Below are 288,358 nucleotides of genomic sequence, written 5' to 3'. Positions count from 1 at the left end.
AACAGAAGACAGAAATAGACACTGAGATCAAGGGGACTGGAACAATGGAGCTGGGATGCAAAAGAACGCTACAAATGATTGGACAAAAATTAAGCAGGAGTTAAAGTGCCTCCCGACCGGTTTGATATTGCTGCAATACACTCACTTCTCTGGAATGACTAGCCCAGGTGTATACTAAAATAAAAGGAAATATTTTTTTTGGGGGGGTATTATGTCATCAAGTCACTTACAGCTTACAGGAATCCTGTGAATTAATGTCCTCCAAATGTCCTATTGTTAAAAGTATTTGGGTCTACCTGAAAAACACCTTATTGTTTTGGGGCTTTCTTCTGCAGTCCCCCAATGGAGCTATGGAGGGGGCTCTCTCCTTACTGGCTCTGCTGGGACTCTTTTTGGCTGTTTGAAGCCTACAGGGAGAATTCCCCCTGTAGAATCGGTTCCTTAGGGGCTCTGCTGGGCAGACCACTTCAAACCAGGTTGCCTAGCATAGCCCCAGCCCAAAGCAGGACTGGCGGCTTGTTGGGCTCTGTTGGGCAATCCAGCAGAGCTCATCCAACCCTGTGAGGAGAGTTCTCCCCCACAGGATCAGCTCCTCTGCAAATTCTTTCAAGCAGTCCAGTTTAAAGGGACCTCCTGAACCCACCCGAAAGATCCCCAGTTGAACAGCCTTTCAAGTGTTTTTGGTGGGTTGGCTGCTGCTTTTTTTTCCTTGGTGTTTTCCAGTTTGGGTCTCCTGGATCCCCCAAAATCTAGGATTTAAAAAACAGACAAAAAAAACAGATCTAAATACTTTACTGTTATAGGGATCCATTTTTGGGGGAATCCCAATTTTCTTTCAAGTCCAATAGACCCGAACACCATTACTCTACTAGATATTAAGCCCACTGTAGCCAAAATATATACATTGAATAAATAAATAAACCAAAATATACCAAGAGAAAAAAATTGCATACCAGCCTTGTTCAGGTACTGCAAACTGAAAGCTACAGCTTCCATGATTAAGTCTATCCATCTCATGATGGGTTGCCTTTTCCTATAGTTATTGTCTTTTCTGGTGACTCTTGTCTTTTCAAAATTTTACCAAAGTACAATAATCCCAGTTTAGCCAGTTTAGCTTCTTGGAAGATTTCAGAGTTGATTTAAGTGAGTTTTAGATCAAATTTTAGAGATAACGTGGATTTTTTGGCAGTCCATGGTATCTTTAAAATTCTCCTCCATCATATTGCAAATTAATCCACTTTCTTCCTACTAGCTTTCTTCATTGACATTTAATAGAGGCAAAATAAACATGAAGAAAAGTGTTTTGGGACAAGTGATATTTGAATAAGCACAAAAGGAACTCTTAATATTGTGGGTGTTTAGGTACAGGAAGAAAACAAAACTCCCGCAAAGAGTTTTGGTACAGAATGGAAAGTTTTATTAAAAAGGGGGAAAGCATGTTGACAGAATAGCTTGTGATCAGAAGGATATCAAGCAGAAAATGGTGTAAGAGATTAATGGGAGAGAAATAGCAAAACTAATAGAAAGAGTATAATTAATATTTGGATTTTCAAAAGGAAAAAAAAAGACCAGGTAGGAGCAAACAGATCATGTATTCCAATAGAGATACAGGTGGCAGAGCCCGAAGGCTAAAATTTTGAATTCAAAGCTTAAGTAACACCTTTAAGTAAGGTGACCAGATTTTAACATTGGTAAAGTGGGACACCGTTGACCGGAGTGGGGGGGGGGGTTCTTGATTAAAAATGTGGTCAATATGGAGTACCAAAAATTTTCATAGAATGCATGGAATGCAAAAATAATATTGTAATTTTTTTTTACTTGCAACATAAGTACAATTTGCCAGGTGCCCCCAGATGTCCCTCCAAAAGTGGGACAATCTGGTCACCTTACCTTTAAGACCAACAGAGTTGAGATCTAGGTATCCCCTTCCTGTGAATGCTACACGGCTACACATCTATCTGTCAAGGCCTCCTCTGGCAGCTCTTCTGAAAGGAAGAAGAGTTGCTGGAAGGAAGAGCTCAGAGCACTCAGGCAGTGTCTAATCAGCAGTCAGCTGAAACACCTGCAAGAGGAGAAACCAGGGATGCTGACAGGTTACAGCTGGAAACAGAGGAGCAGACCAGGAACTCCTCTTTGGAATGCCCACCCTCCGCCATCCAGTGCTGCAGGAAAAGACTTAAAGAGGTCTTGCATGAGAAAAGGAGATCTGCAGGGCTAGCCCAGAGGCAGTTACAGTTACCTGGCACTGAGTAGCCATAGAACTAATGCCCAGGCGGTCTGCAGGCTCTATTTAAGCTGCAGTCTGGGGGCAAGCTGATGTGGAAGTAACTGAGCATTGTGCTAGGAAGTCCCTCCTTGGCTGTTCCTGTTGGAAACCTTGCTTGCTGGATTCTTTGGACTTTAGACCAGGGTTAGTCAACCTGTGGTCCTCCAGATGTTCATGGACTACAATTCCCAGGAGCCCCTGCCAGCAAATGCTGGGAATTGTAGTCCATGAACATCTGGAGGACCACAAGTTGACTACCCCTGCTTTAGACTTTGAATGCCTGCCTTGTACTGTCTGCCAACTCCTGGAATGAATTTACAGGACTGACCTTGGACGCTCCCTCCTGGCTAGTCCTGCTCGGCTCTGATCACCCAGCATGAGTACAGGACTCGGAATCCGTAAAGCCCGGGCTGCAGAAACCCTAGTTCCTGCTCCTCCCTTGTAGTCAACCGTTACTCAGATTTCTTCCCTGAACCAGCACTGCACTGCAGACCCGCCCCACCAGCACACGATCTCAGATTAATTGGTCTATTTGACAAGTGGTTTATCAGGGTGGTGGAGATGCAGGACTGAAATTTAGGAGAAAGACATCCTTGGCCCAGTTCTTTGGATCTTCGGTTTTGAATAAGCATCACCGTGCTTAAATCTGACAATACTATGAAAAACAAACCTTCTTCAAATGAAGGGGACAGGTGAACAGAATCAAACCCAGCTGGGGATGTTTAAGGCCAATTGACAAAAAAAAGCATGGCAACTTCTCCTTGACCTGTACAATGACCTTTTAAACAAAATTTGCTCCTGTAACAAAGTCTGGAGTGATACAAGCCTTGTGAAATTCACGTTATACAAGAATTCACTGTCCATGTCCATACCCAAATATTTGCAAGGAAAAGTTTATGGAAGCTGTTTTTCTCTCCCCTCTTGCTTCTCAGGAGGAAACTTGAGTGTTTAATTGTGTTCTAAGTAGCCTTTGTGGAGGGGGACACCCTAATGTACAGCAGTGGTCCCCACAGTGCCCCACCACGTGTTTTTACAAAGGTTAGGTGGGGCTATTACCCAGCAAGCTTTTCAAATGGACACTGAAGATCTGATTGGTTATGCATATGAATATAATGTTTCAGAGCGAGCTGCCAAAACTGTGTTGACTCAGTTCTTACTTTTTATTTATATCCCTATTTATATATTTATTTCTCCCTAATTGGGGGCCCAAGGCTGCTTTTCACATTGCTCCCTCCTCTTATTTTATTTATTTTATTTATTACATTTATATACTGCCCTAATGAGCTCCCAGAGGAGATCAGGTCCCTAACGAAACTTGAACAATTTTGTAGGGTCTGCAAAAGGGAGCTCCTCCAGCAGGCATCTGGATGAGGTCGGCCAGAACCAACATCTTCCACTGGGCCCCTGAGCCTGCCTCCCATGATAATCATTGCCTGATTCATCTAATCCACGGGACCGTCAGTATGCTGTATTTTGAATTACTGTTCTCACCATTGTTCTACTGTTCTACCATATTGTTCTATTGTTATTTACTTTACCTTTACTTTATTTATTTACGGTCATTTAGACCAAAAATTTAGAAGCACTACTATACAATAGCAGTTTGTAAAGGGAAGGTAATACCTTTACCATTTATAGCTATTAATAATTTATCTGTACTGTTGCCCGTTCTGCTAAGTTTTATCTAAACCACCCTGAGCTGGCTTCTTATCCACTGGCCACCCCCTTTGAGTAGCCATGACGCGTAGGGATCCAAGGGGTTAAGTGGTAGCCCTCACCACCCCTAGCAACTTGTCCACTTTGGGTTAGGACTGCATTATGAATGAGATAAAATCCAAAACCAGGATAGCCCAGGATATTTGAAGTCACAAGAGGACTACAATATTTATTTCAAAAACTGAACCTACCGAATTACTGTAGCAGCCCTGCATTAAACCACTGTTAATGGGCTTAGCTATGTATTGCACTGTGACTTTCAAAGCTCCCTGCTAAGCAGGAAATTTATACAGTAAAAATGTGTTCGGATGGTGTCATAACATTTCAATTGATATATTCGGAGAACTGAAAGTTAGCAATAGCAGAAGGCAAGATTTTTTTTTCCCAGAGAGGCTATTACATCAGTATTCACATTGTGTTTATCTTTCACCTTGCAAATGATCCACATAAGTCTGAAAAGATATTGTTTTTTATGGCCAAAAATACAGAATGAAAGCAATCTGGCCAGCCATGAGCAGATTTCTCAACATCTGTTCTTTGGGTCTGTTGGTGAGATGGAAAATTCAGCAGCTTAAATCTTTCTGACTTTCTTAATTTTGCAGCAAGGGGCTTACTTAAGAGTATATGACATTCGCACTGATGTATAATTAAAGGATTCATTTTTAGTAAAATTATACACTACGGAACTGGTAATAAAGATGCTACATAAGGTACTGAGCCCATGAGCATGTTTTTTTTTTGGCTGAGATGCAGAATGTTGGAAGATGGCCAGTTTATCTTGCTTTCCTTAAATTAGTTCTGGAAAAAGAATGCTCTAGACTTTTATGTTATGAATGTGTGATGTTATCTATTCCCAGAACCAAGGGCATGGGAACAAATATATGCAACCTGATGTCCCTTGGCTAACGTGGGGCGGTATGGGAGGGGGTTTATTGGGGTTAGCTAGTGTTTGCCTGTTGCCTAATGTTGATATTGTGGATTGATTGGTTTTAATGGTTTTAACTATGGGTTTTATTGCAATATTTTTTACCTTGTAAACTGCCCTGAGCCTAAGAGAACAGCGGTATAAAAGTTTAATGAATGAATGAATGAATGTATGAATGAATGAATGAATGAATGTATGAATGAATGAATATGCTCTCCTGTGCTCCAAACCTCCAGGCACTGCCATAGGTTCTTTCGGATGAGTGGTTATGTGTGTGCGTGTGCATGTGAGAGAGAGAAATAGAGACTGAGAGAAAGAGACATACACACACAGACAGAGACGGAAAGACAGAGAGACTGAGAGAGAGACAGAGAGAGAGAGAGAGAGAGAGAGAGAGAGAGAGAGAGAGAGAGAGAGAGAGAGCACAATGGAAAATTAACATATCTCTAATGTTTGTTTCATTCATGTGAGAAAAATATTTGTGTTACTGAAGGAAGCAAACTCTACCTACCCTCCTGGACACCTGGATTCTCCTTTGTCCAGCTTGAAGATAAACATTCTCTCCCCATCACCTCTGCATGAATGTTTCTCCCTATCTTTCATTTAAATTGCAAAACCTGGCCCCAGATATTTTTACCCCCCTCCTATTGCCTTCCCAGACTCAGATAGCTCTTTCATTCCAACTAATAGAGAGTGAATTCCAGCTACCAGGAGAACATCTCCTCCCATTCACTGCCATTGATGAAACAGACTTAATAAGCATCAGACCAACAAAGGACAGTTAAACAACGCTCCATTTCAGATACTACACAGAATATTGCAAAATAACTTCCTATCCTGCACGTAATTTTTGTACTCTGTATAATTTGGACAGTTGGACAGTCAGGTCTTCTCCACAGTATGTAGCACCCTTTGTTAGGTTTTGTTGATAAGCCAGCTATTGCCCCTCCTTGAATAGTGTGATCTGACAGTGATCCATGCTGTCATTACATCCTGGTTAAATTACTGTAACCTGTAGCCCTAAGAATGCCCAATTTGTATGTGGACAATGCATCCAGTAAAACCCGCTACAATTGGCCCTCAGTGGGGGATGGCCATCCAATAGGGAGAGGGTCAATTGTGGGGCTTCCCCGCCCCTTCATTTGTACAGCTTCCTAGCCCTTGGGAGGAAGAAGAGTCAGCAGACAGTAAGCCAGGGAGTGGGGGAGGCAGCTGGCCATGTTCTCCTGCAGGCCCATGGCCAGGCAACTGCACTCCCAAGCCTCCTGGCCGCTGGGGAATGGGGGAGGCAATCGGCCACATTATGACTCATACGCGGTGCCGGCCTTGGCAACCCAGCCCCTGTGGCTTGGCTGCTATGCTCCACGAGAGCATTCCTGTCTGCCACCCATTTAAAAGCCCATTTTTAAATTGATCATTGATCCTAGTGCACTGTATATGGCATGCCTTTCTGGAACATCATGTGTTCAGAATGCAGTACCTACATTATTGTGAAGCGGTAGAAACAGAGCTCGTATCATCCCCATGATGAAAGGTCTGTATTAGCTGCCCATCTGCCTCCATGTACCATTCAAAGTGCTGGTTCTTATCAATAAGGCCCTAAAGAATTTGGGGCTGGGGTAACTGAAGGACCACCTCTTCCCCTTATTGTCCAGCCTGCTAGCCGAGATCCTGATCTCAAACCTGCTCTCTGTGCCCCTGCCAGCAGGGATAAGGTGGGTGACAATCACAGTCTGTGCCTTTTCAAAACACTGTGCCTTTTGAATGTCCTCTCTCTTGAAGCTCATCTGGCACCTTCTTTATTCTCTTTTAGGCACCAGGCCAACAATTTTCTTTACCCAGGCTTTTAACTAAGGGTTCTACGTTTCTAAAGTTTCTGCTCCCAATCTGAAGGGCAAGTTTGTCAGTGGCATCTTAGACTGTTCTGTTTTCTGTTTTTATGTTGTGACTTTAATTGGCTGCTGGAGAGAGACAGATACACATCTTCTAACTAAATCATTATCAATTCAGTCTCAGCAAGCCATGGAGAATATGGCTGATTCTCACAACTGGAAACAAAATAAACTGAACATCAACCCCGCACCTAATATACACATCAAAACCTTGCCCCCGAACAACTGTTTGAAAGCTCCAAAGACAGAAAACTAAAAAGCGTACTATGAATAATATTTGCATAAGGCACTCTCTAAATAGGGATGCAATGATATAATTTATATAAATATGCTGGTTTACAGCAAATGGATCCTTTTTTTTAACCTCCTGTTCTACTAAAAAGTTGTTCATTTTAGAAGAAGTGCAGCAGGCAGCACAAAATCAGGAGACAGGCAAAGCAGCAGAAATCCAACAGAATCAGAGTTTTCACAAGAATAGTGTAAATTCCCCCTTCTCGATACTCCATCCCATTTCCAAGGATGCCTTGGACTTCAGGAATGGCTTTCTAGAGAACGGCTTTCCCTTCTGTAAACTCTCTGCCATCTGCAATCTACTTGGATCTCAGGTTATGGTTAGCTTTTATTTTACTCACATTTCAATTAATCATGGCAGTTTGGAAAATGTACCCCCCAAAAGCCTATACATAGGAAGATGATATATGAAGTTTTGTTATAATAGCATTCAAGCTGGGGGGAGGGGGATCAACACTGCCAAGGATGTACCATTGGAGAAGATTTTTTTTAAATTAAAGAATGGATTCTCTCAACAATTCTGGAATACGACACTGAACGTGTCCATCCCTGGAAAGAGGTAACTAGTCCTGTCCAATAACTAATGGCTCAGTAGGGAAATTTGCATCAAAGGATGCAGCCAGATGGGAGCCAGATTAATACAGATGGGGATGTGCAGCTAGCTAGATGTGCATCTGTATCTGCATCAACAGAGCACTTTGCTGGACTGAAGGGGCAACATTATGCTGACAAATTGCAGTACATGTTAAGAGGTTTCTGCTGATGATACTCACTGACCCTTCCTTTGATACGTTGATGACTAATCTTTAAACAAGTGTTCACTGATAGCTTTTGTTGGGTATCTATAGAAGAGAGAGGGAGACAGACATTCTGTCTACCTGGGGCAATCGAGATGGAAAGCACTTTGATAATATTTCTGTTTTCAGCAAATAAAGTAGAAGAGCAGGACAGGTAAAGAGCCAGCTTTAAAGGTCAGCAGACCATCAGTCCACATTAAATTCCCTGAGAGAGAGAAATCTTGAGCCCAAGGTGTTTCAGTCAACTAACTGCTGTCTCTATAGGGGCAATCAATCAATACATACAGGTGGCCAAACAGCGTCTCACCATGCCACTGGCAGGGGCTCATAGGAATTTTAGTCCATGGACATTTGGAGATTAAGGGTATACACAATGAGTCTGTAGTTCCTTCCCTGTGTAATAGTCAAATATCTGAGCCCCAATAGTCCTCAGTTCCCATACACCTTGTGCCCAGTTCAAGTGAGTGGGCCTACAAAAGGAGCTTCAGCCTTGTTCCAACAAGAAACAGTCCCGTGGGATCCTATTTGGCCTGTTGGGAAAACTCACATTTCAAGGAAAATGTAGATTTTATTAAGGAGTTTTATAGTGTCACTCCAGGTTATTTGAGGTTGGGAAAAAGGTATGGTGGAAGGCTGAAAACCTTCTCCAAGTGCACAATAGTCCCAGTGTGAATCAGGCACCTAACATTTGGAAACATAGGATAATCAATACTCATGTCTGACCATTGCACAGAATAGAGCCCCCAAACCCAACCTGTGCAATCCACAATGTGTGAACTTGTTGGAATTGCAATCAGCAAGTAATATGGTGAAAGTAGCTCTGAAAGGCTGTTGTTAAACTGTTTAAACAGCTGTGCTGTACCTATGTGCTCACTAGTGACACCTAATGATTATGCTGATGTTGCAGTGGAAAAATCCCATGCCCATGTCTAAGGATTCCTTTGTTTAAGATGGGCTCCTGCCCACTTGCTCATTTTTCAGGAAGAGCAGAGCAGTCTGTGTGCTTTTGCTGAAGCAAGGAGCAGACTCTCTCCATGTAGTTTGCCTGAAGCCTAGCCACAAGAGCCTCACAATATGTTTTCTTTGTAACTACTCTTTAAGCTTTTGTAGTGTTTCGGTAAGGAGACTGAGGCAGATGAATATGACATATATTTCTGTAAATAATCTTTCCCAGTAAAGCTTACTCTCTTTCAAACCTACCCTCATACCTATATTGAGTCTGGATCTGTGCCTCATCCACAAAGGTAACTAAGAACTGCATACTTTCAAACACTCTGCAGCTCCATTTTTCTGGTGGGACTCAGAACCCAGCCTAGTCCCAAAGTCCCAACATAACTGAATTAGCCACCTGTCCGTCTGGAAATTCCTGCCCTTCAGAGAAATGAGGAGTGTGCAGCATTCCTACATTTCTTTACATTTGTATGAGTCCGTGTTTCCCACTGTAAATAACAAAAAGGTATACAGAGGAAGCATATTCAAAGGATCCTACAGTTTCCTTGAATGCCAGGTTGATATACAGCAATACTGTATGTGAAAGGGATTTAAATTGTTATTTGTCTGTGATCATCCAAGTTCTGTAATAATATTTGATTTATCGCACAAATGCAAAACTCCTCCACACATGAGTAACCACAGCTCTGTAATTATATTGCACTGCTGCGAAGCAATTATATAACACAGCAAGCTATACCCTGGATGTTGTGAGCCTATATTTCACTAGTCACCTGATACAACAGTATGCGGACCCCCCCCGCCCCCCAGTTGACATTGCCAGGGTAAGGAAACAGAGGTGGGGAAGGAATTCTAACAAATTAGAGAAAAGAGTAGCCTGAGAATGATGGCAAACAGTGAAGCTCTTGAGAGGAGGATGGAAGGTGAGTTTGGATGAGATAAAAGACATAAATCTGTAAAGGCTTTAGAACTGTGAGGGAGGCAGTTTTGTTTAATTCTTTCCTCTTCCTGCAGCCTCTGTGGAATGTACGTTCTTTTCAAAAGAGTATTAGCAGAAGGTTTTGGGGTATGTGGGGAGATTCTGGGGAAGAGGGAAAGCTTCTGTCAAATCCTTCCATTCACAGGACTTGTGTTCCCAAGGAAATCTCTTAAAGATCATGGGAAGGCAGTTTAGTCAACTTGTAAGGGAGGTTTGAAGACAAGCTGTGGCTCAGTTCAGGCACAACATGAAATTATGGTTTACTAAGCTTCAAAGCCCACTTGTAAGACCCCCCCACTCCCCTCCCCACCGAGTCCCTGGCTTCCCTGCGGCCCTGGGAGCAGGCCCGCCATGTCAGGGACACAAAAGGCCTGCTCCAAGGCCCGCAAGGAAGCCTCCCCCGCCTGCCCCCTCGCCACCAAGTGCCCAGCTTCCCTGCAGGCCTCGGAGCAGGCCTTCCACTTCAGGGACACTGTGGGCCTGCTCCCAGGGCCACAGGGAAGCCTTCCCCGCCCCCTCCCCGTGGAGTGCCTGGCTTCCCTGCAAGCTTCGGAGCAGCCCTGCCACGTCCCTGACGGGGCAGGACTGCTCTGAGGCCCGCAGGGAAGCTTCCCCCGGCTGACCCCCTCCCCAGCAAGTCCCTGGTTTCCCTGAGGGCCTTGGAGCAGGCCCGCCGTGTCCCCAATGTGGCGGGCCTGCTTGGAGGCCCACAGGGAAGCCCCCGCCACCCGGGCCGCTCCAGCCATTCAGGTAATGGGCCAATCAGAAGGCGTAAACCGAATGGCTGGAATTCTTGTCAATCCGGGTGAGGGGCCAAATGCAAGGCGCTTTCCACCTTCCAATTGGCCCTTCACCTGGACTGACTCTGCCCCTTTTCCCACCCACTCAGGGCTTAGCAAATTATGAAGACTGCTGCTTCCAGCGGTCACAGACTAGTAGTAAAGCCCGTCACATTCTGTAGTACAGCAAGTGCTAGCTCATGGTTTGGTGTGGGTTTAGTGCCTCACTTGGAATCTGGCAACCCTAAGAGGAGGTCTCTCTGTGCACAGCAGTCTTAACTCTAGTCAGGTTTATGCACACATAGGTAGTGTGGAATTCCAGAATATGCCTATCTGGCAACGTTACCTCTCTCTGCAGTGTTTTCTTGACCTGAAATAAGTCAAGGGGTGCTAGGTTGCTGGTTAGGTAGCTGTGGAGGCATTACAAACTTTTGAGGCCCCACTTTCAAGCCTCAAGGTATATGTTCAGACAAGGGACAGCCAACCTTCAGGTGGGGCCTGGAGATCTCCTGGAATTGGTGCTCATATCCAGACTATAAAGATCAGCTCCTCAGGCAAAAAATGGCTGCTTTGGAGTTGTGACTTTGTAGCATTATATCCCACTGAGGCCAGCCTCCTTGTGGGGTCTGAGAATCCCCTGGAAGCATGGCTCATATCCAGGAAGTTATGCTGAAAGGAAAGCTCTTCTCCCTTGCATGCACCCATTCAAAAGGAATGCACATGGCCATAGACACCCCTTGGCTAGCACAGTCTGTTGCTTGGCTGGTGATGTTTGTCCTTCTGAAGCCTGAGGCTGGCAACTGCAGTCCCTGTTGTTGTCCGCAAGGCCAAGTTGTTGCCTAATAAAAGTGGATCACCTAGTTTCCCACAAAGTCTCACTGTCTACAATCCTGTAAACTAAAGCTAACTCCACTTGAAATTCTGGGCCCCTTATCCCTTTGATTTCATAGGATCTTCCAGGCAAATGCTGATTTTTATTTACCAGGCCAAGGTTGAGAAAAGTCATGTCAGTTCCTATGTCTCTCTCTAGCCATTTACTTGTTCACCATTTACAGTTTCAGGCAGTAAATATTCTTTATTTAGATCTTCCTACACTTTCCAGACTTGCAGGACCCATGCTGGTCTATCTGTCTGCCTGTCTGTCTGCGTTCCAAAATACAAACAATTGCTGGTAAGGGCTGGCCTTCTTTGAATATTGCTCTTTGACTTGAACCATTGTGCAACTGAATAACAAGACTTATATTTTGTTAATTTGCCAATGCGATCACATTAGCATTTAAAGACGTCAGGAGCTCTCACCTTGAATGCTTTTGAATGAAGATGGTTAGTAATGTCATCAAGTTAGCTCTGTCTGGCTTTGGAGTTTCAGAAAGGTATTAATTCATTTTGCAGTGAAGCGGCAGGTGGCAGCAATAAACAAACCTGCACAGTTCCAACCTTCAAGTGACATTTCACGGGTAAAGCAGAGTTCATTACGCTCCAAACTATCTTAAGTACATGATAATTAGGAAGCTTATTTTTCATTTATATTCCAAACAAAGTATTAATGATAAATAACGTAGCAGATGGCGGAGCTGATAAATCTACTTAACCCTTTCAAATTAGTGAAATATTCTGTTCATCCACTTTGCATTGCCAAAATTCTACATCTTGACATGATTATTTATACAAGAAAAAGTGAGAAATTGTGTCCAGTCAAATCAGCTTGAAACTAGGAAATGTTGGTTTCAGTGGGATTTGTATGCAGGTAGAGTGCAATTCAAACGACTTGTTTTGACTTAATAACTCAAATTTTATTTTATTTGTTCCAAAATTACCTATGTCCAGTAATGCAGAAATATACATGGACCAGGTACTCCAAGGTAGGCTATATCCGTGGGACAATATTCAGGTTACACTATATATGGATATCCTCTGTAATAATCAGTATAGTCAATGGCCACCAGAGAACAGCAATTTATTAAACAAGCTTATATTGATTCTTATTGATCACCAGCACTTGCACGTGGATTTGTTTGAAAACTTTCTTTTTTTTTTTGGCGTCAAGTCACAGCTGATTTATGGTGGTTTGCCACTGCCTACCTCCGTGCCATGACCAGTGGTGGGATCACATCTAGGGGTGGGCACAAAACAACTCACAAACTAGAGGTCATTACAAATTTGGGCTGGTTTGTGGTTCAAAAACTGGTTCACGGCAAGTTAACTGGCATGAACTTTCAAGCAGATCTTGTCGATTCATTACTATATGTGAATGCATACATTTCCAGATACACTGTCTCCGCTCAATCAAAATGTTTACCAAACTTCAAAGCAACAAGGGGGTGAAATTCTCCAGCCCTGTAAATATGCGTTTAAATACTAGTCAAGGCTGACCCTGCTTAGTTTCGAAGATCTGATGAGATCAGTCTAGACTAGACAATCTAGGTCATGTTATATAGCCTACTAGTAATCAAGCCCGCTGTACTTACAATACAGCGGGCGCTAGATCAGGAACTCGTGGCTGGTGAGTCGGCAGGCCACCGGCACGCGGGACATGGTGGCCTGACGCGTCGGAGGCTCTTTGCACCTCTTGATGCATCAGGCCGCCGGCCAGGGAGCAACTGCTCCCTTGGCGGCGGGGCAGCAATCGGAGAGGCCAATCCCCGCCGATGGTCTGTCCGGAGGAAGGGGCCAATCGGCACCCTTCCTCATCCCGGACAGAGCCCACCCTAACTCCTCCCCCCAAGCCCTTACGGCTTTATTTAGTCTGCGGCGCCATGGGGTTAAGATATTGGGGGGGGGGAAGCAAATTGTATGGGTAAAATGTGTGAACTGAATTTAGATGTGCTCAGGAATGGAGAGTAAGATCTGGGGGGGGGGACCTCTCAGAATAGCTCCAGATAGGATAGTTCAGCAAAAGTTATTTGCCGACCACAGAGTTGTCTAAGGAAATAGTTCATCTTTTAAAATTTTAAAACATTTAATTCTGGCCCTCTTAAACCCCAGCTCCAATCCACCCTCCTGTCACTGTAGCTCTAGCTGCACTAGGATCAGTACTAACAACTGACTGTCTGTCAACATATTTATGTCTGCAATAACCTGGTAGGCTTTAGCTTACCATTTGGGAATTTTGTATACAGAGAATCTGTATACCACGAATAACTGAGATACTGATTAACTGTACAATGCTGGAGAAATATAGCTGTCATGTGCCACTACCAGTCCATAATAATTTTAAGCTTTCTTTAAGAGTGAATCAAATATTTTTAAAGGATTCATTTTGCCCAAACTTTGATTCACCGGTGGGCAGAGTTGTAGCTCAGCCTACACAGACTTCAAAATAGATCTGGAATTGTTACAAACATGGATTCATTGGGATCCTCCTTTACAGAAGATGGAATTGGGGGCAGTGATGGTAATGATGCTATCATAGCCCATGTCATCTTACAAAGTAAAATAAATGATGTGTGAATGGGTGGGGGGAGATTGTAATTTGACCATCATGTTTAATCACAGACTATGACTTTGTCATTTATAAAAGTGGAGCAATTACCATAATTGCTGACGGAATGGTTCGAGCACAGTCGCCTGAAACTCAACCCCTCCAAGATGGAGGTCCGGTGGCTGGGAGGTAGGGGACAGGATCAGGAAGCGCGCTTACCCACCCTGGAAGGGGCGCAACTTACCATTGCGTCCCAGGCTAGGAATCTGGGTGTGACCACTGATGCCTCCCTGACTACGGAGGCACAGGTTAAGAGAGTAGCAGGCCAGGCATTTTTCCATCTTTGCCAGGCTCGGCTACTAGTGCCCTACTTGTCCCCTGATCACTTAGCCACAGTGATCCATGTGACAGTCACCTCCAGAATAGATTTCTGCAACTCACTCTATGCGGACCTACCCTTGTCTCTGGTCCGGAAACTTCAGTTAGTGCAAAATGCAGCTGCTAGGGTCCTCACTGGCACATCTTAGAGGGCCCATATCCAGCTTGTGCTGAGGCAGCTGCAATGGATGCCAATTGCTGCCCAGATTCGATTCAAGGTTTTGGTTTTAACCTTTAAGGCCTTACGTGGGTTGGGACACACATACCTGAGGGACCATCTATTGCCCTATGCCCCCCACAGGGCCTTACGCACTGCGGGGAAAATCTATGGGTCGTTCCCAGCCCTAGGGAAGCCTGCCTAGCCTCAGCCAGGGCCAGAGCCTTCTCTGTCCTGGCCCCTACCTGGTGGAATGAGCTCCCGGGTGAGCTGCGGGCCCTGCGGCATTTGACATCGTTCCACAAGGCCTGCAAAATGGAGCTCTTCTGCCAGGTCTATGGTTGAGGCTGGGGTCGGCGAAGTAGATCAATCTCCTCCCCCCCGGGAGGTCAAAGTGTACATCGCTCTTTCTCCATTTTTCCGTCGTAGTAGGGATAGGAGTGGGATATTTTCCCGCCATGTTGAGAGTTTTTGTCTTTTAATGGGGATTTTAATGGGGTTTTAAAACTATTGTTACTCACCACGAGCCTGTTAGGGAGTGGCGGGAAATAAATCAAATGATAAATAAATAATAAATGTATATGGTGACAGAGGAATTCAGGTAAGCACAGTATGGAGATGGGTAACAGAATCCTAAATAGATTTGTACCTTTTTTGTTCAACAGATCTAGACAGTCATCAAAGCAGAGTTACACTTCTGTAAGCCCATTGACTTCAACGGACTTAGGAAGGTGTACTTCATTTTAGGGCTGCATTGTCAGTTTCTGATTGCACTGTAAGGTTCTAGTCCTATGCACACTTCCCTGGGAGTAAATCCCATTCAACACAGTGGGACATATGTGAACATACACAGCATTGGGCTGTATGGTATCTACTATAAGCACAATTCAATTAGGGCACTGGAGCAAAATAAGCGTCTGCTGAGAGATCATGACGCACAGCTATGCTGAGTAACTTCAGACTTCTAATCCAACGTCAATTGAAGACTCAAGCAACTGGTGACCTCAGACAAAGAAAGCCTTAACCAAGGCTGAGCCAACTGTCACCATTGATCACCACTATGATAAATTGAGGTTGGATTGGGCTAAATTCATATTCAAAGGCACCTCCCTAGTATTGGAGGAGCATGGGAGTGTCAGACATGGAAGAAAATGTATGTGAGTAAAAATATACACATGCATGGAAAGCAAAGCAGCATGGCATGATTGCCAGCACCCCGGTTCCCAAGCAGTAGTATGAGAATGTGGTTGTGCCATACCCAAGAATGGTTCATCTCAAGAGGGCTAAATACATTTCAAGTGAAAGGGTGTTAAAATAAATCAGTGTTTAGACAAGAAATGACAGAAATGTGGCAAATGTGGTCTATGACAACCCATTTTTAGTTTCATATGCATTGTTTTTTAAACAAAAAATCCTAACGAATCTGTCTTTTAACCTAGCTATTAATAATGTTTCTTTCCAAAATATTTAGGTGTTTGTACCACCCTTGTTTCCTTTTCTGAATCCCACAGGTATGAAATGTCCTGGGAAACCTGTTTGACTCAAGATGGTGGATTTGATGGACCACTGAGCTGATTCAGCAGGGCACTTCTAATGTCCTTACGAAACACCCTAGCCTGATTCCAAGACATTGACATGACAGTGACAGCACTGGTATAGCAAGTGAGTGGCTTGTTCCTGTGCTCTAAGAGTGGCTTTCTGCTATGTTTTTCCAATCCTGTCTCCAATGAAGAAAAGAGATGGAGATCCAGCTTTAGTTGTGTTCAACACATGTGTTTTGACTGTCTATGGAGAAGGAACAATGAAAGAGGACTACCTCCTCCCAAAGACTTTCAACAGCCTGTGAAAACAAATTTATATTTCAGGATAGAAGGACACTTTAAAATTGGCCACACTCCATGCCCGGTTTATGGTCTTAGAAGACTTACAACAGACTGACCTTTGTAGATACCCTTCTGCTTGTAGCTTCAAGACATTGGATGACAACAGCTGCAAAACTACCAAGTCTTGCGAAAGAGCAAATACAGCTTCTGTAACGCCCTTTATGCTAAAACATACTGCTAATCACTATGCCAAAACATACCAGTGTGAGAGCCACATGGTACTTCAATTTGAAAGAGCTGAGATTTGAAGCTGACACATCACACAGAGGAATATCAAACATTACTGTTCTCAGGGGAAACAATGTTCTAAAGAACTTACAACTAGTCAAAAGAATATTTATTTTCAGTTGTCTTACTTCATGCTAATTCCGATCCATATTTAACTGAAATCATTATTTCTTTATGGGAATATTATGAGAATTCAACCACCACTGATGTGGTCTAATGCTGTATATTGGAAAAGGGCAACTCCATTATATAAGAGTCAAGTGAGTAGCTGTATTGGTCTGAAACAATAGAACAACGTTTGAATCCAGTGGCATCTTGGCCACATAGACACCGCCTTATACTGGAAACCTACTGACTGACAAACACTGATGTGACCTAACTCTAATACCACCTTATACCAGAAACCTGCTAGCCAACAAACATGCCTACATTCATCCAGCTACCAATATAAACATACCTAGTGATCAGGGTTCATGCTATGATCACATCTACTCCAATTCTACAGACAGAGATTCTCACCTAAGGGATCTACAACAAACCTTTTTTGGAACCAAAGTATCCACCTGATGAAGTCAAGAAATGGATTAACAAAGCCAGAATGGTACCCAGAGAAAACCTGTTGTAAGACAGGTGCAAAAGAAACCATAACAGAAAACCACTAGTGGTCCCAAAGAGGTCTCAACTAAAAATAAAATTCAACGCATCACCAGCAACTTACAACCCCTACTGCATAATGATAGTTCTCTCGCACTAGTAGTGGGAGACAAACCTTTTATTGTACACAGACAGCTCCCAGACTTAAACAGTTCCTTACCCACATTAATAAAATATCTAATTTGAACATGGACCCTGGTACCAGAACTTGCAACAAACCCAGATGGCAACTTTGCTGCCACATAGAAGAAGAGTTGGTTTTTATACCCTGCTTTTCACTACCTGAAGGAGTCTCAAAAACGGCTTACTATTACCATTACTATTATTATTATTGCTTGGATTTGATGTATACATGTGCTCAAAAGCTTATACCCAGAATTAATCTTTGTTGGCCTTAAATTGGACTCAATTTTGTTCCAGATTCTAAAATCATGGAAACCATATTGTGGACCCTGGACCCAATGCACCGCCAGATGCCTTGCCAGCCCTGCTGGAGGCAGTGGTAGCCTGGATGCTACAGTTCCCCAGACTATTAATCATGGGGGACTTTAATATCCATGCTGAGCTGCCATCCTCTATCAATGGGATGGACCTGGTGTCAACCATAGCAACATTAGGGCTCTTGAAATTTGTTGTTGGCTCCACCCATCAAGCAAGCCACACCCCGGATCTCATTTTCGCTGTGGGTCTGAATGTGGATCTGGTCACGGCATATGCCATGCCATGGTCAGACCACTACACCCTGAAGGCTCAGCTAAGGCTACCACCACCTCTTCAGTTGGGCATCATGCAAATTTCAGCTCGCCCACAGAGATTTATGGATCCAATCTGATATCTGAATGCTCTGAGGGACCCAGTGCCTCCCTGACCTTCTCTAAACGGTCAGGTCACCAACTGGCATGACAGAATGCTGGCTTCCATTGATGAGATAGCTCCCCAAAGTCCTCTCCAGAGCCATCTCAAGCGAGCCTCTTGGTACACCAAGGAGCTTCACGGAAAGAAATGGGAACTAGAACAAGTTTTGAGGAAGACTCACGATGAAGCCTCAAGAACATCTTATAGAATGCAGATGAAGGCCTATGAGAAGTCAGTAAAACAGAATTTTTACCAGACTACCATTGCGTCTGCAAACTCACGCCTGGCACAATTGTTTAGGATAGTTCCATCTCTCATTGCCCTGGCAGAAGGGCACCAAAACAATAGTCAATCGGATACCAGCTGTGAGGCATCTGTGAGTCATTTTGCAGAAAAAAATCTCGACACTCTGCCGTGACCTCCCTCCAACCTTAGACACAGAAAGTGAACTAGAGGCCCCTCGGCCGTCTCTGGAGAGAACACTTAGTAACTTCAAATGACTCACAGTGACTGAAGTGGACAGGATGCTAACAGCAGCAAGGCCAACCTAGATACCCACTAGACCCCTGCTCACTGTGGCTTCCATTGTTTTGAGGGTTATAATAATAACATGCAACTCAGCAATTTCCCTTTCCGGTCTGTTCTTAAAGGTCCTTTGCAATAAAACAACTACGATGAGGTCCCCCTTTGACAGCATTGGAAGGCTGACATGTTCTCCTAAAGGTTCCTAGTCTTGTGACTCCTGATGTCAAACCTGTGTCCAATTACCCTCTGGTGGAAGGATGGACCTGTTTGCCCTATGTAGAGAACAGAAAGGCATTGCTGGTGTTTAATTAACCACTCCCTGCAAGTTGGGGGCCACAAGGAGCACACCAACATTTAATGTTAACCAAACACACAAAAATGCCTGTTGCCTGGCAGTATTTGAAGCAGCCTGAGCAGCAGACAATGCAAACTCTCTTCCACTGCAGCTCCCTATGAAGGAGGGGTAAGTGTTGGCTCAGTGGCTAGATGCTACCCAACAGGTACAGCCTATTGTGCAGAATCCAGAAGGTCCAGAGTGAATGGATCCTGCAGAAGCACTGTATGCAGACCCTTGCAGCTTATCTGCATGCTATTGTCATATATTTCTCCTCTACAGTATAGTATAGTATAGTATAGTATAGTATAGTATAGTATAGTATAGTATAGTATAGTATAGTATAGTATAGTATAGTATAGTATAGTATAGTATAGTATAGTATAGTATAGTATAGTATAGTAACTAGCATTAGTCAGCCAGCACTGGAGTCTTAGCATTGGGCCCCTTGTCAAATACCTAACTTTGCTATCCATCCTATGGATACATTGATTAAACTATGGCATGTAGCTTCAGAGAAGGTATACTAAAGTCTGATGTGCAATTTCGATTTTGGGAGGTATGTACTGCTGGAACCCTCAGGAAGCAGCAACTTCTGCCTTTGTACTTGGAAAAAAAGTCTTCCTGATGAGACAGATGTTGATTATCATGTAACTGTTGTTTGGAGTATTTTTCCCTGGGAAATGAATTAATGCTCACCCTCAGTTGAATTAAACTTTTCCTTTTAAACACTGAGTGATTATTCTGGGAAACAGATTTCCTTTGGCTCTACAAAGATACAACTGAGCAGGGATGGGCACAAACTGCATTTTTGCAGTTTGGTTTGTGGTTCGAACCAACATGAAGCGATATTCTGGTTCATGAACCACAGTGGTTTGTATATGTTCATGAGCCATTTGAAATTTCAGCCCTGCTTTTTGTTCCTGGCAAAAGTTGTAGGGAGAAGAAAGCAGAGTTTTCAATAGCTACAAGCCATTTAAACCCTCCAGTTCTGTTGCTCACTGCTCCAAAGTGATCAGGAGGAGTTAAATGGCTCCTAGGCATTTAAATAGTTTGGCTTTGCTCCACACACTTCAAAGTAAACTACCCTCTGGATTCGCTACTTCCCCCACAAACATACTTTGAAGCAGAATAGAGCAAAGCTAGAGGGTTAACTATGAGAGTAAAGTGCCTCCCAGGGGACATTTCACCCCCTCCTTTCTGCTGGCTGTAACTTTCCCAGGATGACAGAAAGGAAGGGGTGTAGTTTCTCCCAGGGGGCACCAGGCCATTAAAGCTCTCCGGATCTGCTCCCTGCTGCTTCAAGATGAAGCACATTCTGAGACAGTTCCGTGCATTTAAAAAAACTCTCTCTCTCTGTTGCTGGTAACAAAACACTCAAATCCCCAAAATAATTACCATGGCATGCAGCCGTATTCCATACATCTGAGTCCTGCATACTCTGACTTCAAATCTCATTAAGGAAACAGAAGACCTACATTGTGATTCAAAAAGTAATGTGGAAGTTCTCAGCTGTTATTAAAAGGAAAAGACATTAATTAATCTAGATAGTGGCTATTATTAGCAACTTATTATTTATTTATAAACAGCGTAAATTTTAATAAGCAGCTGCCTAAATCCTAAAGCAGCAAGAATCCAATTAGACTAGAGTGAATGAAGTTTCATGCTAGAGTTTTGAGTATTTTTTAATGGCACCTTCTATCCACAAAGGAGCCTTTAAAAACCATTCCAGGGTGAGAAAAGGTGAATGCAATTTGAAGTATATATGCAGAAGGGGGATGTGAACAATAATTATGGATGCCTTAATAAAGTGAGAACCCCTGAGCAAAAATAAGCTGATCTTCTGGGAATCCAGATACTGTACTGTGATCTCTAATGCTGCTAGTTAATGTAACAAGCGGGAACATATTCATGCATGTAACCAGATATATCTGTCCCTAATTTTAGCAACACTAAAAATGTGTTTCTTCAATATCTGCATTTAAAGCTACAGTGGAGGAAGAGATGAATTCAGGATATTATAATACTCGTGAATTCTCATTACACAAAACATATGGCATAGTCCATAAGCTCTGTATTAAAGAATTTGGAATAAATGTCAAAGAAAACCACCAGAGATGACATGTCGTGACCTAGGTCAGGGGTAGTCAACCTGTGGTCCTCCAAATGTTCATGGACTACACTTCCCATGAGCCCCTGCCAGCATTTGCTGGCAGGGGCTCATGGGAATTGTAGTCCATGAACATCTGGAGGACCACAGGTTGACTACCCCTGACCTAGGGGACAAGTTATGCCCTGGTCAGGTGTGGGGGAGGAGCTGGGGACTGCCAGTAGCCAGAGAAAGGGGTGGAAAAGCGTGGTTGCACTGCCTAACTGTATTGACTTTTTTGTTCATTCAGTACCCTGGACAGCAACCTGTCATGGTCTATTGGCGCAAAAAAATCCAAAAGACACATGGAATGGAAAATTTACTTGTCCATCACTTTCCTGAAGTAACAGTGCCTTAGTAGTTCCCAGGACAAATGCTGATAGTTCGGGGGGGGGGGCATAGTAGCAACTTATTCCAAGTAAAAGCAGAGAAGTTTACCTGGATGCAAAAAGTAGACAGGATGGAGCTGAAATAAATGCAGATCTCACTAAGAAATCAAAAAGAACTCAGAAAAATCTAAAGAGAAAAAAGAAAAAAACACAAGGTAGAGGCTATGGTCACCCTTGAATCAAATTTATCTTTGGCTAAAAGTGCATCAGGTTATTGATGGTTTATTGCCCCTAGTCCTCTGTGCTAATTTTAATTCGAAATGGTTACGTGCCACAGAGAAGAAAGAAAATGGCAAGCCTTGGCTTTCCGCCTTCATCCCTCCTTCATTCCAACATTGTCCAAGCAAGATCTGTCAAGCAACGACTAGAGGACAAAGAGCATCAGTTGGACCGCTCAAGATCTCCAAACTTTTTTGCACCTCCTGGTTCTAGATTTATTCAATCCCCTGCAGAATATTTGTTTCATTTGAAAACTAAAAACAAAAGGAGGGCTTTCACATGAGCAAGGGGCAATGTTCTACCATCTGTGAGGGGCGCTTCAGGAAAATTCCAGAAATTGAGAGGCTATACCCGTGTAGGCAGGGGGAGCTAGAGTCACAGCCTCTTCTGATGTCCACTTTACAAATCACCCCATTCTAAAATTATGTCACCTTTGCTCAAGGAGACATCTGGCATTTCTGATCTGGGAGAAATCAAGATCCTTTTATGGGAAGAGTATGGCACTGTAAGTAAGCAGACAGCTAAGTTTTGTTCAACAGCCATTAGGCTACGGAAATGATATATGGAAGCAAATTAACACTACCTTCTGTAGTGATACCTCCCCTCTGGTTCATCTGTCAGAAGATCAGGAATTTTAATATTATTTTTAATGGGTTTATGCTACATAGTTTGTATCTATTTTATCTAAGAATGGCTGGCATTATGCTGTAGGGCTGGCATTATACTGTAGTTAATAATTCAAATCAATTGTTGTATGGATAACAATACACAGTATTGGGAATTTAATCACAATTTGGATTTTGCCTCCTCTTCTGCTCTGTGGTTTATTCCACTGTGAGGCTGTTGGCACCATTAATCAGCTAGTCCATATGATCAGCCGCAGAAGAGTTGTAATAGGAGTCCAGCTTCCAATGGCAGCATTGAAGAATTATTCCTTGCCATGTTGGTTATACTTCTTTAGAATGAAGGAATCACCCACAGCTGCTGGCTCAGCTCCCTGCAATATTGTTGGGTATCACAATGTCTTTATATAATGGGATAGGAGATCATTTACAGGTCGCATTCAGTGAGTCATTTTTTCAGAGTTCCCTGAGTGCGGAATTCCCTCCTGCATTTTTGGATGCATTTTTTTTACCTCTAATTTACCCCGCAGGGCTTCAATTAAATGCTGGGGCTTTGTGCCCAGAGATAATTTTTTAGAGGAACGGCAGCCAAGTCACTTTTTCCAACTATAAGCAGACACCAAACTAGCACAATTTCAAAAATGTCAGTCTAAATTTAATGGGTTTACTTTTTAAAAGGAATTGAATTGGGACTTAATGAATATTTTGTTTGGAAGCCACTTGAACACTGATGGGGAGGGCAAGTAACCGTTCTGAAAATAAAGCATGAGGTCATATCGTTGCTCTAGAAAAGGGAATTGTGGCTTGTCATGCAGGGATGAGAAAAGCCACGCCACTTCTACTCAAGTATCATCAGTACAGGGCCCTCGGGCTCCTTGACAGCTAATCCCTGAAATGCCGCCACAGGCAGGATATTCTGGTGCAGAGAAAAAAAATACCAATTCTGAAAGAACTCCATTATTTTTTAAGAAAGAGGACCAGACAGATGTCTTTAGAAACTGTGGGATGTAATAGAAAAACTGACGCACTTTTGCCCAGTAAAGTTCTAGCCGAATCATCAGGTCTTGCTCTTTCATGCAGTTACCTGCAGTCTACTATTAAACCACTACTGTGAATTGAAGACAGCTGCCACAAATAGGGAAGGGAAAGAAGAAAGAGTATAGTCATTGTTACCGCCATCTTGGGATTGTGCAATATTAAGATGTTTTATTGGGTTGTTGTTTTTATGAATTGTGATTTTATTGTTTTATCGTATATGTTGTAAACCGCCATGAGCCAAAATTTCCGGCAATGGCGGTATATAAATTAAATTATAAATAAATAAATAAATAAATAAATAAATAAATAAATAAGAAGCGCTGGTTTTTATATCCCACTTTTCATTGCCCGAAGGAGTTTCAAAGTGGTTTACAATCACCTTCTCTTCCTCTTCCCACAACAGATACCCTGTGAGGTAGGTGAGGCTGAAAGAGCTCTGACAGGGCTACATGGTCAGAACAGCACTATCAGGGCTGTGATGAGCCCAAGGTCACCCAGCTGGCTGCAGGTGGAGGAGCAGGGAATGAAACCCGACTCACCAGATTAGAAGCTGCCGCTCCTAACCACTACACCAAGCTGGCACGGAACTTGTGTAGTGAAAGAGAAGAGGACGAGCCATGGCTTGGTGATAGAGCTTCTGTTTTGCATGCAGGAGATCCCAAGTTCAATCTCCAACATCTCCAGTTAAAAAGAAAGTAATGAATTTGAGACCCTGGGCCCTGCTGCCAATTAGAGTAGGCTAAACTGACACTGAAAGCCCAGTGGGCTGACTCAGTATAAGAAAACTTCAGAAGTTCTGGAGAAACTGTAGCTTTCTTTTGCAGCACTCAGGAAATACATTTACCATGATCCTCATGCTGATATAACACCTGACTCAAAAGAACCATGAACTTTACTGCTCAAGCAGTTCTTTTGCTTAGCCACAAAGACAACTCTATGGCAATAGGAACCCTCCTATGATACATAAACAGAACCTATGCAATCGTAAATCAGAAGGGGACGTCTGGCTTCATGAACTATTGGTATGCTCCCTAGAGTGGTGATTGCCATCTGAGTGGTGATTGCCATAAACAAATATGAAGCCCAAATGAATTTTTGGCTTGATCCTGTAGGGCTAGCCTCTCCCTTTTTTAAAGGCCCTGCTCTGCAGAAAAACTCTACGAACTATACAACCTTTCACCCCTTCATATTAATGCCATTCAGTCTTGGTGGTGGAATGTGCCTTCAAGTTGCAGCCAATTCATGGGAATCCTTTAGTGTTTTTAGGGACAGAGAAGAAGAGAGGTATCTTGCCGCCACCTGCATCACTGGACTTCCCCAGTGGTCTCCCATCCAAGTGCTAACGTGGACTGGACCTGCTTAGTTTCCGACTAGCTTGAACCATCCAGGTCAGGGCAGCTCAGTCTTAATATCACTGAATTGTGCTAGGTGCTGCATTTAACATTGTTGTTGTTGTTAGTTGCAAAGTTGTGTCCGACCCATTGCAACCCCATGGGCAATGATCCTCCAGGCCTTCCTGTCCTCTACCATTCCCTGGTGTCCATTTAAGCTCGCACCGACTGCTTCAGTGACTCCATCCAGCCACCTCATTCTCTGTCGCATTTAACATAGGTGTTTTCAACCAGGGTTTTGTGAAACCCTGCGGTTTCTTGATGGCCCTCAAAGGTTTTCCTAAATGGATGGGAGTTCATTAATTTTAATATATATATTTAATTTGTTAAACATTTATTGGGTGATATGACCATATAGAGCCTCTTGTTGTGCAAAGTGGTAATGCAGCAGACATGCAGTCTGAAAGCTCTGAATATGAGGCTGGGAGTTCAATTCCAGCAGCCGGCTCAAGGTTGACTTAGCCTTCCATCCTTCCGAGATCATTAAAATAAGTACCCAGCTTGCTGGGGGGTAAAACGGTAATGACTGGGGAAGGCACTGGCAAACCACCCCATATTGAGTCTGCCATGAAAACACTAGAGCGCGTCACCCCAAGGGTCAGACATGACCCAATGCTTGCACTGGGTATACCTTTACCTTATGACCATATAGGGTCATGTCAAACCACCCCTGGCCAACGCTGGGCTTGGAGGGGCCCTGGGTGGGTGTGTATACAGCTATGCTTCCCAACCATATTTTCAAGAAACCACTTCTGGGGTTTCTTGAAACCTGAAGAATGTTTCAGGGGGTTCTAAATGGTAAAAAAGAGAATCAGTTCCCCAGACCAAAATCATGGATTGTGTCCAAACTACTGGGGAAAGAAAGAATACTGTGTCTGTGTATTTTGCTGGTTGTGAACATTTAAAACTGAAGACAACAAGAGCCTTTTGCAGAATGAATATTTCTTAGCATAGTCGTAATGCTTTTCATGACAAGGCTTCCCATTTACAAAAGCCATTTGGAAGTGCAGCTTGCATTGCAAGTGAGGAGCCAGCCACAGAGTTTCAGAGGCCGCCCAGTGAAGCGTCAAGAGTTTCTTCTTACCTCTAACGATGTCACTCCTAAGAGAAAATGGTTTGAGAAAGGAATCAGAGTTCACTCTGATTAAAAATAATGAAAGACAGAGTGTCGATTACTAAAGAGATTGTTAGCAAAATAAGGTATGTGACTAAGGACATCATTGCCTGGGGCTGGCAGCACAGCAGAATAAAAAGTAGTTTCCACCCTGACATATCAGTGGAACTGGATGGAAGTAGGAGGGAAATAGTTCCGTAAAAAATGAGAAGTAGAAACACCGAGCCAGAAAGAAACTGATCGGCCAGATTGGGAATTGGACTGAAAACATGTTTTCTATCCAGGCAGCTTGGAATCCTGCTTAATGACTTGCGAACATCCACACAAAACTTTGGTTCGATCGGAATAACAGGATCATTAACGAAACAGAAACGCAGAAAGATACCGCCATTCAATTTTCTCAACTGTAGTTGTTAACGTATCAGGAAAGAAATGCCATCAATCAGATGGTTGCTGTGACTTCATTCTCTTATTGAGCAGTTGTTTGAAGTCCATTCACGGGAGATCAAACACATGTCCTCCCTGGCAGATTCCTCCTGCCCCCGTGAAATTACTGAGATCCTTTGTAGTCCAGCTGCTACTTCTTCTTTTCGCAGTGGGGTCAGGAGAGTTGCCCTGCCAAGGAAGAACTGGCTGTCAGACATGCAGTTCATGGTTCTCTCACTCACTGTTTTCCTCTTCTAACTCCCCCACCCAGCCCAAGTTCAAGATCCATGTTTGCAATGTATGATGTCTTGAGAACTGGTGTGGTGTAGTACTTAGAGTGCTAGATTAAGATCAGGGCGATCCAAGTTCAAATCCTCACTATGCTGTAGTAATTGGTTTGGTGACCTTGGATCAGCCCCCCTTTCTCAGCCTAACCTATCTCACAGGGTTGATTTGAAGATAAAATGGAGAAGGGGGAACTATTGTAAGCTACTTTGGGTCCCTACTGGGGAAAAAGTTTGGGTATAAATTAATTTATTTAGTGAAATAAACAAAGTGGCTTTATCGACATTTGTAAAGTGCCCTGAACGTTGGAAAGATGAGGTAGAAATTTCTTAATTTCCCTTCTTCATCTTTCCTTTAGTGGTGTTGAAATTTTTGATTTTATGCAACTGCCCATTTAAAAATGTTATATTACCTGCTATTTGAAATATGGTTTCGCTGTTTGGACACTATCCCATTCTTGCTAATTTAATATTTAAATATATTTATAATGGTGGTGGTGGGTTATTCAATTTTTTGCCAGTTTTATTTTTTTTTTGTTTGCTTGTATGTTTTAATTCTGCATTTTATCACTATTTTATTCATTTATGTATTGCATTTTAATTTTTTCTAGGCCTGCCTAGTAACCAGTTAGATTACAGGCCTTTCCAATATCTCTACTGAACAATCCTCTATTGATAATATATAATTCTCTTCCAGTGTTTCTCAGGCTCCTAATTTTACACAAGAAGTAAAATTTCCAACTCTTACTGAAGTACACATTTGATCACAAACTTGGGTCAGGCCATAAAGATTGCAATGAATCTTTTGCCTTTCCTTCTTTCTTTTCTTTTCCTTTCTCTCTTTCTTTCTTTCTTTTCTTTTCTTTTCTTTTCTTTTCTCTTTCCTTTTTTTTTTTTTGAACAGCACCAGTTTTCTTTCTCTTTTTCAGGCAACTTAGGCAACTGTGCCTTTGGGTCACTCTGGTGTAATCATGAAACCAGACAAATCATGGGACCTGAGGACCCTGAGTCCCAGTCACTGGGCTGGTTGGAGGGGGGAAATACAACGATTAACATAGTAATAGGATAGCCCCCAGATATAATATTTGTCTGGGTGACCATGGGTGACCATGGTACCCCTTGACAGCCCTGCTTTTGGTCTTCTCACTCAAGATTCTATACATTTTTCTCTGGGATGCTTCACTAGTTACTTTTATAGGCAGTGTCATGTGCTCTGCAGACAGGCTGGCCAAGTTGGGTCTTTTTTTGAGCAGTGACCTCAGGTCTAGATAACAAGGCTTGGGAGTATTGACCAGAGCTATTGGCCAGGAGCAGGAGCTAGAACTTCAGGCAAAGAGCAGAAACTGGAGGGAGGTTGCTGGCATGCTTAATGGAGCAGCTGATCCAGCAAGGCAACATTTCCAGGACTCAGGCTGGGAGGTCATCAGGTTCAGCTGCATCACAGGTGGGTGCTGAGCCCCTGTGGTTATGCTGTACTTTGGCCAGGAAGACGCAAACAAATATCACACTCACTACATGACTTTGGGATGGGGTTGTGCACAACCAGTCTGGCACTTCACCTCCTTTGACCTCAGCCTTCTGTCACTGCCATTCCTGCAGAGAGGGGACAGGTCCGTGGGGGGACGACGACGACTATGGGCCCAGTTTTGAGATCTGCAGCAGAGGTATTATGGCTATCTGAGGGGCCAGAGGCAAAATCCAACAGGGTGGCCTCTGGCACACTGTCTGCTGATGCCTCTACCATGCCAGGCCCCTCCTGGTTCTACTAATCCTCTGTAGTTTGTGGTGTTGGTTTCTAGGGCCTTTCCGTAGATTACTCTGATGTCGAGTCATTGGAAGAGGGCATGACAGACAGAGTAGAAGACTCTTTCTGTGATTCCTCTGAAGGAAATGTTTGCATATGAATCTGAGGCCACTGATATATCCGTGTTTATAATGTCTACTCTGACTTGCAGAGGTTCTTCATGTCTCCTAAAGGTAAAGGTAAAGGTATCCCCTGTGCAAGCATCGAGTCATGTCTGACCCTTGGGGTGACGCCCTCCAGCGTTTTCATGGCAGACTCAGTATGGCGTGGTTTGCCAGTGCCTTCCCCAGTCATGACCGTTTACCCCCCAGCAAGCTGGGTACTCATTTTACCGACCTCGGAAGGATGGAAGGCTGAGTCAACCTTGAGCCGGCTGCTGGGATTGAACTCCCAGCCTCATGGGCAAAGCTTTCAGTCGGCTGCCTTACCACTCTGCACCACAAGAGGCTCTACTCATGTCTCCTACTAACCAGTTATTTCCCTGAAGAGAACCGACCATTCATATGGGCAACCCTGACGAATAAGTGACAATGTTATTAGTTCATTATTTAATTGTTGTTGAGCACTTTCCAGTGAGCAGGTGATTAAGTAATAGAGCTATGTGTATGCAGTCCCAGCTAGAGGATCAAGTGAAGAAAATACATTTATTAATACACAATTACACATTCATTTATTATACACAATTCCATGTTCAGCTCAAGACAGAACTCAGAAGCCTGCTTCTGCATGCTTATGATGCTATCTAACTGATGAGTTTGCAGCGGGTGGATTGATGAAAATAGGCTTCCTTCAACAATCTTTTGATAAAGCAATATAAAACCCACTAAGTAATTTGTTAAAGAGACACAAACAATTAAACTGAAGATTAAAATTTTCCGCTGAAGTGAGAGGAAATCAACAGAGATTGCAGAGAGAATGTTAGGACTTTTTGAAATAATTCAATCAATAATAGTTTAAAAGCTGCATTTTGATGGTTGGCTTTGCTATGCTGTCAAAGTCTCTAATACACTTAGGAAAAATGGTTGGGTGTGCAGACAACCTTACCAAGTGAATTTCCAGTGTAAAACATACTTTAATTATTAAGCTATCTATGTTTACAAATGAAGGCAATTAAATTATGCATTTCCTGATGTATATTTCATTAAACAGAAAAGCGTTGGACCTACTCCTAGCCATATTCTGCAAGGTTATTTTTAGTATGATAGGGTTTATTTCCTTTTTCTAGCAACAAGCTAGAAACAAAGAGAAGGAAAAAAGAAAAATCTTTCTTGATTTCTCGATCAGTCTTTTTTCCCAAAGACCCCTGATATTAATCCAGAATTAATTCAGTACTCTCAAATCTGCTTTTTAACTTTTACAGCAAAATTATTTCTTTAAGCTAAAAACTACCCAAGTCCTCATAGTATTACTGATATTGTGGATTATGAGTAGACATTTTAAAATATTTGAGAAAATTCTGTTGGCAGCCATCCACCTTAACATAATAGAAAATAAACTCTGGCATCTTAGTTCGTTGTGTACGTATGGTCTTTCAAAGGCTAGAAATTCTATTCAGGCTTCCTTTCTGCATATAATGAATGTGTTACAAAACAACCAGGGGTTGTTTTCACATACAGATCTTACTTATGTACACTCATGGTGAAGTGGTTAAAATGTTGAACTAGGATCTGAGAGGCCAAAGTTCAAATCCCCCACTCCGCCATGGAAGCTTCATGGATAACCTTGGACCAGTCACTCTTCTTCAACCTATAATTCACTCCAAAGGGAAATTGTTAGGAAGAACATTGATGCAAGTTGTTTTGGGTCCTCATTAGAGAGAAAAACAACACAAAAATATTTAAATAAATAAAGTTGCTTATTTTTTTGAGTTGGTGTAGTACCTGAAAGTTGTTATATACATGTCAATTTTGAACTGAAATTAGAAATTGAAATTAGAAATTGAAGACAATGTGAGCCTATCATTAGCTGAGATGTTGATCTTGACTGTTCTATACTCTTCAGCATAAATATATGATTGAATTTCTGCCCACTTCTTCACTTTCATAACTCCAGTATCTGCCTGAGAAAACTTCCTGTTCTCTCAGTGGCAGCCTTCTTGAAGTATATTTTTATTTTTTCTTCTATAGTTTCCTATCACTTTCATTCCTTACATTACAGAAAGCAGATGAATAGGTCTAGTAATACTTCTGAAGTTCTCCCCAGCCAAATCCTATCCCACCCCAACTTTGGAATTCAGAATTTCCTGATTGTGTTTCTAAAGTGGAGCTGATATATTAGGGTTTCTTCAGAATATTGGGTTGGATCCCAGTGAACATTTTCACAGATAGAAAGGGGTGATTTTTGCTAGTTCCCTCCTCCCATGGCAGACTTTTGACTCCCCTTCATGCTGGGGTCTTTCATCTCCAAAGAAAAACATTTAGGGTGATCCCCCAAGGAAAACATTTTGGACTGTGTAGGAGGGAGGTGTCTACAAACTCATGCTCTACAAATTGATATCATTCTATCAGTGGTAATATTCTGTGGAATCCAAGACATTATCCAAAGTCTATTGTTTTACATTTAGTGGCCATTCTCAATTGTTTTGCATCCTTTGTGTCTTTCTCCTCTTCTGTATGATCAATGAGTAGACCAGCACTGACTGAACAAGCACTATAAAAAAATCACAGTGGAGATAACAGAACATTAAAAAAAGCCATGTCAGATCAGGCCAATGGTCCATCCGGTCCAACACTATGTCACACCGTAGGCAAAATCCAGGTGTGATTGTAGGACTGCATCAATATTTTTGTTGTTGTTGTTGCAGTGATTTTCTGATGGACATGTGATTTTTGTTCACTAATGAAATACTCCACACTCCTAATCACAACACCAATCACTACACCTTAGTTAAAAGGAATGTCAAACAAGGATATGAAATTATGTTTGTTTATTAATCACAGTTAATGAACAAATCTGGCTCACCAGATTAGAAATCCGCTCTCCTAACCACTACACCTTTCCCTACTTCCTTTCCCTCTTGCTGGTAGCAGAATACTGGCTACCTATTCTATATAGGCATCTGTTCAGCATAAGAAAATTGCGTTCATACCCCTGTCAGGCATCCAGTTGTCAGGAAGCCGTAGAGAACTGGTAGCACTTCCTCGGGGTCTGGCCTGACTGGGATCCACAGACCACTGCCCATTAAAATGTGCCACATTACACATGTGAGTGAAGCACATCATCAAGCCAAAACCAACTCATGGCGACCCCATTAAGGCCTCATGGGTTTTCCAAGGCAAGACGTGGGCAAAGGTAGCTTGCTGTTGCTGTCCTCTGCACTGGTGGTTAGCCACCCAAGTATCATCTCTGCTTGGCTTCTGAGCTCTGATGAGACTGCTAGTCTAGGTGATTAGAGCTGCTACATTATTTGGTATTTTGGTATTCAACCTAAAAAATGTAAAAGCCTGCAAGTGATAGAATTGTGAGATGACGATCCTGTAAATCCATATGACACATAATTCAGGTGGGTGTACTGAACCCATATCATTTGAGCAATCTAATATAGTAGATCTAGATTTGACTCTAAACTGAAGAAGTAAATAGTACTTTAGGAGCTGTTGTCGGGAACCCGCTTGCTAACTGAAAAAACAGGGTGCCCCTTGAAGAAAACGTCACGCCAGGCCGGGTGGACGATACAACAGGAACAAGCTTTATTTCAGCAACGTGGAGTCCGCTGGTATGGAGTAAGAGCTTCCACCGAACTCCAGGTGGAAGCTCTCTTTTATACAAAACCCACCTCCTTTGGCTGTATTGCCCCACCCAGTACTTCCGGAGGGAACATGCTGATACAATCATGACTCATGCACATATGCGAGGTTTTCCGGGGTTCCCGATGGCCCATTTTCCTGGAACAAAGGGCCATCTCCGGGCCCTTGTCAAAAGGTGGAGGGGGACATTGAGGTTCTTTAGCGGCCATTGCCACCTCAACGATCGGGTGGGGCGCCCAGCTGCCGGCTTGCCTGTGATCACCATGCCCTACCTCCGTGATCGCGGGCGCCTCTGATGGCGGGGTTCGGTCTGGTTCCCAAGCCACCAAGGATCGAACCACGACATTCTGCCCCCCCAAAGGTCCATTCTCCAACCCCCCGGGACGGCCAGGATACCGCTTGTGGAAACGTTCAGTGAGTCGGGGCGCAAGGACGTCCGCTGCCCAGACCCATTCCCGGTCCCCCAAAGCGAAGTCCTTCCATTCCACGAGGTACTGCAACTTCCCCCTGTGGAGTCTAGAGTCCAGGATATCCGCCACCTCGTGGTGCTCCCCCCCCGGCAGGACCTCGGGCGCTGGCGGGGAAAACACGGGGTGCCAAACGTCACCGTCCGGAGTTTTTTTTAGAAGGCTCACGTGAAAAACGGGATGGATGTGCCGGAGGTTCTTGGGGAGCTTGAGCTTGACCGAAACTTCGTTGATCGGGGCCAAGACCTCGAAAGGCCCCAAAAACCGAGGGCCTAGCTTCTTGCTGGGCAAATTCAACCGGAGGTTCCGGGTGGAAAGGTAAACTCGATCCCCCGGTCGGATCTCCTCAGCTGGTCGTCTCTTCCGGTCGGCGTCCTCTTTCTGCGCTGCCTTGACTTTGTGGAGCTGCTCCTGCAGCGACTTCCAGCAGCTCCCGGCACGCTTCCCCCACTCGCGAAGGTCGGCCGATTCCCGGGCGGGGACCTCTCCAAGCTCCGGGAAGTGTCTCAGGTCTGTCCCGTAGACGACGGCAAAAGGCGACATCTCCGTGCTGCTGTGGTCTGCGTTGTTGTACGCGAACTCGGCCAGGGGGAGCAGGGGCACCCAGGTGTCTTGATGATAGGAACCGAAACACCGCAAGTACTGCTCCAGTACTTGATTAACCCGCTCGGTCTGCCCGTCCGTCTGGGGGTGGTAAGCGGAGCTCAGCCCTTGCTCGATGTCTAACAGGCGCAGGAAAGCTTGCCAAAACCGGGACACGAATTGTGAGCCCCGATCGGAAATCACCTTGTCCGGCAGCCCGTGCAGTCGGAACACGTGATCCAGGAACATCCGAGCCAACTGTGAAGCACTGGGGACACTGGCGCAAGGAATGAAGTGGGCCTGTTTGGAAAATAGATCTACCACCACCCAGATCACCGTTTTCCCCTTGCTGGGAGGCAAGTCTGTTATAAAGTCCATGGAGATCACTGACCACGGCCAGGTCGGGACCTCGAGCGGGTGCAGCAGCCCTTTCGGCTTGCCAACCCCCGGCTTGCAGGTCAGGCAGACAGGACAACCACTGACGTAAGCTTTTGTGTCCCGCCGCAGACTGGGCCACCAAAACCGCCGCCGGGCCAACTTCCAGGATTTTACGAAACCGAAGTGCCCGGCGGTCTTAGCATCGTGGCAGAGGCTGAGGGCTTCCCGTCGTAGCCCTTCCGGGACGTAGACAGCCTCCCCCCTCCGCCAGAGACCGGAGTCCAAAATCAAAGAGTCCCGGAGCTCAGCCAGCTCCTCGTCTGTCCCGTAGGCTGCCACTAGGCGGTCTCGGAGCGGGGCGGTCGCCGGGTCGGGCTCCCATTCCCCCAGGGCCCGACGCCTAGTGACGACCCCCCGTCCCAGCTGCTCCTCACCGAACACAGACCTGGTGCAGGGAGCGTACCCCTCCCCATGATGCGGCAGCCGGGAGAGGGCGTCCGCGAGGAAATTCTCTTTGCCGGGGATGTGACCCAGCTTGAAATTGTACCGCGAAAAGAACTCCGCCCACCTCATCTGCTTGGCGTTCAGGGATCGCGGTTGCCGGAGCGCCTCCAGATTCTTGTGATCTGTCCAGACCTCGAACGGCTCCTCTGTTTCCTCCAGCCAATGCCGCCATTCGGTGAGGGCGAACTTAATCGCAAACGCCTCCTTCTCCCAGGTAGACCAGTTCCGCTCCGTTTCGGCGAATTTTCGTGAGAGGTAGGCCGCCGGCCTCAGCTGTCCCGCCTGGTCTCGCTGCAGGAGAACCGCCCCGGCTGCTGCGTCGCTGGCGTCGACTTGTACCACCATCGGCTGGGTTGGGTCGACGTGCAGTAGCGTGGGCTCAGACGCGAAAGCTTGCTTGAGGGCCAGGAACGCTGCCTCCGATTTCTCATTCCAGCCGAGCGCTGCGCTGGGCCGCGTGGCGCGAGGACCTCTCCCCTTGGTACCTAGCAAGTCCGTGAGGGGAGCCACTACGGAGGAGTATCTGGGGATGAAGCCTCTAAAAAAATTAGCAAACCCCAGGAAGCTTTGTAGCTGTTTCCGGGTGCGGGGCCTTTCCCAGTCCAGTACCGCCTGCACCTTCTCGGGGTCCATAGCTATGCCCTGGGCTGAGATGCGGTAGCCCAAATAGTCCAGGGAGGGACGGTGGAATTCGCACTTAGCCAGCTTCACGTATAGGTGGTTTGCCAGCAGGCGCTTTAACACCTCCCTCACCAGGGTCACGTGCTCTTGGGGATCTTGGCTGTAGATCAGGACGTCATCCAAATAAACAACCACCCCCTGAAACAGAAGGTCCTGCAACACCTCATTAATTAGACTCATGAAAACCCCAGGTGCCCCGCTTAAACCGAACGGCATCACTTTAAATTCGAATTGTCCCAATTGACAGTTAAACGCCGTTTTCCACTCATCCCCCTCCCGGATGCGTACCCGGTAGTACGCCTCCCTTAGGTCCAGCTTAGTGAACAGAGTCCCTTTGCCCAGCCGGGCCAGCAAATCCGGGATCAGCGGGAGGGGGTAAGCGTTCCCCGCTGCGATGGCGTTGAGGCCCCGGTAGTCCTGGCACAGCCGTCGGGACCCATCCTTTTTCCGGACGAACAAGACTGGAGCTCCCATGGGACTGGAAGCGGGCCGGATGAAACCTCGGGCCAGATTTTTTTCCAAAAACTCCCGGAGGTCCTTGAGCTCACCCTCACTCATTTTGTAGATGCGCCCTTTGGGCAGTACCGCCCCCTCTGGGATGTTGATAGCGCAGTCCGTGCGGCGGTGTGGGGGTAGCTCGTCCGCTTCCCGCTCGCTGAAAACGGCTGCGAGGTCTCGGTACTCTGGCGGGACCTCGGGCTCTGGTTTCTCCTGCTGCGCCGCCGCCGCTCCCCTGGGACGCGCCGCCGTCCTCTTGTGGCTGGAATTCTCGCGGGGGACCCGATGCCGTGCACCCACCGTCAAGTCGAACTTCAGGGTCCCCGCCCGCCAGTCCACCACGGGGTTGTGTTCCTTCAGCCAATCCAGGCCCAACACCGCCCGATATCCCGCTACGGGGACCTGGATCAGCCACCGCAGCTCTTGGTGGTCCCCTATGTGGATGGCGATAGGACCCACCTCCTCCCCGAAAGGTCCCCCCTGAATCGGGCTGCCGTCCATCTGGACGAAAACCAGGGGAACCTTCCGAATGCGCTTCGGTAGCCCCAAAGCCCGGGCTATCTGGGGGTGGACCATGCTGTGGTCGCATCCAGAGTCCAAAAGAGCCTCCCCCACCCAACTTAGTCCGTTCTCCGGGTTCCGGAGCTCTAAAATTACCACGTTCGGAGGTCGCGCCTCATGCTGTAGGGGTTTTCCCTCGCACCGCGGGACCTGCTGCCCGGCGCCGTCTACAGCAGCGGGTTCCCGACATCGTAAGAGCTTCCACCTGGAGTTCGGTGGAAGCTCTTACGATGTCGGGAACCCGCTTGCTAACTGAAAAAACAGGGTGCCCCTTGAAGAAAACGTCACGCCAGGCCGGGTGGACGATACAACAGGAACAAGCTTTATTTCAGCAACGTGGAGTCCGCTGGTATGGAGTAAGAGCTTCCACCGAACTCCAGGTGGAAGCTCTCTTTTATACAAAACCCACCTCCTTTGGCTGTATTGCCCCACCCAGTACTTCCGGAGGGAACATGCTGATACAATCATGACTCATGCACATATGCGAGGTTTTCCGGGGTTCCCGATGGCCCATTTTCCTGGAACAAAGGGCCATCTCCGGGCCCTTGTCAAAAGGTGGAGGGGGACATTGAGGTTCTTTAGCGGCCATTGCCACCTCAACGATCGGGTGGGGCGCCCAGCTGCCGGCTTGCCTGTGATCACCATGCCCTACCTCCGTGATCGCGGGCGCCTCTGATGGCGGGGTTCGGTCTGGTTCCCAAGCCACCAAGGATCGAACCACGACAGCTGTTGACAGAAGCAGGGAATTTTACCTTCCTGCAGACAGAGTTTTGCAGATTGTCTCAAGGACCCTAGAGAAATAGAGTTTATCCAGAGTGTGTTGCTAGGAAACCTTAGCATTGGGGGCATTAATGAGCTGAGCAGAGCATTACATTACAAATGAAATGAACTTAACAGGCATATCAGGACTACAAGCATACACAAGCAATTAACTAAATGAGCCACCATATTCCATTTTGATTGGCAAATTAAAATTAAATTAAAATAACCAATTGAAATCCATCCTATTATCAGGGTGTCCTAGTGGAGGCGCATTGCACATTCTCTATGAACTCTTTTCGCTTGCAAAGAAAAAGCTGGACAAAAGTTAAACATCTGCTGCATCATTTTAAGAATGCCCAGTGAATGAAATGGGATAGCTCACACCTGTGACCAGGTCCAGTTTGTTAAGTGCACCATCTCTCTTGCTGATCCCCAGAAGAGGAGGAGATGCCTTGTTGAGTAGAGGGAGGTGAGGTAGTGAAGAGCAACATCATGCTGTGAGTTGCAAAGATGAATTATAGTAGTTACCAGGAGAGTAACACATGGTGATAAGACAAGGGTAGTTGTGAGAAGTGTCTTTGCCCCACTTCCTTTCATAGTCCCGCTCTCTGACCTGTCTCGGACATTGCCCTGCCTACCAATAGTGCCAGAATTTTTAAAATCAACATTCTATATTCTATCTTTAATGTATCACGTATATATTTGACACTTGGTCAAATCCAATTTAACAGGCATTTAGTCAATTCCATGAAATCCTGAACATTCCAACAGAGGAATGTATGAGAATAAAAACTAAATATTTCATATCCCCCCAGATATGTGAAGACAGAAGAAAAAAACTGGATAAAAGTAGGACAAATACATATCCTCAGGCCTTTTATTCTAACAGGAAAGAGAACTGGGGGGAAGCAATGAAAACAGCTCCACAAAATATTTTCTGTTTTGAAATGTCTGAAGTGCCTTTTAATGACTCACTCAAAATACGTAGTATGAATACTTTTATAAATACAACCTATAGAATTAGATAATGATAATTCCCATATATATTGCTGTGATGGACTGTACTTTTTAAAGAAACTTGTACAAACAACTGTACAATGCTGTACAAACAACTAAAGAACTATCAAGGGTTAATTCTTCACAGAAGCAAAGACCGTTGAGTGACAGGCTGCTCTAAGCAATTTTATTGGTTATCATCAGTTGAGTAGATAAAGACTGTAGAGCTGAAATGCTGAGGAGAGTTCATTTGGAGTTCAGCCCTGATTGAGAGTAGTTTAACACAGACAGGAGAACTGGGGAAGGTTGGCAAGGAAAAGTGCAAGTCAGATTGCAACTCCCATTCAGGTCAAAGAAAAGGGACAGATCTTCTAGGGACAGAATTAATTTCCCTATCTAGTCTAAGGGTGACAGCTCTGAACATTGCAGAGATCCCTGATTTGGTGTGGTTAGAAACTACTTCTAAAGACCTCAAGAACCAGTTAAAAACTCAAAATGAGTATTGATGTTTTAAGAAAAGGGATTTAGATACTGGGAAGAGTATACCAACCTTCTGGAAACTAAAGAGGGAATACTCAAAGAGAGTGTACTGAAGTATATAGGAGAAACGCTGAACAAAAGCCTCTCAACATAATGATTTAAATCATTGTGAAAAATTTAAGAAACTCTCATTAGCCTGAAACATAAGCTGTCCTGAGGAAGACAAATTTGAAATAGGCTTGCCTACTCTTGAAGTTGCCCTTTCTACTGTGATGTATTGGCACACACTAGAAGATTAAAGAAAGCAATGCAAGAGACTTGTCCTGACTTTTTTGATAAGTTATATAAGTCACAGAGTTCACATTGTATTCTCTACATGGGATTTTTTAAGAACTTGTATAGCAGTAGGCTAGAGTCTAGGAACACCAACAGACCATAAACCTGTCCCTCCAAGGAGAGTGCAACCCCATCCAGAAAAGTTGACACCTTAAATCTCAGGTCAGATCTTCCAGATACCAGTAGCACTTCTATCTTGTTAGGATTAAATTTCAGTTTATTAGCCCACATCCACTACAAAACTGTTTCCAGGCAGTGGTTCAGAGTTTTTGTAACTGGCCTTGAGCTTCAGAGTAAGGTGGGATATAAATTGAATAATAGATTAGTAAATAAATACAGCCTCCTGGGATCAGCTGGAAGTGAAAGATAGAGCTGAGTGTCATCCACATATTGGTAATAACTGAGTGTAAACCTCCAGTTGATCTCAATCAGCAATTTTATGTAGACATTATTATAGAGCATAGGGGACAAGATGGAACTTTGTGGGTCTTCATAGATCAAAGGCCATAGGGCTGAACAGCAGTTTTGAGCTAGGCTATTACGTGCCTTCAGACAATTTCATGGAACTGGACTTGGATTTTTAAATGACAAAAACTGCTGAGACCAAAATATTGCTTAAGTAAACATGCAAGCCTGTGGTTTGGAAATTAATTTTGTTAATACCATTCTTCAAAAACATGAAGCTTTAGGGCTTGTTGATGGCCATCAGCTTACCTTCTGTATACAGACCTGACTGTATTTGAACAGGTCTATGGGCAAAGCATGGTGCTCAGAAATCCTTGGGACTGGAGACCAACAGAGCCAGGACTGTTTGGTTCTATGTGGGGTAAGGGATACAGTATTCTTGCAGGGCATCCAAAGCAGAGCTACACCTTTCTAGGTTCTAGGTTCATTGAAGTCAATGGGCTTAAAGGTGTACCACTTTGCTTAGAATGGCAGTGTTATATAAGCTGAATATCAGGAGAGATAAATTACTGGGAAAGAAAGCCTTGATATGTGAGGGGCTTGGTGCATCCTTTGGTAACGCTGAGTGCCAACAATACTCAGTTTGGGGATAACAGTATTTTTTAAGGTTAGGTTAAACACTGAGCTGCAGCAAAAGGTTTCAGAATTCAAACATATATTGATCAATTTGACAGCTTCAAAATAGGTGTCAGAGATCAAGACTGTTTCCTAGAAACTGACCTTACTGTCTTAGGCTTTTGCTAAAATATTTTCTGCTATAGTTCAGTATGTGATATCAAAGTTACTATGAAGCAAGAAGGCGATGCTAACATTTCAGTTTTGCATACAAAAGCAGATAAAGTATCGGATATTAAATCTGTCTTTAGATAAAATGTAGTCTAGTGTACCTAAAAAGCAATAAACAGATTATCAACATTATCACTAAGTTGTATTTTCTCTGTTTGATATCAAAAATTAAAATCTGGGTGTTGAAGTCAGCCTTAGGGAACAATGCTATGATCACATCTTTTAGTTCAAAATTTATTATTAAAAACATAACATATACCTACTCTGATATTGTCAGCTGGTACAGCAGTTGACAATAACTGAAGCATCATTCACCTATCCTTCAAATAAATTTAGATTCCATTCCATCTTTTTTTAATTACGATTTTTATTGTTTTCACACAAAAACATTAACATAGTAACAGTCCTCTTAGAGCTGTTCTCAGAGAGTAGTTCTGTCAGAGCTCCCTCAGCCCCACCTACTGCACAGGTTGTCTGTTGTGGGGAGAGGAAGGAAAGGTGATTATAAGCTGCTTTGAGACTCCTTCAGGTAGTGAAAAGCAGGATATAACAACCAACTCTTCTATTTCTTTCCTTATGGGTCCTTTTAGAAGAGAAGGACAGAGAGAGAGTGGAGGCAGGAGCAGGGGTGTAAATTATGACAATACAATGTTTTTTCTGTCAGATCCTGAACATTCCTGACAGCATTGGTGGATCTTATCAGTATATTTGTATAAACTGGAATAAATTTCTGAGTGGACAAGTTCTCCCCGAACTTTGATTTTGATGTTGAATTTATTAAAATATTTGGGGATTTCTATACAATGGCATATGGATTTTTAAGATTCTGGAACAGGTTTCCCATCAGCTCAACAGATAGACATCCGTAGCAGTGAGTATTTGGGATAAAATTAACACCCTTAAAATGAATATTATTCTATACATTGTCTATCCTGAGACAACTCCAAATACATATTATCCTAAAGTTTTTTTTTTGGGGGGGGGGGAACTGATTCTCTGTTTTGGAAGTGTATTTGGAGCACCCTCAGGTAGGCCTAGAACTGTACATAAAAAGCTTCTTTCACCTACAGAACAGAGGGGCTTTCATCTTCCTAATCTGTACCAAAGGGATTGAGTATTGGAAAGAGACAAAACAGTTAGAGAATACTTGAAGAAAGTATACTGAAATGCTTGGGGAAAACACTAGAATAAAAACCTCTCTACATAAAGATTTGTCATTGTGAAAAGTTCTCATTAGCATGAAACATAAGAACTAAATTCTGTACATGTACATTTTGCCTCAGACATTTTAACCTTTGATTTCAATCTCTCAATATGTAAAGGGGGCTGCCAAAATTCTTGTTGCTGTTTACTATGTTAAATAAAATATCTTTTTTTTTATTTCAAAAGGCCTCAATTGCCATTTACTTCTGATCCTTCTCTCAGGTCCCTTGGCTGAGCCAATAGCCAAAATATCATATTGCGACAGGGCGGGACAGTCAGAGCTCTTCAGCAAAGAAGAAAACATGTTACTAGGGCAGCTCAGTCAATGAAGGGAATGAAAAATGGAGGGAAAATCTTGCCTCTGAGGGCGGAAAGTAGGAGAAGGGCATCATACTCTGGTTTAAAGGTAAAGGTATACCCTGTGCAAGCACTGAGTAATGTCTGACCTTGGGGTGACGCCCTCCAGCGTTTTCTTGGCAGACTCAATACAGGGTGGTTTGCCAGTGCAGTCCCCAGTCAGCAAGCTGGTCACTCATTTTACCCACCTCGGAAGGATGGAAGGCCGAGTCAACCTTGAGTCGACTGCTGGGATCGAACCCCCAGCCTCATGGTCAGAGCTTCAGACAGCATGTTACTGCCTTACCACCCTGCGCCAGATGTTTCATGCATTGATTTTGGCAATATGCCAGAGTATTTAGCATCTTCTACAATCTGAATCAGAAATGATATCAATTCATTACTGAATGGCTACCATTCCACAGGACACCCATGAGGCCCTGAGGCATTACCGGTTTCCATATTTATTGAGTGCTCCTTTCAATCTATGTAAAGGGGACTGCCAAAACTTCTTGTTGTTGCTTGCTCAAAGCAAAGCTGGTAGTTGTACTTTATCCCAAAACTTTGCAATAACTGTTGTGTGTGTGTGTGTGTGTGGGGGGGTGTCTACAGCATAAAGATCTAAATAAAATTCCTTAAATTACTCATTAATTGCTTTGGGTGGGATATGAATTTGCCTTTATTTATCTTAAATTGCCAGACAATAACTGAGAGAATGAATTTTTTAAAATCTAAATGTCAGCAATTTGCCAACGTTTTCTCTCGAATCCCAGTAATTTTGTCTAATACACAACAGCATAAACTCAGCTGGCAAAGAGAGCAATTTGTTACTTTCACATCTGAATTTCATCACAGTGCTATAATTTTCCAAGGTGGGGTCAGTATTATAAGCAATTGTGTTATTTTTTAATTTGTGTTCTAGTATATTTAGTACTTTGTTATGTTGGCATTTTCTGTAGGATATGTAAGCAACAATAAAACCTCTCAGGTAACCTTTGAAAATCACAGAATATGGACCAGGTAATTTCCTGTGTGATATTAGCAAATAGGAAATGCTGGATATAAATCTCCATTTTCTTTTGAATGGCTTCCTCACAGAGCAGAGATGTATTTAGCCTTCAGAGAGGAGATTTTAGATCACCCAGACCGATTAGCAATGAAACAGGGGAATGATCAGAAATAACACATATCCCAGTAGAACAGTCAACCACTTTAATAATTAGGAAGCCATTCAGAAGATAATAATCCAATTGTGAGTTAATTTTATGAGTGGGAAACAAATGTATAATCTCTATCTAAGGGGTGGAGTAAATGCCATACATTATGTACACTGCTATCGCTCATATAGCCTTGCAGAGCAGATCTGGATCAGCTTATAGCGTGAAAACCCCTGCTACTTTTGCCTAAAAGAGAAACCATTGATATACTGTAGTTCTCCCCCAGGATCACAGGATAATCTCCAAATTCTTGGTTATAGCAGCACAGAGTGAAAAAAATCATCTAAATTTGGCCCATAAATATTGCCTAATATAAATATAGATTTATCACATTTAACCCAAAGAAAGATGTCTCTTCCTTTGGTTCACTGATAACAGGCAGTTTGGTCTCTCCTAGTATTTTTGTACACTACACTGAATTCAGAGGATTGATTGGCTGTTTTGATAAAGGATTATCATTGGCTGTATTTGGTTGTGAAACAGTCCACTGATGTAACAGAATTGATTTTTGCTATATATTCCCTTGTCATGTAAGGAGATCGTAGTCTGAGGAAGAGTGCTTGCACTCGAAAGCTCACGCCCTGAATAAATCTTTGTTGGTCTTAAAGGTGCTACTGGACTCTTTTATTGTCCCCCTTTGGTGTCTGATTTAGAATTAAAGACTTCCATGCAAAGATTTTTATGTAATAAAGATTTTTATGTAATAAAATTGCAATTCCTTGAACGTTCATGGCATTCCCAGAAAAGTAAGCCTCTCCCATCCAAACAAACCTGTTTGAGGCATGTTCTCCTCACACTAACACATTGTTTTTTAAGACTGCGTAATATTTGTTTATGTTTATTGGGGTTCCTAAGACCTTTAACATTCTAGGTTATGGTTATCATCAAACCATGCCTTAATTGACAGTCATAACCTAGAATGTTATGATAACACCATTTATGAGTATCACTAAGTAAACAAACTAACCATTAGCCCCACTTAGAAATAATATGTCATCGCTGAAATTTGGGAAATGAGGGGAAAGAAAACGGAACAAAGTTGCAAGAAAGACACATGTAGGCGAGGCAGAAATAATTGGAGACCTTGTGTGAGTGTAGGTGAGTCTTGCCTGAAGCTGCACTTTCTCCCAGGAGACCCACACAATATTAAATGGCAGTAGAAATTTGAGACATTTGAATCTTTAGTCCAATGTTAATAGAGGATATGCTCAGTATGACCGATTATGCATGGGGTGTGAAGTCCAGGCTGGCGGGGCAAACCCATCAATGATTTCTTTAGGAAAATCATCAAAGAGGGAAATCTTAATTTGATCTGGACCCCATTTCAGTTTACACAGAAGCTGGCTTGTCTTCAAAGGTCTTAGTGGCAAAGTTTAATAGATGAACTTATGGCCCTTGGATGGGTTGCTATATCCCAGATCTGACCAAAGTACCTGCATGCCCACTCCATATCAAGGTCATAATCTTCTGAGAGACCCAGGCTCCCTTAAAATACATTGAACAAAGGCCACCAGGTCTGCCCATTCTAGGAGTTCTCTCACCCTCTACTAGGCAAAGATTGTTACAGCGGTTTCTACTTTCTAGATCTAAGAATGGTTGAATAAAAGCTGATGTAGAAACAGAAGAGTCTACTAGGTCTGAGATCCTGCTCTCTGCATCTGTTAGTAGTTTAGCTGCCTGCTTCTGAAGAGATTTCACTTCCGTGAGCTCAGATCTGACAGAGAGAAGTCCCTCCTGTACTTCTTTAATAACTTTGGTGCCCATGAGGATTTCTCTTAAGGGGCCACACTCAGTGGATCCGCTGTGGCTACAGTAGGGAGAGCAACTTCACTGCTGAGTTCAATTGTAACAACCACCTTGGTTTCGGCCTGTGCAACATTCTTGCTGACTTCTTCCTTCTGAAAACTTGAATCAGTTTCAGTCTCCAAATGTGCCCATGAGCAAAATATACACAGCAGTGCTGTGTTGAACCACATCCAGTAGAGATGATGGCCTGATACCAGTGGGTTGAGCCTGCAGAGATCTGGAGCTCACTCAGACATGCTGTGTACAGCTTGGAGACTCTACTCCATGCTGGTTTCATTTCATCTTGAAAATGCTTTCTATTATAGTACTGGATTCCAGGGCCAAATTTTACTGGAACTAGATAAAAGGTTTAAGGCTTCATGGGTAACTTTTATACCTTCAATATGCACCCCAGAATAAATAGAGGTTGACTGTCCCCTCTACTTGTGGCACCCATGGGCACCACAATGCCCATTGATATGTTTCCTGGCACTCACTTATTTCTTCCCCCAAAAAACTTATTTTCCAAACCACAGTGCCCATCCTGGATTTCTCCCAAATTCATAGCTGCAGTAAGTGCTTCAAAAATGCCATTCAGCAACACCATTGAGTCTAAAGGAAGTAGCCATTCCAAAATGGATGCCCCAATCAGAGGAGGATGCTTGGCTTAACATCTCACAACATTTTGTAATTGGCCCCTCTTGGCAGCCATTTTGTGATTGTTCCCACCTTCTATAGCTGCCATTTTGTGGTACAGTCTCAAGAAAGTTGAAGACCTATCCTTGCCAGTAGCACTCTTTGTCAGAGGTCAGGCACCATGCTGTACCACTTTTCCTTACCATACTTTCCCCAAGGTTATCTACCACTGCTTCCTGTTTTTCCAGAATTTTCCCTTAAAACCAGCACTGCCCCTTACACTACATCTCTATCAACACCTTACTTTATCCATTACTGATCCCAAAGCTAGAGCTTAGGGGAATGACCCAAGTAAGCACCAATGTTGGTTCACCCAAAAACTACCTCTGCACTGGGAACTCCTGGCTGTGAACTCAACAGTAGCCCTGCATTTTCTTAAAGCATTTATGCAAATAAAGGCAGCTGTGGCGATAGCCCTAGTCATAGAAGAGTGTGCCCACAGTGAAAAAGTGGGAACTGACTATCGCAGAGTAAAAAGACTGTGTTATGTAAAGTTTCACTTACCAGCACATTCTTCTGTTGTCAAATACTAGACCCCTAACCACACCCCATCTTCACTTGAACATCCAGAGTAGGAGGGGAAATGTATATGCCTTAATTCACGCCTCCCCTTCAAGCTAAAGTTTTCACTGCCTCTAAAATAGGGATATGCTTTTCGTATGAAATAATGTCCTTTACTTTTTCTTTTTAGAGGGGCAATCCCAGATAATGGGTGGAAAACAAAAGAATTGCCCTTGGAAATATGTTTCTTATTGAGACTAATTGACATACATAATAAGAATAATCCAGATAGGTACATCTACAATAAAAAAATAAACAAAATCTAGAAAGCTACATATCTGAACTGGGAATTGAGCAAGCTCTCTCAAGTCCAACCTCTTGCTGATTCTCTGCATTAGAAACAGCTAATCTCTGGAGAATCTTTCACACATGCAAAGATATACATGTTTGCTGTAGTTATCCTGGGATAAATGTGCACCTGTAATCTGGCCTAAGTAAAAATGCCTATCACAAATCACAAAGAACACCAGTATGAACAATAACAAAGATAAATAAGTATGGGAATAAATGCCAAATGGTAAAGGAAAAGAAATACAATTAAAATAACGTACAATATATTATGGCAGTTGCCCTGCAGAAACTTGGACTTCTATATATATGTTGGGTAGGAGCTCAAACTCTAATTTACTTTTCATGAGATTATTTCTAAGATCAGAAGAGATTTTCATGACTTGATCGCAAAATCAAAGGGGAGGATTTCAACATCTGCCTCAAGAATATCATGTTGCTGTTGGGTGCCAGGAGAAAGAGCAGAGTAGTTTGGTTGCTTAGCAACACCAGTTGCCCAAATTAGCTAAATCCGTCCAAATAAACTAGGAAAGGACAGGATGGTTGAAGAGCAGTGGATGTTTCAGTCCTCATTAGTGAAATATAAAGGACCATTCCCAAGTGTCAGGCCAGTGTGTGATGCTCCCCATATGGTTTAGTGACTTCCTTTTTAAAAAAAACCACTTGAATTGGTATAGGGGAGAAAAAGGCTACGTGAATGGATTATGGTCCTTTATCAGAGGGTATCAAATTTAGGTGTCTGGCTGGTCCCAGATACCAGCAAAAGTTCCAGGACCACAGCCACATAATACACACTTTTAAAATTTTACATTTGAAGTGCTGCTACAGCTTTCTAGCTGTGGCACATAGACGTGGCTTGTATTTGGATGGTAAATCACCAGGGAAGTTCCGGGTTGTTATGCAGAGGCAGAAGAAGAAGGAGAGCTGGTTCTTATATGCCGCTTTTCTCTAACCAAAGGAATCTCAAAGTGGCTTACAAGTGCCTTCCCTTTCCTCGCCCCACAACAGACACACTGTGAGGTAGGTGAGGCTGAAAGAGTCCTAATATTACTGCTCGGTCAGAACAGCTTTATCAGTGCTGTGGCAAGCCCAAGGTCACCCAGCTGGTTGCATGTGGGGGAGAGCAGAATTAAACCCAGCTCGTCAGATTAGAAGTCTGCACTCCTAACCACTACTTCAAGATGGCTCTCAAATGGCAAACCACCTCCATTTATCTCTTCTCTTGAAAACCCTACAAATTTGCCATAAATTGTTTGCAACTTGATGCCACTTTCCACCACTAAAGCTATGTAAGGGATTTGGTGCTGAACCAGCTTTTGTATGCTGGATTGAACCCTTTTCTGGGTGGGCTGGCTGGCAGGTGGTTGGGCTAAAGCGTCCCGTACCCTGTGAGGAGCTGTATCTCTGCCATATGAATATACACAGAAACTTTAGGTTTCTTCTCTCTCTATGTTGGAGAGAGTGGGTTGGAGAGAAGTTCATATGTTGAACCCTGGTGCAGGTTTCTTGTTTGTGCCCATAAAGACAAAGCTTGATTGACGCTCCATAGCATGTAGATCACCATATGTTCTAGTACTTGTTCAGTTGTTTGAGAGTCAGTGTTGTCTAGCCTAATTTATATCACCGGGGGGGGGGGGAGTATGGGAATAAGAATGAAAGGAAGAAAAGGAGTAAATGTCAGATGCCTTGAGCTCCTCGAAAGAAGGGTGTAGTTAAAGAAATAAAACAATGTGTACAGTTAACTCGTAAAAACAAGATACTAATGGGTAATACAAAAATACAAGATTATGGAGGAAACCAGTTACTCGTAGTTTTAATACTGTGCTTTTTATGCCAATAAAGGTTTTCTGATTCTGAATCTAAGACTGGGATGATGAGAGCCACCATGGGCCTTCAGAAAAAGACCCTTCTGAACTCCCTTCATTTGGTTCGTTCCTCACATTCAGAAACACACATATGCTCACAATACTTGATTAGAGCAGATATGCTGCCACTATGCCCTAGCAAGACTTGGCCCGGACAACGAGGGCTACCTCCCCAAACACACCAACAGCTTTCAATCTGATATTTCTCTCAGGAAAGTTTAATATGTGGGCTGCCAAGTTGTGTTTGCTACCAGGAGTGCACATAAGCTGCCATTAGGATCTCTAAGTTGAGGCCCACCAGGTTCCTTACTCCCAGGTAGAGAGAGTTTGAGCCATGCCGAACAGGGGAATGGGCTGGTATTTTATTGTCTGCCATCTTGTTATGTTATTGTTATTATTATGTTATTATATTAACAGGGTATTTTAGGAGATTTTTTTTGTATTTTATTGATCTTGTAAGCCTCCATGAAACATTTGAGAGTGGCGGTATATAAATAAATAAATTAATTTAATTAAGTATGTGGCTAGGTTGCCATCAGTTGCCACATGCGTGAAGCATCCTTTCCACATCAACTACCACAAATTTCAGATTTGAGTCCATTCAAAAGCGCCACAAAATGTCTTAGTTCCCTGGCTTCACATATGAAGTTGAAGGTCTCCTGCAGCGCATGGTACTTAGGAACAAAGTATTCCTCTGCCCTGACCACATTCTCACAGTTGAAAATGTTTATTGGGCTGCAGTGCATGGGGACGGCTCCCCGAAAAGTTGTTAGGTGTCCTAATTGTGTATCTCTGACTTGTAATGGTCTCAGTAACATGCAAATCATGGCAATTATAGTATAAACGTCTATAATTTCTTCATTATCATTTAAAACGTACCTCCTGAAAATGATTTTCTCATTATCCAAATTTGTTGTTTTACTGCACATTCCCATTACAATAACAAGGATTACGGGCAAGAAACAGCAGAAAAATTAATCTTTGCTTGTGGCACTTTTGGAAGGGGGAAAAAACCTTATTCACAAAGAGAAGTAGGACAAGTGATAATGAGGTTGCATAATGAGGTTGGAAAACCACCCCCAATGTGGGCAAGTGCAGACAATCCAGTTTGCCATTAATCAGTATCATGTCTGCTAAGCCTAATGATATCAATTTTGGCCCAGCCCCGGTATTTATTTTTACATTGTATTATTGATTTATTGGATATTTCTGCACTGCCTCTTCAGAGACCTGCTTGAAGTAGCTTACAATTAAAATACCACAACAAAAAAACAAGCCATTGGATGTCTGTGTATAAAATACCATCAGGTTGTGGCTGACTTTTGGAGTCCCAAGTGGCTCTCAAGTCAAATGAGAAGCAGAGGTGGTTTGCCATTTCCTTCTTCTGCTGTCTTCCTCAGAGGTCTCCTATCCAAGTTCTCATCGGAGATGAACCTGCTTAGCTCACAAGATCTGACGAGATTGGGCTGTACCATGCTGCCTTCCCACCCGTTAGACATAGACAGGGTAAAACTCTCCATAAAATAGCAGTACTCCAGTAAAAAACTGGTAAAATAAACCCTCTAATTAAACCCGAGTTTCAAAGATGTGCTTTGGCCTGGCGCCTAAAAGAGTAAAGCAGGGTGAAGGAACAGTCCCCCAGTACCACCTTCTGGAATCAGTCGGTCAAGTAACAACAGAAACACCAAAGCATAATGCCCCATATCCAACCCAGCCAGCTCCTCCAGCCAGCCAATCAGCTAGGTTCAATGGTATAGAAAGTCACAGAGTCCTCCAGGGAGGGGGTCTTCAACCTCCGGGCTGCGGCCCGACATCAGGCCATCAGCGGTCACGCCTCCCTCTCTTTTCTGTCCCCAAGCCAGGCCTAAATCCAAACTGAAATAGATTTAGAAAATCCGTCTCCTCCCAGACGACACGAAACTGTATAGCTGCCACCCACTCAAGCACCTTGATCAAGAATGAAATGTTAGTCACTGGACAATAGTTTTTTAGATCATTTAAGTCCAAGAATGCCTGCTCACAACTCCCTCTTTCAAAGGGGCTAGAACGATACCTTCCTACAGAGTGGCTCTTATCTCCTAAACCTGACCAAGCAGTGCCTGGAGAGCAGGACAGAGGAAAGGACCAACACCTCAGCCATCATAATAGCTTGATTATAGTCTAACTTTCCTGACTTTAGAAATCAGAAAGGCTTTTAAAAAAGTAATAACAGGTAAATGTTTACCAAGTTTCACAACCGCAAAACTTACCTAAGACTATAGAAATTGAGCCAAAGAGAGAAACCTTTGCCAACTGCGATAGATTTCAGACTTTTAAAAGACTTCCATAGGAAAGCCTCTGGTTTTCCAGAATGGAAATAAAATTCTTTTTCATAAGAAAATGGATGAGCTTTCATTTGTTATAAATGAAAGGTAGTTTGAGGAAAACAAATTCCTAAAAAAATAACAGAATAAAATCTTATTTCAATGAATACAGACTACCTGTGTGAAATTTAATCCACCATTCTGTCCAGAAAGCAATTTACCCGTAGCAGCTGACCAAACCGATTGGCAGCCACTATGTGCGCTTCTCCAAGATGCCGCAGAGTGCAAACAACTATTTCTTGCTGCAGGTCTCGTGGCAGGCTGCTGCACATGATTTGGACAGGTATATGCTCTTTTCAAGCATCCGTTCTGCCCCTTCTTGGGAAACAGACCAAGAATGTCTTCCACAGTAGTGAAGCTTAAAACAGCATGCAGATTATTTCCATCGGCTGCATGAAAACAGGAAATGCAAGTCATGTACATTTCCCTCCCTCCTCGCCTCCCCAGTTCCAAACATGGCACAGCTACTTTGGAACAAAATTCTGAGCAGCCATCACAAGGCTGGGGTGTTTTCATTGGGAACTGTATATCTACTGACACTTGTATGGGATGAGGTCAGACCTATTGCTTCATATTAGAATCCCACAGAAGCATTAGGGCACTGCCAGTTGTTAATGAGTGACCAGGACTTACCCCTGGTTGCCGTTGTCGCCGCTGGGGGCTCCTTGCCTGGAGGGACCAGGCACAGAGTGAAGGCTGGGGTAGCATCCCCTGGGGAGGCAGGGAGCATGCTGGCATGATGTGTGGGGTTGCAAGGGAGGAGGGCTGAGACTGGCGCCGTAAAAAGCGGCCCAAGCGTGTTGGCAGCCTCTTTTCCCTCCCTTGCCAGCAATGTTCCTACCCAACCCTCCCCTGTTGAAATTGTTCTATTATTGGCATTCATGGTTTCATAAATAATGGTTTGGGTTCTAAAATATTGTCACAGCTTATGATGGGTTTGGAGCATGGGGTGGATCCATTGGGGGGGGGAGGCTGAGCTTGCACATTGGTCTCCCCATTTGAAGGGGCACTCCATAAGAGGCTGTGCAGATACATGGCCAGGTGACCCCCCCTTTAATGGAGAAGGGATGGAGGCTTGGAACGCTGTCGTGTATTTCTGAGTGGCAGGGCAACTCACCAGAGGCTAATGCCCCATGGGTTCCCAACCATCTGCTGCCTCTTGAGGGCGTGGCAGGCCACATGGGGGCCCGGGGATCCAGGCGGGCTTGCAGGGGTATCCCTGGGGCAATGGCCTGCTGTCGGAATGGGCTGCCTTGTGGTCAGCTGACAGCAAGAGAGCAGGATCTTTCTCCATGCTGTGCCACGCTCAGTATGAAAAAAATAAAGCTGTGGCCAAGTTATGCCAAAATGAAATGTGTCATAGAATCATAGAATCATAGAGTTGGAAGGGGCCATACAGGCCATCTAGTCCAACCCCCTGCTCAACGCAGGATCAGCCCTAAGCATCCTAAAGCATCCAAGAAAAGTGTGTATCCAACCTTTGCTTGAAGACTGCCAGTGTCTGCTTGTGTCCTTCTTGGGTGTGGGAAATGTCCACCCACAGGACAATTACTTTTCTGCTATGGCTAAAAAAGAAAGATATGCTGGCAATGACACAAACAAAGAATTTGGGCAAGAAGGAAGGACTCCCTGGAGAAGAGCCTAATGCTGGGAGTGATTGAGGGCAAAAGAAGAAGGGGACGACAGAGAATGAGGTGGCTGGATGGAGTCACTGAAGCAGTCGGTGCAAACTTAAAAGGACTCCAGGGAATGGTAGAGGACAGGAAGGCCTGGAGGATCATTGTCCATGGGGTCGCGATGGGTCGGACATGACTTCGCACTTAACAACAACAACCTTTTGCATTTGTTTCAAATACATTATTTTACTTCTTCGATTGTAAGCCGTGACTTCCGTATTTTATTTCTTATTGTTACTGAGGAAACTACATTCTAAAACGCAAAATACCAGTGCAGGGGGCTATAGTGTATACACATAAGTGCCATCTAGTTATGACTGATTTAAAAAGTGGGGTAAAACCAACTCTTCTTGTGTTCAATCCTTTTCCAAAGGAGTACTTGATTGTTGTTGTTGTTGTTTGTTTCTGCTTAATTTCTTCTGGTTTCTTTTAGATTTTTCATGTCATTTTGAAGACTTCTGGCAACACAGGATCACTTTTATCAAACAGAATCAGCCTGTTAAAAACAGGTTATGCTACATTTTTATCATAAATCAAACTACCTATTATGATCAATTCATTTTGATTTAAAGTATAGTAATTGTATTGCAAAATCCATAGAAAGAAATGTAGGACTAGGAAGAAATCTATAGCAAAATAAATCACCTGTTTAAATTTTAATTAAAGTGAAATCACACTAAAAACCTAGAACTCTAATTAAAAGTCACTTTTTCCAGTTCTGTATTTCATAACTCACTCTGAGCTATACTTTGCTTCTTGTAAAACAAGAGCTATCAATGGTTTAGTTGGGAAGCAAGGTGTTGACGAATTAAATGATAGCAATATAAATTCTGAGTATTTTTAAAAATAAAATTACTACATCGATCCAATATTCTCATTAAGCTGTGGAGTGCTCAAGTTTCCCATTAAAACCAAGTCAAGATTAGATAACTCCTAAACTCCTACAGGAACGGGGAGGAGAGGGAATTTTTCACTCACTACAGACTTCCCTGGCAATTCTAACTACTCCCAAAATTGCTTCTTATATGGGTTGAGTACTCCCAGGAATAGCTTAGGAGGGAATCAGAAGTTTCCTGTGGGAGTGGGTAGATTAGTGAAAAATTATACTATTATTCCTCCTGTTATCTTGCATTATTTCCAGGTTAAACTCTTTGCAAGAGGGAGCTTTGAATCTTGCTCAGGGAATGATACTTTCAGGAAAGCTTGGTCATCAGGTTCATGAATTTCATGGGATTTTATTAGTATATAAAATATGACAAGGATTTTCTCTTTTAATCACATTAAGAGGTTCCAGAACACGCCCCCCAAAAAGACAATACTGAAAACATGGGAATTTATCTTCATCTAAATTATCCCTTTCAGGCAGAGTCGTCTGAAATTCAACCCCTCCAAGAGGGAGGGTCCTGTGGCTGGGTAGACAGGAGCAGGAGCAGGAAGCGCGCCTTCCCTTCCCTTCCTAGATGGGGTATAGCTTAAGGTTGTACCTACTGCCAGGAATTTGGGGGTGATCTTTGATGCCTCCTTGTCAATGGAGGCTAGATTATGAAGGTAGCCCAAGTGGTGTTTTACCTCCTGTGCTAAGTGAGGCTACTAGCACCCTACCCATCTGCAGAACATGTGGCCACAGTGATCCATGCAACAGTCACTTCCAGATTAGATTTCTGTAAATTGCTCTATGTGGGCCTGCCCTTACCTGACCCAGAAATTGCAATTGGTTCAAAATGCAGCTGCTAGGATCTTTACAAGGTCATCCTAGAGGACCCACATCCACAGCCTGTGCTGAGGCAGCTGTACTGGTTACCAGTTACTCTGGATCAGGTTTAAAATTTTGGTTCTTACCTTTAAGGCCAGCCATGGCCTGGGCCTCACATATCTGAGGAACTGCTAGCCTCCATATGCCCTCTGCAGAGCTCTCCGCTCTGTGGGTTTTAATCTGTTGGTTGTCCCCAGCTCCTAGGGAGGTACGCCTGGTCTTGACCAGGGCCGTTTTGGTCCTGGCCCCAACCTGGTAGAATGAGTTTCCAGAAAAGCTGAGGGCCCTGATGGAGCTAGCGCAGTTATGCAGGGCCTGTAAGAGATTTTCTGCAGGCATTTAGTTGAGGCCAGGGTAGGAAGATCGGGTCCCCCCCTGTATAGGCCCCATAGGCCAAACATCGCCGGGGCAGTGTTATATGGCATGGACAGGTGGGAGAAAGGAAGTCTATAGTTTGGTTTTCACTGCCAGTACTGGATTGTTTCGTTTTATGTAATTTAGGTGTGTTTTTCAGATTTTATTGTAAACCGCCATGAGCCGGCAGGATCTAGGAGTAGCAGTTAATAAATGTGAACATCTTAACACAGCCCGCGGTGCTGCGGGCGCCGCAGACTAAATAAAGCCATAAGGGCTGTCTGGGAGGAGTTAGGGCGGGCTTGGTCCGGGATGAGGAACCTTTGGACAGACCATCGGCTAAGCCAATTGGCATGCGCGAAGCGCTTGCCTATTGGCTCGGCCGATTCCCGCCGTACTCACAAGGAGGCGAAGCGCCTCTGACGTGTCAGGCCGCCGTCCAGGGAGCCCCCGGCAGACGCACGAAGCGCGGCTGCCGGGGGCTCCCTGCCCGGTGGCTTGATGCGGCGAGAGGCGCAAAGCGCCTCTCGCCATGTCAGGCCGCTGCCCAACTCCTCTGACGCGTCAGGCCGCCGCCCAGGGAGCCCCCGGCAGCACAAAATAGTGCCCTTGGAAGCCCCCGCCATCCTGAACGAGGACAACGCCGCAAAAAACATGGCCGCCGACCAGAAGACGTCGCCAAGGAGCCGCCACGACTGCTACATGAAGCACCAGCACAGCCACAGCACAGCGCGCCCGCAGACAGCAACACAGCACCGCCGCCGCCTGCCCTTGCAAAACGCCCCTTACAGGTAAGCCACCTTCCCTCACCCTACCCTCCCCAGTCCCTCGCTCTGCCCCCGCCTGCTAGCACCCATTGTATTTATTATACAATGGGCTTTTTTACTAGTAAATAAATAATGCAGTAACTTTACGTGAAGCAGTATAAAGCATAATAATAATCAGCACAGACCGTAACAAGCAACATAAGGATGCATCAAGCAGTGTAGGAATCTCATCAATCTTACAGTAAAAGAGTAGTGAAGTATATTCAAAGGTGACACAAAAGTGACTTTAGAAATCTGAAAAGCTTTTAAAAAGGTAAGAACAGGTTAATGATTAGCAACATTCACAACTGCAAAACTTACCTAAGATGATAGAAATTGAGCCAAATCTGCTTTTACATAACTAGGGACAATATAGATGAACCCTGTGCACAGTACTTATTTATGACTCATTTATAGAGATTGTGACCAATCTAACCATCTATTAGAGAGCCAGTTTGGTGTAGTGGTTAGGAGTGCGGACTTCTAATCTGGCATGCCGGGTTCGATTCTGCACTCCCCCACATGCAGCCAGCTGGGTGACCTTGGGCTCACCATGGCACTAAAAACTGTTCTGACCGAGCAGTGATATCAGCGCTCTCTCAGCCTCACCCACCCCACAGGGTGTCTGTTGTGGGGAGAGGAAAGGGAAGGCGATTGTAAGCCACTTTGAGACTTCTTCGGGTAGAGAAAAGCGGCATATAAGAACCAACTCTTCTTCTATTTAAACTATGGCCTATTGAGCAAAGCAGCTGTGAGATAAATGTTTTTTTTGTGTGTGTATGGGGGGGGGAGTATAGCTCCACAGAGCTATGCGAGAACATGCACGTGCAAAAAGCAGATCATGCCACACTGCACTGTTAGTGGGGGGGGGGGAAACAATCAAACAAGCTGTTAATGGGTCCTGAACAGGTTAATGAATGTCAGAACATGGCAACCTGACATGAGGCAACCTAGTGGGCATTTGAGCACACCTACACCAGTATGCTTTATGGCAATTTGACTTCACTGCAACTGAGCAATAGATGTCCTGTTTTTAAGTCTGTAGAGAGTTGCTAATTCATCTCAAGGTTAAAACTGGGCTTGAGCAGGACAATCGGGATTTTTTTAAATGCATTTTGTTATTGTTCTTCCTATTTCACATTGTGCTCTGGATCTTTCAGTTACTTTTTAAAATAAACAAATAGTTCCTAGTTAAGCGGAGAGATGTCTGTTTGCTTGTGCTGTTCTCATAGCACAATACAGACCACGTGCTAGCATATCTGCCCACTCTGCAGTTCTGGCAGAGACAGACCATATGCTCTCCCTGCCTTCAGACTCATGGCTGAGTAGACTGGATTGCAAAACAGAGAGCAGGCAGGTGCTGATTGTGCTTTAGCAGGGGAAGATCTCAGATGGCTGACTGATTAATCACTACTGTTTTTCTTTCCAATGAAATCATTTTGTTTATGAACCCTTGAAGGCCTATATTTGGAGGAAAGATGGGGTAGAAAACTTGCGTGCCAACTGAAAAGGTCAAAAAATTGTTTTGCGATGAAGCTTATTTGGATGTCTCATTTTCCTCTGTATATAGGCCGTGTGAGAAGGTCATTGTGTGAAATGAAAGGTTTATATCACTCATAAAATGAGGTCTGTGTTCATTATCTAATATCTACAGGGTTATCCCTTTACAGTAACTGAACTGAAAGGCAGGAATCTGGCCAGGCGTTACTCAGGTCAAAAGATATATAATTAAAATTCTGCTTCTGATCTCTTTGGTAAAGAGAACAGAATAGGATTATGTAGAATAGGATTATAACTCTTAAAAAAGAGTTAATGTATGGAGATGAGGCCAACCACCTCCTGGAGCAATCTAGGAGGAAGAACCAAGGGTAGATGTTGTAGAAGGGCTGCTGAAGTAGTTGCAGTTAGGCCCAAGTTCCATAACATGTAAATGAACATGTTCAATTCCTTCACAGATAGCGGGGCCAGTTCTTTGTGGGCCCTGGAAAAGCCTTTGGATTGTGACAATCTGTAACATTTCTTGCAAGGGTGAGCAAGGGAGGACAAAAATATAGATACACAGAGAGCAGAAAATACCCCCTAAATATTGCCTACAATGGACTGAACAATTTGTTGTGGCGTTGGATTACTGTGGTTCAGTGGAACAGGCTTCCTCGGAAGGTGGTGAGTTCTCCTTCTCTGGAAGTAGATTTTTATGAATTTAGGCAGATTGTGAGTGCATGGGGAGGAAGGCGTGTGCCAGTGTTTTTCTCGTGTGGCCTTTCCTTGCATACCCTGGGAATTGTTGATCACCACGGTGGGATGGTAGGCACATTTCCTACAGGCAAGGGTGGATTCTGAAGATATATATATATGAAGGCCATTGAGAGAGGATGTTATCTGCTTCCTTAAACATGCCACCTTTGAAAAGCTAATTTTGACTTCAGAATGCATGTTTTGTTTTGTTTGTTAGTTCTCTATAGCGGTTAATTGCTGTAGGAACAAAAGTAGCATAAGTTGCAGAAACAGTTGATATTGACCTGCAAGCAACAATTTGCATGCACTGAGAAGTCAATTATTTGCTAATTCTCTTATTGATCAAGAATGCTCTCTATGGAAAACTGTTAATTACTCATATGGCACCCTCACTACTCCCAGTCCACTTGCCTCTGAGGGAGGTAAGATTTCCCCTCCATTTTTCCTTACTGAATGAGCCACACTAGTAATGTGTTTTATTCTTTGCTGAAGAACTCTGGTTGTCCCACCCTGTCACAGTATGATATTTTGGCTGCTGGCTTAACTCAGAAACCTGAGGAAAGGATCAGGAGCTTGCTTTAAATGAACTTAAAAGACACTCAAGGTGTTTTGAAATTCAAAAATAACAGAACATTTTATTTAACAGAGAGGAAAGTTCAGATGAAATGCACAGACTATAATTCTTCTTAAGCTTTTCACATTGACTTAAAATTTTCTTTGAACATTATCTCCTTTGGTTTCCAGAAGGCTGGTATACTCTTTCCAGTACGCAAACCCCCTTATCTTGATACACCAGTATTCATCTTAAGTTTTTAATTCACTATTAAGTTCTTTAAAGGCAGTTTCTAATCACAACAAACCAGGGATCTCTGTGCTCTACAGAGCTAACTTTGACTGGGTAGGGAAATTCTTCTCACTAGAAAATCTATCCCCTTTCTTTGACCTGAATGGGAGAATCCATCTAACTACCCACTTGTCCTTGCCAGCTTTCCCCTGATCTCCTGTCTGTGTACAATCTTGATAAGTACATCATACTGGCAGCATGTGATGTGTCCAAAGTTAGCTTCATGGCATGGTAGGAATCTGAACCTGGGCCTACCAAATCCCTGTGAGATATTTTAACCACAGTTAGCTGTCAGGCATTGAGGACTGAAGCACTCACATAAAAAGTGGAGAGCAGGTTTTTGCCTGACTGCAATGGTGTCTCCAAGTGACACACAGAGAGAGAGATGGTTTTTGATACCTTGCTTTTCACCACCTGAAGGAGTCTCAAAACAATATACAAAACCTTTCCTCTCCTTTTCCCACAACAGACACCCTGTGAGGTAGTTGGGGCTGAGAGAGCTCTGAGAGCACTGTGACTGGCCTAAGGTCACCCAGCTGGCTGCATGTGGAGGAATGGGGAATCAAACCTAGTTCTCCAGATCACAGTCTGCCAAGCTCTCACCACTAAACTGACTCTCAAAGAGCTTTTCCTTTCCCTGAAAAAGCAAATGGCAAGAAGAAAACAAGGGGGTAGCTTGGCATACCATCAGTGGAAGGTGCTAAATGGGTTCCTGCCCCTTTTGTAACCCCTGTCAGAGCATATCCCAATGGAACTTAACTGAAGAGCACTAGGCTGCGTTCTTTTTCTTTGTGATGCTTGATTGTGACATGTTGGTTCTAGCTATCAAACTCAGACAGATAAGAGTATTCTGAACAGTATCTGGCTTTTCATTTCAGGGGAAAATATTATAATGATATTATATTGTTTATTTCTCAGTTAGTTCTGTGGACCAAAGGAAGAATACCATAGATGCTACCAGGGTAAATCCCGCTTTAACTGTGGGATTTAATTGTTGTTGAAAGTAGTTTAAGCATTGTTGGATATGGATCTCACTGCTCATTTTCAATGAACATGGGAACCTTTGATTTTTAAAAGAATATGGTACATTGGCTTCAGTGCTTGCTAAAACCTAACAGGCATGTTTTTAAATGGAAATTCCATCGGCAGGTAGGGAAAAGCTTTGCAAAACATATAATGAATTCTCCTGCGTGTCTTGTACTGTATGTTCTTTCTCTCATAATACAGAATTATTCATGGCTCTAAATATAACTTTTGTTTCATTTGTTATGCTTGAGCTGCCAATTAAAAAGAAAAGCCCATGAAGGTTCAGCTGCTTGCCGAATGTAAACACGGAACATTCAGAAAGACCGGCAGGCTCCTTTTGCCATATTGCCAGCCTTGATTACAATGCCAAAACAGGCTGGAAAATAAGTTTGTTCTGGGATTTCAGAAGATGCTTACAGCCATACGTGTTACGATTCAGTAACTCATATATGGAGATACTAGATAATAAGATTAGGGGGTTCATCATTAATACTGCATTGCAATATGGTATCATGATCGTAATATTTGGTTCGCACCATCAGTGTCATGACAACAGCTCCACTACTGTTGGAGTTGGGTCTAGCCAGCTTTTCTGCTGGTGAAAAAGGAACAAAGAGTCCCCATTTACCACCATCCTCCCCAAAAACTATGCTGGCGACCATGGTGTCTGCATATACAAAAGCCATATGGAAAAATATGGAAAATATGGAAAATATTTGTGTAAGACTGAACAGAAAAGCTAGCCAGATTCAAAAAACAAGAGGCTCCCGCCCAAAGTATCTTATAAATGAAATGTCAACACAGTTGGTAAGAGAAAGGGAAAGGAAAGGGAGGAGCAAGTGATATGCATATATGCAGTTGCGTTTACTTCTGTACAGTGTCCATTTGTGCATGTGGAATACTGTCAGAGATCCCAGAATGGAGGATACTATAAATAAGAGGCACTCAGATTGACTGAATGTCCACTGTGAGAATATACCACTCTTAATTCACAGTGAGCATAAGGTAAAGGTAAAGGTATCCCCTGTGCAAGCACTGGGTCATGTCTGACCCTTGGGGTGACGCTCTCTAGCGTTTTCATGGCAGACTCAATACGGGGTGGTTTGCCAGTGCCTTCCCCAGTCATTACCGTTTACCCCCCAGCAAGCTGGGTACTCATTTTACCGACCTCGGAAGGATGGAAGGCTGAGTCAACCTTGAGCCGGCTGCTGGGATCGAACTCCCAGCCTCATGGGCAGAGCTTTCAGACTGCATGTCTGCTGCCTTACCACTCTGTGCCACAAGAGGCTCTAACGCTACAGGGCGTCACAATGAGCATAGGATCACAATAACCCTATACATGTATCCATGCATATAAGGGGGAGTGGGCACAAATTTGTGGATCTTGGTCCCTGCTTATATACAATAACTGGCTTGCATAGGATTTACTATTTTGAATGTCATCAGTTAAAAGGATGTAGCCTACACATGTTCTGTGCCTATGAGCCGGCAATCGAGCACATATGTGTCCCCATGCCCACTCCCTCTTGATTTCAATTCACAGAATGATTTCAATGCACATAATGCCATCTGTAGAGAGCCAGAGATAAAATGCTTACAACAACACAGACAGTCCAACACACCTCACATTTGTATGCCATATGCTACTGCAGTGTGCCTTCTGCCCAAAGAGTTCCCAGGGAAGACAGAAACAAACATATAATGTGCCTGAAGCTATCTACACTCTAGATGTTAGAACTTTTGCAGCCTGTTCTATTCAGTTTTTCTGAGCACATCAAAGCAGCAAGTCAACATCCTGGCTATCCCTCGTTCCCCAGAAATTTCATATGGAATTGCTGAAATATAACGCCTTGTTGCCTAGTTGTGCTGTAAAGCTCAGTAGAAAGGCTGACCCAGGCTTCAGGTTGTGATCTAAAATGGGCCGCAGGAACTCAATACAGTATCTTGGTGTCCATGGAGAAAGGGGTAGATAAAAAAATTAAAATAATTGAAATATTGATTGATTTACTTCAGTCATGCTTCACTTTTCTTCCCAGGGGTGAGGAGGGGCAAAGTGGCTTACAACATCGTTCCCTTCTCCCTTCTATTTTAGCAACAACTCTCTGAGGTTAGACCAAGGTGTGACTGCCTCAAGGTCACTTAGCCAGTTTCCAGGGCAATGTAGAGATTCAAACCCAGGTCTACCAGATTGTAGTCCAACTCTATTTGCTATTATTCTATAAACAATATGTATTCAATTTTGCCTGTTTTAATTTACAAGATCTGTACCATGCATGTTCTAGTTTATAAGATCTATACTATGCCCTTCTGCCCTCATAAGGGCCACCAAATAAAACAAATAAAGGGCCAGAAATTAAAACTTGCACGTGGCTGTCAAATTGGGCTCTCAAGGCCTCAGTGGCATCAGGAGGCTCTGGACAGCCCAACAGAAAAGAGATATGGCTGGACTGTCAGGGGCAAGGAGATGCCCAGGAGGCTGCACCTGGCTAAAACAGCAGAGAAACAAGCAGGATCACTGAAGGAGTCCTTGGCCAAGGGGAGCATGTCTGGCGTCAGCAACTGCAGAAGTTGTGATGGGAACAGCAAGAGAAAGATGCATGAACCAGGAAGGATGGTGGAGTTCACCAAGAGCAGGCGAGGCAAGCAAATGCAACAGTTCTGGGGACTGAAGTCTGAAAGGAGGCAAAGGTAGAGGAGCACAGCACTGCAAGAAGGCCAAAGAGGACGCTCTGAGAAGTGCAGCTCAGGCTTAAAGGGCTAGCCCCCGGTCTAAAGCCACAGCACACCTCTCACAAGTGGGGGCTCAAATGCGGTCCGGCTTTACTGATGTTAAAATCTGGTCACCTTATTCTTATATGCTGCTTTTCTCTACCTGAAGGAGGCTCAAAGTGGCTTACAGTCGCCTTCCCTTTCCTCTCCCCACAGCAGACACCCTGTGAGGTGGGTGAGGCTGAGAGAGCCCTGATATTACTGCTTGGTCAGAACAGCTTTATCAGTGCTGTGGTGAGCCCAAGGTCACCCAGCTGGTTGCATGTGGGGAGCGCAGAATCGAACCTGGCATGCCAGATTAGAAGTCTGCATTCCTAATCACTACACCAAGCTGGCTGCAATGTTGGAACTCATTACTGTAGGTGCTTATGACACTCCTACTTCTTAATTCTCTTCTCCTAGCTGTCCTCTCTTGCTGTCAGAAAGCAATCACCTTGTGGGTACAGTTGCCATTTGCCTACCTATGTCAGCACTTCCCATCCTATACAGTTTGGGGGAATCCTCCACTTCTACACATTGCATAGCACCAAATGTCCTTAGCTGGCAACTTCCACCCACTGGACTGTCCGGCAAGGACAATAAAGAGGCTGACCAAAGGGGCTGGAGGCAGGCTGAGTTCATGGGGCACTGCCCCATTCATTGCAATGGCTTACACTCTACCTTTGCTTGATTAAAGGTAAAGGTATCCCCTGTGCAAGCACCGAGTCATGTCTGACCCTTGGGGTGACGCCTCCTAGCATTTTCATGGCAGACTCAATACGGGGTGGCCTTGCCAGTGCCTTCCCCAGTCATTTCCATTTTACCCCCCAGCAAGCTTGATTACACCGGCCCAATTACGCAAGCTTTCTCTCACCCTTACCTACCTCAAAGAGTGATTGTGGAAATAAAATGGAGTCACTTGAGCCATTTGAAGTTATTTATTTTGTGGTAATACAAAATATATGCGTGGGAAGAAACAAGATATGTGTCATTCAATACTTTCCACACTTCTCTTACAGCTTCTCTGTTCCCCCTTAGAAGAGATGTTAACATCAAATGCCCTTCCCCCAGGCAACCCCGCGTCCAGAAGAATGTGCTCTAATAGGTTATATTGGGAAAATGCTTGATGGTACTGAGTGGTTGAGATTTTAACACTGTGATTTATTTATTGTTTTAAAGGTTCTTAATATCTATGCTTTATTGATGTGAATGCATGTTGTACACCACCCTGAGCTGCACGGAAGGGTGGTATATAAATTTAACAACAACAACAACAGCAACAATTCTGTTCAGCTGCTTCTAAAACCCTGAGCTAAAACCGGTATATGCTTCCATGTCCTACAACTATTATACCAAGTTCCAAGTAGCTTAAAGCTGCCTTCACAGCATTTCTGTGTTTTTCAAAGCCATTTCTCATCATTTGCTCAGGTTTTTAAAATTCTAGAGGGGGAAGGACATTTTCTAGGGGGTGCAAGATGACAGAAACCTTCTGTGGCGATAAATGGAACTAGGCCACCAGATTTCAAGTGTTTGTGAAACAGAGAGCCATTCCTTCTTCTTATTTCTCTTCACTGTAGGAGGGAGGTACTGCTGCTAGCTTTAAAGATGGAGTGCTGTTCCCTGAGGGAAGATGGAATGAAACAAGGATGCAGGTAGAAACATCATTATAAAAATCTTTCCTTGAAAAGGGATGGAAACTCAAGTTGGACATTGTAAAAGAATCTCTAGCTCTAGCTAGGCATGGGGAAAAAAGACTGGAGGGTAGAACATGGGAGTCAGAAACATCTAAACCAATTTCAGGACTACTTCTGAATGGACACATCACATATTATCAGGCTAGGTGACCTTCCTCCAGATTTGAGGCTCCACTTGGATTTTCCTGGAGGCAGTGTGGCATAGTGGCTAAGAGCAATGGCTTCTAATCAGGTGAGCCAGCTTTGAGTTCCTGCTCCTCCACATGCAGCCAGCTGGGTGACCTTGGGCTCGTCCCAGCCCTGATAGTGCTCTTCTAAGCAGTCTTGTCTCTTGTCTCAGCCTCACCTACCTCACAGGGTGTCTGTTGTGGGAAAGCGTTTGGGGCAGTGAGGAGCAGGGTATATATATAGGGAGTGATGGGAAAGGGAGTGATGGGAAAGCGTTTGGGGCAGTGAGGAGCAGGGTATATATATATATATATATATATATATATATATATATATATATATATATATATATATATATATATATATATATATATATATATATATATAAACTCTTCTTCTTTAGCTCTGGGGTAAAGCGGTTGCATTTAAGAGACACCATCAACAAATTCCTTCCTAGGGCTGCCAGTCTCCAGGTGGACATCTCCCATCAAGATCAGTTCCCCTGGAGAACAGGGCTGCTTTGAAGAGTGGACTCTTGCATTATACCCTGCTGCGGTCCCTCCCGGCTCCAAACTCCACTCTTCCTGGGTTCCAACCCTAACATCTCCAGGCATTTCCCAACCCAGAGGTGGCAATCCTGTTCTTTATTCTTGATGTCATTCAGATTCTTCTTCCTGAAAGATGCGCTGCCATGAATGTAAACGTGTTCCCCCCCCAGCCCAGCCCTGTTAGCTACATAAACACGCTTGATTGTTTACAAATGTCGCAGTTCAATAGGTAAATTTTTAATGTGGTTTCAACATGTTCTCATAAAATGTATATTTAATCAAACCATTCTAAGCAAATGCTTTGCTAAAGCATATTGTTCAAACACACAGGCACAATCCTCCTAATCAGATGACTACAGGTCTCGGGTCTCAACTCGGTTTTAATCAGCTACAGAAAGGAGTGGATGAAAGGCAGGATATTATACAAGAGTGGCAGCATTCTCCGTGTAGCTCCTGGATTGCACTGCCACTGCCAGGTCTAACAGGGTTCCTGGGCTACACAGCCACCTCCGGGCCTAGCATGGCTCCTCAGCTGCACTGTCATTTCCACCAGGCCCATTATAGAGCTCCAAGCTGCATTGCTTCTGGACCCAGCAAGGCTCCAAGCCTCCTTCAACTGCTGAAGGCAAGCGTACTGGCACAGAAAGTACACATATATTGGGGGGGGGATTAAACCCCCACTTTTTAAAACAATGAGATTTTTTGCACGCCTTGGGAGTCCCCCAAGTGTGCAAAAAAACCTGTTTTGACCTTCATGTGGCCCTGAACCACAGATTTAGATACCCACTGACTGTGGCCATGGGTGGCTAATTGTATATACAGACTAGTCATAAAAAAGCAACATTGTTTCTAAAAACTACCTTCTGGTGACAGCAGATTCACTGTGATCTGGCTTAATACTGATTTTTTTTGCTATGTTGGCCCCGGGAGGCAAAGGATTTCAAAAGGTAAGCAGGATGTTGGAAACACAATTTATAAATTCCAATGAGACTCCCTGTCAATAGAAGTTTGAAACAATTGCACCAGCCGCCTCTGCCATGTATTTCCAATTTGAGCAAATAAATGCAATCGAATCACAGGAACAAGACTTTGAACTAAGCATCACCTATCAACATCCCAAAGACGCTTCCCTCTCTTTATCCTAGAAGTGCTTTGTAAGAAGACTGGTGTGATGGATAGTAAATGGTTAATGCTTTAGCCCAGTCGGAGAATCTTGAGTGACAGGGGATTCAAACGGAATTCTAAAGTTGAGAGTAGCAGTGGCAGTTAAGAAATGACAGTTGCCCGGGAAGTAAGGTTGAGTGAGGATCAAGAAAGATCCCTATTCAAGCCTGAGGGAAAAAGCTCCTAGTAAAGGAGCATGATCCCTATGCAGTCTGAGGGAAATAATTCCTTCAAAGGGGATGAACCCTTATTAAGTGCTTAAGACACTGGAACTTGTATGAATGTTCCTGCCTTCACCAACTTAAGTGCCTTGAGAAAAAAATAGCTTATATGCATTTATTTAAGCAGAGACTGCCAAGAAATCTCTCTCCTCAGTATTTAAAGTCCTGTCTGAACAACTAAACAGCTATGTGTTTCTGAAAAATTATCTCTTGTTTCTGTTCATACAAAGTTGCCTCATTCCTGTTGCCTGTTCACCTTCTAAGCCCTCAACCTAAGACCTACCTGATACTTTCCCCTTATAAGTTAAATAGTTTGTTAGTTTTGAATTAACATCAGCCTCTAGTGTACATTTACCATACAAAGATTTTTAAAAAGATTTCAGTCAGTCCCTCAGATCCCTTGACTCGGTTTGCATATATCTCAATATATTTAAATAACTGGTTGGGACAAACAGAAAAAGAAGAAAGAAAATTGACTATACTGTCAAGAAGAAGATAATAGGATCTTAAGGGAATAAATCATAACTGGTCTCTACTCTTTCTTCTTATTTCTATTCTGTTTCATATTAGCTTTACTTGGTGTATGCTCCTGTTACATATCAGTGGGCCAGCATCATGGCACAGGTGCGCGGTGAAGTTTGAAAATTATGAACACAGTTCACATACAAGTCTTCAATCTGTTTTTTGGTGTTAATATAAACCTTATATTGACTGGAATATTAATTTGTGATATAAATGCTTATCGGCTTTCCCTTTCCTGTGGACCATGGTCAGATGTTAATTTAAATCACCTGAAAGCAACTCAGAGGTGATCTAAGTGTGAAAGAAAAAGCAGGTACAATTTCTGAATGCTCACCCGAGTGGAAAGAAATATATAGCAAGGACATACTCAGGGTTAACACTATTGTTTCCTCTTGAAAGGCACTGAACCAGCATTTTATAAGTAAGAAGTAAAAAGAACAGATTTTATGAACGTAAGAATCTTGTATCTACCTTCATATTATACTACTAGTTCTCAGAGAATAACAACAAACCCACCTGGGGAACTGCCACGCACATGCTGAGAGAGGTTTTGTAGGGCAGGTCTGCTATACACATGTTGCAACCCAATAATAGGAAACACCAGATTCAGCAATGGGGAACACAGAGAACCCTTTTAAATCCCCATGCAATAACCTTACCCTGGTAACCACAAGGCTCAAGGTGTTGAGGTTCTAGTTAAGTGATTAGACTCAGGCTGCAGCAGCAGTTTCCTGGGAGCTAGCAATAATGCAGAAGATCCCACAATGATATAATACAGTTATTTGTGCTGAGTTAGTATAATGACAGAAAGCCAAAAGCTTAGAACCAACTCTCTTTAAACGTTATATGAGATCCATTTTCAGAAGTGCTTCATGATCCTCTGAGATTGGTAAATAGCCCCCTAAACACATACTGAATAAAGAACAGTAATTTTCCTAATCAGTTTGACAAATGTTTTGCAATTCAGGTTTCCAGACCTCCTGCTATGTTGGGAAGCCTCCACCTCAAGCTGCACCCTAATCCCAAAAGCCAGCAACAGAAAGGAGATCAAGCAAACAGGAAGCAAAGCAATGAATCAGCTCTGCTAGCTCCAGGCCTCCCTTTTGTTTCACCTGTCCATAAAGAAGGGCAAGTGCTCAGCTCAACTCAACTCAATATATAGGCTTCTGAGCCCATAGACCAGAAAGGGAACTTTCTTATTGGCAGCCAGCAGTGCCTGTTAAGATTGAAAAGGCTCCTATTGGTGTTTCCAAGGCTGGAGAATTCTGCCCCCACTATTTTCTAAAGTTTCATTGATTGGAGCCAGCCTGTCTCTGCTCAGGAACCACCACAGACCATGCTAAAAATTCATGATGGACATGCGAAGGAGATGCAAACATACAAGGCTCTGTCTTCCATCTGGTGTTGCTGAGATGCAGACTTACAACCCCAGTGAGAATTAGGCTCTAGTCAGAAATATATCAAGATAATGTGAGTGCAGGAGGAAACTGTAACAACCACCATGAATTTCTCCTCCATATTCATAAGTGTTTCTCCCCTCACACACCCCTCTTTGAATACTGCAATTTAAGTTCTACCATTTTAGTAGCAGCTCTCACTGATGAGACCAGAGTTAGGTTACCAGCTTTTAAAGGGGACCCTCTAAATCCATGTTCTCCAACCCCCAGGCTGCGGCCTGGTACTGGGCTGTGAAGCCCTCAGTACCGTGCCATGGTGGAGGGGAGGGAGGTGCGGGCACTCCCTCCCCCCGCAGTGCAGTGCTCAAGCCTAGCCGCGCTGCAAGGGGAGGTGTGGGCACAAACACGCAGGCTCGGCAGCTCTGCGCCTGCGCGTTTGCGCCCACTGATGAGTGCGGCGCTGCAGGGGGAGAGGCACGGGTGCAAACTTTACACCTGTGCATTTGCGCCCACACCTCCCCCCCGCAGCACAGTGTTCACCAGTGGTCACAAACGCACAGGCATGGAGCTGCCACGCCTGCACGTTTGCAGGGCGGCTAGGCTCACCAAACCTAGGGAGCTGGTGAGGGGAGGGGAGGCATCATGAACCTCTGGTTCAGGTTGTACAAATGAGTTTTTGTCCGCGTCAGTCTATAGTTGGGTTTGTGAGTATGCCACAAACCATGAACTGAACCACTTTCCCCCAGGTCATGCCTACCCTATATCTGTTGCCATGATGAATGAAACTCTTTGGCTGTTCAATGTTAGGGCCTAGCATCAACCCAGAATTAGAGCAGGTCCTCAGACTATGGAGGAAATTACATCTGCAGAGGGTGGCCTCAATAATCACAACCTTGCTGAGTTCCTTCCTCTTGCCAAAACCTGCTCTTCTAAGGAACTTCACCAATCTCCAGGAATTTCCCAAACCATTTGATTCCAACACTTACTGCTATTCAGATTTATCAGATACAAGCTCATTTTTTTTTCCAACCATGGACTCTCATTTGTCATTTTGCTGGTAAGACTCAGTTTTTAAATAGTTCTTTTAGACAGTACCTTGCTGGCTCAAATATTTAGTAAGAATATTCCGCAGGGCTCAAGCAGCAGGAGAGAAAGGTCTCAGCCACAGGAAATCATTACCATTTCCCTGCATCCAGTTTAAAAAGAAAATAAAAAAAGATTGACCTACACTAAGAATCCGCCAGAGATTTGTGAAACTCTCCTGTACTTTTTGCTGTCTGCTTGTAATAATAGATCTCTCCCCAGGTACTAGCAAAGCATACACTCGTTCGGCATTGAAATTACCCCAATCTGTGGTTCAGTGAGCAGGTTAATTTAGACAAAGATGGCCTGAAATGGATATTTTCATGCTAACTTTGTATGGTTTCCTGTGTACTTAATGTGTACATATTGGGCTGATTCCAGGTCCCTCCCCCCCCCCCGATATTTTAAAGCCAAGCAACAATTCTCCTCTTTATTCAGGAGCTGAATCACTGAACCCAAATTGGTTCAGCATTCAGTTGGGGCTGGTTCGGGCTCCCTGAATGGCTGCTGAAGAGACATTTAAAGACTCCACCAAACAGCTGATCTTAAGGTTGCCAGGCTTGTCCCAAGTAGCACTGGAGACCACATCCGATGCTGTGGCAGACCCAGGAATGGTTAAAGGATTTGCAGGGCCTGTAGCACCAGAGCCAGTTTAAGGATTCGGGGGGCCCTAAGAGTACAACTGCAGTGGGAGCAGCCAGATTGGGGGCCAAGGGGCCTCCCACAGTGGAAAGGGGTGTCACTCTGAGTGTCCTTAAAGAGGGGAAAGGGGGAGGAGAGAGTCTACAGTCCAGATCCATGAGTCACTGCATGGGGCTCATGGAAGTTCAGGGACCATAGGATGTGCTACATGGATAAGCTGGCCCTGGCCAGACCACATCTGATTGCCGAGAAGCTGACTGACTAATATATATCCAATAAAAGTGGAATGACAGATTTATAACTTTGGCCTTCTGATTTTGATTTTGGACTAACTCAAGAAGGGAAACCAGGCAAAGGTAAACCACTTCTGGTGGCAAAGGTACCACCAGGGGGAGGCAAAGGTAAACCACCTCTCCTTCTCACTTCCCTTAAAATACCCTTGCTGCAGTCTCCAAAAGTCAGCTGCAACTTGACGCCACTTTGCATACCCAATTCAATATGTCCCCATGAGTGCCTTTAATATATATTCACTGAGGGAGGGTTGTGTGATCCATCAGATTAAGCCACTGTGAGATTTTTACATTGGTTGTAAAGGCCACAGAAATGTTATTTAATGTTGAGCTTCTGAAGCCACATCCAATGAAACCCATTATTAAACAATACAAAAATTCCTTAAATTCACTACACTCCATTCTTAAGTGATCTTACTCCATTTTTTCTCTCTAAGTAGTTTTAAGGACATCCATTCTCTTCCAGTGATGTAGACATATTGGCATCAGCTAGAGTGCCTCAGTGCAGTACTTTAACATTGTACTTTTTGTTCTGTCTGTCTGGCTAAACTCTAGTCTGCTGCATAGAATAGAATTCTGGATAATTCCATTGACTATGTGAAATTTACAGTTCTACAAAAAGGCATTTGAGGTTTTTAAATTCTGGAAAAGAATCACAACCGTAATTTCCAGTCTAATCAAAACAGGGTTGTTCATGGCAAATTTCATCCCACCATAATTTGAACTCACTAACAGTACATTCACTCTTTTTCTAGGTAAAAGTCATTCATCAGTCACTGGTACTTATTATTGTGGTGCCCAAGGAGCCACAGAAGGGCAAGGCATCTTTAAAGGCTGCACGTGAGAGCTCAGGGGTATAACTGGGGAGAAACCATTTGGGAAGACTCTGGTCATTAGTGGCTAGAGCCGCTAGTAGGGATAGGCACAAATCAAACCACAAAAAATCATCATCACAGATTTTTCCCTGTTCATAGTTTAAAGACTAAAGTTCATGAGGGGTCTGCCGTCACAAACTTTCATAAAATTTTGAAACATTTCATAGCAGTTTGTGGCAGTTCACTGATAAAGCAGGAAGGAGGGGTTTAAAGAGACTTAGGGTCTCTTTAACCCTCTGCTTTCGGTTCCCTGCAAAAACAGCTGAGTGGAAGGGAGCGCCTCCCCGCTGCTCAGCTGTTTTTCAGGGTTTCTTAAAGGGACTGCATAAGAAAGGAAACAGCTAAGGCAGGGAGGTGCTCCCTGCCACTCAGCTGTTTTCTGGGCTTGCAGTCCTTTTCAACAGGGCTCATGAATCACAAACCAGTTCGGTTAGTGAATAAACCTCCCAGTTTGATTCATGGTTCAGCCATAAGCCACAAACCAATAAAAACTGCATTTTTCCAGTTCATGCCCATCCGTAGCTGCTAGGTTGGGAGAGGGAGTACCTTTCAGTTTGGAGAAGCTGAAGATTATGGCCTGGTCTTAGAACACCAGATGTTGTGTTGAGGCTGGGGTCAGAGAGCAGTTGGTCACTGGTTCATCATGTGTGCCTCAGAAGAAGAGAGGCAGCTGTGATAGGGCAGGATTGGTAAGACACCGAAGGCAGCAGGATCAAGGGAATGCTGAAATTGCCCTGAGGGAACCCTGCCTGCTGTAAAATTGCTGAATAGAAGGTTTTGCTGCAACCTGCTCTTCATCCAGGGTGCCTGTCTGTTGGAAAGGAAGAGTTGTCGTCCCCCAAATCACTTGCCTTAGCCTTGCAAGGGAGTGATGGGAATGTGGAGCAAGACGGGTGACGACACTGATACAGGTGACTGATTGTCTAGAACAGGGGTAGTCAACCTGTGGTCCTCCAGATGTCCATGGACTACAATTCTCATGAGCCCCTGCCAGCATTTTCTGGCAGGGGCTCATGGGAATTGTAGTCCATGAACATCTGGAGGGCCACAGGTTGACTACCCCTGGTCTAGAATGTAAAGGACACCTTAGAAAAGAAAAGCAGTAAAGAAGATGAGGAGTTGGAGGGATCAGTTTTTATCCTGCTTTTCACTACTAAAAGGAGTCTCAGAGTCACTTACAATTGCCTTCCCTTCCTCTTCCCACAGAATACACCCTGTGAGGTAGGTGGGGCTGAGAGTGCTCTGAGTACTGTGATTACTCCAAGGTCTCCCTGATGGCTGCATGTGGTGGAGTGGAGAATCAAAGCCAACTCTCTAGATTACAGACTGCCACTCTTAACCACTACACCACGCTGGCCTAAGTACACTTCAGAGGAGGCCACAATGCTGATAGATTCTCGCCATTTTGTATATTAGACAACATAGAATCCAGAGGCACCAACACACTAGGGATTCCTTTGTTCATCAGCTACATTCCTGGCCTGTCCAACAATCCGTCATCCTGTTTCTCAAAGCTCTCATCCCAATACATATATACTGTGGAAAAGCTGCTTGGTTGTTTTTTTCAAGAGCCTTGGAAACAGCAGCGCCAAGGGTAGAGCCAATCCCATAGAGGTGGCTTGCATGAAAAATTACAGCTCCACAAAGCAGGTCTGCAGTGATTCAGTGGAAATCTTCTTCCATTTTCTTAAAGTAAAGCCCCACCCCTAATTTGCCCTTTGAGAGAAAATACAAAGCTTTACCTCTATGTTTTCCATGGAGGAGGCAAACATCAGCTTTGATGTAAGGATAAAAGTCAAATCATCAAGAGCAAGGATATGTAGGTATGTGTGCAGGTGTGAATAAAGGAGTAGTGCTGTCCTTTCCCTGTCTTTTCCAAACAGAAGAAGAGAGACAAGAGAGCTGCTGTGGTAACTTTAAAGGGAAGGCTAAGAGACAGAAGCATAGGAAGGGAATGGAAAGTTATTTTTCACTTGGAGAGTGATGGGTCATTCCAGAGTGAGGTTCTGTCCACCCCTGACAGACACACTCACTCTTACTAGCATTGTTGAGTGGGTTCTATGGCCAAGTATAAATAACAGACATTTACATACATCGGATGTGCAACCATTTGCAACTGGGGCTCGCTGAAGAAGTTCATTTGGAGTTTGCGTTTAAACTGCATGCATTTTTTTGTGTCTGCAGAAAATTAATCTCTTCCCCACATACAGTGAAATTGCAACACATAGGCTCCACAGAGCTTACCGTAAAGCAATCTGAGCTATGGTTATAAGCATGCAAGCATGGGTTAAGTTTTATTGAATGCAATGTCACGACTATGCACAGCACTATGGCCAAGATGTCAAATCCAATACCTACTCAACGGTATTTCAGTGCCGCTTCAGCCAGTGGGGTTTAAGTGTATTAACTTGATGATACATCAAATGTTTAGTGTGGAAGCAGCACATCTGTTCCCATTACACTTGCTCATCAAATACAATAAAAACCTAACCGTTACTGGAGCAGTTCAATGGCATTAGTATACGAGAAGTAATGGTGGAAATAACCAGTAGAGCAACAGCATCAAAATACAACTATGTCATCAGTTTTAGAGCCAATTTTTGGCTAAGGCCACAAATCTCTTACGTATTAGGCGAATCAGCCCTAAATAACAAACCCTCCTAGACTTAACGCTAAAATTCCATATACAGAAGGTATAAATGAACAGTAATTCCGTCAAAATGCAGGAGCAACATAGCATCTGGATCTATTTGTTGCAAGCATTTATCTTCAGGGCATTCATGCTCTGCTTGAGGCAGAGAAATTGGAACATAAGATGTGAACCTTCTGGGGATTTAAGAGAGGCTGCCTTTGTAAAGGACTCAGCAGGTGAGCAAGCAGCAATGCATCTCAAATGGGTTTAGTCCTAAAATCTGCAAGGGGCGGGGGAGAGGAGGTGATTAACATACCAGACAGTGGCTTGCCATAGTCACAGTGGGATGTTTTAAAATAGCAATGACATAGAAAGTGGTCTGCTTTTTCCCTGCATGTGCTTGTCTAGTGCCTGCTTTCTGTCCTGGGTCTCTGTGATACTCAGAGACATGGGATAACTTCAAATCCATCTCCTGCCCAGTGCACAAAACCAGAGCTTTGATGGTAGAGGAAAGATAAAGAAAGGAAACATTGTTAGTGTATAAGTTATATAAAGCTGGAAACACCTGCAATTTTTATTCTTCGGTTCCCACTACACAGGTTTTGAACAGAGATCTTCTTTGTTTAGTTCGATCAACAGCTAATATATTATGCTGGTGTAGGCTCTTACCTGGATAGCTCAGGATAGCCTGATCTAAACAGGGTGACAAAATGGGTGGGTTAAGTTTTTTACTCACTAATAAGATCTGTATGTTCCTTCCCATACTGTCAAAGTGTCTTCATTGATTAGAGCAACCTTCTTTACCATTGAGAAACCCCGGAAATGTTCTTCAAGTTTCAAGAAACCCCAGAAGTGGCGTAATGGTGCATAATATGGTTGGGAAGCATAGTTGTGTAGTAGAAAAAGAAGAAGAAGAGTTGGTTCTTATATGCCGCTTCTCGCTACCCGAAGGAGGCTCAAAGCGGCTAACAGTCGCCTTCCCATTCCTCTCCTCACAACAGACACCCTGTGGGGTGGGTGAGGCTGAGAGAACGCTGATATCACTGCCCGATCAGAACAGTTTTATTGGTGCCGTGGCGAGCGCAAGGTCACCCAGCTGGTTGCATGTGGGGGAGCGCAGAATTGAACCTGGCATGCCAGATTAGAAGCCCGCACTCCTAACCACTACACCAAATTGGCTCTCACCAAACTAGGTGTACACACCCACCTGGGGACCCTCCCCTTCCCACACCTCCAGGCCCATCATTGGCCATCTGGGGAGGGTTGACATGACCATACATGATCACCCAATAAATATTAAACACATTTTTAACAATATTATTATCTACTGCTATCACCAAGGCAATCTCATGGTGGGTTACATAATAAAATCCCTGCATAAAATATGTACTATTATGACATTATGTATTATAATATGGAGTTTTGATCTTGGGATTCCGCTCTATTTGAATGCCCCAGAGTTACAATTAAGATCAGGATATTGTTCCTTGGTTGGGATCAGCGGAGCTGGGTTGGGGGATTATTGTTCTTACTGTGGGATATTGTGAAGATTGTTATTCATTCATTCATTCATTCATTCAATTTATATACCTATCTTATATATCTAAGATATTAGATGAATCCAGTGCTATATATAACACGCAATCCTGATACAGATGTACTCTAACTGCATATTTTGATAACACTCATTTATGACCACTGACTCTAGTAAGTAAAAGTTAACATGTCTAGGCAACTGTTAATGTTTCTAGAGCACTAAAATAATAATAATTACACACACCAGGTTATCAAAGCAAAATTCAGTTGTTCCTCTCATCAAAGTGAACAAAATTGGCACCTTAAAGTAATGTCTGGCAAAAATTTCTGTGATATGCTATGGCAAACCTCATGATGGATTCATATAAACAAGGAATTTGTGCATAGTTTTTTTTTTCATTTACAAAGTTTCAAACAACAGCTTGTCTCCAGGCAACTGCTTATACGCTTCTAATAAATGAGAGGTGAAACGCTTCCAAGAGCTCCAGCGTGACGATAAAACTATTCAAATCTTCTGATGACTGCTTTGTTTATTTGGAATAGTTGGTAGGCGAAAATGCATTCTTTTATTTTTAGCATAAACATTGCTTTAGAGATACAAGTAACAAAAAAGCTACTTTTTCCAACTCCGGAGATTTTTTAGAAGGCTGTTTATATTTGTTTGTACCATTACATCTGACTACAGCACTGTCACCATGCCCAAACAGGACCCTCAACACTTAAAAAGGTGTTTTGTTTTTTTATAGGTCTCTGCGGTGCTTATGTTACATCCCTTTGTCGAGTTCAGTCTGCTTCATCCAGCTATCGTGGTCTTCAATTAAGATTTCTCAGCTTTTCTTTTTGAACACATGGGATGGGACACGGATCTTATGTCTGTAAAGCATGTACTTTTCTTTCCACTGAAGCCCCTTGCTGGAGTCCTGGGAGATTTTGTAACCCACATGAAATTCTACACCTTCTCTCGCGCATTTAGGTCTGTTTATTTTATTGGGGACATGCATTAGTGAATATAGCAGAGCTACAAAGTCAAAGTATTCCTTGCAGTACATAAACTCCAAGGAGTTACATTGCAAAAAGGTAAAACATACAGTTATTGAGGTAGATTCAATTTGAATCCACATTGCAGTATAAAGGAGAGAGAGAGAAGCCTAATCTAGAGAAGACAATTGTCTATTGGAAGTGACAGCTAATCTGCTAATGGGTGTGTGGAAGTAAGATGGCACAGCTTCTGCGAGGGAGATCTGCAGATGTGCCTTGCTCCTTGAAGAGCCACGGGGAGCAAGGCACAAAGGGCGCAGGCAGAGACAAGGAGGTTAGAGAGAAGTTCCCAGGTTAAGACAAGGGAGGTAACATCTACGCACATCTAGATCAATGTAGCACCCCACCCCCTTTATGCCCAGGCATGCTGAATCATCTTACTTCAGCACATTAGATTAGTATTTATTGCCCTGCACAGGGAAGCCAATAGAAAAAGCCCAATGTACAAAAAGGCCAACCAAAAATATATAATGTGTAATGTATAAACATCATAAATCATTATTTAACACGGTATCACTTTATTAAATAATTATTCACTTATTAAAAAAATCTCACTAAATGAGCTTTTTTCTTGCCTATTCTTGGTTGTCCTTCGTCTCCTTTGTTTTCGTTTCTGCACAGGGAAGAGGCTGGTGTGTCTGCCTTCTCTGTCCAGTGCTGTTGGCCCACAAAGTGCCCAGATACCTGCATATAAAGAGGACACCACTTTTCACTGCCAGAAGGAGTCTCAAAGTGGCTTACAAACACCTTTCCCTTCCTCTCTCCACAACAGACACCCTGTTAGGTCAGTGGGGCTGAGAGAACTCTTAACAGAAGTGCTCTGTGAGAACAGCTCTAAGAAAACTGTGACTAGCCCAAGGTCACCTGGCTGGCTGCATTTGGAGGAGTGGGGAGTCAAAGCTGGCTCACCAAATTCGAGCGCTCCACTATTAATGGCTATACCATGCTAGCACTCAAAGGAGCTGTTTACAGTAAAGGTGGAGACATAATTCAGGAAGAGTTGCCAAGGCCCCCTGGCTGTTGTTGGGGGAGGATGATGGGGGTACAGTTGCCATATTCAGGTTGGGACATTCCTGGCATTTGGGGGATGGTGCCTGGGGAGGACACACATTGTACCTCAGTAGGGTACAATGCCATAGAAGGCCGCCCTTTCCTCTATCCTCCCCAAAGGACATTAAGATCATCTGACCAAAATCTGCACAGGATCCCCAGCCCAAAGGAGGTGAAACTAGCCTCAGCCAGGAGCTTTTTGGCCTTGGCTCTGGCCTGGTGAAATGCTCTGGCAAGAGAGGTCAGGACTCTGAGGGACCTTAACCAATTCTGCAGGGCCTGCAAGACCGAGCAGTTCCACCAGGCCTATGGTCAGGGCCCTGATGGACCTTCAGGTCCCACCTGGAGGCTAGCATCCCTAAGCTTAGGGTGAATGGGAAAACTGGATAAAGGGAGTTGCAGTTGGTACAGGAAGTTAGATATGTGTGGGACCACAAGGAACTGCTATACATTTTAGTTCCTTTAGCTAATTGGGGATTTCTCTTGAGGAGAAATGCCAGAAAAAATGTATTTTACATATACATTAACAAGTGATTACAAGTCGAATATACCATCAGGGAAATGCCAAGGCAATCATATCCATTTTGCTTGCTTCTTAGCTTGAAAAAGTGTGTTTTTTCCGCAGTTACAACTGTCTTGGTAAACTGAAAGCACCCATATTACTAGGTCTCAACACCTATATGCCCACTGGATATTTCTAAACAAAGCTGAACTTTAAAGCAAAGCTAAAGGCAAAAGGGCAAACTTTATGCACAACTTGTTCATCCTGTGCCTTTGCAACCACTCAGAGGAGGAAAAAATCATTTCAGTGCTGGATTCCACAGACTTTAAAACACAATATTCCACAGGAAATAATGCTTGTTAAATGAGACATTAAATCTCTAATTAGATTTTTCTTCTTATAACTTTTTCACTTCATCTTTCCTATTGCATAATCCTGCTAGAGCACTAACTCTTGCATGATGGAAATAGTGAATGAAGGGTTCTCATTTGGGTGTTTACTTCCTTCACACTGTATCCCTCCTTCATGTCCCATTGTCTGCACAGCCATTTGGGATAAAGGTGACACACCACTGGCCCTGCCATCTTTCTTCTTTTGTCCAGATGTTCCAGAAAGGCAGTCGGAGGACCAGAGATGCCCTATATACCACATTTCATTTTAGATTAGAAGAAGAGTTGGTTCTTATATGCCACTTTTCTCTACCCAAAGGAGTCTCAAAGCAGCTTACATTTGCCTTCCCTTTCCTCTCCCCACAACAGGGGAGGTGACGCTGAGAGAGCGCTGATATCACTGCTCAGTCAGAACAGCTTTATCAGTGCTGTGGCAAGCCCAAGGTCACCCAGCTGGCTGCATGTGGGGGAGGAGTGGGGGATCAAACCCAACACACCAGATTAGAAGTCAGTATTCCTAACCACTACACCAAGCTGGCTGCAATGTTGGAACCAGCATTTCAAAAGGCCCTGCAAAACTGGCATTCATATTTTATTTATTTATTTATTTATTTATTTATTTATTTATTTATTGACTTGTATATCACCGCTCTCAAAGAGATTCACGGTGGTTCACAGTAAAACAGTAAAAACAATACAACCCCTAAAAATCCCCATATTGCATTAAAAGATGGCAATACCATGGAGTTCTAATTCATAACTAATATGAATTCATACTCTGTTCTAACACAAGATGATAGAGGAAAGGAAATGGCAAAAATTAAGGAACACTGTTAAGAAACATGACAGGATAGCCCATAAAATCAGGAACAAGCTAGACATAACCTTAGAAACTCTGAGAGTGGACCTCCATTGAGGTTTATTTATTTTGACGGAGCCAGTTTAATATAGTGGTTAAGAGTGGCGACTTCTAATCTAGCGAGCCAGGTTTGATTCCTCGTGCCTCCACATCCAGCCAGCTGGGCGACCTTGGGCTTGCCACAGCCCTGATACTGCTGTTCTCACAGAGCAGTTTCTCTCGGAGCTCTCTCAGGCTCACCTGCCTTACAGGATGCTTGTTGTGCAGAGAAGAAGCGAGGGCAATTGTAAGCCACTTTGAGACGCTTATGGGTAGTGAAAACTGGGATATAAAAACCAACCCTTCTGCTTTAATCAACAGAGACATGCAGGTCCAGGTCAGGTCAGAAGCATGACTTGAGTGGGTGAGGCAACTGCCTCAACAATTTCTGAAACATCCTTATTCACTTACTTAACCCGTGTCAAAGAGCAGTTCTTCCATATTTTTATTGACCTCATTGTAAAAACAAAACAACAGAAGCACTTAGCTAATAAGACAGTTATCACAGCCTACAGTGCTTAGCTAAAAAGACGAGCTGTCTAATGAAATTATTTGTTAAATGCTTGCTTAACAGCGCCAGTCAGTTCTTTTTTACCTGTTAAGTATTTATTAGCTTTGTGCACCTTCATTTATACAGGTACATCAGGAAAAACCGCTCTGCCTTTTCTTGCCCTGCAACACTGGTTCCTGTAATTATATTAAAGCGTTAATGAAAGCAAAGCAGAAATGCCTCACATGTTCTAGATCAGCTTCTATCTCTGCATGACAGAAAGCCCAGCTGCACTTTGACTGTGCCTCTTCACAAAAATCACCTTCCTTTCAAAACACAATCTGATATTTCTAACATCGATTTGGGCAGTAAAGAACATTAACGTTGGCCTTAACCACTTTCTCAAAGGTAAGTGCACCTGCGTCTGGCCAGTAAATTGGCAATTCAGACGCAATTAACTGAAGTTCAGTTGACAGCCGTGGAATGAGACACTTGTCATGATAAACATAAGTTCTCAATGATTTCAAAATGACTTCGTTATGAGTTAACCGAACTGCGTGCATCGCTGTTAGCCTCCTGCTTTGTGACTGGCAGACAGAGTTGCTTGGATGATGCTGTCTTGATTTTTGCAGAAAATCATGTGAAAGTTGTATCGTTTCTATTTCGCAAGCTGCCCTCAGAAGGTCCCTGGAGAAGGCATAGGCGTTTTCTAAAGATAGAAACATTAAACCTTTCATGATACTTGTGTTCTCACATATATGCTTGTTATGTCATGCACATGAGCACACACTTTACCTCAGAGTTTTCAAATTGCCACCTCGATCCCTACTGTCTAAGGAACTTCTGTGCAGGTTCACACACACACACACACACACACACACACACACTGAACACACATGTCCACCTTCCATATCATCCATCTTCCCAATATACAAACCTTATCTTTCTAAAAAAAGTGAGTAAACTATTCTGGGAAATGAAAAGCTGGGTTTTGGTTTTATTTTGTTTTTTGTACCCTGCTTTTTTACAACCGGAGGAGTCTCAACGCAGCTTACAATTCCCATCCCTGTGAGGTAGGTGGGGCTGAGAGAGCCCTGGCAGATCTGAAATTGGTCCAAGGTCACCCAGCAAACTTCATGTACCTCAAAGGGGCCTTCTCTTCCTCTCCCCACAACAGACACCCTGTGAGATAGGTGAGGCTGAATGTGCACTTGGAGAACTGTGACTGGCCCAAGGTCACCCAGCTGACTGCATGTGGAGGAGTAGGGAATCATACTCGATTCTCCAGATTGGAGTCTGCTGCTCTTATCCACTACAGCAAACTGGCTCTTGTAGTTCTTTATATTGATTGGGGCTTGTCTCCTTATACACTATTCTTCCCAGCCTTTACCAGCATGAATTTATGCTGGGATTGACTGGGAGCTGTAGTATTTGCAAGCTCCCAAATTGAATCAGAAGGCTAAAAAACTACAACACCCATCAACCCCAACAAAAGCAGCTGCAGCCTGGCTGGCGATGTGATCATGAATGCCACCAGACCATAATACATTCAAAATATTACTTGTTGTAAACTGCAGACAAGTCAGCAATTCAAGGGAGTGAAAAGAGCAGGCACCACAAAGAAAGTGTAATTTTTGAACATCTTCTTTGGAATGAGTACAGCATCGCTGCATCCTGTGCCAGTTCACAGATTCTCTGTAGCTATCTTTGAATAAGGACAAGATGGACAGATATTTATCAAGGATTAGACTGATCCTGCCCAGAGCAGGGGGTGGGACTAAATGGTCTATATGGCCCCTTCCAACTCTATGATTTCATGATTCTTCCTCAGCTCTGGAAACACATTGGAAAACACTGACTTTGTTCACACAGGATGTTATCCAGAAAAAGAAGAAGAAGAAGAGTTGGTTCTTATATGCCGCTTTTCCCTACCCGAAGGAGTCTCAAAGTGGCTTACAGTCGCCTTCCCATTCCTCTCCCCACAACAGACATCCTGTGGGGTGGGTGAGGCTGAGAGAGCCCTGATATCACTGCTCGGTCAGAACAGTTTTATCAGTGCCGTGGCGAGCCCAAGGTCATCCAGCTGGTTGCATGTGGGGGAGCGCAGAACCGAACCTGGCATGCCAGATTAGAAGTCCGCACTCCTAACCACTACACCACTAACCACTATACCAAACTGGTTATCCAGACCAATTGTAATTTTTGAACACTGTGGGAATATCGCATGTGCCCCTACACTATGTTTGAACTCCTCTGTGGATGCTCACTGGTAGTGATCTGAATGGGGCACTCACATATCCGGGAACTGAGTTCTCAGTGAAGAACTCAAAGTGTATGTGCAACAGAAAGTCCTCGTTGCTGCCATGAAGACTTCATAATGTGTAAATTGTCCCTAAGAAGCAACCTTTGAGCAGCAGGAACCTTGGCTCTGAAAATCTGAGCTGGTGGTCAAGTATCGTTGTTGACTGTTAAGCATCATTAGGGTACAAAAGTACACTAGGACACTTCACCTAACCAGGAACCTGATTTATTCAAGATAACCGGGGGAAATGCAACTCAGTAGCATGAATGCATAAACTAACACTTTGGTGAAGTGTCAAAATATAATACGAAACAGAAGTGCCTCTTACGTAAATAAAATAGAGACACACATGGGCAATGAGAAACTCGGGACGACTGGGTTGTGAGAACTGCAGGGTGGATAATGCAAATTCCTGATATGAGATTCAGCATTGACTCATTCATTAAATTAATAGTGTTGGATCGTACCAAGCTTCCTTTCCAGTCTCACGAGATGGTCCTTCTCACTACAGCCCCATCTCATGTGATATTTATCCACTTAATGTGGGTTTCATGGTCCCTGGCATAGCCTACCGGGGAATAGCCTTCTTTCCTGTTTGCAGAACAAAAGTTTGTAGTATCCAACCAGAGTAAACTCATTTCACTCTGAGGTATTATGCTTCATATCTTAAGCGAGTTATTCTCCATCAGACACCATCTGTGAGGCACACACCACCAGTTATCCTGAAATCAGCAAATGGGTTGTACTGTGTTTTTAACATAACTTTCTTCCATTGAAGATTTCTTGGCGTGGCAGCTTCTAATCTGGCGAGCCGGGTTTGATTCCTCATTCCTCCACATACAGCCAGTTGGGTGACCTCGGGCTAGTCAGAGTCCCGATAGTGCTGTTCTGTCAGAGCTTTCTCAGCCCCACCTACCTCACAGGGTATCTATTGTGGGGAGAGGAAGGGAGAGCAATTGTAAGCCATTTTGAGACGCCTTCTGGTAGTGAAAAGTGGGGTATAAAAGCCAACTCATCTTAGTCTTCTTCAAAAAGGGTCACTGCAGTGTCGCAAACAGAAGTTCTTTACTAGTCTGTTGACTTCAAAGTTTTTGCCATCTGCTGAGTTCTCTAATGTCCAATCTGTGGCTTGTACAGAGCAGATGTGATAGAAAGGATTTCTGATTGACACCACAGCTAATCTTAAACCAAGTTCCTCACATTTAATTTATAGCAGAGCAAGGCAAACCCCCAGAAAGGTCATGTTTGATGAAGATCAGCTTCACAGGAAACCACAGCTCATGAATAATACTCTATAAAAAGAAATGGAAATCACTGACAGTGCCAGCAGAAAGGAAAGAGTAAGGCTCAAGGCTTGATATAAGGAAATATCAGTATTTGATATGGTAACTAATAAAAGAAAAACGAGTACCTTCTTTCTGCAAAAGCTAACCCGATGGTTTTGCAGCATAATCTATTTTTGTAATAGAAGACCATATATAAGTCAAAACTACCTCAGTGTAGATAGAGAGACAGACAGACATATGTGTTGCATTTGGAGGACTGTTCATGTATGATTCCATGCTATTTCCAAATTAACTACCCTTCTTGGGGTGCTGTTAATCTCAGGAAGGAAGAAGACAGGCAAAGAAGAAGAGTTGGTTCTTATATGCCGCTTTTCCCTACCCGAAGGAGGCTCAAAGCGGCTTACAGTCGTCTTCCCATTCCTCTCCCCACAACAGACACCCTGTGAGTTGGGTGAGGCTGAGAGAGCCCTGATATCACTGCCCGGTCAGAACAGCTTACTCAGTGCCGTGGGGAGCCCACGGTCACCCAGCTGGTTGCATGTGGAGGAGTGCAGAATCGAACCCGGCATGCCAGATTAGAAGTCCGCACTCCTAACCACTACACAAAACTGGCTCTCCATACTCCAAAGAGTGTATGTTTGTCCTTCATCTTTACCAGCCAGATCTGTCATCTAAGGAGAAGTACCATTTTACCAACAAAAGGCTGTGTGATTCACTTTCTGGGATTGTGGCCATAGTAATTTCTAGTCCAGCATTTTGGCTTGGTTCCAAAGTCACGTGTTTGACTAAAAGGGACTCGGTTCGGCTATGCCTAAATGAACCCAAATCAATGCTGATTCGGGTACTTTTCAGACATATCCAAACCAAATCACCCTTCCTTTCACTAAGCGGTCTGTCTAAGCCTTATCCAAATCGTGATTTGGCAATCCAAATAATGGTGATTTGGTGCCATAATAATCTATGGTGCCATTAAAGTCAAATGGAAAATTTTGCCTTTTTGTCAATTCTGTGGTCTCGGAGGGAGGAGTTTGAGGCAGAGGCATCAAATTTGCAGTAGCTGCAGGCGTATCTCCTCAAAAGAACTCCCAAGGTTTCTAAATCATTGCGCCCGGGGGTCCAGTTCTATGGGCATGCAAATAGGGTGCCCCATGTTTTCAAAGGGGAAGGGGGAAAACCAAGAATCCCCACTGTAAGAAACATTGGAGGCTGGATGGATATCCGTATTCCTGAAAGTTCATGTAAACAGTAATCATGCCCTTTCTGAAATTTAAATAAAATTAAAGTAGAAGGGGGAGAGAAGATTGAAATGCACACCACTAGCTGAAATAAGCCTTTAAAATACTTTCTAGAATTTCAGTTCTCTAAGATGAAGTTAATTCTTATTGACATTTTCCCACTGTGTCTCAAATTAAGGAACTGACTTTTTCTAAACCACTGATTATTTTTTGAGACCACTAAGAAAACTTTGAGATAATAGCTTACATCCAACCACGCAATTAAGAAAATTTACATGCCCTTATGTTTTCTTAAGGAAAGGTGACAATTTCTGTTGATTTACCCTCCTGCTGATCATCTACTTGTGGGACTTTGTTTCTGGGTGTCAGGAGATCCTCACAAACAGTATAGTGGAGAGCTGGTAATGGGAGGGGAGAACCAGAGGAAATTGTCACCACTTCTTTAAAAAAAAATTAAGCACTAAGTTTTCTTAATTTGGTTGGATATAGGCCACTGCTTTGGCAGTTGTCTCTCATAATTACATCTATATGCCTGCAGGTGCTTTTCTAGAAATTAACCCATTGAACAACATATGACTTACTTCAGATTGATTTATCTATCATATGGCATCTGTAGTGTAACCAGGAGATTAGCCATTTCCTGCCTCCATGTCATGACCCCTAGTGTTCTTTGGAGGAACTACCACTCAAATCATTGAAGGTCTTCCACTGACATACTATCCAGGACCAGCTCTGCTTAGCTTCCAAGATCTGATGGCATTGGGCTTGCCTGGGCAGATTCAGCCTTCCTAGGCTTGTTCACTTTTTTTCTTTCCAATAAGACTAGTTTTAACAAAGACAGAAGAGCAAAGCAAATATACTGGAAATAGTTGGGCAATGATCTCTCCAGTTTAGGTGGGTAGCCATGTCGGTATGCAGTAGAAGAGCAAGATTCAAGTCCAGTAGACTCTGGATGTTCAGGGTATAAGTTTCAAGAGTCAAAGCTTATGTCGTGGAAAACTTGTTGGTCTCTCATGTGCTACTGGAGTTGAATCTATTACCTGAAATAGACCTGTCTCTTGAATTTATGATGAGGGTATTAGAAATTCTAGGAGACAAAGCCTTATGAGAGGGGCAATGAGCAGGATTCTCCACCAATGCATATGGAGGTAGTACATGGCCAAAAAGGCAGAGGCAGTTCTTAGAAATTAATAAAAGGTATTTTTATTCAAAAACAAAATAAAAAGGTTCCTAACAACAGACATAAAATTTAAGCTAACACATACACACAGAGGAAACAAGAGAGGTGATCAGGTGCAATACGGGGTTAAGATGTTGGGTCAAAGAAAGCTATAGTTACCATCAGACGCAAAGGAGGTCCAGAAGAAAGGCAGTCCACTGCAAGTTGGGTTATGTGTGTGGAAAGCCAAAAATGAGAACAGAGACAGCTACTCTCTGTTCCTTTTTTATAGCCAGATTTGTACCTTGGGGACTAGGGTAGGGCATGGCAGCCGTTTAACAATGCCCTGATGGGATTAATTGGGCAATACTGAAGAAGCGGAGACTTAGCTAATGGGTGAGCTGGGCTTTGATAAAGAAACCTTAATGCATTTACTGGGGGACTTCTAAAGTTGATGTAATGCTCTGGTTGGGTCAGAGGCATCGGCCATATTTGCATTTTGAACCAGGAGGTATGCCTAGGCATGGTGGATCCATCAGGATGGGAATTTGATGTACCAGCAATTAAGGACAGGAAGAAGCTACCAGAGGGATGACTTCTTTGGGAAGAGACATTAAGGGGAAACAATACTTTCAGATGCGGAAGGTTGTTGACAAGATTAGCCACTAGCCAGGTGCTGTCTAGTCCTCTCTTTTTGTTGTGCCAGGGTGGGGAAAAGAACAGAAAGCCCAAACCTTTCTTTGTGCAGATTAATTTCATCACTCTTGTGACAGTCAGAAAGTCTCTTGGGTGAGACTGACCACACGAGGAGCCAAGGTTTGGCCTATTTCGGATATGCCAAGTTTTTAGGGTAGGCTCCCTGGCCTAACCATTCTTGCTTAAAGTGAACCAGAAATAAAGATGGAGGTTGGCAGCTGTATTCCTTCTTGCCTAGTGAAGGGTGCTGTGGGGCCTATCAAGTCTTCCCTATACAGAGTTCTTATGACTGACTATTTTCTTATTGATTTATTTAGTGCATGTGTATCCTGCCCTTTCTCCAACAAGCTTAGGGTAGTGTCCACTTCTCTATTTTACCCTCACAACAACCCTCTGAGGTATGTCCGGTTGAAAGAGAGTGATTGGCTCAAGGTCCCTCACCCAGTTCTCTTGCACCCAGTTCTCCCAGCTCCCAGTGAGACATTCTAACAACTAGATTTTATCTTCCAGTGTCCAAGTTTTAATTTAACTGGACATAATATTACCTTCATCAGATCCAGAAAGCTAATGGGAAATTTATACATACTAATTTCACTTCTATAATGCACGTTAAACCTAGGGGAAGACATGAAGGGTGAGGCAATGGTGATTCGTCTAGAAAGTATGAAATTCTGATTCTGGCTGCAACTCGAAGCATGTTTATTGTTGGAATATGGGTGAACTGTAGAGCAGTGGTTCCCAACCCGCGGGCCGCGGCCCGGTGGTGGGCCGCGAAGGCCTTGGCACTGGCCGTAGCTCCCTCTTCCCGCCCCCCCCGAAGTGAGAAGCTCACCAGGCAGTGAGCAAATCGGCTGCCAAAGTGGCCGATTAGCTTGCAGCCCGGCAAGCTTCTTGTTTCGGGGGGGGGGGGGAAGAGAAGCTTGCCGAGCCGCAAGCTAATCGGCCGCTTTGGCGGCCGATTTGCTGGTGGCCCGGAGGGGCTGGGAGAGGGAGCCGTGGCTGCCGGCATGGCGGCAGCGCAAACGCGCATGCGCGGACTGCCGCGCATGCACCCCTGCCGGGCACAAATGCACGTGTGCGGCAGTCTGAGCATGCTCGTTTGCGCAGGGGCTGCCACGCGTGCGCAGGGCCCCGGGCCGCTGTCTCCCGCCACTCCGGAGCAGCAGTCCGCAGCAACCGGAAGGTTGCGGACCACTGCTGTAGAGTGCATGATTTAAAAACATATGAAGAATATCCAGCAGGGGGCACCAGATGCGAGATATATTTAGCATTGATTGGGAAGTTCCCGATATTTTTCAAATATTCTCCTCCAGCATCCTGATCAGCTCGGAGACTTCCCAGCTTGCCTCCAGAATGAATTGAATGAATGCCTAACAACAGTTAGACAGTTAGTTAGGACTATCATCTTTCTATATGAAGTTTGTTTCTCATCTTAGTGGAACTATTTTATTCTTTAAGGAGTTTGGTGCTTAGATCCTCTTTGCATATTTAAATTCTGCCAACATTTATGAGAAAGAATTACTTTAAACTAAGTGATTTTCTAAGGAAACATAGTTAAGCGCACTTTTTTTTTTTTTTGCACAGAAGAATAAAAATAAAAAGATATTAATGTTTTGGAAGACGTTCACCGAAGGGATCGTTTTAACACTCTCAAAGTATTATTTCAAATATACGTATGGGCGAGTTAAACATTTATTTTCGAACTGGGCTAATTCTGCCAAATGGGCAATGATGAATTTATTTTCAAACACAGCAATGTGAAAACTATGTTTCATGAGCATTATCTAATCAAGTCTGTATAGACGGCTGCATGTGGCACACCCTCTGCCCTATACCAAAAGCTCAATCTGTAATTAAATCCTTAGAGAATGAATAGCACTTCTATCCGATAAATTAAATCTTACATCTTTTTTTTAAAATCACAGTGAGATTTAAATATTTAAGATAATTGGTCTCAGTGGGAAATTGAACGGTATATTTGGAAACGTTTCCTTTTACACTGGAGTAGATTCCCCATAGCCAATATATAACACATCTGGGGTGTCTACAGCAGATACAGCCCATTGTTTTGGATCCAATGTGAAGAACCAGCTAATTTATCAAAATCTTGCCCAACCCGTTCCCTTGCTACTTGGCCCCCATGTTGCATTCTGGGTAGGACTGAGAGCAGGCCTCTGCTTGCTCACCATAAGGGGAGGGGGGAATTAAAGCCTGAAATGAGAGACTGAGATAGCTGAGTATGTACCCTGGCAAAGTATGGGGAAAGCATTTAAACTTGTTCTGTTGCTTCAGGCTAACACAGCTACCCACCTGAATCAATCTTACTCAGGGGTGGGGGATAGAACAAGCAGTTCTACCATTTTCACCATGGCCAATCTGAATTATGTTTGTCAGGAGAAGTTTCGATTAAGGTCTGCTTAGCCAAAGGATACGGAGGAGGCTGGCTCTTCACCTCTCCGGCGTCACCATTTTGAAGCTCTGAAAAGGGAAGGGAAGCACTGCCATATATCAAATCAAATCTAAATCAATGACCCATCAGCCACTCCGCATGAGAGCAAAGGGGGAAGCAGCAAGGCTTCCTTGTTGGCCTGCATGCACCCACCTCTCTTTCCCATTTCTTTTGTTAAATGCCTTGCAGGGCTCTTCTGAAAAAAGAAAGGTTGAATGGGAACAAACCCACCACGACTTAACTTTTAGTGTTTTTCTTGTGCTAAGGACCTATCACTTTGAACACTCTAAAGCACTACACAGATCTTAAAGGTATATATTATTGACTTAGCTGATAGCTGAAATGCTGTGACAAATCCATTTCGATGCCAGCACTTAATAGCACAGAAGTCAGTCGTGTACAAAAGCCCTCATAAAACCAGAGTCCCTTGATTGTAAATATCAAAACCTCCGATTCAGAAAACATGGAGCGGCCTGCAAGAGTTTCAGCCGTGATACCATCGACCCATCTTGATAGGCAAGGAAGATAGTATTGTTAGTGACTGTTGATGGAAACAGTTTTCTATACTTTTATCTTTTATTTTTACCTTATCTTGGGCTCCATATGACAAACTTGCATCTCAAGGCCAAATGGGTCACATTTCTTTTCCTGCCTTATACTCCTATGTGTGCGTGTCTCCGTGGATGTCTCAGAAACCCATTCCCCAAACCCTTCCAGAAATAGTGGGTTATCCTCAATCTAAAAGAGATCACATCGGAGTTCTGCTTGAGGTACTGCAAGCATTCAATGCACTGTTTCTCCAAAAAGAAAAATAAAAGGGCACAATGGGTGTGGGCAAGGAGAGGAGGACAATTAACTCGGCCTTCGTTGGGTTTTAAAGCCTCACAGGAGGTTCCTAGCAGAAAGATTCTTAAGAATCATAGCTTGTCGGCCTCCCAAGTTTTGCTGAGGAAATGAGACCCTCCCACCCCCCCAAAAATTGTGGATTGTTCCATCAGTTCTTGTTAGAGACAAGAGCTCTGTTGTTAAAGGTTCAGGGTTACTTAATATGTTGTTCTCACGTATAAACAAATAGACCTGAGTGGTTCCCATATAAAGGTCTTGTAGTACAATGCCATGGTTATGACTCATTCAAAGGTACGTCGTTCTATCACATTCTCTCTTGGTTAACATCAGTTTTTTTCAAGCACTTTTGCTAGTCTGAAGTACTTGCTCCTATGCGCATCTTGACTTATACAAAAGACTCCCAGCCATATGGTTTAGCTTCTCAGTATATTTACCCATGGGATGCAACCCCTCCTTAAATGTGCACAGCACAAGAGAAAAAGCGCAGAGGAAGTAACAACTGGAAAGGGAAAGGTCCATGTAATAGGGGGAAAGACCTATTGAATAAATATATGTAACAGTGTCTGAGATGTAAATTTCAGCAGTTTCTGATACTTCCTACTCTATGTTTCCGGGAAATGTTAAATATTTACCAAGCTTCTGACATACGGTAGTGGTAAGTGCTATCAAGCTGTGGCTAACTTACTGCTACCCTGTAGGGCAGGGGTGGCCCAACTGTGGCTCTCCAGATGTTAATGGACTACAATTCCCATGAGCCCAGTTTGACCACCCCTGCTGTAGGGTTTTCAAGGCAAGTGCTGAACAGAGGTGGTTTGCCTCTGCATAGCAACTCTGGACTTCCTTGGAGGTCTCTCATCTAAGTACTAACCAGGGATAGTTAAGGATAAGCTGGGTAAACAGCAGCATTTGTGGTCATAAAAGTAAAAAGGCCACTTGGCCACTTGATACTTCATGAAGGCAAATAAGTGTGCCATTATTAGCAGATGAAAAAGAACATCTGGCCACGCTGCTGGGTTGAGAGTTACTACAGGACTTAAAGACAAGCAGCACTGTTTTTCCTTTATATTCAGGATTCATACTGAGTTATTCAAACTCCTCTTCTTGCAAAATATCATGTACAAACTTAATTAGTTTTTCATGGGAGCCCCCTGGGCATTCTAAACAATATGAAAGGAAATGTTTTAAACAAATGGAACTTGGGTAGTAGTTGTTGAATGGAAAACTGTTCTAATAAGGCAGTTGTTTTTGCTAAATTACAGGTTTTGTAAAAAGCAATTAAGGAGCATATTAGAGCACGTACAGTCAGTAATGGTAAATAAGATTCAAAACTACACGATTAATTAATATGTTAGCGCCATTCAACCAGCAGAAGGTACCTTTTGTGTAAGATTATGTTCAAGCCCTATGAAGATAGGTTGAGGGACTTGGGAATGTTCAGCCTGGAGAAAAGGAGGTTGAGAGGGGACATGATAGCCCTCTTTAAGTATTTGAAAGGTTGCCAGTTGGAGGACGGCAGGATGCTGTTTCTGTTGGCTGCAGAGGAGAGGACACGCAGTAATGGGTTTAAACTTCAAGTACAATGATATAGGCTAGATATCAGGAAAAAGTTTTTCACAGTCAGAGTAGTTCAGCAGTGGAATAGGCTGCCTAAGGAGGTGGTGAGCTCCCCCTCACTGGCACTCTTCAAGCAAAGGTTGGACACACACTTCTCTTGGATACTTTAGGATGCTTTGGGCTGATCCTGTGTTGAGCAGGGTGTTGGGCTAGATGGCCTGCATGGCCCCTTCCAATTCTATGATTCTATGTTTGAGAGCCAGCGTGGTATAGTGGTTAAGAGTGGTGGGCGCTAATCTGGAGAACTGGGTTTGAATCGCCACTCCTCCACATGCAGCCAACTGGGTGACCTTTGGCAAGTTACAGCTCTCTTAGAGCTGTTATCATAGACCAGTTCTGTTAGAGTTCTCTCAGCCCCACCTACCTCACAGGGTCTGTTTGGGGGGAGAGGAAGGGAAAGGTGTTTATAGGTCACTTTGGGACTCCCTCAGGAATGAAAAGCAGGGTATAAAAAACCAGCTATTCTCTCCTTCTCTCTCAGTAATGAGTGGGTTTATACAGCCTAACCCTAGGTATAGTTGGCCAAAAGTAAATACTGGTTCCTTTTGGAGAGGACAATATTTTAAAAGAAATTGTGCAAAGGATTATAGTGTTAGATGTCTGTCAAATTATAGATGTCAGGCCATGATGTAGCCAATGTGAAGTCCTATTTCTGCCTGCTTTGGTGTAGGGGTGTTGAACTCAACTAACTCGGTGGAAGAGTTTTACTAGATCCTATTTCGTTAATTGAAGGATCTAGTAAATGGAATTATGAGAAGGACTTCTTTTCAGATGTAGCTTGTGAATAGATTCTCTCCTCTTGGACTCTGCTACTTGGCCGTGATGATTTTCAGTTCTGAAACCTCCAGACTAGGCTGTTATAATGTATGGGGTTGTTCTTTCATATTATTATGAAGTTATAATATCTACAGGATACTGACTAAGGCTCAGGGGACCATCCCTTTTACAACCTCAGGTGTCCTGGGATCCACAGACCTGAAGGACCATCTCTCCCAACTTCATTGCCGAGGTGTAGCAGTAGCCATTTAATCTGCTACAGCAGTGGTTCTCAAGGTGGGGGCTGCGACCCCTCGAGGGGTCATTCAGCCTATTCCTGGTGGTCATGGTGGCAGCATGGCACTGACCACCTCTGCGCCACCTCGGAGCTCATCAAGGCTGCATGGAGGAGGTCAGCGCCACGGCGAGCAGGAGCAGCTGTGGCCGCAGCCGTGGCACGGTGCTGGCCTCCTCTGTGCCGCCTCAGAGCTCACCAAGGCTGCATGAAGGAGGTCAGCACCACGGCAGGTGCTGCATTGAGCAGGAGTGGCGGCAGCATGTGCACATGTGTGTGCCACGCCGCTGCCACCCCTGCTGTAAGGGTCACAGCATTAGGGCGGTTGAGAACTACTGCGCTAGAGCAAAATAAAATAGAAGGCTTTAAGGCTGACAACATTTATTTCAATATGAGCTTTTGCGAGTCACAACTCACTGTCTCAGATATGTGGAAGAAGTGACCCAAGTGGTGAACATTCTCATCTTAAATGATATTTCTTGTTGGAGTAGCAGCATATAAACACTGTCATCAGATTGTGTCCTGAACATATCATTCACATTTCTCAAGGTGAACATCATAAGCACGAAAGATCAATGCACATATTGGCCTGATACAGCTACAACTATCATATGTGAATCCAAGGTAATAAAAGGGTGGGAAACTACCAAGATAATAGAAGAGGCCTCATTTTTGCACCTCTCCGCCACATTTAGTAAATTAGAATCTCATAAATGCTTTGCATATCTCCCTTGGTGGATCAAAGCACAAATAAAGAAGACCTCTCTACAAAATATGAGAAGCCCTTTCTCTCGGTTGGGGGTCAAGGCTTTCCCCTACAGCCCTCAACCGAGGACGAGTTAATGTGAAGTAGTTTCAGGACTGAGGTCTGCAATGATCTCATTGAGCATGCACACAACAGCAATTATAACATGATATAAATGCAGTTAAATATCTGCACATACAAGATACAGTTACCAAACGGAGAACATTTGTTCCTTTCTGATTCCTGAATGCTCTATTTTCGCCACAACATTGGTCCTGACATTGCTTGATGAAAAAACTCTTCCATTCAGACCTTTCATCAAATTAGTGGTGACTGCTATTAAACGATCATCTTCCCATTTCAGCAGCTGCAGATTCCTCTCAAACTCCTTGGAATCATCATAGGAACGCCATTTCCCCCCATCTGTTTAATTCTTCAATAATAGGTTTAGCTCTAGAGTACGTAGAAAACCAGTTGTTCACAGAAGATAACAGTAAATAATGAACTGGGGCTTATGTAGCATATGTAGAAGCATTTGTCACAGTTCCCCATAAAGTACCACATAAATATTGATTAAAATGTATCCATTAAAATCCACCAGTGTTTACATATGCTGTTGAACAAGGTAGGGCAAGAGATAAATTCTGGTCCATCAATAGTCCATTGGACAATTTTCGTTGAGCTACTTAGCACCTGCTGGAGATGGGAATTTTTATGCTGAATGTTGAACCAGGTTGGCCTTGGTTTCATTCCTCAAGGCACACAGGATTTCAAGCAAGTTAGTGAGGATAGGCCCCTACAGAGCTTGATTTAAAACAGGGTTCAGTACCCTCTTCCGTGGAAAAGTCAGCCCCTAATTTTATTTCAATGCCAGTTCTGAGCTTCAAAACACAGCTCTTATGGACACTTCCATGAGGTCTGTGAATACTCTAATCCTCCTTCTGTGAAGCCCCATGCACTTTGTCTCTCTGCTGCAGTGAGGAATACAGGAAAAAATATTTCCCTCTCTTTGTCCCATGCAAATTTAATCACAATAGCCTAATCGGGGTATTTTGCCCACTTTTCCCTACCAAAGCTTGACAGCAGTTAACAGCTGATATAATTCAAATTTTTTCCCATGTCCCAATCTGAAACTTTGATGTCCCAAATCCCATCTCTCCTAGGGATATTTTTTCCATAAATGATTAACTCCATGGCATACCCAATTGTTAATGTTGATCCTACATTTTCCAGCATGTTCAGATTTCATTGGACTCTCTCTGTCTTCTGGGGTATTTGCTACAATCCTTCCTCTCCCACAGCAATCTCCTAGGGGTCGCTTATCCCCTAGATCAGCGGTTCTCAACCTGGGGGTCGCGACCTTCTCACGGGGGTCGCCACAGACCCCAGAGAACACTGGGAAAGGGGAGAAGGGCGAAGGTGGTGCCATGGTGCTGGCCTCCTCCGCGCTGCTGTCCAGGGGAGCCCAGAAAGCAACACCCCCCCCCCCAGCGCCCGTGGCACCAGCCTCATTTGCGCAGTCTCGGTGAGCTCCATGACGGCGGAGCCAAGCCAAGGTGTCTTCTGGGAAATGCTGGGCGGGGCATTGCTTCCTGGGCTCCCCTGGATGGAGGTGGCAGAGGCACCATGGCATTGCGAGCAGGAGTAGCAGTGGTGCATGCACATGCGTACACACCCCTGCTGTAGAGGTCACGCTGTAGAACGGTTGAGAACTGCTGCCCTAGATGGACCACTGGGGGCATCTGAGAGTGCAGCAGGGGCGAGAGGCAGAGAATCCATTCTGTCTACTGTAACCTTTCAGCATATCAACGCCTATATTGCATCCTTAGATTATTCCGAGATATTCAAATGGTGACGCTCCTTCACACTCTGCTGATGCCATAGTGAGGTGGGAGGAGTTCACTCAGAGGGTCCCTAATTCTTGTGACTTTTAGTTCATATGTGACCAACATATTTGTTTTGAAGTCTCAAAGCTGCTGCTAGAAGGTAGAAAAGAGGAAGGGAGGACAGCCAAAAGTAAATACTTTGACAACTGCTTCCCATTAACCAATATTAGCTGAGACCTATTGTGCTGTTTTCAGCACAAGTCTGGAATCTGCTGCTGCTTCAAAATGTGGCGTGAAATTTCATTGTAGCAGTTTCTAGAACTTTACAACCCTCAGTGCAGTCCTACTAACACTTCCCTGGAAGGAAGCCCCACTAAGGAGACTTCAGTTGGATTCTGATTAGACCAGGTTAGGATTGCTCTGCATACTAGGGTTGCTGGCTCTGGACTGAGAAATACCTGGAGGGGAGTCAGGAGTGAGTGGGATTTTGGGAGGAGAGGGACATCAATGGAATATAGAGGGTGAAGTCCACCCTCCAAAGCAGGCATTTTCTCCAGGAGAACAGATCTCAGTTGCCTGCATATGACCATTTACGCACTGGAGGTTTCATGCCGGGCTGCAGGCTGGAGTTTTAGTCATGGCAGGTTGTCCCATCTCTTCCTGCACCCATATGGGGGGGGGGCATTTGGCCTGGTACACCTCATCCAACCCAAATTTGTGCTCCTGCACGGGAGGTGGGGCAGTGAAGCTCCCAGTGCATAAATGGTCTATGAGCTTTAAAACTGGGGAATCCCCTAATCCCACCTGGGGTCTGGCATCTCTACTGCAAACGTTGTGAGCAGTTTACGATGGCAATCATTGATTTTGAATAATCTATTATTAAAAATCAATGATTGCCATCATAAACTGCTCACAAATGAAAAGGAAAAGAAAGTGAGTTATTTTTAAATTAATAGGATTTTGTTCTTTATGTTCTGCCACCTTAGCACAGTACAATACTTCTGCCAACCCAAACAATATGCTGAAAAAGACATTCTTGCAAAATGTTAGATGATGCCCCTGTGAGACTTGGGGGGGGGGGGGGGATCCATCCATGTGCATTTGTTTTTAAATGTAAACAGGAATACAGTGTCTGTGGTTACAGTGCCACCCTGTGGTCAAACCATACAAATGCACAAAAAGCCTGCATCAATGATTTTATCCCAGAGCCACTAATAAGCAATATTCTGTAGCCAAAATAACCTGTACAGATCAGAATTTCAGATCTCAGACTGAAAGTTAAGTCTGATTCAATGGTCTTCAGTTAAACATTTACAGAGGCTGGTGCACTGGGAGTTGGTAGTCCTAAAAAGCCATAGGAATCCAGCTGCTTCTGCCTTAACACAACAAGAAAAATGGTGGGTAAAGATGAGCACAATCTAATCCATGCGCAGCTTTGAAACATGGGGAATCATGACCACATATGGACATTATCTATCAGCATGTCCCTCACATACTCAGCCATTATTTTATTAATAGTCTCACCTAACTTACATCAACATAGGAAGCTGCCTGTCCTGTCATTCTCTTTAACTGGCAGGGGTTCCTCAGGGTATCAGGTAATAAGGAGAGGTCTTTCATTAAACCTAAAGTTACAAACCTTCTGCATACTGAGTAGATGCTCTTCCAAATGAGCCACATGGTCCTTACACAGCAGAGCCTATTTTCCCTGAAGCTTTATAACAGACAATATATCTGGCCTGGTGTAGTGGTAAGAATGGTGGATCTGGTCAACTGAGTTCAAACCTCTGACCTTGGTCTCCTCACTATCTCTAACCCTGATCTCTCTTGCAAGATTGTTGTGGGAGGGATAAGGCGGAAGGGGTAGAAACAGCGTGACAGACTGGGCCCCAATTAAGAAATAGGAGATTATAAATACAGACAGACAGACCTTCTGCAATAATAACCAACCCTTTCAAAAATTCCTAATTAATTGCGAATATGTTAATGTTCACACACCTCTGAATGTACAGATTTGAGTTTTGTTTTTAAAATGATTTTGACACGAGCTCCCCTCAGTGGACGTGATGTGATTCCATTTCTCTGGATGGATTTTTGACCATCACGTCTAATAATAAATCTAAGAGGGTATAAAAGAAAGGGCTATAATATGCATGTTGTGCTGGTGGTGATGTTTTAGTGGAATTCAGTTAGCTAACTAAATCTATTTAAAATTTAAAGAAGAAGTGTTTTTTTTTCAAATATACCCTGCTTTCCTCTCCCCACAACAGATACCCTGTGAGGTAGGTAAGACTGAGAAAGCTCTGAGAAAACTGCTATGTGAGAACAGCTCTAAGAGAACTGTGACAAGTCCAAGGTCACCCAGCATGTGGAGGAGGGGAGAATCAAACCCAGTTCTCCAGATCAGAGGTCACCCCTCCTAATCACTTCATCATGCTTGTAAGCCTGAAATATATCAAACATCAATATATATGTACATCCCAACCGACATGAGAATGAGAGCATTTCTCAAAGACTATGTATAGCACAGCACCCAGGAATGAGAACTAGGGAGTGATCCCTGAACAAGTGAACTGCATCTCAACAACTAGTGAAATGCATCTATTTACTACAAGTCGTCAAATCAATTTAACATTTAAGCTTTGCCCTGAAAACACCCCTAGAGGAATATTGATCAAGCATTCTTCTAGCTAGATCTTTCAGCAAATACTTGAGGGTTCTGAATGTATGCAATTCTGTTCCCAATTCTAGACTATTGTTGGGGGATTGATACTGTTGAGTATCTAGGGCCCCATGCATGTCCTTTGGGAGAGCCAACCATGAATGCCACAGAGCCCTTCCTTGGCCATTCTTTCCTCAATATGGTCTTCATCATGGCTCCTTCTTCTTTGCCTACCTCCACCTCTGGCAAGCCTATCATTTTACTGTCCAGACTGAGCAACTAAGGAGGCTAGGAGTAACCACAAATGCCAGGTGAGCTGGAAGGCACTGGGCAGAAATTCCTAGGCACTGTTACAACTCCAGTAAGCTAAGTTTGAAAGTACTGGCTCAGAAAACTCTTTTAAGACACTGAGATGGTACAGAAATTGGCAGGAAGTGAAAATACTGTGCTTATAAATAACTCCCGGGGTTGTCCTGTTTGGCAAGAATATTGGCCAACTCTCTTGGTTAGGGTTGCCAGTTCTGGGTTGGGGTAAAATGCCATAGAATCCACCTTCCAAAGCACCTTCAGGTGAACTGATCTCTGTCAAATAGCAGGAAGCACCACCAATCAGCAATAAGCAAGAAAACAAAAAATGCCTGTGCGAGGAGGCTACCAAATAAACAAAAAAACTCTCAAAACTTCTTTCTCTTCTTTGGAGTCCACCCAGAACAACATCCAGACTTATTTTGTTTTCAAGGATCTTTCCTTAATGGCTAGGACTGCATTTGCAATTTATATAAGACAAGCTAAAGCCTCAATTTCAGTTAACTTCTTGAGCTCTTCAAAGTGCTGTTATGGTCTCTAGACACAATAAAATTGTATTTCTAAATTTAATTAAGTAAAGGAAAACCTTCTCCCTCTCCCTCTCCCTCTCTCTGGGGATGCAGCCTTCAAGTGAAGTCTACAAAGATCCTTCTGGTCTTCTGTCACTTGGATATTTGTTGCAATCCCACCAGATCTCTGTGGGTTGGTGACTCGACTCTTGGTTGGGACAACAACCCTTTCTTCAGAGTCTCTCTCACCCTTCCTCTTTCCCTCTGCCACTGCTTTACGGAATGGAAGCAGAAATACTGTCAGAAATTAACAACTAGTGGTGTGCAAAAAGAAGAAGAAGCTGGAGTTGGATTAGGTGTTTTGCAAGTTTAAAAACCTTGACTCCAAGTCTTTAATATTCAATTAAAACTAGCCTCTTGTGGCGCAGAGTGGTAAGGCAGCGATATGCTGTCTGGAGCTGTCTGCCCATGAGGTTGGGAGTTCAATCCCAGCAGCCGGCTCAAGGTTGACTCAGCCTTCCATCCTTCCGAGGTCGGTGAAATGAGGACCCAGCTTGCTGGGGGGGTAAACGGTAATGACTGGGGAAGGCACTGGCAAACCACCCCGTATTGAGTCTGCCATGAAAACGCTAGAGGGCGTCACCCCAAGGGTCAGACATGACTCGGTGCTTGCACAGGGGATACCTTTACCTTTACCTTAAAACTAGCCATGTTAGGAAATCAACCCAGTAATAACATCCATCCATTTCCATAACTTTTCTCCTTGCAGGCAAGTAGAGCAAAGCTCTGTCCCATCCTTTGCCTTACCTCACTGTACTCCCCAACCCCTTTCTTCTACTTCAGATGATGTCTCCTATCAAGCACTGGCTAGGGGAAAACAGACTTCTAAAAACAGAATTTACATCTTTTTCTAGAATGTAGGGCAGAATTTCTCCCCAGGTTTTGCCTAATATAGTACCACCCTCAATTTGAGGGCTGCGGTTTACCCAGGTGGCAAATGGTAAGTGACTGTGTCCTTTCATTCTTCAGTGACTTGCTGTCCAGATGTCTGGAGCCACACTGGTGGTAGAGTCCCCACTGGATTCCCAGCACTGTAAACCATTCCCTCCTCTCTTCCTTCTCCTGCTCAGTTTTCTCCCCTATGCCTTGAGGGTGGAAATTAGCTCTGTCGTCATTACTCATAACTGTGCATAGAGAATTACTGCTCTTGCTTAGATTTGCTAATTCCCCTCTCCTGAATTTATATTATTCCCCTGAATGAAACTGATTTCTGATTTCATTCGGTCTGGTTCTTCATATCCCTTCCACATTTGTTGGGTCATCCCCCCCCCCTTTAGTCGTAGACTTTAGAAATGCTGTGGGGAGGGGAATTCACTGTCTAGAACTGAGGGCTTTGTAAACATTAAATCCACATGCATGGCTTTCTAGCTAAGGCCTGAGGGAAGATGCAATGCGGGTCATTTTCTCCCACAGGCCTATTTAGATCAGGTGCAAGCTATTTCAAAATAATCTAAATTACTTATTGGACTTTGGCAGAAATCTGAAATACACCAGATGGAGCACCCAGAAATATTATTTATTTGAATAATTTTAGCGATCTGCTAAACAAGGCACTTGATCTCATCCATAGCTGCTCAGCGCTAACAATGCTGCAGTTGCAGATTGTCCCCGTCTCCAGGCCACATACCGTAAAAATTATGTTTTGCTCCCCATAACCTCCAATATGTGGAGCTAAGAGGGTTGCCAGCTCCAGGTTGTAAAATACCTGGAGATTTGGGAGGTGGAGCCTGAGGAGGGCAGGGTTTGGGGAGGGGAGAGACTTCAATGGGTAGGATGCCAAAGAGTTCACCTTCCAAAGTGGCCATTTTCCCCAGGTGAACTGACCTCTGTCGCCTGGAGATCACTTGTAATAGCGGGAAATCCCCGGCCACTACCACTCTTTTACAAAATGAAATAATATGGTACAGTTGTGCACGATGCAATGGAGCTTTTTAAAAGAACTGTAATGAGCTAGCAAACAGTCCCCCCTAGCTGGCTTTAGCTCTGAAATATTTCAGTTATATTGCCTTTTCTAGCTACAAGGAAAAGTACTACAGTCCCTCAAGCTACTCAAGATCCATGATATCTCCTGGTAAACGCTGAATGCAGTATGAATTGTTGATGTAATTGAACTTAGCATTCATTACTTGTACAACTATTTCACACTGCACGTGAATCCTAATCGGTTTATTTTAGCAAGATCAAAATACGTTATTGTTTCTATAATTTAATATTTTTCTGCATTCCAAACAGCGTTTGCTGTTTGGTTTTTAAAAGACTGAATTCCCTTGGTAATATGAATTAATCACTTTGTAACATGGCGCTGAAATTTTAATAGACAGTATTAGTAAATTAGTAGTATAAAATATTTCCTTTCTTATTCACAAATATTTAAAGTTGTTTTACACATGCTTCTTCTGGGAATGTGCTATTTGAGCTAATTACATTACTGTAAATGTACCTCTTAAATAATTGCTAAAACTCAAGAAATGCTTTCAATTATTGACTGAGTTTTCATACGACAAAATTGTGTTATTAAATCTAAATTAAATGCATATTGAGACACTTAAAGTGTTGAAATGCCAAACATTTTTTTCCCTGTTAAGAGAAGTCATTGGGATTAATGGAAGCCAGAAGCCCTTAAGCCATTTACAGTTTTTCTTTGTCACTTTCATACATCTGCCAGAATTCTAATTTACAGATGACTAGCAAGGGACAGTGAAATCCTATGCAGAGTTATTCCTCCCTTAGTCTGGTAAAATCAGTGGAATCAGACCACAGAAACACTGGATAGGATTACACTGTCACTTTTTATTTTTTATTATTATTTATTTAGATTTTGATACCGCCCTTCCCTACAGCTCTGGGCAGTTTACAGAAAACATTTCAGAACATTTACATGGAACAGTATCAATATCAATATAACATACCAACTAGAACTAGAACAGTATTTCAACAACAATAACTTTGACACTCCCTTGGTAGGTTCGACCTCTCTGTCTGGGGTGGGGTGGGGGACCTGTAGGTGTTATGGGTCAGTCAGCCTCAAGCAAATGCCTGGTGGAAGAGCTCCTTTTTGCAGGCCCTGCAGAATTGTGGAAGTTCCAGCAGGGCCCTGATCTCTTCGGGGAGCTCATTCCACCAGGTGGGGGCCAGGACTGAAAAGGCCCTGGCCCTTGTTGAGGTCTGACGTGCCTCTTTAGGGCCAGGGATCCACAGCAAGTTGGAAGTGGTGGAGCGTAGAGCTCTTCTGGGGGTATAAGCAGGGAGGCGGTCTCTCAGATACACTTTCCCCCACTCATTTCTTTCAATGTGGACAGCAACTCTGCATCCCCCTCTTTCCGCGCATGGCTTTTCTACATGCACAGAAGCTACTGACATGCACCAGAACTTTTTAGCAGCTGTGGAGAAGGAGACTTACATTTGATAAATGGACACGTTGTCAGTTCCATTTTCTCGATCTTATCATTATGAAGAACAAATTTAAATGTTTTAGTCTCACGGGCTATCTTCTCTACTGCATCACATGTGGGTTCAGGATTCGACCCCTGAGGAAGACCCATTTTGGGGTCGAAGCACGTAGGGGCTATCACTGTAGGTCTAGCATTGTATGGGGTATACTTTGTAAATTCAATGATTAGCCTATGGGCTTTGTCTGTGTTTTAACTTTTTAACTTTATAAGCTGTGCACAATAAATGTTAATATAATTTGAATATTTATATTTTGTTTATCTAAGTAGCCCTAATTACGTTAATGGCTGCTAGCAGTTTTGAGCTGGCGGTGCCTTTGGGCATGCACACTTTTGCAAAAATCTGATGGGAACTGATTGGCCTTTACAGATGTCTGTCTCACATTTAACCAACACCTTCTAACACTTCAACTGCCCAACATGTTCAAAAGAAAAGCTACAGCACCCTTATCTTAAAGAGGGCTTCCTTCATTTTTTTGTCAGATTATGACAGCATTCTCTCTATGGCAGGGTTTCCCAACCACTCTACCAAGGTGCCGTACGGTACCACAAAGGCCCCTCAAAGGTATTGCAGCATGGGGGGGGGGGAAGCTGGGGGAGGGCCCTCCCACCCTGTGAAAGAAAAAGTTTTAAAATCCTACCATAAATCTTCCAAATGTGAATTCTCTATGAAATTGACTAGACAGAATTAGCAGTTAGCAAGGCTGAAGAGTCCCTGCTTAAAAAAAAGACTGCAAAGGGGAGTGTGTGTGAAATGATGTTAAAGTAAAGCAGAGAAAATAAGTAATTATAAAATGAACCCATGTACTCATTTGTTCCTCCCAATAAAGAAGAACAGTTGGTTGTTATACCCCACTTCTCACTGCCCCAAAGAGTCTTAAAGCGGCTTACAATCACCTTCCCTTCCTTTCCACATAACAGATACCCTGTGAGGTAGGCGAGGCTGAGAGAGCCCTGACAGGAATGCTTTGTGAGAACAGCACTATCAGGACTGCGATGACCACAAGGCCATCCAGCTGGCTGCATGTGGAGGAGCAGGGAATCAAACCTGGATCGCCAGATCAGAAGCCCCCACTCGTAACCACTACACCACACTGGCTGTTGGCCTGGCGAAGCCTTCAAATATGGTAATGCAGTTGAGGTCCCATCTCAAAATTCTTTGCCAAGAAAGTGCCTAGGAAGGAGACAAAGCCTGCAAGCAAGGAGATTTCCGGGCCAGACACACAAATAATATTTGTAATGATAAAAATGTATTGAAATATAATTATTAAATGTTATACATTTAATTTCTGGGGCCCTTAAAAATCAACATTATGGACATTAGAGAGAGAGGTTCTTTGTGTATTACTATAAGGAAAGTAGCTCAGCTCCGAAAGAGAAATCTGCATTAAAAGATTTGTGTTAAAAAAAAAAATCTGTGTGAAAAGAAACCTCCTCCCAAGCTTTATTAAGAAAAGTGATTCTGTGTACTGCTCTGCTGCATACAGCTCTGCTGGGGTTCTTAGAAATTTCTACTCTGACCCCTTGCCTTAGCCCAAGGTTCAAATAGATACACCACTGCATTTCATTACAAGTTGAACTGAGGCATGTGGGACGTGCGTGTGACTAACCTAAGCAGCTAAGAGAGTAGGCCGGGGACATCCCCGGAAGGGTGAATTTGACAGGCCTCTCCAAGTACGTTACTTTGTGGGTGTTGTTCTGCTGATTGTTTTTTTAACAACTTCACGAACTGCTGCCCTGCAGAGTATCCATGTGCTGGCTCTTCTCCCCTCTCCTAAAAATTATCCTTGGTTGTGTGTCAACCCTTCTGTGCTATCTGACAAGTGCTGGGTTCTACTGAGATGGAAGGCACAGAGAGATCAATCTGATTTCCTGTTTTCATCAGACACTAAGAACTGGAAGGCTACAGTAATCCTTGGGGAGGGGAGGGATAGTCTAAACATCCACATGGCTAAGTAATATGAGACATGGACTTCTACCACCACTCAGCACATTCATTCATTCATTCATTCATTCATTCATTCATTCATTCATTCATTCATTCATTCATTCAAACACTCGGGGCTGTTCACATCATCATCTGCACCCTATTAATTAATTGATTAATTAATTAGGCTCAGGGCAGTTTACATGAAACAAGAAAATGATCCAGGTAACATCATTTATAGTAACAACAATAAACCAGTGAGGGGGTAGTGGGAGGAGTTTCGCCTTACTGTTTACTGGCCAATCAGGTCACTTGTATGGCTCCTGGCTGTGCCCTCCTCCAGCCTGATTGGTTATCTGCCCAGCGGCCACCGAATCAATGTGCATGTCCCGCCCCTGACCATCTCCTCACAGTCCCTCACAGTTCTTTCAATTCATCAGAGTGCTTTGCCCAGTGAGTTAGCCTCCCCTGAAAGATAACTCTCTCCTCCCTTCAGGCCTGCTGTGAAGGAAGCCTCTAAGAGCCCCTGACCAAGGTGAGCGAGGTGTTTCCGAGAGCAACACAGAGGAGTCCGTGGGCGTACTTGTGCTTTTGAGGGGGGAAAACTTTCCCCTTCTGCCTATTAAGGTTGATAGGGAGGTCAAAGAAAAGCCCCTTCTCACTTAAAATACCACTGTGGCTGGCCTCGCTGCTGGAGGGAAGACACAGCCAAGCCATGAGTATTTCTTCTCCGCGACTATCTGTAGATTTGAGGCCTACCACACAGGGTTGTAGTGCAGATGAAACTGGATGCTGTTGCGGAGGTCTGCAACAGCATCCATGGATACTTTGTAGGGCAGCAGTTTGTGGAGTTGTTAAAAAAAACAATCAGCAGAACAACACCCACAAAGTAACGTACTTGGGAAGGCCTGCCAAATTCACCCTTCCAGGGATGTCCCCGGCCCACTTTCTTAGCTGCTTAGGTTAGTCACAGGTCCTTACATTTCCCACCCTTACATCTTTCTTTCTTTCTTTCTTTCTTTCTTTCTTTCTTTCTTTCTTTCTTTCTTTCTTTCTTTCTTTCTTTCTTTCTTTCTTTCTTTCTTTCTTTCTTTCTTTCTTTCTTTCTTTCTTCTTTCTTTCTTTCTTTCTTTCTTTCTTTCTTTCTTTCTTTCTTTCTTTCTTTCTTCTTTCTTTCTTTCTTTCTTTCTTTCTTTCTTTCTTTCTTTCTTTGAGACTCCTTTGGGTAGTGAAATGCAGGCTACAGAAATCCGGCTCTTCCCCTCCCAGCCTGCAGCTGTCAATATCAATGCTGCTAATGATATATGCAAAAGAAGCTGGCACAGATCATTTTCTAACCATTTCTTGAATTTTCTCCATTGAGGCAATCGAAAACAAAAATTTAACAAAAGGCATTTGAGGAAGCCTTGTCGCCCACCCCTAACTGATTGATTTAAAAACGCTTGATTACATAGGTGCCTGTGGAAAGAATCTTGTATTATGAAGAAGACAGACCTTCTCAACAGGAAGTATTTTGGAAACACTGAGAGGACTTTATACAATATTAGGAGAGTGCTTCCTGGCTTTTACTAAATGGCTTTGCGAATCTTCCAGGTGTTTGATGCACTGTGCATTTTAATAGTTTTTGGGGACTTCAGGATGTGATTAGAGAGCCTTCGTATGTACATTAGAGGCACTTAGTGCACATAAAATGATGCACATAAAATAATATATTGTTATTAATTGTTTTGTTTCATTAGTTGTAAAAGGCAGTGTCCTTGCCCCCTCATATATATGTAGATGGGAACAGAGAGGCAAAAGCTCTGAGCATCAGATCCGATTTGGGTAACTGGAAGTAAAATACTATGGAAGTTGTTCTTCCATGATAGCTATTGCCTGGCAAACTTCCTGCCCGTCCTCCCGCCCCCAACAATCTAAAACACAGGACTTCCTGGTCACTTTTGGGCCTAAGCACTTCTAAATCTGAACAAGGAGAGTCCTCTTTCACCTACTTTACATTCTTGCAGTTAGGTGATCACAAGCCTGGTCTTTGAAACCAGTGTGGCGCTTACAGGTGTTGGCAAGATTAATGCGGGACAGGTTTCCCTGAGGAAACTGAGTATCTAGACTAGCTACTTTGGGCTCACAGAACCCAGGAGACGGAGGAGAGAAATCTCTGAGTAATGGACATGTTACACCAACCAGTGGTCAGCACAGAAAGAAGAGCTGGGGTTTTCATGTCCTGCTTTTCACTACCCGAAGGAGCCCCAAAACGGTTTTCCTTCCTCTCCCCACAACAGACACCCTGTGAGGTCAGTGAGGCTGAGAGAACTCTTGACAGAACTGCTCGGTGAGAACAGTTCTAAGAGAACTGTGAGAAGTCCAAGGACACCCCATTGGCTGCTTGTAGAAGAATAGGGAATCGAACCCAGCTCTACAGGTCAAAAGTCACTGCTCCTAACCTCAACACCACGCGTTTCAGGCAGGTGCGGAAAAGAGCAGCTTGCCTCTTGATGATATCAAGCTTGAATACAAGGTGGGATAACCCAAATGCTGTCAGCAGTGCAGGCCTGGGGTGAGAGTTTATTAGACATGCATCTTAGAGCCACGTTTAATGGGTTTTATCACCCCAGACACAACTCACTTTCTCTGCAGTCACAGCAAATGCAAGGGAAAGCAATTTTTTATATTCCCAGAAGCCTTTGGGGCTCAGGGTGACTGTGGGGAAGGAGGGGCTCTGGCCTTCTCCCTGCCCTGATTTCCAGAGCCAGGGGGAAAGTAATTTGGCTGTCTTTGGAATTATATGCAGAACTGTCTGATTGTTTCCAAATGGGGACTCAAAGCAATTCCCAGCAAAAATATAAGGTACAGTTTGTACAAAACCATTATACAAGAGAAAGGGGGGGGTGGCTTCAAACTGCAGGGCAGATCAATTTTGCAAATAGCAGTTGAACCCAGAGGACTGATAACTCTGTTATTCTAGCAAGAAATTATGCTGTATATTTGTGGGATATCGTTGTAATGCTGCTTGCTAATTTGTCCTCATATCTGCTCTCTGATGATTCCTGTTTCATTGTCTGGTATTGTATTTCACTGAGGTCCTTGCCCTCTCTAGGCCCCATCCCCAAATCTCCAGGAGTTTCTCACCCAGGAGCTTGCAACCCTACCTGCCAATTCCCCACCACTGACCAGGGGGGACATTCCCCACCACTGACCTATCTCCCTCACTCTCATATTTTTACCCACAGCCAAACCTAGGTCTCCAGTCTCACACAGGAGATAGACAAAAACACTCTGCCTGGATGTTACAAGCTGGCAGCCATTTCCCCACAATTCCCCTTCCTGTTGAAGATGTTGCTTTGCCATGCCAAAACCTTAAGTATTTCAGTGGAGCTTCCTCTGTTCCTTTTCATTTTTTTAATACTAGGAGCAATGTAGTAAATCTATCCAAGAGCTCTGTAGAGCCAGCGTTGGATGACAAGACCAAAATTTCAACGCCCATAAATAAATAAAATGAATCTGTTCTGCTCACACAGTGTACATCAGGCCAAAGTACTCATGCAGTGATTCATAGCTGAGATAGCACTGCCTGAGGTCTCCTCGGTTGTCCACATGCCTCATACTTCTGATGCTTTGGAAATACCACGTTAATTTACCATGAAGATACATGTATTATAGCTGGCTGGAGGCATTTAGAACACAACATCTTAATAAGAGAACATACAACTTGGGGGGGGGGGATATTGGCTTTCTTTAAAGGAATTCTTACGTTAAATTTTAAAAAGTTAACATTTCATTTTGCTTGTTTTGGGATATGTTAATTGCACGGCACATATTCACTTCATGCACACAACAGTATTGGTTGACTCCTCCATTTTACTTTAATATCTTTACTCATAGCATTATTGGTGTTAATAGGTCAGCCTGGTTTCCACTGCGACTTATAGCTGCAGTTGGAATGCCGCCAGCCCGATACTGCTACTGGGGAAAGGGGACCTCCAGAAACAGCATGTGGTTTGCCATGGGGCAGGAGTGGAAGCTGGCAAAAATCACCGGCTTTGCACAAGTGGAAATTATTGGAAGATTATAGCCTTGTATCTATTGTATTAATCATATCTTGCTGTACTAAATACAAAAAGTTCCATAATTTTATTTGTATGTATATAATTTTCAGTTTGTGTTTCACAGACTACAGCAATGCTTCACACGGTGTAGATCAGGGGTAGTCAAACTGCGGCCCTCCAGATGTCCATGGACTATAATTCCCAGGGCTCCTGGGAATTGTAGTCCATGGACATCTGGAGGGCCGCAGTTTGACTACCCCTGGTGTCGATCATAAAAAACTAAGGCAGGTTTTAAAAGATTACTATTCAAACACATTGTAGAGAAGCAATATGGTTTCCAGTTGGGAAAGGTGTCAGTCAGACAAGAGTGTATTTTATCTCCCTATCTCTTCAATCTATATGCAGAACCTATCGTGGATTAGATTTAGATGAAGGTGGGGTGAAAATTGGTGAAAGAAACATTAATGGTTTGAGATATGCAAATGATGACACCACATTACTGGCAGAAAATGGTGAAGATTTAAAATGATTCCTAATGAAAGTTAAAGCAGTAAATGCCAAAGCAAGATTTTAGTTGAACATTAAGAAGACAGAAATAAGGACTAGTGGGGAATTACATAACTTTACAATTGATTATGAAGAAACTAAGCTTGTTCAAGGTATTCTGTTTCTTGGCTCCATTGTCAACCAAAAGAGAGACTAAAACCAAGAAATCTGAAGGAGATTGAGACTGGGAAGGGCAGCTATTAAGGAGCTAGAGAAGTTTCTTAAACGTAAGGATGTGTCAAAGGCAATCAAGAGCAAGCTAATGTATCACTATGTATAAGTGCAAAAGTTGCACAATGAAAAAAACTGATAGGAAGGAAGTTGATACTTTTGAAATGTGGTATTGGAGAAGAGTTCTACTAATACTGTTGACTGCTAAAGGTAAAGGTAAAGGTATCCCCTGTGCAAGCACCAAGTCATGTCTGACCCTTGGGGTGACGCCCTCTAGCGTTTTCATGGTAGACTCAATATGGGGTGGTTTGCCAGTGCCTTCCCCAGTCATGACCGTTTACCCCCCCAGCAAGCTGGGTACTCATTTTACCGACCTCGGAAGGATGGAAGGCTGAGTCAACCTTGAGCCGGCTGCTGGGATCGAACTCCCAGCCTCATGGGCAAAGCTTTCAGACAGCTGCCTTACCACTCTGCGCCACAAGAGGTTCTACTGTTGACTGCTAAAAAGACAAATTAGTGAGTTCCAGATCAAAGCAAACCTGACTTTATCCTAGAAGCTAAAATTACCAAATTATTGTACCTTGGTTGCATTAAATGAACCAAGACTACCCACTTGAGTCAACATCCTGCCTGCAGCATTCTGTACCAACTGAGATTTACAACATTTCTTAAGGACATTCCAGGAGTCACTGGAAAAGGCAATAATGCTAGAAAGAGGCAATAATGCTAAAACAGCTAGACACAACACAAGATGGATTGACCCAATCAAGGAAGCCGCAGCCCTCAGATTGTAAAACCTGAGCAAAGCTGTTAATGATAGGATGTTTTGGAGGACATTAATTCATAGGGTCATCATAAGTAGCTTGACAACACTTAATGCACTCTCACATAATTTTCAAACAACAGCAGTACTCAATACAGACATCTTTTCTGTTTTGCTGTTAAGTCATATCTGATTTATGGCAATCCTGTAGGGCAGGGGTAGTCAACCTGTGGTCCTCCAGAAGTTCATGGACTACAATTCCAATGAGCATTTGCTGTCAGGAGCTCATGGGAACTGTAGTCCATGAACATCTGGAGGACCACAGGTTGACTACCCCTGCTGTAGGGTTTTCAAGGCTAGAGACATTCAGAGGTGGTTTGCCATTGCATGCCTCCATGTCATGAAGCTAGTATTCCCAGCCAGAAGTGCCTTTTACCACCTTCTGCTGGTTAGCCAGCTGCAGCCTCTCCTTGGCAGAAAAGATCTGGCCACAACGGAGGATACTCTGGTTATATCTAGATTGTATTACTGTAATTCACTCTACATGGGGATGTCCTTAAGAAATGTTGTAAATCTCAGCTGGTACAGAATGCTGGAGGCAGGATGTTGACTCAAGTGGGTAGTCTTGGTTCATTTAAAATGCCACCTTATCTGCTTCCAGGAAAAATTCAAGGTGTTGGTGCTGACATTTATAGCTCTATATGGTTTGTGAGCAACATATCTAAAGGACAACCTATTCCCTTATGAACCTATCCAACCATTGCTTGTCACCTTCTGAGGCCCCGCTTCGGGTGCCCCCCTCCTGAGATTAGGTGGGTGGTAATTAGGGAGATTTGCCTGTCCCCTTCTGTTGTCAACTTTTACCAGTGGGTGAACACATTTCTGACATTTCCTTATTGATCCTTCATTTCTAACCAATGTTGGAATTGTTTGTTTTCGTGTTGTTGTTGTATGTGTATTTCAGTTCTGGTTTTAATTGTTTTAAATTGATTTAATCATTTTAAAAGATACTTAATTTTAAAAGAATGCTTCTTTCACTGTGGGGCTGGTCTCTACACTTATGCATGAAAAATGCTTTGTGAATTTCCATCCATCAGTGCTAGATGGAGCTGTAGCATAAAAAATATGCACATATACCAGGAAAAATTGTCTTTTTCTCCTTTCATCTAAAACTGTCTGTAAGGATTGTTAACTTAAAAAAATGGAAAGGGGGTAAAAAAAGTTTCTGAACATCAAATGTAAGTTTTTTGACCAAGTTTATTAAAAGGGTGCCATATAGAGGATGGAACAGAATTGTTCTCTCTTGCCCTGGAGGGACAGACCAGAAGAATGGGATGAAATTAATTCAAAAGAAATTCCATCTAAACATCCGGAAGAAGTTCCTGACAGTTAGAGCGGTTTCTCAGTGGAACACGCTTCCGTGGGAGGTGGTGGGTTCTCCATCTTTGCAAATTTTTAAACAGAGACTAGATAGACATCTGACGGAGAGGCTGATTCTGTGAAGGCAAAGGGGTCGCAGGTTACAGTGGATGAGCGATAGGGCTGTGAGTGTCCTGCATAGTGCAGGGGGTTGGACTAGATGACCCATGAGGTCCCTTCCAACTCTATTATTCTATGACTCTATGAGTCTAACCATTTCTCAAATAGCAACTCTGCTGCACATATGCTACTTTGTGCAGTGTTAAAGCCAATCCTCAGTTTCAAGAAGCACACAGTTAATTAATTACTGTACTACTGTTTAGAGGATAATCTTTCAGGAGTTTGGAAATTCTCCTGGGAAGCTGAAGGGTAGAGGAAGGGTGAGTTTGTGTGAGAAGTTTTAAGTAAGACTGGAATATACTATAACTCTATAGAAGGAAAATATGCTTGAAGATTCATGGACAATATAAACTTCATAGTTTTGCAAATACATTCACTTATAGAGAGATCCTGCTGAAGTCCATGAGTTGGCTTAGAAAACAAGACAGCAGAATAAATTACAAAATCATTTGTCTGAAAAGGTATTCATTAACTTGTCTTTTGAATGTCTCCCTAAGCAGGGACAGTCAGGTGGACTAACAGCAGCCCATCCCACTGTGAGACCAGCCCTAAAATCTTTTTCAACAATTCTAAAAACAGATCTATAATGGGTTCACAGTGATACAATCTCTTTTTTAAAAATCTAGCACCCAATGCATAGTCCTGGCAGAGCGATTATGCACAGAAACAGGGGAAAAGGAAAAGAAGAGTCATGCAAGGCCGTAGATTAAACAGACAACTGTAATCATTAAAAAAAAAACCCTGTAACAAGTTCTATCCCCTCCCCTTTTCTAATTAATTGGATAACTCCCAAGACTGGTTTGTTGGGGTGACTATACTTTTTGCAATGAGACAGCAGTGAATCATTCTCTCTCCATCTTATACCCACCGTGGTCCCAGTTCTGCCTAGTTGGTAGCCCTTTGGTAGATGCAAATCCAACATTTCTCCTTAAAACCCACATATCCAAAATATTTACTGAAGGAGACCCAACCAAGTTGATACCCCATAAAGCCTGGATAAGCAGGATGGGTAGGCCAGAAGAGAGTTCCACTCGTTGAGTCCAATATCCCAGAGAGGTTGATCCAAGGCAGGGCCCTTACTCTCCAAGTGATACTTGATAATGCTTCCCAACATACCATCTTTAATAATTCCATCATTTAACTTGCAATCACCCTGCCACCTAAGGTTACTAGCCTCACAATACTTGGTATTTGATGGTAGGATGAAGGATAGACCATCCACCAACAGATAATCCAACACTGTTCAAGTTTTTTCCTCCCCTTATCACTGACTCTTCCCGAGTCTGTGTGTGTATGTGTGTGAGTAAGTAAAGAGCTGTCAGGTGGCAGCTGACTTCACAGCAACCCCAGCAAGGGGTTTTCAGGGCAAGTGAGCAGATGGGGGTTGCCATTACCTTTCTCTGCAGGGTCTTCCTTGGTGGTCCCCCATCCAAGTACTGACCCTGCTTAGCTTCTGAGGAGATCGGCCTACACTATGCTGCCTTCCCTTCCACTGATCCTATTTATCTCTTGCTGTTTTGACATCTTTCTAAGCCTGAAGAGTCAGCAACTTCCTGTTCACTGCCAAAATCACTGTAGTCAAGGTGCAGGTTTCTAGGCAGAGTTGGAGTCTTCCAACAAAATTGGAACAGAGCAGCAAAGGGCTGGCCCATAAAACGCCTCACTTTCTGAACTGCTCCGTCTTGGCAATCACAGCGATGCCAGGCTGCGATCTGGAGCACGCCCAGAAGAGGATGCTGTTGCCACACAGAAGCACCTGTTCAAGGGTTCCTCACATGTTCATACCTGCAGGAGATGCAACTGTTAAATGAGACTCAACTTTTGACTCAAGTTCTAAATAACAGAGATATAACATTTGGATAAAAAGTGGAAGCAGCTACAGCTCAGAAGTGCTGATAAAATTATGGTGCAGACAGGGCTGCTGCCAAGAGGCACCATGGGCTCACAGACAAAGACTCCATCTGGGGCCCCCATCTGACCCTGGTCAAAACCAAATATTAGCAGCTGGCTGCTACTGTTGATGAATAGAATACTAATTGTTGGTTACATCAGAAATATTAAGGGGAAATGGGCATGATGATGATTAAAGAGCAGATTTTACTAAACTTATTTAAAAGTTTTATTTTACTAAATTAATTTTTCACAGTCAGTTCAGCAGTGGAATCGGCTGCCTGAGGAGGCGGTGAGCTCCCTCTCATCAAAGGTCCTTAAACAGCGGCTGGACAGATACTTAGCCTGGAGGTTTTAGGCTGATCCTGCACTGAGCGGGGAGTTGGACTAGATGGCCTGTATGGCCCTTTCAAACTCTATGAGTCTATGATTTACACAGGACACATTGCAATAAGGTATTGTACAACCCACACACACATGCACACACTTTCAAATAGCAACCACCTAGCACTTGCTGTTGTTAGTTGTGAAGTCATGTCCGACCCATCACGACCCCATGGACCCCACCTAGCACACAACAAGATTAAACCTAGCTCTCACTCTCCCCGTCTTGCTGACTTGGTTTGGAAAAGATGAGAGAAGCTGATGGCAGGGAATAGGTACATTGTTTGTTACAACTGGCACTTTTGAGTGCCATGGTGCCCACTTGCCCCTTAGCAAGCACTTTCTTCTTCCTCAAAAGTATCAGAGTCCTGCTTCTGCAACTCTAGACCCTGGATTCTGAAACCTGACTCTCCCCACCGGCTTCTGCCTCCTTAAAGAGAAAGGAAAAGACAACAGGAGAAAACAGAGAGCCCACTCCTTCCTCCTCTCCCAGCCGGAGTGGAGGATTTTTGATTTTTAAAAAATCAAGCACATCCCTTGTTCCTAGGTCTTGCTTGCATGTAAATATTGCTTGCATGTAAATATGCACAGCAGGGCTGCAGCCTTACATTCCCTCTGTCACTTCTCCCTGATTTCTTCATCCCCAAATTCATCCAACCTCCTCCCCACTTTCCATTCACCAGCACCAGGTGCCCTCCCCTCCAATCCCCTGAAATTATCCTCACCTAGATCGAGCTGTTTTTCTTACTAGGACTTACTCCTGTGCATCTCAAAGCAGCAAGAATTGAAAGAACAAGCCAGTAGTAACTCTTTGCTCTGATTGGTCAAAAGTTATCTTGCTGAGTTCTATCGTCCAGGCTGCCAATAAAGGCAGAGGTGCAAGCTAGCCCACTTTCTTGGTCGGTTGGCAGTCTTATCTGGGGCCCCCGCTGCTTTTTAGACAACTTTTTTTGTCCTGTGATGCTCATTCTGAGCAACTGCCTGCAAAGATTTTTGCCTCTCCAGCATTACAGTGTAAGTCTCAGCAACCCAGACCCCTCCATCATGGGGCATGGGATCATTGAGGCCCCTCCCCCCACCTCTTCCACTTCCTCCAGCTAGGGGCTCATTAACCAGATGACAATCTCATTCTTGTCTTAGAGATAGGAGTGTGCAAAACCCCAGGTATTTACTGGTTCAGGTATATTGAGCCCCCAAATATTTCCATTTCCCAGTATTCCTGAATCCCAGTATGGTATTCAGATTCGGAAATCAGCTGAATTTTTTGGCTTCATGAGTCTGAGGCTTTTAAAGGGACCAAGTTCCCATTAACTGCCTCAGAGTTTATTCCAAGCTGAGAAGCCACTTGTCTTGGAGCATTCCCTCCCACTGCAAGGCTGGAATGGCTGCCAACCATTTCAGTGATCCACTTTGCTTCCTTCCATTTGGAAGGAGGGAAGCGAAATGGAGGGTTTAAATGGCTGCCGGCCATTTCAGCTATCTGTTTTACTTCCCCTCACTTGGAAAGTGGGGCCAGGAGGGGCTTGAAATGGACAGCTGATGGGTATTGCTGAATAAGCCCAAATAAAAGGGAGAAAAATCTGGCTTTTATATGGGCCAGCTATACCGATAGCTGAAACAGATGAGAATTTGTGTTCGGCTTAGAAAATACCAGCAAGGTATTTTTTCAGTATTTTTTTCATTCAGATAAACCAAATGCATACACCTAGTTAGGGAAGCCTCTGTATGCAACTCAGGAAATGGGAGAGGGAATGAAGCAAAGGCAGAACATACAAGGAGGAGACTGCTGCCACGAACATCATTCTGGAAGGAAGAAGGACCACCATGTGCTGCCTTCCCAGCATACAGAGTATGAGGCTACACAGGTGCAGAAAGAGGACAGGCAAAGGAAGCCGAGCCAGCCTCCAGCATCATCTTTCACTCATTCTGTGTGTGTGGGAGGTGGGAGAGAGAGAGAGAGAGAGAGAGAGAGATCGCCGGAAAACAGGCAGAGGAAAGGCTAAATTTTACTGTGTTGGCTGTTGGTGAGTCCCAGCTGGGGCTCCTCAAGCTGACCCTGGGTTCTCCAAATTTTGTATTCCTACCTGTGAAGTCCCCCTCTCTTGGTGGCCCTGTGCATAGGCTATTTTAATTAATTAATTAATTAACTTGTTTAATTTGTATCCCAGCCCTCACAAAGTCTCAGGGTGGCTAACAAAGTAAGGATTTACAATAAAACCTGTAAACTAAAATTTTAAAAATGATAAAATAAGGAATAAAAATATACATGCAACCATAAAATCAACAATCGAAACCCCGCCTCCTTGGTCCCAGCATGGGTATAATTGGGCAACCTGGGGGGAAAATGGTAAATTCCTACCCCGGAAATAGAGGGAGCAATACATATACATCAATACACATAGACATGTGTAGATGTAAGTAGGGGAAGGCCTGATAATAATGTAAAATATAACCTGGAAAACCAGATGAGCATGAACAAAATGCGACTGAACACTAACCCAAATATTCCAGATTGCACGCTCACCTAGTTCACTTGGTATTATTTGGTGTCTACCGTTTGTTCACTTTCCCCGTAAAATGAAGGGTCTAACGGAACGGCTAAAGCATGAAACAATCCCAACGTGGAAGAAGCATCAGTGTACTTGGAGAGGGGACCTGAATCATAATCTCTGCCTAATAGAGCACAGGTCATTTATAACATCTTCAGACAAGCAAACATCATCTCCTAGACATTTGAAATCAGTCAGAACATTATGCATAATTAGGGAAATGTACTAAATTTATTGCATTTTAATTTCTTCCTTTTTCCTGAGTTCTGAATGGTTTGGTTTTTAATTATTTAATTAATTTTCACGCCACTCTTCTCCCAGATGTGGACTCAGAAGGGCTTCAAACATTTTTCTCTCCTTCTCCCTTTTATCCTCGCAATAACAGCCTCGTAAAGTGTGTCGGGTTGAGAAAGGGAGCAACCAGCCCCAAATTCTCCAACTTAAGTAAGACATTAGGAAGACTGGATCAGAGAACTTGTGGGATATAAAGTAATGAAAAGGAAGAAGGGAAGTCTGCTTATCCTTACACTTGATAGTAATGCCGTTATGGTCACAGTATTCAAAATGCAATACTTGGGCTGATAGAAAACCAAAGGTGAATCAGCCTGGCAGCCTTGCTCTCCAGCCCAGGGCCAGATTATCCTTGTAGCACATGTAGCATGTTCTATGAGCCCCACACTTCCAGGAGCCCCGCACGGTGCCTTCCTCCCACGGATCAGGAACACAGCCCTCTCCTGCCCTCTTTCCCCTCTTTAAGGACACTGAAGTGACACCCCTTTCCACTGTGGGGGGCCCCTCTGCCCTCAGTCTGACTGTTCCTACTGCAATTGTATTTTGCTAGGGCCCCACAAATCCTTAAACTGGCTCTGGTGCTACAAGTCCCGCAAATCATTAAACCACTCCTGCCACTGCTCACATACAACACAAAACAGAAATGTGGGTCATTCTAGGTAGCTCCGGGCTGAACCTATCTCCTCTTTTGCATCAGAGATGGACAGACCTCTGCCAGAGACATTTAGGTCAAACGTACGAGAGGCAGCCTAATGTCTGAAATGCTAGTACTTCTTACATTCTTGGAAATGCAGAGGCAACCAAAGCATGTTTGACTGCAAATCTGAGATGGTCATCAAAGAGGAGAATTCAATCAACATAGAATTTAGTCCCCAGGAAGAAGGGAACCAAGTCCAAATGTTACCCATGCATAGCTTCTTTTTCTTTTGCAAATCGGTCTCTAAGCAACAAAGAAATCTTGCGTAACGGTTAAAAAGTCAGCCTGAGAGAGACCTCACTCATTAATAAACCAATGCTTCAAGTGTATATCTATATCTGCTCCCCCACCCCACCCCCACTTCACTGAAAATTGGCAACAGATCCCAGCGAGGCAGTGGGCAATGGGTGGGGAAGTTAAAATGCACCGTGTACAGCAGTACAGGAAGTGACACGGTGAAGAGCCTAAAGCTGTGTGCGAGAAACCAAAACTGCTGAACATTCAGCTCCCTGTTCAAAATTAAGGATGGGCACAAATAGGAAAATGTGGTTCAATTTGTGGTTTTTGGCATGCCCAGTTCATGAACCATGAGTTGTCACACATTTTTTAAGCACCAAATGAACCAGTTCAGTTTTTGAGGTTTGTGAGGTTGTAGAACTCCCCCACCCAGTATGCGAGAGAAACTAAACTCACAGGGAATCCCCAGATACACCAATGGATTAAAACATTCACAGCAAATTAAAAACTACTAAAACCATCATTTTACTCAGCGTGATGTGAAGCAATAGATTGCATCCTTTTTTAACCCTTTTCATGTCTTCATCTTCTCTCCCACTTCCCTGCCAGTTTGCCTCTTAGTTTTGAACTCCATAATTTCCCAACCTCTCTGCTTTACTTTCACCACATTTGCTAAATTCCTCATCTCTGGTTTCCAATGGAGTATTATTTTAAGCAACAATAATCATAGAATCATAGAGTTGGAAGGGGCCATACAGGCCATCTAGTCCAACCCACTGCTCAACGCAGGATCAGCCCTAAGCATCCTAAAGCATCCAAGAAAAGTGTGTATCCAACCTTTGCTTGAAGACTTCCAGTGAACCTTTGCACAAAGTTCCAACAAGCTCAGAAATTGGACAGAAAGAGAACTACAAACCTTGGCAAACCTCCTTTGAAGGAAGTCTGATTGAATTCAGGGGCACTTGGCTATTGAAGAAACGTGGGTATGATCAGACTGAACAGTTCACAGTTGACATATGACTGACCGTTCAGCTACAACAGACAAAGAAAAACCTACCGAACCAGCTATCTGGAAGGACAAGAGATCCAGAAGAGGCAGGAGTGGAGTGAATCAGGAGATGTTGAGGCAGACAGTTATGTTATTGCAAAACATTATCATAGCATGGGACGTGGTGATGCACTATGCTGAGCACCTCTATTACTGTGATAGCCTCTTGGTAGATTGTGGGAAACTTGACAGGAAAATTTCTGAAATACCTAATCCAGATTTTCCCCTTGAATACTAAAGTTCTGAATTGCGCAGACTTGTTTTTGAAAGGGAACTTTTCTTTTCTTTTTTCACATTTCTGTATTTCATGCAAAACACTATTCCTTGCTGCCTTCAGTTCCTTCAATGCCTATATCTACTTCCTGCTGTTTACAAATAGTGGGAAACACCACCAAAAAGTAATTGGGTGTGACTCTTATCTAAAGATTATTTTGATGGTGATAGGTCAGGTGGGTAGCCGTATCAGTGTTTAGTAGAGGAGCAAAACCTGCGTCCAGCAAAGTTTCTGGGGTATAAGCTTTTGAGTGTCAAATCACCCTTTGTGGTATCTTACTGGCTTGTACCAGTATACATCACATGAAAAGAATCATGGTGCCATTTATATGCTGCATCATATTGACAACTTCTTGCAGGGATTTCAGGCCAGCTAGAAACAAGAAGCAATAAGAAGCCACCTAACCCAGCTAACTTTAGACTGATACCAAAGTTTCCCTTCAAAGGATAAGATGTTAAGAAACATCTTAATAATGAAAATTGTCAAACAACTCTAGGCACTGCTAAATTTTGTGGAACTGCCATTAAATTGTGTGGGTTATATGTAAGACAGCTGAACAGTATACTGTCCCAGTTAGAGGTGGGCATGAACTTGGAAAATGGGAGTTCCTTGGAGGGCTACAAAGATGGGGAGGGAGTTGGAGACCAAGTTGTATGAGGAAAGGGAGCTTGGGAGCTTGAGGGAGCTTGGTCTGTTTAGCCTGGAGAGAAGATGACTAAGAGGTGATATGCTAACCTTCTTCAAATACTTGAAGTGCTGTCATAAGATGGAGCAGACTTGTTTTCTGTTGCCCCAGAAGGTCAGACCAGAACCTCTGGGTTCAAATTAATTCAAAAGAATTTTTGGCTAAACATCCGGAAGAAGTTCCTGACAGTAAGAGCAGTTCCTCAGTGGAACAGACTTCCTCAGGAGGTAGTGAGTTCTCCTTCTTTGGACATTTTTAAGCAGAGGCTAGATAACCATTTGACAGAAATGCTGATTTTATTTAGACAGATTGTGAGTGGGTGGGCAGGAAGGGATGTGCCAGTGTTTGTCTCTTGTTGCCTTTCCTTGCATAACCAGGGAATTGATCATTGCTGCTGTGGGATGGGAGTGAATTTCCTCCAGACCAAGCTGGATTCAGGAGACTTCTGTTGGGGGGGGGGGTGATCATTTGGGCAGGTAGATGTGAGTTCTTGAATTGCGCAGGGGGTTGGCGTAAATGACCCTGGAGGTCCCTTCCAACTCTATGATTCTACATTTCTATTATTCAGGTAAACGACCCTGGAAGGGAGGGGAAAGTGGCAAAGATCCTCTCCCTCCTAAATTACTCCTTGACATCTATGACTGGACTTGCTGTTAGACTACAGGATGTCAAAGGAGCAATGAGCAAGCAGGTAGAAAGGAAGGAGGACTGTGGAATGGATGTCTTCCAAAGGCAGAACTATAGCCACAAATGTTTAAAAAGGAAGACCCAACCTGGTCGGGGGGGGGGGATCACAAAAGGGGATCCCAAACTGATTACACCCTGACGTGGCAAAAGCAGTGATGTATGACTGGCTTCAAAGTGTGTCAATGGGGTATGAGCAGGGGAAAGAAGGTAGCAAAGAGAAAAGCACAAAAATGAAAATTTGACTGGTAAAGGTGACACTTTAAGGTAGTCCCATGTGTGATCTGGGGGAAAGAAGGGAGGGGGGAAATGTGGAACCCAAGATACTGATTTGGCTATCTAGCTACAGCTACTCCCGATACCAGGAAAAGATGCTGGGTTTGGAGCCACAGCCCCCCACCACAAACACACACAAGTGAAGGTGAATCTTAAGGCAAAACTGCACCTCAGATTCAGAATGTTGGGAAATAGAAACCAAGATTTATTGGTGATTTTTTACCACAATCCCAGTTAGAAGGTTACAAATAGATATGAGAATATTCTATTTGCTGGAATGCTGAAAGCCTATATGCTGATTTGGCTGTGCAAGGAAATCCAGCCAAATTGTTCTTGGATGTACAACAAGGGAAAGCCCCAAGGCATGGGAACACCAAAAGGAAGACTCAACCTGGGGAGGGGGGGGTGAGGCAGATCGCCAGAGAGGATCCAAAACAGAACACACCCTGATGTGGTAAAAACAGTAATGTCTGACTGGCCTCCAAGTGTGTCAGTGGAATGTGAGTAGGGGAAAGAGGGTGAAGCGGAATAAAAAACATGCTCTAAGAGAAAGCCACAGAAAATTAGAACTTAACGGGTAAAGGTGATACTTTAAGGTTGACCCCCATGTGATGGGGGCATGAGGGGGGGGGGGAAGGGCGAAGGAAAATAATCTGAAAGCCAGTAAACTGATTTGGCTATTCAGTGAAAGCCACCCAAAATACCCAGATCAGATGAGAAGCCACAGCCAGGGCCACCCACCCACCTACCACACACACACCAAGTAAAGGAAACTATTGAGACCAAATTGTGCCTCAGATTCAGAGAGTTGGGGGGAAAAACAGGACTTATTGGTGGTCTTTAACTCCACCCCCAGAAAGGAAACTCAAGGTAAAATAAGATATCAAAATAACACTCAGGAATAACCCCATCTAAATATGAGATGTGTACCAGAAATGGAACTCCGATTGTGTTTGAGATTATTCTGTCTGCTTAAATGCTGAAAGCCAATATGCTGATTTGGCTGTGCAGCACCCGGAGTAGATGCATTGCAATGGGCAAAACCACAGCCAGGGAGGGACCCCCTCTCCCTGCACACACACACACACACACACACACACACACACACATACTCACACCAAGTGAAGGGAAAATGTGAAAGTGCTTCCCCAAAGAAAAGTAAAGTAGAAATCTGGATTTGTAGGAAATCCTTCACCCCACTTTAAGAGAGAAAATTAGAAGACCACGTTCGAAAGAAATTGTTTCTCCCGCTCCCAGACAGAATACTTCAAAGACAGAAAATAAAACACGTCTACCTGGACCCAGTGGAAAAGTCTAGCCACAGGGACAGCAAGGCTCCTATTAAAAGCCAATTGGGCTCCAAATGGGGGGGGGGGGCTTTGAATGCCAGCCAGAAATGAGCAGCCAAAGACACACAAGTAAGGCTGAAGGTGCTCCTTCTCTCTATAACTACTCTGTCCCATAAAATTCTATCTGTCCAAATAGCAATGCACCTCTCTCTCTCTTTCTGCCACCCGGTCCCACTGAGAGCAAAAGAACGCAATGCTCTCTCACGAGGCCTCAGGGACTATATATATCAAGATATTCCCATCGAAACCAGGGGGAGCACTACCCTTGGCTAATGAGGATGCCAATCAAGCTAAATGGGTAATCATTGGAGTAGCCATGGAAACCAAAAGACAACCCTCCCAAGCCCCGTCTATTCCAGAAGAGAGATTTTTGTGCACTTCACACACTCAACGGGAGTGTGCTGAGGGCGGAAACTCTGCCCCCCCCCAAAAGCCTGCAAACGTACATAGAAGGGTAAGACCCACATGTGGTCATCCGCGGTCATAGAAGACTGGTTCGCAAGCCACAAACTACTCCATTTTGTGGTTTCGCAGAGACTCGTGGGTTGGCTTGTGCCCATATGTAGTCCCAATATTTTGCCAATGATGTTTCATTGATGAGTTTTAATCATTATATGATTTAGACTTTTTAAGCACCCCTTTCATACTCATATATTTCTTTTTTGTGCTCATTGATATTTTACTTGTGTATTTAAACCTTGGTCTGAATGACCATAAATAAAATTTGACTATGACTTTGCATTGATTTCGGTCCATAAGCCCACTGATCATAGAATGCAAAGAAAACACTAATGAACCGAAAACAATCCTGAATTAATTGTAGACATTTCCCTAGTTAAGTTGGAATTCTAACAACATGGGATGTTGGGCCCTGCAAAAAAAATCACTACCATAAACGAAAGGAAAAGTAGGAAATCGCTCATGCCTAGCATCCAACAAGGATGCTCATCTTCTCGGCCTCCTGTGACTCATGCCCCAGGCTCAGAGCTGCTGTTCTGAACAGCGGTGTAAGTAACAGCCCAGGAAGCCTGACTCTGTGAAGCTTTCCACGCTCCCTGCTTGAGGGAGAAGCAGCTGAAAGAATTTGTGCCAGTATCTCTTCAGGTTAAAAACGAGGCAGGGGAAAGGCACTGGTTGCCTGGTGTTTTCCTTTCTGCTGCCACCACCACCAAAATTAGCCCTTCAAGCCATTGCTCCAGCATCTAATGGACCTAACTCTGCTGGCAGAGATTTACAAATGTTAATTACATCCTTAAAAACACGTGGGTGTCGTTACATAGACATGCCATTCACAATATCTATCCTGGTGATGCTCCATGACATCCTTTCCAGAATCAAGACACTGCTGTGAAATAATGTCATTTAACAGTGATGAAGGGTATCGTAGGTGTGCAATAGGATTTCACTGCCCTGTTTGCTCACTATCTTACTAAGGATTTAGAAACATCGGGAAGCTACGTGTCATGTAATAATATAATGCCATTCTAGATGCTCTGGATATGCTCACAGCAGCATCCTGGGTGTCAAGAGTTTTGGGGATTGTGCTCTCGAATCTTTCGTAGTAAGTAGTCAGAAGCCCTGGAAAGCTACGTTTTATTGGGCACGTGTGTCTGGAATGGCCCTGCAGCAAAGTCCCCGGGCACAATGCCAATGAATCAATAAGGCTTTATCCACTCTCTGGGCTTCGAGTGGGACTGAAACATCTTTCTGTCTTCTTCCTTAGTGTCGTCTCTCGAGCTTATTTATTTCCTTGCCTCATTTCTAGTCCACCTTTTTTTGCTGAGACTCAAGAAAGATTGCACAATTGTAGCTAATGCCACAGGAATGGTGTAATGTATATAACCCACAGTGAAATCAAGCCAGATGACCGAATTAGAAAATGTACTAGTAAACTGTACAACACAAACAATAAAGCAGGATTCCAAAACTGAAGATAAATGCATAAAACAGTAAATTATATGCAATGAGCAATGCAATGAAAACCAACCAAAACGACAGACAATAAGCTTATTCCCTGTATTAACAGTGTCCTCAATTTTACACATTCTGAGAAACTGATGTGTGGAAGCCTCCCAGACCTGATCCCAAATTGTGAACCACAAAAAAGAAAGCTCAGCTGTGGGAACTTGTTGATCTAACACAGACTTTCTCATCGTTTTCAGAAAGTGAACACCCACCCAAATCTATTTTATCAGGAATACTAAAAAGGAACAGCAACAAATCACAAACAGACCCCTCCCCCAAAAAAAAACTGTTGATGGGGGGGTATTATTAAAAAGGACAATTATAGCACAATAATTTGCCACAATCCAGAAACTTGCCATTTGAAGAGCTCCTCACTAAAAGATTCTCAGACACAAAGAAGAGCTGTCAATACCTGCAGAGTAATATCACTGAATAGAATTTTTTGAACTGAACTGAGTGGAATAAGGTGTGCCGCTCAGATCAACACAACGTAAAAAGGATACCAAACACCTCAAAGAAAAAAGTCCGGCAAAGGGAGACTCAAATAAAAATGAAAAGCATCTAGGGCTTTTTAATGTAGGGGAAATGTGACTTGGGACCATGAGGCGGGGCATCCTAACCTGTGGGAAGAGCTATGCATTATCTGGCTCCAAGGAGCACAAATTGTTGTATTTCTTTCCCTATAAACTGAACTTTGTTTACATTGTTTGTTCATTGATTTTTGCTATTCTTGTAAGATGCTTTGGCTCCTTGAGGAAAAAAGGAGGATAAGCGTGCTTTATTAATAAAATGAAGCATTGAAGTGGCTTATCTGATGCCACAGTTAGAGGTCCAGGCAGAGGCAGGAAGGAAGCTTCTCCCAGCCTAATGGCGCCTTCCAGCTGGGAGGTGGGGGCTTCTTTTCCTGCTGCCTACTACATCAGGCTGTGCATCACAAGAAGAGTATGAGGACTGTGAGGATGGACTAATATATAAATTAGTAAGTTTAATAAATAAATGCAAAGAGGCATCGGGCCATGATAAGTAAATGGGGGTGGTTTTCCTCACCCAGTGTGTTAGTGAGCAAGGGTAATGGTGGGGCTACAGTCAGTGTTTTGCTTCAGTTCAGGTGTTTGAAAAGGCCATGAACATGCCATCCAAAAGGGTATCTAATGCCATAAGAGGCTCTGCTGTGCATCAGCAGCAGGGCTTCAGGCAACACTGTTGGGGCTAGAGGACCACAGGTAGAGCCACCTCTGGCTCCGCAAACACAAGTGGCCCCAGTGGATAACTCAGCTATTTAACAGGGCCTTTCACCAATGCCCACCCAGTTATCAGAGCAGGTGGGACACATGGAAGCCCACTCTACATTCCCAAAACAGGTGGCACAGTTGCAGACGTCATCTAGGCTGCAGTAATGTTTTGTGGAACCGGGAGAGTCCAATACTTTAGGGCAGTGGTCCCCAACCTTTTTATCACCGGGGACCACTCAACACCTTTTACTGAGGCCCGGTGAGGGGGGGGTAGTTTACTCCTCTACTCTCAACCACTGCCCTAGCACTCTCTGATCGCTATGGTAATGTTTAAACATCCCTTCAAAATAAGATACAGACATGCCACAACAATGAAGTGTGTTGTAAAGGGCCGGGGGGGGGGGAGAAGGCGTCCTTCGGGGCCCACCTCCAATTAGTCAAAGGACCACATGTGGTCCGTAGCCCACAGGTTGGGGATCGCTACTTTAGGGGACAACCAGGCAGGGAGGAATATCATGCCAAGCCCATGTGGAGAAATATCATGCCAAGCACAAGAGAAAGAGCAGGTCAACCCAATCCAGTGAGGGGACAGACAGCAACCCTTCATCTGTTGAGTCATTCTCAGACAAGGGCATAGCACACTTAGAGGGCAACTCTATTTCCGGGATAGGCATTTACCATCTTTCCCCCAGGTCACCCAATTATACCCATGCTGGGACTAATGGGGCAGGGTTTCGACTGTCAATCTTACGGAGGAGTCGCATGTGTATTTTTATTCCAATGTACAGGTTTTATTGTAAAGCTCTACTTTGTTAGCTGCCCTGAGACTTGGTGAGGGGTGGGATACAGACTGAATAATATAAATAAACTATTGGAAGGCTAGCGCCCTCATTCTGGGGTTGCCTGCTTGGTGAAGTGTAAGTGCAGTGCTAAAGGTGACCTCAGTTCTAGTGGTTTTGAGGTTTCCGAATCAGCCCCAGGGCCACCACCACAGTATACTAACGTGGATGATTCCCATGGCATTCATTTGGCACGTAACCTGCAGGTGAGTGTTCTGGATAGGTACTCTACGGATATCTTTTCTCAAAGCTGGAGGGTCAGGCTGGAAACTCTGGTGCTAGACCCAAAAAGAAAGGGGCAGCAAAGGGTAGCTCAGAGAACCTTTTTCAAAACTGGCTTTACATGGGCCTAATTGTGGCAGCCTATCCTGAGCAGAGTCGGCATTTAGCCAATCCGATGAGCAACACAAATAATATAAATGAAATAAGATAAATCATTATTCTTATAATGCATTTTATTCTTATAGTGTATGTAAATGCTGAATGACACGGGGGAGAGTATCCCACAAACGTTAAGAATATAATGGGCCTTCAACTCAGCGTTAAAACGAGGTAAGACGGTACTGTGAAAATAGTCTGTCCCAACCCTTGTTCAACCCAGCCCAGATGTATTGCTAAGTAAGCATACACAGAAGGACAAAATATACACAATATTATGTACAGTTCCGATAATTCCATCCTGAAAAGAACAAAGGGAAAATAAAGAACTGAGCTGATCAGAATATGGGATGTGTTCTCTAGGAAAGCTAACTTAAGAAGATTGGGTTTTTAAAAGGTTTTTCTTTTCTTTTTTTAAGATGACTGATGGAACATTACAAAGCTTTGTAAGATTATAAACCAGGTAGACTAGAGAAATCATTGTCATTTTCAAAACAGTGGAATTGGATGAAATTGTTTTGCAGTGATCTCAAGGGCGAAATGAGAACATTTTGCAAATAATTTATGTAAATCATTACAAGGTGTAAGGTGCAATGGTGTTACCCTCCATGTCTGAGGTCAGTAAACCTCTGTGATCATCAGATCTGGAACCCAAAGGGAGAGTGAATATTCCCATCAGGCCTTGCTGGAGTCCTTCTCAAGACTACTTGTGCTAGCCATTGCTGGTGGAAGGACTATGTTCTAGACAGGCCTTAGTGTGATCCCGTCAGTTTTCTGTTCTTTAATTGCTTAAAAACATAGTCATTTATGTCTCTGAGACCCGCCTTAATAATATGCTATTCTTCAGCTCTCTCAAAAGTAACTGACCAATCAAATTTGCATCCGAAGCATCAGTCTGCGAGAGTGAGATTTTTGCCTCTATGACTCCTTCTCAAGCTCATCCCTTTTCTGTGACACAGACTGGAAGTTGTTATGGGTTCAGCTGTGTTAAGAAAAATATACCTATACAGATCATACACAGTGGATTGTGAAAAGAACCGTCAGTTTTTTTAACACAGCAGATTTCAGGCTGTAAAAATTTCAGGCAAGGAGCTTTCGGTTTTTTGTGCAAGGAGAACATGTGCGATGGCCAAGCAACATGCTCCACAACAGAAGGCCCCTACTAAGCAAGCAGTATAGGGTCCAAACCAGGGTCACAGCAGAAGCCTCAAGCCAAGCACGAGGCACTGTTTCTACAACGTAACTGTATGTAGTGCTCACTAAGCATTTCTTTTAAGGCTGGGTGACTTGCCAACAAAGTTACTCCATCTAGCGCAAAGATGGAAAGCAGCTACAGGGAAGCTAACGGCACCGTGACCGAAATGGACCTGTTTCTTTCCATGGCATGGAACTGTCAGCCCCAGAAGAGCAGAAGTGAATGTCATGTTTTCCTCAAGAGAGAGCGTCCTTTTGCCAGAAGAAGTCACGGCTCACAATCCGAGCAGAGTGTCTTTTTCTGTGGAAATAACCACACAAATCATAACCCACCTTAGGTGGAACTGCTCAGAAAGCTACCCTGAATAAACAGAGCTTCACCGTTCCTTAGCTCTGAGGCTAATGGAGGCTCTCTGTGGGTGTTTCATCTCTTTCATGCCCTTCGATATACAAAAGGTTTCCCTTCTGTCAGAAAACCAGTTCAGGGCTTTTAAAGCATTGGCTTGCTTTGCATTCTAGGTGTTAGCTGATTAAGCTTCAAAATATATTAAAAGAAAACGAGCGTTGTAAGTAGCATCCTGGCATCCATCTACCCAGTGGATGGAATTGAACGCAAGAAAATTCCCTTTTTTAAGCTTTTAATCACTAGATGGCATTGTTACTCTGAAGTAGAATGCGAATCACTGTACAGCCAAATGAGATAGTTAAATTAGCAGACAATTATCCCAGTTCCGCTCCTCCTTTTATGTGATGAAACTGGTTACTTATAGCCTGCAGGATAAATTCTATAGGGTGCCTGACTCAGTCAGGGCTATATCTTCACAAGCTTTCCTTTCCCAGATTTCACCTCAATCTGTCATACAGATTTGACACTGCATCGTTCCAACAGTGCTCAGAAATGACATGTATATAATGTGGAATATTGTGCACATTTACAGCCAGGATTCCTCCCCCCCCTTTAAAACATTGCTTGCTAGATTCTGGCAATCATTAGCCTGAAAAGAAAAATTAAAATAAGAACAAGGAGAGAAAATAGAAGACGCGTTTCTATGTAGCAGAGGACATTTGAAACGAAAACTTCTTTTTAATAAAGAAGAGGAAAAAGAATCCGATTTTCTTCCTTGTTACTGTTATCTAGATAGTACCGGGGATCCTGACTATAGAGAGGGTACATTTAATGCAAAATATTGTTATGATTAGCTTCCATTAACACTTCACAGTATAAATCAGGTTGACACCTTGGTTCTAAACACATAACTTGGAAGATTTTCATTGACTTTTTTCCAGATAGAGTATGGGAAATTGATTGCATTTTTATATGAAAGGGATTCCTTTTAGGCTTATTTTTAAACAACTACATGACCAACTGAATAATCCTTTATCCTCACATGCATTTTTACTCTCCTAAAGAAAATGCTGGTATATATTTCGCTTTGCAGAAAACCCAAGATTTTTTAACAGCAGAAAGTTTAGAACAGATCGGTTGCATTTTGTGTTGAGAGGGCAGGTTTTTAAACAATCAATGTGTACCCTTTTTGGAACACCAGTGTGTTGGTGCATTAGATATGTAGACAGACACACACAGGTGGCAAGAAGACCATCAATAATTACAAATATTTCTGTACAATATTTTGCGTTTTGTGTAATTTCAAAGGCAGTTTTTTTGGCACACAATGAATATTGCAATGACATTACACACCTTCTGGCGAGATCTGCTGCTTTGATGGATTTTTCATGGTTGGGCTTTTGTTTGTTTGTTTGTTTTAAGTGAACTGGAAGCTTCTCCTTTTGATTTCATCAGGTCTCCTTGTACAAAGCTTCCCTTTAAGTTTCCCTCAGCATGTGTTCCTTCCATATATTTGAATGTCAAAACAAGAGGACGAGGGGTAAGAGGGGGGGCACTCAAAGAGTTAACCCTTTTGAATAAACTTTCTACAGACAAGGTTAGGTAGACACATCTTGTTCCACACACAAAGGCAAACAGGTTACAAAAGGCAACTTCATTCGAGCAGCTTCATTCACTGCAGTCTGAAACGCATGTCACGTGGAGAAAATTCAGAACCAATTTCAGATTGGATTACAGCAGATATGTCACCATATGGCATATATGGTATATACACAAATCTTCTTAAGGAAGATCTGAGGGAGAGGGAAACACCTAGGAAAGAAGAAAAGAGCCCAATACTTAAAACGACACCGCTTTTTACTCAAATGCAAGACTAGGGCTTTTTTCACAGCTATTGACTCAGAAAGGAAGGGGTGGGAAAAGTTACAGTTATATCCAATAAAGTGTGTGTGTCTGTGAGAGGGCATGGGCGTGCACATAACATTTTAAATGGATCTGCCTTAGTCTTCCTTTCAAGTAAATACAGTATATACCTTAATTATGATGTAGAAAATTAGGACTCATCCCCCCCCCCAGGTAGATTTATACATTCCCTGGCAGAGCACTAGACTCGGTGAAGCGTCTGGAAACAAATGTGAAATAGAAATGTCAGTTTGCCATTGTTTTAAGCCAAAACATGGTATAGCAGAGGCACAAAAACAAACCACTGCATGGGAGTGTGTCCCTTTGTTCTTTCAAACTGAGTGAACAAAATGAGCTATAGATTTCAATCCATACATAAGCTATAATTTTTCTTATTTAGTTAGCGTGCTTAGTATGTACTGAAGAAACAACACATTTTATACTATATCACAGCATCATCCATATAATAATTTTATACTTTCACTATCTTTATTTCAGTCCAAATACCTGAATCCCTTTATTTGACTGGTTAGTTAATAGTTTCCAAAGCCTGTTTAGATGTTATCAAGTTCAAATCCTTCTATATAAGTATCTTATTGATTTTTTTTTCAAGAGTAGCTGGGAAACAGGCTTCGCTTGGTTTAAAAGAACCAATACTTCCCATTTTCCACACTTTGTTTTACAATCAAAAGGCAAAATGGCTGAAGTTCTTTTAAAACCATAATTTGTACTTAGCATGTTTTACTTGACTTGCAACCTTTAAATTCAGGTTGTCCGCTAATGCATTCCCCCCCCCCCCCATAAACAGAGACTGTTGCACAATGTATGCTTTTCAATAGATGAACGGATACAAACTTCATAATCATTTGGTTTGTTTACTGCCCAGTTAACAGTATCAGTTGTTTGTTTCAATCCCCATTTCTTCACAGCGTGCTTGCAAAACTTTCTTAACAATTTTGTATGAACTCTTCATTTCAGATTATTCTAAATTTGCCTCCTCTTGTGTATGCTCTGATCGTTTTCTTAGCTGACCAAAATAAAGACAAGGTTGATCATATTGAAATTCCATTTCAGACAGGTAGCCCCCCCCCAAAAAAAACCCTTCGTTGCTTTAGAACAAGATGACCATTCCTAATGCTGTTATTTATATATGCTTAGGGTCCAGGTTAAGAATCCCTGAAATAGCATTCTGTTTCCGTAAATCAAGGAGGTGGGGGTGGCTGGTTGGGGCATTATTTATTTATGGGTTTTCATGTCTATAGCCCAAATTAATCACCTCTGATTCTGCCAGTGTAACCAGCTGCAGGTTTTTTCCCCTGTGAAGACTCTTCAGGCTTGCTCCATTAAATACTGCGTACCGCTAATCAAAGTTTCCATCGTTAAAGTCAAAGGCACAACATATTTTTGTGTCACCTTTGTTAATCTTAATGTAAGTCATGATAAACACTGTTTTTGCACATGCAAGCTCTGTGTGTCGTGTCGTTCCTCCCCCCCCCCCGTAAAAAAAAAACAACTCTGGCTTGTCATAGAATATATCAGTAGGGGAAATCACCATCATGACAGATTGACTAATCCTCAGTGAAGTGATGTGGTTGCTGTTGCAAATGCCTTTCTGCATATGCTGCTTTCACCTCAACTCTAAACATATTAGGTTGACGTAAATCCCATGTAAATCAGAGTGACCCCAAGACCACATAAGTTGTCTTCTCCAGAAAAGCTGATGCACATGTAGAAGCCCTCCCTCCCAATCCAGGAGGGGTGGGGGTGGAACCATGTATAAAGCTCCAGAATGTATGTGCATGGTAGCTTAGAGAGAAAGAGGATCCCACCCACTGGCTATACTCTGACTATCTCCACGTTCAGTCAAACACTGAGAAGAATTCTAAACACACGTGTGTGGGGGCTCTTCTGTGTGAGCAGCAGGACCACTTTTTGCAGCATTTCCTATCCCACGGAAGAGTCTGGACATGTGACAAAGGACGCTCCGTAGAGAATAGTTAAAGGAGCAGATATTGGGGTGGGGTCTGCTCTTGAATGATTTATGAGACCGGGAAAAAACTGCCCCGCTTGGTGATGTAAGATCTGAGTCTGCCTAAAACAAAATCAAATCCTTTAATTTATCCGGCTTTAGCTTCTGTGCTCTACAAATACCCAAGACGAACTCAGGCTTTTAAAATGTTGACCTGGACTCCCAGTCTTCCCAACGATTGGTTTCCCCAGAAATTGAGCAGTTGACACCAATAAAAGTAAACTGAGCATATAAATACAGGGAGCTGAATGTGGAATCAACGAATGACCTGCTTTTTTCTGCCTTAATTCTAAAAGTCTTTCTTCTTTTTCATATTGCCTTAATTGGCAGGGGAGGGATGAAGTGATAATTTAGAGAAGATAAATGGAATACGTCGTTACATATTCAGATTTCGACCCCTAAACCAGGCCTAATACAAATTAATAACATTTTAAAACAATGAATAGCTATTATTTCAACACCATGCATTTGTCTACCCCCACGCTTTAAAAAACTTCAATAATATTGCTATTTGTAGAAGGAAAGAAATTAGGGATGAGATAGTACATTTGCAGTGCAATCCAGAACAGAGTTCCATACTTTAACAGGGTTTACGTCCTTGAGAGCCAGCTCCTCCGCACGCAGCCAGCTGGGTGACACTGGACCAGTCACAGTTCTCTCACAACTCTCTCGGCCTCACCTACCTCATAGGGTGTCTGTTGTGGGGAGAGGAAGGGTAGAAGATTGTAAGCTGCTTTGAGACACATGAGGCCTGTTGGGTGGCCTTGGGCCATTCACAGTGCTTTCAAAGATCTCTCAGCCTCACCTACATTACAGGGTATCTATTGTGAGGAGGAGAAGGGTAGGTGATTGTGAGGTCCTTTGAGGCTCCTTCAGGTAGTGAAAAGCAGGTTACAAAGAAACACCTCTTCTTCTTCGTTTAAGCCCATTGACTTCTATACATTTATAGAAATGTAGTTCTGCTTAGGACTGCATTGTAGGGAAATGTTTCAAGATTTTTTAAAAAAATTACATATCAAGAATAAATCTTGTTTGCAATTGGCACAGAAAGGCACTTTCGTCAGCATAATGTCAAGTGGGGTTATATGAGGTTACACTGCATCACAGGCACAAGCACATGCAAAACGGCATACTAAAAAATTCAACAATGTGCTTTTTCTTCTGCTGTTATAGCTTGAGACGGTCTCCCGTCTAGGCAGTTATGAGTCACGGCCTCCTGAACGACTCAGTATGTGGAAACACCATGTAAGGTTGTAACTGCCATCCGATTTTGATACAACTGTACCAAATAGATACTGCAACTCGTTATGATAGATGACCACAGAAAACACTCCCATCTAGCATTTACAGTCTAAAATCCACTAAGCGATTGGGAGCCCGTTTCTTAGAAAAGAGACATAAAGAGAAAAACTTCAGTACAAAAAGAATGTGAATAGCTGTTTGACTAAACGTCCTCTAGAAAGAAGCTGACATTTCCTTCTCATACAGTGATCACCATCCAGCCATTTGCACCATGTGCAGAAATGGAAAGCATGATAACTTCCCATAATTTCAAACCAAATTGTCAACATGGGAAAATGTGGATGCAGTGACTTGAAATAACTCCTTGCAGACTGCACAAACTTCCAAAGGGCAGAGCTAGATCAGTGGCCTCCTGCCAACACCCTTGTTTGCCTGTGACCACTCAGCATCTCATTGGGAGACATTTTTTTAAAAGGGGGGAAACCATAGAGCTTCCAGTGATTCCTAGAGCTACCCTACACCACTTCCAGTTTTCTCCAGAAGTGATATACCTCTGTAGCCAATGTTTCCTGACACCAACCCTCCCACCGGGAGCCTGGCTCCACTTGCCCCCTAATGTCCATAAACCCATGAAACCATAAACTTAAGCTGGACTCATAAGACAAAACCCTGGACTTATACTCTGAAGTCCACTCCTGATGGCATCACTGACCTCAGAACAATACTCAACGGTACATACCCACCAACTGAGGCTTACACTTGAAGTGCATATTATAAACAGTGTATCTATCTGACCTGCATTCTAAGCCATGCTTCTGTTGGTGCTCCCTTGTTCATCTGTTGCAGAGATTATCTTCAGCTGTAGTGAGCTTCTCTCTGGTACTTTTCAACTCACTGAAAGAAATGTGATTGTGCAAATTCAGAAATTTCTACTACTGAGAAATACACAATGCAGCACAAGGGGAAGCAGGGTCGTAGGTGAAATGGCAGAGTGGACATCTGAACTTGGGTCTCCAAGATCCTAGTGTGACACTCTAACCCAGGCTTTCTCAACCAGGGTTTTGTGAAACCCTGGGGTTTCTTGATGGCCCTGGAAGGGTTTCCTGAAGGGCTGGGAGTTAAATGTGTCAAACATTTATCAGGTGATATGGCCATATATGGTCATGTTGACCCCCTCCATGGCCAATGATGGGCCTGGAGGGAGAGGGAAGGGGAAGGTGGGTGTGTACACAGCTATACTTCCCAACTGTATTCTGAATGATCGTACCACATCTGGGGTTTCTTGAAGCCTGAAGAAGGTTTCAGGGGGTTCTCAGAGGTAAGAAAGTTGAGAAAGGCTGCTTTAACTACCATACCATACAGGTCACCAGCTTTCTCCATGTGTGTCTCTATTTGTGATCCCACTGTAGCTCATTTTGTTAAATCAGGAAGCCCAACACTTTCCTCACTGTATCTGAATCATCAAGCCTATATCTAGATCCTCAACTGAACCATTTGCCAAAGGTTACAAAGACCAAACCCAGAGAAATTCAACATCCCATAACCACTGAAATCAAAGTTCTCCTTTCCTGCTATTTTAGGTCCATTCCTGGGTGTAAACTGCACAGAGCTTTTATTCCAATCCCAGGTTGATTCAGTCCCTGCCGTCTACACAGAATGCAATTTCCATTTTGATTTTGGGCAATTTAAATTTTCCTTCTGCAACAAGAAGGATTGATCTGAAGTGACCGTACCTTTATTGTGCAATATCTTAGAGTGCTTTTAACCCTCAATATTTTAAGAATAGAATTGAGAAAGCAGGCTGTTTTGAATCTAGGCTTTGCTCCGTGGTATAAAATCTGGGCTTTGCTCCATGGTAGACACTGATTGGCCAAAGCTGCTCATGTGACAAGTTTGCCTTAAAGGAGAAGCCCATAATTTCTCTCAACTTCTGTCGGTCTTGGATTTTTTTCTCCCTCCTCTGCCTTCTTCGATCCTCTCCCCCGCTCCAAGAAAAGAAAGAGGCTCCCTGTTTGGCTCCTCTCTCCCCCTTCAAGAAAAGAAAGAAAGAGGCTTGGCTCCCTCCCCTTCTGAACTACCCTAACTACTTGCAGAACACTTTTCTGTTTCAATGGGGAGGGGGGGGGAGAGGAAGACCTGAGTTCAAATCAATCTGAATTCAAAAGGATAGACAATGGAATAAACAAAGTAAGTGCAGACTCTGCCCTGATTTTCCACAAACAAATGACAGTAGAAGGTAGAAGGGCAAGGTCCTTAGTTCCACGGGGCATATCCAGGACATTATAGGCCCATAAGGCAATATAACTGAAGTGATACTGATTGGCTCAAGCAGGACGTCTGGGAGTATAGGTTAATGTGATGGCCCACCATGAAAATGACATGTTTTATCATGCCTTGGGTTTATTATTTCTAGATAAAACTCTGCATTGCCGCTTTGAACAATATACCATTAGAAACTCAACAGCATCCAGCAGAGTTTTAAGGCACAGCAATCACTTCCCAGAAAACAATTATGAGGCATATAATTGTCACTTTGCTAAACTGGGCTAGATCTGGCCAGGTTCTGGAATCAAACCTTCTAGAAGTGAATATCAGGTTGAAATAACGTTTTTCAGTATATCCGTTTCTGCTCTGCCCACTAATTCAGATTTTCTAAAATTGATAATGAGATTTAGGAAGATTAAAGTTCTATATATATGTATATATTTGAACTTGAAAATTCTGACTCTGTGCGTGTTTTCCTGCCAGTCCTGTTCAGTATTATTTGGCTCAGAATCAGAATAACAACATTTGCAAAATGGACACATTTTCATGCCAACTACCACTGAACAAAATCACTTTCAAAAAGGAGGAAAGGGAATAAATGTAATGGAAGCCCACTGCCTCATGCAGGTTCCCATGGTAGCATAGTAGGCTTGAGTATCATCGGACAGTGAGGGGTGAAAACAGAGACAGAGAGTGGAAGATGTCGGATCTTTTACATGGAATCACATCAGAGGAGGGAAAAACCCCTAAAGTATGAGATTTAGGAGAGAAAGAAGTTATTTTGCCATTCATTCCTTTTTCTACTGTATTTTGATTATCAAAATGAATTATTGGACATTTTACTTTTTGCATTAGTGTTCATTCATACTTAGAGCCTCTTGTGGCGCAGAGTGGTAAGGCAGCCATCTGAAAGCTTTGCCCATGAGGCTGGGAGTTCAATCCCAGCAGCCGGCTCAAGGTTGACTCAGCCTTCCATCCTTCCGAGGTCAGTAAAATGAGTACCCAGCTTGCTGGGGGGTAAACGGTAATGACTGGGGAAGGCACTGGCAAACCACCCCGTATTGAGTCTGCCATGAAAACGCTAGAGGGCATCACCCCATGGGTCAGACATGACTCGGTGCTTGCACAGGGGATACCTTTACCTTTACCTTCATTCATACTTGGGCTCCAACTTTTTTGTGCGTACCTATCTTATTTGTTGCCATCAAAGATCAGCCAAGACTGATGCAAAGACAGAGTCAGCAGAACTTTCACATGCAATAAAATTCCGAAGCCAAATAAGAGGCTGGTTTCAATTCTACTGAATTAATAAGAACGCCAGCTGTTTCTTCATTAAGCATGCCAAAGTGCAACAGTTGGTCACCTAAACGCGATTCTGTTTTCACCTATTCACTTGTTTCCCTCATAGCAGAATAAACATTTCCATTAAACAACATTAAAGACACAAACTTTTTTTTTTCATTTAAAATCATATAACCCCTCAGGTTTCACTTCAACAGCCACCTACGCTCCATGCGGGCCTGTCCTTGTCCCTGACCCAGAAATTGCAACTAATACAGAACAAAGCTGCACAGGTCCTCACTAGATGATCTTGGCGGACCCATGTCCAGCCGATGCTGCGGCAGCTGCATTGGTTGCCAGTTAGCTACCAGATCAAGTTCAAGGTTCTGGTTCTGACCTTTAAAGGCTATATGTGGCCTGGGTCTTACCTATCTGTGGGACTGCTTATCTCCTTATGCCCCTTGCAGGGCTCTTCACTCTGCGGGTATGAATCTGCTGGTTGTCCTGGGCCCCCAGGAAGTGCGCCTAACCTCAACCTGGGCCAGGGCTTTTTCATCCCTGGCCCCATTCTGGTGGAATGAACTCCCAGAAGAGCTGAGGGCCCTGCAGGAGCTCTCTCTGTTCTGCAGGGCCTGTAAGACAGAGCTCTTCTGCCAGACATTCGGTTGATGCCAGGGTGGATACTGGGATAGTAAGACCGGGTCCCTCCCTTCCTTAAAAAAAACAAAAAAACAATCTGTACCCCTTCCCCAGGCTAACATTGCCTAGGGTCATCTATTGGGATACAAGGACTGCGAGCAGAAGAGTCGAGGGTCTGCAGGGGAGAGCAGGATATTGACTGTTGCCACCATCAATTGAGTTAAATCGTAACGGGCTTTAATATCTTTTATGTTTTTATTGTAAACCACCACAAGCTGGCCTGGCAGAGAGTGGCAGTCTATAAATCCAATCATAAATAAATAAAAATCTCTCATAATTATTTCACAGTGCTTTGACCCTCAAAAGAGTGATTTAGTAAGCAAAAAGTTGCCTGGAGATGTCATGTTTACCACAATAGAAAAAAAGTGTTTCTACATATCCAAGTCGAAAGATGAATCTTGCATGCTGAATACTGGACTAAGGCAGAAGATATGGGGGGGGGGGTGATTCTGGGACACAGCATGTGCTTGGCTTGTAGAAGACCTCAGGTTCAATCCCTGGCAATCTCCAGCTCAAAGGATAGCAGGATATGTGGGGGGCGGGGCAGGGGAAACCCCACCTCAAAGCCTAGAGAGCCCGTGCCAGCCAGAGCACCCAATACTGACTGTAATAGAGCAGGGACCTAGCCCTGTACCAGGCAGCTTTGTATGTTCAAGAGTGAGGTGGCAAAATGGACTGCTCCCACTTAGGAATGAAGGTTTAGGATCATCGTTTGAAACGTTTTGCTTCCCTATGTAGCAACTCCCTGAAAATGACAACTCAGTACTGCAAGCAAAAACGGAGGGGCACTAGTTGCTCCTGCGGCAGTAGTTTTCCATTGGCAGGGAGTTTTGTTTTCGTTTCTTAATGCACGGAACATTCAAAGCTGGAGATGTCCAGCTGCAGTCTGAATCAGTACGAGGCATTTTTCTACCCTGCCACTTTGTTCTCCTCCGTGTCTAAGAATCAGGGCTAGCTCATTCACTTCGCCCAACTTATACAATAAATACTTAGCCCAACCAACACGATAATCAGTACTATCACTGCAAGCCAGGTGTGATATAACCTAGAATCTAACACCTTTGGATCAGTAGCTCATAAGCACTGGCATTCCCAGAAATGGACTTACATTTGGAGGTGCATACTTGATCCTTGTAGACCTAATCTGAAATATGTTAGTGCGTATTTAACACTGGCTTCAGTGGGGAATCTCATTTGCATCTAGATCTTCTTCCCCATTGGGGTGAAAAGAACCCTACTCCTCACAGAAGGATCTGCCTGCCAAATCACATACAAAAACTGAAGGGTCCCCATTTCATTATATGTGCATTCACTGTAACCTGTGAGCATGGCTAACTGGATCAAACCATTGACCTATAGAGGTGAGCACAGTCTACTCGAACTGGAAACAGCTCTCCCAGGTCTCAGTAAGAGGTCTTTCCTATCACCTAACTATTTGGTCCCTTTAAGTGAAAAGGCCAGGGATTAAATACCTGAGACTTTCTCCATGCAATAAATATGCTCTTCTGCTGAGCCATGGCCCCAACTACAAGCAGGGAGGGGCGGTACAGAAATTAAATAACTCAATAAATACAGACCTGAGCCTTCTCCTATCCCTTAGCTGGAAATGATCAAGTAAGAGTGCCCCTACTCCTACAGAACAGTGGGGTTCCCCAGGCCCCTGATCCAGAAATGTGACTGAGGAAATCACTGTTCACAGAACAACAGTCATGGATGATGATGTGCAGTGGGAACATGCAATAAATGCTCTAGATAAACACAGAGGCTAGCAGGCTCATATTTTCTGAGTCAGTGCTTTCCTTCAATGTGTTTCTCCTCCTATCCTTTACCATCCCGGGAAACAGAAAATAGAGCGTAGTTGAAGAAATAACAGTGCTGCTAAAATGCTACCCAATCTAGCCTGGTCAATTTTTAACCAAATGTCTAAGGAAATGTCATCCCAGTTAGCCACCCTTCTCTTAATGAACAGGGCAGATTTCAGTTAGTTACCAACTAAATACACACTGCTACAGAAGGGTATTTCATTTCACTAGATATATAATCTCTCTCTCTCAACAGACACATACAATATTCTTACATGGCTTTCAAAAAACAATAAAATCAGAGTCCAGTGGCACCTTTAAGACCAACAAAGATTTATTCGAGGCGTGAGCTTTCGAGTGCAAGCACTCTTCCTCAGACTATGATCTCCTTACATGACAGAGAATATATAGCAAAAATCAATTCTGTTACATCAGTAGACTGTGTCACAACCAAATACAGCCAATGATAATCCTTTGTTAAAACAGCCAATCAATCCCCTAGAATTCAGTGTACTTTACAAAGAGAAACCAAAATGCTCCTATTAGAGATCTATTATTGTGCTACTTCAGACCAACACGGCTACTCACTTGAATCTTTCAAAAAACAAATTAAGGTTGAATTGTAAGCTAGATGTGTTTGTCTTTTGGTACTAATTTTAGACGGCACAACATGCAGGAGTAGAGTCTCTGTATGCAGTATAAGCAAACATTGTCTTATTTACCATGGGCAAGATATAATGTCTTGATCTGACATAACATTTCAGGGGGGGGGTTCTTTGAATGTTGCTACTTATGTTGGTTTTGGGTTTCTGCCAAGATTTCTGAACTTGCTAAAGTATCTTTTATGTATGGGTTGTCTAAACTCAAGACAGGACGCCTGAGGTTACTTTTACACAGACCCTTCAACGTCCATCATCTGGAGTCCTAGTCGGTGGGAAACAAAAACAAATTGCACTCAAATTACAGCTTTACCTGTGGGAAGCAAACTATTGAATGTTAATTTGTTGTGAACAGGCTACGATATGATGACTTAATCTGCTTCATTGTGAATTTCAACAACAACAAAATCCGGGCAGCTTGCACTGAAATGGCATTCTTCTCCATTGGTATTTCAGTGTTTACCATTCAGGGTCTTGAATGCAGTAAACTATTACCTATTCCCAAAATTAAAAACAAAATTTGGAAGGCAATTCTGCATAAGGATTGGGGAAGGCATATGTATTCGTTGTACACATGATATTGTGTGTCCATGTGCTAAAACAGTAGCTTCCTGTACATGTTGTTGTTGTTATGTGCGAAGTCGTGTCCGACCCATTGTGACCCCATGGACAATGATCCTCCAGGCCTTCCTGTCCTCTACCATTCCCCGGAGTCCATTTAAGTTTGCACCTACTGCTTCAGTGACTCCATCCAGCCACCTCATTCTCTGTCGTCCCCTTCTTCTTTTGCCCTCAATCGCTCCCAGCATTAGGCTCTTCTCCAGGGAGTCCTTCCTTCTCATGAGGTGGCCAAAGTATTTGAGTTTCATCTTCAGGATCTGGCCTTCTAAAGAGCAGTCAGGGTTGATCTCCTCTAGGACTGACCGGTTTGTTCGCCTTGCAGTCCAAAGGACTCGCAAGAGTCTTCTCCAGCACCAGAGTTCAAAAGCCTCAATTCTTTGACGCTCGGCCTTCCTTATGGTCCAACTTTCACAGCCATACATTGCAACTGGGAAGACCATAGCCTTGACTAAACGCACTTTTGTTGGCATGGTGATGTCTCTGCTTTTTAGGATGCTGTCTAGATTTGCCATAACTTTCATCCCCAGGAGCAAGCAGTGATCTTGGAGCCCAGGAAAATAAAATCTGTCACTATCTCCATTTCTTCCCCATCTATTTGCCAGGATCCTGTACATACACTATGTAAATACACAGTGAAAAGTTCATACACAAATACCCAAATTTTGGAGCATAGTAGTAGAAATTTGAGGTAAACTGATGTAATTTGGAATTTATGAAATATCTTTTGTCCCTAGGGATGGGCATGTATCACAAAAATGTAGTTTGGTTTGTGGTGTGCCTCACAAACTGATTTAATTTGTCAAGACCATGAGGTGGCAGAATCCCTCCTCCCAGCATGCTAGAGACACTAAACTATCCAGGGCTCTCTGGGTAAACCAAGTTTACTGAGGATTGGATTTACAGAGGCTGATTTATGCCCCCCAAAGTAGGTGCCCCCAGGAAACTGCTATCTGGGGAAATGACCACCTGTTATTTACCCAAAAAGTACTTTCCTGGAGTAGGGTGGTGGTGGTAATTTGGACCCTGTAAATCCAGTCCTCACCAAACTTGGAAGACATGTAGAGGAGAATCAGCCAGGGGTTCTCAAAGAATTCAGTGTCTCCAGCTTACACAAGAATATTTTTACGGGCACAGGTTGAGGAGTATGTAGATCAGATCTTGTGCAAGCTAGGGACATCAAAGTCTCAGGGGATCTCCCTCAGATGCTCTTCTACATTCCTTCCAAGTTGTTTCTTTGATGTAAATATTTTTGATTGAGCAGAGACAATCTGTCTGGAAATGTGTCTGCTCATGGACCAACATGAACCTCCATTAACATCTTGAAAGTTTGTGTTAAGGTCATGCTGATTGACCTGGTACAAAATTGGCTTTTTGAAATAAAATGAAATAAAATGGATGTATGGCCCTTCTGGATAAATGGATACAAAAGGACAAATGGACACAAATCTGACATCAAGAATTGCAAGTCTGAGAAACCTATAGGAGAATACTTTCAACCTTCCTGGAAATTCAATGGGTGACCTCAAAGTAGTTGTTTTATTACAAAGGAACTTCAGGAACAGACTGGAAAGGGAAATTACTGAGTTGCAAGTTATTATAACATTCAAAACAATAGAATCCCCAGGACTTAACAGGAATATTTGTTTCATATCTCCCTACATATGTTAGCCTCATTCAACCCTAACATCTGCATTCTTAACAATCCCCCAGAAGGGCCATATGTCCTTCTTATTTTCTTTTCTTTCTTATTTGGAATAACAAAAATAGCAGGATGTAATATAATTTGGAATGGTAGACTGGAATGTATATCTCTGGTCTGTGGATAGAGGTCACCCCACTTCAATTTATCTGAAGGAGTTTGTGTTTACACATGCTGTCTCTAAACAAAGTTGAATTCTGGACATAAGATGCTACTGGACTCAAATTTTGTTCAGCAATTTCAAGTTATTGGAGACATACAAATTAATGTGCATACTAATTAAGGCATAGCTCATTGACAAAGCTAAAATATCGACTGTTTACAAATACATAACAATAATAAATGTTGAAAATCATAGATACGCCACAATCTTTGGCTTTCATGACAAATAAGCTAGTCATGATTTAGACCGTTTATGCACTGGGAACTTCACTGCCCCATCTTCCGTGCAGGAGCACAAATCCAGGGCAGATGAGGTGCACCAGGCCACATGCTCCCCCGTGTGGGTGCAGGAAGAGGTGGGACAACCTGCCACAACTAAAACTCCAGCCTGCATCCAGTGCATAAACGGTTGTACAGATGACACTGGCGGAAAAGGTACTTCCCAATTCAGAATAACAGAGGTTTTGCAGTTACAAGTTTTCAAATCATGGTGGTCAAATGTTTAGGTCTCATGTAGAGAAGCTGGTCCATACAACTGATTAATCCACATACTCCATATTGGGCATTCACATAGGGTCTGCCAAGTGCATACAGCTGCCAACCTTCAAGTGATGCCTAGAGATCTCCTGGAATTACAACTCATTCCCAAACTGCAGACATCAGTTCTCCTGTAGAAAATGGTTACTTTGAAGGGTGGGCTCAATGGCATTATATTCTGCTGAGGTCCCTCCATTCCCTTCCCCCAAACTATGCCCTTCCCAGGCTCTACCCTCAAATCTCCTGGAATCAGACAACCCAGACTTGGCATCCATATAAAGTGCTGTAGTTATAATTAACATGAGTCCAATTTATTTTAAATGGGATTTAGATCTCATTGTGTGGCAGGGGGACATATTCTGGGACCTCAGTAAGGATGCTCACTCCAAACCATTTAACAATAAAATGACCACAATGAAGAAAGGGAGGAAGGATGACCTGGGAAACTACAGACCAGTGAGTCTGACCTCTGTTGTTGGGAAGATAATGGAGCAAATATTAAAGGGAGCAATCTGCAAACATCTGGAGGACAATTTGGTGATCCAAGGAAGTCAGCATGGATTTGTCTCCAATAGGCCCTGTCAGACCAACCTGGTTTCCTTTTTTGACCAAGTGACAGGTTTGCTGGATCGTGGAAATTCGGTTGATGTCGTTTACTTGGATTTTAGTAAAGCTTCTGATAAGGTTCCCCATGATGTTCTGATGGATAAATTGAAGGACTGCAATCTGGATTTTCAGATAGTTAGGTGGATAGGGAATTGGTTAGAGAACCGCACTCAAAGAGTTGTTGTCAATGGTGTTTCATCAGACTGGAGAGAGGTGAGTAGCGGGGTACCTCAGGGCTCGGGGCTCGGTCCGGTACTTTTTAACATATTTATTAATTATCTAGATGAGGGGGTGGAAGGACTACTCATCAAGTTTGCAGACGACACCAAATTGGGAGGACTGGCAAATACTCCAGAAGATAGAGACAGAGTTCAACGAGATCTGAACACAATGGAAAAATGGGCAAATGAGAACAAGATGCAATTTAATAAAGATAAGTGTAAAATTCTGCATCTGGGTCAGAAAAATGAAAAGCATGCCTACTGGATGGGGGATACGCTTCTAGGTAACACTGTGTGTGAACGAGACCTTGAGGTACTTGTGGATTGTAAACTAAACATGAGCAGGCAGTGTGATGCAGCAGTAAAAAAGGCAAATGCCATTTTGGGCTGTATCAACAGGGGCATCACATCAAAATCACAAGATGTCATAGTCCCATTGTATATGGCACTGGTCAGACCACACCTGGAGTACTGTGTGCAGTTCTGGAGGCCTCACTTCAAGAAGGACGTAGATAAAATTGGAAGGGTACAGAGGAGAGCGACGAGGATGATCTGGAGCCAAGGGACCAAGCCCTATGAAGATAGGTTGAGGGACTTGGGAATGTTCAGCCTGGAGAAAAGGAGGCTGAGAGGGGACCTGATAGCCCTCTTTAAGTATCTGAAAGGTGGCATTTGGAGGAGGGCAGGATGCTGTTCCCATTGGCTGCAGAGGAAAGGACACGCAGTAATGGGTTTAAACTACAAGTACAACGATATATAGGCTAGATATCAGGGGGAAAATTTCACAGTCAGCGTAGTTCAACAGTGGAATAGGCTGCCTAAGGAGGTGGTGAGCTCCCTCTCACTGGCAGTCTTCAAGCAAAGGTTGGATGCACACTTTTCTTGGATGCTTTAGGATGCTTAGGGCTGATCCTGCGTTGAGCAGGGGGTTGGACTAGATGGCCTGTATGGCCCCTTCCAACTCTATGATTATATGACCACAACTTTATTAATAAAGAGTATAGGCATGGATAGATCCAGCCATCTTGTGGCCAGCCAACCACAAAGAAGCCTCTACCAGCAGCCCCCTGTTGGAGGGATGAAGCAACACACATTTTCTTGAACAGCTTCAGCAGTGACAGGCAACTGGGATCTCTATGGGACACAGCCGCTATTTGGTTCCCCCTGTTACCTGAAAATGAGAGCTGGCCAGACTTCCCGTCACAGGGTGGTAATGTGGCGCAGCATCCACACAGCCTCATATGGAGGCTCCCCTGTTTATGGAGGTAGCTGATGTATATTTTCAGGTGATGGTTAAGGATGCATTTTAGTTGAGCAAAACTGGGTAGAGCTGAATTAAGCCATTTCATGACATAAAAACTCTAAAATGGATTCTGCAATAGATATGAGATAGGCTTCAGAAGCATTTCAAGCAAGATCTAGCATGGTCCAAGATCATTTGCTGTGGACCTCTGGGCATGAGAGATTACTTTTCCATGGCTGAAAATCATAGGTTGTGCTATATCTACCATTCATCTACCTGTTTACAGAACAGGTCTGTAATGGAACAGAGCAAGGCTCCTAAATAAATGTTTCCACCCTAAGTGGAAACTGTGGTTCAGGACTGGAGTCTGGTAGAGCAGAATTCCATCCCATTACAGCTCCCTTCCTGCCCAATCAGCATCTTCTCTCTGATCCTGACACTCTCCAAGCCACACAATAAACTGCTTATTAACTATTACGCATTTCAAAAGCAACTTGTGATATAGGAGTAAAGTGCTGAAAGTAAAAATGTCAAAATGCCACCTGATTAGTACAACCACTACTTGGACAGGCCTAAACCAACCAGCCATATTCGAGCAATGCTTGCACAGATTCCACTGACAAATGGTTTAAAAAGGCTTCTTTATTTGCCTGCTTCATGGCTCTGCCCACCTTGACCTGTAGATCTAAACATATTCCTCTGGATCAATGTGAATTTCACAAATATTTCACAGGGGCTAGAGAGATCCCTTTTATCACTTTTGATGCAACAGTGCCTTTCTTCTTTCTATATTTAAAATTAGGAACAAAATTAAAAGTTATTGCATGAAATGCAATTACTAAAAAACACATGAAGCTACCCGCACTTATTAATTTCATAGGGGTTCAGCTGTTTTCATAAACCCAGGTCTTATTTATTTTCCTTCATATATGAGGGAAAATGAATATACAGCCCATAGTTAAATGTATTTCTTTCATTCTCAGGCATTGTCAGGAGGTGAGAGATGCTACAGAGGAAATTCACGATATTTTTGACACCTTAACATCACAACTCGAGACACTGCTGTGTACTGGACAGAAGGATAAATGCTTAATGAATGCCTCAGCACCCTAAGATCACTGAGACGAGATCTAGATGATTTCTCCAGTCAGACAGCAAACCTGCCTCTGCTTAGGAGTTTTAAATAAATTAACCTCCCAATGATCTGCTGCTTCTTGACTAGCAACCTACCAAACCAGTCCTTTGTTTCACTGGATAGAATGAGGGAAAGAGTAACATCCTTTCTAATGACAACTTATGATAAGATTTCTTGGCAGGGGACACCATCATTTAAAAGGTGAGTGGCTAGGGATGTTCTGAGGAGTCCCCAAATAAGTAAATCTGTTCTGTTCTAAATATCAGTACATGGGACTTCTCTTTAAAATCCTTTGTGCAACATGTCAAAGTATTCAGTGATAATGTAAAAATAGGCACCAATTGTTTAAGAACTTTCCTTTGTAAGGAACACCTTATTGCCACTTTTTTATTTCTACATTTTATACCCCACCCTGCTATTAAACACACACACAATTAGCTGGAGTAAAACTAGGAAAACAAATAAATAAAGCAGCACTAAAACTGTAGCAGTTCAAACCCTCTCATGGGTCATTCAACTATTTTAACAGTGCTTAGACCAGCCTTTCTCAACATTTTTACCATTGAGAAATCCCTGAATCATTCTTCAGGCTTCGAGAAATCCCAGAAGAGGTGTGATTATGCAGAATATGGTTTGGAAGCATAGCTGTGGACACGCCCACCCAGGGCCCCTCCCATTCCTACACTTTCAGGTCGGTCATTGGCTATTGGTGGGAGGTAGGTCAACATGAACATATATTGAGGCATATTGGGACAGCAGTTTAGAAATGTATGCTGCCCTATCTGGCTGCACATAGTGTCAACTCGGTGGAAGATGCCTGGGCTGCAAAGCACAGCCAGGATCCACACCAGAGTCAGGTCAAAGTCCAGTCCGAGTCAAAGCAAGCAGAGTTAGGGGCGAGGCAAAGGTTAGTCTAGGGAAAGCCAAGGTCAGAGTCCAGAGAAATATAAATTCACCAAAACCAGTCCAATTACCAAGTGCGTAGTCAAAAGCCATTTGTCATAAGTCTCAGGAGTTCATAGAGACAAGGAATCCGAGCCAAATGGGAGGGTTTCTGCATAGACTCCACCCACACCGAGGAGCCGCTGCTGTCTTGCTTAAAAGCAGCCCAGCTAATTGGTTGCACCTGGGGGAGGACTCACTCATCCTCCACAAGTGCTATCCCAGCTGGGCCCCATCTGCTCTGATAGCGTGCCTGCAGTCTTTGGTTCCTTCATGTTCAGCAAACATCACTCTTCTGCGCCCTCTGCGTCTTTCAGGTGAACTGTCTGGGCTGAGGTGCATTTGTGGCTGCTCCAAAGATGCCTCTTGGGAAGAGCCTGGCTGATTTGTGCTGCTTTGTAAGTTTGCGGTTGCACTGCAATGCAGACTGCACCATTTTTTTAAAAATTACTCAGACCAGGAAATGGAGAGGGGAGGGTGGGTGCAAGGGTGAGACAACGCTCCGTACGGGCTTGCCCCTGGTTGCTCACCAATTTAGGGTTGTATATGCAGTTTTGATGATTCCCCTAATCATAATTTAAAAATGGCCAAAACTCAATCCAGCTCCTTGACAGCCTTGGAAGGCAGGCAATGTCATGTGGAAGGGAGTCTAAAAGCCACCAACATTCGAAGGCTGTCCAGGGGTAGATTCCGCATGCAGAAATTGTCAATGTAATCAACATGAACAAAAGGATAAATTAGAACACGTCAAAAATGAAGATGATTAGAAATTTTGGAGGAAGAGCAAAACATCAGACTTGGCTTATAACCTAGCACTTCTTTCCAGCAGTGGAAGAGCACTTCCATCTGTTGATGTGTTCCTCATACTGCAGACACCCTTATTTTGGAGGATCTGCTGACCTCCCTGGAACCAACTTTCAAGAAGTTCAGTGAGCTACACTTGGAAAGGGAAGCAGGAAATTCCCTCTCTGAGATCTCCACTGTTCTGTAGTACTTGTTTTATCTGAAGACTGAATCCAGATATTTTCACAATTGCATGGGATATAATCCAGCAAATGGAAACTGCCATCAAGTCCATGCTTAACTTTCCCACAGAAATCAACATGATTAATCAGGTTTAAATTGTGGCCATGGAATATTCTGAACATGTAGGTTTCCTGCGTGAAAAGGATACCAGTTAGAATCCGTAGCCTTGGAAGGATCTGAGCACGCAATAATATTTACTCTTGGGAGGATCTGAGTACACAATGATATTCCTTTGGGTTCTAAAGAATGGGTGTCACACACAATGACAGATTGAGATCTACCATATCTAAATGGCTTTCTTCTGCTTGGAAACATTCTTTTGGAGGATCTTCCTGCTTTCTCATTGAAAGGTAAACTTGTCTTGGGTGGTGTGTTGTGTCAATCATTACTTCTTGCAGTCCTTAAGCCTCTATTTCTGTATTAGAAGCTCTTACCGTCTTCAAAGCCATATCAAAACAGTGTTTGTTCTGCCCTTTAATTTCCCCCACACAGCAAACTCAAAGACTACAGATCTCTTTGAGAGGGAGTGGGTGGGAGGGAGGGAGAGAATGTGTATGTCACATAATGTGGGCACTTGTCTTTGAATGTTTCAAGCCCAACCTAAGTGCCTACTTTCTAATACAATGAAATAAAAAATTATGCAAATAGTTTTTTATCCAGCTTCTCCAGGCTATTTCTTTTCCTTCATAAATGCTTTGTAATATAACAATCATTTACTGGTCAGCCATGATCCCTGTAATGAGACAACTGGTGTTAAACTGTTTGAAATTAACTATTTGAAATAAACCTGTTTCTTGTGATGGATAGATTTCAAATACTGTGTACTGTGTTTTAAAATCAGGATCATTTCCTGAAGAATCTAATGTTGATAAAGTCTCACCTGAAGGACATACATTCAAGTGGATAGCTTTGTTGGCCTAAAGTAGCACAACAAAATTTGAGTCCAATGGCACCTTTAAGACCAACAAAGATTTATTCAAGCGTGAGCTTTTGTGTACAATCTTTGTTGACCTTAAAGGCACCATTGGACTCAAATTTTACTGCAGTACATATTTTGCAATTATCAGTGAAGGGATAGGTCATAGCTATACTTTCTGTATACTTTATACTTGACCTAAGAGTGATTTCTCAGTTCAATCAAAGCAGATGTATCTCTAAATACTATTACCTAGTAAAGATTACTCCTAGTAAAGATTAAGATGGGATTAGGATAGATTATAGCGGATGTCCACTGCTGCCTGTTATATTGTTGTATTGTTTTACTGTTAATTGGGCAAATTATGGGGTTTTATTGTATTTTAAATATTTTATCATGTAAACTACTGCGAGACCTGCTGGGGAGCGGCGGTATGTAAATCTAAAAATAAATAAATAAAATAAATAAACCTCAAAGTGCTGAGAATCTGGATCTGTGCCTCATCCACAAAGGTAACATAAGTGCATACTTTCCAAATGCTCTCTTACTCTGCAGCTCTATACTTCTGGAGGGACTCGGGACCAAGCCAAGTCAAAATGTCTCCACACTTTTTAAACTCTGGAGAGCATCAAGCACTGATGTGAGCAATCAATCAGCATTCTCCTTGCTAAACCAATATAGTGTTCCCCATTAGTTTTTTGTGTGATCATTCTACACAGAACTGTTTTAATCGCTATCTGCCCCTGAATTCATGGGATTCCAATCAGAAAATGAGATGAATTGGATCTTTTTTGCTTTGATGGCGTAACATTACATTTCTCACAAATATCCCAATTGGTCAATGTCACCATGGGCATGTTCATGTTAAGATGATGACAGTTCCTAAAACTGTAGTAGCCACTGATCCCCTCCCCCCATGTACAAACTAACAATCTATTTATCTTTCCATGTCCTTCCCAATGTTGACTCACAAAGCAGGAGCTGAGAAGCATGCAAGGGCTGAAGGCTGTCCTCTCCTCTCCCCTTCCCCTTCCATATTGCCAATTTTATTTATTTTGAAAGGGAATATATATTGAGGCACCGCAAGACTCAGATTCCTAGTTTATTTGATATTTTTTTAAATCAGAGAAAACTTTATATGGTGCTTTTCTGTTTTCAGTACATTCAAAAGCTCAATTGAGAAAGCCTTAGGCTGGAAATAAGGAGGTTGCTGGTTCAGTCCTGGGTTTGGGCACTATTTTTTCCCCCTCACAGAATAGGTCAAACTTTTTAGACTTTCCTTCTTCCAAATTTTTCATGACAATTCAGTTTATATTTTTGCTTTTGAAAAGCTTGTGTTTTAAAAATGGCTATATTTAAAATCAGGGCAGAAAAATAAATGGGGACAAATGCAGACAGGAATGCACTGTGAAACCAGAGGAAATCACCAATGCAGAAAAGACCTTAGTTATGAACCAAAAAGCTTTCTTCTGCATTGTAGTTCAAAACAACAACAAAACAGGAGGGTGTAATGCCAGTATCCATGTCTATTAACTCAGTTACCACCAGTAAGACACAGCTTAGAATAGGCTTTCTCAACCAGGGTTTCATGAAAACTCTGGGGTTTCTTGACGACCCTGAAGAGGCTTCCTGAAAGGGTGGGAATTAATCTATATTTTTTAATTTGTTGTTTGTATGGGATATGACAATATATGGTCATGTTGACCCAGCCCTCCTCCCAGAATTGACAATAATGGGCCTGGAGGGGGTGGAAAGGGGAGGTGCCCTGAGTGGCATGAAGACAGCTATGCTTTCCAAACATATTCTACATGACTGCGCCACTTTTGGGTTTTTTTCAAACCTGAAGAATGTTTCAGGGATTTCCCAATGGTGAAAATGTTGAGAAAAGCTGGCTTAGAGGTTCAGGGCAGATCTTAATTCAGAGATACCAATCTCCAGGTGGTGACTGGAGATCTCCTGGGATTACAACTAATCTTCCAGTGACAGAAGTCAGTTCACCTAAAGAAAATGGCTGCTTTGGAAGGTGGACTCCATGCTATTATACCTCAGTGCTCCCCTCCCCAAGAACTGCCTTCCTCAGACTAGATTAGGGATTCCCTAATCTATGCGATCCCATGGAATTACAGGTCATCTCCAGACTAAAGAGATTAGTTCCCCTGGAGAAAAAAGCTACTTTGGAGGGTGGACTCCATAGCATTATACTGCACTGAGGGTCATTCCCCCACCCCAAATCCCACTCATTTCCAGCTCCACCTACAAATTCGCCAGGTATTTCCAAACCCAGATCCAGCAACCCTAGGCTCCACCCCTAAAAATCTCCAGGTATTTCTATGGCAACCCTATCTTAGATACAGGGTAGTAGAACAAGTGAGAATTAAGACATATAATACTAAAATATACTCCTTAATTCTCAGTTTGACTTTGGAAATCCTGCGTGATCTTCCTGCAGGCTATAGCAGGAAACGATGGGATCTGGCCATGGCTGGTGGCAGACTCAGTAAACTTGGTAGTGCAAATGCAATGTTATGCACTACAGATGCATATGTCCACAGCTCCACCCACTTGTGTGTCTCACATTTGTCCACAGGATATCTGGAAAGCTCGGCATCCCCCTTCTACAATTACTAATGTATTGTGCTTCTCACATTCCTCTAGAATCTGAGCCTTCACTGAAGGACAACCTATGGAGAAAGGTGTACCAAGCAAGGAAGTCTTAATCAGCTACTGCAGAAAAACCAGCATAATATACAGCAGTGATCCCCAACCCGCGGGCTGCGGCCTGGCGCCGGGCCACGAAGGCCTCGCCGCTGGACCGCGGCTCCTTCTTCCTTCCCCCCCTCCCGAAGCGAGAAGCTCGCCAGGCCGCGAGCAAATCGGCCGCCAAAGCAGCCGATTAGCTCGCGGCCCGGCAAGCTTCTTGCTTCGGGAGGGGAGGGAAGAGAAGCTTGCCGAGCCGCAAGCTAATTGGCCACTTTAGCTTTAGCTAAAGCAGCCAATTTGCTTGCGGCCTGGAGGGGCCGCTTTAGCTTTAGCTAAAGCGGCCGATTTGCTCGCGGCCCGGAGGGGCCACTTTAGCTTTAGCGGCCGATTTGCTCGCGGCCCAGAGGGGCCGGGAGGGGAAGCCGCGGCGGCACAAACGCGCATGCGCATCCGTACATGTAGTCCACGCATGCGCGTTTGCGCTGGGGCTGCCGCGCGTGTGCGGGCCCCCGGGCCACCCTCTCCGCCCACTACGCCGCAGCGGTCCGCAGCAAGCGGAAGCTTGCGGACCGCTGATATACAGCATGCTCCCATAGACATTACTCATACTTGTGTTGGCCTAACTGTTAAACTGAGAGTGCCGCCTGGGACATTGTAGAAAATTGATCTTGGCTGAGCCTTTTAGCTCTCTTGTGGTCTCCTTCCACTTGAGCTTTTTTTAGTGTTGTTTTCTTTTATAACCTTTTTTTTTTACAAAATGGCCAATAGGAGATTATTAGGTAATTTCAAAAGTCAGTATATTCTATACACCTAATTATCACCTCTTGACTCTGCAAAAGCCCTGTAACATGCAATTATATGCTGATGACAGTCTCTTCTAAATAGTACCTAGTGGGAGTATTGTTGAAATACAGAATTTAATTTTCTGAAAGCAGTAAATTGGCAAGTCCTTATATTTAGTTATATTTGCCCAACTTCCTGTATCGCAACAGGCTTATCTAATTAATTCCAACATCCTTATTGTTTAAGAAGGTAGGTTTAATTTTGATGACACTCCACCCAATTTATGGTTGGTTAGCCCTTGTCCAAAAATGCTGTCACAACTTCCCTCCCTTAATATCCCTGCATCGGCTTAATCACATTAACCTGGAAGTACACAATACATGATAAAACTCTACCCAGTTTATAGGTCAAAGTCCTGTCCTGATCCTCCCATTGTCTAGATCAGGCATTCTCAACCAGGGTTTTGTGAAACCCTGGGTTTTTTTGACAGTCTTAGAAGGGTTTCCTGAATGGGTGGGAGTTAATTCTTTTATATACTTTTTTATTTGTTAAACATTTATTGGGCAATATGACCATATATGGTCATGTTGACACACCCACCCCTCCCAAAATGGCCAATGAAGGGCCTGGAGGAGGTGGGAAGGGGAGGGGCCCCAGTCGGATGAGTACACAGCTAAGCTTCCCAACCCTATTCTGTACAATCTCGAAGCCTGAAGAAAGTTTCAGGGGTTCCTCAGTGGAAAAAAGCTGAGAAAGGCTGGTTTAGATTCTTGGCCTACTTCAAACAGGTATGCTTCAGGATACTACACCCCCCCCCCAAAAAAAAAACGTTCCTTAAAAAAAATGTTTCAGCTGTCCTCTGTATGTCTCCAGTCTGTCTCCACCACTTTCTAAAATGTGTCATTGTGGTACATATTCAGTGTGTGCATGGCATATTACTTTAAAACTATACCCTCAGGAATTGTGCTGCTGTATCCGATCTTCACATTTAGGGGGTGCGGATGTGATTGCTTATTGCATTCAGTCGGCATCAGACCAGACTTTTCACTGGCTATTGTTTTCTGCTTCCTAACACCCTCAGCAATTTTATTAAGGGTTTATTTACAGGAGTATTGACAAATGCATAACGGCGTGAACTGAAGTGGATCCAAAGTTTATTTCTTTCTATTTTATTTGACCTTGTTAAAGCGAGGAAACAATTATTCTCTCTAAAAGACCTATATGCGAACACTTTCCCTTTTTGCATTTATATGTTAATAACTCAGAATTATATGGTCCTTATTTAGCTCTTTACATGGATAAAGCAATTCTCAGCACTTTTAAATAATTCATTGAAGGCTTTGCTGCAGGGCGGCTGCGTTCTGAAAATTATACAAATTATATGACTGAAAGGAATGATGCAGGAGTTTACCAACTTCTTTCTCCAAAGGAAATTGATACGCACGTCATGTTGCATAAAGGTTGGATTACAAGCGGGCACAACATTTTATTGAATATGTTGATAAAGGCAGAGGGAAGAAAGAAAACGAGTATTACCAGCCTAGCGTAGCACTTGCTTTTGTGCTGGCTGCAAGTTGTATTCAACTCTGACAAGGGGAGGGGGGAGGGGGGGGAGCAGCCCTTTCCAAACCGTAAAGCTATAAACTTTGACCGCTCAAGTTTTACAGTGTACATATTAAAAGTATATCGCCGATATGTACATTTGTCTTGAACAGATTTGCATCTTTTCCAGATTTGTTCCTTTTCCCTACCAGAATCAAGGGTACGAGCCTCTACCAGCAAATCAAACTCAAAATCCTATACAGTAACCTCCTTACAAATTTACATTTGAATTACTTGATCCTTTGCATATGAGGAACAATAGAAAAGTTTGAACCCTTAACAGATGGATAGGCCCCATAGCTCCACATGGAACACTAAAGAACTGGTTAGGCAGAAGTGACTGAGGGGAAGAGGTCTGTTAGCGCTTAACAGGTTGTAGTTTTTGTTTGTAAGTGCGAGTTTTTGTTTGTTTGTAAGTGCGAAAAACGATGAAATGTGTACAACCACTATGGCAGATAACCTCAAAAATGCATGGCGAACATCCACAAAAATATGGTTTATCTTTCAGTTGCCAACTACACACACACACACACACACACACATGCATACATACATTTAAAAAGCCCAAACACAACCCTATGTAGGGTTGCTGGCCTCCAAGTCGGGCTGAGAGATCTCCTGGACTTGCAACTGATCTTCAGACTACAGAGATCAGTTCACCTGGAGAATGGCTGTTTTATAGGGTAGACTCTATGGCATCAGATCCCAAACAGGTTTTGGGCAAAACTCTATGGTTTCGGGCCATTTTTTACCTTGGAGTTTTCCCCAAAGCTAGAGCATCACCCCCTATGTCTCTAATGTGCCTACATCACTTCCCGGTGAAATCAGCATGCCAGACATTCCTCTGGGTTTAAGCAAGTGCGGGGGGGGGGGGAGAGCTCCTGGAAATTCCCTGAGATGGGGGGGGGTCCTGGAGAGGGTTTGGGGAGGGGGCGTATAATGCCATGGAGACCAGCTGTAATTCTGGGGTATCTCCAGCCACCATCTGAAGACTAGCAACTAGGTTTGCCAGCACAGGGTTGTGAAATACCTAGAGATTTGGAAAAGTGGGGTTTGGAGAGGGACTTCAGTCTCTTAGAATGCCATAGAGTTCACGTACATTGTGACAACCCTAAACCACAAAGGTGGGGAAATGCATTGCCGTAAAGAGGGCAGGCCCTGATTGAGGTGCTATTCTTGTAAAGGAACAGTTCTTCCTGCAATTTTGGGGGCCACAAAAGGGTTCAAAAGTTGTGACTCCACTAAGTATGGCCCTATTCTTTTGGCAGATTGCAATATATAGTCCAGATTGCAATATATAGTTCTTTGTGTGCCCCTTTTGGAAAAAATAACACAGTTTAAGTTGCAATTATGTTACCACAGACCCCTTAGATCAATAGCACCTAAAGTGTACCAGATACATAGGGTTGCCAAACTTCAGGGGGTGAGTGGAGATCTCCTGAGGTTAGAAGGGATTTCCAAGTGACTGAGATCAGCTCTTTGGGTGGAAATGGCCACTTTGGAAGGTGGTCTCTCTGGAATTCTACCCCACTAAAATATCTAAGGGCAGAAGTAGGAATTTGCCAGCATTGTTTTAGTTTTTTAAAATGTGACTTGGATTCCTTATGATTAGGATCCAGACTAAAAATCTGTTTAACAATCTCTGCACACCCCTAGCCAAGTTTTTAGTAAAGGAGGTAATTTGACAAAGGTGAGGTACACTTGTAAACACTGTCTGGACCAGGACATGATAAAGAAACAAAAAACAAGTTATTTTACAATTCAGTAAATTATAATCGCACACTGCAATCTGTGCAAGGAGCATTAAAGCCAAATTCATTACTCACATTTTACACAATTATATAAAACTGGATTTGCTAATCCGCCTGGCCAAACTTTAGGCAAGTTCCAACCAAAGCCCAGCCTATTGAACAAGGCAATCCCATGAACGGTTACTCCCATTCTAAAGCCATTGACACCCACAATGGAAGAGATTGCACTGCAGGCTTCCCTCTACCTACCTCTAACTCTATGGCTAAAACCATCTTAAATCTGGCTAGATTAACTCTCTTTTAGTAAATGGTCATATATATCCCACTTAATTAAAGTTGACAGCTTATTCACAATGGGCTCTTGCCCGGTGGCAGCTTAGACACATTACATTTAAGACGACAGCATAATAAAGCCATAACAAGCAGGATTACATAGCCGGGGTCCCCCCTCCCCATTCAATGTACCTCTTTCACTGTTTGATATTGCCAAACTTTGTACTTAAGACAGTATGGCAGCATACCACAGAGAGGGGCATTTAATCGCCTAACATAACCATGTATTATTTTTCAAGAGGCTGCTTTACATTTGTGCTATAGTCAGTCATGCTTTAATAGAGATTTCCATCCTTGAACCTGCTGTGAAACAATACTAGGCACTATTGTCCCAGCCCATCTAGAAGAACTAAAGAAGAAGAGTTAGTTTTTATACCCCACTTTTTACTACCCAAAGGAGTCTCAAAGCAGCTTACAATCGCCTACCCTTCCTCTCCCCACAAGGGCCACCCTGTGAAGTAGGTGGGGCTGAGAGAGTTATGACAGGACACCTCTGTGAGAACAGAACTATTAGTACTGTGACGAGCTCAAGGTCACCCTGCTGGATGCATGTGGAGGTGTGGGGAATCAAACCCGGCTCTCTCTGAGAGCCAGTTTGGTAGAGTGGTTAGGAGTGTGGACTTCAAATCTGGAAAGCCAGGTTCGATTCCCCACTCCCCCACATGCAGCCAGCTGGGTGGCCTTGGGCTTGCCACCGCACTGATAAAACTGTTCTGATGGAGCAGTGATATCAGGGCTCTCTCAGCCTCACCCACCTCATAGGGTGTCTGTTGTGGGGAGAGGAAAGGGAAGGCGATTGTAAGCCGCTTTGAGCCTCCTTCGGGTAGAGAAAACAGGCATATAAGAACCAACTCCTCCTCCTCCTCCTCCTCCTCCTCCTCCTCCTCCTCTTCTTCCTTTCTTCTTCTTCTTCTTCTTCTTCTTCTTCTTCTTCTTCTTCTTCTTCAAATTAGAAGCCACCACTCTTAACCACTACACTAAGCTGTCTCTCACCTAGGGGCCATATATATGACACAGCTGTCTTCCATATGCTTATCCATAGGTAGATAAAGAAACAGACGCATCATTGGTAGTTTCACTTCCCTATCCAAATATCATGTACACTACAGCGATGGTCCCCAACCACTGGGCCGTGGCAACCTGCCTCCGCAGGTCCGCGCCGGGCCGTGCATGCGCGTTTGTGCCATACATGGCCGCAAATGCGCACCCGCGGCCGGGTCACGCATGCATGCGTGGCACTCCTGCACATCCGTGGCTGGGTCGTGCATGCATGTGTGGCACTTATGCGCATCTTCGAGAGTGCAGCGCATGTACGTTTGCGGCCGCACATGCACGGCACGCGCAGCCGGGTGATCGCCCTCCCTGCCGCCGCCAGTCCGCAGCCTGAAGAAGGTTGCGGACCACTGCACTACAGCATCCCAAACCTATAGCTAGAGCTTCCCATCTAAACTGCCCTGATTGCTGATTTTGTGTGATGGGGCTACATGCATGCATCTCCAGATCAGGACTCAGGTGTACCATTGTGAACCAAAAAATTGAGAAGGAACTTTTGTAACCAGGGAGGTGGAGCACATACAGAAATGGCTTTTGCCGTTCAGTGTATTACATGAATACATGGTGGCCTTGGTCCATCAAGGTTGGTTTCTCTACACAGACTGGCAGTGGCTTTCCAGGGTCTCAGAAAGAGGTCTTTCACATCACTACTGCCTGGTCCCTTTTAACCTTCTCCTTCTTTGGAGGTTTTTAAGCAGAGGCTAGAGAGTAATCTGACAGAAATGCAGATTTTATGAATTTAGGCAAATTGTGAGTGGGTGGGCAGGGAAGGATGTGCCAGTATTTCTCTCCTGTGGCCCTCCATTGCACATCCAGGGAATTTCTGATTATCACTGTGGGATGGTAGGTGAATTCCCTCCAGGCCAAGCTGGATTCTGGAGATTTCGGGTGGAGGGGATCACTTTGGCATGAAATTGGGGTCACTGTGGGTGAGCAGGGAATTGAGAGTTCCTGCATTGTGCAGGGTGTTGGACTAGATGACCTTGGAGGCCCCTTCCAACTCTATGATTCTATGTCAGGGATCAAACCTGGGACCTTCTGCATGCAAAGCAGATTCTCTACCATTGAGCCACAGTGCTGCCTCAAAATGGGAGCCTCAGAGGGTGTACTCTGTGGCATCACACCCCTGCTGAGTGTTCATTTTCTCTATGCCTGTCAAAGTGATCAAGTAGAAGCATCTGGATGAAGGATGTCACTCTAAGCTGGGGACATTTGTCCATCTTTCTTTCTCAGAGGCGACCAATATCACCAGTTTTAATCTTCCTTAACCCTCCTAAACTCCATCACTTTCACCTCTTTCATTTCATTTTTCTTTTATTGCCTCAGGGGGTCTGTTCTCCTCTCTTGTTTGGGACTGTCTGGATTTCTACAATATTCTCTCTTTTTGTAAGGCAAACACACCAAGACAGATACCCCCCTGTAAAACTGCCTTTTCTGCAGCAAAGCAATTCTTCCCACAACCTAGTCCATGGAAGCTTTTTCTTCAGGAGGCCAGCTAAGCCACTGAAACCCCACAACCCTCCTCCTTGTTCTTTGCTCACTAATGCAGCAACCCCACCTGGAATGTGTCCAACTAGATCTTGTGATTCTGTCTTTCAAAAGGACTAGAAGTAGCATAAATGCCGTTGAGACTGATTAGGTGTAAAGGCCTCAATTTATCCTGTTCAAGGTATGTTACACTACAGTGGCCAAATTAACTGACACGTAAATGGCTTTCTTCTCTCTGTAGTCTAAACTTATTAATAAGTAAATAGCGTGTGTGTATGGGGGGGGGGGGAGAGACAAAAGGCATTTCCGCAGCCTTCTCCAATCTCAGATTTCCAATGGCTGTTTTCCATACGTAGATTAGTGTCTTTATTTTTCAACAGTAACTGTGCAACCAAGGAGACTTGCGTTTCAGGGCAATTCAACAGGCTGCTGCTGGCAACCCCGGTACAGTAGGAACAAAATTTGTGAAGCAAAAGGTATTTTAAAAATCTGCAAAGCTCAAATTTCCACCTTCTAGATTTGAAAACACATCATCCCCCCAAAAAAACCATAGGCAGAATATTTAGATTCCCAACAAATCCCAAATTCAAAAATTTCACTGAGAGTTGCTCTTGAAATCCAACACAGCTCTATTCGGTGAAGGCCAGACACTATTCTCATTCTCTATAAAGCATTGCCATGGAAACGGGTAGACTTACATAAAGCTACTAATACTATCATGGCATTTTATTCTTTTTAACCACCTACTGTGGGTTTGTTCCTTCCCTGACTTCCCCATTGGTCTTTCATTTCGAAAACCCATATTTTATTTATTTTTGTAAGTAAAGATTACCATTATCTGCTTAATTTTGAGTGTTCTCCTTCTAAATGAAACAGTTCTTCTGATCAAATTCCCACGGGCAAGCTACGTGCTCTTTCAGCCCCAATCAGGTTTTCTAATCAATTAAGCAAATTAATCCATTTCTCAAATTATGATTAGACTGCAATAATTATTACAAACCCATGATTGGAAGAATGCTCTCAAATTGTTTTTAGAAACCCTTAAAGGCTAAAATGATCAGGAAGAGTTGCAAAGCAAATAGGGAGGAGGGGAGAGCTTTTCCCACCCAGGATTGCATATAAGACCCTTTTGAGGAAAATGTGGGCAGTTTTCCTTAATTTTCAAAAGTTTTCTTCTTTGTTCCAACATAGGTACATATCAGAGATCTTAAAGGGTTTAACAAAAAATGTTTTTGCTCCATTCATATTCCACTCTTTTCCCCAAAGAGCTCAAAAGATAGGATTGAACCCATTTTATGGTCACAATGATTCTGCCGCTTTGGTAGGCTCAAATACAAGAGATTTTTAGAAGCTTAACCAGAATGCTTTGGAACAGCAAGCAGCATTGAAACTCATGCGGGGGTCTATGCACTAACCCGCAGGAACGTCCATTTTAGGAATATATATTTAGAATAATTCAGCACGGTGTATTGACTTGGGATTACCATACCATACTTGGACCATAAGGAAGGCCAAGCTTCAAAGAATTGAGGCTTTTGAACTCTGGTGCTGGAGAAGACTCTTGAGAGTCCCTTGGACTGCAAGGCGAACAAACCGGTCAGTCCTAGAGGAGATCAGCCCTGACTGCTCCTTAGAAGGCCAGATCCTGAAGATGAAACTCAAATACTTTTGGCCACCTCATGAGAAGGAAGGACTCCTTGGAGAAAAGCCTAATGCTGGGAGCGATTGAGGGCAAAAAAAGAAGGGGACAATAGAGAATGAGGTGGCTGGATGGAGTCACTGAAGCAGTCGGTGCGAGCTTAAATGGACTCTGGGGGATGGTAGAGGACAGGAAGGCCTGGAGGATCATGGTCCATGGGGTCACGAAGGGCTGGACACAACTTCACACCTAACAACAACCATACCATACTACTGGATTCTGGGAATGTTCAATAACATTTAATATGCTGAAGCCTGGATAGAAGGGCAGCTATAATTTGGATACACCAAAGAATGGTGGAAGGGAAGAGTTGTCAAATCATATCCTTTTTACTGTGTTCTCATATAGAGTTTTCATGGTAAGAAGCAAACAGAGATGGTTAGCCACTGCTAACTCTGTATAGCAACCTTGGACTTCCCTGGTGGTCTCCCATCCGAGTACTAACTAGGACTGACCCTGCATAGCTTCTGAGATCTGAGGAGAACAGGCTAGCCTGTGCCATCCAGGTCAGAGCATACCAAGGAATAGGAGCAACTATACATTTAAAACTAGGCTAAATATTAGGGATGGGTACAAAGGGGGGAATGCAGTTCATAAACTTTTAGACATCAAGTGAACCAAATCAGTTTGTGAAATTCATGATGTAGTAGAATGGATCTCCAACTGACTCTTCTCTACCTGCCATGTAAGTTTGGTGAGGATTGGATTTACAGGGTCTGCGTTATGGTCCTCGAATGAAGGTGATCCAGGAACACGCTTTCTGTGAAAACGGCAGCCACAAGTCCAGGAGGTTTAGGTGTATATAGAATGGACCCTGTGCGAGCTAGACACATCAGAATTCAGGGTGACACCCCCCATGTTCTTCTACATGCCCTCCAAGCTATGTGCAGATTAGATTTAGGAGAGGGAGTCTGAGTTATGGCCCACCAAAGAAGATGCCTCCAGGAAAGTACTTTTGGGGAAAATGTCAGGTGCAAATTCAAAAGTGAAAGCTATACACCCTGAATGCAAAAGTAACCTCACCCTGCCACTCATTCATCTTCAATTTCTTCCCTGTTGTTTTGAAGACTGGTAAACATGTTGATTGAACAGAGACAGTCTGACTAGAAATGTATCTATTAAAGAATCACACCAACCTCTACAAATCACTTGAAAGTTTGTGGAACATTCATGTCAGTTGACCTGCCACAAACTGGCCAAAATTCATCACAAACTTTAGTTTGTGAGCTGGTTCAAGCCCATCCCTAGTAAATATTTGTAAATGAACTCAGAGTTCATTCTCTCTCCCTTAATAGAAGGCAGCAGATCTTTCATGATCCATTAAACTGGCAGAACTATTCCAGGCATAATTTCCACTGTGAGGATTCTCATAGCAAGTTTTCTACCTGCCTGCCTTCTCATAAAACAGAAACACTGATTGATTTGAATCATGACTTTTTTCTACTCTCACTGGTGGCTGCCAATGGCATGGACGTCAGGGGGAAAAGCTCACTATATGACGGTACAACACCACACAAAGTTCTGACCTATATATCACCCAAGGTAGGATGCAACTTACTAGAAATCACAAATAAACCTATACCTTATAATACAGCATTCACAATGGAGGTGACAGCTTGAAAATATAAGCAATGAATCTCTATTTAATCTTATTTAATGACAAAGGGGGATGCCATTGCAGTGTTTAAGTGGAAAGCAGTGGTGGAAATGCATTTATATTTGCTCGAAAACAGACATGATAAAACACTTTTATCTAGTGAACCTGTTTTGTAATGTCTTAGTGCCACACTCAATAATGGATTTTAATCTAATTTATATTGCACTATTGGGAAGCCCTTCAGAGACAGTCTGTCTTCAAGAGTGTTCTAATGACATTGCTATTATTGACCTTATCGTCAAATTTACATGTAACAACACTGGGGAAGTTCTTAAAATTCATTTTATCAGAGTTATGCAAATACCAGATAACTTCTCTTTCTATCGAGATTTTTATTAGACTTCCCCAATGGACCACAGCCCTTTTAAAATCTGAAAAAATGTCCTCTCCAAAAGCCACAAGATCAGATTGATAGTTTTGCCAATTTCTAAAATGGTTTCATTGCCTTGTGGGAGGGGAAAAGTGGAGGGATAATTATTTACCATAAACTAAGATGTCAGAATGGCTAGGCAATTCCATTATACATTGAAAAGCCTGAAATAACCCATCAGATAGGTAGTAAACAAACCTTGTTGAACATACTATTCAGCCCACTGGAGTTTGTACCTGCCTGCAGTTATCTCCATATTAGGCATATAGTTTTTCACCAATTTTGAATTAAATGCTGATGACCTTTTTTACAAATAATATGGTTTCTTGCATTCACATTGAGGACCCTCTCCAAAGCTTTGTTAGGGGGAAATTGAAATGCTTTGAAGTTCAGAGAATGATCGGAGGGAAGTGCTTCCATGATTTAACAAGTCCTTCCAAACCTGCAGTCAGCATTGTGTCTATGTTTTCACATCTGCAAAAGTAATTGTTGATTCCACACTGGACGATACAGGTCATGTGGGAGGAACCCATTATTCCGCTCCTTCCAGTGCCAGCAGAGTGCCATTTTTGAAAAAAAATGGGGCAAAGCTGGAGTTAGAACAAACCACAGCACAGGTTCCATTTACAGTCTTCCTCTGTTACTTGTCTACTTTTATAATGGGGCAGCACAGGAGTACTGATTTACTAGCACACTATGGGGGGTTGGGAGGGGGAAAGACTTGAGTTCAAAATTCTGCTTAGCTTTGACATTCACAAAACGACCTTGGACATTCTCTCTCTCTCTCTCTCTCTCTCTCTCTCTCTCTCTCTGCAAAACTACCTTATATATATATTGGAATCCACCTTGGTCTATAAATGAAGTAAATAAATAAATTGCTTGTGAGGATAAAATGAAGCCACAAATTACCAGCTTTGAATTCCAGTAAAAGATGTGGGCTAAAACTATAATACAGTTGTCATACTTGATATCCTGGCCAGCATTCCCAAGTCCCAGAGGTTCTATTGCAACATTGTCCATCATTTTTGAGCACAATTGATTCCTGTCGTCTTTTAAAATGGGCAGTGCTTGACCCCTAAACATTTATTTTCATGAATGAAATAACCCTGATTTACAGCAGGGGACAATATGTTAGTTCTCCACAGCTGCAAGTGAGAAAATCATTCCAGAACACATAAGACTACATTTCTGTAAACAATTATTTCGAGGAATTTATTCTGAGCTTTTCATCTATAGTTTAAAGTACAGATTCTTCCAGGCCACATTCGCTTGTTCAATCTGTTGTACTAATTCGGGACAAGCAAACCTTGTGTTCGTTTCCATTTTTGTAAGATCTGTATATTTTTAGCAATTACTCTCTATCATAGCAGAAAATGTTCTTGAAGCATGCGGCGCTACAATTTCCAAGTCTGAAAAAAATTGGCATTTGGGTGAACTCTATTAAAAGTTTGTTTCTAATCATTATTGTATTCTTTAACATAGCTGTGTCACTTCTTCTGAATATGTGTGAAAGATCAATTCCTAATTATCTATAATTCTCCAGTATTCTTCATCTCCCACTTTTCTCATTCTAAAATACAGCCAATATGTTCTGAATCTAGCATTCATCTGAATGAGCTACAACCTTAGACAAAGATTGGATTTATAAATGTTTCAGCCTTTTCAGTAATGTAAAGCCTAAAACTGGGGTGGCTGCTGGCAGGGGCTCATGGGTATTGTAGTCAATGGACATCTGGAGAGTCACAGGTTGGATTAGCACATTGCAGGGAACAGCAACAGCCCCCTGATACGCTGGTAACACCACTGGTAAGAATGACCTGGGTATTGACTTGGTGCATTACGTCTAGGCAGATTTGAGGTCACTATGGTCAGAGCTTGGGTTAAAGTGGCTGTAGAGGCACTGTTAGAGCTTGTGTTGGATTGGTTGTAGAAGTTCAGTTGGCTAGGGGCACCCAAGGGTTGTTGTGTCAAGAAGAAAGATGAATAACAGAGTGGGTAGAATCATACAGACCATGGGAGGGCACAGAATTTGACACTTGGCCATTTCCGACCATTTGGGGGCCCTTTATCAGCTGGACAGCATGCACTTGTCCACCTGCGGGATAGACATCTGGGGTTTGCCACGGCTGCAGCTGCAGCAGTGTTGGTAATGCTGGCCTGGGGATGCCCAACTCTTGTGGCAGTATCGGCATAGGGTTGGATCCACTTTAGGAAAATTGGCCTGTCTGTTTCCCTTTAAGGGATCTTGGGGCGAGGGCTTTCAAGGGGCATGCCCAGCTTGGGGACTGCCAGCAAGTGATCCTCATGCTCAGATGGCAGGGGAGACCACTTAGTGGAGATGGTCACTGTGGTATCCAACATCCTGCCATCCCGTAGTTCTTTCCACTCCAGCAGGCAGGCTGGGGTGGGCTGGGTACATTGGCTAACAATCAGGCAGAATCTGGTTGTCCCATTATGTGCTAAGGCTTAGTACAGCGGCTGCCAGTAAAGTTGTGCCCTGTCTTATTCTAAGAGGTTGTGAGTAACTGTTGTTTGTGGGTGGGAAATGCTGATAAAAAGCACCTTTGATTCCATGGCCCTTCTCCTGTAGGCGCTGGGGCCGCAATGCTATTGACCTTAGCGGAAAATGTTCTTAAAGCATGCAGCGCTACAATTTCAAAGTCTAAAAAATTTGGCATTTGGGTGAACTCTATTAAAAGTTTATTTCTAATCACTGTTGTATTCTTAAAATACCTTTGTCACATCTTTTGAACACGGGCAAAAGACTAATTCCTAATTATCTATCATTCTCCCAGTATTCTCCATTTCCCGCTTTTCTCATTGTAATGTACAGCCAATATGTTCTGAATCCAGCATTCATCCGTATGAGCTTCAACCTTAGACAAAGGTTGGATTTATAAATGTTTCAGCTTTTCCAGTAACATTAAGCCTAAAACTTCACCAAATCAAACCTCAGAAACCAGCAGAACCTGAGGAAGCAGTCCTATCACTGGAAGATGCTAAATATTGAGAATATTTCTGGAATCTTGACAGTTATCCACAGCCCACATTCTTATAATTAGAGCTTCATCCAATGCTCTGATTTGGGGACTAGTACCTGAGGACAGAGAGTCAATTCAGATGATCAGAAGATCAAAATAATCGACATTCGCATAAGGTTAGCCATTGTCACAAGAATTGAGGATTCTGTCTTCACAAGAGGGCTTATTCATCCCATACAAAGATGAAAACACACTGTATGTCATTCTAGGGACTCACATGATTGCTTCATCAGGGTGAAGCAATCTCCCCTTCCTCTTCAGCCTTCTCACAGAAGTCCATATTGGCAAGCCAGGCAGGGGACTAACAAAGCAGTCCCAAGGAAGAATGTACAGGTCTGAGAAAAGGACAACCAAACTCCTGGATCTGAGACCTTGAACACTCCTCTGTTTGTTTATTTATTTGATTTATAGACTGCACCCTCCCTCCCTGTGAAGCAAGGCAACAAGGCCCACCATACAGCCAACCCACCCTTTTCCCCATAATATGGATGTGACACTGTGCATCAGCCATGGCACCCTATCCCGGAGACACAGGTTAGGGCATGCAGCCAGGAATACAGATGGTTGACCACTCACAAGAAAATAGATGAGGGAAGGATGCACCATTGAGGGGTCAAGCCTTTGCAGCTACCATACCAGACCAGACCAGACCAGACCAGAACTCAGAGGCTTGCTAATGGAGACCATGACAAGATTCCACAAGGCTCAGTCTTACCCCTCGTGTTATTCCGGGTGCTGACTCTCCACCAATACTCTGTGTTTTGAAATTATTATCCTCCAGCAAAATCTGTTGTGGCAGAAGTTAGTTCCTGTGGCCAATATTCTGGAAGTGTCTTTTCTTTGCAGAATCTGGATCAGCTAGTGTTCCCCCAAGCCAGGCTTCCAAAACCAAGTGAAATTATGAGACCCACCCTGCTCCCCAGGAAGTGATTTCCACCAACAGAGGATAGAAGGGAGGGCCCACAACAGAAAAAAATGAGCTCAGCTGCTGGGTTCTGAATAAGGAGCCAGTGAGTCTTGCTTCCTTTGTAGCTTCTGTCTGCTCCTTCTTCAGGCCAAGCCTTTCAGAAACAAGACAGTTTGAAACAAACAACATATGGGGGCTTCTTAAAAGCCCCCTTCCCCAAGCTCTTCCTCTCCTAGATAAAAAATTACCGGACTTCATGCTTCACAATCTAACAAGGTTGCAGTGAACAATTAACTACATGCTCTCCTCCCCAAATGCAAATTAAGCAGTTGTGCTGGCCAATCTAACAGCCTATATTCCCAACAATGTACAAGTCATTCTCAGGTCTGAAGGAGGTCAGTATCAATATGCTTCTATCACCCAGCTCTATGTATTGTTATCTGAATCTCCTGGCAACTTCCATAGAAATCTTGAGCCAGTGCATTAATCTTGAGGTTAATGCAATTCTTACAAGACAGAAGTACTTCTGGTCAGGAAGGGCTCCCCACTTTTGGTGGGATCCTGCTGACATTCTGAGATTAATTTAACCGTCTAGAGTAAGCTTTCTCAACCAGGACTTCACAAAACCCTGGGGTTTCTTCACAACCCTATATATACAAAATATGCAAAACATAAATGTTCAGGAGGGCATTCTTGTAATGGGATTGATTTGTAGTAGGACAGAAAGACATTGCCTAGATCTTTGGAATCCCTCATTCTGCATTGCTATGCCAGCCCCAGCAGTTTGGTGTTCATACTGTCATGTAATTTTGCATTCCTAGTCCTACTGCATTGTCTATTGTATATCTTACATGGCATGATCACATTGTTGCTCTCATTGTTCTATCTTGTCCTTCAGTTGCATATAATGACATTCTAATCACTTCAGAATAGTAGCCAGCCTGCCCTTGCCAGTCTACCCCATGGTAGAAGAAGAAGAAGAGTTGGTTCTTATATGCCGCTTTTCCCTACCCGAAGGAGGCTCAAAGCGGCTTACAGTCGCCTTCCCATTCCTCTCCCCACAACAGACACCCTGTGGGGTGGGTGAGGCTGAGAGAGCCCTGATATCATTGCCCGGTCAGACCAGTTTTATCAATGCCGTGGCAAGCCCAAGGTCACCCAGCTGGTTGCATGTGGGGGAGCACAGAATCGAACCTGGCATGCCAGATTAGAAGTCCGCACTCCTAACCACTACACCAAACTGGTAGTGCTTGCCCATTCTTCAGCTTGAAGGCATGGCACTAATTTGAAGAGCCTAGCTTGGAATGTAGCATTGAAATCACCTACCGGAACTTTGGTAGCTGGTTGGAATAGCATCAGAAGAGGAAAGATATCATGATTGTGTTCAGAGTCAAACCAACAAATACCTTCAATGGCATAAAAAATAACTACACAAAGACAAAAAAAAATGTCCCAGAGAAAGATAAAAGTGTTAAATATGTTTAAAATAAAAAGCCTTGCAGATAAAGGGTGCTACAGCAGCGGAGATCTCAGGGTCCTTATCCTCAAGAAGAAAACGTACCAACCTCGTATCAGAGTGAAAAGGTCTCCTTCGCAGGAGTGGGGTAAAGTGTAACGCCAGAGTCAAAAAGGGTAATCAGCTTGAAATCAAAAGAACGTGACTCTCACTCTTATCAAGTTATTTAAAAAGCTTACCATGTATTTTACAAATTACTCCAGTGAATCCATATCATGCTTGCCCACATGTAACTCCTCTCTTCCATGCTAGTCTATATAGTGAGCAGCAGATGGGTTTGTCAGTGCTACCGACTGCCACCTTTACCATGTGATAAAAGCACTCCTACATTTTTCATTATTCAAGTACATCAACCAAGCTCCCAGAGAGAAGCGCTGAAAGGCTTAATAAGACATTTATCTAGTCTATGTATTTTACATTTTTCTGATAGCATAATGAGGCAGAGGTACTGAGATGAAACATCCATAACATTTCCCATAATTTTCCACTTTCCTCTCCCACCATTTTTAGTATTGCTTTTGGGTTTTTCATTGTTCAATGTTTAGAACTTTATCATGGCTATCAATAATCACTATGTCAAGTGCAACATCCTTCCTGAGCCTTGAGATCCTGAAAGAATGGCTCGCCATTTATCTTCCAACATATTATGAAGGTGATTGCCATCTAATAAATAAGGCATCAATTTCTCATTCAGGTTCACTACTGCACATAGGCTTCTCTCAATATTGTTGCTGCATTTTGTTGGTAATTTGAACCACCTGTTTCTTCAGTATAAAGAAAGGCCTTAGAAGTCTAGATGGAGGGACTGTAGGTCATCTGTTCCACATAGTATATTTCTGGTAAGGCCTAGGAGGAGGAGCTGATCTCATGGCTTAAGTGCCACTCAGCGTTTAACACACACTCAGGTAACTGTCCCACCCCTGAGTGCCGCCTCCTCCTCCTCCAAGCAGCTTGTCTGTCTGTCCAGAAGCTATCCAATTGCATTATGTCCCTCACCCGTAACCACCGCCTCCTGCTTCCACTTCCTTCCAGGGCTTGGAGGCTGCAGATCCCTGCTATGTGACAGCTGCTCCTGCTGGTGAATTCCCTTACAGCTGCCTGCAGCCTTTTCCAAGTCCTGGGGAGGGAAGGGGAGGCCTTCCACAGAGTTCTTCTCACCCTACCCCACCAAATCTAATGCCCACTATAATCCTGAATGTAACAGACTTGGCCCCTAGTTTACAATAATGCCCGTTACTGAGGGAGGGGCCATGATGCACACTTTGCATACAGAAGTTCCAGAGTTCAGTTTGCAGCATCTTCATTTGAAATGTCTTGGAAGCAAGATCGGAAAGGCCTTTCTGTACCTGAAAGACTGGAGAGCTGCAACAAATCAGAAAAGAGAGTTGTGGGGTAGATGGATGATTCACTACCTGTCTCTCTTCTTCTGACTCTATGTGCTGCCTGTAGAATTTCCAGGTATTCTGATTGGCCACTGTTTCAGTAAGGACATTAGACCATGTAGATCATCTGACCTGAGTCAACTGGCAGTTGTGGGTTTTCCAGGCTGTGTGCCTATAGTCTGGTAGTTTTAGACCCTGACCTTTCACCAGAAACTGTGGCTCACATCTTCAGAGGTAGAAGTTCAGCAAGATGGGAATCTCTCTGTGCTGAATTATGGACTGTGTGAAAGTTGCTGGGCATTTTATTTACTTCTAAGGGGTATCTTACTTCTGAAATGCCAGTCAAAGATAATGGTGACATGTCAGGGACAAAAACAACCAAACCACAGTCACATAGCCCAGAAAACTCACAGCAAACAGCTGACTCAGGCCATAAAAGCCTTCATTGTAACAGACTTTTAATCTATAACTCTCAGCCTAAAAAGGTTCAAGGAAACTTTAATAAAACTTTGAACTATGATAAAAGGAATCAGCAATAATCATAAAAACAGATCAATTATTTTTTTAAAATCATTGAGTCATTAATAAAACCAGCAGTGAAGTTAGTATGTATTTGAACAAGACTTAAAAGTTATTTTTAAAATATATTACACTACCAAGCCTTTGTTTTGATTTAATTAGGTTCTGTGCTTTTGATGGTGCTTGTTTTTACTGATGTTGGTAAAAGAAGAAATTGGAAGCTATTTTAATTGCTGAACGGTTGTGTTTCTATGGTAATACTGGATTTCGTGCTTTCTAATTTCTTGTAACTGATCCTGAAGGTCTGTTTGGACATGAATGTTTTGGTGGAATGTTTTTAATAAATGACAAATGCATTTAGTTATGAATGAAATTTTATTGGGATGGCAAAACAATTTATAAAGTTTGTTTATAGAGGAGGGATTATCAAACTAATATATCTTACTTATTAATTAATATAGAATAAAGAGGGAAAGGAGAAAGAGAGGCAATTAGGCAGCCAAGTTTTGAATTCTGAATCTTGCTAGTAAGATACAAGTGAGGTCAAAACAACGTTACACATAGGAGTTTAATGATGGAAACCCTGTAGATTTACAGGTCTACCAAATGTTAATAAAGACGTCTTCTGAAAATACACAGGAAAATAAACTATTTGAAATGCTATGTATTGTATGTATTGGTAGGCCTGTATGCTATTATAAATCCATGCTTGTCCCAAAAAATAAATGAATACTTCTATGCATGGTGCCCAGTCGCCAAGCCATTTAGATGCTGTATATCAAGGGACTGGAAGAGAACCACTTGTGAACAGGAAATTAGAGACACGTGAATATTAAATAACTGTATAGCACACAATAAATGGCAATTTTCTCCACTAACATTTATTGTCTTTTCAAAGATTTGCTCTAATAATGCCCAGAAGGCTAAGGAAATAAGTAGGGATTTACAGATTAGATTTTTTTTTGCATCACACTGTGTTTATTTTTATAATTAATGGTCACTCAGGTGCACCCAGATATAGATAACAATTCTTTGTTTTTAGCATTTCACCTTAAAGCTTATAAATCAACCTCTAGTCTCTATGCACAAATACCAGCAAAACAATTTTCTTTTCCACTTGGGAAACCTGATGGCATCCAAAAGAGTTAACCAGTTTCTCCAATTTGTACTATCCTCCATCTAGACAAATACATGTAATATAATCCCATCCACTCATTCAGTTGAGGAGACTTGGACAGGGTTTTTTTCTTGGGAGGAGGCTGCTCAATCCACTGTTAGTTCAGAGTTATCGGCCCACCACCTCGCCGGGATGGGGGTACAGGGTACAGCCTTTGTTGACTAAGCTCCTTCCTCCAAAACCAGTCCCAGAGGGTGATAGTGGGGAGTGAGCTGCTCTCCCCCACTCTTTTAAATATCTTTATGCACCCTTTGGCCCAGCTGGTTAAGAGCTTTGGGATGGGCTGTCATCAATATGCTGATGACACCCAGCTCTATCTATTCATGGACAGCCACCTGGACTCCCCCCCCCCCCGAACCATCTGCCAGATGATTGGAAGCTGTGGCTGGATGGCTTAAGCAGAGTCTCCTGAAACTCAACCCATCCTAGACAGAGGTCCTCTGGCTGGGGAGAAAGAGTGCAGAACAAGAAGCAAGTTTACCCGTCCTGATCACCTCGCCCCAGGCCTGGAACTTGGGGGTGACCTTGGATGCCTCACTGACCATGGAAGCACGGGTCAAGAAAGTAATCTGCCAGGCGTAGCTATGGTGATCCTCCAAACTAGACTTGTCTCTGACCTAGAAATTGCAGCTGGTGCAAATTGTGGCTGCTAACAGAACCACCTTGGAGGGCCCATATCTCCCCCCCCCCCATGCTGAGGCAGCTGCACTGGTTACCAGTTGCAGCCTGGATTAGGTTCAAGATTTTGGTTTTGACCTTTGAGGCCCTACGTGGTCTGGGACCCACATATCTGAGGGACCATCTGCCACCCTATGTCTCCCCATAGGGCTCTGCACTCTGTGGGTATCAACTTGAAGGGTTCAAGGTCTGCAGCTCTTCCTGGAGCTCATTCAACCAGGCAGGGGCCTCTGTCTTGCAAGCCTCTGGAATGCCAGAAGGCAGAGTTCAAAAACAAATTCCTCTTCTGCCAGGCTTACGGTTAAGGTCAGTGCCCACCCCCAAGGAAACCAAATGGGAATCCACAGGAAATCTGAAGGCTGTATATTAATTTTCAATCATGTCGGTTCAAAATATTTATTTCTTACTTTCAGTAATCACTTGGGCAATCAAAACGGGGTCCAAGGTATTAGGTAACCCACTTTCCTGAACCTTCTTCAGTGCTTGCTCCTCTCAGTCTGGAGACAATTTTTCAAATACATGAATAAAGGGTATCATCTAGGCATATGCTCTTGCATAATGGGGTCGTTCTCTTACAGATTGCCCAAGTAATGTCACTTTGGGGTCTGATCTGAGGAGGGCGAAAGTTTCCCCAAGTGCTTTTTCGATAGTTTTTCTTATATTGGGCTCAATGTTGACACCAGAATTCCATGATTCATTTGTACGGTGCTGTCAGGACAGAGCTGGGGCTTTGATTGATGAGAACCAGTGGAACGGACTAGTATTAAGAAACAAGAAGGAATGGGGCATGTGGACTTTGCTAGACCTTTCCTCCACAATGCAAGTGCTACCACTTAGAGCTCTAATAAGAAAATACAAACAAACATGGGCATGCCACATGTTCCAGCAATCATGATTTTAGATAAAAGGGGTGACTTCTGAGAATATAGAACTAATTTACAATCAAAATGCAGAAAGCTATTGTAAGAAAGCAGATGATTTTCCAAGCAACATGCAAACAAATTACCATTGCTGTGAAATCACAAATACTCTTTAATTTATTTAAAAAGCTTCTCTTCGGCAAACATGTACCGCGGCTATGCTAATTAAGGCTGTGTCCAAACAACTGAAATTGTCTGATGTAAACACTGCAAATGGTAGAAAGCTTAAAGTTTAGGGAATATTATAATTCTTTTTCTCCTGCCTCTATCTTCAACTATCAACACATTCTCATTTCCTCTACCAGTGTTAAGAATTGACTTTGGAAGCTAAGGCAATGCTTGGCTTAATTCAATATTTGTTTCATTCCTACTCCTTACACTCAATGTTCACCCTATTCCCAAGAGTCTGTCTTGCTTTCTTCTTATTGTTTTTGGTTTTGTATTTGATATATGCCTTGCTTTTCTTAAAAAGCTCTCTTTTTGGATCGGTATTGAATTTGCTTCTCGATTTGGATCGGTAAATGAATGTGTGCAGCATACACATAAATACATGATGTTGCAGAAGTTCACGTTAGTGACCGTGGAGAGTCTCTGTAAGCGAATCCTGAATTACGAAGCGGCTGATTATTCTATCATAATGCTCTGCTTAGAGCAAGATTTGGGACGGCTGCCACCGATGACAATGGCCAGCTTTTAGTTAATCAGTACTTGTCATTTTAGCTGAAGGCTTCAAGTTTTCCAGAGCTAGAACAGCTACAGTGACAAGCGTTAGATACATTTTCAAGTCCCCTTGTTCATGGCTTACCTATGACGAATTAAAGTGACCCGGCTTTCTACCATGACGGACAGATTGCTGTAGCCGCCATGAAACAAGATTCATACGGACCTCGCACATATAACCCCAAAACTAAAACCAGCGGGTTTAGAAGGATGCAACTCTGTTTAGGATTGCACCGCAAATTGTGCAAGTAGCCTTGCATTAAATCCAAGTGAACAATGTAATCAGCAAGGTAGGTTTCAGTAGGGGGTGCTGAATCCATGGGCTGTTCAGTTACATTACTTAGCTTCATGAGATCAATGGGACACTGACTGCAAAGGAAGAGTGTGGTGGGAAAAATTTACATGGACTGAAATCCATATTAATTGTCACCATCATAGAAAGTCAAGTTCGTTCTTTCTCTCTTTCTCTCTTTCTCTCTCTCTCTACATTTTAGCATTTTAGCAAATATAAACCAGATAAGAAATAACTCAGGGCCTTCTACCAAGGAGAGTGCTCTCACTAAAGAGCGAAAAACCTAACAGTTAACATTCATTATTAATATTATTTTATCCTTCAGCTGCATTTTTTAAATTCACCTGTATCCTGTCCCTTCTTTCATTTTATCCTCACAGGTAGGTTACCTGTGTAAGGTAGGTTAGGTTAAAAGGTAGTGACTGGCCCAACATCAGCCAGGTGTTTTATGGCAAATGAGGATTTGTATCTGGGTGTCCAGCATTCTAGCAACTGAACCATGCTGGTTCAAAATGCCTGTTCCATATGACCAGAAGCCAAGAAGACGGAAGCAGATGTGTATTGCCAGGTTAAAGAGGAGCCCTAAATTCCTATAATACCCAATATTAATTTACAGAAAATAAAATAGAAAGTCTTATTCCTTGGCATGGGACTATATGTAGGGAATAAGGAAGGGGGCAGTCATAATTTTGCACTGAACACACAGGCAGAACAAAGCTTGAGTCCAGTGGTACCTTTAACTGAACACAAGGCAGTTCCTTATTCTACAAGGCCTAAGAATTAACAGGGACACCGCAGAGAGGAAATCACAATATTCCTTCCCATTGGTAAAGGCAGAAAAGGGAAAGTCGCGCTGCCTGGATATGCAGAGCAAGACGTCATGAATTTGCATGCATAGGCATTCTGAAAATCCTTCTTGGACAAGGATTCTGTTTAATTGGCTTTAAGAAGACACTCTTCTCCCACACTGTCTTATGCAGAGCCATCTGTGCAGGGAATTAACAATCTGGATAGTCAGCAATGGAATGCTTTTCTGCCTCTCTCGTGCGGGATACTATGCAGTGGAGCTCTAACAGTTGGACTCACAACAATGCCAAGTTCGTGAGACTTAGCAAACCAATGAAGAGAAAAGAAGGGATCCTGTGACACCGTCAAGCTATGCTTGCAAACAGCGTGTGACATGACAAGTCTCAATGTGCACCGTGAGCAGTCCAAGAGGGATAAGGAGCTTAACCCGAGCCCGTAAGCCAGGACATTCTCATCACTTCCAATGCATGACGTGATTCCGCTACCGCACCTAATATGATTTGAAGCACCTAGCCAAAAGCTGTAGATAAATCGGCTCTCCCCTACCAATTTATTTTGGATTTTTTTCTTCCTGACGGGTCTTTCTGTTCCCAAGATCAGTTTGTCTTGTCTCAGAGAAGAAGAGGAAGAAGAGGAAGAAGGTTGGTTCTTATATGCTGCTTTTCCCTACCCGAAGGAGGCTCAAAGCGGCTTACAATCGCCTTCCAATTCCTCTCCCCACAACAGACACCCTGTGGGGTGGGTGAGGTTGAGAGAGCCCTGATATCACTGCTCGGTCAGAACAGTTTTATGAGTGCTGTGACGAGCCCAAGGTCACCCAGCTGGTTGCATGTGGCGGAGTGCAGAATCAAACCTGGCATGCCAGATTAGAAGTCCACACTCCTCACCACTACACCAAACTGGCACATAGACTCAGGCTCAAGCTATTAACACAGTCATATGTGCACTCAGGCACAATCACTTGCACACATTCACACACAAACATGACATACATCCCTTTCTTCTTCCTTTTGATTATGGGTCCCTTCCTTGCATGGCTTCTCTTAGAGGTCCTTATACACACTGGAAGGGAGCCTGGCTGTAGCGATGGAAGTCACAGTTCATTCAATGGAGCATTATCGTTAACCATGCTATGTCCCTCCATTACAGGGCATCTTGGGGGAATAGTGCCCCCTCTCCACTGTTTTTAGAGGCTACCTTAGATAAAGTTTTTGGAAGACTACTGGCGGGAAGAACGCCATTCATTAAAGATCTCCATGCCTCGCCCACCCCCAATCACTCAAACACCATAGTACAAGTAAGTCTGTATACATCAAGATCATCCAAGAATGTTGAGATTGTACCAAATCAGAAACCAGGATCAAGACCCCGAATTCACAATACAATAAGCAGCATTTTGTAAGAATACAGTATTGCTTCGTAACACTCCTAACTCTCCTTCAGGCACCATTTCCTGATCATTTTGCCGCTTTCTACCTCCTGGCCACAGTGGTGCAAAGATCAGGTGGCTGGTACCCTACAGAGTCTCCCCAGCAGACACTAAAAGGATAACAAAAAAAGAGAATGTACTAGCATTCGTTCAGATAATCTATCTTGAATAGATTTTGAACTATCTGCATATTACTAATTAGGGTTCACTAGAGCATCTGTGGTGGATGTTAGTGTATACTTCAGAGTGGAATGCAGAAAGGGAAAGTGGGAAAGCCATTGCATTCAGCGGTTTTCATAAGAAAGATCCTTATAGAGGCACAGTATTGTTCAAGAGAAAGAGCTCCTCATCTGCTGAAAACCCTATGAAAATGAAAGAATTATTGCGATGTATAATCCTGATCTGATGGAGCATTTTTTAATGCAACTGCCAGAGAAACATCTTTTCAGCAAACCACCGCTGCTTCAAAGGGAAATTCTATCAATTAATTTAAAAGCTTTTAAGAACAAGTCTCAGATGCTCTTATCACCTCTTCCTATTGGAAATAATATGTTCCCTTTAGATCACTGTATTTATCTTGAGTACCAGGCCAGTGGAAGATTTCTTCACCTGATTCTACATAATTTTGTACGTACACTCACACAGATGCACGATCTGTAGGGAGGACTCAGAAATGTGTCAGGACAGCTAACAAAGACCATTTCACCACTGGGCAAGGTCCAGTATATGGGGGGGGGTAGGGAGCGGGAATTGTATCTGCCTTCGACAGACATTCTTGGGAAACTCTTTGTGATTATCACCTAAGTTCCCTGAGACAGACTTCCTCAGCTTGGTAGCATTCAGCACTGTATCAAGACCCAATATATACTCCTTCTCGCACAGGTATCACCAGGATGCTGAAGACTTCCAAAAACTGTCTCTGGGAGAGGTTTTAGCTCTGTTAAGAAACTGGCAAGCGGTACATTCGGAAGTTATATGAGGTTGTCTGCCTTAAATCCGACACCTGCAGGGCACTCTTTCACATATAGCCTTGAACACTGCTGCCTATGAATTCAGACAAGAATTCTGCCATTTCAGAAACCATGAGTAGTTTGCAATGTTAGCCATGTGTTTGCGTGAGAAATTATTCCAACACTGTCTCTCTAGGTCAACTCGATGAAATAAATCACAGACAAATTATGCAAACAAATTTTAAAACCCTTTTCTGTTTTGGTCAGCATTCCTACTTGTTTATACTTCCAAAACGAATGAGTATGTTTTGTCCAAACAAGATGACAACCTAATGGTAAAACAAAGTACATGAAACATTTTTTTGAAAAATCCAACTAATCAAAGCCTTTCAAATTAGATGGAATGCTGACAGCTTTTTACATTGTTTTAATTAAATACACTGTAATTTAAACCAGTGAACCATAACAACCTAACGCTTAGGTTTTATATCCCTGGGAGAACTTTCAAAAAATCAGCATACAATTCTGCCTGCAAGGTAACCGAGAGATATTTCGGGGGTGGAGGGGTAATTAAAGGTTATGCCAGAGAGTAACAGGAAAAATACTTGTGTATTGATAGTGTTAGCAAGTGTGTTAAAATCTCCTTAGGAAAATGATTCAAGTATCACAATTGCCTTTCCTTCTGTTATTTTAAAAGCGACAAACTATACACTGGGAGGTCTGTCACTTTTTGCATTCAATATAGTTGTTGAGAAGCACATTTTCATAGCGCAATTTGCTATCCCAGGCCAAAATAATGTGACACTTAAAGAATGATATGAGAAATTAATTGATTTCTTCACATCAGCAGGCAACAAAGATGTTTGTTTTATGGCTCTGCAAACTGTGAGGGCTTCATTATTTGACAGCAGCATAAAAACTGTTATCCTTAATTTTCCCCCCTTCCCTCTTAATCCATTATTAACAGAAAACAAAGCTTCAGTTAAACACTGCACACAGCAAATCTCCCTCTTTTTATCTGGTAAAGGAAAGTCAAATATTGGGTTCAACAGGAATTTAGATGAACAGTACTAATCAAAAGTGGATATGAATCTGGCTTTCCACAGATTTAGATCGGGGAATAGACGCCAAAAATCATTTGAGCACACCTCTGAAGATTCTGAAGGAATTGGTCTAGAGCTGCCTAATTTGTCTGTGCAGTAAGAAGGAAATTCGGCATGAAATGGCTATAAACTCCCATTTCTAAAAACATACATAAGAGGACCGTCTATATTTCATTTGAGAGGCAATATTTGCTACATATGAAGGAGGGGAGAAGATACAAAAAAAAAATTACCTCACACTGACGGGGCTGCACAGCTATAACTGCCATAGTGTGTAGAGAGATTCAATGTGAAAAGTGGAAGATAATGTGCTCACACACTAATGGGCACTGAACTAGACACAGGCTCATTTTTCACATCATGTCATCTCTAAGGTTTGAATAAAAAGTAATGGCCAGAATGAGCCTGGATCTATCTCAGACATTATCATTTGCCTCCTCAGTTTTATTTGTGTTGACTTGTACAGTCTAAAAAGATGACAGTCTCTGGGCCTCTGGATCAGTCAGAGTGATAATACACAGCACATTACACTGTTGGTGACAGGTTCTGTTCTCCTGGCTGGCATATGAAAGGAACGCATCTCCTTCCGTCATTTCAAATGCTATAAACTGACAGAATAAAGAATCTTGCAGAGGGGACATCACAAACCCTGTCTGTTATGATTTTATGAGATAAACTGCAGTTTCTAGGGTATCTTGTTCGAGAAATTAGTGTCAGTCAAACTTTAGCATGTGGACGGAGGTGGGCGGAGAGGAGTGGTTTAAAAAGATAAATAGCAAAATCAAGAAATGTAGCTTTTGCCTGTTTATAGTGGCTGCATGGGCCACTGCCAAGGTGATATTTTAAGCTGTACGCTGTTACTTAAATGTGAAATAATACCCCATTGGGATAATATATTAATACAATGTACCTGCTTTTATCCAAGTCTGGCTCAAGAGCGGGGCTGGATCCCAGTTGAGGGGTGTTGCCTTTTTAATATTTTGGGGGAAGAATCAAAAAGTACCCCCTTTTTAATTGACTGGATGGATGGCACTGAAAGGAAGCAACAATGGTTGTCCATGCTATGAATGAGGGCCATCAGTGATTTGACCAGCTCTGATCACCTATATTTCTGGGGAAGATAGCACTGCCCTCAGTTTTGATTAGCACTGTTGCACTGAGTGCTATCTGGGTGGCCCCACTATGAAAGCCTTGATTGTTTGGGATTAGGGATGGGAGGTTCTGAGAGGCCCCCAAACCAAACCAAGGAAAAATGGCCAAACTCAAGAAGCCAGTTTGAATCTCCCTTTCATCTCGTCATAGTTAGTCACATCTGGGAGAAAGGGAGGGTTCACCTGTGCATCTCAGAGAAAGGGGGGTAAAAGAGGGGGAGTGAAACAGATGGGTTTAATGGCTCGCAGCCATTTAAACCTAATAGTTCACAAGTGGATGCAGGTTTAAATGGCTGTGATCCATTTCATCAGTTGGTTTCGTAAAACAGGTCAACCACAGACCCACACTGCTCAGCTGTTAAGTTTAAATGGCCTGAACAATTGAACTGAACCAGACAAAAGTCCAGTAAATATTCAGGGAAGGTGCCTTCCTCAAACATCAATTCAAGGGCTTTAAACTGAGCCAAATTCTTGCCAAATTTTGGCTTGTAAACTGGTTTATGGCCATCCGTATTTGGAATCACTAGGAAGAAACAAAGAGCCAGAAAAAACCCACCCAAATATATCAGAGGGGAAGCAACAGCAGAAAACAGGGAGAACATTAAGGGGGCTTGGAGGAGTTACTTTGCTTCCATGTCTTATTTTAACGCACAAACACCCCAAAAAACCAAAACAGGTCACAAGAGACAGTAATACCAGATGGTGAGATTATTTTGCAAATTATTTGATTGGGGGGGGGGGGGAAACTGAAGTGAAGTAAATTACTTTAAAGTAGCTCACCTGCAATAGCAGCGCATGTTGGGACACCATGGGGTCTGCCACAGCAACAGCATAGATTGTGAGACTTGGAGCTCATTTGCAGTAACAGATGTTGGAAGTTGTTCCAGGCTTGGCCACAGCAATGGATGCCAGAAGACACTCAGGGTCCAGCCATAGTGGTGGTGGATGCTGGGAGCTACTTCAAGCTCGGAACAGCTCCCAGACACCACCACCACTGAACACAGAGTCCTAGGTAACCAGGGTCCTTAGCCATGGACATGCCCGTTCATCAATGGGGGGGGGGGGGAGATGGAATTTCCCTCCCATGAGGGAAGCTTATAATTATTACTGGGGGGAGCTTATAATTATTAATCAAGTGAAAATCCTATCCCGTTTCTCTTTGTAATTCTGCCACTACCTTTATTAGTTAGTCATGTAATGCTGAATAAAATTCAGCAAGTAATGAACAGCTTCATATGGGAAAGCAAAAAAAATCTGGAATTAAAAATCACATGTTACAATAGACATGGGAGAACAGCTGCCTTTCCATGCCAAATATTGAAAGGTACTACTTAGCATCAAGGCTTTCTGCTTTAGTTAACTGATTTAGATTGGATAAGACACAGAGGATTTGGGAATTAGAGCAGTATGGTCTTACATGTTCATTGAACAACTGGATGTGGAAATATAACAAACAAATGTGAAAAGAATTTACAGAAGCCCTCCAAATAGAAGGCTTCAAATAAGAAGTTTCATTCAGTCTAGATCCAAACAAATTGTTATTTATTGCCTCTCAAGCAAATTCTAGGGGCCATTCCACACGACTTTAATGTAGCACTAGTCTTACATTTTGTTTTCGCCACTAAAACTGCGTTCCGCATGACGTCATGAGAAATCTGCAACACTAGAGCCAAAATCGCTTCGTTGTAGCGATTTTCAGGGAATCGGGAAAAGTGGATTCACCCTCAGAAAATCGCTACACTCTTGCCAACAACCTGCAACACTTGCGAAAAAGACATGTGTGTTCTCAATGTAGCGGTTGCAACAAAGTCCCTGCCCCTGGCTCTCTCCTCTGAACTTCCGGCAAAGTTTTTTTTTTCCTCGGAGCAGGGAAAGCAACGAACCAGCGAGGCTTCATTCACCCAGTGAGGCTTCTCCAGCTACAGTCCCTCCACAGAAGTGCTTTAAAGCTCCCCTAAGTCCCCAAGCACACCACAGCCCCCTGTTCGCCAGTTCCCTTTAATTTCGCCCCAAAACCGCACCCGTTCGGGGGTGGGGATTTTTTTTCCACTCAGGGGAGCGTGGTAACGATGAATCACCAGCTCACACACCAGCTAGATGTGTTTCTCCGTTGCAATGAATCAACGCATATTCATTGCAATGTGTGTGTGGTTTATTTTTTTAAACCTGTGCTTAAAGGGAAAAGGGCTTTTCGGGAGCATGATAACTACCGCTCATTGGCTGTTCCGTTTGATTGATGGCCAGGGGCAGGAACAAGCACAGAAAAAAATTGCTTCCTTTCTAACGATTCCTGCGAGACCGGAAACCTGTGGGGAACGAATGAAACGCTACTGGATTCTACTACAAATGAAGGTATGCGGAATGCCGAGATTCCACTATTTAAAATAGCGTTTCCGCTTTGTGAAAGCAATTGGCAACATTGGTCCTTGTGCGGAATGGCCCCAGGTGAAGAACCACATAGACTATTGGTTGCAGTTTTTATGGGATTTTGGCAGATTCAAAAATAAGGAGTACAGTTTACAAAAAGACTTGGGAAGAAGATTTACAAAACGTTATCCTAGAAAATCTTTAGTAGGAATTGTATAGGAATGAGGCATAAGAGAAAATATTAAGCTGATGTATAGGTGGTGACTTATACCAGACAGGATTGCAAGGTTAACAGTGTGGGAGTCAAAAGTGCAGGCGATGTGGCAGGACTTTCCTTCATATATGGTGGTAATGTTCATTTGTGCAAAAAAAAAAGAAAGAAAGAAAAACAATAATCAAAGAGATTAATAGCACCCTGAATTCCAAATTGTCATGTGACCCTAAGGCAGCTTCATTACATATTCTACCAAATAAACTTTGGGAAAAGGAAAAATATCTAGTTAAAAACTTATTAGTTGCAACAAGACAGCTGGTTACACAGTCACGGAAACAGTCATATCTGCCAAGTATAGATGAGTGGGCATGTAAGTTATGATATGTAACTTTAATAAATAAAATAATAGTACAGGGAGAAGAGGTTCTCAAGAACGGCTTGTTAAACTGTTTTACATTTCAATTAGATATTGAAATAGCAGATCAAATAAATTATTTTAAGATAAATTTAATTATTTAATCATGGATGATAGAATGTGTCACTGTGGATGGGTGGATTTGGGGAATTATGTTAAGACTTCAATGGAACAACTTAATTGAGACTTGACTTTTTAAGACTGTACTATACTATTTCTTCTTTTCTGTAACTAATGTAATTTTAATGCAATGTAACTTTGAGTTGAGATGACATTCGTTCTGAATCATCAACATAACAAGTTAGCCAGAGAAAAAGGCTACACAAACTGTGAACAACAGGCATTAATTCTGATGATGCTTAAAGGAACCTCAGTTTAAAGGAACCAACATGGAAAACAAAGCTGTAAGCATAAGCATTTAGTCTACAATCAAAGCTAAAGTTAGTGCAGGCTTTGTCAATCAGGGTTTCATGAAACCCAGGGGTTTCTGGACAGCCCGGGGGGGGGGTCCTGAATTTTTATTTATGTATGATTTGATATATATCCCGCCACTCCCATGTAGTGGTTCATGGTAGGTCACAGTCATCTTTTAAAAACCCCATAACAACATAAAAACATAGTCCCCATTAAAACCTGATTAACCCCCTCCCTCAGGCAGCAACCAAACTTCTCTGATCACACACACTTGTTAAAACACCTCAGGAGGGCTGCCAAGTAGCCTGATATTCCAGATAAGTCATGGTAACCCAGGGAGGGGCCCAGATCTTGCTCGCCCTGGCCTCAACCAAAACCTGGGGGAAGAGCTCTGTTTTACAGGCCCTATGGAACTGAGACAGTTCCATCAGGGCCTGCAGTTCACCTGTGAGCTCATTCAACCAGGTCAGGGCCAGGACCAAAAAGGCCCTGGCCCGGGTTGATGCCAGGTGCACTTCTTTAGGACCAGGAACCTCCAACAGATTTGCCATGAGGAGATAGGCAATCCTGAAGCTATGTGTGGCCCAACCCAAAAACAGCCTTAAAGGTTAATACCAAAACCTTGAACCCGATCCAAGCTGCAACTGGCAACCAATGCAGTTGCCTCAGCACTAGCTGGATATGGGCCCTCCAAGTTGTTCCAGTAAGGACCCTAGCAGCCACATTTTGTACCAGCTGCAATTTTGGGGTTAGGGACAAGGGCCGGATCATGTAGAGCAATTTAAATCCAATCTGGAGGTGATGGTTGCATGGATGACTGTGGTTTAGCAATCTGAGGACAGATAGGGTGCTATTAGCCTCGCCTGGCAATGATGGAAAAACACCATGTGGACTACTCCTGTGACCTGGGCCTCCATTGAAAGGGAGGCATCCAGAGTCACACCCAAATTTCTGGCTGAGGGTGAGATGTTGCACACCAGCCAGGGTAAGCAGATGAGTTTCCTGCCCAGCCACAGGACCTCCATCTTGGAGGGTTGTGTTTCAGGTGACTCTGCTCTAACCATCCAGCTATGGCTTCCAAACATCCAGTGAATGTATCCAGGGGGGAAATGTTTTCATGCAAGCTCCAGAAATGTCTATAATCTGTATAAATATCACACAATTTTCTCTTCTTTATTACTGTACATTTGATCCAGTGATCCCAAACAGGTGCTGAGAATTTATATTTAAGCTACTAATGGAAAGTTACCTACATAATAGGACCTCACATCAGAATATAATAGGATTTATCCTGTTGTTTTAGAATGTTTAGGTATTTCTACAATGGCAGTCAAAAATCTAGCAACCCTATATGTAACCCATCTATCTACATTGCTCAGTAGACTGGTAGAGAAGCAGAATCCTTACTATGTAGGGCAGGAATCAACATCTGTTTAAGTTTTTAAAAATGTAGGACATCTTGAAAATACATGGCCAATGGATTCAATATGATTAAGGCATTACATGTTCTCTCTGAATACAAAATATCAGAATATCTACCTATCAAGACTGCAGATAGTAAAGCGTTAAGACGTTAAAATAGTAGAGCATTAAAACATGCCAACCTAAAGATGCATCTATATTTAGGATATGTTAGATCACAAAAATACATTGGGATGCTAATTGGTAGGGGAATGCCAAGCATGAAGGCTGAGCAAACCATGACCTTGTTATATTTTTATAATCCAGATGTTTTAGATGATTTTCATTAAAATATCTTAGCTCTTCTATATTTATTGTCCTCATCAATTCTATTGAAATCCCTTGGCACATTAGCTTATCATTCACCAATTTATCCCATTTGTTCTTATGATTGCCTAATTTAATAAGACCAAGGAAACAATTCTGGATCCGATCGCAGGATCTTTAACTGTAATGAATTGCCTTCAGCCACATCCTACCTTATTAAGAGAATCTACCCACTTCAGCTCTTAGAACAATGTTGTTCATACATTTGGGGCCCCCTAGTATACCACAAGGAAAGTTAACTAGAGAAGTATATTATAGACCAGGAGTAGTCAAACTGCAACCCTCCAGGTTCCATGGACTACAATTCTCATTTAATATCCCAGGGCCTCTTCTCTCAGCTCTTCCTCCTCCTCCCTCCTGGTCCTACAACCTACCTGTCAAAGAACTCCAACCCACTTTTAGGTCCCAACACTGTTTGCACTAGAGCAGGGGTAGTCAACCTGTGGTCCTCCAGTTGTCCATGGACTACAATTCCCATGAGCCCCCGCCAGCTGGCAGGGGCTCATGGGAATTGTAGTCCATGAACATCTGGAGGACCACAGATTGACTACCCCTGCACTAGAGTATTGGATTAAACCTACTGAGTGGCAGCAGGCCTGGATCATCCCTCAGAGGAACTGACCCCATAGGACTGTTATTAAGGGTAAAAGGAACCATGTAGCCTACCCGGGACTCCTTCAAGGAATGGAGCATTATACTAATAATAATCATACTATGTTTATATGCAGAGACAATAGAAAGTTTTAAATAGTGAAATGCAAAGCAAATACCTTTGTTATCCTTGATCATTTGCCGGTAACACAGATTCTCTAACATCCAATGAAAATGCCAGCAGGCTCTCTAAAACAAAAAAAAAATTTTTTTAAGTGACATTCCTAATATATTTAACTCCTCAAGGTAGAACACAGTATAGTTTCTAGGCACAGTTCCTCGATTCTTGAATACCCTTCAAACTTTCCTCTGCCCATGCTGTTTTATTCAAGTCAGCAATATCATAAAAAGCAAAATGTTAATTGTTTCCTTCAGCGGAAGCAGCAAGACAAATAAAAATCGTCCTCCTAGACACACTCGAGCTGTTCCTCTCCCCTCCCTCCTTTCCAAGTTGTAAAGCATTATTTTGTGAGCAACTCCCTCTGTCTTCCAGTTACCTGTATGTGTTGCTTCTTTCTAGCACTGTGCTTTCTACCTTTGATAGTTGGTCTAGTAAGATTTGGGGGAGACATTTTCAGAATTCACTCTTCTCATTAGCATGGTTCATCAAAACAGATTCAACCTCATATTGCCTTCCTTCTCTAATCTTGCCACCAATAAAATGACCAATTAATACATAGTTTATTTACAACAACTGAATATTATTCTCTTAACAGAACAAATGTCGGCATTTAGGCTATGTGTGAGGGAGCAGCTATTTTTGTTGGTTGCTGGGAAAAGAGCCATGCTTCATTCGTCAATTTTTGACAGATAGCCTATTTAGTTACCCTAGAGCAGGGGTAGTCAAACTGTGGCCCTCCAGAAGTCCATAGACTATAATTCCTATGAACCCCTGCCAGTTTGACTACCCCTGCCCTAGATTATGCCTCCATGAGACAGGCAGGTGGAATGATCTGGCTCTACAGCTCGCAAAGTATGAAACCCAGGAAGCACCAACTGTTCTGAGAGGCCAGTGTTTCATAACTCCTATGATCACCATCCCAAAACGTATATACACAACCATGAATAACAGTGTATGAATTCAGCGTACATTCAGTCAAATACATATGCAATGCCATACTGAATAGTAAATATGTTTGGGGGGGGGGAGAAACATAAAAGAAGAAGAGTTGGTTTTTATACCCTGCTTTTCACTGAGGAAGTTTCAAAGAGGTTTATGATTGCCTTCCCTTCCTCTCCCCACAACAGGCACCCTGTGGGGTAGGTGAGGCTGAGAGAGCTCTGACAGAACTGCTCTGTCAGAACAGCACTAGCAGGGCTGTGATGAGCCCAAGGTCACCCAGCCATTCTTAGATCAGAGGTCCAGAGTCATGGAGCACCACCTACAGCTAATGAAAGAAATGATGGTGGATCCCTATTTTTGTAATAAATATTGTTTATACAAACATATACAAACTACACAAAAATCAGAGGTGTTTCTCTGTTTTTAAATTTAGGTCTAGATACACAGGCATGTTCAGAGAACTGTGCAAAAGGCAGCAAAATACTCATTTGAATGGCTTTTGAAACCACACTAGTCAATAACAAACCAATCAATCATGTTAAACCATGTGAAGCGGAAACTAAATACATAGGTACAAAGATACAAAGCATGGCTGTCTGAGGTAATCCTATGTTCTCTGTAACATGTAGTCACTCCTTTTAACTCCCATCTAATTCCAAACCTGGACTCAAATCAACAAATCCATACAATCAAGCCAGGTAAGGTGTTTCGGCAAACCTGAGCAAGTGACCAGGGCTGATTCTGCACTTACTTTGCTTATTCCATTGTGGATCCTGCTGAATTCAGATCAATTTGAACTCAGGTCTTCCTCTATCTCCCCACTCCCCCTTGAAACATAAAGTGTTCTGCTTGTGATTAGAAGGGAGGAGAGCCAAGTGCAGCAGGAGCCTCTTTCTTTTCTTGAAGGGGGTGGGGAGGATTGGAGACAGCAGAGGAGGGGAATAAATCCAAGAGGAAAATCTCTGCCAAAAGAAGTTAGGGCTTCTGGAGCTTTTGCTCAGGGAAGTTAGGGCTTCCCCTTAAGGGAAGCTTGCAACCTGGGAACCAGGAACTGACACCCTGACCAATCAGGGCTTTTCTACAGTGTTGGATGCTTGCCAGTAAGTTATTTCGGGGAAAGCAGACAGCTGCATGCTTACTCATGCTGATCTTTCAAATATCGAGGGTTATATCCACTCCAGGATATCGCGGAGGAAAAGTGGGGTCACTCCGGAAATGGAAACTGCCTTCAGTGTAGATGGCAGGGATTGAATAAACCTGGGATTGGAATAAAAGCTCCATGCAGATTAAGCCCAGGTTTGCAAAAAATCTTAAAGACTAAAATAAACTTAAAATAGTTTGTGTTGAGACCTCATGAGACTGTCACACAAGATCTTGGGCCAAACAAGACTGGCAATCTACCTAGGTCAGGCTTTCTCAACAGGGGCTTCATGAAATCCTCAGTTTTCTTGACAGCCCTGGAAGTGTTTCACCAATTGAGTGGGAGTTGATTAATTTTTATATTTATTTTAAACATTTTTGGGGTGTTATGACAATATAAGGTTATGTCAAAAAACCCTCCCAAAATGGGGGGTCTGGTCATAAAAATCCTTGCTGGTCAAAGGCTCGTTGCACATGGTAGTGACTAGAGTACAGAGACGTAAGAACTCTCATTTTAACTTAACTGCATTGAGAGGGTTGGCAGGGGGTGACAGTGGCGTATGCATGTCCCAGCACTGTTCCCGGCCCAGCAAAGTAAGCTGCTGGGCTGGTTTTGGTTTTGGGGGCAGAGAGCAATGGAGCATGTTGTCACATCCAGTGGGAGTGTCTGGTTGCTGTCCCTTCTGGTGACATTTAACTTCTGGAGGCATGGCAGGGAGGTGTGGCCTGCTGACATAACCTCTGGGGTCTGTTGAAGCCTGAAGAATGTTTAAGTGGTTTCTCAATAATCAAAGGTTGAGAAAATCTGACCTAGGCAATCCAATGGCTGCTGACATTCCATGAGGTACTTTCATGAGATTACATGGACATTTGTTGCTCAACAAAACAGAAAGGTTACTAAGGAGAGGAGTGAGCAAGCAGGAACCTGGGGGAGATGCACAGCCAGTGGGAAAGGAAACTTGAGCATATTATTATTATTTAGATTTATTATCGGTTTATATAGATTTAAATTATTATTTAGATTTATAGTTCATATAAAACAATCCCCATATAAACCCCAATCCTCTAACCAACTCTATCCCCCATATCAAGATGGAAAGGCCCTCCTACCTCCCACAGTCATCTATCGAGGGGGGCCCACTGATCTTAACCTGGCCTCAACCGAAGACCTGACATTCCTCTAACCAAAGACTGCATGGTTAGAGATAACTATACTTCTTTTCTTGATAAATAATCCACTTAACCCATAACTATTCTTCAGTGGCAATCTTCTCAGTGTTACATTGGTACGGGATTACTGAATTTCTTCTCTTCTGTTCCTGCTGCTGTTCTGTGAGTGTCTAAGCTATATATTCTACTCTGCCTGTCTTCCAAAACAATTTTAAAACTGATTTTGGAATTAGTGCACACCCAGTTTGTAGCAGTTTGCATTTTTAAAACAATGACAGGCAATAGATGCTCAGCAGTGCATACGCACATTGATTAAAATCACAGCACAAGAAAAATGTGATTGCATAATGGCATCAAGACTCCTTTTTGATATCTTTGGATATTTTAATATCCCCAAAAAATTATAATCAATGCACATATTAGTGATCTACATTGTGGGCTCTGCTGATAATCCATGCATATTGCACAGGTGCAATAGTCTGAAAGTCTAGAAGTCCACAACAGATTGCTCAGACATCAATGTCACTCTGGAAACAAGACTAAATCATTCATAGCTCCAAAATTTGAAGAGAAACTTTGACACCGAGAATTTGTGACCGTCCCTGGTGTTGATCTGACCAACTCCCCATCCGTAACATCCATTGCAGCTCCTGACCTGCATCATTGCTGTTAACCATTTATTGAAAGTAGTTTGTGACCTCTAAAATGCAATAAATAAGATCCCACACACACACCCAAAAAAGCCTTGTCACACAACCCTTAGTTGTTGTTGCCTTGGACCAGGATTGCTCCTTTTGGGCCAGTTAATTAGAAACGCGGAGGACTCTGAAAAAAGCAACAGCTTTCGCTTCCAGTCTATATCCTCTGTGACAAATAAAGAGCAGCTGTAGGGCAATTATGCCAGTGGTAACATGGCTCCCTGAGGAATGGCATTGGAAAGAGAGGCTAGGAAGGAGGGACAGTCAGGCCAATAATGAGAATAATCTAGCTCCAGAGCTCACAAATTCATTCTCAGCTGACTTGCCGACTATCAATATTCAAATCAAATTAAAATTAAAATTAATATTCAAATTAATATTTGATATCCTTCTGTAAGCCGCCCTGAGCCTCCAGGGAAGGATGGGGTATGAATGAAAAAATAAATAAAAATAAAATAAATTTTATCTCAACATTCCTTTTTTTATCATAGCAGATATTTTTTTAAGTTGTTTATTCCAGATCATGGCTCCATAGAAAAAAATAATTGTCCCTGACATTAGAACATTGCCTCAATTCTCTGTCTAGAATTTTTCTGTGCTGTATTTCTCAAGAGATGAACCAAGGTACCTTACGACAATAAAAATATTTAAAGCTGGGCAACCAGTTAGGTACAAAGCTGCAATTAAGAAAAAATACAGCATCTCTAAAAATTGCGAGATTTCTTCATTAAGTGGACATTATGTACTTTGTCATATGACATACGGAGTGAGGGAGGTATTTCTGCTCTTTTTCTTTCATACAGGCAGACCCCTCTTCCAGTTCTGCTAGAAAATGAATAAGCTCTCATGGAATGAGAAGAGAAATTCTGGCTGCTTCTCGCCACTTTCACTCCAGATGTTAGGCTACATGTACAGCTTTAAGGCTATAGGCATTAGGATGGTTACACCAGGCTGGACTCTTTATTAGGGGTGCCAATGATCTTGTGGGCCTAGAGATCTCTCAGAATTACAGCTGATCTCCAGATTTCAGAAATCCATTTTCCTGGAACAAATGGCTGCTTTAAAGGGCAGTTTCTATGGTATTTTATCCGGCTGAGATCCTTCCCCTCCCCAAACTCCACCTATCCCAGACTCCACTCACAAAACTCCAGGAATTTCCCCACTCATAACTTGCATACCTACTCCTCGAGGATATTCCAGGCCTCCTCTTCAAGACTTTTATTTTCACGTTTAATCTTTTCTACGGAAAATTTCCAGTGCACGAGAAAAGCTCTGCTGGATCAGACCAAAAGACCATCTAGTCCAGCAGTCTGCTTTCAGCCCTGGTCAGCTTGATTCCTCTGGACGGCTCTCACAGGCGGGGCAGCGAATCCATGAATCAAAAGCACCGAACGGTGGCAAGACTGTGCCCATAAGAAAAGAAAATCAATCTAAAGTCAAAGTGGGTGCATTCTTCAATCAAACAAACGAAGGTAATAAGATTTTCTCCAGCACAAGAAAACGTATAGACATTATTTATTGTTCTCCGTAGCAAATGTTTACTGATTTCGATAAAGAAACAAGCATTGAACTGCAAGGGGCTAGCAAATTCCAAGCCTACAATCCATCCCATTAAAACCAAGAATACTCTGGATATGCTTGTTTTGCAAGCGGTGATGAATTAATCATTTTCAAAAATTAGAAATTAGATTGTCTAATTGAATATACGGAATATAACACACAGTTTGTTCTGTCACCACAAAGACAAAGCTGTCAATACCCTGCTATGAATAATGTTCAGGTTAAATGAAACTGGTCCCAAATGGAGTGCACTATTATCTCTTTCATCCCCTTATCAGCTTGGCATGTACAATTCCAAGGTAAACATGAAACCGAACATGGGGCGAATTTGGATTCTGGTTTCTGACAGCATCATTTCCAGAGGTGTAACATCTTAATCAGATTTTTAAAAATAAATAAAAACATCCCAAGCCCTGCGCTCCATTGTGAACCCAAAAAATTATACAACACACATGTTTTTATGCTTTGTCAATTACATTTGAAATGGGGACGTTTGTTTCAGCCCCTTCTAAAAATGAGACTAGGACGAGAAAACAACCTATTTCCTTATTAGGTTCAGGTGTCAAAGGACTCAGCCAGAAGCCGCAGGCTTCAAGAGCATAGAAGATTAAGACATATATTGGATTCATGATGGAGGGCACAAAGTTCATTTTCAAAATAAAACAGAATTTTATTCATATTCCTTTTAAAATTCAGATTGCCATTTGCCGGCTGACCTGTGACATGGCAGCAGTGTATTACATTTTCAATGAGCAGTCTATCCGGAGCTAGAAAGAGAGGAACGGCTTCGTGTCATCTCCCCCCCCACCCTTTCTCCCTATATAGTAAGATATTGTTCTCAGAATTTTAGAGAGAGCAAACAGGGCTTGGGTAACGTATTTATTTTTAATAAGGGGAGATGTAGAATAGCAGAGTCAGTGGTATTATGCACAGGCATAAACCTGCCTCTCTGCTTTAAAAGCACAACTCTGGGATGAATACATCTGGAGTTAAATATATATAGGAGAGAAAAACAAAATCAGGCCAAAAAGATAGCACCCTTAAATTAAAAGGTAAAGGCCCTTTTAAAGCAAGTTTTGGCAGAGTGTAAGCCCAGCCAAGATTCTCTATAGTGACGAACTAGATTTATCCAGCTTGCCATCTGTCAAAATTATATTACAAAAGGCACATATGCAGAGATACAAGACTACTGATTTTCATATATATTAAAATCGGCAACTACTGCAGGATATGAAAGCTGGCAAACTGTTAAGCCAAAAGGCTTACATTTCAAACTTTTGGGTGTATCACTGTAATTCAGCTAGGCTTCCCAAATGGAAGCAGCGAAAAGAAAGTGCAGGTATTTTGTGAGGACATACACATATAAAAACACTCATTTTAGAAGATTGCCATAATAACATATGAATACCAGGGAAACGTTAAGCAGAATCATAGGCTTTTGCACTGGAAAATAAGGGCTGGCTGCAGTCAATGCATTAATATTCAATGCACACAGAGGAATCCCTTGCGCCTTTGTACAGAGTGATGCGCATCAGTGAAGTGGCAACATTCCCATGGGCTAATGGATGTGTAGTATCTGCTGTAGAGACGAGTCAACAGGAAAAGTGCAGAGGGAGAAGACATGGTTAGGGCATCACAAACAGCAATATTGGTTGGCATCCCCAAAGATTACAAAGTCAAGCCTCAGGTAGAAATAGCCAGGACCATCTGTGTGGAAGATGCAAATATATCAAGTAAAAGAAGATAACCCTGTCTCAATCAACATGTTGCAGCTGTACAAATATACCCAGAAGATCTGTCCAATATCTTGAAATCATGCACATGACAAAACATGTGTCATTAACATCCTTGGCCTATGCTACAACCACATGCTTGCACAATACAAATGCATATAAACACCATCATTGTTTCCCAATCTTCTATAGGGCGCCTCCCATGCCTGGATGGAGTGCAATTAACACCTGCACCAATAGCCAGGAAATTGGGCGTGACCTTTGATGCTTCCCATTCCATGGAGGCTCAGATCATAAAAGTAACCCAGACGGCGTTTTTCCATCTTAGTCAAGCTAGGCTACTAGCGCCCTACCTGTCCTCAGATCACTTAGCCACAGTGATCCATGCAACGGTCACCTCCAGTCTCGACTACTGTAACTCGCTCTACGCGGGCCTGCCTTTGTCTTTGACCCGGAAGTTACAATTGGTACAGAATGCAGCTGCTAGGGTCCTCACTAGAACACCTGGGAGGGCCCACATTCAGCCAGTACTCCAACATCTGCACTGGTTGCCAATTTGTTTCTGTATCAAGTTCAACGTTTTGGTTTTAACCTTTAAGGCTACATGCGGCCTGGGTCCTGCCTACCTATGGGACCGCTTGGTTGCCTATGCCCCCCGCAGGGCCCTTCGCTCTGCAGGTGCCAACCTACTGGTGGTTCCAGGCCCTTGGGATGTTCGCCTGGCCTCGACCCGGGCCAGGGCTTTTTTGGCCCTGGCCCCAACCTGCTTGAATGAGCTCCTGGAAAATCTAAGGGCCCTGTCGGAGTTAACAGCTTTCTGCAGGGCCTGCAAGACGAAGCTCTTCCGCCAGGCATATGGTTGAGGCCAGGGCGGGTGGTTCTGACATTGGATCTGGGCTCCCTGGGTTCATCTGAGTGATCTGATTGCCTTACTCCCATATTAGCAACCTGATGTACCTCAGCTAACGTGGGGTAGTTGGGGGGGGGGGTTAGTGAGGGTGAGTTAGTGCTCGCCTGTTGCCTAACATTGATAGTGTGGATTGGTTTTAATGGTTTTAACGATGGGTTTTATTGTAATTTTTATCTTGTAAACCGCCATGAGCCTAAGGGAACGGCGGTATAAAAGTTTAATCATCATCATCATCATCATCCCCAAGTTAATCTATGTGCTTTGCTGGCAACTGCTTCTAGTAGGGCTCATGTATACTACTGTTTTCACAGTAGTTTCATTTTTATTTTCTGAATCAAGGAAGGATACTGGTACTTGTGAAACATATGGGAAGCCCATGGACAGAGAGAGGGAGATCCTCTGGCATGTTTGCTGTTTTGTACCATGTAATATTTACATAGCTATGCGAACCAAGTAGGAACCCTCTTAACCATAAGATGATTTCAGACTGGTCAAACGGTTCCTTCTAAAGTTCTTAGAAGGAAGATGTCAGATAAAATCTGGAGAGAGTAGAGCAACTGCTTAGAAGGTCCCAGGGTCAATCCTTGCTTTCCCCAGTTTAAAGGATCTGGTAGTAACTAGCATAAAAGGCCTCCACGTGAGATGCTGGAGAGCTTCTGACAGTAAGAGAAGATGAAGTAGGATAGATGGACAGAGGATCAGACTCAATGTAAGGCAGTTTTATGTGTGGGTTATGTGTAGCATTCACTTGCATTCTAGAAGGGCTTCAAGCCCCAACACATCTCCCACACACAGGGTTGCCAGCTCAAGGGTTTCGGGGTGGAAACTTCCCATTTCCGGTATCCTTTGTCATTGTGACATCATATCCTAAGCAAACCAAAAGTCATGTCAACTTGGTGGAGACACACTTTAGCATGCACCTCAAACTCTAAGGCAGCCTTTCTCAACTTTCTTATACCTGAGAAACCCCTGAAACATTCTTTAGGCTTCGAGAATCCCCAGAAGTGGCGCAATTGTGCAGAATATGGTTGAGAAACATAGCTGTGTACACACCCATCTGGGCCCCTCCCCTTCACACCTTATCCAGGCCCATCATTGGACACTTGGGGCTTAAAAAATTCCACACTTGCCATAGAAAAGTTTAAACTAGGGACCTGAGAATGGGATAGTACAAGTCTTATTGCTTCCTATTAGTGACAGGCTGTATACAATCCAAACAGTTTAAAATTACTGTTAAGAGTCCCAGAAAGATTTGAGACCAGCAACAAGTTGAAACATTGGAAGAGATCCCCAAAAAGACCTAAATTTCTAAAATATAACGCAAGATCCACACCCGCACACTACTGGATACCACAATATTATTGTGCAACAGCAGTCTTTCATAGATGAATTTTTATATGTGGGAAGGATAGTCCAGGAAGTGAATGATTACCACAGCAAAACAACATCAAGTTGCAAAAAGAGAGAGAGAATAAAATCAACAATGGACGCCAAGAGCCTGAACAATTTATTTTATACAGAAATTGATATATAATCAAGGTTGCCAGACCTTCATTGGTGGGCAGGGGAATCCCCCCCCCTCCAGAGACCCTCCCCCTGCAGCCAGTCAGCCGGTCATCAGGGAAAGAAGAAGAAGAAGAGTTGGTTCTTATATGCCGCTTTCCCCTACCCGAAGGAGGCTCAAAGCGGCTTACAGTCGCCTTCCCTTTCCTCTCCCCACAACAGATGCCCTGTGGGGTAGGCGAGGCTGAGAGAGTACTGATATCACTGCTCGGTCAGAACAGCTTTATCAGTGCCGTGGCGAGCCCAAGGTCACCCAGCTGGTTGCATGTGGGGGAGCGCAGAATCGAACCTGGCATGCCAGATTAGAAGTCTGCACTCCTAACCACTACACCAAACTTTGCCAGCAACACAATGTCATCACTTTCGGAACAGAACAGAAGTGACATGTTGCCTGTGACACAGGACACTCTGATATTTGGACAAAAATTATATAGTAGAAGTCATTTTTACCATAGAGTTTTTACTCAGATACAACAGTCTCCCCACATCACTGGCAATACAGGAATGTCACTACCGGTGAGCACCAGAAATGATGTTGCCATATCAATGGCAACATCAGCCTAAACCTCTCTTTGATGCTGGTAAGACCCCCCCACACACACACACACACAGACACTGGTTGCCAAGGTGTACCTGGCAGCTATCTATATCAGGGGTGGCCAAACTGTAGCTCTCCCAATGTCCATGGACTACAATTATCATGAGCCCCTGCCAGCATTATGCTGGACATATGGAGAGCCACAGTTTGCCAACCCTGCTCTATATAATAGACTATAGTCAATATAAAGCTACATTCAGCCACAACTGGTAACCAATAGTGCTGGTGTAGCAAAGGGAGCCACCTTATTCTGTTTTGTCCCCCTACACACACAGACCTCCCACCTTGCAATCATACCACCACCACAACAGCATTTAAGCACCAATGTACAACTTCCTTAACACTTTACTGGTCTCTTATGCCACTGCTAACCTAATGTAACCTCCTCTCATATGTTTGTAATTACAGCTCAAAGCAGGGAGAAAAATCTGCGGCATGCTCACCCCTTCCTAAAAGCCACTACTCAACACAATGATCAGAACAGTGAGGCTTACAACACAAAGAGCACTACAGGCTGAAGTCTGATCCAGACTTCCCAAAAACCCTAACTCAAGAACTCACTTTCCATGTTGTAAGCTGGGAAGCCTCTGGGCTACACACAACAAAGGCATTCCCTCCCCTCTGGGTCATTAAGTACACACAACCAGCACAAATCTGAGCATGGGCCAGTGGTTCCAGAAAGAGACTTCCTGGGGGCTCAACACCTTTCCTTTTAAGAGATAACATATTTTTCAGTGTTCCCGTAACAAAATGATTGAAGGTACTTATACTTAATGGTACAATCCTATGCATGGTTAAGTCCTTACAGATCTGACAGGATTCACTCTCAAGGAAGACTTGAAGCCTAAAAGACATGTGGTTTTCTTTGGATAAAGAAGCTGGGGGGGGGGGGGAGGCCGTGGGAAGGAATGCCAGTCTTTCCCTGAGGTAAATATGAAATTCAGTTCTATCACACTTCTCTTTAAAACTTGTTAGGGAAGAGATCTAAAGGAGAATATTTCCCCCACACACAGACTAAACAAAAGATGCAAAGCAGCAAGAAACATACCTGTGAATCCTCTTTTCCTAACTTGCCCCTTTTACTGACATAAAATGGCTCCATTCATTCTATCAAAGAGAGCTGATTCTGAATAAAAAAAACATGGAGCCTGTAAAGAGACAGCAAACTAGTTAACTGGGGATTTGGCGGCCATAAAACTTGTAAGACAGTCTCTGGTTGGCTAGTTTTTTTTCCGCCCCTCCTCTCTCCCTAGGAAACAATAAATGACAGGCTTGGTATTTTTATGAGTCTATTGACCAATCAGGGACTCAGATGGAGCCATAAGGATAAATCCTTGACCAGTGAACTGGTTAACTGTTGTGGATAGGCCTAGATTAAAGGAGGAGAGAAAAAATTTGCCTCAATGGAAAGTTACCCCTAAACTTTATCATTTGCTTTCAAAAGATGGAACTTTACAAAAATGAGATGAATAGTAAAAAGGAAAGTGAAGAGGAAACACAAAACAGTAAAATCGCTAGTGGATCATTGGAAACGATTTAAAGTGAGCCTAATTGAAGCCAAAATAGAATGCATTTCACAAATGCGGAAAGGCATTGCCAAGTCAAAAAGAAGACCGTGATTAACAAGGCAAGTCAAGAAAGCTATAAAATTAAAGAGGTGTCTCTTTAAAACTGGAAGTTCTGCTTCAGTGAATTGAGCAGGAAGGATCACAGGCTCTTGCAAAAGAAATGTAAGTAAATAGGCATGCCCCCCCCAAAAAAAAAGATTTTGAAAAGTGAGTTGCTAGCAGCATCAAGAGAAAAAAATAAACATTTAAAAAAAATATATCCAGAACAGGAAAGCAGCCAGAGAAGCATCCTTTGGATGACAAAGGAATGAAGGCATTGCTAAAGGAAGATATGGAGATAACAGAAGTCCAATAGACCTAAGAAGGAAAATACTGATTTTGCACCGCACTGCAGGAGAAGCTAGCCCCAGGATCTGCAAGTGGTGGGGAGGTCTCTCCCTGCCACACACAGTCCTGTCTGGGAGGCTCTTTGTTCTTGTAACCCCAGCCAATCCTCTTTTGCAGCTCAATTTAAACTGAGCTGCAATAGGACCTAGTCCCAGCTGCAAGAGAGAATCAGCTGGGGAGAGGGAGCTGGCTTTTCTTGCAGCTCAGCAACAGATTGATTGACCAGTGGTCTGGTTTAGTACAAGGGAGCTAGCATTTGGCCCAAATTATCTGGTCTAACCATAGAGGTTTGGATAAGTGTTATAGAACCATCTGATGCAATGATATTGCTTCCTGGTTATGCCAGAAGTGCCATAATGGTTCCAAGACAATAGTGATCATCTTATGCTGCCCATCTTAGTGGTGGCAGGAAGGGCTGGTGGCCTAATTTAAGCTTGATTTAAGCCTTCAAAAGGCTTAGATCATAAAGATTCAGATCATGGAATTTATCTTCTATTTTTTATATTAAAAAGTCCTTCATTAAAATGTATGTCATGCAGATTTTTGAAATTTGTAGAACTTGACATTTTCTCTGAATATTTAGTTCATCTCTACATTTTGACCCTATTGATTCATTCTTTGCTGCCATGCCTCTTTACCACTATTATTGAGGAACAATTAGCCAGCAAGGTGATTACTTTGCTGGGGGTGAGGGCAGGGGGGGAGACATTTTTGGGTGGATGAACATGTGTGTGTGTGTTTATGCACAAGAGTGAAGTGTGAGTGGCAAGACTGAATACTAACAGCACAGAAGCCTGTGATTCTTTGATTCTTTTCCTTAGTGAATGACAACCTTCTTTCAATTTTAAAAAGTTGGTGATTCCTTAGGTTTAAATTCCTCACAAATAACAGATGGGTTCAATGCTGTTGGGAAGTATGGGTTTTCCCCCTGCTTTCCCAGCAGCATCATGGTGCATTTATGCATGTCCCATGGTTTCTCCAATCTTTCCCAAACCTGGGCTGGTTCTGCAATTAGTTTTTTTTTTTCTGTTGTCGATCCTGCTGAATTCAGATCGATTTGAACTCAGGTCTTCCTCCTTCCTAACCCCTACCCCCTGAATTGAAACAGAAGGCATTCTGCACTTGATTGGGGGAAGTTCAGAGTGGAGAGGGGAATGATGGCTGTGAAGCTACTTGTTTATTTTTCTTTTCCTGAATGCAGGGGTGGGGATAGGATGAAGTCCAGGCATTAAAGAGTGCTTTATTAGCCAGAGCAAGCCGGGGGAGGAGCCAAGTGCAGCTGAGGCTGTTTGCTTCTTTCTTTTTATGGGGGGGGGGAGAGGTGGGCAGGAGCCAGCAGCAGCTTCTCAGAGAATGAGGCAAATCTCTGCTCAGAAGTGTGGCCTTCTGGAGAGTAGTCACTTTAAAAATACGTTTCAGAAGCCTTGCAAACGGGAACCAGGGAGTCTTTGAACTGATGCTCAGCCAATCAGGGACATACTGCTTCTCCACGTCAGCATCGCAGGAAGTTAATCCGGCAAAACACAGAAGATCTACTACTGGGGGATTTCAAAGGCAGTTTTTCAAATATAACAACTTATATCCGCTCCTGGATATCGCAGGGGAAAGGTAGGGTCACTGCAATCATGCATGTTGCAGAGGGAAAATTTAAAGCACCAAAATAAAAATGGAAATTGAATACAGTGCAGAGGAGAGGGGCTTATTCGGGCTGGGAGAGGATAAAAAGCAAGTGCAGGCTCGACTCTGTTTAGTATGAAAGGGGGAATATACCAAAACTGGATAACAGACGTGTGGGCAGAAAGGTCTGGATTTTCCCACTTCTGCCCACACAGCAGCCATTTTCCCTACCCCTGCAGAGACCATTTTCTACCTCCTTCCCCCCCCCATCAGGAAACTTTGTTGTCATTTCAGTCATAAGCTGAATATTACTCTACATTAGAGTGGTTAATGGTTAAGAGTGACAGCTCTGAACTGCTGTGTTTGATTTCCCAGCTGGGTGACCTTGGGCCACTCACAGTTCTACCAGAACAGTTCTATCTGAGCTCTCCCAGCCCCATCTACTTCACAGATTGTCTGTTGTAGGGAGAAGAAGGGAAGGTTTTGGGACTCCTTTAGCCAGGGAAATGTGGGGTATGAACAAAACAGATCTTCTTGTTCTATAACAATCTATATGAGGAAAGATATATTTCTGCAGTAAAGGGGACTAGAAACTTATTTATTAAAAATGAAAGCTTTTCATTCAGAAAACATGATACAAAGATTCAATTGCTGCTTTTCATTTTTTTTTTTTTTTAGTTTAAAAGGTGTGTGCGGGAATGCCATGTGGACTGATTATGCACGGGGCAGAAAGGCCAGGCTGGCAGTGGCAGGGCCAAGAGGATAATTCCCAAATATGCACGACATCATCACCATCTTGGCCCCCTCCCAGCCTTGGCCCGAATCAGGGCTTTGGATCGTACCACGGCAAGGGAACATGGATTCTTCCACATTCCCTGACTTGCCACGGTGGAAGATGTGTCCTCCCCAGTGTTTCTATACCCCCATGATGGCGGGATAGCGGCATGCTGCTATCCTGCCATCCTGTGATGGGATCCCCATGCCCCCATGCCTCCTCTGCTGCTGCCGCCATGAGGGACAGCAGACCTTTCCCACCCTGGAGTTGTGTGTGCGCATGCACAACTCAGGGGTAGACCTTGTGAGCCGGGGAATTTCTTCCCCCGTGCATTTCTTCCCCAATCCAGCCACTGCCATGCATAACTGGTCGTGAAGACTCTGCTACTGCTGCAGAAGAGTATTGGAGAAGGCTGTCCCCATGTGGAAAACACCAAATGTGTGTCTTGAATGTGTACTCTATTTTCTAACAGTGCTGTCCTAAACACTCACACTCCTCCAAGACCACTGCCCTCAGTGTTTGGCAAGCTTTTCATCAGTGAATTTACAAGAGTGTAACTCTCCTTAGGACTGCAGTGTCAAGAGATGCAGAACATTCAAGACACCTATGCAAAGAGTCAGTCCACAGGGAACCGCTTAATGTGCCATAGCTGGTAAAGAGACAATTGTAACAGTTGCAAGCGCATTTAGACAATGGCTAGTCCATATTTAAAAATGACATCTTGAAATCCTCTACAACCAAGCTATTTAATCAGAGTAACCAAAGATATTTCTGCAATGGCACATGTGTATGTCATTGAGAAACTCATTATGATCACAATATGGAGAGATTATTCCAGAATGTCTGGCCATGCAACAAGTCTCAACATCAGTATGAGAGAAAACACCATGGCATAGGTGGCAAAACCAACCAAAAATGCATATAAAAGTTGTCTTTTTGATTAATGTTGCATAGGTTGTCCTGTATAAATCCGCGACCGGGCTCTGGTTTTGAATACCTTGGTTCACCTCAGTTTTGTCACAGCATATTTCGTCAGCACTGACAAAAAATGTAGTCCCCAAGTGGTATGGTAACCTGCAAAGCATGGATCGAGTCTGTTGCTGATGAAATATGTTATGACAATGCTGAGGTGAAAGCTTTTGTGGCAGGACGGCTGGCATGTTCAGCAGTCCTTCGCCACCTCAGCTGGGCCACCTGTAGCTGGCTGCTGTGGGGCTCTTTTGGGACTCCTGCAGCACCGCAACTTGTTCGGCCTGCTCTACCACTGTGGCTACCCATGCCTATGCGGGCACTAGCTTCATGGCTTAACCGGGCTGCTCTGCCACTGCGCTTACCCTGGCCTCTGCGGGCTCTAGTTCCATGGCTTGGCCAGCCTGCTCAGCTGCAATGGCTACACCAGCCTCTGCAGCAGCCAGCTCTGAAGCTTGGCCAGTCTGCTCCACCACTGCACCTCCCCCAGCCCCTGCAGGTGCCAGCTCCATGGCTGGGCCAATCTTCTCCACCACCATGGTGATCCTGAATTGGTGGGTGCCATCCCCACAGCTGAGCCAGCCTCCTCAACTGCTGCCACCACCACTGGCAGCCTCTGTGGCGGCTGTTGCTCAACATCTTCTGGTGTGCTCGGTGAGCAGGACTTACGGACTACTTCCATTTCATCGAGCATGCCAGAAGATGTGTTCCACATCAAAAACTTAAAACCTGCAGATGCAGTGGGTATTAGCTGAAAGCCCTGTTCTGCAAAGAGAAAGCTATTCTGGCAGCACTACTGATCTTCTCCTGCATTTTAATGTGCTAAGCTATGCTCTCGGTTCACATGAGTAGTTGATGACGCTCAACAGGCTTGACCGTTGTCTAGTGTAAACTCATTTTGTATTGCAAAGCATGCCCAATCTTTTGCATTCTACAAGGTGGTGAGCCTAATAATCAAACAGTCCTTTGCAGAAAGTTAGTACAGAAACTAGGGCAGAGTCTGCACTTACTTTCTTTATTCCATTGTCAATCCTGTTGAATTCAGATCGCAGTGAACTCGGGTCTTCCTCTCCCCCCCCCCCATTGAAACAGGAAAGTCGTCTGCACATGGTTAGGGTAGTTCAGAAGGGGGGGGGAGCCAAGCCTCTTTGTTTTCTTGAAGGGGGGGAGGAGCCAGGAAGGGAGCCTCTTTCTTTTCTTGGAGGGGTGGGGGAGAAGATTGAAAAAGGCAGAGGAGGGAGGAAAAATCCAGGACCAACAGAAGTTGAGAGAAATTAGGGGCTTCTCCTTTAAGGCAAGCTTGTCACATGACCAGATGTGGCCTATCAGAGGTTCTCTACCACGGAGCTTGGTTTCCCAATCCAGATTTTAAAATATATTGAGCATTAAAAGCACTCCAAGATATCGCACAATAAAGGTAGGGTCACTCTGGATCAATCCTTCTTGCTGCAGAAGGAAAATTTAAATTGCCCAAAATCCAAACGGAAATCGCATTCTGTGTGGAGGGAAGGGACTGAATCGATCTGGGATTGGAATAAAAGCTCCATGCAGTTTACACCTAGGTAGAAAATCTTATTTATTTATTTACTTACTAAGTGCCTTGTATACCACCCCTCTTGGACATCGCTGTCTCGGGGAGGTAAACAACAAAGGAATAAAACAGATAAATCTGCTGTCAGCATCCACAATCATCCAGTAAGATGTTAGATGTAAGAAGAGGTTGGAGGGAAAAGAGGGAAGGAAAGAGGGACATAAGGGAGACCTGGAATTTCGATGTAGATATTTTCCAGCTGGCATTAACCATAAGCCCAGTGGAAGAGCTCTGTTTTACAGGCCCTGTGGAACTCAGCGAGTTCAGACAGGGACCTGATCTCTCCGGGAGTTCATTCCACCAAGCAGGAGCCAAAAAGGTCCTGGCTCTGGTTGAGGCAATCCTTAATTGATTGATGTTACTAGATTGAAGAGATTTACGGAAAACGTATTTCAGGGGAAACACATATGATCTGTTGTTCAGAAGCGCACTGGTATCCCTCCCCTTATCATGTGACAAAAAATCATTAATACCACTATCATTTGCATTTCTTTCAGTCCTTTTTTTTTTGTGACAAATACAAGGGTTAGTACCACTTGCAAGAAGGTGTGCTAATTACATATCGGAAGGGAGACCACAAGTGCAAGCTCCAGACCCTAGACGACTACTCTCCAACCACGAGCCCCAGTTTTTAGCAAAACATCCATAGCATTTGGGAGAGCTCTTTTTTTTTTTTTTTGCTCAGCTAATTCTCCCAGAATCCAGTGTTCACTTCATCACTCCATATAAAATACAGAATCCTTAATTGGTCTGTGCTCCTCCAACATGTTTTTAATGAAAACGCAGCACATAACTCTTAGTTTGTTGGCTGCCGGAGCCCAATTTACAAAAGTGGGAGTGCAAGATAAGAAAAGAATACATCTGCAAAGCAGGCTGTGCAATGAATCACACAGTGCCAAGGTTGGGCAGAATATAATTGAGTCCAACATCTCTGAGCACTTTCACCATAATTAATGATAATCTGTAACAGAGGAATCTGAGATTCCAGTTCAGAGAACTGTTTAATTAGGCCAAGTAATGAAAGCAGAAGCAGTACAAGAATATGGCCTGTCTCATGATTAATGATTCATGCTACTGAACACAAAAGTGCCGCACTGTTAACTCCAATGGATGCTGCATCTCTCTGGCATTTACAAAATAGTGAAATGCATGCATTTCTGTATTTAAAAGACGTAACTGGCAGTATCCTTTTCTGAGCTATTTACATGATAAATATGGTTCCAGAGGAACCTGTCTTCTTCCCAGGTTCTTTTGCTCTGGGGTACTTGAAGATAAATATGGTATCTTCCTAAACAGCAACATTAAGATGCTGCCACTGAATAATTAACACTTTTCACTTTTAAAGTTAGTCAAACACACCTTCTTTCCGGTGGGCTTGCGGGAAATGAATGGGCACAACTGGTGGCATGGTTTGGCTCAGGAAGACAACTGTAAAGACTAAATTCTGGCCTTACCAAGGGGCCAAGAATTCGCTCACTAGTAGTACACTAAGGAAAAGGATGGACAGTGCCAAAGTTGTACAAGCAAACATTTGCTTGGGTAGAAATGGACACTGACTGTAGGACATTTTGACACCAAAACTGCCCTGGAAGTCTACGAGCCATGGCAACAGGAAAGACAACAGCCACCAAATCTCACGGGTTTAATGTGACCATTTACTGCACTGTTCAATGGAAAGGGAAGTGCTGCTTATCATGGGCGCTGCAGAAATGCATCCTACACCTGCAAGGTCTGAGATAAAAGCACCTTTATAGAGGAGCAAGTCCACTAATGGTTCTGTCAACTACCAAATTAAGTCTCTCTGGAACTGGCTTTAGAGCAGGGGTAGTCAAACTGCGGCCCTCCATATGTCCATGGACTACAATTCCCAGGGCCCCCCTGCCAGCATTCGCTGGCAGGGGGCTCCTGGGAATTGTAGTCCATGGACATCTGGAGGGCCGCAGTTTGACTACCCCTGCTTTAAAGGCTGCGGTGGTTCAGCAGCACCCAATCAAATGAGTAGTCGAGAAATATTATTCACTTTACCCATTTTATGAGATAATGCCCCAGTGTTCTTAACTTACCATGACTCCCTGACTGTATTCCAGTCTCCTTACTTTTTATACAATGTTCTTTGCAACTTCAGAGAGTTCACTTCAGCTTCTGTTTGCCTCCTAACCCAAAGGGTAAACTGAAAGCTAAAAGACAAGCCGGTCATTGCTTGCTTATATGATTTGCCTCTCTTTCTAGCAGGAATAAGCAATGCTATTAAAAAAAAAAAAGACATCACAAGAATATTTGCCATGATGCTGTGCCAAGTATTCTCTAATATCAGTTTTGCTAAAGCAGAAAAAAAATGCTCACCTTGTTAAACGTTTGTGTTACTTCAATAAAATTTGGCATCTTTCGGTACCTTTCCCAGTTCCTACTATTACTGTGTATTATTTTCCTCCTCCGTTGACATCACTGTCTTTGTCTTGTTTGCTGCACTATAATTTAACCATATGGCTGTGGTGCACCCCATGATTTTTTAAAAAATGAGCGTACATGACATCAAAATCCTATCCTGTGTAGTGTTGTGGCATCAAAACTGTCACAACCAGTGAGATTGAATGGCACTGTGGCAGAGATCAGAATGTCAAAGAGAAAAGATGATGTATTCAAAAGGCCAGGACTTCCCCTAGCTCCAGCATTTCCCTGGCCACCGAAAGCTACCTTCCCATGGAGCCCATAGTCCATTGCCACACACTGCTGGGAAGCCAGCTGCCTGACCCAGCTCCCATCTATGCCACAGATTTGCTGAGCTAAGGCCCAAGCATGATTGGCTATACCAATCAGCTGGCTGACCAAACCATGCCCAGTCAGCCATCAGGCCACCCATCCAGGCCTCTCATGGAGGGTACTTAGCAGCCCCAATTCCACAGTTGCTAAGGCAACACTGAAACAGTATACAACACACAAGTACAAAAACAATACTCAACACACAAGTACCAAAACTAATTAAAAGGGCGCTTTTGTACACAAGTGCTGAAGAGCAGAAACCCCTTTGCATGTCTTATTTCAGTAACCCCTGTTTCAAAGTTGGGGAACCAAAACTGACCGACAGGGATTTTGTTATGGGCTGGTTCACAGAGGAAAGCACCCATCCTATGATCTCTTCCAATCAATGCAAAAGAAGCTTAAAAAAAATCGCTTTCTGCCCAATCAAGATCCAAACCAACTTACGTTGTTCTTCTTTCTGCCATTTTATCATCACAACAACCTACGAGGTAGGTTAGGCTGAGATTATACGGCTCAAGGTCACCTAGCAAGCTTCCATGGTGGTGTGGGGATTCAAACCAGGGTCTCCCAGATCCTGTAGTGTAGCCCTCTGACCACGACACTAGCTCGGATTAGAATGATATATGAATTGGTTCTCCACAGATACCCTGTAATTTCATACTGTTATTCTCATGAATATGAAAATGCACAATATATCAGGGGTATCGGTCCGTGCAATGGAATATTTCATATATCTTTGTGCCCAAAGATGGAGGGAAGTGAACATACGGAGACGATTCATCTAAATTAGCGATCCCCAACCTGTAGGCCGCGGACCACGTGTGGTCCTTCGACTAACTGGAGGTGGGCCCCGAAGGACGCCTTCTCCCCCCCCCGGCCCTTTACTTCATCCCCCCAGCCCTTTACAACACACTTCATTGTTGTGGCATGTCTGTATCCTATTTTGAAGGGATGTTTAAACATTACCATAGCGATCAGAGAGCGTTAGGGCAGTGGTTGAGAGTAGAGGAGTAAACTACCCCCCACCGGGCCTCAGTAAAAGGCGCTGAGTGGTCCCCGGCGTTGAGTGGTCCCCGGTGATAAAAAGGTTGGGGACCACTGATCTAAATGAATCGGCTCATAGTTGAATTGAAAGGAGAACTGGGAACACTTTTCTCTTAATCACTGTGGGGCACCATCAGTGGCAGTGGTTATGTTTGGAGCATAAAAATCTACTCAGGGTGCCTGGTTCCAAAGTAGTAAAACTGGCCTCAACCAGGGTCAGAGCTTTTTCAACCTTGGCCCCAGCCTGGTGAAATGCTCTTCCTGATGAAATCTGGGTCCTCTGGAACCTTAAACAGTTCTACAGGGCCTGTGAGACAGAGCTTTCCCACAAGGCTTATGGTTTAGGCCAGGAAATAAGATGAAATAGATGTTGGCCTCCCTATCTGAAAATCCATCCACCCAAAGAAAAAACTATCTGTCATTGTATAACACTCAGAAAGTGGCTTTTAAAAACATTTTTATGGCCTAAATTTAATGTAATGTTCTATATGATTGCTTTTATGTAAACATGCATTTATTGTTTTTAAAACCAGTCGTCATTCACCCTGAACCATCAAGGGAAGGGTGGGTTATAAAAATATATTATTACTATCATCATCATTATCATCATCAAGTATTTAAAAGGCTGCCATGTAGAGGATGGAGCAGAGTTGTTCTCTCTTGCCATGGAGAACCAGAACCAATGGGATGAAATTAATTCAGAAGAAATTCTGTCTAAACATGCAGAAGAAGTTCCTGACAGTTAGAGAGGTTTCTCAGTGGAACAGGCTTCCTCGGGAGGTGGTGGATTCTCCATCCTTGGAAACTATTAAACAGAGGTTGGATAGCCATCAGACAGAGAGGCTGATTCTGTGAAGGTTCAAGGGAGTGGCAGGTTACAGGGGATGAGCGATACGGTTGTGAGTGTCCTGCAAAGTGCAGGGGGTTGGACTAGATGACCCAGGAGGTCCCTTCCAACTCTATTATTCGATGATGATGATGACTACCACCATACATTTATGTCTTTAGAAATGGGCCAAGATAACAATGAAAATACCCCCCCCCCCTTGGGATTTCTTGTACTGTAAGTTTTTTTAAGGTACTGTACAGTTCCATAGCCTTCACTCTAATAGTAGAAAGTTCCACGGCTTTCTTAAAATATACTTGTAAATCTCCTTACCAGGTCTTTTTACCAATTAAAGCTTCAAGCAAGATTCAGCACTTCCCTCCCTTCCCTTGTAATTTACAGTGAAATAGTCATTCATGGAATATCTCTGTTTGACAACTAAGAGCAATTTTCCAAAATGAAACCTTTTGCAAGGAAACAGTAAAAAGAATGAGCATATAAAGCTGCTTTACAAAGGAGTGAGATAACTGAGCTATCTCATTCAGCTCTGACTGGCAGTGGTTGATCAGGGTCTTACACAATTTCACCCCCATACCACCTGTTGTCTAAGCCAGTGGTCCCCAATCTTTTTATCACCGGGGACCGGTCAACGCTTGACAATTTTACTGAGGCCTGGGGGGGGCAGTCTTTTGCCGAGGGATGTTGCCGCTGCCTGAGCCCCTGCTCCACTTGCTTTCCCGCTGGCACCCTGACTTCCTGCCGCCCACTGGGAGGCGCTGCCAGCAACAGTTGCGCCGTGCCACGCCGAGGGGGAGCCCCAGCCATGGCGGCCGCTGGAGAGCACCAAAGGTGAGTCGGTGGCAGAGTGGCAGGGCAGCCCCCAAGGCAGCAGCTGAGGAGGAGGCCGATAAGGAGCAGCAGCCCAGTACCAATTGATCCATGGACCGGTCCCGGTCCCCGGACCGGGGGTTGGGAACCACTGGTCTACGCTATCTAACAGGATATGGCAGAAATTGAACCCCAGACCTTCTGCTTTGGCAACAGTCTTCAGTACTAGACACCGTATCTACCAGTATGTTTCAAAGCTAGCACATTCAATACACTGAGAACAGATCATATCCCCAGCTCCTATGAAATCATATGTATTGTTACAAACGTACACCCCTGATGCACAATGTTTTTACCAAGAAGCAAAGCGGGTGAACAGAAATGCAGTACACAGTAACATCAGATAGGTTTTGGATCAAAGCAGCGCCCCAGAGGGAGAGGGCTTGAATATGGAACCTGTTTTGGGACTCAGAACTGTAAATGTTCAGACCCATGCACCATTGGCCACTGTGACTTCAGCAGGGATTCTGGACTTAGCAGATAGGATCAAAACCCAGGCTCCTAATCTTATCTCCTATGTGTCCATCACACTGCTGTATCCCATGACTCTCTTACATCAAGTTTTCTTCAGAACGTTCCTCTCATTTCACCAGAGAAAGCTTTTCTCCTCCAGAAAACATGCATTCTCCATTGAAGAGTTGGTTTTTATACCCCACTTTCCACTGCTCGAAGGAGTCTTAAAGTAGCTTACAATCTCTTTTCCTTCCTTTCCCCAGAACAGACACCCTGTGAGGTAGGTGAGGCTGAGAGAGCTCTGACAGGACTGTTCGGTCAGAACAGCATCAGGACTCTGATGAGGCCCAGGTCACCTGGCTGACTGCATATGGAGGAGCAGGGAATCAAACCCGGCTTGCTAGAATAGAAGCCGCCGCTCCTAACCACCACACCAAGTTGGCTCTCCCCACGCCAAGCTGGAGGAAGTTTTTGTCTGCTCAACACAGCAGATTCTTCTACTCAGAGATCGCTGAGCTCTGACTCAAGCTCCCAGGTCCATGTTTTGGTTCTGCTCCAGCACTGGGCTTCACAAATGCTGGCCTGACAGATACACACTTCAGTTTGACCCCATCATTACTTTACCGTCAGTCAGCTGCAGTGTCAGGCCCATGGAAATGAAACTCAGTCCTTACAAAATGAAATCAAGCTACAATTCTAATTCGCACAGAGCCAATGAAGGAAGAACAGATGCTATTAAAATGATCATCTTTAGCTTTTGGGGTAAAGTTTGGTCATCCAGCAACCCAGTCCAGAAAATCTCTAAAAGTGATATCACATTATTTCCGCCGAGCCTGCATGCCTTCAAGGAAGTGTGCATGTTTGTACAGCTGAATGGGTAATTCATTCAATGAATTTAGCTTCTCTTTCTGCCTGTTGTGTAACCACAAGCAAATTTTAATCCCCTTCCATTTATTCACTATCCAGATCTTTTTGATGAATACCCTTTTCAATTTTTCTTTAACAGTAAGGAACAAACATGTAGAATCTTAATTGGAGTCACAGTCCTTTGTTATTAACTGTTAGAGATGAGAGTGATAGAATAGTTTGAAATTCTCTCTTACTGCATACACGTCAGCTCATTTGAAAAATTAATCTTATTGAGACAGACAATGGGGTTCACAAGCCAAAGGTATTCAGAGGTGTTCAGACTGTGACTTTTGTGGAATGGCACAGGTTTGTGGTCCTGCGGGGACACCAACAGAAGAGAAAGAAAGAAGGGTACAAGGGTCCCGTTGGTGCTTCCCGCACTATCGCTGCAATGCTAGGGTTTGAATCTGGGGCTTTATTCAAGCAAGAAACCTTCTATAAAAGAAACCCAAGGTTGCTGTGATTATTTCTAACACAAGTACAAGACATACACTACCTTATATTAGAATCCCCTCCCCCCCGAATATAGAGAAAACACCTATTTAGAGATGGTTTTCTGATGTAAAGATGCTCCCTAAAAACAGACTTTTCCAGAAAAATTGACTTCATTCATAAGAAAGTATGAAGATATAAGCAATTGTTCAGTTAGTTCCAGCCCATACTACTAAGTGCTCTTTCTTTATATTGGCATCCCTCATTCGGAATGAAATCGCAGGTGACTTGATGCCCCCCCCCCACTGGATGTTCTGTTACAGCCAAAAACTCATTTAGTTTAACTTCAGGAGAACACTCAAGCTCCAAATATCTTGAAGGCCTGAATTTACATATTGGGTGTAATCCAGACACATAATTTGATTCTGAAAACAGCCAATATGTATCAGGGCTCTATTTTTAGGGATAGACTTGTGTCTGCCCCCTCTGCTGCTTCCTAAGGTAAAATTAAATCCTGGATAGCGGGGTAGGGTAAAGCAAAACCAGGAAGGGAAAAATAAAACTAGCCTTGCCTCTCACTCTCTTCTTTGCTCTACTTCAACCAGTGCTTGAGATATTTTTTCTCCCAGCCCAGTTAAAACACTAGAAGCGAGTTAGGCTGGGACCAAAATGACTAAAGAAATGGAATGTAATAAAGTGAGGTACAAGAGAAGGCAGCTGTTGTGATGCTGTGATTATGGGACCATCAACAAAAATCTAGGATCAGACCCAGAATCATTGCCACTCTATAGGGCTGCCCACTGTGCATATCTCCCACCGCTGGGGTCCATGAAAGGAGTGACCCTCAACCTGTGTGAGCCAGCTGCTCAAATCCCAGACATGACTGGTACTGGGGGAGAGCCCGTTGGGTCCCCCAGTAGATGGCCTAGTAGATGGCCCAGATCAGCTTTCCCTTTTGCCATGGGTTAAGATCATCCCTGGTTGTTGTTCAAGAAAAACAGCAACTCCACGTTTTCTTTTATATATGAACAGATGGGTTGTACCCAATAAAGCACAAGGGAGGGGGTGGTTAATCTTAGGGAAAAGGTACAACTGTCTTAGATCAATTTCATGACATCAAGAGTTCTTGGATTCGTCTTCATCACTCCTCTCCTTTGGACAGCCTTGAACTCTAAGCTGAAACCAAATGTTTCCAAATACTGCAAATGTTCTCCGGTTTGGATTAATTATCCTTATCCATGGTTCCTCTATATGTTTGTGAAACAGCCTGGGGGGTGGAATGGGTCCAGCTGTCCAAGTTGGAACAGGGCCAATCAGGGTGCAGCCAGCTTTGCTGCACCCTGATTGTCCTTGCCCTGCAGCTCCCGCCCTCCGTCCCTGGACTCTAGCCTCTTTGCTCTCAGACGTGCCTCAGTGCCTGGAGCCAGCAGCAGGTAAGGGGAGAGGGCCCTGGGCAAAGGGTAGTGGTGGAGGGCCTGCTAGGCTGGGCCTAATAATGAGGGCCTCCTTGCCTGCTAAGCAGGGACTGCTGACTGCCTGCTAAGGAGCTGGCCAGCAGCCACCCGCCCCACTTGATCTGGCTGCAAGCTGCAGCCCAAAGCCACCTTAAGCTGCCTGGTTGGGGACCCGGTGGGGACCCTTTCAAGGCCTGTTCTTTGGAATGGGCTTTGAAGCTAGTAGTAATAATAATTTTTAAAAACAAGGTTGGGCAGTTTGAATCTTGATTATCTAAAATCTGACTCTGCATACTTCGGAACTGTAGTATTCTGAAGATATTGAGAATTCTGTTAAACTAGCTCATAGAAATATAGTTCCTGGGGTCTCTGGGGAAGGGGGTACCTACCAAGTAAAAAAATATGGGAAGTATTAAAATACTCAAATTCTCAGAATGAATTCTAATTGTAGTTAGTGTGTAATCAGCATACCATATCTCCAATGTCTCTCAACAATCAATATTCCTTGGAATATAAAAATATGATAATCTCTTGTTATCATCTATGACAGTATGAGCTGATTTCCCCAATCCTGAGATATATATAAAAGGATATGAAAACACAAAAACCAAGAATGGCTGAAATGGGGAAAGTGGATGAACAGTATTTGGAAGTCTACAGCCTGGAATGATGCCCTTACAGATACGTTGACATTTAGGAAGAGATTGTACAAATGGTGATACCATCAGCTGCTGTAAGCTTATTGTGAAAGCTGCTGTAAATGTAGAGAATAAAAGGGAAAGAATTACATAGGAGGAAGTTAATAAGGTCTTGATAAATATATAAGAATAGCCATGAGAAAGAGTGGGTGGAATTGTAACGTTATTCTTCTGAGGTACACAGTTAATTCTAATGTTCTGGTATTTAAGGAGGAGATATCAAGCCAATTTAGGGTAAAAAAAAAGTGGTAATCAACATGGAAGCTGACTGGGTGGCCTTCTGGCAGCTTCTCTTTCTCTCTCAACTTAATCTACCTTACAGGGTTCTTGTGAGATTAAATAAAGGAGGGGGAAATAATGGAAAGCACTTTGGGGAGCCTGAGGAGAAAAAACGGGATCAATACCTAAAAGAAATAAATTAATAGAAATGACTTGCAGTATATTCCTCAACAGAGGTCCAGTGTTATGCTGACAGATTTATAAAGGTGCAGCTCTGCTTAGGATGGGCCTGTTGATGACTTATTCTAAATCCAGACACCGAGGGGTTTACTTGAAGGAAGAAAAGGGCTTCAGGAAGTATAATTGCCAAGGACTCCCCCCCCCCCCACCATTACCCGACTCAGATAGCTCAGGCTGACCCGATCTCATCAAATCTTAGCTGCTAAGAAGAGTCGTCCCTGGTTAGTATTTAGATGGGAGACCACCAAGGAGTCCCAGGGATGAGACGTGAAGGCAAGCAATGGCATCTGAATGTCTCTTGCCTTGAAACCCCCCTCGGTTCACTATAAGTCAGCTAAAAAGGTAAAGGCATCCCCTGTGCAAGCACCGAGTCATGTCTGACCCTTGGGGTGACGCCCTCCAGTGTTTTCATGGCAGACTCAATACGGGGTGGTTTGCCAGTGCCTTCCCCAGTCATTACCGTTTACACCCCAGCAAGCTGGATACTCATTTTACTGACCTCGGAAGGATGGAAGGCGAAGTCAACCTTGAGCTGGCTGCTGGGATCGAACTCCCAGCCTCATGGGCAGAGCTTTCAGACTGCATGTCTGGTGCCTTACCACTCTGCACCACAAGAGGCTTTATAAATCAGCTATAGGACAACAAAGCCAAAAATTCTTCCAGTTAATTATTTCAAAGGGATATTGTCACCAAGGTCAGTGACCATGTAATATCCTTCACCACTGCAAACCTGAATGGCTTAGGTGTATTTCAGAGTGTACATTGTAACAAACTTAAAATTACTCCTATGTGCTTAAAAGGATTAACCCGCTTCAGTTTTAACCTTTTAGACAAAGTGGAGGTGCCTGAATACCAAATGAGGAATACAGCTGGCAAAACCAATTTTTTTTTCATTCATGTTACTAAACACTGGGTTTAACATATTTAAATACTTCTCTGCTTTAAAACAACAAATGATCTGATCCCATTGAAGTATTGTGAAGCCAGCTCAGCGGTTTCACAGAGGAAGCAGTGTACGAATCAGTCTTGTGGGGTAGAGGAATGAAAACTCATCCTTCTACTTTGTACAGGTTTGGCCAAAGCCTAAAAACAAAATGCATAGAAATATTTTCAGAATACAAAATGAACCAAGAGTGTCCCTCTGTGGGATAATGTAATCAGTGGGATTTATTGTCTTTGCAAAATCAATAGCTATTTTTATTAATCATCTTTAGATATCATGATGCTCCAACTATATCTCTTTCAGTGACTAATACAATAAATTTCCCCTTTTGATATGTCTTGACATTTGAGCAAATTAAATGGAGCATTAAATAGGATCCTCTTTGGGAAAAAAAAATGTGGCAGAATGATTTTTGACTACTTTATTAACTTCCTTGGCAATATTGGGAGCACCTTCAAAATATTGCTCATGAGGTCTTATTTATTATTCTTCACATCTTCCAGAGCAAAACTATATTACTCTGGATCAACGGTTTTAGTCTTGCCAATATGTAAATAGATCTATACTTATTTTCTCATCAAATGCAATACCTTTTTAAAAACAAGCTATGGCTTCACTTCCTGAGTATTATTCAGTTCTGAAACGTGTGTTTAGTCATAAATACGCAGGATTATCCTTTCAAACCCATTTGTGAGATAATTTTTAAAGACTACAGATATAAATGACTCCAACCTTATTATCTGAGCTATTTTCCCCATTGAGAATCATAAACCTTGACCACACGGGAGTCACTGCCCTGGGCTGCTGCCTCATGTTTGAGCTGGGGCAAATTGCCCCACCTCTTCCTGCTCCCACACAGGGGAGCATTTGGCCTGTTGCACCTCATCTGCCCTGGATTTGTGCTCCTGCATAGCAGCCGGGGTGGTGAGCTTCTGCTGCAGGGAGGTCTGACCAACTGACATAACTTCCTGTTACCTCCAAGCCTGAAAAATATTTCAGTGGTACCTCCATGGTCAAAAGGTTGGAAAAGGCTGCTCTAACCACTGCTTTAATCTCTATACAGTGCCTAAAAGTGATTATGTGTAAAGCCATGGTAAGCAAACCTTCTTCTTCTTGTTGTGCACTGCCTTCAGCTCCTCCTTTCCTTACAGCGAATCTTCCTTCCTCTAAGTGCAGCAGGGGTGAGCACTGAAATTTTATTAGTATTTGCTTTCCATTTCCTGGTGTAGGTGATGTTGGTGATAGGAGAGAGCACTTGCTGTTGCAAATGGATGACAAAGACCTGGAAGCTGTCCAGTGTAGGGGTAGCCAACTGTGGCATAGGCTCATGGTAACTGTAGTCCATGGACATCTGGAGAGCCACAGTTTGGCCACCCCGGTCCAGTGCATTCCATCCAATATTATCTTAGCAGACTCAAGAGGTGACAACTCTCCTTCATGATCATAAATGACTGGGTCTCCAAAATATGAAAATCGTAATGCTCTTCTCCCATAGTGCTTGGATCAGATCTTTCCTCACAGCTGCCTCCAGCAGCCACTGGCTGTGCCCCCAAAACCACCTTCCAAGATGGCGACTGCCCGGTTACTGAGCCACACCCCCTCAAAAGGCAATGCATAATAGGGAAAGGGGAAAGCATGTCGCGCACGAAGCAGCTTGTCAGGTATTTAGCACCCTAACAGCATAATCTATCACACAGGCTAATACACAGGCTTGTTTTCTTGCAATCCAAGACTGTAGGTTGTATAAGAGAGAGGCCGCCGGGTACCCTCGGGAAGCAACCCATGGGAGACATTTGACCATTAGGAAGCAGTCAGCATTGGAGGCCCCAAGTCAAAAACTTTCTCAAACATACTTAAGTCACACAGCAGCTGCTGCAATAACAAAGCAAGCAACAGAAAACTCCTAACTATAGATGTTCAGATCCTGTTTAAACTGGCCCTTTATGAACAGCTTAAGATTTCCAGAAGAGACAGTGTGCATGGTGGGACACCAACTCTGAGCTGACGTTTGTTGGGTACTCTCATGCTGGTTCCATATTGTCAGGTTAGTCTATCTTACTACAGTGTCTCACATGACAATAACGTGATACAGGGAGGACCATGTATGCTTCTCCAAGCAACTTGGAGGAAGGGCGAGATAAAATTCCACTAACTTAGCTAGACAAACACCAGTGCTCCTAAGGAATGGAGAAGGGGATGTGCCTCAGCAACAGGAGGGTTTGTGTGGTAGGGGTTGTCAGTTTTAATTCTCCATTTAGGGAACTGTGGATGGAAAGAAGCCAAAATCACACCTCCATCAGCTCAGTGGGTTTAGCATGGACATATAACGAGCAAAGTATTAATCACCAAGGACATTGTTTTGTTTACATGCATTTGTAGCCCTAAGGTAGCGAATTCACGAATTGTGAACACCGCAAATGCTCTGATTCACTGGTGAACAGGCATGGAGAGACTTTCCAGTAGCCTGGCATGAACACTGCACATGGCATATTTGCTTCAGAAAAAAAGAATTCCAAAACAAAAATTTCAGTCCAACACTACATACTGTACTGAGAGAGCATCGCTGTATCTAGTACTTTAGACATCAGCATGCATCATTGCAACTATGCAGTAAACTCTGCGCTGTAAAAGCCCGCCCTGTGGGGCATAGAAACTCAACATAATGTTTTTCCCCTCTGCAGTTCATTTGTTAGTATTTCAGTAATCTGGAACTTCTTCTTCTTCTTTTTTTTGCTAATCTTACTATATTTAATACCAACTGGAAGGAATACAAGTCAAGTAATTTGCTACCTGCGCAACCTTCAGGGCAAGGAAGTAATTCAGTAAATACCGAGCAAAAGCAGAGGCCAGCGAGCTAACATTAACGTGAACCTGCAGATATTGAGATCAAACCCCACCAGTCAACAATGGAGAGCTGGACAGGACCCATTGTGAGGCCATCTTGCCACCGCCCGCCTGGCACACCTATTGGTGCCAAGCCGTGAATTACCACAGGTACAGGCAGCATCCCCCTTGCCAGCTAACTCAAAGTCAGCTGGCTGGGTTCTGACCGGTTCTTAAAGGTGGATTTTCCCAAGGTCCTGCTATAAAAACAGTCCAATTACTCTGGGTCACGGACATGAAATGCCACCAAGCCATCCTGCTGTGACTACGCAATAGCCTCCCGATGGTAGTACTGCACCGTGGCAATAATAACACCCCAGCTGTAGCCACAATCACAGAAAGCACTGACAGTGTCAATAATGTATAAAACCCCACGTCAGCTCGACTGTACTTGCCAAAAGGCATTCATCAATTTCACTGCTTTTTTTAATCTACCGTTTAAAATGGGCTGGTTTTATTGTTGGGAGTTTTAAAGGAAATGCGTAAGGTAAATAGGCTTTGGCTGAATTACACTCAACTTATGCTCTCTTTCCTTTCTCTCTCTCTCTCTCGCTATACACAAAGAAAGGGGGGGGAGGGAGAGATACACACATGCCACATATATATATATATATAAGCAGTAAAAGGCATTATATAAAAGTTTTACTTTATTATTCCCAAAATGTTCCCAGTAACCACTCCAGAGAACTAGCGAATGTTTTGACTAGACGTTGAATACACATGACTGATCATGGAGGCTTTTAACCATATCTTTCCTTGCAGTTTTTTTTTAATTATTATTATTTATTAAATTTATATCCAGCCATTCACCGCAAAGAGGAATGCAACTGCAATTCGTTTTTACAGGCACTCCATGCTGCTCAAGCACACTTGGGTACTTTCCTTATGTGCACATCAGCAACTTTGCCATAACATTGGCAACGTCCCATGATTTATCAGGGAAGGGGTCCCCAGGTCCTAGAAGGATTTTCTCAATCTTTGAAACATTGGTGAATGCTCTGAAAGAAGCCACAGCAAAGATGGCAGGGAGAGACAAAACATGTTTATACAATTAGGGTCTGGGGTTCAAGAGGACCGCTCACTTTATTAAGTTGTTATCAGTCCCTTTTGACGCCCACTAACATAATACAACTTCTGCATAATTAATGTTTTGAGGTGCACAGATACACGTTTGGAACTACCTTCCCCTCCCCCAAAGGGAGCCAGTTTGGTGTAGTGGTTAAGAGTGGTGGTCTCTAATCTAGATTCCCCACTCCTCCTCCACATGCTGCCAGCTAGGTGATCTTGGGCCACTCACAGTTCTCTCAGAGCTCTCTCAGCCCTAACTACCACACAGGGTGTCTGTTGTGGGGAGAGGAAGCCACTTTTGGAGTCCTTTGGGCAATAAAAAGTGGGGTATAAAACCCACTCTTCTTCTTCAAAGCTACATATTCTGTATATGCTTGCACAGTTAAAATAATCCTCACCGGATTGGTTTCTGAACTCATGGTCAATATCACATGTTCTAGAATTCTCAGAAGAGGAACAAAAAAGAGGAGGAGCTCAGAAAATAAAGTAGTGGATGGAAAGGAAAACGCAGGGTGCCAGACAGGAAGAGATTGAAAAATTAAACGTTGAGCCACATGGGAAAACAGCATAAAAACATTACACATAAATAAATAAACCTGCTGAAGACTGGCTAAGAGATACTCTGGGAGTGGGCCTCCTGCAGCTCCAGAAACCTCTCCAGGGGAGGCAGCCCATCCACAATTGCACCCCATAAACAGGATCCTTATCACTTCTTGCAGCCAGAAAGATGTACTTAGATAGCGTCAACATAAATTCTGGGCATTCCGATTGCCTTTTATGAATCGACTTGACAGTAAGGATTTGTTGTTGTTGTTTTTTAAAGTCCCAGGAGGCGAAAGAGGCTCTTAAAACCCATGAAAGGGTGGTCAGAAAGTGCAAGGAGTTAAAAAGTCTCCAGGCAGCCCAAAGGCAGGAATGCCAAAGATAGACAGCACAGCCGCCCTCCCCTAGAGCTTAGCCCATCCTTTCCTCCCCACCACTGGCCAAAAGAGAAAGAAAGAAAAAGCTATAAGCAATGTGTCAAAGCTTGAACAAATAATGCCACTCAATTAATTAATTAACCAAGAAAAGTGTGAACTGGATTAAAGACAACATCCGCTAGACTCGGAAAGAAAACATCCGAAACTGGTGTGCCGTTTACCAAAAGATCAACAGTCTTTGGGAAAAGTTCTAAAGGATTTACACCAACACTGCGATATGAGCTTTTCTGTCCTGCTCAAGTGCTTGATAGCAGGCACCCAGCAGGAGCGGCACATGAAGAACGCAGGAAATCAATACCACCATTTCATCTAAGCAGTTTCTTTACCAAGCCCTGTATAAATAAAAAGGGATTATCATCTTAGGCCCCAGCCCTGCTTAACTTTACCCACATAGGTAGCTTTTTCTAAAGGCAAAAACAGGGTGGCCAGAATCCTCTCACTCCATCTCCAGGAACGACTGGAACAAAACTGATAGAGAATTCTATTCTTTTTCTCCCCCCCCCTTTTCTTAACCTTTGATGTATTATTTACTGGGGGGAGCATCCTTGATGTCTTTTTTTCCCATCTCGATTCCTTCTTATTCGCAGAGATCCTTTCTAACTATTTTTTCATATCTGTTTTTTGTCATTTTAGCACAGAAGAATCCAAATAAAAGCATACCTTTAATTAAAAAAAATTCGTTCTGATGACAATAGCACCACAAATTACCACAAGAAGTCCATGGATTCTTTATCAACCCCTGTATGAAGACCCTGAGCAGATCAGAACCACTCAGAGGTCAACATAGGTGCAAATTTGCTTAGAGTGAACCCACAAGACAGCTGTTCACATTAGCTCCTTACACCTTCATGGTGTATATATTAAACTTTGCTATGGATGCATGTGAAAAATCAAAAGAGTGGCAAACACTATAGGTTGGGTTCAGTCATCCTTTCCCGTTATGCAAGAGATGGATGACCTCCTTTTCCCCGTGGAAGTCTTCATCTCGTCATCATCCCTTAGACCATTTCCCACTCAGTAGAAGGAAACTGAAACCCAGCCTTATTACCTTAAGCAGTACACATCTCAGTTTGCACTGTGGGAGAATTTGTGGAGTGGGGTTGGGGAGGTTAAGGCAGCGCCCCCTTGGGAGGCTTCTCCTAAAGAGAAAGACCGGAAGAATTTGGAGAGAAACCATGTGAGTTTCAGTAAAACTTATCAGGGGATTTCACATTTTACCCCCGCAATTCTCTGGGGTTAGAACTGGGACTATATTCAAGGTTAATCGTATGATGCAATACATCTAGACTTGGACTATGGAGACTACAAAAAAAACCCCAAAAAAACCCAAAGCTCTAAATGTCATGCAAAGGAAAACTTTAACTAAAAGCCTAGAGAATTTCCCACCACCTGCAAAATTCAGCAAACCTTCTAGCCTGTGGTTTACCTGTCAAACTAGCTTTAGTCTCTATGTTTATACTCCTATATGTAGACATTCTGAGGCATAACATCTTCCTAAATAAGTTCAAGCATAAACTTGCAACAGTATGCTTCTGTCGTGTATCTCAGAGAGAAAATATACGTAAGGATTGCTTTGGCCAGTTCGTCTTTTAAAATATATATATAACAAACCTGCAAACAAAACTGTATGGACAAAATCTACTTTTGAAGTAAATGAAATGGCTCCTGCCTGTTCCCCCCCAGCCAAGTGGCACGCTTTCCATAAACGCTGCCTGATTATATCTTCAAGGAAGGAAGCGTTCTGTGGTCCTTAAACCAGATGCTTAAAAAGTGGCAACTTCCATCAAGCCCCTCAAATAAATCTTCTTTCCTTTTTCTGTCTCTCTTTTCTGACCTGAGACCTGCTGCCAGTGCACATGAACGAAATTACAATCGCTCCTCAGTCACTGCCGCTCTGGTTCCTGGTACACCGTCGCATTTGTCATTGCCAAAACAGCAGAGTTTAATTAAGTGTTGTGAGCAGCCTAGTGAGAAACACACTTTAAATTAAACCTCTGTACATGCAGCTATTGGTTCTTTACCTCCTGAACAATCAGCAGGGTGTTTGGCATAAATTCTGTCTCTCTAGGGAAAGGCAGCTCAGTACACCTCTAGCAATTCATAAATGATCCGTCCTTCCCAGAACCATATCTTATTAAAAGTGCATTTAATTATTTCTTAGTTTTAAACACCAGTAGATGGAGGCAATAATTAATGTGCCCAACCGCTAAACATTTTATTTACTCTTGATATATTAATGGCATTATCAAGAAAACGCACCAGTTTCAGAATTTTAAGGCGGTAAAGAAGATGGTTGGGGGAAGGGGGGGGAGGGAGGGAGGGAGAGGGGCACCCAACTCTGAGAGCAACTTGGTGATTCATCTTTAGAAGAATACTTTCCTTCAGCTATCTGCTATGAAAGAAGCAGGAAGAAATCACACGACAAATTCTTGTTAAAGCAACAAACCATCAATAACACAATAGAATAAATTACATTAGTGGTTTATGTGAGCATGTTGGTTTTCTTTTTGCACATCTTGCAATCCATTTCGGCAAGGAAAAAAATCTCTGAAGAGAAACTCTGTAGTTCCTCTTACAACACTTCAGAAAATATCCCAAGTTCAGTTCTGAATTCCAGCTGCCACCCTTCAAATCCGTGTTTGGGTCAGCAGAGCTAAGTGATTCACAAAGCTCCAAACTTTGAACGCAAGTTTTCTAAAAATAAACTATAAAAGGAAACACTGATCGTGATTAACCACTAATGTTGTTAGTATTTGGGGGTGTTATTTTTCTAATGGTAGTAGAGAATACTATCAAGCTACAGCAAACTCATGGTGATCCTGTAGGTTTCAAGGCCATTCAGAGGTGGTTTGCTGTTACCTACTTCTGTGCAGTGACCCTAGACTTCCTTGATGGTCTCCCATCTAAATACTAACCTGGGCCAACCTTGCTTAGCTTTTGGGCTCAGCTAGCCTGAGCCATCTAGTCCAGGGATTTTCTTGCTCTACTCTAAGGTGAAGTCAATGTTCTCCAGAAAATCCCATTATTTGCATCACCCTGACAGCTGTAATATGTTCCTACTACACCCCCTTGGATCAGTTTTCCTTTGCAAAAAAACATGGGACATTTTTATCCCATATGTTACATTCCTTAGGGTTAAAAAAGCACCCCAAAAGATTTCTGGCAAGCCAGGTTTTAAAGAAGCAAACCTGTAAGTAGTAAATGTCTGTATTTAAAGGACATTGTTTAATAATATGCAAATGACAATGTCCTAAAAGGACATAGTTGATAAGCTGCTTCTCCATATATTGTCCCAAAAATAAAAGTGCAACTAGGTAAAACCTTTAGCCCAAGATTATTTCCAAAGTATGTAGCAGGGACTAGGTAGGGGAAGGCGATAGGAAGTGAGAATGGGTAAATCAGAGTTATCCTGTTAGTAGAGTTTTTGGAGTAGAAAGTACCTTCCAAGCTTACAGTTGTGTGTCATTGTGCTAAACCTGGAACAAAGGAATTCGTTATCAAATTATTTTCATTCTTCTTCCATTCCCACTCAAAAAGTAGATTCCAATCTATGAAGAAGAAAAGGAACTGGTTTTTATATCCTGCTTTTCACTGCCCAAAGGAGTCTCACAGCAGCTTACAATCGCCTTCCCTTCCTCTCCCCACAATAGACACCCTGTGAAGTAGGTGAGGCTGAGAGAGCTTTGACAGGACTGCTCCGTCAAAACAGCACTATCAGGCCTGTGATGAGCCTAAGATCACCTAGGTGGCTGCATGTGGAGGCACGGGGAATCAAACTGGCTCACCAGATTAGAAGCCACCACACTTAACCACTATACCATGCTGGCTCTTTATAGTTGTGAAGTTCTTGAACACCTGTGTTTCATTTATGCATTATGTAAGGGCAAGCATATCACTCACCCTGGCTTTGGAGCAGCAGCCAACATCTCTTCAATGGGAGCAAACCCCATCAGCTTTCTAGTTCTAACCATTCTCAAAACTTCATGGTAAAATATATTTAAGCATAGACAAGTCATGACTTCATAGGTCTAATCTAATGACCAGTATACACGACCAAAGTGACTGCTTCATCTTACAAGGCTTTACTTGCAAATGTTCAAAAAGCTGTCAGAATATACAGGACCAGGCTGAGACGATGATGTCTGGAACTTCTTCGTAAGTAGCATTCTCCAAGATTTAGAGAGTATTAGGCGTTTCTTCCAATAGAAAATAATTGCCACTCCGCGCTTGGTAGGATCAATGGTGCTTTGCCTATGATTTTTTATATAAAACATAAAGCAGATGCGCTGTTAAGTTCTATACCTAATGGGATTACTACAGAAACAAACTGGTCTTGTGGAGTGGAAGCTGTACTTACAAGAGAATGAATTAGAGAAATTGCCAGGCTGATGAACAGCCTGACCTTTGGATGCCTTTTGAAATCAATGGGACCGTTCATATTCACAGGACCTAGGAAATTTGGAGAGAATTTCATTTATTCTTCATTGTTTTGCTAAGGAGCTATTTGTTTCTATCCCTTCCTCATCGTTAGACCACAGGCAGTTTTAATTTGTGACTGTGTGACCAACAGACATCAGCTTGTTTTTACTTTTAGATCTATGGCTCACACTTACCACAAAAGGCTTATGGGATCTATAGAAATTGGTGAGGGGAACCGTTACTATTTTTGCAATCGGAACTGCATAAAGAATTGGTGTGATGTAGAACTCAGCATATTAGACTAAGGACAGGGGAGAGCAATGTCAAAATCCTTACTTACCAGGTTAACTTCAGGGCTACCAGCAGGGTAAAACAATTATAGAGGTCCTTCCTCATCACCAGCAGCTGAGAAAGTCTTATGACTTTTCTCCTGAAAATTTTGAGATGGTTCTGGATGGTTTGAAGCAGAACTGAGGAAATCTTTGTATAGGTAACCAAGGACAAAGCCCTGGTCAATTAGCAAAGAGTGCACCTGAGCATCCTACATCCCTTTCCCCTTTACACATAGAATCCACACTTGAAAGATATATGATGGAATTAAAAAGAAACCTCGGCACCTTCCCCATCCTGATATTCTTCCCTATAAGAATTCCCTGCATGATTTTCCTTTCACATGTCTGAAGAATTTAGCTGTGCCAGTAACTAATCCTCAGCCTAATTTACCTCAACAGGCTACATACAACTCGCAAACTCAAACCATTGTGCTTCAAAGCCAAGTTACAAATCAACCCATAAGAAACAGACTGAATTTACTAAAACATTGCTTGCTTCATACACACACACAACACAGCATTGAGAGATTAATGGAAATCTGTATTTCCTTCTGTGACAAGACAACCTCTAGTTCTACTGTCCAATTCCTAAGCAACTCATAAGTGTCATCAAGCTAATGAGAGACTGTGGAACCTCTGAGGGGAATGGGAGAGTTAAGTGGAAGGAAAATCACTTCAGATAGGGCTTAGGGAAACAACAGAGAAACAGGAGGAACTACCAGGAGAATACACTAGTTACATACTTAGGCTTCACTTGGACCGTTTATGCACTGGGAACTTCACTGCCCCAGCTCCCATGCTGGAGCACAAATCGGGGGCAGATGAGGTGCACCGGGCCAAATGCTCCCCCATGTGGGTGCAGGAAGAGGTGGAGCAACCTGCCACAACTAAAATTCCAGCCTGCAGCTCGATATGAAAGCTCCAGTGCATAAACGGTCTTGGTGAGGCAACTCAGGCATCTAGTAGTAGGAACATAGGGTTCAGGGGTTGATTAAGAGGCAAAAATAGAGCAGTATCTTGTGTTACCTGAAGGAAATAGTAGGTTAGGTACTTGAAAAGGGATTGAGGGAAATATCCCAAGATCCTTATCCTATTTCATTAGGCTGAGATTCTTGGGTTTAAAGAGGCATTCCAAATGAAATCATTCTTTCCAGCTTGATTGTTGGCAGGTTTACCATCAACCTGGAGGGGAAAAAATATCCTGCCCCTTTAATGGAAGCTTAATGTGTTATAATGGGCAGGTAAAGCTTCTCACAGGATAGAGTTAAAGAACATCACCTGGTAAAGAACACCCATTAAGCCTCTAAAAAACACATTTTTTCCCATGGGGTTTGCAATTTTACCTACCGCATTCCAGAGTACCTCTGGAATTGTTACCTACCGCATTCCAGAGTACTTAATTTGACTGAAACTGAGAGCAGTTCACTTCTGCTGACAGCAATCAGTTACAAAACTGGTGTAAAGTGACAACAAAAAATGGAACTATGACTAATTGTGAGTTTGAGTGAGGTTCTCATAAAAGGTCTCATTGGTTTAAAATTTAGTTCAGTTTTCTTATTAATAAAGTGTAAATAATCATGGAGATCTTTATGAAACGGTTAACTGTTCACTCTAAAAAAAATGGCCGAAGTCATGCAGATTTCACCAGAATCAATTGAAGAACTACCTACAATATTTCAAAACCCAGGGTTGCTTTGTATAGAATATTGCTTACTTCAATTATCCAACTTTCCTCTGTTTTCTTATAGGATTGCTTTTTGGAAAAAAAAATTTTGACAAGAAAAGATTTTGGTTGGTTGAAAAATTCCAGGAATGCAAGAGAGATTGTTTTAACCAACACATTTGTAAATAATGCTTGAGAAACAAGGATGATGTTAAAGTAAGATCAAGACGTTATTCCAATGCTACTAAGGAACTTGCAAAGCCCAGTTGATTTCAAAGCTCTGATTTTGCACAGGATATTATTTTAAGACATCACTTCCTCAAAGGCCTAAGCAGCTGTGCCACCAGCTGGAAACCTGTTTCAGAAACATGCGCTGAATTCAGTACATATAAAGTCAGGCATTGCAAATGAAATGTACCTACATTTGGAAACCTTTGCTCACATTTCAGGTAGGCTAGTAGGATTTTTAGTTGGGAATTGTATTTGAGTTTTGTGGATAGCCCTGGTTAGTTAAGAAAAAAGTCAAAATTTGGGCCATCTGGTTTAGAGGGAAATAAAAAAGTATTTTCCTGGAGCAAGCTGCCCAGATTTATAATATTACCTCCTTTGATGCAAAAGATATTTTTAGATATATTCAAATTCCCAATAAAGGTGGAGGGCGCTAAATTTATGCAGCTGACAGTTATTAAAACCTCCTTTTGAATGGATCTCGATTTATACAAATTTTCAGTGTTACACTTAACAGGTAGAATCATAGAATAATAGAGTTGGAAGGGACCTCCTGGGTCATCTAGTCCAACCCCCTGCACTATGCAGGACACTCACAACCCTATTGCTCATCCACTATAACCTGCCACCCCCTTAAGCCTTCCCAGAATCAGTCTCTCCGTCAGATGGCTATCCAACTTCTGTTTAAAAATCTCCAAAGATGGAGAACCTCCCACCTCCCGAGGAAGCCTGTTCCACTGAGAAATCGCTCTGTCAGGAACTTAAAAGGTACTTTCGCGGTTCTCCATCCACCATGTCACCCCTTCCAGTAGCAGTGACCAAGTGGATTTTAGATATGGCATGGGTTGTGAGTGGTCGGTAAAACAATGTTAACAAATAGCTGTGCTGGGTTACATGCTGCTTTGATAGAGAGAAGCTTGGGAAAGTAGAATAGGAATCTGAAATGATTTCTAGTACTTCTGCCCTTTCCTTCTCCTGGAGCGATTCACGCCAGCATCTTCCATACAAAACGTGAAAAGTGAGTTTATTGTCTCTTCTTTTGAAGGTCTCCGTTACACTGAAGGAACATAACCAAGTTATTAGTTAGTTCAGTAAGAAACAGTAGAACTCCACTTTAAAAGAATTTCACAGACCCACAGCTTTACTGAAAGGACTGGCTATTTCTCTCAGAAAGAGAAATGTCCAGAGTCACACACCAGAGGAGAATAAGGATTGCTCATTATAGACAACCATGTCTAATCTTCACATGAATACTTTTGTTGAGATGATTTTGGGCCCAAATGTTGACATCTCAGGACAAGATGTTACATGCAGCAAATATTCAAGAGTTTCCTCTTGCATATATTCTGAATTACATTGCAATCAAACAGTACCTTCCAAGAGTATTTGTTGGGCTTACTTTTTACACTTCAAAATAATCAGAGCCATGAGTTCTGAAGCATGATCTCACAAAGCCTGATAGTAGAGACCAAATAATGTGGTATTTGCTGTACTACCTTTTGTAAATTGCATTCTGGAGCAGGGCAAATAGTTCCAAATGTAGGATGGAAGCCAGATAGAAATGCAAAAATAATTATTTTTCAGACTAGAATTGAATTAAGGTGGGTCATCAAGCACTGGAGATCTTAAGAGTTCTCCCACCCACAAATCAAAATATAACAAATAGAAAATATTTATCTATAAGAACATACAGGTATTTCAAAATTCATCTGCAAAGATCATTTGAAATGTTTAAATTTATACAGAACTATTTTGCATTGGACATGCTTCGCAAAATCGAATACACCCAGACTTAATCAAATCTTCTTAAAAGTAAGTTTTAAAAATCTAGATCCAGTACAAAAAGGATCACTCCACCTACTGTTAATTATTTATATCACTTACACGCCAAAATAGTGACCCCCACCAAAAAGATTTTAAATGCCATAAAATTAATAAGTGTGTTTAAAAAGGTAAAGGTAAAGGTATCCCCTGTGCAAGCACCGAGTCATGTCTGACCCTTGGGGTGACGCCCTCTAGCGTTTTCATGGCAGACTCAATACGGGGTGGTTTGCCAGTGCCTTCCCCAGTCATTACCGTTTACCCCCCAGCAAGCTGGGTACTCATTTTACCGACCTCGGAAGGATGGAAGGCTGAGTCAACCTTGAGCTGGCTGCTGGGATTGAACTCCCAGCCTCATGGGCAGAGCTTTCAGACGGCTGCCTTACCACTCTGCGCCACACGAGGCTCTAAAGTGTGTTTAGTGATAGCCAAATCAATACTATCGTTTTCTAAAAAATTTAAAAGAACAGTAAAAGCAACAATGCAATTAATGAAAAGCTCAGGTAAATAAAAATAATTTTCACCTGACGCTTAAACTCAGTAAAAATAACACAGGAAAGATCTCTGGGGAGGCCCTTCATGTGGTACCCACTCCTCTTCAATTCCAGAGATAGGATAATATGAAGAAGGAATCTGAAGCTGATCAACAAAATCAGAACAATACTATGAGAGCAGACAATGCTTTAGGCATCATGGTTGCAAGTTATGTAAGGCTTTTTAAAGACCGTTTATGCACTGGGAACTTCACTGCCCCAGCAAGTGTGCAGGAGCACAAATCGGGGGCAGATGAGACACACTGGGCCAAATGCTCCTCCATGTGAGTGCAGGAAAAGATAGGACAACCTGCCACAACTAAAACTAAAGCTTGCAAACCATCATGAAACCTCCAGTGCATAAACGGTCAAAGTTAAAACCAATCCTGTGAACAGAACCTGAAAAGGGAACTGGAAACGAATAGAAATATTTGAACACTGGCAAGATTATTTCCACAAATGGCCAATCCCAACCAATCACATGCTACCATATTCTGAACAGTCTTCAAAGGCAACCCCAAATGCATCACATGACAGTAATCCAATGTGGATGTTACCACAGCATGGATAACTGTGGGAAGCTGATATATAAGGTTTCTTTGGCACTGTCCTAGTGGACAGCCTTTTTAAGAGGCATGTGGGTTCATACGACATTGAGCTAAACATGTATGACAGAAATAGCATTTCATACATCTGACCCAGTTAGCCTTTCAGACAACTTTCAATTAAAAGTTGATCACCGCCCTCTATCTCTCCTTCACCACTCCATTCGTTTCAAAATTAAAGCCTTCAATGCCTGAGTTGTGCTAGCTCATTTCCCCAATATTCATTAACAGCTAGAAATATGAAATAAAAAGGCCTCCAACTGCATTAACCAAATGGGAGATTAACCCGAGCTTCAGGGAAGAGGGCCAAGGCTTAAATCTGAGGAGACACCTCTTCCCATAGCAGAGAGACGCTTTATGGATCTATTAAGGACACCGATATGACAATATTTAAAGCACAATGACGAAGAAAAGACAGTCACTCTTTTCAACGAATTATAGAATCCCTGAGGCTACCATGAGGGTTGGTGTGTGGTACAGTGGGAGTTGCAGCATGTTCTTAGTAACAATGTTGGTGAAAAGTTTTGCTCGCTGTACTTTCACTTGTCAAATAGAGCAGGGGTAGTCAACCTGTGGTGCTCCAGATGTCCATGGACTACAATTCTCATGCGCCCCTGCCAGCATTTGCTGGCAGGGACTCATGGGAATTGTAGTCCATGGACATCTGGAGCACCACAGGTTGACTACCCCTGAAATAGAGCATTTGTCCCAGATCTTATCCATCCAAGAGGCACTAACTTGCCAAGCATACCCACAGATACCGCCAACAGCTGATGGCAGGTCAATGGCTCTTACTTTCTCACTGAAACTGCTCCCATTTATAGACTGATAGAATCATAGAGTTGGAAGGGACCATACAGGCCCTCTACGCCAACCTCCTGCTCAGTGCAGGATCAGCCTCAAGCATCCAGGATAAGTATCTTTCCAGCTATTGCTTAAAGACTGCCGGTGAGGGGGAGCTCACCACCTCCGTGGGTAGCTGATTCCACTGCTGAACTACTGTTCAGTTGACATAAGGATACAGAATAGGGTATAAACAAAGTTGGGGTGCATGTCAACCTATTTCACAGCCTGGCAACTAGAAATGGTTTCAGAGACAGAAAAGGTAGGTTGGAAGAGATCAGCAGACTAAAACAAACACAGTTGCGTACTCAGTGGAATTAAAATACCCTGGAAAGCCTAAAGCCACCTAAAACCCTGGACTACTAAAGAGCTAATTTGTTGCGATGCAATCCTAAACAGACTTGCACTACTTCTATTTGTTAACCAAAGGACTTGGATTAGTATAACTGAGCTTCAACTAGCATTGCAAACACACAAAATTCATTTTGCAAAGAAATCAAGGGTTTTGTAACTCTCGGTGCTGATAAAGACTGTGGCCGCTAAAAACAGATGCAACTTAATTGTTCAGATAGCTGAAAGAGCTTGAGTATTCTGGCAAGGTCTCTCAGCACAAAAATTAACGAGAAAGGCCACAATGAAAAATTGCTACCATATATATTTTTATTCTCCTGTGTGACGCTTTCTGGTTCTTGTGACCCCTTGGAGTATGTAGCTGCAGAGTGTCATTTGTTAAAATGCGATAACTCTCTTAATTGCCACTTTCCAAATTCAGCCCCGATCGCCACTCATTATTCCAGTTTGCTACCACTTGGTGAAAAGAGATCGGCCACCGAGCACTTAAGGAGTCAGAAAAAGCGTATTCTTTCGAGGGCCGTTCGGTTCACACGAGGCAAATGGAACCTGACACCAGGCTCCGGTTTGCGGCGAGAGGAGCGGACAAGACATCATCGGAAGAGAACGGTCGGTGCTCTTTATCCCAACTGACACAAACTGTCAACAGGGTCTGCAACGGAATTCTGTTCCCCGGATTACTTAAAGCCATGCCTCGAGTCTGACAGCTAAGCCTTCAGTCGACGCAGGGTTAAATTTAAAAACCCACCGACGTTTACCATGAACCTTAAACAAACTTACAGCAGGTTTTTTGCGTGTGTGTGTGGTTTTTTTTTTTTGCTTTGAGTCAACTGACATTTTTCTTTATGTTTCATCAGTCGTATCTGAGTGATCAGACAGCCACGACACGTGGTACACCCACCAGAATTATTATCTAGACCAAAGGCCCAAAGCTCATTGTAGCAGGCATGTAATTCTTTACAATGTATGCCACGTTAACTGTGTTGGGTTATCTATTCAACAGCTGACTGAGCTGGGCTCTCTCAGGCTCTTCTCAACAACCATGTAAGAAGCAATGACAATTGTACTACTTCATAACGGCCGCATGGAACTCTGACACACACTTCACAGCAACCAGTCATCTATATAAACCAATTTCAAGAGCAAAATTGCATGGTGCCTCCACTCTGTTATAAACACAATGATACCCACTCAAAGCTGATAAATGTACTGTATTCCTCTAGAGCTTTAAAAGAACAAGTTCCTTGCATCTGAGGATTCTTCCTGGCAAATTAGGCCCTCTTTTGTGTGCTAGTCCGTAATTTAGTTTCACAGAGTCTCACACTTGGTAAATCTTTCTTTAAAAAAAGAATACAAGCAAGCCCTAGATATTAATATTCTGCTGCCTTATACTAAAAGGCTCTTATTATCTCCTTCCCCCTCCCTTCTTGCAAAGCTATTGTAACATGCTGATGAACTAAAATCAAAAGCAAAGTATTAACGGTACTGAGTAATTATGGTCTTAAACACTAACTCCCTAGCAATTTTCAAATTAGTGACAGTATCATTTCATAGGATTACATGCAGCATAATCCTTGCAATGGGATAAAATATTACAGCAAACAGAAGGCCCTTGAAAAACGTTCAGTGTTAACCACTGTGGAGCAGGGGATATATGAAAGATTAATAAATACAAATTAAAAACATTTTGCCAGATCAGAACTTGTTTAGTTTTACGAGTTGGCACTTTGACACCTCCTCCCAGATCCTGACGTTTTGAAGAGTTCACTAGCACACTCCATCACAGCAATGCAAATTACACCAAGACACAAATCATAGTAAAATTTATGAGATTTGGATTTTGCAAATATTGTCGGTTTTCCATCAGAAATTCCCATTGAGATGGTAAACACTATTTCTCTGTTATATGCGATATGTCATATGCTCCAGGTCTTATGCACTGTGTACATAATATATACAGTAATGTCAAATATGGGAGAAATGAGGAAATAACCTTTATTCCATTAACCCTAACAATCCCTGAGGGGGGGGGGAAGAAGAGGAAATAATAATTGTTGTATTAAAATAGAAACTCTAGGAATTCAGATTAGCAAGATACAAGAAAAACTTACTGATCAAGTGTTTTATTTCTTGTCTTTCAGTCATTCTGTATTCTACCATCTTTTCTACCATCTTTTCCTATATTGTTATTTTTCTAGCTGTTTTAGCATTTATATCAAACTACTGGGATATACATACACAAAACGCAGATTCATGAGACTTAGGGGAGAATGCCCACCTCATCTCCCTAATCACTTGACAAGCATCTCACCATTCCCCTCCTCCCCTCATTCACCTCATTCACCAATATTAGCCACCCTCTCCCTGGTTTAGTGTCAAAAGGGAACATGGGGAGGGGGGGGGGCAGAGGCTTCTCCTCCTCCTAGCTCACCTACCCAGCTCCACTATTCCAACATCAGCAGCGGTTTCAGTGGTAAGAGAGAAGATGGGGCATTGCTGAGGATTTCCCCACCTCCCTGTCCACCTGCTTTCAGCGCTGCCATCCGAGCAGCAGTTTTAGCATCAGGGAGAGAATGGGGGCAGAATAAAAATAACTATTCTTATAGCCCACCCTTCCCTGTAAGGCCCAGGATGGGTAACAACCATCTTAAAAACAATTCAGTATTGCATAATAAGTTATAAGGCCACTGTATTAAGTAATTAAGGCTTTCAAATGTTGAAAGCCGCTTATCTTCAATAAATATCCTTATCACAGGGGTGTCAATGTGCTGAGGGGGTTTTCCTGTTTTGGTGGATGGATCTCGAGAAATTTCAAGGTAGGTAGGCTTTCTGTCCTGCTCACTCACTTGTCTGTATTCAGTCCTGCTGACTCAGTAGGTGGTTTGGAAACACCGGGGGCATTGTAGCCCCTGAGTCTGGTGAAGAATTATCTGACACACACTATTCCTGTGAGATCATCTCAGCAGCAGACAAGCAAGAAGAAAGATTCTAGAAAAATTGAAGTTGTTCTGTTTTTTAAGGGTTTTTTTTAATGTTTCCCCCTTTATAGGTTCTGAACTTGTAAGGAAACCTAGGGGAGGAGCCCACATGTTCGGAGACAATTTTCTCTTCTGTAAGTATAGTACCAATCTGCAGCATTATTAAGTATCCATAGATGGGGTTATGTAGACTACTATCTGTCTGTCTGTCTGTCTGTCTGTCCATCTGTCCATCCATCCAGTGGTCCCCAACCCCCGGTCTGAGGACTGGGACAGGTCCGTGGATCAGTCGGTAGCAGGCTGCGGCTCCTCCTCATCCTCCTCCCCGGCTGCTGCCTCAGGGGCTGCCCTGCCACTCTGCCGCCAGCTCACCTTTGGTGCTCTCCAGCGGCCGCCATGGCTGGGGCTCCCCCTCAGCCTGGCACTGTGCAGCTGCTGCTGGCAACGCCCCCAGCGGGTAGTGGGAAGTCAGGGGCACCGGTGGGAAAGCAAGCAGAGCAGGGGCTCAGGCGGCAATGTCCTTCGGCAAAAGACTTCCCCCCCGGTCCGCAGTAAAATTGTCAAGCGTTGACTGGTCCCCGGTGATAAAAAGGTTGGGGACCACTGGTCTATACCACCGCTCTCAAATAGTCTTGTGGTGGTTTACAATGAAACAATAAAATATAATAACCCCCTAGGTAAAGATAAAGGTATCCCCTGTGCAAACACCGAGTCATGTCTGACCCTTGGGGTGACGCCCTCCAGCGTTTTCATGGCAGACTCAATAGGGGGTGGTTTGCCAGCGCCTTCCCCAGTCATTACCATTTTACCCCCCAGCAAGCTGGGTACTCATTTTACCGACCTCGGAAGGATGGAAGGCTGAGTCAACCTTGAGCCGGCTGCTGGGATCGAACTCCCAGCCTCATGGTCAGAGCTTCAGATAGCATGTCGCTGCCTTACCACTCTGCTCTAATAACCCCCTAAAAACCCTTTAATACATTACCATTTAAAAGATGGTGATACCGTCAGAGTTCTAAACTCCCACGCCGTGTTCAGCACACAGTCAAATGAACTTTCTCATTAGGAACAAGGGCTGAACTAACCAACACTAACACTAAGGGATCCCCCGTTTGAAACACCCGGACCCCACCCTGGCCTCAACCATATGCCTGGCACAAGAGCTCCGTCTTACAGGTCCTGCAGAAAGCTGAGAACTCCGAGAGGGCCCATAGCTCTTTTGGGAGCTCATTCCACCAGGTTAGGGCCAGGGCCAAAAAGCCCTGGCCCTGGTTGAGGTCAGGCAAACATCCTGGGGACCTGGGACATCCAGCAGATTCATACCCGCAGAGCGAAGTGCCCTGTGTGGGGGGGGGGGGCATAAGCAGATAAATGGTCCCAAAGATAGGTAGGGCCCAATCCACATATAGCCTTAAAAGTAAACAACAGCATCTTGAACTGGATCTGGAAACAGACTGATGTTGATGTAAGCGTCTTTATGTGTTTAGTGCTGAGGACCCTCAGCAGCCGCCCATAGCACAGAAGCATGGGGAAGCTTACTGTCCTCCCTCCAAAGTGCCCTACTGAACATTCAATCATGCTGGAGGGGGAGATGGGGGAGGCATTGTGTGTGTGTGGTGCTTGTGCTTCGCCAGAATTATGTTGTAATGTGATCATTATCAAAGTAAAAATAATACATCAGGGAGGGGAGGGGGAGGGTGGGCAGGCAGAGACAAGATTATTGGTTAATCATTTGAGGCAGGAAACAGTAGAGGAAGCCAACACAACTCTTGCGTTTCCACTTTAGGTTTCCATGATTTTCCTCGCATGGGAGACGGGTGGAACTGGTTTTAGCAGCATTCCCAAAACATACAGCAAACAGGGAGTGCCTGAATCACAAGAAGTTTGTGTGGAATGCTTCTAATTCTGTGGAGCGTTAAGACGGGGCCATTGTGCCATTTCTTCCAGATGTGGAAAAGCCCCATGATTTTGGAGGAAGAGCCTAGAGTTAATCAGTGTTTTAACTATAACATTAGTAATATTTACTAATACTCAACTAATGAAATTATCCAACTAATGAAAACCACAGGGTAATTAAAAGTAGTGTGTATATAGAAAAGACAGTAAAGAACCATAGATAACATGGAAATTACAGGCAGGGGGGGAAAAAGCAATAACAGAAGGACCAAAATTTAAATAACAGGATGAAGCTACAGTGGTAGCAAAAAGAGAACTGAAGGGAGAGTGCTAACCCCTCCCATGTCACGTGACTTTGGGTACAAAGGTCACCCTCTGTGAGGAGAGGTGTGAGCACTCTCGGGAGCTTCTAGAAACTTGTTTTATGCTGGCTAGCTCTTCTCCGTGGCAGGCCTACAAACATGCAGGCTGCACTGAACCCACGAAGATGAACCAAAAGTTTGCTTTTAAAAGATGTGCCTTGAAAAAGGGAGAATACATCCAAAATTAAATAATGATAAACATGGCCACCACATCACTGAAGGCCTCCAGATTGCGGCAGCAGAGGTGTTGAGGCCTCAGAGATACACAGGACTCACAGGCTGCCCAGGAGTGCTATGGACCTGGTGCAACTACATGACCTTGGGAGGGGAGGGGCTGAGGAAGTCATGGCCTGCACACACTTATAGGGATTGTACACTTGGCACTTGGTCTCTTTCCCTTCTGGGATCCTGCCCAAGATGCACGTATGGTGCTCCATTTTATCGAATGACACTCCTGAAGAGGTGGTAGCTCCAGACCTTGTGGCCCAGTGCCAGGAGGAGAGTCAGTGGGGCAGGTCGCAGTTTGTGAGGACTTGCAGTGGCATGGTCACGCTTCACTCAGACATTGCCTTTGGGCAGCCACTGATGTTTCATGAAGGTGGGGTATGGCTTTTGGAGTAGGGCACAGACGTCTGGTTACATTGCATCCACAATGCCTTGCTTTGCTGGTTGTAGGCTTAGGAGCTGACCCTTGGCCTCTTGCATCATGGGGTGCCCTGTTTGAGTGGCTATAGGCTTGGAGCATTGGCTAGAGGGGGGCAGGAAAGGGGACTCCTATATGTGGTGTCTTTGCACTTGGGGAAGATTTCTTTAGAGGCCAGTCCCAGACTGTGCACCAGACTCCATAAGAGGTCACATGGATGTTGAGCACTACCCCTGCTGGGGAGGCCAGGTAGGCTCGCGTTTCTGGGTGGCAGGTGGAACCAGTTAGAGACTCACACCCGCTGGGTTACCCCTGTTGAATACCACCTCTCTGGGGTATTTCAATTGGGCAGGGAGAGCTGTGTTCCTTGTGAGGCTGAGTGCTCGGCAACTCTGGTTTACTGCTCAAATACTGGTTTGCTCATGATCCACAGACCGCAAGAGGACAGAGTTCTCTCATGCTGTGCTGACCCTCCTACTGGAAGTTAATCAAGCTGTGGCTTTATTTATGCCAAAAAGTATCTTGATGTGTGTGTCCTCTTTGTAGGCCTCTCTATCTGCCCTCCTGCCATGCAAACACAGCATCTAAAGCAGTGAGGAAGTAGCAGGAGACAATATATAAACATCAAAGGTTCTCATCATCAAAATGCTAAGACATGGTTAATGGTTAAAAGTAGAAAATTGAAAGGATAAGGAGAAACCTCTAGAATGACCCAATGGAAGAAGAACTGGAAAAGAAGGAGAACTGTGAACAGCAAGGACTGAAACCACATAAGTAGTTTCTGTTGAAAGTCAATACATTTCCAAAGGACAGAATAGCTGTTCTATGACCGATAAAGTTGCTCTTTTGGTACAATTATTTTTGAAAAGGTATTGTGAAAGCACTCAAATAGTTTATGCAGATTGTAATTAATGCTTTTCACTTCTCTCATTGATAACATTATCCAACGGGGGATCCCATGGTAGTGGTTAATTTGCTCTCACTCCTGATGATGAGAGAGGTCATTTGACCGCATGCTGAAATGGGGTGGGAGTTAGATCTCAGATTATATCGCCATCTTTTCACGTTTACGGTTTTATATATTAAGGGGCTTTAAGGGGTATTATGTTTTATTGTTTTATTGTAAACCGCCATGAGACTAACAGTAAGTGACAGTATATAAATTCAAAGATAAATAAAAATTAAAATAAATAAATGGAAGTTATTAATCTTTAGTGAAGAGTGGCAATTGTATTCTCCATTTAAAAGAAAACATTTCCAAGAGGGCAGCAATGGAGACAGTGACTCGGATCCAGTGACGGTTCTGCTAAGCCTTTGTGTAATGCAGACATTTGTGTAAAGCAGAGAAAGACTTTCCTCTTCATTGGAAGGCATTTTCACTGGTGAAAAGGGCGAAAGAAATCAGGTGCTTTGCAGTGGGGTTTTACTGTGTGAAAAGGTAAAATCCACTTGCAAACAGTCACTGAATTGGATTGAAACTTCATTATTTAGCATGTGGGAAAGCGCCTGCAGTCTCTGTTGACCACCCAAAAGCTATGACAGGAATAATAGAAATGACATGAACAAACCCTACATGGGACAGGGGGAGGGAGACTTGGAGAAGCTTGAACAAAAAGTGAGCACAATCCAATTTTCCATGCTGTAGGACCACTGATTCAGCAGTATTCAGCTTCCTAACTCTTGCCAGCAGCCATGGGGATGCCAGGAGATCACTTGTCATAGCAAATAGGCAAACCTCCTAGGAATGTGCTACCCAATTATGCAGTCTCACCTGGGTCAATGTGGTTGCTGGAATCCATCTGGGTCATTACAGAGGCAACTAGCATGGAAGGGCCAACAACACTGGCCTCATATCTGCCACAGGCTCTCTAGTCACTTAAATTCAGATCTATTTGCAGAGGGATGGTGATCTTTAAGAGATCCACCTTGACCCTAGGATAAAATGGTTTCATTAGGTCAAATGAATTAGCTTTGGTGAGAACTAGTTACTAATTGATTTTAATTAAAAATGGACATATTCTAAAAAGAAGTCGTTGGGTTTCTTTCTAAAGTGGAAGATGACAAACTGCAAATGAAGCCTTAGGTAAGCCAAACCAGTATGCCCACGCCTTTATCGTCCTTTATAGGGAATGGGGGAGGAGGGCGTTCAAATATCAAAACATAAATCATGTAATTATATTTGCTTCTGCTCTTAAGCACATTCCCTTTCAGCAACTAAAAAGGCGTTGGCATCTTTGATTCCTTCCAGCATTCTATGCAAATAAATACTTATAGCAAGATGCTTTTGCAGGAATGCAGCCTGAATTTAGCTCAGATACGGAATTAAACTGCAATCGCTTTTCGCTTCTTCATCCAGTACGCCCCGGTGGCTTGTTGACAGTGTGTTCAACGATAGCATGTAATGCTTTCAATCTTGTTCCCTTAGGTGAGTTTCTCTTTACAACTATCCATGGCACTTGCTTGGTGACGTGCGTATATAATCCTCAAAAGCTTGTTTCTTTACTTCCCTGGTAGATCGGTTGGAGGAGAGTTTATCAAAACGTTACTCGTGATCAACGAAATCGAGGGGGGGGGGATGGGACCCAACAACTGATGTGCACTCCTAAGCAGCGTTACATCCTTCAAAATTCATTGATGTCAGTGGATTTAGAAGGGTGTCGGTCTGTTAATATCGTGAATGGTGAAAGATGGAGCAGAATCTCCAGCACTATCAATGGCTCCCCTTTGCTGCAGCACAGCAGCAAAAAGAAAAGGGCCGAGCAAAGTCCTCCTTTTAGAATTTACTTTCATCTGTAGATGTTGATGCAAACTCATTTTACTCTAATTTAACCTTTTCTACTTAATTTATATCCACTCGGCTTGCCAGCTTGTAACCTGCCAACTAAATCATCCCTGATCAGCTGTCTCATGTTGAAAGAATTCAGGTTTGGAGTGAGGATGGCAGACATTTGCTTCATTTCCTCTCCATAACTAATGTCACTAATTAAAGTAGTTAAACATCTATTGGGCTAAAAATTGGACAGGTGTAAGAAAGGAAAATGAAAGGCAATGATTTAGTTTACAGACACCCAAGTGCCTTCCCCCCCGCCCCTTTTCTCCTGACCGCCAATCAAATTATATTCTCTTGCTAAAAGTTTCGGCGGACAGCACTCTGTAGATTACTTCCAAACCCAATAACAATAGCTGCATTTTCTTTATTTTTCCCCCATGGGTAATAGCTGCATTCACAACTAACTAGGGTCTCAGTCCTTGGCAGAATAGCTTCCAGATTCAGCCTACATGTCTCCTTATAACTTCTCTCTCTTTTGTTAATGAGCATGCTGCTTGTGACTGGGAAAAGGCAGTGAGTGTGTGCATTTGTGTGTGTGTGTGTGTATATATATATATATATATATATATATATATATATATATATATATATATATATATATATATATATATATATATATATATATATTCTGTAATAAGTGATTAAAACGTTCTCCAGACACATGCTGCATATGCCTATCAACTTGTGATTAATAGATGATATTAACAAGGGCTCTAGCAAACACAGCACAATATTACCAGCCATTTCATTTTTTAAAATAGAGCTCTAAGCAAACTGGTCAGCGGAGTTCAAAATTCTGGCCAACAAGGCCATCAAAAGCTTCAGCGATTGCTGCTTTCCACCCAGTAGGCTTTCTCGTCATTGTAAGCTTAAATGCTCCCATCAGGATCCCAATTAAGAATGACCATAAAAATAATATGGGGGGAATGCAGAAAACAATGGTCAGCGTTGGTGAAAAAATTGAAATAGCTGTATGAGTGGGTCACAGGGCTTCTGACATAAAGGTGACATTTGGAACATAAAGTCTCTGTGTTACGATGGTTATTCCAAAACTAATTTCAGTACTATTGGAGAGCAAAGCTTGTGAGAGAAAGCTCAGACCAGGTGAACGGATAAGAATCTTTAAGAATGGAAAATGGGGAAATCTAGGCTGCTTTATCAGGAAATAAATAATTTTATGAATGAATTGCGTGCTCATTAGAAGACAAGTTCTTACATATATTCCTTTCTGGATACTGCAATACAGAACAATTTGAATTAAATCATCTAGATTTTGGAATCACTCCGGTAATTAGAACTCTGGATAAATGACGGAATTGGATCAGATGCACGGGGTGCTTATACAGGCAGAAGGCTGCCCACCTGCAGAGGACAACTTTCTCGCCTCCCCCCACTCCTGCTGCAACCCAAAAATGTTCCCCGAGATTCTGTTCCTGGGAGACCTCAGGAGATGGCATTTCAGAGGGCACTTTTGGCCAGAGCAGAAAGGGGGTGGTGAGCACATCAGGCTTCATGAGCAGACATTCTTCCAGCTGAGGCAGTGGTTACAAAGTGGTGTGGAATGTAGGATATGCTCTAGGGAAGAGGTACTTTGAAGACAGGGAGCCCTGTTACCTCAGTGGAGCTTGCTTCCATAGCATCTGTCTAGTATCCAGTTTGGGGTAACAAAACCAGTATTTCAGAAAACACAAGAGCCCATACAGATGGCCCGTCTACCCCAGGGAGCTTTCTCACTTGGATTAACATGGGAATCTGTTCCATACTTGCCAGCAGGTGAGGAATTTTTTTAAAAAAAAATCACGCACAAGATGCCAACGTGTGGTAAAAATGGCAGTCTGTTCCCATTTCCTGTCACTGACGGAACGGTTAGCATGCAGAATCTGAAACTGGGCAGATTCTTGTGAACAACTGGCAGATCGATAGCAATAATCCCATTATTTTATAAACGGGAAAGCCTTGGAATATTGCGGAGACATCGCCCATTTTAAGACAAGGCAGCTTGGGCTGCCAGAGCCACGCGAGGATTGAATTATTAAATGTTAGAGGCGCTTATTAAAGATAAGAGGACAGATGTGACAAACAGCCATCACAGGCCAGTCACTGAAAACATCTCCTTTTTCCCCTCATCAAGTTTATTCCTGACTCTGATAAGTACTTCAAATGCATAGATTTTTGCCTTAGTTGAATCAACATCAGTTTGTCTGAAGAACTCGGTGGAAATTTTTCTTTTTCTTTTTATAGCAGGTTTGTTTGGCAGGCACGTTTTCCCCAAGATCGCCCAGCTTTAATTTTAAATTTCAAAAGCCTTGCATTTAATCCCTTGAGCTGGCCCGGTACCTTCAACCATCTGTTCGCTGGTTTTGTTATACCAACATGCACCTGCAGAGTTTTGCAACATTTCAAGCTGACTGTGGACAAAAAAAAATCAAAATAATTATAATTTTCATAAACTAAAGACTCCCATTCAGACACCACAAACTGGTCCAATGAATTTGATTTATATTTTTTAATAATGTCTAGAATTTATTTTTAAAAAACTGTGTTTCTGAGGGATACAGTGTATTGAATGCTTTTGTTCTTAATGGGAATCAGTGCGTTGCAGCATAAGAAAGTAGAAATCGCTTTGGAAATCCTAATGCTCAGACACCAGCAGTCAATTCATCCTGGAGCATCATTTCTTACTCAAAGACGGTGTTTACACAAGGATGATTCGTTATCTATTTCAAGAGTATTTCACAATAATCAGAATTAACAGTGACTCAATTGGTTTCAGGATGGATCAAAGGAACAATCCCCTCATTCTTGATTCAGTAACCAAGCATAAGTAGGGACCAAGTAAGAGCCACATTACTGGATATTGTCATCATTCACTATGGTCTATTCCAGGGGTAGTCAAACTGCGGCCCTCCAGATGTCCATAGACTACAATTCCCATGAGCCCCTGCCAGCATTCGCAGAAGTCTTTCAAATCACCAACTATTTCATCCTTTTAAGTGGAGATGCCAAGTGAAAGCTCTATCTCTGAATTGGTGTGGTGGTTAAGGACGGCAGCTTTTAAACTAGTATGCCGGGTTTGATTCCCCGCTCCTCCTCCGCATGCAGCCAGCTGGATGATCTTGGGCTTGTTACAGCACTGATAAAGCTGTTCTGACTGAGCAGTGATATCTGGGCTCTCTCAGTCCTACCTCCCTCATAGGGTGTCTGTTGTGGGGAGAGAAAAGGGAAGGCGATTGTAAGCCACTTTGAGACTCCTCCGGGTAGAGGAAAGCAGGGTACAAAATCCAACTTTTCTTCTTTTTTTTACTTAACACTTATTTCCAACAAATGAGAATACAAAAACAGAATCTGTAATGATGAAGGCATCCCGAAACAAATCCCCTAGCCTAGAAAGTCTGCTTTGCAATTCAGTTTTATCTCCCTTTGACAATACTGTTGCTTTATAACTCCAGAAACTGGAGTGCTGACGATTGTTTTGAGGAAGTTTTTGAACTGCTCCCAAATGAAAAATGGATGGCTGCAAAGTGCCTTATGCCTACAAAAAGTGGAGCGTAGTGGTGCATGATGACTCACAAAGACCACCACTCCTTCAGCTGTGCACACCTGCGAAGTGCTGTCACACAAGTCATTGCCTAGGTTAGTGGACAAATGAACAAGCACGAGCCACTTGTGTACAACTGCGCCGTGCACAGACACATCCTTAGAGACCTCAAGACTGAGCAGATCTGAGATGAAAAAGGAAAAGCCAAGTATATGACCTCCTTGGGCTGCGTAAAGATACAGCATCACAAGTATCATGTTATGAGACGGTTATAGGGCATATCTTGCTATGTGCCAAAGAGGTTTTTCTCATGCAGTTAGATAGATGATAGATAAAGACAGGCAGGCAGGCAGACAGACATATATTGTTGAGCTGAGCAGCATATAAATGTAATAAATGAAGACTCTATTTTAGAGGTTGTGCAGGGACTCCTCTTCATTATAGTATGCTCCATTATAGCACTCCAATTCTAGCTGCATTGTACATTTATTGTGCCCTGTCTTCCCCTTCCACCTTTCCTCTTAGCAATGCATTTTCCTAGAAAGGGACCAGCCATAGTTAAATAGCAGCAGTAATGCTGGAAAAGATCACGGTTGCCAGAAGCAATTTCCTGTGTCTCTTTCCCTAACTTTTGTAATATCTAGTGCATGCTGTGGATGTTTTGGTTCTGTGGCAATCAGTGGATGGTTATGACATCATGTTACTAATTTTGGTAACAGTGGACATGATGCTGCAATTTGTTATTGCAAATGCCTTGCTTTGACTGTTTATGCACTGGGAACTTCACTGCCCCAGCTCCCGTGCAGGAGCACAAATCAGGGGCAGATGAGGTGCACCGGGCCAAATGCTCCCCCATGTGGGTGCAGGAAGAGGTGGGGCAACCTGCCACGACTAAAATTCCAACCTGCAGCCAAGCATGAAACCTCCAGTGCATAAGCAGTTTTTGAAAAGTAAATGTGTTCCACTCACAAGCATCTATGGATGATTTGTTCACCACCTAAAATAAACAGTGGGTTAGATCCAAGCAGGACTTGCCCAATTCCTCTTCTTACTATAGCCCTCATCCCACAAAGGAGCCAGTTTGGTGTAGTGGTTAGGAGTGTAGACTTCTAATCTTGCATGCCCAGTTCAATTCTGCACTCCCCCACGTGCAGCCAGCTGGGTGACCTTGGGCTCGCCACGACATTGATAAAGCTGTTCTGACTGAGCAGCGATCTCAGGGCTCTCTCAGCCTCACCCACCCCACAGGGTGTCTGTTGAGGGGAGAGGAAAGGGAAGGCCACTTTGAGCCTCCTTCGGGTAGAGAACTAACTCTTCTTCTTCCGTTCAAGCAAGTTCTATCATCCCAACCTATCTCTCTCTCTTTCTGGTAGATAAAAGGTACCCCTCTTTCCTTTTCCAGTAGCAGAAAAGCTGGTTGAACCCAGCATGGCAAGCAAATGTGAGTTCATCTTTACACAGAACACTGGCCATGGTTCATGCTAAATCCATACTAGATGGCTGGAGTGGGATGACAGGTTTCACTTTCTCAGCTTTCTCATGGGAAGCTACAAAAACAGTAATTCCTATCCAGAGCACAGGGGGTTGTACCCCACTTTTTATTACCTGAAGGAGCCTCAAAGCAGCTTACAATCACCTGCCCTTCCTCTCCTCTGTGAGGTAGGCTGAGAGACTGGCCCAAGGACCCCAGCTAGCTGCATTTGGAGGAGCAGGGAATCAAACCCGGGTCTTCAGATTAGAATTCTGTACCACTACACCAAGCTGGCTCTCAACTCAGCTCAACCAGGGACATCCTACAGAGAAAGTTGAAGGTACATAACATACAGGATCTTCTGCTTCAAGACCCATCCCCATGGTAGGTTATTTCCCTTCTTTAAAAGTGAGGTGTGTATCTTGGGGAAGAGAGGAGGTGTTGAGGATGTGCCCATTTTGTGAGCATCCTACCTAATGTTCAGAAACACCTACTGAACATTTCAGAGTGACTGTTTGCAAAAATGTGAGCAATGCTGGGTCAAGCACAAGGCTTCTTGCTTGTCATTAACAGCCACATGTTAACCTCAAAAGACAGGATAGCATCTCCTATCCTGCTGACTTCCGGCAGCTCTAATGAGTCTGCTGCAGGATATGTCAGGAGAACTTCCAAAATACTGGTGAGTGTTCCAGAGACATGAGCTGAATGCTATATTTATATTATATAGGATCTCCGTCATGTTGCTTGATTATGCAGGCACAGCTAATTAAAAATCTGAACATGGAAAAGGTTGCTAGCTATGTTACAATTTTGTATAGAAGATGGGGGAGGCCTTTGTGTGTGTGTATGTGCAGGAAACTCCTTCTGCTTGTATGGCTGTGCTGGACTATTCAGAGATGGAGCACTTGCCGTACTTTTTCTCCCACACCTCACAGACACCTCCCTGCGTCACATGGAGCTGAGCCACGCTTGCCACAATCAAAATTCTATGCAGGATTGGCTGAGCATAAACAGCTACAGGTAATTAGCATTCAAATGGCCTCACAGTGCTTACAGTTCATTACATAACAGGATTTTCCTTTTCATAAGGAAGGAGTGATTTTACTAGGACCGCAAGTCAGAGCAATAGGTACACCAACTGAAATAATACAATACTGCTAAAGAATGGCTTCTGCTTCATGTTTCTCGAGGGGTTCCTTACAGCCTTGGCTACAAGGTTGTTTTGGAAACCAGTGTGTTTGGGAGGTGGGGTGGGGGTGGGAAAGCATTATGAATATTTTGGAATAAAATTACTTCCCTGTGAATGCAATGGTCATTGTAAGGTTCTCTTCCACAATAATCTCAGGGTATAATGTAGAATACACTTTATTGTTATGATAAAGAGCAGCAAAAGGCAGCCCAATCACTTTTGAAGAGGGGAAGTCAAATGTGTTTTGCATTACAGGTACCTTTTCCGCATGGCAGCATCCACACTAGGCCACCTCTAGTTCCTTGTGATGGGCAATTAGCCCCGGCCCTGTCAATTCCCGGGTTCTCACGGGGGAACATTTCCCCCGGTGAATCTGGTCTGCTCCGTATTTCTGCCTCCACAAGAGGCAGCTGGGGCAGAAATGTTCCACCGTGCTTTGTGGCAGTGGGTTTTTTTTCCATGACGGGAGGATTGTATGATAATGCAATCCCCCTTCATTAAACATTTTTAAATGCCCCAGTCAGCTCCACGCTGCTGCAAGCACCGTAGAGCTAACTGGGGCATTTTTTGTCCCTTCTGGGATGCTGTAGGAGGGGGAGGAGTTGGGCCTGGAAGGTTTGACTCTTCCCCCTCCACAGGGGCCTATGCTGAGATAGGGCCTGTTGGCAGCCACACAAAAAAGGAAACACAGTGTGTTGCCAACCAACAGGCCGTCCTAGGGATTATTTGTCAAGGGGACTGGTGCTGCCAGCTTCCCTTCCCACATTGTTGTTCCAAGGCTTTACCTAGTACACACAACTCTCACTGTTCAATGACTGGTTAACACAGGGATGGCTTGCAGCAGTGGTCCACAACCTTTATTAGGCTGCGGACCAGTGGGGGGGGGAGGGCGATCCGGCTGCAACGCATGCACGACGACCCATGCGCAAATGCTCATGCGCAGCAGGTCCGCGATGCGTACTTGTGCCATGCGTGGCCGCAGCTCTGCAGCTGCACAATCATTATGGTGGCAGAATTTCATTTCCTTCTGCCTAACTTTGGTTTTACATCGGTGTAGTAGGTGAAATCAATTATCCTAAATGGTCATGCATGGAGCATTCTGATAATTAAATAATGGGGGTGGGGGGAGCTATGGCTCCCAAAAGGCTGTGCGAAAACATGTGTGAAACATCAATACTAAATAGTAAGACTTGTTTTTAAAGTGTTTATATATAACTGACTGACTTTTCATCCTTTATTTAAGAACTTGGCTGTTAAGTAGGAGTCCCATTGGTTTGTATGATAATTCACGTACATGAGATGCAACCAATTGTAGAACATTGTTTGAATATGCAGAAAGTAACCCATCAGACAGTCTTGAACTGCTTGAGTAGCAACTAGCAAATAGAATGTGAACCAAATAACCAAATAACACATGTTCAATAATCCCTAAATAAAACATCTGAGATGAGTCAAAATAACTTTTCTTCCCTGTAACATAAACACCATTTTTAGTGCTAATAGAGCATGCAACTGAATTAAAATTTTACATTCGTCTAATCAATATTGTTTAAAATATCTATGCTCCCTTGGGATGTGCCACCAATAGAGAAAGAGAGCACTCTGTCCATGAGGGCTAATCAGGTAAAGCTGCATTCTGCCAATGAGGGTCAATCAGTTCAAATTGCATGCAGACAAATCACTCCCTACTTGATTGGCCCTCCTTGGGGGTATGCATCTAATAGGGAGAGAACAATCTGCCAATGAGAGCCAATCAGTTCAAATTACACTCTACCAGTGAGGGCCAATCAGTACAAATGACACGTAGACAACTTACTCTCTATCTTACCCCCCCCCCCCGGAAATATTCCCCTAATAGGAGATGGCCCTCAGTCAGGAATGGTCTGCCCTGCTAGTTTATCCTCAATTAGGAGAGAGCCCTCAGCCAGAAAGGACTAATAATGGAATCAGCTCACCACCTACAACTTCCTGCTGGTTTCAGAAGTTTGCTAGGTGGAAGAAAAGGCAGCCTCAGAACATGCCCCACAGCCATTAAGTTGCCCTGGCCTCTTGGCCTCTTTCAACTTAGAGGACATGGGGGGGGGAGTGAGCTGCCTCCTAGAGCAGCCTCTGCATGCCTTCTGTAAGGAGGGCTGTTGAAGCCCCAGAAATGGCCCCCTGCTGGCCCTCTGGGACCCAGGGTAGACAGGAAAAGCCCCTACCCTGGGAATGTTTACTCATGAGTAAGCCAGAGTCCTCAGCCAGGAATGGCCCACCCTGGTAGTTTAGCCTCAATCAGGAGGGAGTTCTCAGCCAGGAATGGCTAATAAGGATGTCAGCTCTCTGCATCCAACTTCCTGCCAGTTTCGGAGGTTTGTTGGGTTGAAGAGAAGCTGGCCTCAAAGAATGCTTATTTTATAAGGACAATATCTGACATTCATAAAAATAACTAAAGGCAAAGCCCATTGCACCCAAGGAAACAATGGGTGCTAGGATGTACACCTGCATTGTGGCCTTCCTTGGGGCTGACTATATGGCAAAAGCTCCTGCCCACCTCTTTACTCTTGAGGCCACGCCTCTAAACTTCAAGAAACGGTCCTGATCCAGGGGTCACCAACCTCCAGGTGCAGCCTCCTATAACTGGAAGTCATCTGCAGTCTATAGAGATCAACTCCCCAGGGGAAAACAGCGGTTTTGGAGAGAGGGGACTCTAAAATGACAACTCATCTCCATGGTCCTGAAGATGAAAGGCTTTGCTTGGGAGGGGGGAACTCTGTGGCACTGTACCCCTGAATGGTTGCAGGATGCCAATTTCCAGTTGGGACCTGGGGATTTGCTGGAATTGCAGGTCATTTCCAGGCATCAGAAATCAGTCCCCCTGGAGAAAAGGGCTACTTGGGAGGTAGTCACTCAAGTATTTCCTACATGGAGAGGTGATTGTGTGGTCAATAAGGTTTGCAATTTTAGAAGTGAGGAATGTTTTTGTCTTTTGTGTTCTTTCTCTCTCTGTTTGTGTTTGTGTGTGTAGAGGGGAGTGCTGCACACACACACACCTATCCCCATTACAGACAACTCTTTATTCCATGGGAACTGACCTCTGCAATCTGAAGAGGAGCTTTCATTCTGGAGTTCTCCAGATCCTACCTGGAGGCTGGCATCCCTGAACTGTGGCAGGGATGCTGGCTTCCAGCTGGGACCAGGAGATCCCATTTCTGGGGTTTCTCGAAGCGTGAATAATATTTCAGGGGTTTCTCAATGGTAAAAAAGTTGAGAAATGTTGACATAGAGACAGTAATTGACAAATCCTCAGTAAGTTCTTTGCCAACCAATTTTTTCATGGTTGATTGTAACGTAAAACTGTTTTTGATTTACTTTGATATTGAACTGAACTGAAAAATATACAGACTGAAAGGTTTTCAGTTCTTCAAGCAAATTTTGCTATCAATTAAATAGTTTCATTAAAGGAAGAAACTGTGACAAGTTTATGAATTGTTTTATGTTTATTGTCATTAGCAATTACTGCCATCCAGCATTTGTATTTGTTTTGCACCTAGAGCCTGGCATCCCTGCACCTTCATGGAATCCAAAGCCAGAGTTCCCCCTTCTAAGTAGCCCTTTTCTCCAGGGGGACTGATCTCTGTTGCCTGGACTTCCAGCATATCCCCATGTCCTAAATTGAAATTGGCATCCTGCAGCCTTTCTGGTATACAGTGCCCACAATGATTCCCGTGAACCACCATAGTATACAATATCCTTTTCAATGTGATGACTAGACATCATTTCCTGCAGGTGCAGTTTGTCGTTTCTCTATTGTTCCTGGCTATGGGCAGGATGGGCCTCCAGATACTGTCCTTCAATTTAATCCTTCATCTCCCCATCATTCCTATGCAGGTCAGCTGCTCCCATATCAAACACTTGTTTACCAAAATATATGATAACCTGAAAATGACACAGGGTGGGATTACTTTTCTTTAAAACAGGGGTCCCCAACCCCCAGTCTGCGGCCCGGTACCGGGCCGCAAAGGCCATCATACCGGACAGCCAGCGGCCGCGCCTGCCTCCCCCCCTGCAGTGAGGGGGGAAAGAGGCCGGCGCAGCAGCCGGCACGGCAGCTACGCAAACGCGCACGCGCGGAACTGCCGCGCATGCGTGTTTCTGCCCCCTGGTGGCCAAAATGTGCATGCGCGGCAACTCTGCGCATTTGTGTTAGCGCCACCTGGTGGCCAAAACGCGCATGCGCCGCAATTGGGCATGCGCGTTTATGAGCAACTGCCGCACCCGGGCCGCTGGCTCTCCCCCACCCCCGGAGGCGGTCCCCGACCAGAAGAAGGTTGGGGACCGCTACTTTAAAATAATGGAAGGTTTAGGAAGTATTTTACTGATCATCATAATAAAATGACTGGCTGTAATTCTGTGCGTTGTGGGAATGACACAAGGAAACAGAAGGATTTTCACCTTATTAAGTAATCAGCACATTTCTACAATCCAATGAAATTAAAGAGATGCCATGTTACTGATATGCTTCTTATGCAATTAATTAAAATAGTTACCTATCTCTCAGTTCTATATTTTGGCACCTCTCCTTCTTAAACATGGTTTAGATTCAAGAAATGACTTTTTTTCGTAGTGAATGTAAAGACTTTCAATAGAAGAACTATTAAAAGATTCAGCTGACAATTGGGTTGAGACAACTAGCTGCCACTTCTAGACACTTGTGTCACTGGATCCAGAAAAACACAAACATGGTGCTATTTTATAATCTAGGGCGAGCTCTCCATAGTACGTATTTCACATCTTGCATTTATGTTGTAAATCTCATAGTTACTTACTGTGGGTTTGTTTTTTTTTAATTTCAGGGATGCTCATTCAGCAATTATTTTGTGAAGAAGAAAAAAAAAACCCTACAAGACATTCCTAACTTCTTATGCAAGACTTTTCTTTATGGATGCATGCAGAATTTTTTCTTAAAGAAAAAAAAATACTTTTTAAAACTCCTATGCTTTAGTGGGTTATAATACCACTAAACCCCCCAGTATTTAATTTATCAAACCTTCTGATAGTGAATGAACAAAGGTAAAAATAACAGGCTAGTTATAAACTAGTACTATGATGATGACATTGTGAATTATTTAAAAAGGGCATATTCAATGTGACCATAGAGCCATCAATCATAATAGACATTGATGAGAAAAAGAGGTTTCAGTCACTTCCTATCTGCCAGAAGAACAATTCTATCTCACAGGTAGCTATGAAGTGCCGGGTGACCCGGTGTCACTTGCATTGTTGCTCTACCCTTTGAACGGAGAGAGTAGATTCTCTCAATATTAGAATCGAATGAGTAAATAAATTCGCAGTTCACTGCCACACTCCTTCAGAGTGCACACTTCAATTTGTCTAACAATAGAGAGGACAGAAAAGCAGAAATCTCTTAAAGCAGGGATAAATTTTTTATGGAATGTTCAAATCCAGCGGCAAAGAATGGGGGTTTTAAATGGTAGCAACACTTCTTTTAGCAAGAGCCCCTAGAGACAAAATCTTCGGGAAATGTTTTGTGTTGGATTCACAGGCCTTTCCAAACACTTCCCTTCCAAGGAAATATTCTACTTTAAAAAAGAAAAACAACACTAAACCTGCTCCATTGTACATGCTGTTCTTTTTTTTGGGGGGGGGGGATTAAAACCCATGGTTCATATATATATATATATATATATATATATATATATGAACCAACGTTTTTAAGGAACCAATGGTTTATTATATATATATATAGTATTTCTTGAAGGGAACAATTCTAATCAACTTTGACTACCACCAAACAAAAGCCACTATTGGTAGGGAAGAAACAATGGGGGGGGGGGAAGCACTACCAATGTTTAATTTGTATAAAATTAATTTTGAACACAATCTTTTAATTGATCACATATAATTATAGTCCAGTGACATAGTATTTACATGGCACTTTCAGCATTTGAAATGTTTCTCATATATTATCTTGCCGTTTTTACAACCAGCCTATGAAGTGGGCCCTGAAGGGGACAGGACAGAGATAGTTTGCCTGTGTTACCTAGTTCACTTGTGGCACATTTAAGATTTGAACCAAAAGCATTTTGGATCAGAGACTGGGTTTGTAGAGACCAGCTCCAGATTTTAGTCTAGATTATTACTTGCTGGTCTATTATAATAACTTCATTTTTATTTTCTAGCTGCAAAACTCTGAATGATCAGATTCCACAAAAGCAGTCTGAAAAAAGTTCAAGTTCAGATATGGATGCAAAACTTTCCTGATTCAATCCTTGATATTTTCTGCTGAAGGACTTCATTTGACAGATCTTAATTGCTACTTAAGTGCTGACAAGCCTTAACATGTGAAGGAGTCTTCTACTACATCTAGGGTTCCCAGCTCTGAGTAGGGAAATACCTGGGCACTTTGGGGGTTGAGCCAAGAGTGGGTGGCATTTGGGATGGGGAGGACTCCAAAGCAATCACTTTCTCCAGGGGAACAGATCTCTGTTGCCTGGAGTTGTAAAAATGGGGAATCCCCAGGTCTAAATAACTAAGTCAGATCATTGGTCTATGAAGATTAGTATTATCTACTCTTACTGGCAGAAGCTCTCCAGAGTATCAAAGGAAGGCCTTTCACATCACCTACTGCATGAACCATTTCCCTGGAACAGACAGGGATTTAAACTGGACATTCTGTTTGCAAAGCAGCTGCTCTGAGCCAGGCACCTCCTCTACAGTCCAGCTTCCTACTGTTCATAGACAATACTCAGCTAGATGGTACAAGAATCTGACTCCAGGTAATCTCAGATGTTTATAATAAGTCTGGAGTCATGAACAACCTGGAAAGATCTTTCTACAAACCAGAGACACAAACCTCAGGTAATGCCATTCCTAGAATATGCTATAACCTAAAACAAAAGTACAGTGGGAGGTTAAAAAACCCTAAAATCATTAAAGCAGCACTTGTAGCTTTAAGAAATGGATGCCTTCAGTGGTTATAGCTATGCAACTGCAACAGGCTTGGCCTTTGAGGGAGGACTGATTGGGGCCAGGCCCATTAGCAACCATAGGGCAACATGCCACTTAGAAGATTTATTCAAGTCTGGCTGCTTGCTAGTGCTCAATAGAAGCCATTGCAGAAATGCCAATGTAGTGGAGAAGTTAGAGTTTCAGACACCCAGGTTTGAATCATATCTCTGCTGTGGGGGCACACTGGTTGATTTTGGGCTCTCTGTTAGTTTAACTGAACTCACAGGGTTGTAGTGAGGATAAAATGGAGAGCTCGAGGAAATGAGGAGAACTGTGGGCAGATGGTAAGGGGGATAAAGGGGGAAACTGAGGTGCCCTTGGAAGTCCTTGTGGGTTCCCACCATACAAATGAATCTAGCCCCATGACTGGCACGGCATTATGAGTTTCCCTGGGTCTTGTCTTTTGCAGGGGGTAAGGAGAGAAAGCTGAAGGCAGAGAGATTATAAAGGGAAGTTGGCTAGTGAGGGGGGAGGAAGCAGGAAAAGGGAAGGGGCTACGGGGGCTTTTAGGGAGGGAAGAAATGATACGGAAGGAGGAAACTGAGATGCCCCATGGAAGTCCTCATGGGACCTCCACTTCTTAGTGTTCTATTCTTGAAAGTGTCCCATGAATCCCAAAGGGAGAACCACCACTCGTATTTCTGTTCCTTTTCCTTAATCCATTCACATTTACACCTTAGAAGCACAGCCCCTGTGAGCTCTTGAGAGAAGAAAGCCCACCACCACTTAATTGTTAATAACAGGTAAATCAAACCTAAAAGGGAAACTAATTAATTTCCCCCCTCAGTTTTATTTTACTGTTAGTGTTTTGAGAAAATATAACAAAACCCATTAGTGTTAAGGTAGGACCATGAAACAACATAATATAATGCAAGAAAGACATTTAGTAGTGTAGAGGAATGTTAAATTACTAATTAACTCCAAGTTACAGTATAAGAAAGCATAGTAATTTACAGGATTATTGCAACGTGAAACATAGATTGCCACAAGGGTCAGCTAGGGAGCATTTCCTTCTATACACTTTTTCCTCCTCCCGAGCCACGGTTACTGTAAAATTCTTCTCACATTAAAATGGACTGTCCTTACCCACAGTTCATTGCTGCTAATTAGCAGCACTTGAGGTTTTTCTAGCAGTCATTTTTTTCCCCTTCTATATTAAGCTGCCAAACCTCACCAACTGCTTGAGATTCTCCTTGCACAAAATATCCAGCTGTCCACCTACAGAACCACAGTGGTGTGCCATGTCTGTTTCCAGACAACCCACACACCTGTGCAAGGAAACTCAAAAATTGGTAGTTCTCAATTTTTATTTTATAAAAGTAGGGAAGGATGCTGGCATCTGCAGCTCATCACATGATGAAAGGTTCGCTCCCTCACTACTTGAATTCCAAACATACACACTCTGAACCCAAACAGATTTTTAAAAGGAAAAACGTATCCACAAATCCTTGTGATAGCTTTTCTTTTATATATAATAATAAAAAAAAAACTCCCGAGTATTTCTAAAATCTGTTTAAACATTTATTTAGCCAAGAAAGCTAGGAGAGGCATCTTTCAGTTTTACCTAAATATATAAGAAGAATGCCATAACTTTGATTAATAATTGATTAAATAAACCATCCACACATCAAAGGCAGGAAGGAGAGCCGTTCTACAGAAGAGCCAAGCTATCAAATAGCACTTTGTTGTTTTAAATGACGCTCAGATCTGCAATGCTCCGTGGCACTCTGCACATGAAAGTTAGAGGTTATAAGTAAAAGGGACATTTAAAAAAAAGGAATTTTCTCCTTTCCCCTCCCCCCTCCCTTTTCCTTCTGTAATTAAACAAACACGGTCGGGATTAAAAAACGGTGGAGATTTTTAAGATCCTGTTTCAGCCTCCTAGTTTCATTGGCCTTATGACTAATTTATGTTTAACCTTCTTGAGAATTTACGACCAGAATACATTTTTACTATAAAATTCAAAGCCACTACCACCAGCCATCCAAAGAGCACTGAGAGGGTTGTTGGGTTTTTTTTAAGTATCTTTTCAGCCTGAAAAAGATTATGGGATGTTCTTCAACACATGTTAACTCAAACAGAAAAAGCTGTTAAACTGGATCGTTACCATTAAGGAACACTTCACTCACTGCAATGCAACAAACCCAGATTTGCTGGGGAGGAGCAAACCTGACATTGCATATCAATTTCTCTTAACTGTGTTTGTTTCTGTAAAACAGCCTGGGGGGGGGGGGGTAGGACTGGGGGGAAAGAAAGCCACAATGGGGGAGATACTGCTTAGCAGATTCCCTTCATAGTACCTGGCTTAAACTTAAACTCTTTTTCTCACAGTGGGGGAATGCTACAAACCCCTGTGGGTTGGAGACTAGCCAGGGAACTATTTTTAGCAGACAAACTGCAGGAAGACCAAGAGTTCAAAGCCTTTCATTCTGTCTGTTCTTCAACTCAAAATTGCCAGTATCTGAGGGAGTGCGCGCGTGCACATGCATTTTTTTAAACCGACAAGTAAAAGAGCCGGGCAAGTCTTAGCCTAGGCATAACCTGGGACCTATGGCCAGATCCGGCTGCCTAAAATGTTCACCTGTGTGTTATATTTGGTTGCAAACATGGATTTGTTATGCTGATACATATTTTGGGGAGGGGGGTCACGGCCTGGAAAAATGTAACATGTATAGTGCCTCTCATTTATAGTTGAAAGGCTTCCTCCTCTGTACATGTCATGCTATATAGGCTTTCGATATCCTGCACAAAGGCTGCTTATTTTAGTATGTCTATACATCCTGTAAGATCACGGCATCCGGCCCTCTCAATTCCTGTAAATGGATGGGGATGAAATGGAGGTAGTGAGAGGTTTTATTTTCCTGGACTCCAAGATCACTGCAGATGGGGACTGCAGCAAAGATATTAAAAGACGCTTGCTCCTGGAGACGAAAGCTATGGCAAATCTAGACAGCATCCTAAAAAGCAGAGACATCACCCTGCCAACAAAAGTGCGTTTAGTCAAGGCTATGGCATTCCCAGTTGCAATGTATGGCTGTGAAAGTTGGACCATAAGGAAGGCCGAGAGTCAAAGAATTGAGGCTTTTGAACTCTGGTGCTGGAGAAGACTCTTGCGAGTCCCTTGGACTGCAAGGCGAACAAACCAGTCAGTCCTAGAGGAGATAAGCCCTGACTGCTCCTTAGAAGGCCAGATCCTGAAGATGAAACTCAAATACTCTGGCCACCTCATGAGAAGGAAGGACTCCCTGGAGAAGAGCCTAATGCTGGGAGCGGATGAGGGCAAAAGAAGGGGACGACAGAGAATGAGGTGGCTGGATGGAGTCACTGAAGCAGTGGGTGCAAACTTAAATGGACTCCGGGGAATGGTAGAGGACAGGAAGGCCTGGAGGATCATTGTCCATGGGGTCGCGATGGGTCGGACACGACTTCACACCCAAGAACAACAACAACAACAACATACATCCTGTGCCTATGGATCTGCTGCTGATCTAGCATGGAGAGAAGCCACTGCTTTATACGGTTTTAAAATACCATCTCTTCTGCTTAGGACCATTTGCCTCGCTCCCGTCTGCTCAGCTTCTCAGACACACTGCCCAAGAAATGAATTCGTTTGTATTTCAATTGTACATGAAAAATGCAAGAGGCAATGTAAACTTTACCTGTGAAATGAGCATAAAATTCATTGTGCTGAAGGGGATAAATCCATGCAGTCTCTGATCAAAACGGTAGCCCAAGGGTGACATGAAGCGAGTGTCAGCTACATTTTGCTCTGGAGTCCTACAAGTACCTGGTAATTCTAGTCACAACGCTCCACATCTATGTTTCTACCAGAGATAGAGAAGGCAATCTGAAGAGCATGCAGGCAGTATAGGGACTTGACTTTAGACTTTAGACTAATTGCAGTCAAGGAAATAATCTCAAATCAGATTTAATTTGTTTTCCTTAATTTAATTTGGGGATATCTGTGGTAACAAGGTGTATTACTCAACATTTATGGGAATCTTGCTGCGAAGAAATCTCTATCTGGTTTTCCCCTGCATAAATCATGCTGAGGGCATAAATACATATGCTTGTAGACTGAGAGCAGATTGGATTTTCATTGGATAGGCGAGATTAACAAAGTGAACTAAACCACAAAACGGAAGCCTAGACAAACTGGAGAGACCCGCCGTGGCAGAATTACACAGTACTGTGTCAATACTTGATTCTTGCTTCCATTCAGACCTCAACTGACCCCAACTCTAGCTAACTGACCTCAGTGCTCCTTGAGCTGAAGAAATAACCTCCAGGTCTAGATTCTTTCTCTGACGATTAGAAAAGGGAAGGATTCCAGAAAGCATGCCATCATACTCAGGAGTGGATTAAGGATTTGCAGGTCCCATAGCACCAGAGCCAATTGAAGGATTTGCAGCCAGACTGGGAGCGGAGGGGACACCCAGGGTGTTATTCCCAGTGTCCTTAAAGAGGGGAAGGGGGGGAGAGGCTATGACCCTAATCCATGGGGGGGGGAGTCACTACATGGAGGCCCTGGAAGCACGGGGCCTGTAGTAGGTGCTACATAGATAAACTGGCCCTGATCATACTAACAATCTCTTTCTAATTTGCACATGAGCATGTAAGACTGAATACAACCAGCTTTGCTGCTGAAGGAAAAGGGAGAAAGGACTCCCCTTTGACCACCAAAAAGGCTGTGCTGGAGATCGTGAGACTTCATAGATGAGTGAAAGCTGTTTGGTATGGGCCCTGAAATAAGAAGGAAAATGGGATGAGATTGGATGGGGGGAAAAACCTGGTGGAATTCAAGCCCTAGTACACCAGGATGCAAATCCTAATTCAGAAATATACTCAGCTGATAAACACCATCAGAATCAATTTCTACAACCTCTTTAGTCCACAACCCCATGATGGTTTGCTTTGCATTTTCAGGCTGGTTAATCTGGGGACATGCTTTTTTCAGGGAAATTTGTTTAAAGAGAGCCAGCGTGGTGTAGTGGTTAAGAGTAGTGGACTCTAAACTGGATAACTGGGTTTGATTCCCCGCTCCTACCCATGCAGGCAGCTGGGTGACCTTGGGCTAGTCACAGTCCTCTTAAAGCTGTTCTCACAGACCAGTGCTATTACAGCTTTCTCACCCCCCACCTACCTCACAGGATGTATGTTGTGGGGAGAGGAAGGGAAAGGTGTTAGTAAGTCACTTTGGAAAAGCAGGGTATAAAAAACCACCTCTTCTTCTACCAAAACTGGGAGTGCAATTGCAGACATTCTTTAAAAGTGGGGCTATTGCTTTTTCTTTGATGAACATACTGAAATGAAAGGTGCCGCGTAACAGCATTGTTGTAAGAGTACATGAATTCTGTGTGTCTAAAGTGCCATCAAGTCACAGCTGACTTATGGAGACCCCATCAAGGGGCTTTTCAGGCAAGTGAGAAGCAGAGGTGGTCTGCCATTGCCTTCCTCTGCAGAGTTCTTCTTGGTGGACTCCCATCCAGGAACTGACCCTACTTAACTTCTGAGATCTGAGGCTATACCATACCACCATTCCTTCCAGTCTATGAATCAGAAACTATATTAGAAACTGGGTTTTTTTATTTTCTCCTGTTGTAGTTCTAGCATGCTTGGATACTTTATGGTAACTCAGGTACAGGCAATGGATGATCAGTATAGAAATGATGTTTGCTTTGCAATTATTTATTAGACCAACATATTCAGAGAAGCTCTCAGGTTACCATTTAACTCTGTTTTGAGTGCACTGCTACTGAGCTGCTGTTTAGAGAAGACTAGACAGTTCCTTTCACCAAGCCCAGACTTCCAAGGACCAGCACTTTAGCATATTATCTAAAGGTAAAGGTATCCCCTGTGCAAGCACCGGGTCATGTCTGACCCTTGGGGTGACGCCCTCCAGTGTTTTCATGGCAGACTCAATACGGGGTGGTTTGCCAGTGCCTTCCCCAGTCATTACCGTTTACCCCCCAGCAAGCTGGGTACTCATTTTACCCACCTCGGAAGGATGGAAGGCTGAGTCGACCTTGAGCCGGCTGCTGGGATTGAACTCCCAGCCTCATGGGCAGAGCTTTCAGACTGCATATCTGCTGCCTTACCACTCTGTGCCACAAGAGGCTTAGCATATTATCTACATGGGATCAATTTTGTTCACACATTGATCTTGCCACATAACCGCTACCCCTTTTGTCTCAGTCATCTTTAACTTATCTCGGACTCCTAAAATCATTGAAACATGAGCCACAGTAATGAAACTAATCCTCATTCCATGACATACATCCAATATATATTTGCTGGCAATAATTCTGACGTGAAAACATTTTATGCAGCAGCCATAGGGAGAGGATATACAATGAAAAATGCAACGGAAATGCGTTAGGGAAGTAACCATTGAGTGGCACAATGTAAAGGACAGGGAGACACGAGCTGTGAACATCCGAGAGGCTGGGCATGAGGTGCGTGCGGCAGTAGTGAGGCAGCAAATGTAACGCTTCAGCATTGCATCACGAGAGAGATCTCCGTTGTTTTTTGGACAACTTAAAAACTTTAATAACCAACAGTTTTAATAATAATTTGACATAAAAACTGAAAAATTAAAATAAAAAAATGCTTAATTGATCTTTTCACATACGTCTTATACGTGACGTCTTATATAGTGCCAACTTTTATTTGGCACTAAGCAAGATTCACTTGTGTAACAAAAATTGGGAAAGCACTGGTGAATATGTACATCTGAATCTGAAACTATGGCTTGAAGCTGGTTTATTAACCAAACATAGCCTTAACTATGGCTTCGCATGAGAACACAGGTTCCCTTTTGGCTTGTTGTCCAGTGCTGCATTTTCCTGCCACAGTGTGGTAAAACCAACATTTAAGTTAAGACGTTTCATAATACTAAAACAAAAACTTAAAGCTATTTGCATGGCTGTAACACAAAACTCATACTCGATCGGTATCTGACTATCGTGGGAACCTTTTCCCATGGTTTTGTCATATGTTTGAGACAAGCTTTTTAAGGATCAAGAGTCTAAATGTGTATCCAAAGGGTTTTGCTTTTTTTCAGAAGTGCATTTTCCCTAGTGATTCTACGAAGCTAGTTTTGGACTTAATTTACACTTGGGTAAGCTCTCCAGCCTCAGGACCGGAAGGTTAAAAGCCCATATACATGCACAGATCTCACGTTATGCATCTCTCGATCAAACGTAAAATATAAAAAAGGTATTCTTTATTAGAGAGGTCTTTAAAAAATTGAGTGTCTATGCGTGTAATAAAATTAGTTGTGTGAATTCTTCTTTGATTTACACACACACTCCCAAGAACTACTTCTTTCTAGAAGGTTCCTGAGTGACAGCTCAGATCCTCTTTTTGGACTTTGCCCTAACACCTTTCCCAGCATGAAGTCTGGGCTATTGGGCCTGCAGGACTTGTCCCTGCTGAGCAGGCCTGATTCGTAGTTTCTCTGCCTTATTTGACCACTGACATGCTGTGCTGGCGCTTATTCAAATAAGGATATAAATGTGAAGATACATCCTAAATAAGCCATTGGGTCATAATTGAAGTGGCAGGGACGTCACCATCAATCTATAGCCTCCTGTCTTCTTCGCAGGAAGCCTAATATAGATAACTCGCAAAATAATCATACTGATGCCGCACACTGTTGCAAGTCAATTGGATCTAGTGATGAAAATCTGTGCATTTTGCAAATAATCTCCAGGAGATACCCAGACCTGGCATATTTATCTGCCTAGACACACTCACAACAATTTTCCAGCTCACATATGGGAAAATGATAACACAGGAAGTAGGAAACTGCAGTTCTCCAGAATCACGTGTATTAAGAGCATTGTTATTCATAACATTCACCATTAATCTTTGGATTTGGCTGAAGTGCCAAGTTGGTCGCTTCCCAAGAAGATTTGATGGTGGCCATTTCATTTATCCTCATGGACTGTCTTCACCTCTGTATAAGTTCCAGAACATCAAGTGTTTGGCAATTATAGTGGCTAGTTAAATAAATAATGACATCATATGACAATATTGTTGCATGTCGATTTTTTTTATGTAGGCCTTTTACTATCTCCTCTGTCACTCTCTTCATCTTTAATGAAACGAACGATAACAGAACAGAAGGCACGAAGTGTGATCTTGTATGATCATTAGAGAGTTACAGTCTATACCAATTAAAATACAAATTAAAGAATGCAATTAAATTAGCAATGACTTCAACAGGCAGTCTAAGGTCACAACAGCCTTTGGCAGACTCAGATACCCCATTCTGCAAGTTTCTTACTACATCAGTAGCCACAGAAACTGGAGAAATCAAAAAAGAGTATATCTTTTGGGTGAAAAGATGGATGGAAAGTCACAGGAGTCAAAGTGATACTGATTGACACTGCATTTCAGCTTTGCAAAATTTAGTGCATTAAGAAGGTTCCTACTTCTAATAGCCAATAGATTTCCATTTCAGGATGAAACATTGGCACAAGCTTGGTCCATCATATGGTACATTTCTGCCACCCCATAGTAAGTGGAAATGTTTGATTCTGCTCTAGAAGAATACATTTATTATTATTAATAATAAAATAATAATAACAACAACTATAATTATTTCATTTTTGTATGCCACCCTTCCCTGTCAGGCTCAGTATGGCTCACAACAAATTTACTTTGATAATAAAATAAAAATATTCATTAATACAATAATAATAATAATACATTAAACAGATTAATTATTTTAAAACAATTTTAAAACTGTCTCTTTTACTCTTACAGAGAGGTGGGATGGATGTGGGTTGGATGGATTTTCAGGTATTAATTAATTAATTAATTATATTTATATACCACCCTCTTTTTTGGCTCAGGGCGGATTACATTAGAACTCTCATAAACGATACATACAGTAAACATCTTGCCTTAAATATATAACATCTTTAACGAGAACTTGCATTTAATAAAACAGTTTATAATTTAACATGCAACATTCAGTGCTCAGGAACTCAGCTTTTTATTGCATGTGGCTCCATTTTTCTACTGTGGGTACAGTTGATGGTGGGAGGGGCCCTGGGCTCCGGTTGATGGTTTGTTTCACTTGTCTTGGCCAAAAGCCTGGTGGAAGAGCTCCTTTTTGCAGGCCCTGCAGAATTGCTTTAGCTCTAGCAAATCCCTGATGTTGTCTGGGAGCTGATTCCACCAGGTGGGGGCCAAGATAGAGAAAGCCCTGGCTCTGGTTGATGACAAGTGTGCTTCCCCGGGGCCAGGGGTCACCAGATTGTTGGTGCTGGTAGAGTGTGGTGCTCTTTGTGGGACATAGGCAGGGATGCCAATATTTTAGATGCTAGTTTCCTGACCTCAATCATAGGCCTAGTGGAACAGCTCAAGTATTACAGCCTCTGAGGAATTGTTTTAGATCCCTCAGAGCCCTGATTGCAGCTGCTAGAAGAGCAACTGGAACCGCACCAGCCTAATATTCACTGTCCATTGGGTCTCAGGAAGGACCAGGTGGAGTTTCTAGAGCAATTTCAAGGTTAGCCCTGTGAGGAATGAATTAAAGGAGTCTAACCTGAAGATGACCATGGTGGCTAGGTTGGGTACAAATAGGTAAGCTCACAGCTGCCGTGCTTGCCAAAGATTTTGAAATACCAAGCGGGCAGAACTTGCAACCTGGGCCTCCATTGATAAGGATCACAACCAGGCTCTTGACTGTGGCTGAAGTTATCAGTTGTACCCTGTCAAGAGACAGGAGTTTCACTCCCTCACTTGGCCAGCTGGCTCAGCCAGAGAACCTCTGTACTAGCTGGCTTTAACTTCAGCCAACTCTGCTGTAGGCAGCCTATCATGGCCTCCAAACAATTGGCCAGAAATTCTGGGGGTGAGGGTTGATGGCTGTCCATCAACAGAAATAGCTGGGTGTCATCCACCTACGGATGACAAACCAGCCCCAAACTCTGGACCAGCTGGGAGGGAAGGGCACATATTTAATTAGCAATAGGAGAACATCCCTTGGCACAAATGGTTACCATGCAATCTAGTCAGCCTAAATATTTACTGCACATGTTTATATTCTCATTTTGTATTCAGTGCTAGAGAAATATTTCTCAGGGAAACCTAACCACTCTATCCTGGAAACATCTATATTAGATTACTGCGATACACTATGTATGGGACTACCCTTGAAGAGAGGCTGAAATGCTGTGGCCAGAATATTGGCTGAAGTAGGCCGTAGGGACCATATCCAGTTTTGGTCCACCTTCTTAAGCTTCCAATTTGCTTCTCGGTCAAATTCAAGTTATTTCATTTACCTTTAAACTCTGTACAGCTTGGGACCAACATACCTTAGGAAATATCTATGCCTATGAATCTATATCCATCTAAAAAACGGTTTCTCTGACAGCTCACCAACTGCTTCTGTAGTCAATTGCCTACTTTGTTTGAGAAATATTGTTTGTCAATTCTTTAAAGAAATCTCCTCAAATTCTCAGTTTGCTTGCCTTACTAAGAACTTACATCTGTTTTTTTCAGAACCTTTCAACTCACTTTGAGGAAAGCTTATTGAATGAAGTCTAAGTGAAGTCACTTAGAATACTGTGTTCAGTTTTGGTCACCACAATTGACAAAGGATGTAGACAAATTGGAGCACTTCCAGAGGAGGGCAACAAAAATGGTGAGGGGTTTGGAGACCAAGATATATGAGGAAAGTTGAGGGAGCTTGATCTGTTTAGTCTGGAGAGAAGAAGACTAAAAAGTGATATGATAGCCATCTTCAAGTACTTGAAGAGCTGCCACATTGAGGATGGAGTAGAGTTGTTTTCTGTTGCCCCAGAGGGTAGGAACAGAACCAATGATATTAAATTAATTCAAAAGAATCTTTAGCTACACATCTGGAAGAATTCAAATGAGTAGCCGTGTTGGTCTGAAGTAGCACAATCAAATCAGAGTCCAGTAGCACCTTTAAGACCAACAAAGATTTATTCAAGGCGTGAGCTTTCGAGTGCAAGCACTCTTAGTCTGACAAAGAGTGCTTGCACTCGAAAGCTCATGCCTTGAATAAATCTTTGTTGGTCTTAAAGGTGCTACTGGACTCTGATTTGATTATACATCTGGAAGAAGTTCCTGACAGTTAAAGTGCTTCCTCAGTGGATCAGACTTCTTCAGGAGGTGGTAGATTTTCCTTCTTTGGAAGTTTTTAAGCAGAGGCTAGATAACCATCTGATAGAAATGCTAATTCTGTGAATTTAGGCAGATTGTTGGTGGGTGGACAGAAGGGATTGTGTAGGTGCTTGGCTCTTGTGGCCATTTCATGCATTTTGCAGGGTGTTAAGACTAGATGACCCTGGAAGTCTCTTACAACTCTATGATTCTATAATTCTATGAAATATTTTAATAAATAAAATTTAACACATGCTGTTGTAGATATACAGATGAAGATCAAGTATATCAGATTACACAGTCAGGTCATATGACTTTCTGGCTTTATTTTTTGCATTCTTTACACACACAAAAATCCTTCTTTATGTCCCTGTATCTCAGCTGCACATCAAACACAGGAAACATTGAGCCGTCCTCTTAGATATTATGAAATGGAGAAAATCACATTGTGGTTTAACCTCTCAACAATGGAACAAAGCAATTACAGAGCTAAACAGCGTCCAGGAAGACCCAATAAAGAAAAATCCAAGAAAATTTGGTGAAAATTCTTAAGGGGCCTTTCAATGTTTAATCATGCTTCGGGCCTAAATTAATATTCTGATTCCAATTCAGAAGACTGAACCACAAAGGTATATCTTTTGGGTGTTTTTAATAACCATAGTACAACACTCGGTGAATTAACAGCTGGGCTGACTGGTATTTTACTTCTCCTTTGCTTACTCAAGTAAAGCAGTTAATATCAAGATAATCATCAAACCAACATTAGTCAGAGAGAGAGAGGGACAGACTTTTTTAGCGCCATAATGCAGAAATTTTTTTTTCTGGGGAAAAAAATTAAACTGAGATTTGCAAAGTCCTTTGTGCATTAACTGAAGTCCATGTGGTTGTACAGCCACAGTACAAAGGACAGAGGCTTCTTAGATTAAATCATTTCATTAAACAAACAACATATATTGTATTACATAAATTAATACATGGGATAAGACATGAAAAATTCATGCTTGATAATGCAAACAAACAAGGTTTTCTAATATACATTAATAAATCCCTTACATGTGTAAAAACATAAGAAGAGCCCTGCTGGATCAGACCAGTCATCCATCTAGTGTAGCAACCTGTTTCACATAGCAGCCAACCAGTTACCCTGGCGGGCTGACAAATGGCACAGAGACCAAGACCTTTTCCTGATGGTTTCCTTGCATTGTTATCCAGAGATCTCCTCCCTCTGCATATGGAGGTTTCCCTTGGTGGCAAATAGGTGCTGATGGACCTACCTTCCATGAATAGTGTATATGATAAACCATCACACCCTTTGTGTGACTATCCTAGTACTGCAGCACATGAATGTGTTGCTGCATGCAGGGACAATGCCGCAAGACTTGGAATTATACCAGAGGAGGGACCAAATCCCGGAAAAGGGACCAGCGCAGCAGCAATTGTAGATCATGTCTCAGTCATTACTCCCAGTTCTGGGGCCATGTACTGTTTGTCATGAACCCCGATTCATGCCTTTCTCCCTTCCTGCAGGCCGGCAAGGCCAGGCACCATAAAGCTGTAAATCTCCCTTTGGCTCCAACCCTCCTCTTCATTCCCAGTGGGGTACCGCTATCTCTTCTCCTTATCAAACCGCTCTTATGACCTTGCATAGACTGTAGAGTCTCAACAGCGATATTACTATTGGGATCAAAAGCCAAGCCATCTGGCCAGACATGGGAAAACTTACACCTCTTGTTCTGTGCTCTCCTGCCTAAATTCCAATTTGCCCCCTCCCCTATTGAATGTACTCTACAATACTCTGTGAATGTCTATTGTACCTCTGTAACTGCCAAGACCTTTGCTCATTGGGTCTTCGCATATGCTAGCACTCAGTAGTTGTCTGTTTAATAAAGCTCTTTCTTGGATTTTCAACGGCCTGTTGAATTCTGGATGTTTCTTTATCATGGACTCTACCGCCTGGCCTCAGCCTGATTCCTGACACTGTTAGCATCATATTTAGGCTGGCCATAGGTGGGTATGCAGGGAGAGGACAGGGCTTCTCCTGAACCTTAGCTATGAAATCCTGGCAACAAAAAAGACCATGAGGACAAAGGGACGTTTGGTAAGTAATCCTCAGCAAAAGCCTAATGAATGTTCTATATCATGATTTGAAGGCATGTAAGGAAGCAACAATACAAAAGCTAGATAGGCCTGGTTAGGGTTGCTAGTTCTGGGTTGGTAAATACCTGGAGATTTGGGGGGGGGGGGAGTGGAGCCTGGAAACGGTGGGGTTTGGGAAGGGGATGGATATCAGCAGAACATAATGCCATATAGTCCACTCTCCAAAGCAGTCATTTTCTCCAGAGGAACAGATCTTGGTTGTCTGGAGATCAACTGTAATAGCGGGAGATTTCCAAGTATAGTCTGGAGATTGGCAACTCTTGGCCTGGCATCTGGTTAGTGTCTGGATGGGATATGTTTTTTGAAGCCTTGACCTCGAGGAATGGACCAGAACCAATGGGATGAAACGGATTCAAAAGAAATTCCGTCTAAACATCCAGAAGAAATTCCTGACAGTTCAAGCTTTTTTTCAGTGGAACAGGCTTCCTTGGGAGGTGGTGGGTTCTCCATCTTTGGAAATTTTTAAACAGAGGCTAGACAGCCATCTGACAGAGAGACTGATTCTGTGAAGGCTTAAGGGGGTGGCAGGTTACAGTGGATGAGCGATTGGGATGTGAGTGTCCTCCAACTCTCTTATTCTATGATTCTATGATTTATGCTCTATGGCAGGGAAGCAAACGCTGGCAGGGGCTTATGGGAATTGTAGTCCATGAACATCTGGAGGACCACAGGTTGACTACCCCTGCTCTATGGGATAAAGTTGGGTAAGAAATAATATTATTGAAAAACTAGCTTCAAAGCCCGTTCCTAAGAACAGGCCCTGCAAGGGTCCCCTCCCCTGGCCAGGCAGCTTAAGGTGGCTTTGGGCCGCAGCTCACAGCCAAATCAAGTGGGGCGGGTGGGGGTTGGACAGCTCGTTAGCAGGCCCGTAAAAGAGCTCCTTAGGAGGCCCTCATGAGCAGGCTCAGCCTAGCAGGCCAGGAGGCCCTCGTTAGCAAGCCCTTTGCACAGGGCCCTCTCACCTGTTGCTGGCTCTAGGCACTGAGGCGTCTGAGAGCAAAGAGGCTAGAGTCCAGGGACACAGGGTGGGAGCTGCAGGGGTAGGGCCAACCAGGACAAAGCTGGCTTCACCGATTGGCCCTTTTCCAACTTGGACAGCCGGACACGTCCCACTCCCTAGGCTGTTTCAGAAATATATAGAGGAACAACAATGGATAAGGATGTGCACAAAAAATCCAGTGTGCCTCCTCACAGTTTTGGAGAGGGAAGAGAAAATGTGTTGGGTTTTTATACTCCGCGTTTCATTATCCAGCTGAGCATTGGCAACAGCCAAAGGTGCTCACTACTGGACTTGATCAATGGCATACAACCTAATGCTGGTCTTTCCTTCCGCCCTCCCCTTTCAGAGCTTCCAAAGAGGATTCTTGGTGAGCTGCCAGAGAAGGATGTATTTCCCTGACTTTTTCCCCACAGTGATAGTCTAAAAATGAAAGACTTGTGCCACATTTTAAAAAACGAGGGGAAAGAGCATGCACACCACATGACTGCTGGAAGGTGCAGAGTGGGTGGAATGAACTCAATGTGGGTGGAGGAGTGAGGGGCACAAAAGAGTAGGGGAGAGAATCTGAGGGAATATATATGCTTTTGGAATTACCATCTGCTCAGAAGTGAAACAAAGGAAAAATCAGAACAACTTAACTCTCAGAAAACCTGGTGAAACAGCAACAGGAAAGCAATCTGATCACTGAAGGGGGGAATCCATGCAGAATGAAAAAGAAAAGCTGACAGACACACACAACAGAAGCAAGGGGAAACACCCATGCATAGTAGGCCATTATCCTAGCAAATTCACTGATGATGTGCAACAAGGAGCATTTTCATACTTTCCAAACTCAGGACATGAGGACAGAGATAAGCACGGAAGACAACGGTAAGTTAAATGACAGACCACATGTAAGGTGCTGAACTCAAACAGAAGGAAATACATCCATCATTACTCAGTGACTGTGTACTAAATGAGTATGCTAGATAAAGCATTTCAACCAGTAAGCCTTCTCCCCCTAATCACAGTCTGTCACAATACTGCTTCCCTGTCTTCCATTTGACCAACGTTAAGAATGATCATTATACTTTTATTCAGATAAATTGGGAAGGGAGACACATTTGGAAATGATCTCTTCATTTACAAAAGATCTTGGCCCATTCACTTCCTAACCATAAAAGCAACTTCCTGCATTGTGAAAGAAAAGTTCAGCATAGCAGCTGTTTAACTGTTGAGCACGCATGCCTTATTATTATGCCACCTCTTATCAAGGGAGTCGCTTTTGCAAACATGTAAGTTTGGTCACATTTCTGCCTTTACACCTCTGCAGTTGGCAGCATTCCTCTCTTTCACTGTCTAGATCTTTACTAGAGCCAAAACTTTCTTTCTATATATTCAAAAGACTTGGTCCATTTCATTTTAGGATCCCAGATTTGCAGCTGAACTCCTTCAAATTGATAAATTAACAGTGCAATCCTAACAAACTGGCTTCCAATGTGGAAACAGATAAGGTCACAGATCAGGTTATTGTGATGTCTTAATGTCACTACTACATTTATTATGTTTATGTTTGAACCTTCTTGTGTCTATGTCCTATGAAGTAGCAAATTCTGCATTTTTAAAAAAAATTATATATATATTAATATAATATATGCACATACATCTGCCTTTTAATATACAACTTCAAAAAAAACCACTCACCCTTTTATATAATTAAAAGGGCTTGTATTCAGTTTGCTTTCCAAACTGAAAGAACACTGTGCCAATCTATATTCCTCATATTTCACTGTAAAGGGTAGAATTACAATAAAGAGGCAAAATTCATTCTCTTGTATGTGCTGCATTTTCTTTCTCTGCAGTGATTATAGACTTGAATAATGGAAGAGACACCTTAAATGATAATGTCTTCAAATATTATGTAAACGAATGGGATTTGCCAAACTGGATTAGGCCACTGGTCCATCTTATCCCGCATTCTGCCTCCAGCAGTAGCCACTTACTGATACTACAGACTAAGGTGTCTCTTTTACAACTACTTCAAGCAGTGTATTGCCGCTTCATAAAGCAATATTTGATATACGGGCAGAGGACATAAAAGGTATTTCGCCAGAGCATGGTTGGATACATATATAAGCATGTATGTACATATATCCATCCTCCAATGATTTACTATTCATGTCTTCTGTATGTATATTTGTGTCAGCAATATAAGGTTTTAAAGCACACATCTCTTCCTATCTCTTTATTATACTTTTTAATGCTCACTCTAATACAGTTCATGATGAAGCTCTTTTTAGTTATTTGATTAATTAAAGCCAATTCAACATGTAGTACAATGCCATTTTTACAATGTGTGGCACTGTTCAATTAGTAATTAATAGGGGTGGTTTTTTCGGGTATTAATTCATGGCTTGAAAAAATACATTTAAATTTTACCAAGACCATGTTTCCTTTAAAGTTTAAATGCCTTAAATGGGAGATAGGAGCACCTTCCTTGAGGGCTCATAAAATTGAACCCCCTGGTACAATCTTTTTGAAGCTTGGGGCATTATTTGAAAAGAGGTGCCAGCAGCTATGCTCAAAGTACACTCCCCAGAGCTCCAGATGCCCCTTGATCAATTCTCTATTACAGCTTATGGAAATAAAAAAAATTGGCATTCCTAAATATTACTGAATCCCAATACCATCCCAATACCATCCCCACTGATATTTGTGGGGGTTCAATATATTTGAAACCAAAAAAATATCCATGGGGGGGGGGGTTGCATACCTCTAGTAATTAATTTGAATTGGAAAAATGCCTTCCCAGTTTCCTGGTCAATTTTAAAGCTAATTTAAGCTGCTTTGAGCCATGGTCCTTGGAAAGCACTAATCATAAGTGACAAAAAAGAAAGACTTTCAAATTGTTACTGATAAGGGATGATGGCAGATTCCCAAAAGATTTGTAAACCCATTTAGGAATATTCTATTCACCCTGTTGCATACATGACAACAAGCATACATGACAACTACAGGGTATATATGTTTAAATATTTACCATTACCAGTACATGATCTTTCTTTTGTCTCCAAAGTGTCTTTGCTCACTATAATTTAGTGCTGTGCAAAAACAACGGGATTTGTTCTCTGAGGACCAAAAATATGGATTTGTCTTATTTGCACTGTTATTTCTTTTCCTTCAGCATTAGAAGAGGAAGAAGAGGAAGAAGAATATGGTTCTTATATGCCGCTTTTCTCTACCTGAAGAATGCTCAAAGTGGCTTACAATCGCCTTTCCTTTCCTCGCCCCACAACAGGCACCCTGTGAAGTGGGTGAGGCTGAGAGAGTCCTGATATCACTGCTCAGTCAGAACAGCTTTATCAGTGCTGTGGCAAGCCCAAGGTCACCCAGCTGGCTGCATGTGGGGGAGTGCAGAATTGAACCTGGCATGCCAGATTAGAAGTCCGCACTCCTAACCACTACACCAAACTGGCTCCTTAGTCACTTATATTCACTTATGTGTTTTGCTCTCACATCTGTACTTTAGTTCATGGGCACAATGTAGCCATCAGGCATCATCCAAGTGTTAAAATATCAGAAGAACAAATTTCAGATCAATGACAATATGCAGCAACGGACCCTATGGACTTTCCTCTGACATAAGAGATTTCTCCTTGATCAAGAAACTCCCTCAAGTTTCTCTCAGGATCTGAAGCTATGTGGGAAAATAGAGCTATAGTGAGGAGGAGGAGGAGGAGAATAGGGGAGATTGCTGTTTCTCTCTCTTCCATCAGTGGTATGTCTACAAGACCCAGCCCATAATATATATGACTGAAAACTTTCTGGTCCTTGATGAACATGTAGCACATTCACTAGATGCATGGAAGATTGCCATATGAAGCAATTTTCTGAGGTGGATTGTGAATGTTGGTGTCAAGCATGTTGTAGTTCTCTTTCTGACAAATCAAGTTTTCATAATCAGCCATGGGTACAGATCTGCAGTGCAGACAAGCCTTTCTGTATTTTACATGACTTCAAGTATCTGTTCAACCATTTGAAGAGAGGATTATTTGGGAAATTCTTAATTGAAGCGTTACATCACACATAATTATATTCCTACATGGGAATCATCCTCTAAGGGGAAAACATGTACAGTATAACATACCACCAAGCCTAAACATGCATTTCTCCAACTGTAAATCCTACAGCAGGTTTTCATCTTTTCAAATGTTACCATCAGAGCAAGGGAGCCAAATTTCAAACAATTCACGGCAGCGGAAGTTAAAACTCGTTCCCTTCCTGCATGGCCTGAAGCAAATTGAGGCTGCAAAATTTACAGTTTGCATTTTATGCATAGACTGAGATTATGACATACAAGGCTCGCTTAAAATAATTTCAAGGAAACATTAAACAAAGTCTTTGGTGGGATTTGATATTTCCTTTCTGGAAAACCTTGATCTATCTGTGGCATAATCAACATTAAGGAAGTTCAGCCCGTTCAATTACATGGGACCTGAGCGCTTAAACCGTGAGCTTCAGTTCTATTGATTTCACGATGTTCCACTGTGTCAAGACGGCTGCAGCCCTAATCTTCAATGAAAAAGGGAATTGCATTGCTTTGGCGTAAAGAGATGTGCTCTCTCTACCACCACTTAGAGCAGGCAGATGCCTCCCTAAGCTGAAAAGAGTAAACAAGTATCATATGGCATGCTTAATAAAAGGGCTTTTGTGTGTCCCTAATGGCCTGTGCACTATAATATTACCAAGGGACAAACTGACAAAAGAGACGGCTGTTTAAAAAGGCATAACTGCATTCTGTCCTGGAGCCCAGGATTTAATGAGTTAAAGCAAACATACCTTTTCTCATTGAAGGCAGGAGATGTTTTGACAGTGGTGAAGCACTGGCTAAGCCTCCGTTGGTGAAATTAAAGCATCCAGCAATATTTCTCCCCCCCCCCTCCTCCCCTGTGGTACTTCTCTTTCCCTCTGACGCTTACAGGGGGAGAAAGTGTGACACTGTTAAGTACAATATCTAAAGTGCTTAATCTAATTATGCCTATTTTGTAAGATTAATTATAATTAATAATTTAACATATTTTATCGTTTAAGTCAGTATCCGTTCTGATCTTTAACTTTAGAGAGCCTACTGTATACGTACCACATAATTAGGGCTTATGTATCACATAATTAGGGCTAAATACTAGGAAATCAGGCTAATTAGACCAAATCAAACTGAATTATTTAAGCTTTTTTTTATTTTAGAGGTAGAATATTTCGTAATTAAAAGACCGCTTCCATTTTCTTGTTCTCGCACGTCTTGCTTGTCTTTGAGATGCCTATTATAATGAAGCATTATAAAAGTGTTTGTCACGGAAGTGCAGGAATAGGCCAGCCTAACAAGCGGGCAATGACAGCGTTTTCAAAGGATTGTGCAGTGCGACTGGAGCGTCTGCGGTGTATTGTGAAGAATCTAAGCACAGCGGACCAGGGGGAACACAGGGCACCTCCTCCGAAGCGTCAGCCAAAAGCTTCACACATCGCATTCAATTCCTCTTTGAGGCCATCAGATGGGTACCAGCTATCGATCCACCTAAAAGGGGAATTGGGTCTTTCTCTTAAAATGGAAACCTTCTGCGGCCAACCGATCCCCTCATCAGACTATCAACACTGGCTCTGACCAATTCCCAGGGAGAAAATCCTTTGAATGAATCCACTTGCTCCTGCATCCTTTTCAGACGGGTTCCACATGAGGTTGAGGCCGGAAGTATGAAGGAGCACATGCCTTTCACGAAGAAGGTCCCAAGTGTTCTCGCAGGCTTCCACCTAAGGCTTTCAAAAGGTGCTGCAACCTATTGACGATACAGGTGCAGGTGGACCCATAATTTCTTCCAGTGTAAGGAAACTTCAGGATTTTGGAAAACACATACCTGACACAATAAGGACAGCAATGAAAAAGAAAGGCAGAGGACTGAGTAGAGAACACAGATCTTTAAAAATTGTTATGGCGTTGATCCCTGATCAATGCTGAAATGGTTGTAAGAATATAAGAAAGTTCCTCCTCAGATGACATGTACCTCCAAGTTCAGTGCTAAGTGCAGCAGTTCCACAGGGACTGCATGTAGGGCCTTCCACAGGGTAACCCTCGCTAAACAACAAAAAGGACACTGACAAAACTGAGAGGGTGCAGAGGAAAGCTACAAGGATCATCCAAGGGAACAAGCCCCGTGAGGAAAGGCTGAGGGACCTGGGAATGTTCAGCCTGGAGAAGAGGTGGTTGACAGGGGACATAATTGCTCTCTTTAAGTATTTGAAAGGTTGTCATCTGGAAGGGGGCATAGAGCAGTTCCTATTGGCAGCAGAAGATTGTAATGGGTTTAAACTGTGGTGAACATTACCAGCTACATATCGGGGGGATCAGCTGCCTAAGGAAGTGGTGACCCCCCCCCCCATGCACTCACTGTCAGTCTTCAAGCAGCGGCTGGACAGATATTTATCAGGGAGGCGTTAGGCTGCTGCTGCATCGAGCAGGGGGTTGAGATGCCCTGTATGCCCCCTTCCAACTCTATGATTTGATGATTCTTCTAGGATTCAAAGTTTCCCTGAGAAAAAGAGAGTATACTCAGAATAATTATTCCAGATCTCTCATGACGCTCTCTGTATCTTCAGTCTTGGATTGCTTTACCACCACTGAAAATGCTGCACGTTTATACATCCTTGACAGAGTGGTCCGTGAAGGGAATGGTATGCTACCTACAGACCACCACGTAGGAAGGCTGCACACAAAATCTTCTATATATGGACATGGGGATGTAGTGCTAAAGCGATGACCAATTTTCTTTGAAGCTGAATATCTAAAGACAATCCATCTGTTGCCCTCCTCACCAGAAATGGCTATAGTGTGTATCAGCAGTATCATGAGCAGAATGCACTTCCATCAATAGCCTCCCAGTATGAGTGAATATAATCTCTGAAAAGGTCTAATCTATTATCTAGAACCCAGTTTGTGCCGCCTAGTGAGTGTGGATTCAGTCTATTGCTCCAGCCATTTTTCTCTGCTTTTCACCACCATGACGAATGCCAGGTTCTCTCAGAGAATATCAAGTTGAAACATCATGCCAAGTTTTTAAAAGGGCAATAGCAGATGACTGGGCCCATTGTGGGGGAGAGGGAGAAGTTACCCTGATCTGTCCTTGACAAAGTTTGGGTGTAAATGGAAAAGGGGAGCACGGAAATGGAGTTGAGTTCTGCTATTCTGAAAACAGAGCTAAGTCCTGCCACCTCCCCAGCGTGGCATAGCTTTCCCATGGAAGCTCTTTCCTGAAGCCACTCCATTGTTCCCTCTAAGCTGGAGCAAAGGAGGTTCTTTCTTTGCTCCATCTTAAAGGGGAAACCTACAGGAACTCCACAAGATGTGTTCAAAAAACATACTGTTGTGCAGAGGGCCACACAAGGCAAAATCCACACGTGGAAACTGCCTTGTTTGCAAATCTCCCAAGTCCTGTCTGCTTTGGCCTTTGGTTTCAAAAGCACGGTGCCATTCAGCATAGGGAGCTATTGCTCAAAGAAAATCTAAAGCCACCATGTGCTCATAAAGCTAATCTCATGCTTCTTTGCATTCTTTTCATGATGACTCTGAGACGGAGAACTTCAATCGAAACTTCCGTGCATTTGAAGCTACTCACTAAAGCCCCCTGCGTTACTTAATCAGGGACGGTGATGAATTCTAAAATGGAATGACACAGTTCACTATCATGGTACTAAGGGATGCCCTGTAGAAACTGCAGAACCTTACATAATAAGCTACATGGTAAATATTTTGTCCTAGTGCTGTTTTGCCTGTATTTTAAATGATTTTTAAAAAATAAATAAATACCCTTGGGGCAAGGGAGTTTGCCTTTTGCCTACATGTTTTTGAACTTGTATAAACAGATACCCCACTGAATTAATATTAACTATGAATACGCAGAGGGCATGATCCAACCTAATATGAGCATGTTTGATTAATCTTGCTATCAGTGTAATTCGCTCTCATCAAACTAAATGGATTCACAAAGTGCTTCCATTTAAATGGTCTATGCTTTAAATCTGACAAAACTGTACCAATACATGGTATTCCAGAAAGGGGGGGGGGGGTTCCTTAGGGGAAAAAAATCTAAGCGTGACTCAGACAATTCCAACACTCCTTAATGAATTTCCTAACCACACAACTAATCCAGGAGTAATAATACACATTTGTAGAGAAATGTTCCAGAGGAAACTGGGCTCAAACACTATCAATCTTTTGGCCTTCTAGGACAAACGCATCAGGTGGCATTTAAAACGCATGTCGCTAAGCCGTTTTTTTTAGCAGTGGACATATTTAATCTATTAGAAATATAATTAGAATCTTTTAAAGAAAACATGCTTAATGCAGATATCTAATTCCAGCCACGCTGTCCTGGTCATTATGCCATTTCTGCAGCAAATTATAAAGTATGTCTAAATGGTGCCAGTCAGCAGCTGACTGACTGATAGCTGAACTCAGATAATTAAGCTGTTAACCATGTACTTCAGTGGTCAACACGGTTATATATCTTTGTCCCAGCCCAGCCCCTCCTTCTAGCTTCCACAGATCTCAGGGGAACCAGATGAATGGCCCTTGACACTACCAGGCAACCCAGACGACTGATTAGACCCGGTCCTGTACCGCAGGTATACTCAATTATTCACTTTTCTGAGATTCAAGCAGTTTCCGTTTCAGATAGGGTCGGGGCTGTTGATTTCATATGTTGTATATATTTTGAGGACAGATGCGTTGAGACTTGTTAAAGAAGTTTCACTGTTCTTTCTTATAAACGACAAGGCCAGAACGAAATAATTTTGTTAGGAAAAAAAAAAGCAGTGTTGCTACAAAACTCTAAAGCAGGCCCATGGCTACACAAAAGAATTAAAGATCAATGTGATTTAAAAAGAATGTATCTCCTATTGTTACTAGGGCGATGATATTTCACATTTCAGAATAGGAAACAAATATGAGGTAAAAAAAAAACCAAACAAATCCCAACAAGCCACGAAAGTCCAGACATTTCTCTGGTCTCATTCTTACATATTCAATAGCATGTATTGCTACTTTTTATTGGGGGAGAATCCTAGAAATAGAATCAGATACCCTAAGGTCGAGGCATTTCAAGTGCAAGGATTTTGCTGTGTCGTTATGCATTAAATCCCCTCCAGTGCATGAATGTCTTCATTTACAACCTTAGGAAAGACATATATATGTGTTGAGTCTTACATGAACATTCTAGAACTTCTAGGCCTTTTGACAGTTTTGTGAGTAAAGATCACAAAGTTGTATTGTTTGCAAAGCAGGTCAGCCATAAATTTTTCTTGGACATTGGCTTGTCCCTTTGTCACAATATCTGTTTTTACTCTACTGTGTATAGAGTTGCCAGGTCCCTCCTGATAACTGGCAAGGAATGCAGAGGAACTACTGGGAGCAGCAGGGAGACCCATCCTATGTACAATGCCATGTCAACATCAATGTCCATGTGACCTAGGAGTAATGTCATCACTTCTGGGATATCAGGGGTAACACTCTGGTATTTGGGCAAAAACTCTATTGTAAATTTTGCTTCTATCATAGAATTTTGGCCCAAATACCTGAGCATTGCCCCGACAACCCAGATGTGATGATGTCATTTCCAGGTCAGGTGGGCAGTGACATAGACATATGGTTGCATGTCAGATGGGTAGCCCTCTTTTTCAGGGTACGTTCCCCACTGCCTGCCAGCTGATTGGTGGTGGCACAGTGGAGCCCAGCAGCATGGGACCCTGCCTCCATCAGAGGGTCTGGTAACCCTAACTGCAGTGGACCACTGCTAGATCACACTTGAGCCATTAAAACTATCCTCAAATAGGTACTCTTCTCATCCGTGATCATCTATATACACCAGAAGACTTCACAAAATACAGGGAGAGGTGTCAATACTGTTGATTCATACAGTTATGACCTTTCCCGCTCAAGTCCTTGAAAGCCTAAAAACAGACATTGGCAGTGTGATCTCACTGCTGCTGTTAGACAACACTCCCAGTTCCGACTGGATCTGTCCATTTAAAAATCCATTTACAAACCTGATCCTGTAAAACATCTTGGCTTGCAATGATCCTTCCCAGACTAAACCTATAAAGTCTCTGCCATAAATGTACCCCCCAAATTAACTATAGATGAGATTGACATACAATAATGGTTCAAAAGTTGTGGAAATCTTGGAAGAGTGAATGTGCAAAGGGAGAGAGCAAGATCCACCCACTGGCCCAGTCCCCAATCCTATATGCATTGGGAGAACAAGAACCTAATACATGTGGGTAGATTGCAAACATGATTGGGACAGACGGAGGGCCTCCATCAAGCATACAAAGCCAGTGCACATGTGCATATTTAGGGCTAGGCCCAGTCTTTCTCAAAATTTTTGCTGTTGAGAAACTCCTGAAACATTCTTCAGGCTTCGGGAAACCCCAGAAGTGGTGCAATTTTTCAGTATATGGTTGAGAAACATAGCTGTGTACATGGCCACCTAATACCCCTCCCCTTCCCATCCCCTCCAGGCCCATCATTGACTATTTTGGGAATGGAGGTGGTTGACATGAACCTATATGTTTAACAAATTTAAAATGTACATAAAAATTAATTAATTCCCATTCATTTAGGAAAACCTTCCAGGGCCATTAAGAAATCCCATGGTTTCATGAAACCCTGATTGAGAAAGCCTGGCTTAGGCTCTTGTTCACAAGTTATAATAAACATGGGTAGAGGTGGGGACATCAATGATTTTGATGATTTGGCAATACATTTCAAGAAAATCAGCCTCTCCCTCCCTTTTATGCAGCTCCTAAAAGTTATTTTGAATAGTATTATTTGCTATTTTAAAATAATGTAAGCCATTGATTAGAAAATCTTTCCTGCTTATCTGCTATGTATGTCCTCTTACAAGGAAAAAAAATAATACAAACACTTAGAAAGTCTGAGTTCTACAACCAACCTTCGCAACTTTTGACATGTTTCAAATAGAGACTTCACAGATCTTGAATGTTATTGCATAAAAGAAATCTTGTGGTCCCCACAACATCACTACAGAGGGCAGCAACAGACAACACAGGCACTGTTATATATTCCTAGTAAACAAGGGAGTTAAAGGAGGGGAGATCATGCTTCAGCCAGAGAAGCAATTTATCTAGCATGCAGCATACATTCTATCACACATTCAATCCTTTTATTGTATATTCAGCCGTTCCTTATATATGCATAATCCAAAGGGTTAAGAGAATCCTGAATCACTTAAAAAGCTGAGCTGTCTCATACTTCCAATATGCAAAACCCATGCTTCAAAAATAAGAAGCAGAAAATGAGTCATGTTCTAAGTAACAGGCCATATGGTGGTAAAATAATGCCTACTTTTTCTTCATAAAAAAGGAAAAAAGAAATGTTCTTAATTTTTTAAAAAAATGCCTGAACAAATATTTCTGTCCTGTGCAACTTCCAGACAATTCCTTAAGCACTGGGAGGGGGGGGGGCTTTAAAAGACATATTAATAATTTGATTTTACCAACAAATTTGTTGGGGATGATGGGGGGAAGCTTGCTATATTTCGCTCTTACCCCAGTTACATATTCTGAAGGCACTGATGGAACATGCAAAGCAGGGCAGAAAGGGGTCTGATGATCAAAAGGCCAGAAAATGACAGACAAAACTGAAGGCAGTTCAAAGAAACTAATGGAATAATTAGTCCTAAAAAAGACTAAAAAAGGCTGAAGAATTCATGATGTCATAAAAAAGCAGAGCCACTTAAATTGGATTAGAAAATAAAAATGACATGAACATTGTAAATATTCACAGATCACATCATTGACGCGTAATGTGCCGTTAAATGATGTCAAATTAAAGGGGAAATTACATGGGTAAGAACGAGGAAGAATAAAGGGAGACATTTCAAAGATGCACAGCCCTTCAAGTGAAACCCACATTATGAATCAGGAGCCATCACTGCACAGGGACAAGGAAGAAGGTATAAAATAAAATATGGGAAAGAAAACAGAGTTAAAGCATTCCCATTTAGAGCTTGCCATGAATGGCAGTTCAACTCCACTCCACCACAGCTGTTCTAGAAGATGAGTTTTTTTAGACGCACATAACTCCAACTTATTTTTTTTTCATTTTCTCTACTTAGCCATAATTTGTGACAAAACAGCAGAGGCAAATATACTTTTATAAAAACCAGACATAGGAAAAGGGGGGAATTGTGTTCCCTCAGTGGTCTCACAAACCAAGTTTGAAATAACTTGCTTTCTCTGGAATCACAGGTTCAAGTCCCAGCTGGAAAGACACAGTAGTAGTTATTTTAAGGTAAATGTAGCACTACATAGTTTCCTCTCTTGGGGGAAGAAAGAAAGGAGATTCCTCTAAAGGCAGGCATCTTTCCATTCTGAATGGGTTATTTCTTCACATATCTCTGATATTATCATTCCCATACAGCAAGGGATATATACATGGACAGATCAATTTTGCTGTCATAGCCTATATGAAGGAGCAGCGTTCATATCAACAATGACCTAGAATGCACAGCTCCTACAGCTTTGAGAAAACCAGAAGTCTGTTTTTGCAAATAAAAAGTTGGGACTGAATACTATTAATTATAAGTGCACACATTGTCAGAAATGATTCCATTTCTATTTTTCCCTGCTAAGTATAAAACCTGAAGGCACAAGGATAACCAACAGCGACTGAAGGGCCCCTGGTCCCCCCTCTCAGAACTCCACCAGAGTGCTCTGGACCTGTTTGTACTGTTGCACTGTTGCATTGTTTATACTGTTATATTGTTACAACTATCAGTTATTAATTTTATTGTACGGTTATTCATACGTTATAGATTATTTCATGTATTGTTCATATCAGGGGTAGTCAAACTGCAACCCTCCAGATGTCCATGGACTACAATTCCCATGAACCCCTGCCAGCATGGCAGGGGTTCATGGGAATTGTAGTCCATGGACATCTGGAGGGCCGCAGTTTGACTACCCCTGGTTCATATGTTCCATGTAAACCGCCCTGAGCCTCCAAGAAGGGCAGTATATAAATATAATAAATAAATAATAAATAAGGATATTATTACTCAAAAAAGGTAATATGACCTTGAGTGGGTTAATTGTTTATATTTTTAATTCATTAATTTAAAAATACATGTGAATTGAAATAGTAGGGGACCCAATACGACTTGCAAGAAGCATCTTTTTTCCCACCCTCACTATTTCCTTTTTCCCTTCCCCAAATTTCCCCATCCCATTTTTCTACTTCATTCCACCAAGCCTTTTATCTATACCCACCTCTCTATACCCACCTCTGTTGTTTTTTTACTTCCTTTATTGCCCTGCATTCCTCCCCACAGCCACCGCCTCTATTGCTCTTTTCATAGAATCATGGATGTGGAAAATACATCCAGGCTCATCTAGTCCAACCCCTCTTCTCCTCCACATGATCCTCATAACCACATTGTAAGGTAAGTTAAGGTGAGAGCATGTCACTAGGTCAAAGATACTTAATAAGCACCATGGTAAAGTGGAGGGAAGGGATTCAAAACTATTTCTCCCAGATCCTAGTCTGAACCTGTAGCCATTAAACCACACTACTTCTGTAGAGTAGCTGCTGTTAAACAGTAGCAAGTAACTGGGCCTGCCTAAGTAAAGTAATGGGTGGCAGCAAGTCACCCAGCATTTGTTGCCAGGAATGGCTCCAAGAAGTCCTCCCTCAAAGGTTAAAATAGCCTTGAAAACAGCCCTCCCCCCTCAGGCTCTGCTGATAAAAACTAATCCTTGAAGGCTGACAATAGTTTTGTGGTTGCCTAGAAACCCCTACAGCACCATTGAGGTGAGATTCATTTCTTAAAGCTACAAGCACTTCTAGTATTTTGTAGAGCCTTAACTTTCAAAAGATTTTGAAGTTTTTTAATTACAGATTTTTCTGGGACTTTTCTTCACTGTTCATGGCCCCAAAGTCCAGATTTAGGTATCCACAAGATCTGCTTACTCTTGCCAGTCACTACAGTGGCTCTGAATCTGTCCCTCTTACCAATAACTCCTGTGCCACTGGATCTGAGTCTCTTGCCACTTATCTGCTGACTTCTCCCTTCCCTGCTGTCTGTGTTTCTCAAAGCCTCATTATTAAACCACCCAAAGGTGCCTTCCATCACTGGATATTCTATATTAGCTTGTAGTACCTGAATTCATGAAAACACAAATATCCTCAAGGAACCACTTCCCCAGTAATGAACCAGAACATGAGAAAAGAGGCTGGATTAGATCCTTCAGAATGATTCTGTTAGGATTCTGATCCCATCTGAAGGTTCTATTTTGAGGCCTATCCTTATTTTTATCTATGAGATGCAAATTAAATTGCAAGCCAATGAAATGCCTCATGGAGAATCTAGCATTTACTCAGTACTGTCTGAATCCCACTGGTAGTCCTGCAAAGAGTCCAATTTATTTTTAGGAGAGAGAGAGTCCATTTTGAAGTGCAAGCAAGAAAAACATGGATAATTACTGACTAATAATTACATTTCTAAGGTAAATAAAAACAAATAAGTACAAAGAATACACATTACCCTAAAACTAATTTATCTATTAGACACACATTACAATGAATTACTAAACTAGCTTGGTGGGGAAGGAGGACAAGGAAAGCTTACTCACTGAATTGGAGATCTGGGATACTTACTGCCTTTTGTCCCCACAAAAATTTACCAGCTGCAACACTGAACAACAATGACAGCTAAACCACTTCCATAGGAAAACAAGCCAATATCATGAAACATAATCAAGTAAAGAGCTCACTCTCTAGAGGATTGGCCCTCCCTTGGGATGTGCCGACCAATACAGAGAGAGCACTCTGTCAATGAGAGCCAATTGGTTCAAATTGTAATCTGCCAATGAGGGCCAATCAATTCACATTGCATGCAGACAACTCCATACCTGATTGGCCCATCCTGGGGGTATGCAGCTAATAGGGAGAGAGCAATCTGTCAATGAGGGCCAATCAGTTCAATGTCAATGAGGGCCAATCAGTTCAAATTGCACTCTGTCAATGAGGGCCAATCAGTTCAAATTCCACTCTAACAATGAAGGCCAATCAGTTCAAATTCCACTCTGCCAATGAGGGCCAATCAGCTCAAACTGCATGCAGACAATGTCATGCCCACACTGCCACCTCCCATCTCCCAGGAGTTGCCACAGCAACCAAGGCCTGCAGGGGCCTCTGAATGTATAGCAGGGGAAGGTAGCACAAGTTAGCCAGGCTCTTCCCAAGAGGCATCTTTGGTGCATCCGCAGATGCATTCCAGCCCTGACAGCTCACCTGAGCAATGGAGGAGAAGCAGAAGGGTGGTGTTTGCTGAACGCTGAAGGAGCCAGAGATTGCAGGCATGCTATCAAAGTAGATGGGGCCCAGCTGGGATAGCTCTTGGGGAGGATGAGTGAGTCCTCCCCCAGGTGCAGCCAATTAGCTGGGCTGCTTTTAGAGAGACAGCAGCAGCTCTTCAGCATGGATACAATCTATGCAGAAACCCTCTTGTCCAGCAAGGATTCCTTGGTCTGCGAACTTCTGACTCCCATCAGCTTCCCTGACTCCTGGCAAATGGCTTTTGACTATGCATCTGGTAACTGGACTGGCTTTGTTGAATATATGCTTATCTGGACTCTGACCTTGGCTTTCCCTCGACTACTCTTTGCCTTGCCCTTAACTCTGCTTGCTTTGATTCCTAATGACTTAGACTGGACTTTAACTTTATTCTGGTGTGGACTCCACCTAGCTCTGCAGCCCAGGCACCTCCTGCCCCTGGATGTGGCCAGCTAGGGCAGCATAGACAACTTACTCCCTATCTGTTGACTCCCCTGGAAATATTGCCCCAATAGGAGATGGCCCTCAGTCAGGAATTAGCTGCCTTTTTTAGTTTAGCCCCAATTAGGAGCAAGACCTCAGCCAGAAAAGCTAATAAGGGGGTCAGCTCTCTGCCTCCAACTTCCTTCAATGAAAATATTTAATTGATAGCAAAATTTGCTAGTTAGTTCAATATCAAAGTAAATCAAAAATAGTTGTATGTTACAATCAACTATGAAAACATTGGTTGGCAAAGAACTTACAGAGGGTTTGTCAATTACTGACTCTGTCAGCTTTTCTCAACTTTTACCATTGAGAACCTTTGAAATATTCCTCAGGCTTTGAGAAACTTGGAAGTGGTATCTCCTGGGCCTATTATGCATACATTGTTTTCCTCTGCAGCAATTTGCTGACCCTTTTAAATCGTCCATTTTTAAAAGGTTTAAAAATATTCCTGTTTATGCATAAGTTCTGATTCTACACTGTTGTTTTAGCGATTATGCATTCTAAACCATTCTGATTGTAACTGTAGGAGGGGGAACTTCCTATGTTGTGCTAAAAAGTCACCTGACCACCACATTGGCACATGCTGCTGTGGGCTTAATGGGAATTGTAGTTTATGGACATACACTTAACGAGAAATTTCCATGGGGACACATAGACTTCTGCATTTCAGATAGCTGCTGAGCCAATGCAAGGTGGCACAGGGAAGAATCCTCCACTTTGCCAGCCTGATAAACTATCAAACAACACCCCCCCCCCCAAGCAATGGTCACTGATGAGAGGTAAACTGCTGCTGCAAGTAATTACTTGTGTGATAGAGTTCTACAGAGAAGCTAGTTTTGTCGTCTCTGGAGACTTCAAGGAGGGAATTCCGTTGCTAGGAAACGTCATTCACATTCCAACTAGTTTCATCCACAATTAGCATTTCAATTGCGGCTTTGCCCAGAACTGCAGCCAGTTTCTTTAAGACAGAGAGACCCTGGGTATGTGTAAAAGCTACAAATGAAGGATTTCTGGGGGAAATGGCTATAAACTACAGCTAGCTACCAGAAGTTAAGACAAAGCCCCTTCCTTCCTAAGAAAAAGCCACACAAAACACCCAGGCTGTCCTCAATCAAATTGTGTGTTCATGTAATCATTGACACTGATGAGGCAGTAATCAGCAAGAGGTGCCTTGAGCTTGCATTGGTGGACAAGGGAATGAGCGCAGAAAAAGGGAGGAGACCAAAAACATGCAAACATTTATGCATCAAAAAAGAGAATCCTTGGTGCGGTCACACAAGAAAAGTTGCTGCAAAACAAGTTTAAGATGCCTCGCTGAAAAAACGCTGCCGCAACTGTGTGCAGTGTTTGCAATACAAAAACAAAAATAACGCAATGGTTTTCACACTGCGAAAACAGTGCCATGTTATGAATTATAAAATAAGATGTCATTTTTGGGAGTCTTTTTGTGAGTTTTCTATGCTGCATAATACACCCTGGTCCTAACTGGAAGCCAGCATCCCTGCCACAGTTCAGGGGTGCCGGCCTCCAGATGGGGCCTAGAGAACCCCAGAATGAAAGCTTCTCTCCAGGCTGCAGAGGTCAGTTCCTGTGGAATAAAGAGCTGCCTGGGATGGGGACAGGGGGGGCTGTGTAGCACTCCCCCCTACACACACAGAAATAGAGAGAACACAAAAAACAAAAGCATTCCTCAAATTGTAAACTTTAATGACTACACAATCATCTAACCATGTAGGAAATACCTGATTATCTCCATCCTTGGATTGCCATTGGAGAAGCCATTGGCCAGAAGGTCCAAATTTAAAGGAAAAGAATCCCATAACAGTCAATGAGCAAGCCAATAAAGACTTACACCATCCTCCTGTGACAGCTTGTTCTCCCTGTGCTCTTGCTATATCTCTTTCAGGCAATGGTGATTTGTACAGCTTGATGGTGTAATGGTTAAGAGCAGCAGCTTCTAATTTGGTGAGCTGGATTTGATTCCCTGCTCCTCCATGTGCTGTGTGATCTTGGACTAGTCACAGTACTGTTAGAAACTTATCATTGAGCAGTTTCTCTCAGAGCTCTCTCAGCCTCACCTACCTCACAGGGTGTCTGTTGTGGGGAGAGACAGGGAAGGCTCATTGAGTCACTCAGAGACTCCTTTGGGTAGAGAAAAGCAGAGTAAAAAAACCAACTCTTCTACTGGGAAGGTGCTACTAGGAAACCATGTCTCCCCCTCCACATGTCGCCATGGCCTCATGGTTCTTCTGTTTTTATAGTTTTCCCATCTTCCATGCCATTGGTCAGCTTCTCCAAGACACAAGAGGCCGAGCTCATGTATGAGTGATTTTGGTCCTGCACTTTGCGCATTTTTTGAACAGTGACTTGGTCACCACATCTGGGCACCACAAGCAATGGCTGTGAAGACCAGACATTTAGGATAGGCCAATGAAGGTCACCTCACCTTGTAAGGGGCTTTCACTAAAGCCACATGGAAAGAAACGTCAAAGAACTTCACCGACGCAGAAAGATCAATGACAAAGAGCTCACTGGAAGGCTTCTTTTTCGTGCAACAACAAAAAAGGAACCAAGGGAAGGCGAGCACCTGCCATTGGAACACTTTAGGAATCAGATGGAAAAGCCCGCACATCAGCTCCCGAGAGCTGGGGAAAAGCCCCAGTGTGGGATTGCACCAGAGACAGAAGATGGACACAGGCCTGAAGAAACAACACCTACTAGGTAAGCCGTTTTGGCTTCAGCAAGCGTAGATTTAAGATGGCTTGACAGAATGGAAACACGGTCACCTAGGGCAGCGGTCCGCAAGCTTCTGCTTGCTGCGGACCACTGCGGCGTAGTGGGCGGAGAGGGCGGCCCGGGGGCCCACGCGGCAGCCCCAGCACAAATGCGCATGTGCAGACTGCCGCGCATGCGAGTTTGCGCCCGGCAGGGGCTCAAGCACGCGTGCGCTGCAGTCTGCGCATGTGCGTTTGCGCCACCGCCATATGCCGGTGGCTGCGGCTTCCCCTCCGGGCTGCGAACAAATCGGCCGCTAAAGCTTCTCTTCCCTCCCCTCCCGAAGCGAGAAGCTTGCCGGGCCGCGAGCTAATCGGCCGCTTTGGTGGCCAATTTGCTTGTGGCCTGGCGAGCTTCTAGCTTCGGGGGGGAGGGAAGAAGGAGCCGCGGCCCGGCGCCGAGGCCTTTGCGGCCCGGTGCCGCGCCGCGGCCCGCGGTTGGGGACCACTGACCTAGTGTTGCCAACCACTGGGGACCACTGACCTAGGGTTGTCCAGGTGGGATCTGGAGGTATCACAGAATTACAATTGATCTGCAGACTACTCTGGAGGAAAATGGCTGCTTTGGAAGGTGAACACTGAGGTTTCAATGGCTGTTTCTGCCCTTTTTACTATTTTGACAATTTTGAGTAGTATTTGGGTTTTTCCTGTCTCTGATTTTGGACAATAAGCCTTGTCCCTCTTGCTGACATTGATAACACACTATCCATACCGGCCTATTTTGTAAGGGAGTGTTCCACCTCGCAGGGTTGGTGTTTGATAGCTTGATTTTCTCTGAGGTGTCCCAAACTTTATTTTTCTTGATGCGACGTGAGAAAAGAGATTCCTCCACATCCCTCTCAATCTCAACTAATAAAGTGGCGACTTCATCTACTGTTTTTAGCTTTTATCCCTCAGGAACCAGCTAAATTGGGAGGGAACTTGCTGAGTTGTGAACCTATCAGTTGCTTCAGTTCTTCAAAAGTTTTCACTTTAGTCCCCTCAACCCACCTATTCAGGGCTCTGTCTAGGCGACAACCTAGATGACCATAAGTGTCACCTGCCTTTCTTTTACTTTCTCTAAAGGATTTTCTGCTTTCTTGTAATCCCATCAGCCCTTCAGCTCCATTCCTCATGAGGGCTCATCAACCCTTCTCTCACCCCCTCCAGTCTCCAGCTAATACAACAGGTAGTATCCTCTCTATGCACCAGCTACCCATGGTACGAAAAAATGCAGCCCCTGAAAAGCTGTCATCCCAGCAACTGCCAGTGGCTAGGACTCTTGTCTCCCTCTGAACTCTGGACCAATTGCCTCCTTTTTTAAGAAGTTAAGTGTCCCCCAGCACGCCAAGCAAATTAGCTGTATGGGACAATGATGCTTATGTGTCCATCTTTCTCCTGAGCATCAGCAGTTTTTTAGAGCCCATTATATTTCTTACACAACAGGCTTTATTACTAGTGTATTTAGGTCATCTACTGGTGCCACTGGTGTTAGGGGTTGCCACATGGCAGGGCATTTAGGTATGAGTACTGAGAGCAAGGAAAAGTGTATCCAACATTACGCATTGATTGAAACGATTCTCTGTTCTACCTTGATTAAAGTTCACTGGTAGAGACTGGGAATTTTTTTTACTGTTCTTGGTTTGAGAATTTTCTGTTTTGGAATCATGGCTTATTTTTAAATTAAGTTGGTTGCTGCTGAGTTTTCTGTTTTTCAGTTCTTCTCCTCTGGTGGTTGGTTGCTTTGGTGACTGCTTCTGACCCTGTGATTTGTGTGTGTAATTGTTAATAATAATATTGTTGTTTTTTTTACAAAATCGCAGGGTTATATTTCAATCTATCTACCCTTCTTCATGATTTTGTTTTTTAAAGAAATTTTATATATTTCTTCTTTAAAAATAGAAAAGGTATATGCCAACTCTCTTTTGACCTGTTCCAAGTGATTCCCAAAGCAATAGCCTGCATCCATGGGTGGAATCATAGAATAATAGAGTTGGAAGGGACCACATGGGTCATCTAGTCCAACCCCTGCACTATGCACGACACTCACATTCCTATCGCTCATCCACTGTAAACTGCCACTCTCTTAAGCCTTCACAAGAAATATGGTTTTAAATCCTTGTCCCTTTTTCACCTGAGCCCCCTGACCTGCATGGCTCTGTGCAGTTTCCATGATGTCAGGAATGATTGTTCCAAGGATTGGAATGGACTGCAGGAATGGAAGGAACAGGAAAAATCTCCCCCATTCATGTATGCATGACTGGATACAGGCTATTAAAACATAAAAGCAACAACCATAAAATGATCACTATCCTTCACATTTGCTATGCTAGAACTAAAATTTAACTGCTGGATTGGAGTTTATATAGTAATATTAAATAAACCACCAGATTTTCAGAAAACCTACTCTTGGCTTTGAATGTATAGAAATTCAAGGAGTTAGCAGGGCTAATCAGAGGGGGTAGAAGGGATGTTAGGATGCAAAGTTCCAGAGGCCTCAGCCAGAGAGAGAGCCAGTTTGGTGTAGTGGTTAGGAGTGCTGACTTCTAATCTGGCATGCCAGGTTTGATTCTGTGCTCCCCCACATGCAACCAGCTGGGTGACCTTGGGCTCGCCACGGCACTGATAAAACTATTCTGACCGAGCAGTGATATCAGGGCTCTCTCAGCCTCACCCACCCCACAGGGTGTCTGTTGTGGGGAGAGGAATGGGAAGGCGACTGTAAGCCGCTTTGAGCCTCCTTCGGGTAGGGAAAAGCGGCATATAAGAACCAACTCTTCTTCTTCTTCAGAGGGGCCCCCGTGATAACATAGAAGGGATGCAGTTTGTTTTTCGTATGATGTTTGAGGTAGGGCTCAGGAGAAGGTGGGGGTGGCAAATTTAACTGGGACCCTTTGGTGGCTCTTAGTAGTCCCAGGATCGTGTTGGTATTCTTCTGAAATGTAACAAGTCCTCATAAACGGTTAAACCAAAGTCATTCGGCATTAGGTACAGCATACGGAATGATTCATCAAGCGTTGTGTCACAACCTGCAGAAAGTCCTCTTAAAAATTGATCCCGACTCACTAACGCTCGGATTTAATTGCCACAGAAGGCGGAGCTATAGTGCCGGCGTTGAAACACAAGAGCGACTGCAAACAGCCGCTGCCCACTTAAGATCATTGCAAGAGAGAGTGGGGGGTGGGGGGGAGCTCTCTTTTGAGTGTACAAAAGTTGACCTTCTTTTGTACTGCCAAGATAAGCAAATCTACCAGTACGTTTGCAGTGCAGTCCTAAGCAAAGTGAGAGTCTTCTAAACCTGTTGACTTCAAGGGGTTTAGAAAGCAGTAGCTATATTTAGGATTGCATGTTTAGAGAAGGGCATCATTTCTCGAAAAAGCGGTGTAAGTAAATAAGGTGGGGGGGGTTGCTTTTATAGAGGCCCAAAAGCATTATGTGCTTCCCGTGCTTGCTATAAAATACTTACAATGCATTAAAATAGGTTTGGCTTCATGTACAGTGGCATAATTGCTAAAGGTAACTGAGATTCCGCACAGCTTTTCCCATGAAAGGCAAGCACTTCGCACACTGCAATGGAGCGTTATTAAGAAACAAATCATAATGAGGCTTAATTTGCTTAGGAGGCAAGATAGTGCAGCCGTTTCATAGGTGACTGTGGAAAACACTGCCTCGCAGCATCATGAGACCAACTTATGCATTCTTCATTGTCCAGATACCTCAAGCAGGGAGGGGCTACACGTGACGACACTGACGCTGCGCACTCTTTAAAGCAGGGGTAGTCAAACTGCGACCCTCCAGATGTCCATGGACTACAATTCCCAGGAGCCCCCTGCCAGCGAATGCTTCAGTAACCAAGCATAAGTAGGGACCATGTAAGAGCCACAGTACTGGATATTGTCATCATTCACTATGGTCTATTCCAGGGGTAGTCAAACTGCGGCCCTCCAGATGTCCATGGACTACAATTCCCATGAGCCCCTGCCAGCATTCGCTGGCAGGGGCTCATGGGAATTGTAGTCTATGGACATCTGGAGGGCTGCAGTTTGACTACCCCTGCTTTAAAGAGAGTCCTGTCACTGAATCACATGCACTCGATAAAATTGCTTTCTTTTGAAAGACTACTCAGTAATCATGACTGACAACCATATCATCCTTTAAAAAAAAAATGACTACAGCAGATTAGTGTTATGATAATGCAGCCTGGGGGTAAATCTTGGACATAAGGTGAATTCCCGTAGGAACAAATCTCAGCTATGAGTAGGACTGGATGACAATAGGGGATAGACTTGTGAAACAAGACTAAGTTGTTACATGCAAATTTATCTATCTATTGGGAGAAAGCTAGGCTAAAAGTTTTCAGATAAGAAACAAAATACATAATGTCAAACGGAGTTGCCCCCCCCCCTTCTAAGTCCATTGAGCTTGGTAGTCATTAAAGAACATCACTCTGCTTTGGACTGGACTGTAAATCACTGGTCGATGCACCAAATGGTCACCCCACCACTTGAAGATTTTGGGCCCTAAATCTATATCTTACCTAATTTTGTAAAATAAGAAACATTTGAGGGGGGCACAATTGAGGGGGGGATTATTAGTCCATTGTTTTTTAAGTGATATCTTTTTTTCAGTAGAACTCAGCTAGATATTCCAAGGGCCACTCCACCATGGCTTTGTTGCTTTCTTTTCCTTGCGACAACTGGTCAAAACAATGTGCAATGCGAATGCTGAGCTATGTCGCTCTTTCCTTCCCCTCACTGGCTGTGGAGATTCCTAACAAGATGACATCACGTTCACGTCACCTGTGATGTTGTACATGGGAGACGGAGCTCTCGGTCTCACCGGACTCCGCACTCTGCCTTGAGCCAAGGCTGCCCAAGAACACCCAGGGCAGCTGCTATCTCTTCCTCCAGCATCCTCAGCCCCGAATTAATGAATAAATGAGGAACAGAGAGTCACACACACACACCAAGGGGCTTGTTGCAGCTCAAGAGAAACCAGCGCTGCAGCAATTCATTATTAATGCCTGAATATTCTTGCTAAACAGTTCTGATTATTTCACAAGGAAGAGGTCAAGGTAGTGGAGAAAAGGATTTAATCAAATAAACTCTCAATCTCTCTCCAAATAGCATTTTCATCCGGCTGCATGTAAATTCATCAGATGACTAGCTTCCAAAAGCACAGGCGAGGTTAATCTGCTACGACTGTTAAAACTTCTGGGATGTGCTTATTGAATGAAGAATAAAAAACAGGATGAGGAGCGGCGCAAGTTGTTCCAGCTTCCTTACTTTACACTTCCTCTCCCCCACTCCCAAAAAAAAGATCCAACTTAAAACCATATATATATAAAGTAGGATCTATGATCAGGCTGAGCGGCTGTTTTGTTCCCTTCCCCAAAGGCTCCTTGCTTTGCAGCCAGCCTGCCATTTAACTGAGCAAAGCTGTCAACATACAATTACTTCTGTATCCCAAAATCAAATGAGTCATTGAATCTGAACAGAGCGCAGACTTTTAACGTAGCTAAAGCAGTTTTGTCGAGGGGGGGAATGTTGTGAGGGAACTTCTAAACCTCTGGCTAAGAATCTATTTCTCTTATTCAGTAAGGAACTATGAAATTCATTGCATTCTTGTTCCAAGGTAGTTTTCGCACCAGTACTGCCAAGCAGCGAATTGGTGCTTATGAAACCATTTGGATGTCAGGCTGCCTTCTCTGGGATACATTAATCAGAATTGTTTGGGCATCATAACGCTATATTTTAATTTGGGCTCCCAATGAAGCTGCCTGACTACATTATTTAAAGAGTTCTCCTTATGTAACTGTCTCTCCTGTGGATTTTCTTATAAGTAGATGCATAAATAATTAAGAAAATAAGATCATTTAACCCTGGTCTCCAGACAGTGCCAAGGAAGTATTCTTCCTTCGGGCACTGAAAGGAATGTGTCCCGGGTTAATTTAAAACCTGGCTGAGAAGGAGCGACTAGGGTTTTATGGGAAAACACACCTTTGCCGTTCCACTAACCCAGATAAATCATATATGAAGAACATTCAATAAATCCCCAATAAACTCGAAAGTGCCAAGTCTAGGCACACTTACTGTGAAGTAATTCAGTGGAATGGACATGTTAAGGACTGGCCTAACAGAACAGAAATGGGATGTTGTTTACAGTCGGCCTGCTTTCTTTACATTACACGGGGGGGAAAGATACAGAAGTAGATGCTTAGAATCTTATCTGTTCCTGAACAACTTTGGTCTAATTCAGCCACTATGAGGATTTCTCTTTGGTTTATGATAACTCCCTAACAATAGAGAATACACCGATAGATACACACACCCTCATTTGTGAGTCAGACAAAGAGTTAAAAACGCTAACGCTATCCTCTGCCCTCTATCTATAAAACACCTTTCCAGAATCATAGAATATCATCTTACACAGGAATGCTTTCTAAAAAGGAAAAAAAAAAAAAAAGGTAACTGTCTAATTAGGAGCAGAATGATTGGCTAGTTCATGGACTCTGTGACAGTTATGACAAATACACATATTGGCATCGCCCTAACCCCGCTTCACAGTTTGCAACACAAAGATGGTATTTTCAGAAATGTGCAGAACACTCAGCCT

At 43.1% G+C, this 288,358-nt stretch overlaps 1 long non-coding RNA gene across 3 annotated transcripts; it reads right to left on the bottom strand.

Annotated features, from left to right (window-relative positions):
• Window positions 1–75,760: 75,760 nt before the first annotated feature.
• LOC143828648 (uncharacterized) lies at window positions 75,761–194,546 on the bottom strand. Of its 3 annotated transcripts, XR_013227794.1 has the most exons (6): window positions 194,455–194,544; window positions 183,091–183,160; window positions 167,341–167,356; window positions 132,076–132,174; window positions 78,711–78,802; window positions 75,761–75,960 (listed from the first exon to the last, which is right to left on the bottom strand). It is a non-coding gene; the product is annotated as an uncharacterized LOC143828648 (long non-coding RNA). The 3 variants fall into 3 exon arrangements; XR_013227792.1 differs by lacking the exon at window positions 167,341–167,356; XR_013227793.1 differs by lacking the exons at window positions 167,341–167,356; window positions 183,091–183,160 and having other exon boundaries at window positions 194,455–194,546.
• Between the last annotated feature and the right edge of the window lie 93,812 nt (window positions 194,547–288,358).

This window comes from Paroedura picta, chromosome 2 (assembly GCF_049243985.1).
Source record: "Paroedura picta isolate Pp20150507F chromosome 2, Ppicta_v3.0, whole genome shotgun sequence".
NCBI lineage: Eukaryota > Metazoa > Chordata > Lepidosauria > Squamata > Gekkonidae > Paroedura > Paroedura picta.
Note: the sequence above shows the minus strand (reverse complement) of the source record. Positions and strands in the feature narration are given on the sequence as shown.